At 33.2% G+C, this 255,231-nt stretch overlaps 9 protein-coding genes across 16 annotated transcripts; 3 read left to right on the plus strand and 6 right to left on the minus strand.

The window, feature by feature from the left end:
- Positions 1 to 5,593: 5,593 nt before the first annotated feature.
- Positions 5,594 to 84,375, plus strand: Bsg (immunoglobulin domain-containing protein Bsg). Its single transcript, XM_023166212.2, has 7 exons — positions 5,594 to 5,831; positions 32,410 to 32,515; positions 53,835 to 54,013; positions 66,144 to 66,248; positions 66,993 to 67,187; positions 67,433 to 67,568; positions 82,340 to 84,375. The coding sequence occupies exons 1-7, from the start codon at positions 5,765 to 5,767 to the stop codon at positions 82,389 to 82,391; spliced, it is 840 nt and encodes a 279-aa protein (XP_023021980.1). The 5' UTR covers positions 5,594 to 5,764; the 3' UTR covers positions 82,392 to 84,375.
- Positions 10,390 to 11,841, minus strand: LOC111510302 (palmitoyltransferase ZDHHC20-B). Its single transcript, XM_023166211.2, has one exon. The coding sequence runs from the start codon at positions 11,488 to 11,490 to the stop codon at positions 10,453 to 10,455; it is 1,038 nt and encodes a 345-aa protein (XP_023021979.2). The 5' UTR covers positions 11,491 to 11,841; the 3' UTR covers positions 10,390 to 10,452.
- LOC141483663 (uncharacterized) lies at positions 72,404 to 78,900 on the minus strand. Its single transcript, XM_074178436.1, has 2 exons — positions 72,796 to 78,900; positions 72,404 to 72,713 (listed from the first exon to the last, which is right to left on the minus strand). Exon 1 carries the CDS (start codon positions 75,768 to 75,770, stop codon positions 74,166 to 74,168), a length of 1,605 nt encoding a protein of 534 aa, XP_074034537.1. The 5' UTR covers positions 75,771 to 78,900; the 3' UTR covers positions 72,404 to 72,713; positions 72,796 to 74,165.
- A 22,407-nt stretch (positions 84,376 to 106,782) lies between the features above and the next one.
- Gbeta5 (guanine nucleotide-binding protein subunit beta-5) lies at positions 106,783 to 125,050 on the minus strand. Its single transcript, XM_074178437.1, has 9 exons — positions 124,855 to 125,050; positions 124,664 to 124,800; positions 121,796 to 121,914; positions 118,689 to 118,815; positions 118,486 to 118,629; positions 118,141 to 118,281; positions 117,963 to 118,059; positions 107,086 to 107,252; positions 106,783 to 107,026 (listed from the first exon to the last, which is right to left on the minus strand). Exons 1-9 carry the CDS (start codon positions 124,967 to 124,969, stop codon positions 107,015 to 107,017), a joined length of 1,059 nt encoding a protein of 352 aa, XP_074034538.1. The 5' UTR covers positions 124,970 to 125,050; the 3' UTR covers positions 106,783 to 107,014.
- A 6,698-nt stretch (positions 125,051 to 131,748) lies between these two features.
- On the plus strand, positions 131,749 to 135,580 carry LOC141483666 (ornithine transcarbamylase, mitochondrial-like). Its single transcript, XM_074178445.1, has 3 exons — positions 131,749 to 132,216; positions 134,511 to 134,788; positions 135,278 to 135,580. The coding sequence occupies exons 1-3, from the start codon at positions 131,774 to 131,776 to the stop codon at positions 135,511 to 135,513; spliced, it is 957 nt and encodes a 318-aa protein (XP_074034546.1). The 5' UTR covers positions 131,749 to 131,773; the 3' UTR covers positions 135,514 to 135,580.
- A 1-nt stretch (position 135,581) lies between these two features.
- On the minus strand, positions 135,582 to 234,774 carry LOC111512393 (uncharacterized). Of its 7 annotated transcripts, XM_074178438.1 has the most exons (29): positions 233,478 to 234,774; positions 223,217 to 223,333; positions 221,643 to 221,687; positions 213,909 to 213,953; positions 213,537 to 213,599; positions 209,554 to 212,106; positions 196,958 to 197,005; positions 196,806 to 196,901; positions 192,704 to 192,766; positions 188,264 to 188,353; positions 184,908 to 185,217; positions 184,660 to 184,857; positions 184,171 to 184,552; positions 183,717 to 183,850; positions 183,482 to 183,658; positions 180,528 to 180,756; positions 180,112 to 180,324; positions 178,441 to 178,601; positions 178,222 to 178,385; positions 178,033 to 178,170; positions 170,770 to 170,945; positions 170,230 to 170,630; positions 165,225 to 165,410; positions 164,993 to 165,164; positions 161,762 to 162,086; positions 157,900 to 158,389; positions 157,514 to 157,824; positions 154,019 to 154,672; positions 135,582 to 135,815 (listed from the first exon to the last, which is right to left on the minus strand). In XM_074178438.1, the coding sequence occupies exons 1-29, from the start codon at positions 234,301 to 234,303 to the stop codon at positions 135,796 to 135,798; spliced, it is 8,787 nt and encodes a 2,928-aa protein (XP_074034539.1). In that variant the 5' UTR covers positions 234,304 to 234,774; the 3' UTR covers positions 135,582 to 135,795. The 7 variants fall into 7 exon arrangements, with proteins under 7 accessions (XP_074034539.1, XP_074034540.1, XP_074034541.1 ...); XM_074178439.1 differs by lacking the exon at positions 221,643 to 221,687; XM_074178440.1 differs by lacking the exon at positions 213,537 to 213,599 and having other exon boundaries at positions 233,478 to 234,773.
- LOC141483667 (uncharacterized) lies at positions 136,105 to 151,422 on the minus strand. 2 transcript variants are annotated; one of them, XM_074178446.1, is made up of 2 exons: positions 148,837 to 151,422; positions 136,105 to 146,827 (listed from the first exon to the last, which is right to left on the minus strand). In XM_074178446.1, the coding sequence occupies exons 1-2, from the start codon at positions 149,015 to 149,017 to the stop codon at positions 146,184 to 146,186; spliced, it is 825 nt and encodes a 274-aa protein (XP_074034547.1). In that variant the 5' UTR covers positions 149,018 to 151,422; the 3' UTR covers positions 136,105 to 146,183. The 2 variants fall into 2 exon arrangements, 1 of the variants encoding a protein (XP_074034547.1); XR_012466216.1 differs by having other exon boundaries at positions 146,693 to 146,827; positions 148,084 to 148,973.
- On the plus strand, positions 146,909 to 148,092 carry LOC141483636 (uncharacterized; the record flags this gene model as incomplete). Its single annotated transcript, XM_074178401.1, is given in 2 exon segments — positions 146,909 to 147,287; positions 147,290 to 148,092. Coding segments are annotated over 2 exon segments (879 nt in total), but the record flags the coding sequence as incomplete, so codon positions are not given.
- An 11,111-nt stretch (positions 234,775 to 245,885) lies between the features above and the next one.
- On the minus strand, positions 245,886 to 248,753 carry LOC111504619 (peptidyl-prolyl cis-trans isomerase 5). Its single transcript, XM_023159271.2, has 3 exons — positions 248,566 to 248,753; positions 248,302 to 248,509; positions 245,886 to 246,291 (listed from the first exon to the last, which is right to left on the minus strand). The coding sequence occupies exons 1-3, from the start codon at positions 248,719 to 248,721 to the stop codon at positions 245,972 to 245,974; spliced, it is 684 nt and encodes a 227-aa protein (XP_023015039.2). The 5' UTR covers positions 248,722 to 248,753; the 3' UTR covers positions 245,886 to 245,971.
- Between the last annotated feature and the right edge of the window lie 6,478 nt (positions 248,754 to 255,231).

The following is a 255,231-nucleotide window of genomic DNA, read 5'->3' on the forward strand; positions in this document are numbered from 1 at the left end:
CTATGGCTTATAATAATTTCCAAACCGTTACAAGTAACTGCGAATTGTCTCGGAATGAACCCAAGAACGGAGTCAATCAACAAATAATCCATACTGACTATCGAAACCGATTATCTCGAAAAGAACCCACGACACAACAAAAAATAATTTCAATTCATAAAAAATGTAATATTCAGTGACACTTTCAAATTTCAGTATTGATATAATTTTAATATTTCTGATAATTCTAATCAACACCTGCTAGAATACGTCAACCGTTTTATAAATATCTCCAAAGCGAAATTACGTAGGTTTGCAATATAGAACATCATGATTATATTGTATGAATTGATAATAGTCATAATATCAATAAATATTTGTTGATCCCACACAGAGCCTCAGGTAATCCTTAATTTATTTATCATTTACAACTAAATCGTCTTGACTTCACTAAAACTCGTATTAGTGGCTAAAAATACGTTGTCGTGAACATAAATGTGTGTTGTCAGAACAAGGAAAGAAATTGGAAAAATCCAAAGGAGACAAAATGTCTAGTCTTCGAATCTTGGCATTTATTAAAAAAATACCTACAGAAATATCATTAAAACCAACAAAAAATCAAATTCGATAAAAACTCAAAAGAGAAATTCCGTAAGATTCCAGACGCTGAACTCTACGTAGAAGCAGCAACCTCATCCCCTTAAGGAAGAATTATTTAGATCGGATCATATCGTTTTTTCATATAGAACAGCAAATAAGAAACTCGCGTTCCTTATTTGCGTTCAATATGTATTCTTCCTACACGGTCTTGACCGATGAATCGTACCTTACCCAGCAGTTGTAGCCGACGTGAAGGTCATTGGTCACAGTATCCAAAGTTGCAATTTTTGCCTTCGTGGTAAACGACGGCGAATAGCTTGTATGGCTTCTCTGTTAAAGACTGTGTTTCCGACGATATCAAAGTCGAATTAATCTTCAAGTAAAATTCAAAATCCTAAACTTTAATAATCTTCGTGCAACGGTCGTGGTTGTATTCGAAAAACTTAAGATGCAAAATGAGGACAACGGGAATTTTGCTGAGCATTTTGCTCCCACGCTTCGACCTTCTCGTTTGTTTTAGATGAAGTCAGCTTCTCTAAACTGTTCTTGGAGACGAGTACCTTAAGCGCTTCTCTGACAGTCTCAACTTTCTCAATGTTTAGTGGCAGGGTGAGGACACGTTGGATATTCTCACTAATGTGATCCCCGTTGCGTTCAATGCTGGAATTTAGTTGCCCCCCGAAGATGTCACTTATCGGTGTACTGGTGAAGTCGATCCTTCTGGTTGGATGTCCTTTATTTTTCGATTCAATTATGTTCCATGCATTACTTAAATCATTGCTCAAAGCAAAGTCAACGAGAGGTTTTTCATCTTCAATATAATATTCAACTAACTCCTTTAGCTAAACATTTCATCACTGAGTCCATTCAAAAGAAAACCTAGAAACTCTTCCGCATCTTGTTATCTACCCTCGATCCAGTCAGTCCGCATGTAATGCAACATTTTATAAATCCACGTCGTACCGAAAGAAATGCCAGTGTTGATTATAACTTCTTGGTCATTCTTGGAATTTTCATCCACTCTCCCGTCAAAATGTGGGAAGGTAGGTGAACAAAACTATTCCACAAAACGACACATGCCAAATATAACCGAGGTAGATGTCATTCTCGTTTGAAAAGATATTTTTACTCAGACTATTCAGTAAGTTGTAGAGTAGTGGATATGCGATCAGGGCTTGCGAAATCGAGTTGATATAACAGTAATTGTTTTGGCTTGGCTGCAAGTTCACTGCCCTACCGTCGATCGTGTATGTAGATAGAAACATGCCTTAGTTATATCAGACCATTTTTGTGGGCGAAAGAAAATTTCATCAAGACTTTGAGAAGGAGAATAAGTGCCGAGAATTGAGGCAGCATTTCCTCTCTTAATTGCAATGCTGATTCGTTGTATTAGAAATGATCTTGCTCTAGAATCGCCTGTTACTGTAATTAGTTTTCGACCAATATCTCTGAAAAAATCGGAAGCAAAGGAAACAAAGCTACCAAATATTTCAATGGCAATTGGATAGAAAATATATCGATCTTCCAGACAACTGTATTTCCACTGTTTAATTTTTTTAGTATATTCAGCGGCTCCACCAGCAGTTTGCAAAGTTGAATTGAAATGATAGTGAGCCAAGGTATCGACACAGGTGAAATCCCAAACCAAAGGTTTTCCATGTCTCCAAGGGATGAGAGACATTCCATCATCTAGTCTGATTCCAACAGGTTCAATCTCAGAAGGGATATTGGCTGTTGACAATGCAGGTTTCATTATGTCATTTACTGCATAATATCGGGAAAAGCGACCTGCCCTAAATTTACAACTGATGTCATTAGTACCATTTTCATCAACAACGAAACCGCACCGACATTTGTGATTAACACAGATCAAACATCCTAAACGAATGTCTGTTGAAGTTCTGAAATTTTCGTCGTCTAATAATGTTCCCAACGATGCAACGGGAAATGCGTTGAGCCACGCGCCAGATTCATTAGTAGTTACAGCTTTGAGGCGAGCCTGATCTGTAAGGGATTCCTTAGCTGTAACCACGAGTTCTGCAATAAAGGAAGATCCTAAGATTTTTGAGAGCCCTTGTTATCAGGTATTGGTGCATTTACTTTTTCGATCCATATTTTTCCGCCTTCCAAATAACAGGTATTATCAATATCAGAGAAGAAATTTGGTAAAATAAAATGAATCAGATGCACTATTGAAGGAGGAGAGAAAAGATGGTAAAGCAAGTGAAGATGATTGTCGGGTACCAATACCACCCAGATTCACCGGAAGCGAAGCTTTGATCCATGATTTGTTTTTTTAAGTTATTATTGGTTATTTGTTCCAAGATTTCTCGAAGTCATTTTTTGTGGAGGAAAAAAATCAGTTTTTTATCAACCTTTTTTTGGGTAATTGTTACCTTCCACAATCTGAAAAAATATAAAAATTATAATGGAGAACTTTATACAAGTGTAGAAGGGCAAACTTTTTAGTTTACCCCGATAAGTTACTGCGTAAAAAATCAAAGTATTTTTCACAAAGAAAAATCTTCTATTTATCAGTAACTTGTCGTATTTCACAATTTTGCCTATCAAAAAAATTATTAAGAAATTATACTTATCTTTTACGTTTCGGAGGCCAAAATCTGCCTCCGTCTTCAGAAATGGATAAAAATTCGAATATATACGCAGTTATTCCTTTTTTTTGAGAGCTTATTTCTTTACTTCTTCGACAGATGTCAAAGAAGTTTTGAAATATGAAATTATGTCAATGTTGTTGATTGACAACTGAAATATTCGATGTAATACAAGGTACTCTCCGATATCAGTTTGTTGCCATTTCGCCATTATAATTTTTATATTTTTTCAGATTGTGGAAGGTAACAATTACCCAAAAAAAGGTCGATAAAAAACTGTTGAATCTAATTGTGCTAATTCGTTTCGATATCTCCATGTAGGGCTACTATACATTAATTTAGGAATCGCTGAAGAGTGCTTTAGTAAAAAGAGTCCTATGTGAGCGTGAATATTTATTGTTCTCATTCCAGGAGTTGAATTGTTGAATTTTTCTATTATTGATGTAAATTAAAAAAAAATATTTCATATTTTTCAAAATTCAATTCCAATCCAATTTCTTCAGAGGACGATGATATGTTTTTAAACTGACTGAAAACTATATCCGGGTGACCACCTATAGACCCATCATCTAAGTACCAACAGTTGAAATCAGAGGATCTTTTTTTTAAACTCCTCTTTCCGACATGATGACATTGTCTCCGAAATTTAAAAAAGTTGGCTTTTGATAACACCGGCTGATGAAGTGGAAAAGATGAGGTGTCAAATCCATGATTCTTTCTAAAAATACTCGTCTGTGAATCATGTTGAATGCGTTTTGAAAATTTAGTTTTAGAAAAATGATTGAAGATGAATTCGGATGATGATTTATGAAACGGCGTGCTGCGTGAACGACTTCTTCACATCTTCCGGGAGTTCCAACTCCAAATTGTACGCGACGAAATAAGTCCCTGAATATATTTTTAATGGTAAAACAAGAAATGTTGGCTACCAAGCTGCAAAAAATGTGCCAACGGCAATAAGTCTTATACCACCAAATTTCTTCTTCAGGGCTTGTAATGAAGCATCATAAAGACTTGAAAGTGCCCTGCCAGCAAGTTAAAAGTTACATAATAACATCAGATAAGATAAGAGTTTTTCACCTTTATATCCGGAGCTTTTTGATAACAGATCTCGGAAGTGTGAAGGTCTTAGAGAATCCAGCCGACCAGATGATCCTGTGCGAAATGATCTAACAGCACGTAAAACATCAATTTCAGTTACTTGAAGAAGAACCAGGTTTTCATTTCCATTGCCTGGAATGTTGAGTTCTAGATGGCTATTCTCAGAGGAATGTTTTGATTTGAGCAACATAAATGTTTCATTGTCAAAAATAGTATTTGAGTCAGTCGAAGATAAAATTCGTATAGCCGAAGTAATATCACCATCAGAAACTTTATTGATTATATATTTACTTTTATTTTGTTTCATTTGTGGTTTTCTCATATCTGGGCGGAAATTTCTGGGGGTAAAAAGGACAATACGTAACTCGGTGAAGACCTCTTACTTCCCTATGAAAAATTTGGAAATCATAATACACTGATAAGATTGCCCTATTTGCCGACTTACGGAAACTGAAGATTTTTTGATTTATTCATAATGAACATCTATGTTGTTTTTTATGGATGCCCCTCAATTTCATATAACCGAATATATCTAAATCTAAAATGGATGTTATTTGCCAAGTCAGTAAATTTGAAAATATGTAGTAAACTTTTTTCTTGTTTTCAATCTTATCGAAATTCTGTGAACATGTCGATCATTCCAGATTCCACTGAAAATAAATTCGATCGGTTTTTATCTGCAGTTCAGACTGAACTTTAACTTTTGACAAAAATTATTTTATCAACTTTCAAAGAATCATGATGAAAATCAGTAACTGTATAATAGATTTGATAACAATAGAAATTATCAAACTTTTATCTGATTCGTTAAATCATTGGAATGCATCGAGATCAAACTTAGACCGAATAAGAAAATAAACAACTGAAGCCCGAACGCACGACGTAAATATCTAAAGTATATACTGATTTAACAAATGATAGTATAAGAGCTCAGTATTTCAGTCAAAATAATTGTAACTGAATAATGTAACCAGAGAAAAACTGTTCTGTCAGAAATTACAGTATAGATACAGCTAGCAAATAGTCCTAGATAAGTACCCAGTCCAGTTGAAATTTAAATATTCAAAATTATTCACCATATCACAATATTTTCGTGAGGTGTCATATCAGAATGATAAATTTCACAATATCGATCAGATGATAATATACCACAGTGTTATCCATATTGGGTTTTTGTGGAATGTTTTTACTGAATAAAAATATAACACGTTCGCCGTAAAATAGACACGGCCAACGCTCTTCTGCTGGATCAACAACGCGCATGTTCATGACATCACGAAAGCCGACTGTCGGAGATTACGTAAACTACCAGCTCGTGACTGTCTTTTGGCTGATTATCGCCATTTTATTGTCCTATAGAGAGAGAATTAATGCGAAGACAGCATAGATAGTGTGCGTGCGTGTGTATCGTGGAATGTATAAGGTGTTGTTGATGTTATAGTATAGAATTTCAACCAAAAACAGTTTAGAAAATGAAAAATTTAGTGTCGTGTGTTATCTTGAATTTCCTATTTTTTATCAACACGGTATATTCAGAAAGTAAGTTCTATTTTCCTATATTAGGGCGCGGTGAATAACTCTACCAAAGGGATTACCAGGGGTTCAAAAACATTCTCTATTCCGTGACCTAATGGTTACAATCCGAATATTTTTCCATGAATCGATATGCTACGATTTCTGTGCTAAAGTTATATTTCTGCATTCTAGGGTTTGGACGAACACAAACGTTATAATTTTAACTTTTGCCAGGCTCACGGATGTATTCTTGTTAGAATTGAATTATAAAAAACAGTATTTTGATTAACTTACAGATTTTTTCTAGTAGGTATGAGAATATTGAAAAATTATAATCATCTATTTTCAAATTTTTTTACATGCTCTGTTTACCTATACCTAAGTGTTTTTATACATGATGTTACAAGTTCTTCGTGCTGGTCAGCTACTGGGAAAACAAAGGAGTTATTAAAAAATAGTTTTTTTGTCAGTTGCAGACACGGTCATTGTGTAATTCCAAAAACATGTGTTGTCATACAGAGTGTTTAAAACCCACGTTAAACCATACATATTCTTTTAACATGGAACATATACCATTTATAGATGGCATGAAACCATGCCAATTTTTCTTGAAAAGCATTTTTTTGACTCCCATGTATTCGGAACCATATATTTATTGATCGACATATGACAAGGTAAAAATTGCCAAGAAAATGATTTTGTCTGTACCTATGACATTTCATAATACATAAATACTAACCATGTCTTTCAAGATAAAAAACATTTTGTGTAGTTACTGTATCTTAGTGATTGACCAACATGCATCTTGTCTGATGGTAAATGTTTTATAGTAATGATTATTCAAAATCAATGTTGTTTATGCTAATAAGTAATCAGGTGTTTCACTCCGTATTTCATTTATTTAAGTTCTATTTTCCGGTTTTGCGATGAATGTTTCTTTTCGGCAATTGAACATAGATAGGATGATGAGCTGAAATGAATAATTCTTTATGATTCATAGGATAAGTATCTCCGTTATTAATATATCTGTCTTGTTTGGTATCGGAATATTCAGTCTGTATATATGTTACTTATAGGTACTACAAATGAAATAGAAGGTAGATAACTTCCAAGATTCTAAAATTATCACAAAGCCATGACACACCCACTCAGATCAATTAAGTGTTTTTTTAGAATTACATCGTTTTCATTCATTTCACATTTGGGTGTTTTCAGAAGAAATGACATTTTGAAAAATGGGAGATTCCATTTGATGTAAAAGTAGTTGAGTTTGAGGTTATGTTTTAAACCTCCAATTAGATGAAATTGCATTTTGTCTTATTCATACACTAATACAGTTTGTGGCAATGAAACGTCGTAACCAAATCCTGTGCTGTGAATGTATCCTCATCCACAAAGTACACTAAGAGAAATATATCGAATTCGATAATAATTTTTCCTGAAAGTCCTATGTACACTTACCATCTTTCTATACCTATGCAGGTATATACTCATTGATACCAGGTCGACTGAAGGGGTTATGGTAGGATGAAAATATCTGAGTTTTCCACGCCGTTAGAAGAGATTGTTGTAATTTAAAATTGCTATATGAGATATTCCGATATGTCAGCCCTGCTGATAAATCCAACAAAAAGTAATTCCTTAGTTTCCTAGGCCTGCTGAGGGGCTAGAAATAGGTATTGAATATTAAATTTGTACACCTACAAAAGTTTGAGATATATGTTATATCGAAGTTTTTATAACTATCAGAGAAGGTGGTATGTTATTTCTGGTGACGGATCCAACAAAAAACATCTGTGTTTTTCGGGCCGTCGATGTATGAATTTTATAGTGCTGCAGTAGAAAATGAGTTTCAATCTTGGTTTCAACCTACTTTGTTGAAAGTGGTTCACTTGAAAATCTTGGAACAGAAAAAAATAAGTTACTCGTGAGTGGCGGGTAACTTGTCAAAAATTCTTGTATCACTTTGATAAATTCAATAATTTATACTTATAAATGCGAAAGTCACCTAACACTCGTTCATCTCTGTTTCTCCGTACTGGTAAGTCCTAGGAAACTAAAATATATAGGTGTGCACTAGGAAATGATTTTCAAATATTCCAACTGAGGCGTCTTCTGTGGGGAAGCGTTTACATATGAAAATGGGGAATTTTCCTCCTGACGAAAATCAAGTAGTTTTCATAAAAGAGCTCTAAAACAACGCATTTTAAACCTATCATTTCAACCTTTTTCTTTAAAAAATAATTCAAATACTTAAAAAAGAGGAATTAAATAATGCATTCTTCAGCATTTAAAGGGATTCGTTTCTATTTCACCATTTGGCAACATAGGTTATGGCTTATAAAGGACAATGAATCTGTTATCTGTATGAGACAAACAAAGATGACATGTTTCAGAGGCGTGCTGTTCTGTTTACTTATGTTCCGAGTTCCGAGACATTCTGTGACATATGACATTTTGTGCACCTAACCTATCTTCCTCTATATAAATAACAACAACTGTTGTTAAGGTGGCTTGTGGAGTTGGTATTGAACTATAATTTATATTTTGCCTTAATTGTTGATTTATAAATATAATTATCCTCTTTTAAAGTAGAATATCTAGGTACGTATAAATTATTTCAACTTGATATAGGCGATGTTGCCAATATCTGAATTAGAAACAAATCCCTTTAAAAATTAAAACCCAACATTTGAAACATCAATTTGAATACTTTTCGAAGTTAATTTGAAAAACTCATGAATTAAACTCAACTTTATTTTGTTCAAAATTGCATTTGCTGTAATAACCCAAATTGAGGAACATTCCCCATTACCTTTTCATCACTGTTTCTCTGTTTCTCCGTACCGCTAATTTTCGGAGTCTGAAATTTTGTAAGTAGGTTCATTTTTTGTTGTTTGTGTGCAGTAACAAAGAATTTTTGAATATTCCATCTGAGGCGCGGAGCCGGGACGGTTTGCTAGTTCATAATATGTCTGTCAGTGTACTTTGTGAATGTGACGTTGTACATCCATTTTGCTGTTTATGTTAAGTCTCTTATTTTTCCAGAACTGAGGTGAATGCACCAGTGAATTACCATTCGAGGCAATCTGTTGTTACTAAAATCTATTTTTCTGTCAACCAGCTGTCGCCCACCTAGGCACTACTTCTATTCTGTTTTAAAAAATATGTTTTTTCGTTAACCAACTGTTGCCCCCTAAACTTGTGCGAGGTAAGTTACGAGCTCTTGAATTTTAACGTGTGATTCCTAGCACGGGTTGAACGATGGCATGTGAAAATCGATCGTCCGGTCTTGCGGTTCGAACCACCGGTTCACACAGCGGTCTATTAGTGAGGAGCGAAGCATTCACGCCAACCCTACTGATCACCGACCTACCTGTAATAATATGAAGTTGCATTATTTAAAACTCAACGGAATACACCGGTTAATAACTAACGAATTATATTCATTGACCGAAATCAAACCAATGAATATCCAAAATAACTTTATCATTTAACAACTCAAAAAATTATCAGAATTAGGTAGGCTTTCGAATTATAAATATTTACTTAGGAACGCCATCCTGTTTTGACTCTTGTGGATACCAAATCTGGTCACCTTTTTTTTTGTTTTCCGTCCAATTCCAATGTTGTGGAACATTATGGATAATATTCATACTTGACTATCGCATATTCGTTTTTCTTTACCTTTTTTCAAAACTATATAAAGTGTTTCCTGTTCAATGTTATAATGCTTAATCTGAAGTACCCGGATCTGAAAACGTTTCAGAATACCATATTTCTTTTTTTGAATATTTCTTGCATCAAAATCTCCTGCTTTTTTATTGCTCTTGCAACAGTTTTTACTCGTTCCAATACTGGAATTGACTGTTTTTCCAGATACCATCAGGAACAGGTGTTAGTCTGGAAACTGAAGATTATTCAACGTTGGCAATTTTTCAACCATTATTTTCATTACAGTACTGCAAAGATCTAGTATAGATCTTGAACCGATTTCAGTATTATTTTGAAATATGAAAAATGTATGTCTTGGCATGTAGTAATTCACTGAATTAAATATGTTACCCAATGAATTTGATAATACCTAATACAACATTCAAAATGCTGTCAAGTAGGTACTAAGTTCATCACATCTAAGGAAAGAAAACAAGGAAAAGGAAAGCGCATACAAGGCTTCTCCAATTATGTGAATTTTAATTGAGAATTCCGAAACTTCGTCGACGAACCAATGAATGACCTCTCAGTGACTAGGTTCCTCCTTGTTTAAATCATTTTATATAGAAATTATAACATTCTACCCTCAAAAACCGAGTCACTAGGTGTCCTTCATAGAAATACACCAAAACAGATGATTGAATAATTACATTTCTTCAAACAAAATCCGGATTTTGTTCTCTTCAATTGTGAAAACCTCGGTGGAAGCCTTGTGTCTTTAAATTGACAATTGAATTTGGTATGGTTTCAACAAGGAGAAATGGGATCTTACAAAATCATCTATTATTCAGAATCTGTCATTCACTAGTGCATGATCATCCACTGGTGCATCCACTAGTTATTAGCCAATAACTTTGAAAAGAAAACATTTTGCAATTTAATACCACTTCGGATATAATTGAATACTGTCAGAGTATACATTTTTTTTCCTTCACAATGTGAAGTCTGATAATTGTCTAGATATAATTTCATTGTTTCTTGAGGTCCCAACGACATTTGATTCGGTAATATTTTGTTTTGTTGTATTAGATGGCTTCGGTTGGGGAGTGTGTGATATATTTGACCGTACGGATCCTCTTGAAGATCCCGCTGATCGAGTTTGTGCGTACTTCCTATGTATTTTAAATGTACATCCGTCCCCTTTAGTAGTAAACACAGGAACTAACCACAGTATCCATTTATCCCCTAAAACATCACAAATATTATCATATACACCGAGATCGAAAGTTACATGGCGGTACAAAAAATAGATCGGCTGCAGTGCATCCAGTGTGGTTTGATTTTTGCACAACTGACTTAAGTGATAAACAAAAAATATACCAATGATGGAACCAACAATAGCAGCTATAATGAAACCAACGACGAGAGGGAGAAGTCGTGTAGCCTCAACATTTCCCCAGTAACTTACAAAATGTTCTAAGGTTGTACCTATGAAGAAAATACAATACACCGTACAGTAAAATAAACTCAACAAAAACACTTTTTGATTCGAGAATCCTATACAGTTTTTTAGCCACGGGCAGTGGTGGTCCATTTTCAATACACAAACACCACAGCTGGAACAGTGATGGGCTCGATCTGGCTTTATCTGATTACATATTTTGCAGAACCTGATGAAACCGTGAGCTGTCCTGGTTACTAAAAAAAAGTCCCTTCTGTCATAAATCCATAGCAAAACTGTGGGTTTTTCCTCTTCGCTACTTTCATTATAATAATTCGTTTCTTCTTCCGTCAGACGGTAATCTTCTGGGACTGGCGGGTTTGCAATAAACATTGTTAATAAAATCGACCACATCATCATTATGAAAATAATGTTGAAAAATAGAAAATACAGTAAGTAATAAGTTGGACTGGTCAACACATTGGAACAAAATACTATTACGTAGATATGATAGGTCCCCGTTATCAAAGTAACTACAATAATAGGAAAAATATAATTTAGGTGACATTTGAAATACTTTGATATCATTTTGACAGAATGTCATTTGGATAAGTAAATGACCTGCGAATGATTTGAATGGTTATTTGGATTCACCAGCAGTGGATCTGTGGTACTTCGCGTATTTTAGGATCTCGCCAGGGACTTCTGTACAATCATTTGCACGTATTTGTTTGTGTCGAGTAATGCGTATCACTAAAACTGATGTAAAGCTATGTGAAAAATAAAATTCAAGCAGTTCGAATTCATCATTTTGAGCCGTGAAGAACGGAATGTATTGATACACACAGGGTGTTATTAAGAACGCCCTATATGTATCACCGTTATTAAGAACATCGTCTACATTTTAGAAAAGCACAGGAACTGTTCGATTTTATCATTTTTCAACTCGAAGTAGGTAAATTATTAGCTTTTTTGTAATTTTGAAATAATGGTTCATGCCAAAACTACATCATTCGTCATTAAAAAAGTTATGAGGCAATACAATTTTAAAAATATGCTTTTTAATTATCTCACACCTATTCAATAATATAATTTTCCAGACAGTGATGAACCAAAACCGGCTAAATCCAGTTTAGTTGTCAGAATTTTCATTGTTCTGTACTATAATTCCATAATAGAGGGCACTAAATTCTCAGAAATGACTGACGTTTTTGCCTTAATCTGACTCTTGCAGTTATACTGAACTGATGAGGAAAAATGATAAAATGATAAAATAAATAAAATATATAGAATCACAACCCTGACACCAATGTATTGTTTTAATGCAATATTTCTGAGAATTTAGTGCCTACTATTATGGAATTGTACATAAAATTGAATTGATCGGATAACTTAATGACCTGTTTTTCAAATTTTATTCATTTATAAATTTTTTAATAACGATCGCATTTTTACATAGTTACACCATAAACTAATTCAAAACTACGAGAATACATTAATGTAGTCAGATTTTTCAAAAACGCTAGTAACGTTTTTCGATTTTCCACATTGAAAAATGTTGAAAGTTGGCCACAAAAACGAAGACTCATTCATGTAACTTTTGTTGTTATTTTTTTAACATCAGTTAAAAAATAATTGTTTCATTGGAGGCCTCTTGCCTTTTGAATGGCTTATTCTGTAGAGACATAGCTGAACAAACGTAGGTCATTACAATTTCTTTGATTTTACATTTTCAACATATTGTTAATTGAAATGTTTTTGTGGTTTAAATTTTATATTAATACATAAAAACTGTGGGCACTTCATATTTCACAGTAAGTGAATTTTATATAGTACCTAATTATAATTTTTAACCGACCATGGCATTTGCAAGTGTATTTTTTAAATTTTCACCGAAATGAATATTTCTATCTAACGTCAATGCAAGCCAACCCTTTCTTAGTTGCCTTTCTGAGTGCTTTTTCACAATAATTTTTTTTAATGGAATTGTATTTTTATAAATCCGCGTTTACATCTCCTTTAGCGGACCGCCAATTACCTCTGACAGTAAAGGATGAAAATTCTACCTGAAAATAATATTTCAACCCGCTAAAACATTTTCCCGATTATAAATTTGATACACTTCAGTTTTCAAATCTCATTCCTATCTAAATATCAATGTTAAGTACGAGAACGAATTTCCAGATTGTCTTCGAATAATAAATAGTTAACATTTTTGGGAAACGCATTTTGTTATGACTCCTGAATTCGACTCAGGAATTGCCTCTGCTTAGCCACAGAGGTAAAGGGATCTTTGCGGTTTTAGTGTAGTCCCTGATTAGGTCCCAACTTGGTACAGGAGTTCTGGCCACCTCGCTCTGTGTTGAGACCTTTCTTTCCTATAGCTTTTCGAAAATCCACAAAAGGTTTTATGCCAGAAAAATCGATCTTTTTTTGTGACGAGCATCAACTTGCTCATTTCCTAAATTTAGTTTCTTGAAATTCCTTATGTCAGTTTTTTGGGGAGGTTTGGATGTCCAAAGCCACTTTAGAATCTCCACCAGCTAAGTGAAATACCTATTTCATGCGCACTTGGCTTCCACGGAATTGATATAAACCTTCCCTCACATTTAGAAATGGGCATTTCCTAACATTTATCTGTTTCCATATTGGACATCCGAAAAAGGAATGCTTATTGTTTCTTCTGTTCTGTAATCGTAACTTAATCATGCATTCTACACAAAATCTGAAGTTCAAACCAAACGCAGGTGGAATGAATTGTATTATATTTATCGTAAAACAGACATCAGGCAAGGGTCGTTTTGGAGATACTAATAACGATCTCTGATATTCTGAAGAAATTCAATATATTTGCATATATATTGCTTACAGACCTAGTTCCCTAGGGTATATATACCAAAGGTGAGACTCAGTTGAAAATACGGATATAATTTTATTTTCACTCAGAGTACAAGTTTCATTCGATATAAAGACAGTTTCATTTTTTAATGTGTACTTACCAAGATAATGTTTATACAAAATTATCATTATTAATATTCTACAACTCTAAGAACGTACTTTTTCAAGATACGTTAAGATTACAATAATTTGAGTGGATAGAAACTTCGAATGAATCACTATTCTGAGACTATTCTTTTTTGTAGCTCCCTGACAATACAACAAAGTTAATGAATGTTTTTTACATTTACCAATACAGAAATATAAACCAATGTTTTATGCTGTTCTGTAGGTGAGTCAAATAATATAATAAGACCACATTTCAAAATCCAATCAATTTCTAATAAAAATAGTAGCCAAAACAGACCGGAATAGACTGATTCTCTACTGAGTGCCTGGACACTCAGGAATCGCTGGCAATGAAAAAGACTGATATGTGAGCTAGACGGCTAGACAAGGACCATTAGCTCCATACATTGAGGATAACACATCAGTGTGGGTACTGAAAACGGGTACGAGATCAAATTAGGAAATAAGTCAATAAAAAGCATAAAGGAAATATATACTTGGAAACGCACTCCGAGTAACCTTTATAAAGGAGACGTCCAAAAAAATACTGAAGATAGGATTACCCCAGAATAATTACAGAGCTACTCATTGGGCATTGTCCGTTTTGAGGGCACCTGAACAAAATAGGGATGTACAACGGAGACCTTGACTGCAGACGGTGCAATAAAGGAAGAAAGACAACTCGTCATGATTTACGCTAGTGTGACGCAATTCATCGCAGGAGGCAAATAATTTATGGACAACCCAACTTGAGGTCTGAAGAATATGGCAAACATCCAGGATATTCATCTTCTTGATATCACATCAAATGAATACATTATGGATAAACCTGTATATAATATTATTTTGAAATCCCGTCAATATATCTTCTAATGAAGTGAATATTATATATACACAATCAAAAATATGTAGACGATAATTGTGCAACAAGGCCATTCAAAAAACCAGGACATTATGGATACTTTTGAAATCACACATATTTATATACTTCAAATATGTTAGAATACCGTGTGTTGGAATAAGTGTTGGCTTTACTTCTTCATCTTCAAACAAAAAATTTGGGAAACTGAGCTTTTTCTCTCACTTTGTATCTGAAAAGAATTTCTGTACATGATCTACACATTTTTGCAGAGTTTATTCTGAAGTTAATATTTTTCCCTTCCGTGTTAGGAATCACACGTTAAAAGGTAAGACCTCGTTAGTCCTTAGCTCGTACAAGTTTCTCAACTTCTGAGAGCTGTCGTTCGTATGGGGGCGACAGCTGATTAACGCAAAAACAGATTGTAAACAGATTTTTCTCCGAAACTTTGTCACATTTTCCCAATGAAAATACTTTTCTCTTACACCAGAGTTACAGTACGACAAGAGTTTCACAAACCAAATTAGAATCATAAGGAGATGTGATGTGTAAATAGAGAAGATAAACGTTTTCTACCTTTGGTGAACATGGCTTTGATAAGAGGACAAAGCATTCTCATTTTTTTATGTTGCTGATCTTTCCTTCATATTATACAGCAATAATTATTATTTTTGTTTTGATTTCGTGTTCGCCTAAGTGTTTTCTTCAAGAACTCACCAGACTGGCAGCCATTAGGGAATATATTTTTATCCCCTCGCGTTAATAACGTGCAATCGAATTTTAACAATCTAACATCATATCACTTAATAGCAGATGTTATCCTTAGAAAATGTTGATATAAGCCGAATAGATTATACGTATGTATAAAGGCAATATCTTTTTTTGATAGTAGTGGTCTGACTTTAGGATATTAAAAAAATAAGTAAGGAAAAATTTTTGTGTTGAACGATTTCATTGAAAAAAAAGAAGATAATAATGATGTAGATAATGTACTAAAAATTAAAAAATTATTCGGAAAGTCTTAGGTAACAGTCATCACACCACTCCCCTCAGCAATGTACAGTATTGATCAGATAAAAAATAATAAAATCATTGGGAGTAGCGTAACCCGAGTTAATATGTACATACTACGCTCAAGGATTTTATAATTTTTTTTGTCTAATCAATACCATAGATTGCTGAGGAGGGTGATGTGATAACTGCTACCTAGGACCTTCCGAATTATTTTTTAGTTTTTAGTACATTATCTACATCATTATTATATTTTTTTATGAAACCTTTTAACGCTAACGACGTATCAGTTTTAGCCACCCTGCACTCATATTGAATTTGCATCTTTTTCAAAGTGTAGTACTATTCTACTAGTCAAGCCCTGTCATTTGATACCCATATTGAGGTAGTTGTGAAAAAAATATGTAATCCGCCATTTTGTATCTGCGGCCATCTTGGATTTACAATGATACAGAATTTATCAAATTGTATTGTCATCAAAACTTAATGTGTGAACCAAATATCAGATCAATCTGTCTTACTTCGCTTACAAAATTTGACACAAATAAGCAGGGCAGGCTAAATAAAAAGGTTTAAAAATAGATGTTATCTATAATAGGGAACCACTTTCAAACAAGCATTTACTCAAGATATTCGTAGCTACATTGTTGAAAACGTATGAGATGTTATAGTAGAGAATATTATATGTGTTATTCAGGATATACTCATATGATTAGCAAACCTTTCAATAACCTTGTATTTAGTCGCGAGATTATCGCTGGAATCAATAAATACTTCTTTCGTGACTTTTCAAAATTTTTTTGTATCCCAAACACGTTTTATTCAATGATATTTTATTTTTCACCAGCAAATTAATTCTATATCGTGCTTCTAATTCTAGAGTATGTCACAAAACTTGTAAAGGAAATTATGCGTCATACAAAGAAATATAAATAACATTTTTTTAGACGATCGTTTAGTCTAGACGCTGTACTGACTTTCTGAATATTTGCCAAATTCATCCATTTCTTTGAAATCAGTACATTAAATTAAAAAAACATATTCAAATGACTTGTAGGAAACGTTCTTTTTTTCACCACCAAGAGGAAGATAAAACTGAGTTTTATCTTCCTCACTTGGTGATCGAAACACGTGTCGAGATGTTAAAAATAACGATTTGGTGTCGGGAAAAAACTCCAGTAATATTCATTACCACAAACAGGTTCCAAACAGTACATCATAAGAAATTTATGGTTATACGGGGCGCTCCAAAAAGCGACTTAGAAATATTATCATATTTTCTAAGTATGTGCAAGAAACAGCGATATTTCAGCGATACTTCATGGCATTAATTTGGTCGATGCAAAATTATAATTCACAACTGATACGAATAAATAGTCAAAACAGGATTATAATGATAGAATCGTAGTGCCAAAGAATGCGGAAGCAGTTCCGTCATCTACTAGCAATATGTTTTTCTGGAATGAGTGCTGAATAATTTTCATTGACTCATCGAGAAGGAAAAACTATCAGCAGTATTACTGCGCTGACCTATGAAATCAAGAAAGACGATCTTATTGAATAAAAAATTATAAGTTCGGTGATACCACCGTATAGAAGTAAACACAAGTAAGTTCACTCTCCGCCATATTTGGGTCAAGATTCCCCACCTCGAATTTTATGCGCGGCCGAACTACAGCGCAACCGACTGAATCTGAGGCGTTTACCAAGCGAGTCAAATTGAGGCATGGAATATTATTACAGAGTGAGTCGTTATAAGTGGTGGTTTTGTATTTGTAAAAAATGTGTGTCTAGTTTCAAAATGAGCAACTGTCGAGCTGTAGGTTGCTGTAATTTGCAGGGTGATGTCGGCATTCATTTTTTTTTTCGATTTCCAATTGACGAAAAAAGATATGTTTTCTTTTATTTATTATGTAAGATTGAAGTAATGAACATATAACGAAAATCATAAAATAAATAATTATTGACCATATATAGAGGAGTGATTAAAAATCAATAACTTCAGTAATCTATATAAGGATTGCAACATTTGTTTCGAAGAAATGAGCATCAAGTCACACTTATTATACAATATAGGAAAGGATAGAATAGTTGGTTTTGAGGAATGATTCAACAAGAAAACTGCTTCCATAGCAGAATATGCCTTGGTAGTCATGGCAAAAGGCATACATTCGAACTGGAAACAGCCTGTTGCATACTTTTTTTACCAATTCATCCACATCAATACTGGATATGAAAAGTAGTGTGATTGAAGCTGTTAGGCAGTTATCAAAAATTGGATTGGGAGTTTGGGGTATCATTTCATGTAGGTTCTAATTTTTAAAAACTTGCAAGAAAAGATCTCTTTGTTGATGAGAAAAAAATATTTTACTTTTTTGATACTCCTCATTTGCTGAAAAGTAGCAGAAACCATTTTTTGAAGACTTTTCGAAATTTGATGAATATACAACGAACAAAAGTCATCTTGAACAACATTACAAATTGGATAAGGAAAAGAAATATAGACTAGCACTCAAACTTACTGATTCTCATTTATTTCCAACTAACTTTCAAAAGATGAAAATGAGTTAGCCAGTCAAGTTTTCAGTCATTCGCTAGCTACAGCGATAAATACATATGTCAGTTTCAATCAGATACCATCAGCAGCAAAAGGAACGGCTACATACATTGAAAAAATGGATACAGTGTTTGATATTTTGAATTCAAAACGATTTGACGATGTCAAACATTTCAAAAAACCTTTTTTCGAAACATTAAAACAAATATTTTCTGAAAGAAATGAAAATATTTTTCAGCAAATTAACTATAATATTAAAAAAAAATAAAAAACATGGCTGGACAAATGAGATTCATTGAAGGATGGCAGATAACAATTTCGGCATTTCTGCAACTTTGAGAAAACCTACATAGTGAAGGAGACTCCTACATATTGACAAGGAATATAAATCCGAACCGTGTGGAAAATTATTTTGGTCAACAGAGAAATACTTGTGGATATTCCAGAAACTCAACTCATATTCAAATTACCAGAGCTTTCAAAAAAACATTCACTCTTCAGTATTTCACACAGGCAGAAGGAACCAACTGTCTAGAAGATACTAATGAGATTATTATTTACAGCATTACAGATGCAGACATAAATAGAATGAAGATTCCTGTGGAAGTTCCAAAAAATCCCTATAAACCTTTGAGAGTAGAGACATATGATTATAGAATTCTAGCCACTCCAGAAGGCAGAAGCTTGGGATATGTTTGTGGATATCTTTTGAGAAAATGTTTGAGAAAACATGCATGTGAAATATGTACAAATTTTGCCACGGCGGCTAGTGCCACACTGAATGAAACAAATGTATATAGTAATTTCAAGGCATATACTAATACAGTATAGCCAAACAGTTTGGAAGATTATATATGCCTCCAGATTAATTTTCACAATGTATCATTCATCTAGAGACAGAATTTCTTAATCATTTCAATCAAAAACTCATCATTCTGAGAAACCTTTAGAATAGATTAGCATAAGTTTTTGACCTAAATTGTATAATCTTACTATATAAAATATACGTTTATTTTACCACCTTGTCTTATTTTTTATCAATTCCTAAACAGTTCACAATCATATGAGACATTTAATGGTAGCTCCTCGTAAGTGCACAACAGCTATTAGCCTACACCCTCCTGCCCCGCTACATGCCAGCAAAAAAAAATCTCGACTCGAAACATCAAAGAGACCGACCGGGAGTGAATTAAATCTGTGTACTTATATGCGGTGATAATACCATGTTTTTCTAATTTTGATGGTGGTTTTTATGTTAAGCTGTACTTGAACACCTCGGGCCCTCAATACGGTTAATGTTTGGTTCTCAATGCCTCAACTCTCATTTTCTCCTTCATTCTTTGTTTTGGCGTATTCACAATTTTCTCACTTTGGTTTTTCGAAAATAAACTTTCTTGATATTAAAAGTGATATGTTAAATATCTCATCATCAGTAGACTTTATCGTATGTACACATACGGTACTGTAAAATTCGTATGAATTTTTTACTGGACATGGTTTTCATTTGATTTGTCAGTTTCATAAAAACGCACAATTGATCGTAAAAACTAGATGATATAGTTGGTGACCTCTCACCAACATGTAACACACTTATATCAATAGGTGATGTCAATTAGCAACTTGCTGGAACCTGACAGGCGCACTAACCTATTCTTTGAGTTACTCAACTCATAACATGGTCTGAACTTGACGATAGTAAAACATTCGATCAAATGTGTTGACTTATATTAACAATAATATAGGCAATAGCTCTCTTTGATACTCATGCTCCTGTCTGCGTGGTTAGAACTACCTGCACCTTGGTTAACATATAATACAGAAATCATACGAATCAGAGATAAGGCATTGAAAATATAAAAAGATAAAAGTTTTAATTAATTGCAAATTCTATAAAAATATCATAAATTATACTATAACCGCAATACGACGGCTAGAGTTAAAGAAATAATAAACGATTTGAAACTCCTCAGGAATTGAAAAATACATCAGAATTTTATTCACATTTTTTTAATATCAGTCATATGGATAAATCTTCTAGTCAACTTTTCCTTCCTAACGAATTTAACTGTCTTAGAGAAAACTCTTAGTTTCGTTTTTCAACCGTTACTTCTATCCATGTTCAACGACGCCACTCGAATGATATCACAAGTAACCTCATTGAATCGGATAATATTTCTAATTAAATGATAAAATATATTGAGAAAAAGCTTTTAGATCATATAAAATGTATTTTCCCACTAACCGGTTTTCCATGGTATGTGAAAATGTCCTAATCATATACAAACCTAAAACTAGTAATCCCACCGACTTATCTGAACCACGCCCCATTAGTTTGTTACCCACATTATCCAAAGCCTTTGAACGAATTCTGAAAAAAACAAATTGCAGATTATTTTGTAGAATAAAATATTGTAACGAAAGTTCAGTCTGGATTCCGTACATTCTACAGTACATTCTACAGTACAACCACCACGATCTAATTAGATCAACTGATAGCAACCAGTTAATATGACCGACACTACTGACCGACAAAGCTATCACATTGGATATGCTGAGGATGCTGCCAAACTCATTAAAGACTACCTTACATCACATATCCAGCCAGTAATCATTGGAACTTCTGTTTCTTATGCTAAGCCAGTGGCTTATTGACCCCTACTTCTTCTCATTGTATGTAGCAGTTTTTCACCAAAGTGGAAAACTGTACAATCCACCACTACGCTGACGACACTCAAATAGTGTATATCGCTCTTTCTGCTGAAAATATTACTCAGGCCGTCAGTAACACCGACAAAGATCTTGGATCCTTATTCAATATCTCTGCAGCGCATAACCTCGAAATTAATTCATCAAAATCTTCTACAATGCTTTTGATCCTAAGTCAAAGCGTGAGCAAATATGCCCAAACTTCAGCAAATCTAGAATCATTCTCGAAGTTGGATCGAAGCTATATCCCAATAGGAGTATCCTACCCTGGAATTATATGAAACTCTGGTGATGTCCATGATATCATACTTCTATAGTGTATAAAGACCATATACATTACTTGAGACTGAGCCTACTCATATGTATGGAATTCAGAATTATTTTATTCGATTTACATATGGAAAATTTAACATTAATGCCAAGTTTGCATAGTACTCGAAAAAATGCGAAACTTCATATGCTCACTCTTATTTATCAGTTTTGATTACTGGACATACAAGTTCACTACTTATACCTGAACACTCTACTGCTCTATTTACACAAAGTCTCTTACATCCATCCCTAATGAATCCTGGGATTACTATCAGTATAACTTCAAAAATAAATTGAACATGTGTCTCAGCCTACTCTAGATGAATCACTGAATAAATGGACCTTATATTTTTTGGAAAATTTGGAAGTGCAATAATTTCAAGATCATTTTAGAAGCCTTCATTACGAAAATAAATATTTTTTACTCTTCGTTTAAATTAAATATTTGGGTGAATATCTCAGACACACATGAAAAGTCGGGAATGTATGGGAATAGGAGACTGAAATTCTCAATATTTCTATCTCTACCACATTTGAAGAATATTTTCGAATAATTATTCTCATATCTACCGTGTGTGAGGTTATCTCCCAAATATTCAATTCAAACGAAGAGCAACAATAGCATATTGAAGGAGCCTGAAATTGCAATTTCAAAATCTCCAAAAATAAAAAGGATTTTGATTGGACCCTCTGATTTAATAATAAAACAACTCATGAAAAAGCGGCTATGGGAAAAAATTATTTTCATATATATCTGTCTTTCCCACACTCATAAAGTCATTCCAAAAAAATATTTCCGCCTCTACCACGTGTGTTGATGTAGCCACACAAATATTTAATTCAGTGGAGGAGCCACCACTTGATCAATAGCGTAATTAAAAAATTATTGCGTAATTAAAATTTACAAAAAGTGGAAGATTTCGATTCAGTTTTAACAGCTTAACGGTAAAGCTAGCAGAACCCAATGGTTTGAAACAAACAACAAATGGAAAGTCGTCGATGTGCGTTCACAAGAACCTAAATTAAGCCTCAAATTCTCCATACAATTCTTTCTCGCCCATAATTAAAGAATGTTTATCACGTGTGTCTGAGATATCACCAAAATATTTCATTCAAACGAGAGGCAACTTTTCCAAAAAAGGAAAGATTTCGATTTGGTTCTGCCAGCTTAATGGTACAGCTAGCAGAATCCACAGATTGAAAAAACACCGCATAGAATATCGGCGATAGGGGGCAGTAGGTGCCTAAAATTATAACTTAGTCTGATTCAAGAAAATGTAAGTGCTTTAGCAACAGGGGTTGAAATGAGATCAAGGCTATTGAAATCTTTCCGCACTTGATATGATCGATATTCATCAACACAACAGGATAAATACGATCATTATTTCTTTCGAACTGAACTGAAAACTTCAAATAATGTTTGCCTGGATAGTATCGGTCAGAGTGGTAAAACTTAAAATATTGCTTGGAAAATCGACATCATCATCGGGTTTAGAATCAGTATTACAAAATATAGTGTATGAGGTGAAAATGGGACGATATGAGAACACAATATATTGCCATCTGTATTTTATTTTGAAGGAATGTTTTCCATATTCCAATTCACTTGAAATTTCTGTTGTTTGTTTAAAACAGATTTTGCGTAGAAGTTAGTGACTTATACTTTTCAGTTTTTTCGAAATACCAAATACAGTAGAAAAACTGTATATTCAATATTGATAGTTTCAATTCGTTTTTCGTATCAACAACACGAGTATAGATAGGGGACCTTCTGCATTTAGACAGAAATACTGTTAAATAGGCCTGTAAATTACCATGTAATTGATTCTCCTTTGACGTCACTCAGAACTATTTTTAGTTGGAGTAATTATTACTCATGGTGTTAATTCCCAACAGTAATTATTATGGTAGTCACTTTTTTATAAATTATGGATATGGAATGAAATAAATAATTCAACATTAAGGTAATTTCACAAGTTTCCAATCAGTTATTTTCAGAAAGCAACTGATTTTACTTGATTCACTCAGTTATATTCCAATTATATTTAATTGCCAGAAATAGTAATGGTAATCATTTCTGACGATGATCATATGAAAGTAAATATTTATATGTGTATCTAGATCTACAAACCCCTGTTTTTTAATGAAAAAGCAACTTCAAAATTACGTGGTTTTTCAGGGGTATGAATGACAGTTACTTTTTTCTAGTTGACGGAACAACCAAATGAATCCCAAGATAACTCGTTAATTTTTGATGACACCCTTCGTAAAATTGAAACATTTACGTGTTTAGTATGTTGATTTTGTTAATCGAATGTCGCTTTCTAAACTGATACCGGACACTTATATTTAAATTTTATCGTTCGCCATAAAGTCAAGTAAACAAACATCGTTTATTCTTTGAAAAGCATTTCAACATGGCATGTATACATCTGCGAAAATAACCTTTCAACAAAGAACGTCTTCGAATAGAAGTAACTTGAAGGAAACTTGTTTACGTCTCGTTATTTCCATATGTATTTTTCCTAAGGTGATGCTTTTGAATATAGTATAGCATAGAGGCGCTGATTATAATCCGAGAATAAACCCGTTGAAAAATTATAACTTGTTAGTTATCAAACGAATCAATAGATTTCAAACCATAAAAAAACTTTAGAAACATTAAAAATACTTCGAGAAATTCGAATTTAGTTTCCACCATATCAAATACCTCCATACAGGAGGGATAGAAGAGAGGTAGCTGTTTGTTGAGGATGATTCGTTCAACTCTTTCAATTTACCATGCCACTATATGGAACGGTGGTTCGAGCCAATAGTCGGACGATTGATTTTCACTGTAAAAAATGCATTTGCATTGCACTTCTCATTGCATTTCTCATAAACAAAATCCCTAGTTGAACATAATCAAGAAATCGATTTAATAATACATATTACATTTAATATACATATACATATAATATACATATACATTTAATAATACATTTCACGCATGGAAGGATTGGCGGTGAAGTAATCAGGAAGTAATCAACATAACGCGAAAAAAATCAATTGAGCAAATTTTCAAAAGTTGAATTCCTATTTTACTTGAAAAAAAAAGAAACAAAACTATTTGAGAAACTGATCAGTAGTAAGTCCTTCGAATTCCGTACATTTAAAGCACATCAAAAGAAAATGTGTGGCTGCTCGTATGGGATCAGGCCTCAACAAACTACGAAAGAGGTTTGGAAAAAAATGTTTTTGGCCTTCTATTTCTTCATCTTGTTACATAAATTTGGAAATCTTCCTAAGAAAGAAAGGAAGCAATCAATTTAGAATGCCAAAAACTTTCCTTGTCAAAAATTAATCTCTCCTAAAAATATACACTTCCAATGTTTTAGTTGGTTTCCGGGTTTGTCCGTGGTCTTCTTTGGTTATAATCTCCAAACGTTTCGACTGCAACTGCGGCAGTCATCTTCAGTGACGTGGTCGAAGTACTCTTCTTGACGTGTCAACTGAAAGATTCGGTTGACACGTCAGGAAGAGTACTTCGACCACGCCACTGAAGATGACTGCCACGTTTGGAGCCGTGAAACCCTACATTCCTATATACCATTTCAATTTATACGGAAGAGGTATTATCAACTTGATCTTCTATAGTTCACAAATAAAAAAGTCGAGTACAGACAGATCTGGCAAACTAGGTGGTCATAAAAATGGTGGTTGGGATATTGTTATATCACATGTTCTTGTCAAAACTTTGTCGCATTATCAAAAAAGAATGAACATATTGAAATAAATCAACATGCTAAAGAATCAAGATGCTAAAAGAAATAATTCATAAATCTAAAGCAAATGGAACTTCAAACGTTCAAGCCAGTCTCTATATACCTACACAGTAGGTTTAATGGACTGTCGCCTATCAGAAAACAACTACGCCCCTGACTAATACCACGAAGGGCGTTGGATCATATCCGACAGGCGTCAGTGCAGGAATCTTCACAGAAAATTTCCTGCATATGCAACTGACAATACAACTGAAAGAGTCGACCTTCAATTATGGAACGGGCACACTTGCAGACCGGTTTCGGGCTTATTAGCCACTCATCAGTGCAAGATAGTTACCATCATCTACCTAAGGTCAATGATATTCCACAATTGAAAATCGGAATTCTTTCAGAGTATTTCATTCCTCTTCCGAAGTTGGAGCGAACGAACATCACAAAATGTCACTCCATTTAGTGGACGAGGTACTAACCAACTGCATATCCGTAATTTGATCGATTCCTCTGAATAAGGAAGAAAAACTACCTCATAAATCAGATATATCTATAAATTATAATTTATAGATATATCTAGTCTAAGCATCCACATCTTTATTAGAAAATTTTTGAGAAAAGTGAAACTACATTAAGAGTGTGGAAACATTCCTATCATGAAAAATTATCTCTTCTGAAAATATTTCCTTTTCAATTCCTATCACTTATTGACTTGTTTCGTTTACGTTCCATTTACATTTCTATTAACTGATATCTCTGATATTTACTTATGTCATCAGCATTCAATGTGGCTATTCGAAACCTTATCGTATAGAACTTTATAAATTCAACAAATATTGTTTCAAGTAATATCGATTTGTAACTGAAGTGGATACGCGAGAATGGGTTTCATAAACATTATCTAAAAGTGGAACATTGAAGAGAAAAAAGACTTTAATATGAAATTATTTTCAGTATTACGACGGTATTACGGTATTACGGTTGAAACTTCATTACTGGAATGCTAGATGACATTAAAGTAGCTAGATTTTGAATTTTTTTTGACAAACGATTTTTTTATCTTACATAAAAAATAATTATTTTTTTTTAATAAAAAGTATCCTATGTTACTTCTAATACCTCCAAGAACATGTGTACAAAAATTCATGATTATCGGTTGAGTAGTTTTCACGTGAAACCGTAACAAACTTACATTTGCATTTATAATATTAGTAGCACTGAATATATGAAAATTAATAAAAACGTAAGTGACAAGATTTTTTTATAAATCGGCAAAATTAAACTCATTTGAATCTAAATTATGTTGGTTCTCAGTTATTCATTGAAGATTGTTTATTTTTGAGACTTTATATTTGTGATTGCCCTTCTGTGTCCGTTTTAACCCTTTGAATAATTGTAAACTGAATTGCTGTAGAGTCAAAGAGGATACAGGATTAACAGTTATTTGTTAATTAAGATTGCAAAAAGACATCACCCAAGAAAGTTGCCGCTTTGAAGACCAGTAAAATGAAACTAGCAAATGCACAAGTTCTTGTTCGCAAGAATGAGAAAATGAAGCATAAAGTCGAAAAGGAATATTCCCTGGAGGATTAAAACGGGGATTAATCATGTCGCTATGTTTATTACTGCGTTTATTGTTCAGTTTATTATTTTGTGGGATTATGTTTCAAGGACATTATACAAATAGATAAAGTTTATGAGAGGATCACAAAAACACTCAGTAAAGAGAACCGTGGCAAAATCGCTCAGATATAGAAGAAAACTACCTTGTCAATATATTTTCCGGAAGAAAGAAGAACCAAGAAAAAAATGACGTATCTTGAATGAGTATTTGAAAAACCGTGAATGCTATTGGAGCTGTTGTACCGTGTACTCTGCGAGACAAGCGTTCAAATGTTGCGGGTGTATTGCTTAATCCGAACGGCATAAACTTGAACTGGTATAATCCATTGCCGATGGAAAAGGCAGTCTTATCTTCAGGGCAAACGGCCACCTGCTTTTCAGATCTAATGTTGAGAACCATCAGCATTCAGCCAAGATGTTCAGGGTATCATCTATTTTGGGAAGAGGGTAACTGTCCTTTCTGGTGACATCATTAAGTCATCTATAGTCAAGGCAAAATATTTTCGATTCATCTTTCTTAGTCAGCAACACAACAGGTGATGACCCGGAGCTGTTTGGTTCCTCGATCATTCCTTCCTCCAATATGTCCTTAACGATGGATGAAGCTTCGTCTTGCTTTGCGAAGGAAAGTTGTCTCGGTGGTTGGCGTATGATCTTGGCATCACCAGTATTGATCTGATGTTGAACTGAATCAGTAAAATAATTAAGCTTGAGAAAGCTATTGCCTGTCGAAACACGTGTCGCGGTTTTTGTAAAACCATTTATAGTGAAAATCATAAACTAAACTGTATTAATGAAATTTAATACGGATTTTCATCAAGTATCGGCCAGTTCTATTCAATTACCAAATGATACTTTTATTCCCGTGGGTTTGACAATAATTGACTACACTGTACAATAATCAAACTTTACTTCATTTCACTGTTAATACAACCGAACCCTTGAACTTCAAACTAATATTCAAATGTCTATCGCCTTATTTGAATTCAATCCGCACCGCATTGTCTCTTGACTTGACTTCATTTCTCGATCGGGGTGTGGGTAGCGTTTATATATGGTAATCGAATTCTCTCGAAGTGAATAAGGAATTTGCTAGAAGTATATCGAAGCGACGCGGCATCTAACTAGAACAGTCGCGAAGCGCTCGTCGAACTGAGCGCGATCATGGGGTCACGTCACAATTGATTTACGGTGAGCGGCGTTATTTTTTTAGATTATCTTCGATTTTGTATGTACACTCAAAAATCTGTGACATCCTATAGCGGGTATTAAGTCAGCTAAGAAAATTCTTTTTTACTATTCCGAGCTTTCGACAAACTCTGTCTTCTTCAAGGCTACAAATAAAGGATAGAGTGTACGACTTGGAACGCCGAATATGTTCTATTTCAACCTCACCTATCCATTACTACCGGAATAATCCAGTGACGTCCGTTAATCAAATTTATGACTTTCAATTGATAGGTCATACTGAAATGGATACATATTCGTTATTTAAGTATTTACCTCATTTACCTGATTAAATATCCGAGTTTCATACATTTGTATATAGTCGTGAACTTCATCAGCTTGAAAATCTCATACTTTTTGTTCGATAACCGCTTTAGAACTGAGGAAAGTTGTATGAAACAACTGATAGTGATATATGACACTAACATGCTTTTAAGATCGTGATAATGTAGATTGCATAAGAGTATAGAAAAAGAGCAGCCTGGAGTAAGTTTAAGCGATGATACCTGTTCTTATGAAGATGCCATCTGTAGAATCCACAGAAAGCTCAATCCACGAATATCAAAGTCAAGCTTTGGCAATAACCGCCGAAATGAGTCGTTCCGTGTCTTCCACTGCAGCTTTCACTGCAAGGCAACTAGATAACGGGAAAAATGCCTTCGCTTTTACTTACGTGGTTCAGCCTAGCACCACTGATGTCATCTATGGCAGGTGGAAATAGCGCTGCCTGTTGTTGAATCACGAATACCTTGTCTTTGCTCTCTTGTTTCATCTATAGTTACCTTGTGGTGAGAGCTGGAGTGAAAAATAGACAACGAATATCGGCGATCGATATCAAGCTATGGCTTTGCAGCGGTCCGCCTTGGAGAGCTTCGTTTATCTTTGATATTTGTGGATAAACTCTTCTGTTGATCCCAAAAAGGGGGTAATTGGAGGTGTGTCCTTCAGGAAAAGTCGTGTCCAACAATGCATCCGTATTTCAGCCCAACATCACTATTAAGACCTATGGCGGGTTTAAACAGCGCTGCCTGGTCAAGGATCACGAATCTTTGGGCTCTGATACCATCTGTATTAGTAGTATTTTCTTATGAGCATGGCTGTGTTTATGTTCCAACTGTATCGTTGTGTTCTGGTGGAATATACAGTATCATCAACGATAAAGATATTAAGAAATAGGAGGACAAAGTGTCCTATTTCCGTTAAATCCCATATAAAGTTCAACACTCGGCTTAACAATATAATCATAATGAAAATTGTTTTTAATAAATCCCAGATACTGGAAAATTATTCATCCATAAAAATCGCAATTGTTTTTTTTTATAAAACAAGTAAAGAAATAATGTTGGAAAATGTTCAACTCAGAAAATCCTACTGAAAAAACCAAAACTGTAAGTTTGATCAAATCATATTCCAATGTCGAATTTGAAAAACTATGTGTTTAACAATTTTGTACTACACGTAAGAATATACTTAGTATATAATTATTTTCTTTAAGGTAATCAACCTTGGTAGATATCAGTTTACGCCTAAAATGATTATCGTCGTGTAAATTAGAGGTTTTATCTAATTAGAGTCTGTATTTTACGAGGCATATCTCCTCCTAAATCTGTAAAGTAGTAAGCAAATATAGTTAATATATTATTATACACATGATTCGTTTCATTAACTGTAATGAGACAGACGTTGGTTTTATGGCGTCACTCTGTAGTTATCATTAACTGGAAAAATTGAACTGTTGATACTTTCACTGTTTTTTTTTTTCATCTCGCGATAAAACGAAGATTCTTTCTTGAAATTTTCACTATTCTTTTTAGTTCCATGAAAATGGAAATTGAATTCGATACTTTTCCGAAAACATTTCCGATCGAATAACTGCAAAATGACTGCAGATATAAAAAAAATTCCATGTCACCAGTTTTACACGCATATCAACAAATTGTAATTAATTGTAATTAATAATTATAATAGTACAGGTGATAGCGAAGAATTGAAAGACATGAAAATATCAAAAATTGTAGAACCAATTTTTTGAAAATAATTTTTCATAATTGTATATTGAATAGATTATATCAACAGAAAAACAATCTGTAGATAAAAACTGAAAATATCGAATAAATTCGTTGGTGTTCTTTTGTTTATTAAGAACTAAATCGGTTATACATATCGAAAATCACCAAGAAACAATCATATTAATAATAATAATAATAATAATCGTCTTTATTGTTACCCAGCTGTAGTTACATACAAATATTTAAATAAATTAAAGAGCTAGTTGCTGACATAACAAAAGGCGAAGTTCAACTCAATTAGCACAAACTTAGTTGTTTTCAACCTTTAATAGGTTCTTATAAAGTCGAAAGTTCAGGTAATATTCCGGGAAAAATCTAAGTTTGACATATTCCTTCGAGATCTCAATAAATGTTGAAAATATGAAAGAAATATGTATCTCATCGAGTTGCGGGGCTGATTTTTTTAATGAATTTTTTTTTGTTTGTCATGAAAAAATGAAAAACATTTCATTGCCAGTTTGCCGCAACTTCAGGAAATAATTTAGAACCTTCGAATTGTTTGCCAATTTTCTTATTCCTTTTCACGGTCGTCAGTTAAATGGAGAAGTTTTCATTTTTTCCAATATAGAACAATTATAAAAATGCAGGCAAAATAGAAGAAAACTGTGAAAGAATTATCAAAATAAAATATCTCTACAAATGATGAAGTTATGGGCAGTTGAAGTTGCGCCTGCAAGAGTAATTTTGTCCGGACTGTGACATTATCTGACCCAGAGGACAATGTTCATATTCGCTTTGTGGTTTTAGTACTTGAAAGTTTTACTAGCTCTGTTCGTGTCGTATTTCATTAATTACGGTGTCTGAAAATAAAAAATGCTCTTACAGATAGTTTATCGCGGCTAGGTCAGGTGACGTCAGCTGCTTGTCATTTTCCGCTGAAATGCGCTGAATTCAATGACATTTGTCAATACATTTATTGATGATTTCTACAAAATTATTTCCATTCCACTCTTTTGTTTCAAGTCCAATTAGGCTAACCTAGCATCATTCATATCGTGAAACTTCTTCTTTGTGGGGCATTCATCTGGAATAGAAGAAATGGCCTATCTAATCAGTTGCTTGTCGACTAGATTATTGAATCTTCGAGTTCATAAAGGTGTCAGGGTGTAGATACCTTTATTGTTTGATAAAGAAATAATTTTAATTTGTTAGGGGTACTAACTATCTGTAAAAATATGTTTTACATAATAAACTATACCAAACCTACAGTACACACATCTTGTTGAGAATCTTGTATTGCCTGGTTATCAACCTACCTAACCTATTTAATGAATTATTTAAACTTGAAGGAAATAAAAAAAAATTCTTCTCTTGGACAAAAGCCAAGCTGTAAATTCAATCACGTTTATAAATGTTGCGAAGTTTATGTAGATACGTTCATTTCTAAAACAGTTTATTCTTGTTCATGTCTCCGGTATAACTAATTTATATTATATCTATACTTATCTCAATTTCATATTATACTTTTCTACATTTTTTGTATTAAATTTGTTTGTACTGAATGTCTCATTTTATATTATATAATAGTTTAGATAAAAAATGTACTAGATTTACAATTATCAAGATGAAAAATTTTATTAAAACTATGAAATACAAATCAATTCACTGAATGTATTTAATTAAAAAAAGAAGGAGAAAAAAATCACCTTGAAGGTGCGACTTAGTTTCGTCCTGTTCATCAAAAAGGACATATGCCTCCTCACTCACAAGCGATTTTGGTGAAATTGGGGACACCTGTGAATTAGTGTATTCGTGCCACGTGCCACTGTATGGGTGCCTGCAATATGAAGTGTATTGCCCGTTGTAAATAGTACCACTGTGATCCGATGAAATAAATCCTGCCTCTTTGTTCCCTCCCAACATAACATAATATATTAGTTCGATATCATAATATTATTGATTGTTTATTTACAACTGCTTGAGGGTGATTTTTCGTACTTTAAAATTATGTCTGATGATAAATATTTTCAACTATCTTTCAGGTTGTCCCATGAATCTCTTATTTCAGATGCCCTATATATTTGTTTTCCTTAATTATTTTTTTTTATTCTCATACAAAGCGGTCAATAAATTACTACTCATTGGAATCATTTGAAAATATCCCATTTTTTTTATTTGAATTAATTCTTCATGAAATTCTGGAGGCATTTTGCATATAATTTCATGTACTGGGATACGAGTACATGAATGATTCGATGAACTGAAAATTTGACTTAATTTTCATAATTTTTCAGTTTCAGTTCATTGATAATCAAATCAAATAAGGAAGAGCACATTTTTATTCATGCATGATGATGTCATAACGATCATTATGTTAAAAAAATAAAAATTATTGCAAATTGCGCTTATATAATCCATCTTTAACAATTTATTTTGTTTCAGTTCAAATTACACCGGTCGATACATCAGTAGTCTTTCTGCAAAAAAAAACTTTCAACCTAGCCTGTAATGTTTCATATTCGGATAATCAGACTCCTACAATTAAATGGTAAGTTGACATATTCCTTAACAGAATCCATCGTTATTGAATGTTCAAAGCGTTTATACGTAGAATCAGAACCTCTGAAGAGAATTTTTGTTCTGATATGGGAAATGTGTTTTCAAGAGATTCAAAAAATTGGAGTTATCTTTCAACTGTCCTATTCACAACAATAGCAACAACTTGCAAAATAATAATGATAGAGATTTCATAATCGAATGAGGAATAAAGTGTGTGGTTTATATGCTAAATCAGTAGCTACATAATGCGTACCTTCTACTTGGAATTATCGTTCCCAGTGTTTTAGAATCTTGTCATTTTGAAAATATGATGTACTCTTGCTATTTTTTTATTTTGTCAAGAAAATAATATTGCCCAGTTGGAAATTACTAGATCATGACTTAGCGTAGGCAAGGACGCGGTTAATAGGAATTCAATTAAAAGTTACTGGTCTCATTTGGATGCCATCTACAGTAAATTACAAATTGTACTGCCTTTACAATACTCGTTATTGTACTCATTTGTACTTACACAGGAGGCAACCCATTGAAACAATGGATCATGTTCGCCTGTTTGTTTGAAAGGGATAATAAAGCGTCAAGAGATTCCAAATATTAAATGTTCTATACTTCTCATCCGTTTCCTCGATAGAAATGTTTATCAATCTGATCAGTAACAAAATATGGGGCTTACCCCAGAGTTTAATGCATTATACCTTACACTCCTGATCGTAATGCTATCTCTAAAAACCATCAAGGAAACGACGATTTTCTTCTTTTTACACCTCTGATATCTATGTCGTCAAGGATTCCGGCAATCTCTATCAGCAATTATGTAGGATCTAGGTGATTGATATTCTTGTCATTTGTTCAAGAACTGTCTTCACTTTTGAGGTCCGACTTTGGTTTCTATTTCTTACTAATAACTTTTTAAAGGAATTTTTTGCAATAGGAATAATAACATATAATTCATTATAACATCAAAATTAACAGTTCAAAAATAACTTTTCAACACGCTCAAAGGTGCGAACTCGTTTCCTCCTTTTCATAAAAGAGGATATATGCATCTCCACTCAAAAGCGATTTTGATGAAATTGGTGACACGTGTGAATCATTATATTCGTGCCACGTGCCAGTATCAAGATGTCTGCAGAATGCTGTATAATGTCCGTTGTAGGTAGACCCACTGTGATTCGAAAGTACATATAGATTATGTACACATTGTCTGCTGTATAATGTTCATATCTAATCCATCCAGAGGAAATTTGATGGCAACATTAAACTTACCTCTAAATCTTTCTGTTAGAGAATTTTTTTTAAATGAATGAAACTTATGGAACGATAGAGACTTTGTTCATTTTCTTCTTTCCTTGCAAATTGAACACGTCGGTTTTTCATGTTCATCCCAAGTTTCTTATCTAGTGAAGAAATCCAAGCATTGTGAGAAAACTCAATTGGCCAGTTCTTTGTAGTATGGGGAGTGACAAATCCCAGAACGGATCGAAGGTTACAGATGAGTGTCCACAATGTGTGCACATCATCGTGGATTTCAATTGACCAACGAAATTATCTTCAATCTTAGAGTTATATGTACTCAAATGAATCAGCCATGACTCTTGTGCTTTTTCGCTGTCGCTCAGCTTTTCGTTAATCTCCGTTAAGGTCGGTTTAGGTTTTTCAATAATTCTATTAATGTCATAACCTTCTAAAAGATAACGAAAGAACTCCTGGGCGTCTTGATGCGCATGACCCATGAATCGAGGGAAAAAACTCTGAATCTGACTGTTTAAGGAGACTGTGTTCACTGCTCTATCAGATGAATCTTCTGACCACAATTCCGTGATAACTTCTGCGAAAGCTTCGATTAAAGCACCCTCCGTACTAGAAATATCAGTATTGATATCTTTCGTGTACTCATCCTTTTTCAAATATTCCAGTAACCATCTCGTATTTGATAAACATTGGATTACACTGTTCATGAAGCAGGTGATGCTAATATTTTTCCACCCATTAAGCCCAAGGGTTTTGACTGAGGAATGTATCACTGATCTAATTGTGTTGTAGCTGTTGGTAATACGTTCGCCACCGCTGTTTTCTTTCCAGTAATCACGGATGCGATGATTAATTAGACCAACGGAATGAGGAATTTGAAGTTAAGTTGCTCGAAACTGAATCAGATATATTCTTGGTGGTTTTTATTTTTTTTTCTTCGTCGAAAAAATGTTTTTCTCTGTAATTTATATGTAGGTATGAATTTGGGAAAAATAACAAAAAAATCCACGTCTAAATATTACGCTTTTGTTTAAACAAATATATATGTAACATATCTGCTACATTTTGCACAAGTGGTACATTGATTGTAAGTGACTTATTTTGTATGAAATTGTAAGAAACAATTATTATTTTTATTATACTTTTCCCCTCGACCCGTGTTGACTCTCTTATATAAAAATCAAGAATTTATCATTTGTCATGTCGAGCAAATGATAAAATAATCGCTAGTACCAGTTTTTAGTATGCATTGCAATTTTGTAGCGACCAATCAAACCATTTAATGTGTAGACACCCCCCATATGTCTATAGTACATTGGGGCATGGAATATCTATAGTTTTCTTCTCTATTTTGTCGAAATGTTTTACTTGCGATAAAGGTAATTGACCAGTGAAAGAAGATAGAAGGGTTACTATTTTATTATCTTTCCACAGAACAGATGAAATTTCCACGCCTTCGGTACTCGTATTAATTCTTGAGAAGTTCCATGCTTTTGTTTCGCCATTTCTTTATTATTAGCCAGTTTGCAATAAAAAAAATTTCAGCCAATTTGTACCTAATTTGTGTTATATAAACAGGCCAATTTCTTTGAAAGAGGTTGACAATGATTCATGGTGAATTTTACTAGTTCGGACTTCTATTGTCTAATATGGAATATGATTTGAATTCTCTAAAAGTAACAAATAAAATTGAAAAATTAAAATGAAAATTTCAGATTTATTCCCCACCAGTGGTTCCAGTTCAACCTTTCAAATCTCATCCTCATTTCGACTCTCACGGTGTTAGTGATCATTGTAGACTATAATCCCTCACTGAACTTGAGAAGTAAAAAGGCAAGGTCTTGTGGGAGACACGAAAAGCACCTGCAAAAATTTTCTCTCTGAAGAAACTTGAACTTATTTTGATATCTCTTAAACAAAATTACTGTTTTGAAATGAACACAATCCGGACCGTTTTACTTTCTGCATTTCGTTATCCTTTATGACATCGATGAAGTACATGAATTTATCGTTGAAATTTTAAACAACGTGTAAGTGGGTTCAATTCTTACATCTATATTTAAAAAATCTCTTTAAGTGGTTTTGATTCTTACTACTTTCATCTTGATTGTAGTATTTCGAAATATGTGTCATTGTTCAGCAACAAGAGGTGACGGAATAAACATTGACAACGAATTAAATTTAATATCTTCAATATAACAAAATCAGTATTTCTTGTTTTCCTTGAAACAAAAAATACATCGTTACCAGCAGTGTAATCTTGTGGTAACTATGTCAATTCTTACAAAACCCACCATGGGTGTATCAATACACTGCTTTAAAAGTGGATTAATTTCCATATCATTGCTAAATCGTCTAAAATTGTGTGTTATCCACTTTTGTTTTATCTTCTGATTGTATAACTAACTCAAATTTTAAATGGCAATTTCTTTTTTGTATCAATAAGGTAGCTCTTGTGTAGCTCAATACGATTGTTACTGAATATTTAAACTTTGCATACCTGCAAATTCACAGATTTAATTTTATGATTATAACAGTGATTAGCTCCCTATATTACTGTAATTGTAAGAAACCATTGACAAACCATATAATTTCAAAAAATAAATATTCGCTCACAAAATCTTTTGCGTAAACGAGTGAGCCATGGTCAGCAAATTTTTCAACGTGTAGGATCTTAATTCACTGAGCAGGAGGTTGTAGAATTTAGCTGCGTTGTATGAGAAGTTGCTAGTAAATACAGAAGACCTGTATTCAGGAATGACCAGTACATACCTGTTTCTAGTGGAAAAGCTGTTAATATTTGAGAATTAATGTAGCATTCCGGTGTTCAAGACTTTGTGGGTGTTTGTGAGTGCAGTGTCCTGAGTGTCTCTAGTTACAGCCAACCTGATTCCTTCATGACCGGTGATATGTGGTCGAATTTTCGAATGCCAAAAGAAAAACGAAGGCAACTGTTTTTGGATTCGTTGAAGACGTAGGGAATCAGATTGAAGTAACGCATGCTATCGCAATATGAAAGTTTCGAAATTACTAGCGTCTCACTTAATTTTAGTTTGAGTTGTTTGTTGAGTAAGACGCAATTTGGAAACAGTTGCCTTAAGTTTCATAAACCACACCTCACGATTTGATCTCCACAAACTTTTTTGAAAAATATATCACGACATGTTTCTCTAACACAGTAGCTTTGTCAACAGTGGTTTGAATACCACAAGTCCACCAAACCCTATCTTCTGCTATATCGAGTTGGATTTCAAATCCCTGACTCTTTCGTGCTCTCTGCCTGTGATATAGGCTTAGTTATGACTCTGAAATGTGCGTTGCACGGTCGAGACTAGGTTCTCGCCGCCGTGTTCTTTGTTGAAACTTTGTTCAACTCGTAGCTTCCTGAGGTTACTAGCCAGTGACCTCACCTCGCGGAGATGCGAGGCCTTTTGAAGCGGGAAGGGTCGTCGATATCATAATCTAACGCGGCCCTGACTAGGGGGTTTCCGTGAGTTTCGGCCAGTTCGAAGACTCCTCTATTTCGGGTCTGTATACTCTCCCGAATGGTTGGGAGATTCAGGTCCCGTCTGATGTTTGCGTGCAGTGCGTGTTTTGTAAAGTGCAGTTCAGAATTAAACCACAGGCCTAAGTTCCTTGCTTCACTTACAAAAGATGCAGACGCAGAACGTCAATTAATATGAAGAATTTTTAGAAATATCTCGCAATATTTTCGCTCCAAAGATCATTACTGCCGACTGTTTCGAGTTTAACTTTAATTTATGAGCTGATGAAATATCAAAGATGGTCTGTAGATCACGATTAATGAGGTTTTGAGCGGAATCAATGTCGGAGAACTGAAAAGAGAAGTACAGTTGTTACATTTTTTAGGACCAAGGATGGATTCTTGAGGAACACCTTCTGTTACGGACAGAGTCTCTGAGCTGATACCGTCCACCATAACTCTTTGAGTTCGGTTCGATAAGTGATTTATTTCTAACCAGTGACAGCACATTCACAGAAAAACCGAAGAAACTGCGCACAGGATATCAAAGTCGAGAGTGTCGAATGCTTTACTTTAATCCAGAAGTACTAAACAAGTTAATTTACTTTCATCGACAGCCGAAGAGGTCGTCGGTGATGGAAAATAAAGCTATGATTGTGCTGTCTTGAGGTCTGAAACCGGATTGTACAGGTGTGATGATTTGGTGATCATTTATGAAGCTGCAAAATTGGTCCTTCATGATCATCTCAACAACTTTTGAAAGACAATGTAGGATGGTGATATGCCTCAGGCCAGAAAAATCCGAAGGGGAGTTGCACTTAGCTAAAGGAATAATCACACCATTCTTCCAACAACTTGGGAAAACACTCTTAATTAGAATGGCATTAGCAAAAAAGGTTAACAGATGCAAAAGATAACTATCTAAGAGATTCGGGCAATTCTGTTTAACTGCAGACGAGACCGCACTGAAATAAAAAGGTTTATCAATTACAGTAGGACAACAGTATCGTTCTAATATGAAATTTGATAGTTTGAACGCTCAGATTGGGGAATTGAACTGAAGTTTATGTCTTCATCCAAGATAAACTGACAGAAAAAAGTGTAAGGTGATTACTCAAATCCTTGATATCTTGAGCAACACCGAAAGGTTCTTTGAAATCTTCTGATAGAGTGATTTTATCCATTTTGCACCATTGTATCTTCCCCATTGACTTCAACTGTGATAGGGGTAGCAAATCTTCTGGGTCCCATGTATCCATGGGTAACGGTGTCTCATCTTCTTTATCCGACAGCATTATGTTATCACCATCAAAATTGAATTCAGCTTCTGCATTGGTAATTTCGCAGTCATTATCCCCATCACTATCATTTTCAGACACAATATCAGAAGGTATATATCTGCATATTCCTCCATAGCATCGACTTCCAGGTTCATTTCATTGTACAGTCCCTCTTCTGTCATCCCAATCAGCGTAAATGGCAAGTGTTCCTTGAAAAATCTCTTGGCCATTTCTGTAAGAAAATATGTGTTGTTGTATGGAGGAACAAATTTTGCACAGGGTTTATTTTCACAGATTATGAATGAAAAATAAACTTATAAATTGAAATAATGAAACAGGTAGCTTACCTATCTTGCCTGAATTATATTTCATACAACAGAAAAGGTTATTACAATAAATGAATACGCTTTTCAACCGAAATTCAAATGGAGAAACACAACGTACTTTACGAGTTTCGATTGTTTGCTACTCACAACTAACGCTTCGTTTACTGTGATTCAGCCTTGAACAGATGATGACAAAGACCAATAGGAGTGCGTTATTTGATGCGGAAAAGAAAATGAATCGACGTACCACGAAGTATAAGCTCATTACAAAGCGGGATATATTTTGTTCCAGCATACCTCTTACACCAAAAAATTAAGGTTCAAATTTTGCACCAGGATACTTGAAAGAGTTAACATATAAACAATGTTGCAGTCGTGGTTGAAGAAACATAGTCGTATACCTATTGATTTATTGATTATGAAATTTCATATTGTCACAAATATTTCAAGTGGATCGCATTTTCTAGGTCCTTATTATAAACGTTCAGAAATGAAGATATTTTATGTAAAAGAATTACATTTTTTCAATTTTGTGTGTGAACGATCAAAGCAAGAGAGAATAAAATTCAATCACATTCATTATTTCGGTGTTCAGAAAACACTATATATCGAACGCGTCTACAAGAACTCCCCCGCTTCAAACTTTTGTGTCCAATTGTATCGGAATAACTTACTGCCTAATGAGTGTAGGCGCACTTTGAAAACCAAGCTTTGTTGTTCAATTTTTCATAACAAATGCCATAAAACCTACCACATATTTTCACAAAATTAAATTTGATGTTGAAAGTGAGATGAATATTCAGGACAAAAAAATGGTATTCAAAAAATCAAATAACAAAATAAATGTATAATATGAATTTACCAAACCATTGTTACAAAGAGTTTTTGAAGAGTATGTACGTACACATTTAGTCAGAATTCCAGAGACATTCCGCGCAATCTGCTCAGAATTTGTTTATTTGTTTTGCATATCAGAACTCTTGATAATCGTATTCATGTTATTTGTCGAGAAGTGACTCATTTGTTTTTACAAGCAATATCATAATGAGATACCGCTGATGGATGCATGAGCAGTAACTACGACAAAGAACCACCAAAATATAGTTGCAGTAGAATTCAAGCTATAACAGAATTTTCTAGAAGTGATTTCAATGATCACTTTTGTACTGTTGCTATAGATACGATAAAATATCTTACACAATTTGGTGCTGAAGACATTCCCTTCCCCCGCAAATTGATTCTTTTTGGAACCAGTATGCCCACAGAAAGTAGTGGGTATTATCAATAACTTAGAAAATTCTAGTTCTTGTGACATACATGATCTGAATGGCTATTGCTGAACAAATAGTCATACTATCAACCAATCTTATTAACCAAATATTCAAGGAAGGCATTTTTCCAGACATACTCAAAATCTCCAGTTATTCCTTTGTTTCCATCTTTAGATACCTTATGTCTAATTAGTATTGTCTCCATAATTGGAAAGATCATCGTATAAATATTGAAGTAGCGAGTATATTTTCTATTCTATTTCAGTGAAACACAATATGGATTTCGAAAACAAATCCACAACTCAGGCTGCTTACAAGATCGTGAATGGCATAGAGGAGGGTCTTGATCAGTGCAAATAAACTTTATTGACTTTATGTGATTTGAACAAAGCTTTTGATCGTATAACACAGGCGATACTCATTGAAAAATTGGGTCATAATGAAAAGAGAAATGAACATTTCTTTATTTTTTACCACTTTTAATTGTAACTAACGTTACTGCAGTTTCGTCCTATATTGACGAAACTGAAGTTACGATAAACTTTTTTTTTTATTGTATTAGTTTGAGAATGTCCATATAGGACGAAACTACAGTAACGTTAGTTACAATTAAAAGTGGTAAAAAACATAGAAATTTTCATTTCTCTTTTCATTATGATATCCTACCACGTAGTAACGGCTACATCCATCAATTTAGATATTGGGTCATTATAGTTTGAAAGGTACCATTTTGATTCTCCTCAGCTCTTATCTTGAAAACAGGTATCACTGTGTTTATCTTAATAATATCAAATTAGATATTACACCAACACAACCGAATTTGAGTTTCCAGGGATTCAAACGGAAAAACCATATATTGGTAAAAGAACTCCCTAATTTTAGGTGAACAAGAGTGGGTCACATTTTGAGAGATTTACTATCGCTTTGATTTGTTCACATTGAATTATATACTTTATTTTAATGACCTGAATAGAAAAAAAAACTATCATAAATATTCATGTTATTGTGATTGACAATGTTGCCAATCAAATGAAAGAATTGAAGTAATTTGTCAAAATTTTAGAAACTGTATTTTTTTATGTACAAGCCTGTGAAGTATTGCTCGAAAGGGTTGAATATGAGTAGAATTGCACCATCAATGAATTATCTGTTTGTCCTTGATGAGTAGAATTGCAACTTCTCGCGTAAAATGTATATTTAAAACACTTTTTCCACACCAGAACAAAAAAACTGTCTCTCGTGCTTCGATATTAACAGATGTATTGTTGTCTCCGACATTGAGGAACATTTTCAGCATAGTGAACTATATATAACACATAATTGGGCAAACGTGTTCTTTGAATTTCATGCGTTTTAAGGTAGGTTTTATTGTAATAAAAAATTCCATCCGATCCCTAGTATTTCCGAAGTAAAAATTAGCCAAGCTACACCTCATATACCTCAACCATCTATAAATATCCTGTTTTAAATATAACTATAATTACAAATATGTAGTAGAGAAATTTGAAAAGAAGCCAATATTTAGTTTTCGGGAGCAGTCATACCAAAAACTTTTTTTGTTTTACAAATTCAATTTTCTCCATCGAATAATTATTGTGAGGTGATGAACAGAAAATCATATATCTTGTGTAATTAAATTCCCCAATTGAATCAATTTCTATTGGCTTAGAACAGTCAATTTTTATAATCGAAATTTTATGGTTTGTGTGTTGATTGGCACTACTTAAAACTCTTACACGATTCCGACTCTATGAGAAACATTGTGGGAACATTATTTAAACGTAAGTAGTTGAAACATAAGTCAATTTCGATATAGCATCCCCAAACAAACAGTCCAGAATCTGTATCCAGACATGTTTTTTACTAATAATAAAAATAATAATTTTCAATAGTTAAGTCAAAATATGTGTGATTGATGACTTGTTTATTTTGTGGTAATTCATGATCACTTAAGGACAGGAATTTGATAGACAAGTAGTTGGGCAAACCAGGATACCAACTTTAAAATTCACCACTGAAAATTCTAGGGACTGTTAAACTCAAGACAGGAGACCTATATAAATCGAGTTGCTCATTTAGGGGTGTATATTTCTGGTTTTTAATTGATTTGTTAATTTCCATGACTTCCAACAAAATCATTTTCTTTCTTTTATTACATATGTGTAGGATTTTGAGGTAATCTTTATTCATCTTCAAGAATCAAAACAGAAGATAAAGATAACCTCAAAATCCTATATATATGTAATAAAGGGAAGAAAATGAATTTGTTGGAAGCCATGGAAATTAACAAATCAATTAGAAACCACAAATATATACCCCTAAATGAGCAACTCGATTTTTGTAGGTCTCCTCTCTTGAGTTTAACAGCCCCTAGAATTTTCAGTGGTGATTTTTCAAGTTGGCATCCTGGTTGGCCCAACTACCTGTCTATCAAATTCCTGTCCGTACTCCTGATGAAACCAAGTTTTCAAACTTCACATCTCAGTTTTATACTTGATAATGGGGTCAAACCCGGAACCAGTCGTATAAATAAAATCAACTAGTGGTAATTAGACAAAGGTGTTTTTATTCATTTCATTAAAGTGAAGTCAAAACACAAAATTCAATGGACATTACAGAATTAAATAAGGGTAAGATGAACTTCACTGAAACCAATTTGGTAGTACGTTGAAAGGTTTCTGGTTCTTGTATTCGTAACAGGTTTGCTAGTATAGCACGGGTATAAATATTAAAAACTAATTTATACTTTTGTCATGAATTATTAAGTAAAACTCAACATTTTATCAAAGATATATATTATATTATTTTCTACATCAGTTCGGGGCACTTCCGATTGTAACGTAAATAGGTTCTTACTCAAAATAATTCTGAAGACTATATCGGGAAGAGATACATACCATTTCCTATATAGGAAAATAGATATTTCAAAATAAAGTTTCAAACATTCATCTCTCCCAACGTATTTACACAGTTGATTCTGGTATAGTCTATATGAAGTCAATGCTAACAGCTTAATAAAATACTAATATACCGGGAATAATAAATTTACTAGTTAATACTATATAAATCCTCGCACATAATAATAATGATTAGACCTCGTATGAACGAACTTCTTAACTCTCACTCAGAGTATGCTAGCCGTATCTAGTCGAACAAATACTGCTGTGGCTTGAGTTAGAATTTACATTAGTTTATCCTACGTTCGCTTGCATTAGTATCGTGTTTTTCTAAATTGTTTTCTTGTTGTTATTATTTAATCAAGATGGCGTTGTGAAGACCTTTTCGTGATGTTTCTGATAATGAAATGGACAATAAGTGCTCTTAATGTACCTTGTTCTCGCGGTAAAAGAGTGATCATTCTACACGCAGTCAGTAATAAATATGTTGATCCTAATGCTCTTTTATTTTCAGCTAAAAATATAAAACAATCATCTATGTAGATATGACCGCCAGTCTTTTTGGAAAGTGGTTTAATGAACAACTGCTGCCAAATCTTTTCTCAAATTCTGTTATTTTTATGGACAATGCGGCTTACCATTCCCGTCTAGATAACAAAATTGCCACTAGTAGCACAAAGAAAGAAGGCATTTTTAAATTAATGAAAAATTAAAATATGGAAATTCCAAAAAAGACTGCGAAAAAGTGTTATTGGATACTATAAAAAAAGAAAACTTGAATAAAGAATATGTAATTGACGAGATATGCGAAGCCCATGGTCATACTCTTCTACGTCTTCCCCCCTATTACTGTGAATTCAATATGATTTGGGTTGCTGTAAAAAAGAACAGAAAATATAATCAATCTCCAACATATAATGATTCCATACTAAGAAATAAACAAAGGCATGTTAATGAAGTAAAAGACAGTGGTGAATGAATGAAATGTGTCCAGCATGTCATAGTAAAGGAAAATGAATATTTATTTTGACCTTCCATTGACCCCATTATATATAACATGAAATTCAGATTCAAGTTCTGAAAATTCACATGATAAATCTTAAGTTTTTATTCAATTCTAATGTAAACGCGGTCCTCTAGATGAAAGAGTTCTTAAAGAGTGAAGTTCGAGGTATACTGAGTTGAACCTCAAAACGATGAGCAGCCACATATGTGCCAATTCACAAACCTCCCGTGAAAGTTATCTATAGAAGAGAAACAAATCTCCAACCTTTCTTCGATGTTCCCAACTATCAAGGTTGCTAGTGATGTTCGCGTCTCCCAATGTAAATAGCATATTCTATTTTTACATGCATTCACTGGCTGTGACAGAACTTTAGCTTTTTTCCAGTGTGGCAAAAACATGTTTGCAAAAAATTTCGAGAAACACCCGGACTTGCAAACTGCTGCGGTTTAAAAATGAATGCAAAGATATTAATGATATTTTAACGCTGGTGTTACATGCACGCTTTGTCATCTACTGCCGATGACGCTTTTGGACACTTCAAAAGAGTATATCTGCAAATTCAAACATAACTTGATAGGGAAATATCATCAGATATGCAGAGGTGCAGGAAAAGTGGATTTAATTGCACTGTAGCTTGCTTGGAATGCAGTGGTGACAGCTGTACTAATCCTTCCCCTACAATCCAATGAATTCGATGAAGACGACAGTAATGAACAATAATTAATGTTACTATGCAAATAGGCTTTATTAGATATTAAATTGAATTCTTTGCTCCTCATTTTTCAGTAAATGTTTGTTGAAAACTGTTGTGTTTAAGATCGGGCATTTTTTAAATTTTTTTTATTCAACTTTTAACAATTCAATCCAACAGTTTTAATGAAGATTCATCGACTGGACCTGGATTCCGAGATTTCACAATTTTTTGCCCTGCAGCACTCCACAATACTCAATCTCTTATATTATTTTCAATATCTCGTGTTATTCTTAAAGGGGTAAGATATGTTTAGGAAACACTAAACCAGGCATAAAACTATCAAATAATGGGCTTTTGTTGCTGTTAACGTGAATGCAATAAAATATTTCATTTTCTTCAAACACAAAGTTAACTAAAAGAACAATTTGTTCAGGCCAGTCTCGACACCTATCAGAAACTTCTCCCTTGGCTAACATCACGAAGGGCGTTGGATTATATCCAACAGGTATCAGTGCAGGAATCTTCACAGAAGTATTTCCTGCATATGCTGTTGGCGAATTAACTGCTGGAATCGATTTTCAGTTATAGGAACGGGTACACTTGCAGACCGATTTCGGGCTATTTGTCCAAAGTGGTCGTTAGGCTTTGCTTAAAAATAATATTCTTATTGAAAAAAGATTATATTGGTGGTTGTATTTGTGAAAAATGATTCACAAGGTACGTAGACTTGTATTGTTGTTTCAGTAACTTACCATATTTTGATTACCATATACATCGACGATAGTTTCAACTTTCTCTTTAATTAGTTTAAAGGTCTTCAACTTTTTCTCCCAATTTACTTGGCAATACTGTGTAGCTTTTTTTACAGTTAGATGATATTGTAATTGAAGCTAGAACTTACGAAACGTAGTTTACATTAACCTGGAATCTGAACTATTTATAGAAATGCACCAACAATGCAGAAATATGTTTGAAGCATTCTGATAGATACAATTTAAGTTGGTCTCAGCTCACACTAAACACTATTATCGCACTATTATGCACATATGTGTTCACAGATCAAAACGTTTCCTCGAAATATTCATCTTTCCCAACAACGTACACAGTAGGTTCTTATAACTGCCTGCCGGAAAACAACTACTTTCCCGGTTAATGCCACGCTGGATATTGAAAGATACCTTACAGAGGTAACTCTAGCCAATGTTTCTTGTTCATTCAGCAACAGGACCATGCTGAAATTAGATCGAGTAGATCACCTACAGACCCATTTCGAGGTTTTATCCCTCAGCAGTGCAGTGCAGTTAACAATCCTTCTTTTAGATGAAGGTTTCACACATGCAGTTTAGCCGCGTTGAAATTAGTCGAGCCCCAGGCACTTTGCTGTTTGGGTCGGATCTTTCCTACACCGATGAAAGGTAATACTTCAAAACCGGTCGGTAGGTGATCTATTTGAATAATTTCAGCATGGTCCTGCTGCTGAGAAACATCTGCGCGACTAACCTCTGTAAGGTATTTTGTATAAATGTCTGTCGGATATACATAATTCAATATCACGATATACTCAAGTAGAACCTTGAAAATGATAGCACAGCCTGCTATCGAATATAATAAGTAAAAGTTATTGAAGCTCCAAATCCTTTTTGTAATTTGTTAATATTAAAATACTGAAAATAAAGGAATATTAGTTGCATCAATCAATTCCGAGTGAGATTGAGGAGATCGAAGACTCTTGCGGAAAAAGTATGATGAGCTGTAGTAGTTTTACTCTACTTTGGTGCTCTTTTGAAATCCTTATCAGTTTTGTAAATTATTATGATACATTTTAAACAATATTAACTTTACCAAAGTTTGCACACCTATAAATTTTAATTATTTTTGTATATATTCATCAAATTTTATAGTGAACAAATTAGTATTATAAAAAGTAATGCCTGTTATTTACGTAAAAGATAGACAAGCACTTGCGATAAAGCAAATGCCGTCAAATTTAAAATTAGTTATGGATGAAGCGGTGAAAATAATTAATTTCATCCAACCACAACCACTACAATCCCGATTGTTCTCATTATTGTGTGAAGATTATGGCACCAAATATAAAACACTGCTGCTCCATACAAAAGTGCGATGGCTGTCTGGGGGTGAAACTTCAACAAGGCTATTTGAACTGAGAGCCGAGTTAAAAATGTTTCTTTCAGATGACTCTTTTAATTTAAAAGACTGTTAGTTGTCCGACTGTCTTTTATGGCGGATATCTTGAAAAAACTGAACGAATTAAATTTATCATTGCAAGGTAAACAGACAACAGTGTTTCAATAAAAGGATTTGGAAAAGCTGAATACACTTATAGGAATTAATGAATCGAAGAGGTTTTGTATTAAAGTGTATAATATTTTAAAATTTTTGCAAAGCGCTTTCGCCGAAAGTCGAAAGCGCTTTGCAAGAATTTTAAAATATTATACACTTTAATACAAAACCTCTTCGATTCATTAACAGTGTTTCAGGCCTGTGGATTATTTGCATTGGTAAGAGAGAAATAGAAAGCTTTACGTCACTCAATGAGTTTGTTAGCGATAACGGTTCAGAAATGTTTCAAGATGATGTATTTGAAGAATTGGTCCAATATCTCACTTCGATGCGCGCATCTTTTGAGGAGTATTTTCCAGAAGAACAGAATTCAAAAAACAGTTTCATACCTCCCATTGGTTAGTTTTTTTTAATATCTTCTATTATTATACTTATTATGTAAGAGTCTTTCGCTTTCCAAAAGGGTTCCGTCACAAAAAAGTTTGAGAATTGCTGCCCTAATCAAATAATTTATATGTAAGGACAAAATTTGACAGGTTTACTAGTTTTTATGTAATCTGTTGCATAACAAAATTGATTGTCTATATCTCTTATCGAAAATCCCTTTCTACGATCCTTGCCATAACACTAGAAATAGTCTAGTTAGTTCACATGTACTTTTTTTTGTAACAACAGAAATTTTTTAAGAAACCATTTTTTTTTTCTAAAAATCATAATTTTTTTCAATTTACATAATGCAAAAAAAAATCGAATTGCTTATAAACAATGTATTTGTTTATAATAAATTTATTAACAATAGCTGTAAAAAATTTGAAAAAAATATTATTAATTAGTTTTTAGCCATGAGACATTGAAACAATAAAAAAATGTAAAAAAAAATTGTAAAGTATTTTTTTTAATTATAATTTTAAATTGTCAATAAAAAATAGAAAATAACAATTTTTTTATTTTGGCAACGGTAATCTATTTTTTTGCCTATTAAGGATAACTTCACCAAAGGAAAAAAATGCCAGGGTTTTAGTTTAATAATTATAGGGATTTTTATATTAACTTTCAATTCAGAAAAAGTTAATTAACAAATTTATAATCAACGTTAAAATTGGGATAAAAATTTTTTGACTGCGGATTATTGTTTATTGATGTATCCCAACATTACATGAATTTTTTCATTCCTTAATATTTACATTTGATATGTTTAAATAATATTTTTTGTTTTTATGTCAGAGTGACGAAAGGCGCACGAAAGCCAGACTACCCGCTTTTGGCTCTATTTTCAGGGCTCTGTAAAAATTATAAATAATCGAGATACAGTTTCGGGAGACGGGACTTTTTTTACGCAAATTCATTGATCTTTTCAAATCTTTTTTTCAAATTTCCAAAATTTTGAAAATTTTCCGAGATATTAAGAAAAAACTAAAGCTCCATTTTTTTCACTTAATTGTTTATAACTTTTGTAATTTTTATCGGCGCGTTTTCGGACCTTTCCTTAAACTTTCTAGGCAAAAATACGAATCGAATGACACCTTGGTCGTAATTTTTGGACAGGGCTGAAAAATGTCACCAAAAAGAGCTAAATTGAGTACATGTGAACCACACTAAAATATAATAAAGTTCTACTTAAATTCCGCAAGAACAAACATTAATTACATTCGAGTCGTCTGTCACGATCTGTTGTAAAAATTTCGGTACAAATTGCAATTCCTGTGATATCAATTATTCATCTCCCAATACTTTATACTTTCTAGATTTTTTTTAAGAATATCCTATAATAAGGTTCCTTACCCGTTAGAAATAAATATCTTGGCCACAGTCCCTTCCCAGTCGATTTCGATACAAATTGCAATTCCTGTGATATCAATTATTTATCTCTCAATACTTTAATACTTTCTGGATATTCTTTTTTTAAGAATATCCTGTAATTAAGTACCTTACCCGTTGGAAATAAATATTTTGGCTACAGTCTCTTTCCAGTCAATAGGTAAGAAATAATAAAACTATCCTAATCCATCATTTGGTACCGATTTTGGCTCTATCTCGATATCACTGGTGAATTTGCCCTCACAGCAAACCCTTCAGTTTCGTGCTGAATTGATGAGCATATAAAATGAAAAAATGTAATTACTCCGAAGTTAAATTACAGCTTTCCATAGATCTAAAAATAACTCTTGTAATTAGCACGCAGGGTTGCATACCGAACCCGTTTTGTACAACACCAGATATGATGAACGACTATGCTTTCTATAGGAAATCCATTATAATTTTGTTTTACGAGGTATTTCAAGTTATTTCCATTATTGAATGATTATGATTGAACTTCTCCAGCAAAAACATCAAAAATGAAATTTCATAATGAAATAAATTCAAGACAAATCAATAGATCTTCAGGTGATCAACCCTTCCGGGAGAAAGGAGGAAATCTGAGTTTGTTCAGGAGACTCAATCTTGATAACATAAGGACTATTATTAAAAATTATGGAAAACCCTCATAGGAAAATAATCTACAAAAGAGTTTGATCATTAACTAAGTTTAAACTGATTCGATAGCACTGAAAAATTTCGGGCCCAGGTTTCCTATAAAATTACAAGGTAGAATCCGTAAAATAACATACGTTTTTTTTAATGACTTTTAAAAAATGAAATAACAGAATCTCTCAGAAAGTAGAATAACTTTGTCAATAAAATGTATGGTATGTCTAACTCGAACCGCCCGGAATAATCGCACAGCAAAACAAACTTTTTGAGTGAGTTTTGAGTGAAAATAGGGAGGAATGTTTACACCCATTTTTTGGCCTTAATTTCTTTTACTGGGTACCCTGTATATTGGAGAATATTTCATCAGAGCTCAATCTTTGACTTGTTGAAGCAGTTCTTGAGGTCTTTTCTTAGAACATTCCTTTATATAGATTTTTCCCGTTTATATTTCCAGGTGTACTTTTCCGATATTTTTTATGTTTCTGTTTCACCTATTTACTGATTTCGTTCCGTACCAATGATTATGGTTTCCAACATCACATTGACTGACACAAGAGCCTATTTGTTTCAATCCAAACATGAATCTGATCAAAAGTTTGGCTACTCTTCGAACAAGATAGGTACTATTCTCGATTAGTTTGTAGGAAGTTTTTTGAAAATCGTCTGCAAAACAAGCTACTCGACCAAGAGGCTACAGAATAACTGATGTAGAAAAAAGAGCACAGTAGCACGAACGAAATGAACATTCAGACATAGATTGTTGAAATAAGCCATTACATATTAGTAAAGCTCAAACAGAAACTGAAAAAATCAAGCAGAAAGTTTATACAAAGTTGCGAAACTTCATGTGACTGGATAACTTTCAGTTACACGATCGTGTGTTTCAGTCGCGGATGCATAAGATTGAAAAACAACATTTTTGCTACTGAAATCAGTAGGATAGGTTTGTTTTCATATTATATGGTATCATTTAATTCATAGTTCGATGATATGTTGCCTTTCTCAATATAAACTTGTCAGTTATGAGACATATTCCATTAACAAAATATTTCACAAGTAATTCATATTCATATACAAATTACCAATAATACATTTTGACTTGTATGGTAGAATCATCAATTTCTTCATATCAACAATCATTTGTCTGACAAGTTAAAACTGAGTGAATACCAAAATGAAGTAGGAATAGCGCTAAGTGGACTTTATTGTATAATGATCATAAAAAATGTTGGTGTTTTTTAGAATGAGTGAATACAAAATCTCAATAACTTGAAATTTCAGTTCTATATCTCAGTGAAAGTAAAAATATATCCGTTCTGGAAGATCCAACATCATTTTGAAGAGTTAGTTATTTATGTATTTACTCTGGAGTAAAAAAACTGTTGAAAATCATGGCTCAATAAGTCAACATTGAAATTGAATTTATATTTGTTTCTTCAAGTACCTTCTCGTTACTTTACGATCAATTCTGCTATTATTAAAACGTAAAATAATCCAACCAGAATGTTTTTTGTTTTTTTTTGCTAATGCTTGTGAAAGAGTACTGTTATCTATTATTGTAACCAGGAAACAAGTAATAATTTAATTTCCTTGAATAGATCTATAATTATCTTGCCCTAGTTTGTAAACTCTCCAACTGTCTCTCCCACTGTTAGTATTATCTTTTTCTATTATAGTCTACTAGTTGTTGTCCACATAGAATTTGGTTTGGCACATTAAGTTTCGTGAAAGACCATTTTAAACAAATAGTTACAGTATTTTTTATCAACCCAATACTTCAGGTTTCCAACTTCAAAACTGACGAAATTCAATACAATCTTCAAACCCCTATTTTTCCCCTTGGGGTGGAAATTCCTGATTCCCTTTCTTAATGCTTATTTACGCTATACAAAGAATCTACATATTTCAAGATTCTAGGTTCAGTAATTTCGGCTGTACGTCAATATGTATAAAGGTGTCAGTCAATCAATAGGTACCCACTTGTAGAATACAAGCTGTCCCCGCTGTTTTACCCGAGTTACCGTGGGAACCAACCCTATGTGTTACTCCAGGTCATGATCTATCTATATACCAACTTACATTTGAATCCGTTGAACTGTTTAGGCGTGAAAAAGTAAAAACGTAAATACATACATTACATTCATCCATCCTCACAAACTTTACGCATTTATAATATTAGTAGGAGTAGGATTAGTAGGATTACCAATGTATTTCATTCTAATCAGGAATCAGGATTTCTCTTTCTTGATGCGTTTTTACGCTATACAAAAAACCTACCTGCATATTTCAAGATTCTAAGTTCAGTATGCTAATATAAGAGTTTCAGTCAATCAATAGGTACCCACTTATTAAACATCATCAGCAAAAAGACCGAAAGAATTAGAATGAAATACATGGGTAATCCTACTACTCCAACTAATATTATGAATAGGTACAAGTTTGTGAGGATGAATGAGTATAAGAATTATTTACTGAAAAAATTGAAATGATTTTTTTTTATTCCAAGATCCAAAATGAAGGAAATTCAGAAATTACATCTTTATTAAAATAATCTAATAAGACCTCACAAAAGGTTATTTTCAGTTTCTATACTGCATTTATAATAATTTATGGGACATAAATGTTAAGAAAAAGTTTGCCCTGCAATTCCTACTCAATTTTGGAGTCTGATCTAGTTACCATGAAGCATTGAGAATGTTAACTGAATCAATGATTGACAATTGTTTCAATGATTGACTTGAAAATGTTGTACAAACTTGGAATTCGCAAGTATGTCTGCAGTGTGAAATCGTTCAGATATCAAAATGTTCGTCAGGCAACCATTTATAAGCCAATTTAGAAATAAATGTCATTAGACACCTTCAACATTGAAAATTGATCCAAATGAAGTAAAATTTGAAGCAATTTCTGAGGCTGGGGTTTCTGCACCCTATATTGGTCTAGGATAAGCTATGAACTCCAAGCTTTATACCCAAAGATTCTTACCAAAACTACTTGATTCTTGATTCAATTATTCCCATCATCGGAACAATGACATATTTTTTTTTAACCGGCCTTCTTTGGATATTTTTACCTTCTACAATCTGTCGAAAAATTTGAGAAATAAAAATAACCAGCAAAGGAAGAGCTGCATATAGAGTCAAATTTTGTCCACTTCTGAAGACGGAGGCAGATTATAGTCTCCGAATCGTCAAGATAAGTATTGTATAATTTCTTAGCTCATTTTTTGATAGGCATTATTCTTTGTAAAAAATACTTTCAATTTACGCAGTAACTTTTTTATTGGGTTAAACTAAAATGTTTGCCCTTTCTACACGTGTATAACGTTCTCCATTACAATCTTCATATTTTTTAGATTGTGAAAAGTAAAAATACACAAGGCACGTCGATTAAAAATTTTCATTCCCAAAAAATAACTTCCGTTCAATCAACACTCTTGACTCAAAAATTCAACTCCACCATCTCAGATTTTCATGAAACTTTGCTAGAATAACAATTTATTCAAACTGAGAAATATGTTTTAATATCTGTTTTAATTTTTTATGTCAACCACCTTTTGAGCTATATTTATTTCAATTTTCTAAAAAACCACAAAAAATCACCTTGATGGTGTTTACTCAATAAGTGGCTGGTGTCTTAATTGAGCTACGTCATATAATATGCAAAACGGGGAGTTTCAAAAATATTTACAACATACATTACAATACAAAAATTAAAAAAAACTCTTGTGATTTGTGCCACCAACTTGAAGATTTGAATATTTTGCTACAATACACACGCAAAAGACCTTGCGATGATGGCTTGGTGGGACTATAAAAGCAAGTTTATAACGTCCCTATGATGAAATTATCAGCTACTGATGACGAATGGAAACTTATAAACAAATATTGTGGACGCGCCTTTTTAGAAAAATTCGGGAAATGGACCTGAAAATTGTCCAAGGGAAGATAACACAAATCTTAACCAAAATGCGTACTATTGAGGATCATGATCCGCTATCCGTTTTTTAGTTTATTTTCATTCACGGTATATACTTTTTCAACCACAGGCATCAAAAGTTTATTAAAATTTTGTTATTTCGTTGAATTTGATGTACCAAAAGTGAAAAATGTGGTTTAACTTCTATTATCCCTGGAATAACAGCAATGTTAGTTTCCTGTTTATCCACCATTTTCTGATGTGTATGATTAACGTTTATTTCAATGCCTCGTCAATTAAGTTAATAAGAGTTAATTGTTCATCACGAATATACGGGGCGTAATATATGGCCGTATATTTGAAATTTTCTTCGATAATTGAAATATTTGAATTTTTTTTTTTCAGGAAGAAAGATGGCAAAGAGGTAACGACGAACGACAGGATAACATCGAAATGGGATGCGTCTAAGCATGTGCATACGCTAACTGTGAATGAGGCCACTGACAATGACATTGCCAACTATACTTGTATCGTCTTAGATAAAAACGGTGTCGAAACAGCCAGTGGTAAAATTCGAGCTGCAAGTGAGTTTTCCATATTCCAATTTTTTACAAATCCGTAATAACGTTAAGTTATATAGTAGTCAGAATAGTGATTTATAAAAGGGAATGGCTCATGTTACCTAGGCTCTCAAAAAAGACACATTGAAGCACATTTTCAATATTATATACATACAGTGTGTGTAAATTCGTGCTTTCATCAGGAGTTTGAGACGAAGAGGTGAAGTTATCAAAAAATGTTTCGTATAAAAGTTTCAAATATCATCGCATTGGGCTTTTTTGAAATACTATTCGAATACCCAGAGGAAGCGTTGCATATCAAAATTATATTTTTTAAATGGAATGATGTATCCAGATTTTCATATTCAACTTCCGTCAGGAAAGTATTTAAAAAAATATAACCGAACGGTTCAGAAATTATGTCAAAAATAACGTCAAAAATGTGATGCATACAACCGTCTCCAATTTCAAAGAAGATATTTTTAAAATGTTTTTTCTTTGTCAGTAGTTATATTTGATTTCCCGGTAAAAAACTTTTTTTGAAAATATGTAGTTGCGTGAGTAAATATCTAGCGATTCGATTGATTTTACCAACACAAAACAAATTTCGAACACCATTTTATAGACAAAGTTATTCTTCTCAGAATAGATTGAGAATGAAATAGTGGGGGATTTTGAAAACAGTCTTTTTCACATTTTTTAAGGAAAATAGATTCCACATTCTTATTTTCGTATTATGTATTATAAACCTCATAAATGAATCCCCTATGAGGGTTTTTATAATCATGACATAATCATTAACAATTTTTACGTTATTTTTGAACAAATTTTTATTACATAATTTTATTTTATTTTCATATTCCCAAAAGGGTTCATCATCTGAAGATCTATCTTTTTAATTCATTTCACTTTGGAATTTCTCTAAGTTTTTACTGGAAAAGTTTTGTTTATGGACAAAATACAAACAATACAGGAAAAGCCTTAAGGCGCTCTAAATTCTGGAGAAGTTCAATGTTGATGATACTATGTTTTTCAAATCTGTTTTTTATAACTTTCGAACCACTGGGTATTCATACATATGTACCTACATTTTCAAAACGACATTTTCACATCTACAATAAAATATGGACAAAATAGTTTTTGATTCACTCGCTAATAAAATAAGATTGTTGTCATCAAATTATTATTCGATAACGAAAAACAATATTTGAAAAAATTTTTCATGGCAAAACAGACTCTTCAAATGAGTTTTTTTTAATGGGGACGGTTGAATAAATCAAATTCAGACGTTATTTTTGTCATAACTTCTGAACCGCGCGGTATATACCCCTGCACTCCTATATTTTATAAAAGTACTGTTCTGATGGAATCCGAATATGGAAAGCAATATATCTCATTCCATTCAATTAACTTTAATCTGAATTATCACCACCCTTTTCATTGAATTGATTTTGATATATAAAACTTTTATATAAAATATTTGTTGATAACTTCGCTCCTTAATCTCAAACTTCTATTGGAATGAATATCTGTTGATACACACTGTTGATATAAAGTTTATGTTTGGACTTCCCGCCTAAACAAAATTTTACATATACCACTATTTAAAAGTGCTCCAGAAATGTATATACCTTACGTGTCTAGTGGGACCAGTAACGTTGATTGGTATTTTATTATATTAGATATTAGAATGATTTTGAAAATGTGATATGCCTAATTACAATCAAGTGAAATTTCATATTGACATCTAATACTCCTGATAATAACTTATGCAACTTTCACAATAAATTTGATTTAAGACAGTTTTCGCTAAACGGTAGCTTCATCAGTTAGACTGGTGATTGCTGTCATGTAGCGAATCACGTCCTAACTGAAATGTATTGTGAAAATTGTATAATTATTATCATGGATAGTGTTTTTAATTTTCATCAAGTAACTGCTCAGTGTATTCATAATTTCACTTAAATGAAATGAATAAAACACTTTTGTTTAAATACCACTGGTGAATTTTATCATGATAATGGGTTCAAACCCGAAACCGGTCGTACCAGTGGTATTTAGACAAAAGTGTTTTTATTCATTTCATTTAAATGGTCATAAATTACCATAAAGTAAACAAGTCATCAATCACACATATTATTCATAATTAAATACTCGGAGAATAATCTTCACATTCAGGTTTTTCTTAATCTTAATCTCTTGATGCATATTGTACTGCTTCTGCTCCGAATTCGGATGGCCTGCTCACTTATAAGTAAGCAGGCCATCCAACACAACAAAAAAATATTTTTTGAATGTTTCCTACACTAAATTAGTCAATTTCTACTAATTTTGGGGTGATAAAAACGAAAATAACAATGAAAAATTTTTATTAGCTCTGGTTTTTGAGATACACAGTACTTAATCTTAAAGAGTAGTTATACTATACGTGAAAAGTGAAAGTACATAAAACAATATTGTTATGTTTCTTTTAGAATATTTTAAGTACAAAATTAATAAAAAAAAAACATTATTCTTAGTGTTTTGACAAATAAAAGAAGTTTGTACCACCAAATTTCAATTAAGTCCATCCGATTCATTGTAAGATCGCTGTCGTTTAGCTTGTCTTTTATAAAACACTTCTGGAGCATCCCTACACACAGACCAGCAGTAGTCTGCAAGCATTGCTTCATTCCAACGGCCCTGATATCTCTGTTCCATTAAGGCAATGTCTTGATGGAATCTTTCTCCATGTTCGTCACTCACAGCTCCACAGTTTTGTGGGAAGAAATTAAGATGAGAGTGAAGAAAATGAATTTTTAAGGACATGTTGCATCCAAGTTGGTGGTAAGCTTGAAGAAGCTCTTTAACCAATGCTGTGAAGTTATCATCTCTTTTGTTACCTAAAAACCCATGTACAACCCCCTTAAAGGCTTCCCAGGCTCTTTTTTCATTTCCTGTTAAAATCATGTCAAAAGCAGGATCATTTACGATTTCACGGATTTGAGGCCCAATAAAGATGCCTTCCTTGACTTTAGCATCACTCAACCTGGGAAACTTTGCTCTCAAGTACTTAAAAGCTTGTCCTTCCTGGTCCATGGCCTTCACAAAGTTTTTCATTAGTCCCAACTTAATATGTAATGGGGGAAGGAGAACATCCTTAGGATCTACAAGAGGCTCGTAAACTACATTTTTCTCATTAGGGTTTAGGTCTCGTGTAGGCCAGTTCATTTTTTTATAGTGAGATTTTCTATCCCGACTGTCCCACAGACACAAAAAACAACAGTACTTGGTGAACCCTAATTGCATTCCTAGGAGTATAGCAATGACTTTCAGATCACCACAGATGTGCCACTTGTGTTGTTCATATTTGATTGATTGGAGAAGTGTTTTCATATTTATATACGTTTCCTTCATGTGAACTGCATGACCTATAGGAATAGAGGGTAGCTGATTTCCATTATGCAGAAGTACAGCTTTTAAGCTTAGTTTTGAAGAGTCTATAAACAGCCTCCATTCAGATGGAGTGTGCTCCAAATTCAAGCAGTCCATCAAACCATCAACATCAGAACAAACTACGAGGTTTTCTTTTTTCTCAAAAAAAGGAAGCAAATCTTTTTGACGCTGTCTGTACTGAGATATTTTCACATCATGTTTTAGAAGATTCCACTGTTGTAGTCTTGACCCTAACAGCTCAGCCTTTTCCTTAGACAAGCGAAGATCTCTTATAAGGTCACTCAACTCTGCTTGACTAATTCTGTGCGGATCACTAGACCTATCGCTTACCTCAAAATCAGGGTCATAGGATGTAGAAGGATGGGTTGCTCCTTCTAAACAGTCTTCATCACCTTCCTCTAAAATTTCATAATTTTGGGGTGGAGAAGGGACTGGCAAATTGTCTGAGTGTGGTACAGGCCGAAGAGCAGATGGGAGATTAGGGTATTTAACCGTTCCTCTTTTCTTCATAGATGAACCTTACTTAATGGGAGGAGTTAAGCAGAAATAACAGTCGTCTGTATGATTGGTAGGCTCACGCCAAACCATAGGTACTGCAAAAGCCATTGCCCGGTTTTTATTTTTCAGCCACTCTCGCAATATGACAGAACAAGAATTACAACATATATGAGGAGCCCATGATTTATCTTGGTCCCCAACTTTCACACCAAAATAATGTTCATAAACTGTCTTAACGATAGGTGTCATTTTACGTTTCTGAGCCTTAAATGTTATTTCACCACATATATAGCAAAAGCTATCGACAGAATTCACACACTTTCGAGGCATTTCAGATCAGCACTTGAATTAATTCAAAAATCAACTTCACACGATAATTTCAATAGCAACCACGTGGGTACAATTGACAAACTCACATAGGTTATGTTTACTACTTAAGAACAGCTGATGAGAGGGGTGTTATGGAAACAAACATGTGTACCAACTGTTGGTGATGAAATATTTTGTTGAAAACTCAATATACATATATATAATATAATGATACTATATCTTAAAAACAAGAGCTAATATATAATTTTTATGGTCACTTTCGGTTTTAACACGTGGAAATACATTAAAATCATCTAATTTCAACCCCGAAACAAAAACTTTGTTGTGTTGTGATTAATAGGAAAAATTAGCCAATACCCGTCACCATCTGACTTTCATTGCTGGGCTCTCACTTATTCAAACTGGACAAAGTGAATCCAACTTCTTAACGAAACCGATTACTTCCTTTGGTGAACACCTAACCCAGTCACGGCGGGGTAGGTACAGAGTATGTGCTCTGCTACAGGGCCTGAATTTTCCTATGAAGAACACTCCAAGGTTGTCAGACCATGGTACAGTTTTCTAAATCTATTTGGGATCACATTTACCTTCATCGCGTAGACAACACACATGTGTGACTTGGAAAATAGGTCTCCAGTGATGCATTTCAGAAAAACGCTCTTCCATTTCTGCAAGTTACTTACTCAACCATGAGATCCTCCCCTGATCCTCTCAAGTTACCTGTGGTCATCCAGGTCTGAAAGTGCATCTTCTGGAAAATTATCTTAGGCAGTCCTAATGACATACTGAATAGTTTCCAGTTAATTAGTGAATATTGAACTTGTCGGATGTTCATGGCACAAGATTTTAAAACCAATGACCGTAGCAACCTGACGATACAATATGTGTTGTCCAATATTCGGAAGGCAGGAAAACAATAATACGCTGTTTCAATATCCTCTTTTTATTCCCCAAAATCCACTGATAAACCATTCGATACCGGTATACATTTCTATATTCCATCATTTGAGTTCAGTACACAATATATTCAGCAGTGCAGGGTTATTCTCGCATCTGGTTTTGGTGAATCATCGATTGAGCTTGAACATTTACTAGTGTTTCCTCTTCTGATGGAGATTTTCCTTCTGTTGCTCAAGAGTTTTGTGCAAGGTAGATTCAGAAGATATCGTGCTCTCGAGGATGCGATAACTCACTTCCTGGCTGCACAATCTAGCCTCCTAGCTTTGTTTACATGACCAATTGATGAAAAACTAAGAAGCTTCCAATCCAATGTTACTTTGAAGAACTTGTAATCCTTTGATGAAATTTTATCGACGTACATCTCTTCTATAACACAGGGTCGGAATCTTTGATTACTTCGTGGTCCTGAGACACGCGTTACGTGATAACGTTTTCTATGATGAAAAAGCGCCCGGTATCGCGAAGGTTTCGTTAATGTCACTGAGTGGATGCAGACTTGCAGAGTCATATATCATTTCGACATTCAGGAGTACTCTTGCCTGACACGACAAACAGATATTAGTTCAGTCTAAAAAATCATACTCATAGCCTGACAAATCATGTTTATAACACTCTTGCTTTACTTAAATGACAAGCAGCAAAAAAAACTCAAAGCATTCATTCACTTAGCTTATTCAGGGCATAGAACCCACTAGAACCCAGTAATCTCTCACTTCATTGTTGTTTGGGTATTCGGTATTTAGAATTATCCATACCACAGATCGAATACTTGAATATGTTGTTCACTTTGAAGCTTTCTGTAGAAGAATGCGATTCTAATATAATGATGAATGCGAATTTGGACGGAATCTCTTTGAAATAAGGAGCATTAGCAAAATGTTTGTAATGAATTTTCATTTGGCGCTAAAGTCAAATTTCAATCATTTGTTGATCCAGAGTTATAAACTGCTAAAAACGATTATATATTGGTATTAAGTAGACATTATATCTTATAATACCCATAAACTATGAAAACCCTATATGGCAATAATGAGAACAATGAACTCATTCAATGACTGACGAAAATGCAGCACGTTCAATTAGAAAATATAATCCACAGCATTCAGTACAGTCAATTGGTCATACTAAAATATATTTTATATGTTCTGCACAATAGTTTGTCGTCCAACTATTGAATGTTTCTGTTGTTTCAAATGTAGAATGCAACTATTCCAAATGTTTCATTATTGTAAATATTTAAGTTTGAGTTGCTCACTTAATGAACAAAAGATACCCTGTACGCCATAGGGCTAATGATTGTAGCTACTGCTATCCTCAGAAAAACATGTCTGATAAGATAAGAAAATAGAAATAGGAAGTTGGATCTTCAAATATTTATATGTATAGATATTCCGTGTTAGGAATCACACGTTAAAAGGTAAGACCTCGTTAATCCTTAGCTCGCACAAGTTTCGACTTCTGAGGGTTGTCATTCGTAGGGGTGCGACAGCTGGTTAACGGAAAAACAGATTCTAAACAGATTGTGCGAGCATATTTTGAAAAATAAATAATGATTGTCCTTTTGTGTTTTCTATGAGGTAGAATTCATTTTCCTACATAAAAATCTAATAAAATATACTGTAATAGAAAGAGGGTTGGAGGGAAAATATATTTGTTATTATTATACCATCTATTCTATTTGAGTTTAATTGAATTATAGTATTGGTCATTTTGGTCCATTAATTGTCTTATTATTGCCTCATCATAAATATTATTTCGCAACACAATTATAATTGTTGCTTATGTATTTACAATATTATATTTTATTTTTATGTAGAGACTTTGTCAACAAGAATTGATTCTTATGGCAATAAAGCATATTCTGATTCTGAGGAGTTATTCTTTTTGAGAAGTTATTATTATTATTTAAAATATTGTTTTTGGATTTCAAATCATTATTTACTTTTCATTGTTTTCTCTGAAATAAATACACCCTGATAATGTATATATCCAACAATCCAAATCCTGGCTACTAACTTTCATTCTGATTATTATTATTCAATTTATGTGTTGTGTTGCCAATACAAAAAAAGCATATTTTTTTTATTTTATTAAGTAATATTTCAATCTTTGAATTTCTCAATTATAATATCCAATATTACAATATTTTTTTCACAAACGCCAAAATCCTATGTTTTGAAATGTTTGTCGGTTGAAACTATTAAAAACGATAACATACGGTATTCCTTGTAATGACGCATAAACAATAACATCAGGTTTTTGGTTGCTAAGCTGTCGATGAACATATGAGTGCTATTGACGTACTATTTATACAATTACCTATGTCTACTCGTATTACAGATAGATACTCGAAAAATATATTGCGTCAATAATAAAAGATGCCATAAAAATGTTGACATAATTGTGATTGAAGATAGATTACAAAAAATACGTAGGCGAGTGTTTTTTACGACCTTATATTAAAAATAAGAACATTATCAGTAAAATTTATCTTACCAGAGAAAAATTTGAGTAGTAGCTTTCACGTTTTTGTAGAAACTAAAACTCTTATCTCAATTCAACATAAAGGAATCTGAACCCAAAAAAAATATTTTTTCTAAAAAATTATGATATCAATTTGAACAAGTATCCTTATTGAGGAGCACGAAATCAAAGAATACCACAGAAGGTCTGACTAATCAATGAACATTTTTACTTTAGTTTTTAGTCTTTGTCACAATTTAATGTCCATTATCTAGGTAGGCTGCTGTATACTTTTACTGGGAGATAGTCTGTGTAGGATATTAGTGGAACCATCCTGTAATTTCAATAATGAATGGTACTCTGTAATGTAGTTTCTGTTTTCACATTCATTTTCTCAACCTGTGGTTTACAATCTTGAAGCAGAATATTGTATTCTGTATTTTGAAAAAAATACTAATTTCAATGACTAACTCACGAACACCTTGTATGTATAACGAAATTATGTTAATATTTGCAAAATTTAGCCATAAATGACGTTGTGTAGCATTCCTGTGAATAATAGTTGTTTCAATTCCATAACGAATATCTGCAGTACAAACTGATTAGGAAAAAGTGATTTCCATGTAATTTAGTGTTCATATGTTTGAAAGTATAGGGTTTTCCAACAGGGACTTCAGAACTTTGATAATTGATAACGGCCACTTTGTTGAAGCGATATCTGTCAAATTAGCTGTCAATTATATAATATTTTTTGCCAAATCAGCATGTACGGATAAAGCATCCAACAACACGTGCAGATAATAAAGTTGTTTTATCAAAATGGGTGTTCTGTTCGGGCAACGTCCGTGCGCTTCGCCCATTTTACGGTCGCAATAATCGTCCTACCGAGGGGACTATTCGCAATGTGGTGGTTGGTTAAGTAAACGATCGATCAACATCCGTAAGTCGACAAAACGCCAGATCTGCCAAAAACATCGCCGTTGTCTGTGAAAGTGTGCCGGAGAATCGGAGGCAGTCGATTACGCATTGCTCACTAGAACTCGGCCTTTCACAGACCACAACTTGGCGAATATTGCGTCGTGACTTGGGCTGCACCTGAACAAAATTCAACTGACCCAGAAACTGAAGGTAAGCGACCATAGAAAACGACGTGTGTTCGCTGAATGAGTCCTGTAGCAGTTGGCAACTGACCCTAATTTTCATCGAAAAATCATCTTCAGCTATGAGAGCCATTTCTGGATGAATGGGTACGTGAACAAACCAAATTGTCGAATTTAGGACAATACCAATCCACATAAGATCCAATAGCGTCCAATGCATCCCGAAAAAATCACTGTTTGGTGTGGATTTTGGGCAGTTGGCGTTGGCAAGGCCAGTGTCAACGGCGAGCAGTATAGGGCGATGATTACCAACTTGTTTTGCCCTAATGAGCCTTTTTCCTGAGAATAGTACAGCGAACGTCCACGATAGGCAGCATTAGTAGTAGGGACAAACATAAACTATTCACATGTAAAACAGTGTTATTTACGTATTAATTTATTATTTGAAAATATAAATCTGATATAAAAAATTATTTTGTGCTAGTATAATGCCAACAAAGCATTGCTGTTTTGCGAATTGTACGTCGGATAATCGATATCCGTAAGAAAACATGTTTTTTATACCATTTGGTTAGATGATGGTTGAGGTTAGATGTAAGAAATGGATACATGCTTTGAGGAGAGTGGATTTAACAGTGCAAAAAATAAATAAATATTCATATGTATGCTCTAAACATGAAATGAATAGTAAATTTTTCATAGTTAATTACCATTGATTAGAATGAGATATAACCTCAATCGTTTATTGGCCACCGAGATCGTTAGACTTTTTTCTGTGGGATTTTCTCAAGTCGCAGATGTATGCAAATAAGCCACAAACCACAGCAGTCCCAAAGCCAACATAACCCATGTCATCGGTCAAATTCGGATGCGCTCCACCCCGAGGAGCCGTAGCGGGTTATATTCCACACATAGTACATAGGTCTTCCAAACGAATAAAAAATTTCAATATCTCACATACATTTTGTTTTATTTAAATTTAAACGATAGGAAGCGCTCAATGAAAGTCCCCATATTTCCGGTTCTGGTACTTTTATTTTGTTCAATTTTGCTGTAATATGATATTTTGTAATACTCATTAACGGTGGTCTACTACTTTCTGGTTTTCGGTATATGTAAAAAATACATTGTCACTTTCATTTCTGTAATTTATCATAAAATTTCAGTTTTCTACAATGATATGGAACAAACAACATCTGATATGTTAGCTTCAAAACCATTTTATGGAATACACTTTTGAATAAAATTGTCCTCAGATGACAAGAAACCAATCAGTTCCGGGTCTTTCAAACGAATAAAAAGTTTCGATGATATCTAACACACACTTTGTTTTATTTTTGAATTTAAAGATAGGAAGCGTTTAATAAAAGTCCCTACAGTTGTTTTGAATACGCTTTTGCAACTGATAGAAAAAAAGGAAATAAATGCATTTCTTCACGTTTATCAATTTCTTCCAAAATATGTCCGGAAAAAAAACCAAAGATTCCTAGTGTCCTTATCATTAAAATATAACTGTTCTCTTTCAATTTAGGCAATCATTTATTTTTTATTGAATATTTCGCGATGGCAACAAATTATTGAAAAGTTTTGAATCGAAACAGTGTTTTTCTTTTTTTTTATACAAATACTTATAAAGTAGATTTGGAGTAAATTTCACTATTATAGTTCAAACTTCCATTGTCTACTGTATGAAATGATTTGAAATCCGTGAAACAACTAAAGAAGAAGAATTCAAAATGAATAGCTGAAAATTACAATTATATTAAGCAAAATAAACCTGAAATGAAATAATAGTGAAATAAGTGAAAAAAGTAAATATAGAACAATTGAAAAAATAAAAATAAAGAAATGAAAAAAGAAAATAAAAATTAAAAGTGGAGAGATTCCAAATCACGTTAGTTCACGACGTTTCGATTGTTAGTATCTACAATCATCTCCGGGTGATGACTGGACTGATTCCTCCCAGAGATGACTATTTATAGGTCGTTCGAGTACTTTCACTTATCCCCGCTTTCCATTTTCCGCTTCACTGGTTCCGTGGGAGATGACCGTTTGGCGGGAGTTGGTCATTTTTCGCTTGATGATGGGTTTCCATATGTTGCGTATTTCTACGCTGGCTTGGCTGAATACGTTGTTGGACAACATGTATGCGGCTTCCTTGAATTTTCTCCTTAACCAATGTTCCTCTCTGTGCAAGATCTCGGCTTGGGACCACTCGATGTTGTGTTGATGGGTCCAAACATGGTCTGCTATTCCTGATTTGCTGGTTTCCCCTCGCTGTGTGTGTTCCTTGTGCTCGGCAATGCGAACATTCAATGGCCTCTTAGTTTCACCAATATAGGATTTTCCGCACTCACAGGGTATCCGGTAAATGCAGTCCGCGTTTGGTGGCCTGGTTTTCGTGAGGCTGCTACGGATAGTGTCACCGGATCTGAAGCAGGTTCTGATGTTGTAATTTGGATTAGATTTGGAGTAAAGTAAAAATCGTTCATTTTAAGTTTGCGTGTTGTATTTCCTGAACCTTACTAAGTTTTGTAAAATTTTATACTCGTATGTTTAAAAAAATATTGGATTTGTTGTGAAAAATATTCTCAATTCCAAGTGGAGTCGAATTTAATATCTCGGTGTCATCTGACTAAACAAATTGTCCATGTGTTCGGTCTGCCTTGAGATCTTGGAAATAAAAACTGTAAATTTGAATGTCCGATTTAGGCTTATGTTTTTTGCATTGATTTGCCATAACTCTTTTTCTATAGTTTTCGTTGTTGCCGAATGGTTTCAAATACATAGAAAAAAGCATATATCGTGTATAAAGTATACGTCTGGCAGGCCAAATGTGTTCAAAGGTAGTGAAGGTATTTTTTTATATACTGGACAAGATATCAAGATCCGTTAAAATTTACGTGAAAGGCGTCATTTTCAGTTCTTTTTGACAAGAAAGACAATAGTGTCATCATCTTTTTTAAATCGAAAGGGAAGTTTTGTTTGATAGGAATAATGAAGTTTTTTTAACAAATTCATTTCTTGCACCTGTCAAAAAACTAGGGTTTATTAAGGTTGCCAGCCATGCGCCATTTTAGTGATATTTAAGTCATGTTGTTCTTATCGTCCTAGTTGATTATATCAGTAGCTGACATTGACGGTATTTTTTTACGTCAGTGAAAGAGTTGACAGTTTTTTCACATCTTTGAAATGATTAAAACATTTTTACTCCTTTTTTCCATGATAATTCCTAAGATATCTACTGCAGTGGGTAGGATTTATTACTATACCCTTACAGCATTTTTTTGAAGTAAAATTACTTTTATTTATGATCAATGAATTTATTTCATTTATTCTATATTGACAACTGTATATTTTGTTTTTAGGAAGCATTGCAGTGAAAGTTCCTTCAGATATCAACGTAGTTGAAGAAGAACGGTTAAGAATAGAATGTAAAATTGCTGGAAATCCATCTCTCTCCTGGGTATTTGGTAAGTTCAAAATAATCATAATAATGAAGTGAATTGTTCTTCAAGGGAGGGATTGATACATTAAGGTACTTAATGTTTCAAGAAAGTTTTGGTATTATCGAAAATGTAATAAAAATGTTTTATCTGTACACCCTATCTAAAATAGCTGCTTTTGAAATGAAATACCAGCTTTGTTCACTTTTCATTTTTTTTTCCTGGTGGTTTACAAGTAACTTGTAACGAAAAAATTTTTGAACAGCGGAAAACAGGCCGAGGTTTCAAATGCTCATTTTCAATAAAATTGAATGCACAAATATCGAATTTACTAATATTTCAATTTTTTCAACTAAACTTTGATATTGTCATAGCAGAATTGTCAAATTTTGCATCTTTATTTTTCTATTTGCATTTCTTTTATATTCTTTTTTTAGAAATTGTGCAGTTATTGATGAAGTATGTGAAATAATTTCCTCTTTATTGAACATTTTTTTATACAGATGTAAATCTGTAAATAACTTCTTTTACATAAGGTGAAAAATATGTTGGAATTTTCTTTTTTACAACTACAATTTCACAATTACATTGCGAAATGATCACATATTATACAGTTTACAAAACTATTACATGTCTCTTGCCATTCAATAGCTGAAGAAATGTATTGGGGTTTTATACATCATTTATATAAAAATCTTACGAAATATTTTCAGTATATTTATATTTTTTTATGTATGAAAGATAATTCATTCGTGTTTTTTTTTTCACTAGACAATGAAACATATGCAGAATCTAGGGATCGTGTCATAATTGAAGATTACAAGGAAGATGATGGCAAGCTGGTCAAAAATGGAGTTTTCATTCTTTTAAATGTAACAAAAGAAGATAGAGGGCTTGTTTCGTGCATAGGAGAGGATCGTGCATTAAATGAAACTTCCAAGTCTGATTGTTTGGTTAGAGTAAAAGGTTAGTATTAGTAAAATGACGTAAGGCATATGACATAAGCACTTTGAATATTATAAATGTAAAAGGGTTCATTAATTTGTTGAATATTTGGATTTATATTTTGATACTCTATTAACTGTTCTGCTATTTATAATCGCCAAATTATGTTTGAATGTTTTTTATACATGTTGAATGTGTTATCTTTTTTTATCAAATCATCTTTCTTTATTTGACTAGACTTCATTTTTACACATTTTTTTTTTTAGATAAATATGCTGCTTTGTGGCCTTTCCTTGGTATATGTGCTGAAGTCATCATTCTTTGTGCCATTATCGTAATTTATGAGAAGAAACGTAACAAGACAGAACTTGAAGAGAGTGACACAGACCAAAGTCCAGATCAGTAAGTTCTTCCAATCATTTTTCAATAAACTATTATATATGTGGTTTATGAGAACACAACTATGAAATGTTCTTGTAGTTTGGTTATAAGTAAAAACAAAATTGTATTATTTTGGAATAAAAATCATTCCAAAAATGATCATTCAACATGAACAAATTAACTTCATTTTGAAATAAACTCTTGCATCTGAATCGAATTATCTATTTCTCAGTATGTCTTGTCTGATAATACTCACAGATTAGAAGATTGCAAGACATGAATAATTCAATTTGAACCTTTTTTGCAACGTAATCTTTGATTGAATGCTCCAGAAAATATTTGATCAACTTGGTTTCATTATTTCAGTATCAGACAGTATAATGATTTTTACATCTCATAAGTATGTTTCACAGTCAGGGTACAATTTTAGGACCGTTATTGTTTCTTCTTTTCATTGCCGATTTGAGTGATATAATGGACCTTTGCACAATGAACCTATAAAATTAATAGGTAATATTAATTTTATCATTTTTTTCTGGAAGTGTAAAGGTCAATTACTTCCTTCAACTGTTTTTCGCCAATGATTTAATTTTTTTTAATCGACTGTGGCATGTTGCAAAAGGAAATGACTTCCTTCAACTGTTTTTCGCCAATGATTTGATTTTTTTTAAATCGACTGTGGCATGTTGCAAAGGGAAATGACAGTCTGCAGAACTGGTACATTAGCCACAAATTACTACTCAATGCGAATAAACTTATTCGAGAAAATCCCAATCAATACTGTATGAATAAAAAATTGATGATTAAATCCTGACTCTTGTGAGAGTTCCATCAGAGTTTAGGAATTGTATTTGATAGTCGTGTCAGCTTTGTTGAGCACATAAATTTATAGTCCAGTTCACATGTACCATTTTCTTCTAAAATTGTTATATAGTCTCCGAAAATTACGATCAAGGTGTCATTCGATTCGTATTGTCATGTAGAAAGTTTAAGGAAAAGTTCTAAAAGGCGATGAAAAAAATTACAAAAGTTATAAACAAGTTAGTAAAAAAAAAATTGAGGTTTAATTTTTTTAATATCTCGAAAAATATTCTAAATTTTCGAATTTTAAAAATAGATCAAAAATGATCATCAAAATTGCTAAAAAAGTTCCGACTCACGGGGCTGTACCTCTATTATTCATAATTTTTACAGATCCCTGCAAGGCCGTAGCTAGAAAATAATTTCGGGGGGTTTGATTTGGTGGAACAGTAGAAAAACATGAAATATAAAAATAAACGAAAGAAAGAAAATGGTGTTACATGATCATATATATTTATTGGAAAACCATTACAGAAATATTAACATTTTTTACAAAATCAAATTTAGTTTTCTAGCTTTCTTTGCAGCGAACAAATCAATTACCTCCTCGGTTTCGATGTCAATTCTACGGTGGATTAACATTAACGCCAAACCATTTAGTCGTTCCTGGCTTGTGGAGTTTCCTAAATAAGTTTTGAGTCGTTTCAGGGAAGAGAAAGTCCTCTCAGGGGTACATGTGAAAGCAGGCAGTATCACTAAAATCTTCAAAAGTTTGTGAATGTTTGGAAATAAGGACTGGTTGCATTCTCCTTTGTTGGTCGATCTAGTTCAGATTCTTCCACCCATTTTATCCGCCACATGTCTAATTCAGCAAAGTTTCATTCTAAATATTCATTATAGAACTCCAAGGAATATTCTTGATATTCATTATTGATTTGTTCTTTGCAACACACAAGGAATTAAAAAGTTGAGAGATAATAATGTGGTTTTATGATTTTGGAATCTCGACTGAAGCTGATCAATGGAATCATCCAAAAATGAAATCATTATAGTAATTCTAAAATAAGTTTCAGGATCTTTTGTGTTGTAGTTTGCCCTATGCTCTTGGCGTGACGTTATTCGCGGAATTTTAATTTCTTCGTTTACAGTACAGAGCAAATTCTGTGCATTCTGGAAAAGTTTAGCAGATTTTGAATCAATATTTTGGCTAATATCTTCAATAGTCTTCATGATTAAATCGACATGTTGTAAAGCTGCTGCCAAATCGCAAATGGGAGATAGAAGTATTTTGCATAGTGTCAGTGTGTATGGGAGCAACATTCCTTAGCAACATAAGCTTATAACAAAATCACTTGAAATGACTGATCTCAGAAAAGAATTAGCCTTTAACGATGTTTCACAATCCATGTCAGTGCTTAAGCCGTCTGGTGTATCCAACAATAACTTTATAGATTTCCTTGAATCGTAACAACTCATTATGATTTTCAATCCAACGGGTCTCGCACATTGCCATAAGGTTTTTCCATTGTGTTTCGGGAAAGGACCTTAGTCGCACGTACCTCTCAAAGCCAATTCCTGATGTCCACATGATTTAATTGTTTCAATAATCGGAATGAGCCGTTTCCGGCTAATTGCGCTAAATATCCGCTATCAATCTGACTCATTATATTTGGTTGAGGTTTATTATACACCTTCATAAAATTATCAGCCAATAATACAGAAGATTTGTGATACTGGCTTTCACTGTGTTGCTTGAAATCATGTATAGCATCTTTCCATTTAGTGAGTGGTTTAGTAACTAAGGATTTCAATTGCTGATGAGAGCCTTTTCCTACGCAATGTCTGGCAAATAATACACAGTATTTGCATAAAGCACCTTGTTGCCCTGTACTCGTGTACCAACCACGCGAAGTGTTCAATCCATTGAATTTGAAATTTTAGCTTTCTTTTATCGTCACTAACTGGAAACTTGAATGTCTTTTCTGGCATCCAAGGATATGATATTTCAACAATCTGTACTTCAAATCATCATCAATTTTTATGTTTGATCCCATATAGTATCCCACATCTAAAGAATGCCGAGAAACATTATCCACAGTCCCATCATCATGAGACATTCTCAATCACCTTCAAACAAAAACCCTGATAATTAACAAACTAAAACCTTAGAATTAGTCCAATAAAATGAGGATTTAAATTACCATGCAAAAGGCAAGCCTGCATTTTTCAATATAAGTTGATTATAGCATACATTCAAAGGATCTATAGTTAAAAAATGTTGAATATAATTTAGATGAGAGAAAATGAATAAAAACTACCCCAAAAATCCCTTTTTTGAATATATCTCGAAAGCATAAAAATATATGAAAAAAAGGTCGAAACAAAAAATGTAGGCAATACAATTTTCTATAAAATCCTTTCTGATCACTTTTGACGTATTTGCAATAGAAACCGAGATATTTGCAATAATTCATTTATACTTATAGTTCAGACGGGCTGCAGTAGAGCGGGTAATTCTGTCTGGCAACGGGTATTATAAGATATTCACCGAGCAAGCGTAACGAAATAGATCGATGTTATAGGTTGTGGAATAAATCATTGTAGTTGGGTGTTTGGTAGAGTGACCACGCTTTCCGATTTTCGCGGGGCAGTCCAGCTTTTTGGTGGGTTTGGGTGACAAGATCTTTTTTTGGAACTTCTGTCCAAGGGCACCGAAAATTATGATCCAATGCTCATTCGATTCGGAATGACCCCTAGCAACTTTTTGAAAAATTTCGAGAGACGTTAAAAAAATTGCACAAGTAAAAATTCAGTGTTTTGCAAATATCTCTGAAAATATTAAAGATCTCCGAAATTAAAAAAAGACCCTTGAAGTGGAAAAAATTTACTAAAGAAAACAACCTTCCCAAATCACCAACATTTATAACTTTAAATTCAGAAGTGAAAATAGCTCTAAAAGCGGGCAATGCGCGTCCCGTACGCGCTAACCGATATGGACCTTTGAACAATAAAAATTATTTCAACCCATTGAATATCATCATTGAAAAAACAACTTCACATACCTTTTAGACACTTGTATGAAAAAATTTTTCTCGTGATTATTTTATTAGATATACTTTGGTTAATTAACTAATTTTTAAAAGTTTTGAATTTACATGAGAACCTGATAATTTTTAAACTAGAAACCTGAATTTTTTTTAGTTCTTGATACTTCTCTTGAAAGCCTTCAAAAAATATTCCCGTTGAAAAAAGATGAAAATTTTGATTTTTCACTTTATTATTAATAATCAAAGACAGTAAAAAGTGCAATATTCAATTGAAGCATTGAAAAAATTTTCTTTATATTCTTATTATTGAGAGTTACATAAAAATGGTTTTTACGCAACTTTTAGCTCTATTTGTTTGAGAAATTGTTATAAACAAATATATTGTTTATGAGATATTTGAAAATTTTTTTGGGAGATTTTTATCAGTAATGAATATCATGATTTTTGAAAACAAAATCATTTCTCAAAAAAAATTATTGCTTAAAAACGCATTTGTTGATAACCAATTTTTTTGCTACTAAATATGAATATTGATGAACGATTTTTTTTATCATAATTTCTATTTTTTTTGATATTCTGAAAAAACTGTTGTGTTTTTTATTCATATTCATTCATTAAACAATTTTTTTTGAACAAATTAATTTTTACAATTTATATTTTTTATATGCTATCAAAAAAATAAAAACAACAATTTGTACAATTTGTGACACATGGTTTTTGTATAAAAAAATACGGATTTTTTTTTACACAAAAAAAACGAAAAATGTCAATAATTAAATTACAGGGAATTATATTTTTTGGATCTACACGTCTTTGTATAGAATTAAATTTTTGAAATTGATTGCTTACTTCGTTCTTTGTTTTGGAAGATTACCTACATATTTTTGTATCAAGATGTAGTGGTAGAAAACCAAAAATTTCAATAATTCTCAACCAAATGCCTCAATTTTACTTTTTAATATTTTTTAGCTGAAGGAGAATGTTTAGTACTAAAAATCGTTATAATCAAAATATCATTAATAGTCAGCCACTTCTGCTTCTGTTGATTTTCTACATATTGTATGAAGTCATCATCAAGGTCTGACGTATCTTGGTCCTTTACATTGTCATTTGAATTTTGAACTTGTGATGTAGAATTTTCATCTGCCAAGGTATCACCTAATAAATCATCCTCTTCGCCAACACTACTAATTGAAACTTGTTTCGTGTTATTACAAGTAATTCCACTGCAATTCTTGCAGACTTGTGAACAACGCAACCCAGCTTTTCTGCATCCACATCGTTGAATCGCACAGTTGGTATGACAGCTGCAGAACATCTGAAAATATAGTTTCAACAATTAAATTTCAATAAAAAATGGGAGTTTGAATAATAAAATTACAATACTTTGTGCAAATTACCTGTCTTAACAAATCTTCAGGCGCAGGTTTATCGGTTGTCATGATTGGGATCATCAACATATTAAGTCGTTTCCATCCCCATTGCTCAGGCTGAATGTTATTTCCACTCCATTGTTGAATTTGATAAAAAACTCGTTTAGCATGTTGAAGCAATGCTGAAGATGTAGGAGGTAAACTTGCCAGTCGAATTTCAGTCTTAGTTTGTGTAGTCAAGGTAACAAAAAGTTTATAATGCAGTTCTTCAATTATTGTTGAATTTTCATCGAGATGTCCATATAAATAGAATATAAATGAAGTTGCTGCATTTTGTAAATCTTCTTCACTACTATTGGGATTGATGAAAACTTCTGATAATGATCGTGCTTGTTCATTTTTTCTAAAATCTTGATAATTTTTTTCTTACCTTTCCCAAATAGGGCGCTGGTTGTGTCACATCCTGCGAAAGCGTGAGCAAATAATATGAATTGTTTGAAATTACTATTTTCAGAAGTAGAGTATAATTTGTTGGTAGATTTTTTCGAATTTGTTAGTTTATAAAAAAAAATGTTATCGTCTGTTGGTGTGAGACCAATCAATAAAACCAATAAATCGACGTCGTTGCCAACAACTGCAACTGAATTTCCATTGTTATTTTTCAAGTGTATCGCAGTATTGACAATAAGTAAATCATCATCTTCATCAGCTTGCTTTACTTTAATTCCAGATGAGCTTAGATATTCACTCAAATTCAGAACAAAATTGTGTTTGTTACAAATATTTGATAAAAACTTCGTTTGTGTAAATGTAACAAGCATATTTTTGTCAAAATCTACATCTGCAGCAACATTTTTCTCTCGTCTTCGATATCTTTCGTAAGACTTGACACCAAATTGATCACTGCTGTATCCGTCAAATACAACCACTGCATTACTAGTAAAATTAGTAACAATGTATTGACGATAAGATTGAAATAATTCCAAGTATGTTTTACCATGAGGCCACGTGACTTGGTGGAGTAAAAACCCCCCATCAACGACGAATGAAAAAGATGATAACAACTTATCACTTTCAAGACTGGTTTTGAAAACAGTAAACAAATCTGATTTTTGGGTCTTCCGCATGAAGCCTGCAGAATCGAATAATGATAGTGAAAATGGCGCTAATTCGTATTGAAAAGCTTTTTTGGTAAGCTCTTCATCGTCTCTAGTTAATACACAAATTCGTTGAAATAGAAGAGTAGAATTCACATTAACACATTTAGTGCCAATATGAACTCCTTGCTTAGCAGATGACAAAGATTTCACTTTGAACTTGCAGGTCATATTCACATTTTAAGCATTTTTACCAATCATAGAACGCATACTTTGCTTCCCCAGTTCTAAAGCTTTATATCAATTTATATCGTCTCTGCCAATTATCCCTGTGGATAACGAAGTTAAATAATCTCGCAACTCAAAAGGCTTATGTTTTTCCAACCAAGATGTCATGGCTTGCAAGTCCTTGTTATCTTTTGTAAGCCGACTAATAGATAAATCCACATGTTGTTCACTGGTATTCGAGTGAAGTTCACTATAGGTTTCCAAGCTGTCCATGACCGCAAATGATGTAGGCATGCAAGATAGGTATCGAGCCACAACACTAGGAGTTACACTACCATGTATTAAATCAGTGCCAAAAAATCGATTAAGTGTTTGTTCTATTGTCATGTCACTCCAGATTCCAGACCATGCTTTATAAGATCGTCGAATTGTGAAATAACCTTCTTGAGTAAAAAGTCGATATTCTTCATCATCCATTTCCATTTCCAGTTTGATCATGGACTGTAAATAGATTTGAGCTGATTTCGCGTACAAAAAATATCCTGATGCATGGAAGTATGGTAACATTTTCTTCACACTCTGCAAATGAAGTTGCCAGTTACCTAATAGTTCAGCTTCAATAAATTGAAGAGCTATTGTTACCATTTCGAAGTATTGAATGAATAATTTTGCTGTTGGACCGTTTGATTTCAAGGAATTTAGTTTATAAAGGAAAACTTCTGTCATTTCTTTTAAAGTAATATCATTTTGACAAAAGTTGTAGCTTGGAGGATTTTCATTCCAATGAGTTAGCTGCAGTCGAACGAATGTCTCATATTTGTTCCGATCAAATAATGATAGTTCATCGGCCATATATTTATAAAAATATTTTCCGATTGATGTGTACGTCAACATGTGGGCACGTATTGCTCGTGAGAATGATTTACCAGTCATCATATTTTTCACAGATTCTGAGGCATACACAGTACCCCAAATATCTTCTAAGCCACTTCCGTCCATAATGTTGCCGATTGAACCTAAAAATGACATTAACATGTGAAAGCCACTCAGTCGTACAACAACATTCTTCATTTCATCATTGCCAGCAACTATTTCAGTAGCTTTGATGAATAATGGCTGGTCAAACGTTACAATGCATGTCTTTTGTTTCAGTTGCTTGCATTCTGCCATTGCATGAACTATAGCTGTGTTTATTGAAGTATACTTGGAAGGAGGTTCATTGATAAAAGGCAAGCATACGATACGTGAAACATTATCTTGAGGCAAATATAAACTTAAAACTTCCATAAAGCCTCTCCAGCTGGGTAGTTCTTTTTCAAAAATTGATTTTCCTGATAAGTAGAGAAGATAATGTGTCGGTAACTGTGTAGAATCATTTCGAAGAAGAGTTGAAACATCATCAAAAGTAATTGTTTTCAGACCTGTGTTTTGTTTACCTCGGTAAGGAACTGTTTCAACATTGCAACATGATGCTAATTGAGCGGCTGAAGGCATTTTTTTACATTTTTTTGATGATCCTTCTATTGTCACACCACTTTCTGGTGTAAATGCAGCAAGCCTTCCCAGGCAATGAAATGTTCTGTTACCATCCAATGTTTTAGCGTTGTGATCAGTATTATCGAATACATATTGTACAAAAACCTCATCACCAACGCACATTTTTGGTGGGTCCATCATCGTAGAAGCTTCAAATAATTGTAAATGATAATATGAAGCTGACACTCCTAATTTCGTTAATAAATCAATGATTAATCTTGAGCCACTTTTTTTGTAAATATACGTGCCGACGGCTAGCTGAAAGAATTGAGTCTGAAATTATTGCATGGGCAATATTATCTCGTTTCACAAAATTTGTAAATCATTCTGTTTACGTGTTAGAAGCAAGTTACTTAGAAAGTAGTTCAGTAAAACTGGTATATCTTCAACCACACTATCAAGGAAGTCACTCGATGCACGGTATGATTGAGTTTCATACTTTTTCGCCAATATTTCAGATTTTAAAATATCTGCAGCTGTCCGTAAAATGTTTTTCTTTTGTGTATCATCATAATTTTCACTGTCTTCAAATAAATTGTCGCATAATGCCCCAGCTGATTCGTATTTATAATATATTATTGTATCCTTTACTAAATGTTGAGAAATGATGATATCATTACCATATCGCTCTTTTAATTTACGATACAACCGTCGATTTGATAATCTGTTACTGCCCATAACTTTTTGCAGTTCAGACAAGTAAAATTTGGACTCGTTACTTTCCTCAATATACTTACACACTTCATGAACTATTTTTTGTGCCATTTGTTCATTCTCATGAATTGTTGACTCTGCCATTGGTATGACAAAGACGTTATCGTTAACATGCTTTATGATAACGAGCTTTCACATATACCAGTGACTTAATACCACGTAGCCTCTGCTTCATTTCGTCTCCAACTTCATCATTGCGTGTATTTGCTGTTGTTAATATTTTTTCCATGACATAATTTTAACTAATTTCATGTGTTCTAGGTTGATTTCGGTACCACCTATTACCACAAAATAAACAATTTTCGAGGAAATTGAATTCGTGTTCTTGTAAATAATGTTTCAGTTGTACTTCTTTCGATGTAGATGCTGGAAGTTCCTCAGCCAATTTTTCAACTCGTACAAACTTCGTCGTGTCCGCAGATACTTGGTATCGTTTTCTGCAAACTGAAAACCGAATTTATAATAATGAAATTATTGTTTTCAAAAAATGTATCTGTACATACTGACCTACTAAGTAAATTCTCAATTTCTTCCGATATTTGAAATTTTATTGATTTGAAAATTTTCATTCAAAATATAGAAGAGTAATAATTTCGGCAACAAAAATATTATCGTCTTCATTACATATGTCACCAAACATTTTCAGCCTTATTACACTATTCATTGAAATAATTTTCAATACTCAAGTATTCATTTTCTATATATGAATCTATATAGTGTGTGAAAGCCAAATGGAATAAATTCATTATTTCGGTTACTGTACATAATTATGAAAAATCGCGAAACACGTCAAATTTAGATTATAATTTGACATACTTAAACGGAAAAATACTTCCCCTATCGTCAAACCCCGTCGAATGATAGGTACAACCCCTAATTTTACAAATGGGAAGTATAGGCTTGTGAAATATCGTTTGAAAGGCGTTTTCATTCTACATTTAAAAATGTTATCGCTTTCCCGTTCATTGCATCAATCAATATAAAATAAATTGAAAACATGTGGTTACCGAACTTTGACAAAATACACCCAAAACTTATTGCAATGTACTCAAAAATTATTTCATGTTGAGGTATTGATAATGAGAGAGTGAACAAAAACTATAGAATTGTAATTTTTTTATTGTATTCTTTAAAAACCTATGAATAATTTCCGTGGCAACGTTAGTTTTAAACGCCTTGTCAAATCGTTTTTTTATGTTACAACATTAGTTGTCAGTATTTGAATTTAAGATTAAAGTTCGTTTACTTCAAGCCTGACAAATGGTTAGATCAAAGGAAATGCATAAAGTAACAGTTTTACTAATGATTGGTTATTGACATAAAACCCGAACACAACAGGAATTAGCTGGCCTATTTGATAAGAAATTTCCTAATTTACCGCCCATATTTCAAGAAACAATAAGCAAAATAGAGAAGCAGTTTCGCGAGTTTGGTCATGTGAGGCAGATAAAAAAAGTAGCTGTCAATGCAATGAGTGATGAACTCAAATTATATGTGATGCTTGAGTTTGTGGAAAACCCACATATATCGAGTAGATAGGCATCCACTTTATTCAATGTTAGCCATATATCGATAGTAAACATATTAAAAGAAAATAAAATGCATCCCTATGGAATGATATCTACTTAGCAGCTCATGGAAGACGAATTTGATAGAAGAACTTAATTTTGTGAGCAAATGATGGACATGTTGGATAACAATATCATCCAATCAGAAGACGTTATGTTGTCTGATGAGTGTACTTTTTCTCTTAACGGTTATGCTAATCGGCAAAATTGCCACTACTGGTCAACGGAAATTCATCACTGGATGAGAAAAAAACACACGAAATATCCTCAAAAGGTCAATGTTTGGGCAGGGATTGTAGGAAACCATATCATTGGTCCCTTTTTCATTGAGGGCAACTTGAAGGGCAATAATCATTTGAAACTCAAAATGATGTCATTCCAAGTTTAGCCAATTCATATCCTGATCCAGAAAACTCTCTAGTTCCAGTAAATACTATATGGTTTTAGCAGGATGGAGCAGGGAGGCGAGGATCGATTGAATGGCCAGCGCGATCACCTGATCTTTCATCATTAGATTTCTTTTTAAGGGAATATGTAACGGGCAATGTGTACAAAACTATACGTTCATATTTTAATCACTCAATAGAGTGAATAACGCTTGCGATTAGGTCGGTCATGCCTGATATGTTCAATAATGTCAGAAGACAGTTTTATTTAAGATTAGGATGTTGCCAACACGTTTGCGGTTAACTTCGTTAACATACATAATTCTTTTCCGTATTCTACATTCAATTATGATTTGAATTACATTTAGTTTTTGAGTGTATTTTATCGAATTTCGATAACCACATCATTTCAATGTATTTTATCTTAATTGTTGCAATGAACTTAAAAGCGATAACATCTAAAAATTGGGGGTTGTACCTATCATTCGAAGGGGGTTGAAGGTAGGGATCACATTTTCAAATAGAAGAATGTCAAATTATAATTTACATTTGACGTTTTCCGGGATTTTTTTTAATATGTACTGTAACCGTAATAATGAATTTATTCCATTTTGCTTTTACACACCGTATATATTTCACAGATTGAAGAATACAAATTTATTTTCTATAATATTTTTGTGACACATGTGTTTAATAAATTATTCAATTTTTTTACATAAGAATGAATAAGATGAATAATTCATTATATTGTTATAAATAATTTCTTACAATATAAACATTTTACTGCTAGGTTCTGTCATCGTAGAGTAAAACATAAAATAATATACAGTATATACAAACCATCATGAAATCGACATGATTCCTTGCCTTCCCACACTTTATATTTCAGGTCATTTTTCACTTTACTTTTGTCTATTAATGTCTTCAAACCATTTTTTTTCACAGTTGCAATTGTGTCACAATCACTTTCAAGAGGCCATTCACAAATTGAGCACAATTCATGCTCCATTTTCACTTTTCACAGGTTCTTCAATAAAATGCAAAAAAAAACACTCTAATGAAATGGATGCAAACAATTTCGGAAATGAAAATAAATAGAACTCGCATTAATTCATATGTGCACCTGGGAAACACCGACAACACTTAATCTATTTCGTAGTGCTGGAGAGATATAGCCGCTCTACTGCAGCCCGTCTGAACTATAAGTATAAATGGATTATAGCAAATATCTCGGTTTCTATTGCAAATACGTCAAAAGTGATCAGAAACGATTTTATAGAAAATTTTATTGCCTACATTTTTTGTTCCGACCTTTTTTTCATATATTTTTATGCTTTCGAGATATATTCAAAAAAGGGATTTTTGGGGTGGTTTTCATTCATTTTCTATCCCCTAAATGAAATTCAACATTTTTTAACTATAAATCCTTTGAATGTATGCTGAAATCAACTTATATTGAAAAATGCAGGTTTGCCTTTTGCATGGTAATTTAAATCCTCATTTTATTGGACTAAATTGTTTTCACTTCGTGAAGTTATTCTCAATTGGCTAATGAATAGATCGCCATTACAAAAATTACAAAATATTCATTTTCCACTTTTTTATGATCAAATGAAAATTAAAAATTAAAAAAATTTATTTACTTTTTTTCTGAATCTTGATTGTTTCGATGCCTAATGGTTAAAAGCTACTCGAAATTTTTTTTCGCTGTTATTGTTCATAAACGATTGTTATGTACCATTTAATTATGAGAATTCCATGATTTGTACTTTTGGTAGTTTAGGTTTTAGGTATCATTAAAAATCAGGTAAAATTATATTTGCATGAATTACATTCATTTTAATGGGGAATGTTCCTCCTGACGAAAATCAAGTAGTTTTCATAAAAAAGCTCTAAAACAACGCATTTTAAACTTATCATTTCAACCTTTTTCTTTAAAAAATTATTTAAATACTTAAAAAAGAGGAATGAAATAATGCATTCAACATTTAAAGGGATTCATTTCTATTTCACCTTTGGCAACATCGGTTATAGCTAATAAAGGACAGTGAATATGTTATCTGTATGAGACAAACAAAGATGACATATTTCAGAGGCGTGCCGTTCTGTTTACTTTTGTTCCGAGTTCCCAGACATTCTGTGACATATGACATTTTTTGCACCTAACCTATCTTCCTCCATATAAATAAATAACAAAACATCTGTTGTTCATGTGGTTTGTGTAGGTCGTATTGAGCTATAATTTATATTTTGCCTTAATTGTTAATTTATAAAGATAATTTTCCTTTTTTAAAGTAGAATATTTAGGTACATATAAATTATTTCAACTTGATATAGGCGCTGTTGTCAATATGTGAATTAGAAACAAATCCCTTTAAAAATCAAAACCCAACATTTGAAACATCAATTTGAATATTTTTCGAAGTGAATTTGAAAAACTCATGAATTAAACTCAACTTTATTTTGTTCAAACTTGCATTTATTGTAATAAAATTGCAAATTGAGGAACATTCCCCATTCAATGAGTCCTCTCAATTACCTTTCTCAGATTTCCTATGCTGGCAAAGTTTGAATTTACTTTCAGATTCCGGTTTTTACCTGTATGCCATATTCCTTTGTTTGGTGTAAAAAACATATGCTTATGGTTTCAAAGGGTCTACCTTTTTACCTGATCAAGTCATATAGCTCTAGTGATATAATTTCAGCCAATAATGGAAGATGAAACTGAAATAAAAATAGTTGTGCATTGAAAACAGAAAATCTTTTTTTCGTCTCTGAAGGTCGTTGTAAGATTGAACATTTGAAATGGTAAATTAATTAACCAACAGTTTAGGTAGAAGAACCATTATACACAATTGTTTCTGACCGCCTGATGGTGTCCCTCTTTTTATTATGTTCCCAGCTCAAAATACTTTCTAATCATGTTCTACATCTTCCTATCCCATTTCAAGGGTAAACATCCCAAACGATAAAGAACTAAATCTAACAAAGGCAAAGTTATTTGTAGACACAACCAATGAATGCCAGGTGGTGTGAAGACTTAGCCAGTGAAAGCAAGCCTTATGTGGACCCATCTAGACTGGTAACTCAAGAAGTTCAAGGATAGAGCGATTGAACTAGAAGGTGATTGGAGCCATACCGGATTTCCCGCTGTTTCTGAATTGAAAAATATGGATTTTTTTTTATTTGAGAATAATTTGCGAGGTCACAGAATAATAAAAGACCACTTAGGGTAGTCAAGAAACGCATTGTAAATACCTCATACTATTTCTTTTGTTTTATGAGTATCATCATTACTTAAACGACCTTCAGAGTTCAAATTCAATTCACTCTAAGTCATACCCCATTCATAATGTTTTCCACTCTCTCTACTTCCGAGAAAAAAATATGGATTTTCATTAAAAATATTGCCCTTCAAATAATGTGCAAGGTGATCAAAGTGAAATTTGAGTAGTCAAGATAAAAACGTGGACAAGTTTTGCATTCTCCTCATTTCAAAATTTAGTATGTCTGATACTCGAAACACCTTTATAGGTCAAATTTGAAGTCTCGCAAACCCATTTTTTCAAGTAATTTTTCTTACTCTACTCGTTTTCATAATAAAAATAAATCTATTGAAAACACTTTCCCAATACCAGAACAAAAATGACTGGTCATAATGATCTCCTGAAAATGCTTACTTGGTTAGTGAAACGCGCGTCAAGAGACTGTAATTTTTGTTCTGGTGTTGGGAAAGTGTTTTCAATAGATTAATTTTATGTGAAAGGTTCCAGAGTTCCTATTAAAAAAAACTGATCTAGACCTTGAAATAATTCACATGGTCGTCAAGATCAAATTCAAGGTCACTATGAGGTAGCTAAACAATCCTAAACCTCTGGAACTTTGGTTTCCTTTTAGCGATCCATGTTTTTTAATAATACAGTCATACCAGAACTTTGAGTTCATCCTGTCTAACTTGAAAATGAAAATCCATTTTGGAGTCAAGTATTTGGTTTTCTGTGAAATTAATTTATGTTATTTATTGGCATTTTATTTATTTCAGGAAGAATACACCAGACCATGGTAAAGATTCCAATCTAAGGCACAGGCAGTGAAGAACAAAATTTGTTGAGAATTCAGACAGTACATTAACAGATTATTGAAACTATCCAGAGGTTATACAGTTACATTCGACTTGTGTAGTTTGAACTCGGCTACGATTGTCCGAGAATGTTGGAAGTACTGTACAAAAAAAAATTAAATTTAGGTTTAAATTGTTATGAAGCCTTCCCACTAGTTTGCCTTAAATAACAGCCTTTTTTATTGTAAATTGAATACATATTGTTTTATATTTTTGAAAGAGTTTTCCGTTACTTATGGGTTATTAGTACTTAAACATGTAGATATTGTAAAATCATTGTTATGCAATCAAACTGGCTGATATTCAATGTAAACTGATGTCATATACCATTTGTAAATAAATAACATTTAAGGAAAAGAAAAGAATATTGTATACACTCCTGTTCATATTATTCTATTGTTATAATATTGGGTTTTTACTCATGGACTGTTTTTATTTTTCATCTTTGGTTTTCTTATTAATATAAAGTGCTTTGATATTCTAGATACTTTTTCTTATGTGAACCAATTCAATTACGTTTCATTTTTGAAGTTAAAGATTGCACTCCTTTATATCCTTTTTAATCAGTACATAGATTTTATCTAGTAGAGCAGCTTGAATTTCACGCTCAGTGCTATGTTAGAGAAAAATTGAATAAGAGTACTGTCTAAAACTCTTTTATTTTCATTCATGAAATTGTATTCTATTCAATCAGCGTCATCCACAAAACTACCAATATTTTCTAAAGCCACGTTTTCTGGCAAAATAAAAGTTGGAAAGTTAATGTTTTCGTCAGGTACTGCATATATTTTGAGTGCCAAATTACGAATTGTCAGTACTCAAAGAAATATTTTGAAAAATTGTTACCTCCTTACCATTACCATGAGACAATGTGGAGATATTTGACACAGTGATTCCACTCGTGTGTATGAATTATGTTATAAAATCATTTATTGATTACAAAAATAATCATATTTTTACACTGCCAGCTAAATACGATAACATTTTTCAAAATGAAGTTATGCATCCGCAAAATTTTTGTAGGATGTTTTATCGATTAGGTTTAGCACCTCCATGTAAGGCGGTTGTTCCAAAATGGTTTTATATGTTACTTCATAGACAACATGAGAACATACGAAAGGATAGCCAAAGGACATCTGAAATGAACCAAACCGTACAGTTACTAGACATTGTACATTTTTTGACATCTTATGGATATCTGTAAGATGTTCACCAAACTATGATTGATCCAAGTCTACCGAATAACTTTTGGACATCCATTTCATGTCTAAAAATATATACCTCAATTGGGAATCCAATGTTGTTTTGCCAATGAATTGTGAAAGTGAATTATTGGAAGAGTTTCTGTGAAACATTCAGTATTGTGGTTGAGCCATTTCTTGATGTGAACATACATTTCCTCTCCACTCCTTATATAGTAAAAAATGTTACACATATAGGTATATTAGAAATGTAACTTATAAAGATAATTTTCAGATGACTCAAAAATAATATATACTTTATTTTTTACTTGAAAAGATTCGAATAAAGTTATTTTTAAGTCATCATTATGAAATTAAATAAATATTAAAGATATAATTAAACAATTTCCATTTAACTTTGAGATGGAAGTCGAAATGACCAATAAAAACAGTTTTTTATTTATTATTGATGTTTTTAATTTCATGCCTTACCGTCAATTACTTTCGATTTCCACCTTTAATATAAATTTCTTCTAACTAGTATTGCAATTTAGAGATAAAAATATTGGTGCTTGCACAAAAATTATCGTTGGGCAGTTAAATGAAGTGGATTATCTTAACTTTTTCGAAAATCTGTTTTATTCAAACTATAATCATCCTCCTCAACCAGCATACAATAAGCTTTTTTTTAGAAGAGATTTTGAACGAAACATTTTGTCAAGTTACGAGATCTCAAACAAATTTACAAACATGTTTTCAATAAACCTTCAACAAGTTTATGAAATTTCATTTAATATTCCTTTCAACTACTGAGGCAGTTTGAACATCCAATGAGCCTGGAATGGTGATGATTTTTTTGCTAGTGGTTATATCCTGCAGCAATCGTCTGAAAAAAAAAATGTCCTACTGTCGAGATGATGAGTATGGTAATAACCATCAATAAAAGCTTTCGGCTATGGGATCAACAGAAGACTCGATCATCGAATATCAAAGATAAATAAACTATATTCCTCAAGACACCTAGTTGCAGAGGCAAGTTTTAACATCAACTGTCGCTCGATATATATACTCTACGATGTATCTTTCACTGCAGCTTTCATATTCTTAGACTCAGACCAGACCACGTTAAATGATGAAGTTTGAAAGTGCATTGTTTAACAAGGAACATAGCTCCTATGACATATCAAGTAATAAAGTTCTCTCTGCTGTTTTCTAATCCCAAGTTTCTCCAGTAGAATGCAACATATGCTGCATATGTTTTTTCTTCGAGAAAAAAATTATAATCACATTATCAGGTCAAAAATCTTATTATATTTGTCCCTGAAAATGAGAACATTCTTACTATAATAATTAACAAGAAGCCAAATATAAGGAACCAAGGGCGTAGAATAAATCCAAAACAAGCACTTTTACCAAACCCCAGAATTACAATACACTTCTTGACACACATTTCACCATTTCTTATAATTTAATACACAAACAAAAAATGAATTTTCATTTTAAAACCTATTCCAATCTCTGCTGTCTTTCGGTTGGTGACACCTATGTAAGGCAGATAGACAGTGCCTTGGGCTTGATCTTCATTGGTATTTCTCTCCTCCCATGGACGCGTATCGTGGATTATGTCGCAGCCGTTCGTTTGTAATTATAATTGTTAAGCTTTCTACTGTGACCAAACTATCTTACAAACTACTTTGTTTATGCGATCTCACACATGCATAAAAATTGGTATGATTGTTCGTCGTTTCGAGGTACCGCACTCCGTTCAGTTCCGACATGACATCACTAAAAACAAGACGCATGTTTGTTTCGCACTACTTTTTGGCCTCAGAACATACGAGATTTCATAATATTCCGATTTTATTCATTTATATAATGATTTCTGCCAATCAGAGTTATCTGATTATCTATTTCATCGAAGATTTCAAACAATTTACGAAAAGTTTTTTCTAAAAGTGTGCAGGTGGCTAATAATGGTCACCTCTGACCTGTATTACCCGCAATTCACATATACATTGATATTTTTAGGTGTGAAAAATAATTTCTGTTCTATGTTAATTGCGTTTGTGCTTGTTATATTTTCAGTTCAAGGGTGCCTCGGAACAGAAACGATTGACGGTGAATTGGAAATAAAACAATATAACCAGAGCATTCAAACTTGTCGCTGAAGGGACACCAATAAGAGAAGCAAGAACGACTAAAAAAATCTGAATCACCATCTCTAGTGAGAAATCCAGTCTTTATGAAGGAATAAGAAGCTGAAATGACAGATCAAGTAAAAGTAAAATCTTTATACAAAAATATTTTATGGCTGCACTTCAATTCAAATAAGAAAAACGGCTCGCGAATACACTGTTAAAAATAATTTGATGTACAAGTTTTATGAAAATCTCGACATGGCTGCAAAAGATTGGCTAATGGGTTCTATGAAAAGAAACAATTTGTCTAACCATAAAACTGAAGGCACGAGCTTGAATCGAGCAACTACTTTTAACAAGGCTGAAGCTGGTTTATTTTTTGAATTGTTTAGTTAATGGAAAATTATAAAATTTACCAAGAAATATATATAATGTGGACGAAACAGGAATCTCCTCAGTACAAGACCCAGGTAAAGTAATAACTGAGAAAGGTCAAAAACGTGTGGACTCTATAACGTCTGGAAAAAAGTAACGGTTGTGTGTACAGTAAATGCTTCTTTCTCCACCAGAGACATTCACCGGCACTAGAAAACGATGATCCACGTGGTGCTATATACCGGTGTTCATAGAACGGGTGGATGAATGGAGAATTGTTTGAAGACTGGTTAAAACATTTCGCTTATTCAACAAAACCGCCAGAGAACGAACCCATACTGCTTATCTTAGATGATAACAACAGAGCAACAGATTCACCATCTCTTCTCACCACAACTTTTGGAGTAACCGAAAAAGATCTTTTATCAGTTCCGAAGAAACTCCTAAAAAATAATGTGAAAATTCTGGAAGCTTCTCGAAAACAGCATGCAAAAATCCTCACTAGCACTTCTAATAAAGAGGATTTAAAAGAAAAAGAAGAACAACAAGAGAAAAACACAATCAGAATGAAGAAGGCGTCAAAAGAACTTCAGGAAAAAAGACGGCAATGAAAAGACCAACTAAAGGTGAAAAACGGAGTCTTCGAGAAAATAATAATGAAAGTTCGTCGGACTCCAAAATTGACATGATAGACGTTCGTGATGATTATGATACCGACATCGAAGATCTTCAAAACCATTATGGCCAGTAAAATGAATTTTGATACAGATGTGTTCAAGTAGGCTTTGGGCTCATGCTGAATGCTCGGACTGTGAATCACCTGGAGGTTACGCATGCGATTTATGTCGCTAAAAGCCTGACCAGCACATAATTTCAGTGGCGTAAAAAGAATGCTGGAGACTGTTTTGGAAACAGATAGATTGCTACAAATGGTCCTGTTAAGTGGCCTCCTCTTTCACCAGACATGACACCGCTAGATTTGTATTTTTGGGGATTTCTGAAAAATGGGGTGTACAAAATAAAACAATAATGTAGATTAAAAGTTATATTGAAACTATAATTACGGCAAACATTTGAGATATTATTCCAAGGGTATTTTGTCCTTTGATGATTTTTGATAGGGCGCTTTATTAGCGAAAAAAATTCAGCAGTAACAATTCATTACCAAAAATTACATGTAATACGTTTCTTGATCTACAAGAAATGTTGGAAAATAATGACTACCCCCCGCTCGGGTGCAAGAATCCAATCTTCTCCTCTTCGACTCCGAAACTGTTTTAAAAAACCAAGATCGTTTCTGATTGCCTTACACCCAGCAAATTGAATGCCTGCAGCCATTTGTAGTAATCGGAATGTTGTTGATAGGTACCAACGGAATTGTTAGATTTTTTATTACTTGGTAGGTCCAGTGCAGTACGCTATACTTTTATTTCAGCTATGTTAATAATTTTAAAATTACCAAAATTATTATTGCCGAAATTCTTTTTCGTCCCGTATCTTCAAAACAAAGCGCCCTATCAAAAATCATCAAAAGTTAAAATATATTCAGAATAGTCCCTTAATTTTTTGCCGCATGTTTAATAAACATAATATATAATCTCAAGAAAATGTTTCGAGAAGAAGATTTCAAGAATTAATATTAATATGCAGGGTGTCCAATAAATGTGTAACAGACCAAACTTATGTTTTTTTTAACAGATACTCTTACTCGATTGAATTTCTTGGGCAGAGTTTACCGAATGGCACTTCTTCTATACAGGGGTAAACAAAACTCGGGATCACTTTTTCTCAGTTTTACAAATGGAACACCCATCATAGGATAGTCCACACTATGAGCTTTCAGAAAATGTAGAGATTGACTACACTATTCCTATCGGAAATGTATCCAATTCTTGAGAAAAGTATGAAAAAGTCATTGAATAGAAGCAATAACGTTTTTTCTACTCAGTACTAAACTAAACAAGTAACAAAATGAAAACTAACAATTTTAAAACGCACAAATTTACAATAGCTATTCGAACAATCTTCCATTTTGAGTTATGCATAAATGTAGTCCATCAACAATTTTCCTTTGAACTTCAATTAAAATTGACCTTGTGACAGACCGGAAAACGTCTCTAATCCTATTCTTCATGTGTTCCGATGTCGTTGGCTTCTCTCATATTCCCATAGATATAAGTTAAGAGGAATGAGGTCTGGAGATTGTGCTGGCCAGTGAATGTGTCCATTTGTTCCAGTCCATTCCTACGCCACCTGTTCAAAAACCTTCTTACTTGATTTTGGTTGTGTGAAGATGCGCTATGGTAAACAAGTGTCGATCGGAACATCCTCCAACAAATTTGATAGATCATTTCAGAGGCCCTCTGAAAAAATGTGGTCCTACCACTTAATCATTAATTATGCCCCCAAATATTTATTGTCCATAAACATATTTCAAAATATTCGGTTCTTTGCTAATTTAAATCAATAATTTTTCGCAAAATCGAACTCTAGTATCATAACCCGTTTGTTTCATACAGTTCTTGATGTAATTCAATTCGGTAGGATGAACTTGATTTTCGATCAACATTCTGTTGACGGGAGTATGACATATCCAACTCTTTTGCGATGTTCTTCGTACTTGCATGAGGATATGCAACTATTAAAAGCATCACCGTTAATTTATTTTCTTCATTTGTTTCTCTTTCTTATGCTTGACACTGCCTGTTTCCTCAAATCTTACTTTAACCATCCAAAATCTCTCTGGTCTCATAGACCTTGAGTAAGAATATCGAACACACAATTTCTATCACATTCAACCAAAATGTACATCATATTGTAACCCATCTGAAGCCACCCCTGACTGATATGCCAGCCGGCTCATAAAAACACATGACCTCTAGTCGAGTACCGAACCGTCTATAATATTCTCAAAAGGACCTTTACCGATATAAGCCTGTCTTCCCGACCCAAGAGGGCAGTTCAGAAAGTGAATCGAGCGGCTAAGATTCAAATAGTGGAAATAAATTAAGCGCTAGTTGCTAAGTGTAATAATAAATAAATTAGTTTGTGATTAGTGAAATATTGTTGGAAATAAATTTGTTTAGAGCAGTTAATTCATTAATTTGCTACAAGTGGTGATCAAAAGTGGATTTGTAAAATAAATCTGTGAGTGCTTAGTGGACAATCTTTGTATTGCGGGGAAATTGACTATAAAACTATTTGTTCGCGCAGAGACACTGGTAATTCATTATGTTTCGCGAAGTGGACCGTACCGGACTACCGAAATATAAACTGATAGATCTTTCTCGAGAAAAATAGACTTGTGAAAGTAAATAAGTGTTTTCGGGCTCGATTAAAATGAGTGGACATATATAGTTTTGTGGAAAATAGACAATAAGAGACAGAATGTGTTCGAGGAAAGTGCGCCTAGTGGACTTGAAAGTCGTCGAATTGAAGCAAGAATTGGAGGAGAGGGAACTAGATTGTTCTGGAAAGAAATCAGTACTCCAGAAGAGACTGTGAGATAACTTGACTGAATCAGGAGAAGATCCCGAAACATATTTATTCGAAGTTTCTGGGGGTGATTTGAGTTCAATAGTGAGCAAACTCGATGAGAATACCAAATCGCTGGAAGATGAGCTTCAACAAAATTCGATACGTCTGGAGGAGAAGCTTCTGGAAAATTGGAAGTGCCTGGAGGAGAAGCTTCTGGAAAATTCTAAGAGTTCAGAAGACAAGCTTCCCGAAAATTCGGTGAGTTTAAAAGATGAATTTCAACAAAATACGAAGTGCCTTGAAGAGGACCTTCTGGAAAATTCGAAAAGTTTGGAAGGTAAATTTATAGAGAATTCGAATTGCTTGAAGGAAGAACTTCTAGAAAATGCAGAAGGTTTAAAGAAATAACTGTGTTGTGTGGCGAGTCTACTCAAAGAAGGGATGGGAACCATCGAGACAGAGATAGACAAAACCAGGAAGGAAGAGGAAATCAAAGGGGAGATCAAAGATGAAATCGGGGCAGAAATGAAGAGAATGAAAAAAAATAGGCGATGGAATCAAAGGCTGACTTGAGGCAAAAATCAGCAAGATGAAGGAAATAATTAGCAAGTTGCAAAACCAAATGATTAATTCTGCCCATACCACAGAAACTGTTACCGACTACTCAATTCTGGAACTGATTTTTGACATTGAAGAACTTCAAAAGGCAATGAAGGACGTCAAAGTCAGTTCTGAACCAGGAAAGCTTTCCATGAAGCGCCCAAGTTCGACGGAAAAACTCCTTGGGCAAATTACCGTCGACAATTCGAAGCTGTGGCCAGAGCGAATTGATGTAATGCAAAAGAGCATGCGGTAGCATTAACACTGTCGTTGCGTGGAGAAACAACAAATATTTTGCAAACCCTCACGGCCCAAAAACAGAAAGACTATGACCAACTTATAAAGCATCTTGAGCTACGACATGGGCAGGTCCACCTAGAGCACGTGGATACACTGACAAGCGCCCTGGAGTTTGAGGCTGAAAAACAATCCTGCAAGGGCCAGAGCAAAGTTCGAAGTATCGAGGAAGATGGGCAGGTGCCTGCTGATATTGAGGCCATCATTAGAAAGGTAATAAAAGAAGTGTTGCCTGAGAGAAAACAAATAAGATACTGGGACTGTGGTAAAATTGGACATGAGCGTAACAAATGTCCAGCGTTCAAAGAACCAACACCAAATCAGGAAAACTAGAGGGGGTCGATGAGAAGGGGCAATCGTCGGCCTGTACCCAGCAAGCCCCCGTAAAAAACGCATATGTTGCCATTCTCCTCATCAACAACGAGCCTTGCACTATGCTGCTAGATACAGGTGCGACGAGAACCATTTTTGGGCTGACCTTTGCCAAAACACCGGCAAGAATTTAACCGTCAAGTTGGAAGCTGCGCACCGCAACAAGGGAGGCAGCCACTGTACTTGGAGAACTACCAAATGAATTGATGTTGGGCAGCTCTAAATTGAACCATCGAGCATTGGTGGCGGACATCGAGGACGATGCGATCATTGGAATGGACATAATGAATTCCAGAGGGTTCGAGCTGGTGCTTCATGGAAGAAGCGAAGAGATAATCAGGGTCCTGTTGTCTAAAGACGTGTGCGTACCTAAGAGTGTTAAAACCATCCAGAAGGCTCGCCTGAACAGAAGTGCGAGCAGCGAAAAGGTGGTGATATTCGAGCCCAAGATACACAATGAGAAAATTGGACGAGGAATCGAACTGAAGAAGACCCTGTTGCGTGTTGATAAAGTTGTGCCTGACCGGCACAACTTCAAGAATTTTACTTCGAAATAGAGCATCTAGCTGGGACTAGCCATAAAAACGCAGATATCCTGCTACGGAGACCATGTCCCGATGACTGCTCACATTACCGACGAGCAGAAGAGAAGGAAGCAGCTATATCTGGAACTACAGCTTTAGACGACAACGATGGGAGGACAATAAGATCAAGGAAGACCAAGAGAAATTCCCAGATCTTGGTTTAGTCATCGGATGGAAGAAAATTGATCAAATGCGTGACAGAGGATTTCCAAATATTCAGCGGTATCGCTGTGGTATTTAACAAGAAATATAACCATGTGAAATTCTATAGAGGAAAAACATTTTTTAAAGGCAGGATTATTTCTCTAACAATCTAATTATCATCACTCAGGACAGAAGTATGTCTTACCTAAATTCTAATAGATTTGCTACCAAAATAAAATGAAATGAAACTATGAGGAATTATTATAGGCCAACTCAACCGTTTTTTTCTGTATAACGTGCATAAGACGCTATAACCTAGTAATGAAAAAGGGAACCCGATTCGTACCTATCTATATGTTTTCAACAATACCACAGGTGCCAGTTTGAGAATATAGAACACATACATTTGCATATAACATATATGAATTTTATAGATACGCTCATCAACTGATCGAAGCTGAACTCTCCTGTAGTCCAAGAAAGACAAAAGCCACTTTCACCCAAACTCTTGGCGTGATACCCGAAATGTTCTCTCGAATCAAATAAACTGAAATAAAACACGAATGATTAACAATACCGAAACCACTTCACGAAATACCTAATGACTTGAAATTAGAGATGGGCCCAAAAGAACCGAACTGGTTTTTCGGAACAGTTATCAGTTAACTGTTCAGTGAACCTGTTCTTTTCAATGAACTGAACTTGTTCAGACGGTGATTGGTTATTCCAAAGACGCTTGCGCAGGTTGGTGCTGGAACTGGATGACGGGACCGCACTGACCACTGACAAGTCATAATTGTTTTCCATGAAATTTTTAACATAAAAAATGCAAAACGAATTGATTAAATACCTACCTGTTGCAAAATTGTAGGTCTCTGTCCCTGTAAATTCTCCTTTACGTGGGTTTTCACTGTTCCTTTAGTGGGTAGAATTTTTACTGTGGGGTGTTTTTTAAGCAAATGACGCTTTAAATTTGTCACGGAAGATTTGAAGGAAATAACCTGCTTGCAAATTTCATATGTTGCTAGTTGCAAGCCAAATAGGGCTTGATCTTTCATTTATTTCACACTAAAATTCAGCCTATTACTGAAACAAAACTCTAGAACAACAAGACGAATGGAGGGAACGTACGGAAATTCGGAACCACTCGGAACCGAACGCTAAAAAGTGACTATGACGCAAGATGAGACGTCATTTAAGAATAGGTGAACATAACAGTTAAAAAGAACAGGTTTTCGATAAGAACTGGAACAGTTCGAACAAGTTCTTCAAATTTAACTGTTCGGTGCCATCTCTACTTGAAATACCTCGTAATTTAATCCAGTCAAGATCCTCCAAAACACTGTAAGAAATTCAAACGACCTACGTGTGAGTTTGTACGCGACTTCCTTTTTACCTCAAATTTTTATTGTATACTTTTCTTGGTTATTCACATTTTGTCTTCAATCGAGGACCGCCTGCCCGGTACTGGCGATGCCCAATAGACTGAAACAGCTGTCTACCGGTGGCTTTTCAATTGAAATCAATATGAAAATGATCAAAATAGTACTTATCAATTTATCTTTTGATTTTCATGGAATTTGACTTTTTTGAGTAATTCAGTTCCGAATATAAGGAACTATTTATTTTCGCACCGAAGTGACGTATAGTACGCAAATCTGTTTGAGCACGTCGATAAATATACTTTCGAAGAATATATTCTGAAATTTTTATCAACAAACTATTTTTGATAAGGGAGAAATTTGACTTTTATGAGTAATTCAGTTCCGAATATACGGAAATATTTTTTTCGCACCGAAGGAACGGATGGTATGCAAATCTGTTCGAACACGTCAATAGATATACTTTCGAAAAATATATTCTGGAATTTTCATCAAGAAACTATTTTTGATAAATGAAAAATTTGACTTTTTTAAGTAATTCAATTCCGAATATAAGGAACTATTTTTTTTCGCACCGAAGGAAAGTATGGTACACAAATCTGTTTGAGCACGTCGATAGATATACTTTCGAGGAATATATTCAGAAATTTTCATCAACAAACCATTTTTGATAAATGAGACATCTGACTTTTTTTAATAATTCGGTTTCGAAAACACGAAACCATTTTTTTTCGCACCGAAGGAACCTATGATACGCAAATTTGTTCAAGTACGTCGATAGATATACTTTCGAAGAATATATTCTGGAATTTTCATCAACAAACTATTTTTGATAAATGAGAAATTTGAATTTTTTAAGTAATCCAGTTCCGAATAAAAGGAACCATTTTTTTTTCGCACCGAAGGAACCTATGATACGCAAATCTGTTCAAGTACGTCGATAGATATACTTTCGAAGAATATATTCTGGAATTTTCATCAACAAACTATTTTTGATAAATGAGAAATTTGACTTTTTTTAATAATTCGGTTTCGAATATATGGAACCATTTTTTTTCGCACCGAAGGAACGTATGGTACGCATATCTGTTTAAGCATGTCGATAAATATACTCTCAAAGAATATATTCTGAAATTTTCAACGATAAACTATTTTTCATTAGTGAGAAATTTGACTTTTTTTACTAATTCAGTTCCGAATATAAGGAACTATTTTTTTTCGCACCAAAGGAACGTATGGTACGCAAATCTGTTTGTGCACGTCGATAGATATACTTTCGAAGATTATATTCTGAAATTTTCATCAACAAACAATTTTTGATAAATGAGAAATTTGACTTTTTTTTTAATAATTCGGTTTCGAATATATGGAACCATTTTTTTCGCACCAAGGAACGTATGGTACGCAAATCTGTTTGAGCACGTCGATAGATATACTTTCGTAGAATATATTTTAGAATTCCCATCAATAAACTATTTTTGATAAGTGAGAAATTTGGCTTTTTTGAGTAATTCAGTTCCGAATATAAGGAACTATTTTTTTTCGCACCGAAGGAACGTATGGTACGCATATCTGTTTAAGCATGTCGATAAATATACTCTCAAAGAATATATTCTGAAATTTTCATCGGTAAACTATTTTTCATTAGTGAGAAATTTGACTTTTTTTACTAATTCAGTTCCGAATATAAGGAACTATTTTTTTTTCGCACCAAAGGAACGTATGGTACGCAAATCTGTTTGTGCACGTCGATAGATATACTTTCGAAGATTATATTCTGAAATTTTCATCAACAAACAATTTTTGATAAATGAGAAATTTGACTTTTTTTTTAATAATTCGGTTTCGAATATATGGAACCATTTTTTTCGCACCAAGGAACGTATGGTACGCAAATCTGTTTGAGCACGTCGATAGATATACTTTCGTAGAATATATTTTAGAATTCTCATCAATAAACTATTTTTGATAAGTGAGAAATTTGGCTTTTTTGAGTAATTCAGTTCCGAATATAAGGAACTATTTTTTTTCGCACCGAAGGAACGAATGGTACGCAAATCTATTCTACGAAACTATTTTTTTTCGCACCGAAGGAACCTATGATACGCAAATTTGTTTAAGTGCGTCGATAGATATACTTTCGAAGAATGTATTCTGGAATTTTCATCAACAAACTATTTTTGATAAATGAGAAATTTGACTTTTTTTAATAATTCGGTTTCGAATATACGGAACCATTTTTTTTTCGCGGCGAAGGACCGTATGGTACGCAAATCTGTTTGTGCACGTCGATAGACATACATTCGAAGATTATATTCTGAAATTTTCATCAACAAACTATTTTTGATAGGTGAGAAATTTGACTTTTTTGACTAATTCAGTTTCGAATATAGGGAACTTTTTTTTCGCACCGAAGGAACGGCTGCTACGCAAATCTGTTCGAGCACGTCGATAGATATACTTTCGAAGAATATATTCTGAAATTTTCATCAACAATTTTTTTTGATAAGTGAGAAATTTGACTTTAATAAGTAATTGAGTTCCGAATATACGGAACTATTTTTTTCGCACCGAAGGAACGTATGGTACGCAAATCTGTTTGAGCACGTCGATAGATATACTCTCGAAGAATATATTCTGAAATTTTCATCAACAAACTATTTTTGATAAATGAGAAATTTGACTTTTTTGAGTAATTCAGTTCCGAATATACGGAACTTTTTTTTTCGTACCGAAGGAACATATGCTACGCAAAACTGTTCAAATACGTCGATTGATATACTTTCGAAAAATATATTCTGAAGTTTTCATTAACAATGATGATGAGTCTTTCCTGGGCATTCGGTATTGTTCAACGCAGGATATTTCAAATGACATACTTTTTGCAAGTCATAAAATGTTTATCGAGAAACCAATTTTCCAGTTCCCTTGACGCTACCTGTTTCGGTACAAATGAATTCTTCCTAAATAATATTATATTCTCATTCCACATTTTTTTCGGTATTAATGCTTGTATATGGACAGTTGGCTGATATAATTTGTTTTTGTAGAATGCTGACTCATTTATTCGACATGTTTCAATAATACCTATATCGTGTTTTTAAAATGATAACATCGAAATACAGGTAAAATTCAAACTAAAACCCAACTCCCGAGCTCGTCAACTGGTAGAAAGTTATCCCTGTTCAGTTGAGAATTATCCGAAAGTTATAGAAAGTCTCAAATCTTGTTTTGGCCGTGAAGACCTACTTATTGAAGTTTATATTCGAAAATTATTAAAGTTGATATTTGAATAGAACTGGCCGATACTAATCAGTACATACTATACAATACTAACTAATCAATACAGTTTATTGTATGATTTTCACTAAACCGGTTTTTGTAAAACCCTTTATAGTGAAAATCATATAATAAATTGTATTGATTAGTTTTTTTTTAAGTTGATATTGACACTAATTTGGGTTCTAAAGCAAAATTTAGTTATTTTTACGACCAAATTGAATCACAATTGAGATCTTTAGATACACTTGGCATAACATCAGATAAATGTGCGGCTATGATTTTTCCCCTGGTTGAGTCTTGCTTACCGGAGAAAATTTTAAGAGTTTGGCAGCGCAGTTACAATTTTGATTCAACAACTACTTCGAAATCAAAATTAGATAAACTGATAGATTTTTTGAAAGGAGAATTGGAAAATGAACAAAATCTAGTTTTGATATTCACCAGAAAAAAAGAAATGTTGATTATAATTTACCGAATACATCTACTTCGATACCAACTGCATGTGTTCTGTCAAACTCTCGAAAAGCAACCAAATGTGTATATATACTGTAATGACACGACTCATTTCTCTACTGATTGCGATGATAATAAAAGTAAAAAATTATCTTTTGACGAAAAACGTAATATTTTGTTCAAAGGTTTGAGATTCGGGCATGTTGCTCGTTGATGTTCAATGATCATGCTCGTAGATGTTCTGAATGTAAAGGTAAGCATGCTACTTCAAATAGCGAAACCTAATGAGAAGATTCAACATTCCCAGACGGATTCAGAAAACATTGAGACAGTAGAAAGTTTATCCAATTATTCTTTCAATAGGGTAAAACGTTAATTGTCAGAATTTATGGAATGGGCAAATCAGGTTTAGTCAGAGTCATCATAGATACCTGTTCTCATCGTTCGTATATTTCAAAAAAACTTGCTTTGGAAATAGAATATGGATTGCTAAGACAGAAACAAATTATACATGCTCTTTTTTGGAGGAGTTCATTCTGAAGTTATCAATCATCATTGTTATAAGTTCACGCTACAAGATGTTACTGCGAAATATGAATGTAATTTTGAAGCTCTTAGTCAAACTGTTATCTGTAGTCAAACTATTTCGATTCGAGAGAGTCCTTGGATGTGAGAACTCGCTGAGTTAGGAGTTTCTGTATCTGATACTGAAGATGGTCCAATTGAAATTTTGATAGGAACAGATATTGCAGGAGAAATATTCACTGGAAACCAACATATCTTGAGAAGTGGTTTAGTTGCAACTTTGGACTCTGATGTGTAAAATATCTAGTGAATTGTCTGATGTTCCTGACTCTTTATCGTTGATAATTACTTCTTCGTTATGTCCGAACGATATATCTAGTTTGTGGAATCAAGATGTTTTAGGGATTGCAGATGTTAATGAAAGACAAGCAAATTAACAATATGAGACCGATATATTGAGAACATTTTTGAAACTATTTCTATACATGGTGAGGGTCGTTATGATGTTGGGTTAATGCGCATGAATGGGCATCCTCCAGTACCAAATAATTTCACTCTGCAAAACGACGACTAGATAATCTCATGAAAAAAATTGAAAAACGATAGATGTTATAACGATTATGATGCGGTGTTCAAAGAATGGCTTCCAGAAAAGGCTGTTTCAGCCTGTTTTGCCACATCATCATGTAATGAAATTGAACAGGTCGTCAACAAAATTACATCCTGTTTTTGATGGCTCTGCCAAAGAAAAAAATCATGCTTCTTCAAATCACTGTCTCGAAAATGGAGTGAATTTGATTGAATTGATTTCTTCTATATTGATTGGTTGATTTCAGACTTGAAAAGATAGGTGTGATTGCTGATATCCGAAAGGCTTTTTTTTACAAAGTAGTAAAAAGAACGAGGACCGAAATTTTCTGAGATTTTTATGGTACGATGAAGAGGGTAATTTGCAGATATATCGACATGCCAGGGTAGTCTTTGGATTGTCTTGTAGTCTCTTCATGCTTGTTGTAGTTATTCATATTCATCTCGATTCTTCCCTCAAACATCCGGTAGAAAATTTCCAAATATTCAATATCTCAAAACTGAAGAACAGTTGATAACTGCAAAACAAGTGTGAGCAGTGCGAAAAAATTACATCATTTCATTTCAGATTTCACTCAAGTTATGTAAAATTTGGCAAATTTGATTCACGTGACTGGGAATTCTCTCTTGCGAACCATTTCGATTCTGAATTTGATATATAATGATTTATCACCTGTATTAGGATTGATATGGAATATGTTTTTGATCGCATTGGATTTATTTATTGAGTGCAAATAATTTCTCGTATTTTGCTACAAAAAATCTGGAATTTAAAAATTGGTTGGGATGCAATGGTTGCTGAAGATATTAAAGAACAATTCCTGCATTGGGTAGAAAAGTTACCTTCTTTCAGGAAAATGAAAATACCTTGATAGATATCTATATCTGCTGCTACTAGGAAAAGCTTGCATATATTTTGCGATGCAAATAAAGAGACATATGCCTCTGTAATTTTTTCAGAACTGAATCATCACACGAAGTTAATTTACAGTTGGTTCAAGCTAAAAACAGAGTAGCACCAATAAAAGATATAACGATTCCCATACTTTAGTTGTTGGGGGCCACCATTGGTGTTAGATGTTGAAGTTAGTATGTTGGCAATCCTGTAATTGACGTGTCATCTGTTAGTTTTTTTTTTAGCTCTGTACTCGTGTGAGTTGCATGTTGTATGTTATGTCGACGAAGTGATTACTTATTAAAACGTTTATCAAGGTGTGCCTTATTTAATTGCCCAGTATCTATTTGATGGTATTTCAAGGCGCAGTTCAACAGGTTATGGGCCCAGACAACCTTTTCTTGGACTTTTGAAATACTAATATAGAATTGGGATAGAGGTTGAAAGCGTCAGAGGAGTGAGTGATTATTCTGGAAACCAAAATGGCGATGGCAGTGTCACTTGGACAATTGAAACAATTTGATGGGACCGGTTACTCAAATTGGGAGTTTCGTATGAAACTAGTACTGGAAAATAATGAGGTACTAGATGTTCTGGAAATTACGGACGAAACTACGAGACAAACTGCAAAATTCAAGAAACAGGATGTCAAAGCTAGGAATATCATAGTGCAGGCGTTGGCGGATAATATCCTTGATAGTGTAAGAGATGAGAAATCTGCAAGAGATATCTTTTTGACTCTTCAAAAGACATACACAAAAAGTGGACTATCAGTTCAAGTGAATTTACAGCGAAAGCTCAGAAACATGATGTATGAAAGTGGTTCCCTTGAAAGTTTCATAACGAAATATGAAAAGACTGTTCAAGATTTGAAGAGTAGTGGTGGAAAAATCCAGGATGAAGAAATTATTTCCCAGTTGCTGGCTGCGATGCCTGAACATTACCAAGCTATTACTACTACAATAGACGTTCTATACAGCCAGAACCCTACTGAAATGAATTTTCATTTTGTGAAAAACAAACTTTTACAAGAAGAAGCTCGTCAGAATAATAGTAGTGCCTCTGTTAACAGCGAGGAAGCAATCGCTCTAGTCAGTGGAGGTGGAAAAAAATTCCGTCATGAAAATAGACAAAGACAAATACACAATGTGAGAAACATAAATAATAGACACAGTGTAGGCAATAGACAATATTTTCAAGGTAACAGTTCTAGCAACATAAATTTCCGGTATAAGTGTTACAAATGTGGCAGACCTGGACATAAAAGAGTTGACTGCCCGGAGCTACGAGGAGTGGAAAAGTCACGCACTTATATCGCTTCAGAAACAGAAGAAGAGGACATAACCTTTTTGGCTAATGTTGGTCATACTGAAACAGGGATGTGTGTCACTGTCAACAATGTCACTTCCCATAATTTTGACAACTCCACAATTATTTCTTTTATTGTTGATTCTGGGGCAACAAATCATTTAATTTGTTCAAATACAGGAAAATATTTGAAGGAGGAAAAATTCGTGGATTATTCCATTGGTGTGGCCAAAAGGGATGTAAAAATCAAAGCCAACAGAAGTGGAAACTTGTACTTGAAAAATAAAGACAATGTGAACATCAAAATAAAAGATGTTCTGGAATGCTGTGATTTACCATACAATCTACTTTCTGTAAAAAGACTACAACAAGAAGGCTTCAAAGTGATTTTTGATGGCAATAATGTGCAAATTGTTGGGAAAAAGAACCAAGTTGTAATTGAGGGAAGCATCAGAGGAAACTTGTATATTATTGACTTTGTACTTGAAGAAGATTCAGCAAATATGACTTCCAATGAGAAGAGTTCTTTGTTACATAGGAGAATGGGTCATTCTTCCTATTATCCCATAACGAACATTTGTCAGGTGTGCATGGAAGGAAAACAAACACGTTCCTCATTTCTGAAAGTTTTGCCCACTGAAAAAAAATCTAAAAGAATATTAGAAGTGGTGTCTTCTGATGTAGCTGGACCATTTGTTCCTGCAACTTATGATGGAATGAAGTATTATGTTTCATTTACTGACCATTTCTCCCACTTCACATGTGTTTACCTCATGAAAACCAAAAGTGAGGTTTTAGAAAAATTTAAGGAATATGAAGCAATGGTTTGTAATAAGTTCCAAACCAAAATAAGTAAATTTAGATGTGACAATGGTGGAGAATATACCTCCAGAGATTTCAAAGACTTCTGTAAGAAAAATGGTATGGAAGTACAATATACAGTCCCTAGGACACCTGAACAGAATGGTGTTAGTGAACGTCTCAATAGGACACTAATGAATATGGCTCGTTGTCTGCTACTTGATTCGCAGATGTCAAAGTCATTTGTTGAATTCTGTTTTGGATTCTAGGGTTGACAAAATGAACTTGATATATTCTGCTGGACAGACTCAACTACTGTTTTGGTTTGGATTCGTCGAGGAAATATCTGGAAGCCATTCGTCTGGAATAGAATTCAAGAAATCCGGAAATCTACTTTAAAATCATTCTGGTTTCATGTACCTGGTCACATGAATCCGGCTGATCTTCCATCGAGAGATTGTTTGTCAAATCAACTATTATTGCTGAAATGGTGGGAGGATCCAGACTGGTTGAGAAACAGAAATGATTGGTCAAAGCAAAATTTTGAATTGAACGAAGATGATATTGTCTGAATATGACGGGTTGGATTTTCAGGTTTGTTTATAATAGTAGAAATCCAACTCGTGAAAAGATCAGGACATCTTTCTGCCGAGGAATTAAATAACGTGAAGTGCATTTGATGAAAATAATTCAGAGTGAATCTTTTAATGGGGTTAAAAAATAAAAAATTCAAAGTCTGTCCCCTTTTTTGAATAAAAAGGTGTTATCAGAATAAAAACTAAAATCACTGAACGCGATGATCCATATGATTTTCTTTATCCTATTTTATTAACTTCAAGACATTTGGTGACTAAGAAAATTATTCTTCATTTCCACCAACAGAGCTGCCATGCAACAATATTTTTGGATTTCTAGCGGAAGAAGAGTTGTGAAAACATGAAGTGTAGGAGATTCAATTTATATCCTTTGAATGTTTCGAGTACAGCACTACCTATTGATCGAGTCAAAGATGCTGGTATTTTTGAAGTTGTTGAAATAGATTTAGCTGGTCCTCTTTTCTTGCGATCTAAAGAGAAAGTTTGGATTTGTCTTTTCACATGCGCAGTCTACAGAGCAGTACATTTAGAGATCGTTACATCATTGTCAATTAAAATTTTCATACTCGCTCTGAGACGACTTATAGCACGATAATGGCAGAAATTTTGTAGGCACTGAAAATTATTTGGAAAAATTGGATTGGAATAAGATATCAGAAATTAGTGCTGTACAGAGAATTAAATCGAAATTCAATCCACCAGCGGCAGCATGGTGGGGCGGTTGGGGGGAGCGCCTCATTAGAATTGTGAAGGAAATATTAAAAAAACAATTGAAGAACTTTTTTCAGTTCTATGCGAGTGTGAAGCAGTGATAAACACAACACCTTTGACTTACCTTCTAGAAAATAATGATGATCTGGTACCATTAACACCGTCGATATTCATACAAGATATCAAAGAAAATGGAACTCCTGATTTGGACAACATAAATGCTGATTCTACAAGAAGACATTGGAAATATTTGCAGAAGTTGAGAGAAATCTTGAGGAGAAGATTTAGAAACGAATATCTAAGCCATCTAATATTATTCAATGATAGAAAACAAATTCGATAAGTGAAAGTAGGGGATTTAGTTCTTATCAAAAACGAAGATTTAAAGAGACTCGGTTGGCCTATGGATATTATTGAAGAGGTATTAGTAGGGAAGGATGGCAAGATTAGGCTAGTAAGATTGAGAACTTCGAATGGACACTTGATGCGACCAAATCAACGATTGTATCCTTTGGAGTTGGATATTCAAGAAGATGAGCTTTTTAAACTTAAATTCAGAAGTGACAGAAAAGAAGAGAAAAGAAAGTTCAGAGAAAAGTTCAACCTACAGAAACCCAAACAAAATTTTGTAGAATAGTATATCCACCCAACAGACTAACCTATTAATTTAAAAAAGGGGGTTGGTTGGGTAACAGGATCATTTATTTCTTTTAAAAACAATTGTATTCTTGCCGACGTTTCGAATTTAATAAAATTATTCTTCAGGGCTCTGTAACAATGAATTTTCATGAATATACCTTCCACAAAACTCATTTCAATTTTACAATAAATAATGAGTTCTCAAAAGTAGTTTTTTCGTGTTAATGATAATACTATTTTAAAAATCATCAGACATATTAGATACGTATTTGAGAAATGAAAATAAAAAACACATTGCAAACAACAAAGTTTCGAGACAACACCAACACAAAACGACATGAAACAAACGAATGGCTTTATCTCTGATTCTGATAAGGTGGTGTCTGTTTTTTAATCAATGGCAGAAAGAAAAATAATGAAAAAAGTGTGAATTATTCAGGTATTTTATGTATCAAATTAAAATATGTGGTATTAAGGCCATCGACATCTCTTCTCATGTTAACACTATCGCATCTGAGGATATGTATCATTTCGCTCAAAGGTCTTTTTGACCACCCATACTCAATAAATATTGAACATTATTTGGTATTTCATAATTCAAACAATTAATCAGCCATTTTTTATTAACATGTTAATATATAATAAATTCAATTTACCCTATGACAATAAGATTTTTCCTTTAAAAGATATCATCATTGATGTTGAATTGGTACATCACAAATTATCGAGGAAGAAAAGATAGAAAAAATTAACAAGGCTGTGAACATTCTGACCAACTTCACAAGATCTAATAGATTCATAGAAAATAAAAAAACTTTTTGATGACATTAGAGTCACTCATGTGTTTCTGAAAGATAATACTGACATAATTGTCCCCAAAGCTGACAAAGGTAACTCGACGGTTATGATGAATAAAAATGAATTTCTTGAAAAAGCTACACAAATTTTGAATGATAACGACACGTATAAGATTTTACCACAACAAAAAAAAATCAAAACAAACCCAACAAACTGATTAAAAAACTGCTTGAAAATAAATATATAGACAAGAAATGTGCCGAATACCTCACACACATACACACACACCGATTTTGGACGGCCGGTGATCGGCGTCGATCACCGGTAAGCATGTGTGCAAGGTCCCGTTGCCACATGTGGCTCATGTTTTTTATTTTGATCATCCAACTATTTTAGATGTTCAACCATACTTATCAAAAAGACTTTTGAGCGAAATGATACATATCCCTAAATGCGATAGTGTTGACACTAGAAGAGATGTCGATGGCCTTAATACCGCATATTTTAATTTGATACGTAAAATACCTGAATAATTTAAACTTTTTTCCTTATTTTTCTTTCTGACATTGATTAAAAAACAAACACCACCTTATCAGAATCAGAGATAAAGCCATTCGTTTGTTTCATGTCGTTTTGTGTTGGTGTTGTCTCGAAAATTTGTTGTTTGCAATGTGTTTTTAATTTTTATTTTTCAAATACGTATCTGTCTGATGATTTTTAAAGTAGTATCATCATCAACACGAAAAAACTACTTTTCGGTGATTAATTTAAATGAGAACTCATTATTTCTTGTGAAATTGAAATAAGTTTTGTGGAAGGTATATTCATGAAAATTCATTGTTACAGAGCCCTGAAGAAGAATTTAATTAAATTCGAAACGTTGGCTAGAATACAATTGTTTTTTTAAGAAAAAATTGATCCTGTTACCCAACCAACCCCCTTTTTCAAAAAAATGTTTGGATCACTAAACTAGTTAACTGACCTATTAATATTTTCAAATTCGAGTTTTGAATCTTGTTTCATTTTGACTCGAAAGGTGGGAATGTATTGAAACTTGTCGAGACTTCATGAACTTTCGGAGTTTGGAGCACCCAGTACTGGCTGTTTTGATTAGAAAAAAATTAAATATGATTTGTCAGATTTAGAAATAAGAATTGTCAGATTGAAAGTTTTTGAGATTTTCTGCATTTCTGAAAAGTTATTAGTCTTTATAAACAGTTTATTCCATTTGTATCCTTTTCGATACGTATTCTTCACCGGGTAGGTGCTGTTTTACGAACTTTCATAACAGCGCTCATTTTGATACAAGATATATTTTTTGAATAGATGAATGTAAATCACTAATTTTGACTTACCTGTTTATACTTGTCAACTTATTACTTTAAATAAATCAAATCAAAATATACTTTGTCTGAAGATACAAACAATCTTATCAATAAAGTGTAAAACAAACATGTGCCTTTCTATACTATGATTCACAGGATATTGGATCAATTAAATATAAGGATAATAATAAATATAATTTATTCAGTAGATTATGAAACGCCTGGAAAAAAGCCAACCCAACTTTTGTATATTCTACAGGCTTCATACTTTTGATTGGTATATTATGTATTATGAATGTATCTAATATTTTAAAAATATAATTTTTGAATATTCACTCAATCATAGTTCAGACAAGATTTTTTCAGCCAATTCATTGGCAATTCATTTTTTAAAAGACTAAATTTCATATAAAATACGTTTCAGCGATTTCAGAATTCTTCTTCACTCTCGTATAAGTAACTGCGTTTAAAATACCACATTCGACAGATGTGATGCCATCACATAAAAATTCAAAACATTTTGAGGAGACATAGTTTTTAGGAATTTTTTTTAGCTCTTTGCAAAGATGTGTAAATCATGCACAGAAATTACTTTCAGATACAAACTGAATAAGTACTACCCAAAATAAGTACTTCCACATGAACATTCAATTACACAAAAAAAGTACTTTCAAATTAACTACTTTTTTTATTTTAATATACCTCAAAAACATGACATATTTCCTATAAAATATTATTCTTACAGTTTATCGGTAATTGAAAAAATTACTGCAACTTAAGTAGGGATGCGATGAAAATTGAAAGAAAAGTGAAAAAAATGTTGGGATATGAATTTGAATTCATTGTTTTATCTTTCATTGAAAATAAAATCCATATTTTGAAGTTCAGTGATGATTATATTGGAAAGTTTTTTTTTGACATCATTTTTGGTTAGTACTATAAGAAAATGGTCCCTTATTCTTCAGAAAAAAATTGAAGTCTAAAAAATGACTGTGACTATATAATCGAGACTTAATCTCTTTTCAAACCACATTCCAAAATGTATATGATTTTTGTGAAGCAAGATGAATATACGATAGTACTACTCAATTCAATTCAAACTTCTACTCAATCAAATATCTCTTTTACAAAATTCCAAATATAAAGTCTGTTTCGTAATATGAAATGATTATTAATTTTGAAACTAACCCACAGTCAGAACAAGAATACAGGAAGAATAAAATCAAATTATGCCATATAAATAAGTTTTGCGGTGTTGCCAACTTTATATCAAATGTTAGTGACGTCATGACAATCCTTTTCTTGATTTTGAACTAATGACATGAAATTATGAAAAATATAAAACGAAGTACTATCAATCGTAGTTTTCACGGTTTTCCCAATATCAGTGAAAAGGTCCATTAGGCTTGGGAACGACAAAATAGGTATTAACATTATTTTAATGTTCCACCTTCAGAAAACTTATTTCAGCAAATAGCCTATGAAGCAAGTTTTCAAAATTACTCAGAAAGATATTTTTTAAATTTCAAAGCTGGAAATTCAACTTTCCTCTAACTTTCTTCTCTAATAAATAAAACTTACAATTTCGCCCAATTCTGCATGATCGTCTTAGAGAAAATAAACTTTATCAAATAATATGGCAAAAATGTATTAAATTAAAAAACAACAATCAATATTGTAATTATGTTTATAATGACAAACCATTTATTTCTGTTTCAGAAATTGAATAAACGTTTCTTTCCACTTAAATTCACTCATAAGTTGACTTCTATTAGTGGGTAGGCAAAAAAAGTCAACTGGAAAAACTTCAGTCATCAATCATTGTACATTTTGTGGCTATATTAAATAACTGAGAGAAGTGATGTAGGTTTTTTAGCAATTAAAACACCCCAAATTGATAATGAATTTCGTTACACATACAAGCTCTACATTTAAGTGTTTAATATGACATTATCGTTAGACATGTATCTTGGTAAACTGCAAGTAAGTGACACATTTTGAAACTGTTTTTGTGACACCTAACATCGATATTTATTTATTCATTACAATTCTAACCTAGTTTAACTGAGTTGAGTGACTGCTGTTGTCCCTCATGAAAATCTATTTAGTTCGCATATCGTTACATTTCAAGCCCAAACCTACAAAAGATCAAAAGATAACTTTAAAACACACAAATGTAAAAATGATAATAACTCACCCTTAACGTATAATCCCAAGAGCCAGTAGAGAGAGCTGTTCCATCAGGAGATACTTGTAGACACGAAACTCGATTTTCGTGACCATATAGGAGACAAACTCTCACACATTTGAGAGTGTCCCAAACGTTCACTGTATAATCATTGTAACCAGCAAACAGGAGACGACCTGGAAATTGCATTGAGAGGTAGAGCTAGTTTCTCTGGCATAGCATGAATCTACACAAACCCTGCTAAAACTGAAATAGCCTTCTATAGGTATGTTATACCAAAAATGTTGATATCATCAGAAAATAAACTGTATTTACTATATCAAGTGTAGTTCATAATGACTGTAGTTCATCTTCTGATTATGTTAACTTCGTTGGCTGTTGGTGTGGAAAGTGTGTTTCAATGTAGTGAAATTGAAATAATAATAATGGTAATAATAATATCGTTTATTATGCATAAAAATACATTTATACATAAAAGGAAAAGGGTTAGCCAAAGGCTATTTTCCACCCCTCCCAAAAATTATACAGTGAGTATAAGAAAATAATTATAAACATACTTATTTATAGTAAAACCAATAATGATTGAGAGTAAAGCGCGTTGTCATATCTAAATTTTATGTTACCAATTTATAGCAGAATCAAAATATAGTAAGCAGTAGAGTTGTAGGTTGTGGCAAATTATAGATAATACACAATACTAGTACGATTAAAAGGTATTATTTATGACAAAAACCAGTAATGAGCTTGTAATGAGTAATACTTATACATTTCCTGATTACTGATCAGTTGAAATTCATTATTTTCTGTATAGTGTTAGATATTTATTACAACTAGTGGCAACGCTGTACGCAACGATATTCTGTCTTTGTCACTTTACCGTAACTTCCATCTCATCGTTGCAGTCCTCACTAATGTACTTGCAGCCATGAGCGTATCATTGGTTTGTGAATTATACAGCGTGAATTGTACGTTTTACAGTTAAGTTTGTCAGCAACGACGTGTTGTGATAACAAATAATAGTGCTAATAAGTGTTTAAGCGTTACATAATTATATTTCTACACCGTTCTCAAACTACTCAAAAAATGGGAGACATGGTCGGGCCTTCCACGTCGAAAAAGGTAAAACGGTCGAAGTCTCGGTCAGTAAGAGAAAAACAAATTGTACTGCGAGTATTTCACTGTCTTGAAAGAGATCATCAGCCACCAAAAGATGACTTTGTGCATATGTGCTGTAATTATACGTGTGTACCTCCGAATAACCAACCGAGCATTTCTACATCATTAAGTTCCACAATTACAAAAGATAAATTAGTTGATATGTGCTCTGATTATACCGGTGTACCAAAATCATCGATTTACAAAATACTAAGAGAAGCAGAAATTCATGAGGACGTACACACGCCAAAAACTAGTAGCGGACGAAAAAAAATCACAGTTGATGAAGAAGCCAAAACCATTATACGCATAACTATTCACAGTTTCTTTTTCAGAATGAGCTGCCCACACTACAAACAGTTCTGGCGGCACTTAGCGATCATAAATTGGTCCCAAAAATGGGTAAAGAAACTTTTAGGAAACTTGTACACGAAATGAAATTTACGTACGGAAAAGTTGACAGGAAAAGCATTCTCATTGAACGTCAAGAAGTAATAGCATGGAGAAGAAACTATCTAAGAAAAATTGACGAATTTCGGAAGCTCAAAAAAAAATTGTACTTCATGGACGAGACATGGGTTAACCAAGGACATACGGTCAAAAAAGTATGGCAGAATGGTAATATAATAAGTGCACGACAAGCCTTTATTGAAGGTTTGTCAGTTGGGTTAAAACAGCCATCTGGAAAAGGTAGTCGTCTGATGGTGAATTAATATTTAAATCTAAGAAAACAGGCGACTATCATGAAGAGATGAATGCCGAGGTGTTTGAAAAATGATTTGAAGGCATCATTCAACTTGTGGAACCTGGGTCTGTCATCGTCATGGAGAATGCCCCATACCATAGTCGACATTTAGAACCATTATCGAAACAATCATGGAAAAAAGCAGCAATTCAAGAATGGTTAATTAATAAGAACATCCAATATAACAAAGATAGTTTAAAGGCAGAACTACTTCAGCTAACAAAATTACACACAGACAAATATAAAAAATTCGCAGTGGATGAAATGGCGTAAGTCGTGGAATTACAGTTTGAAGGTTACCACCATACCACTGCGAATTAAACCCAATAGAATTAATCTAGGCGCAAGTAAAAGGATATGTGGCACGAGAAAACAGTACATTTAAATTAGTGGAAGTGCAACATCACCTACAAGAAGCTATTCGAACTGTTTCTGCAGAAGACTGGAAGAAATGCATGCAGCATGTTTTAAAAGAAGAGCAAAAGATGTGGGACGTAGACAACCGTATTGAACACAATATTGAACCAATCATAATTCACTTTGATGATAGCGGTAGCAACAGTGCCGAATCTGAGGTTAAAGATTAGATGAAAATTTGTACATTTACATTTATATTATATTCTATTATCAAAAATTTGTAATTTGTATTTTCTAGTACCCCTGACGATGAGTTTAAGTTACTCGAAAGCTTGAGAATAGTTATAAAGAGTTCACTTATCAATTGCTGCAACCCAATAGTGAAAAAAAGTTATATATATATATATATATATATATATATATATATATATATATATATATATATATATATATATATATATATAGAAACAAAAGTTAATATCGGACATAGCACTCATGAAAGTGGCAAACTTTCTATATCAAGACACTCAATAACTTTCATATTTGTATATATATATATATATATATATATATATATATATATATATATATATATATTGTGTTTTTTATAAATATTGTTAATTTATTTGGTACCTACTATAATTACCACGATTATTACTCCGTTTTCATAAGACCCACCTAATGACTACAACTAATTGTACTAAGAATTTTTCTTTCATTCTTAACCCTCTCAAAAATTAATGAGCACGCTCCCGATTTGCTGTCAACTGGGCGTACTTCTACTCTCAATCATTATTAGTAAAAGAGAAAAGAAAAAATAATACATCAAATAATTGCTAATAAATCTTAATATTTTTACCATTACCAATTTAACAATTTCATTGCACTACCATACATTGAATTAATTTTTTTTTAATTAGCACTGAGCAGTAAGCATCTGTGATTTTATTTCTTTCTTGAATTGATGAATATTATGATTCAAAAGGAGTAAAATTTCATTCGGATATAAAGGGGCTATATAAGAAAAACATCCTTGAAATTTGGAAGTACGGTGCCTAGGTATGTTGAATGAGTTAATTCTCAAATTGACCATATGTATGTCAGAAAGCCTGCTTAATAAACTATATAAATAACTAGGTGTTTTAGTTTGAAGCAACTTAAACAAAAACATTTTTATCAAATATTGGACTCTATACCTCACATTCAGCTCCTTCATTTTTGACAAAAATGGGGTGACATGTGCACCATATGGTATACAGCATACAAATCGCATGCAAGCATTTTGTATACGTTGTAACTTCTGTTTGTTATATTGCGGCAAAAAATTGTAATACACCGAACAACAATACTTGATATGGGTGTAAATAAGAGTTTTAACTAACCTGAGTTTCATTTCTTCTGATAACTGATAGTTGCATTTATATAGCGATTTGAGTTTGAAGAATGATACTTTGAAAATGTTTGTCACATGTTCATAGAAAGACAAACAGCTATCTATGGTTACTCCAAGATTTTTAGCACTGTCTACAGTCAGTGTCTGCGTTAACGAAAGTAGGTAAGCCTAAAGTTACACTGAGTTTCTACTATTTGTATTTGAGACCCTATGCATAAGGCCAAAGTTTTATTTCGATTGATTTTCAGTCCATGATTCTCCGAGAATAGGAATGTTTTGTGCAAATCTGTGTTTATATTGGCCACGCAAGTTTCTGTATCAATGTTATGAGAAGACAAATATGATATCATCTGAGTATAGATGAACTTGACAATATGATAAGAAAGTGGGGTAATTAAAAGTAAACACTGAAAACATCAAGAGTCCTAAAATACTTCCCTGCGGTACACCTGAGATTGTTTCTTTTAGGGATGACCATGAATAATCATCCAGGTTGACCCTCTGTGATCGGCCTGTGAGATAGCTGGTCATCCATTCAAGAGAAATGTCATCGAACCCTATGAACTTGATCTTGTTGATGAGTGAATCGAAATTAACCAAATCAAAAGCTTTACTTTGATCAAACAGTAGTAAAATGGTGACTTTTGATTGATCTCTGAATCTCTCAAGATTGTCGAGTACTTTCAAGAGGGCAGTCTGTCTTCCGTGTTTTTTGCGGAACCCAGACTGCTCGTACGGGGGTATTCGATTTTCTTCGAGAACAGCTCTTAGTTGACGCGAAACATTTTTCTCGAATATTTTAGAGAATGAGGGTAGAATGCTGATAGGGCGAAGGTCACTGAACGTGGTAGGTTCTTTTTCGGAATTGGAATTATATTATCAACCTTCCAAACATCTGGAAAAATACCCTGTCTGAAGGACTCGTTAAAAATATATTTAACTTCATCAATACAGTGTGGTATCACTAAAGAAATCATTTTGATATTTATATTATCAATACCTAAAGCATTATATTTTATTTCTTTGATAGCAGTCAAAATATCATCATCACATATATCGGTGAGGGAAAAGTTCAACCATGAGGAGAAGATTTCAGACCTGACTCAGAGAACCAATAACAAAGAGACAAGACATTTTTTCATATTTTTTTATTTTTCAACGTAGTCTCCTTTCAACTCTACACACTTCTCCCACGGATGTTCCCATCTCTGTAACCCGTTGAAATAGTACTCAGCAAAATAATTGTTCACGAAGATGATTCCCTCTTCATTTGACGAAAATATCTGTCCATCGAGCACAATTTTTAGATGACGGAATAAAAAAAAGTCACTTGGAGCTAGATATAGTGGATGAGGTCAAGTATTTCCAGCCGAAATTCGTGGATTTTTGCCATGGCAACCGCTGAGGTGTGAGACGGTGCGTTATCTTGGTGAAACAGGATTTTCTTTCTCTGTCTTCAGCTTGTCAAGTAATGAGGCGTAGTATGCTCTTATAATGATTTTCTTATTTTTTAAGATAATAGATCAAAATAACTCTATGACTATCCCAAAAACAGTCGTTTTCACTTTCCCAGCTGTAAAAACAGTTTTTGCTTTTTTTTTAATTCCACTGTTTGGACTGTATTTTCGTGTCGGGCGTATAATGGTGGATCCAAGTTTCATGAAAAATGAGAAATTAAATTTACTGTTTTTTTTCATGATGATCTCCTACCACGTAGTTTCATCTACAGTAATTAATCGGCATCAAAACTGCGTCAACAGAGCGTTGAAAATGTTCATTCGAACACGTTTTTGGTTTAACGTGAGAAACGTGCCACCCAACGCGAGGACAGTTTTCTCATGCCTACATGTTCATTTAATAAGTGACAAACACGTTCTTTTGACATGTTCATAACCTCTGTTATCTCTCTCACTTTAATTCAGCGGTCGTCTAGCACCATTTGATGAAAGTTGGCGATGTTTTCGACAGTAGTTGCAGTTTTTGGACGTCTTAAACGTTCACCGTCTCCCATGCTTTTACGGTCACATTTAAATAATTCAGCTGCCCAAAATTTCACTGTGGTAAATAACGGCGCAGAGTCCCCATACCAGAATCCAACTCATCTTTGATTTTCGTAGGCGTATTGCCTTTCAAAAACAAATATTTAATGAAAGCTCGATACTCGATTTTGTCCATTTTCAATACATCAACTCACTCAAACGACGGTTACATAACAACTGCGTGTTCAAAATGGTGAGTTACTGTCAACAGATGAACAACAAAATTCACTAGCTTTTATTTACAAGTGATGCTATATTCATATTGAGGTCGGAAGCTTTTCAGACCACCCTCGTATATATACTCGGCTCCGATTTGGAACCATTTTCAAGAAATTGATATGAGACACCGGGGTCTCAATCTGCCTATTCCTTAGATTGAGACCTCAGAGAGAACTCGTGACGAAACCTGGGGACTAGACAGCAAGTCATAATGCACCTCTCCGGAATATTAATCATTATTCCGACTCCCACCCCAGAGTATGCTTGTGGAGTTATTTCCTGGCTCTGTTTGCAGGTGGCGCAGTGGACATCCCACTGAATCAACTGCAGAGCGATTCCATAACTAGCTGGAATTATATTTGCTTACACATTGCTGCTTACACATTTTCAAAAGGATTTAACATTATTAATAATAGAATGTTCAGTGCCTTGGATGCAATTTGCTCAACACTGTCTTGCTAAAAATTTACCTCTAGATTTGAAATTACTAAATGCTGCATAGCTTTCCGGACACCTTGCGCTCTTGTGAGCTGATTTCTTCTTCAGCTCACGGAAGTGCAGAACAAAGTAAATAATAATTGAGTCAACGAGAAGAAGTCATAGTAATACCCTTTTGAACGGCAAATTACATTCAAGTGAAGAATAACAGGACAGTCAACAGCCTTATTATTTTGTTGGACTGGAAAAGATTGAGGAAAACACAGATGTTGGATATAGTTTCAATAGAATCAATCTCAGATTAAATAGCTGGGTACAGAAGAGAAGCAACGAAGCAATAATCATTTAAACCCCATACTGCCGAAGGAAGATTAAAATCACCAAATAGGAAAAGGGTTGCACTAGCATATTGCTCACTTATGATGATTAGCTGATCAAAGGAAGATTGATATGAAGTAGGTATAGATTTGGGTGGAAAATATACAGTAGGTACCAATTATAGATTTGTTATTGAAGAGAAAAAACAATTATTCAATCGAGGGATCAGACTGAATTAGATGCGTGAGAAATGATTTTTTAATGTTTATTAATACACCCCCATCCCTGCTGAAGAAACTGGTTTCAATAAAGCAGTCACTTTTATAGTCATTGTAGTTGAGAGACCCAAGTTTTCAGCAATCCGTAAATTCAGGTGTGAGCCAGGTTCAGATAATGCTCTAACATTTTAGTAGTAACGCGAAGGACTGCCCAGTTTTTTAAAATGATTTTCGGTGTATTGTTGAGGAATTAATAGACAAATTCTTCTCGTCTGTTGACGCACTATATCATAGTGCGTGAAAAATTAACTTATAGTGACTATAAGTTCATTTTTCACAGAGTCGAGTCACTTTTTCTGAAAGAGAGATTGACCAGGTAGCAAAAATACTTTGTTTGCATTCTTCAGAATGTTAATATTCAGTTCTCCAAAAACAAAACATTCCAGTTTTGTATTATTTATGTTTGAAGATTTTCATCAAGTCTCTTCAGAAGAGCTTTGGAGTTCTCCATCAGTACATATCACACAACAAAATGTTAAATTGCGATATTTTTACTTCAATGTATGCAGGATCTTTTAAGACAATTTCGTAATCCATATTTTCTTCCAAAAATATTACTATGCCACCCCTACGTTTCAACCTTAAGGAATAAATAGAATTGAGATTCTTGAAACTATAAAAGAGTTCTTCGCCTTCACGCATCCATGTTTCGGAGATTATCACATTTGCTTCAACTACTGTAACATTCCATTTTCCCACTTTTCATTGTATATTGTTTGGGAGACAATCTGAACACAAATAAACCCCTTTTTGCCAATTTCGAATTGTAGACTGTTACATAGTCATAGTCATAATCAAGATGCTGACACTTATTCAAATTGTTATGGTTAGGTATACAAATAGACGTCAACTAGTATAATCTTCTTCTTTTGTTCAGTCATATGGTTTATTTTCATAGTGTAGTGTCAACTGGAGTGAGAAGCGGGGTACAGAGAGTGAGATACCTACTTTCAGTACCTAATGTGGCCTCAGGGTATAAGTCTGTAGGACATAATATAGCAGATGGCAGAGCTTTGAACCGACACCCAGTGTATGTGTGATGGATGAAATGTTGAAAAGGCATTTTCTGTGCCTGGCTTTGTATAGAGAAGACGTAGTATAAATAAAAATAAAATTTATCCATCAGAATAACTTCCACTTTTTAAGTTTAATTTTCATCTTGAAGATGATCTCTTGGTGATTGAAATACGTGTCGAGGTGTTAAAAATAACGGTTTGGTGTTTAGTCTACAGTGACAACTGTTGAAAACCTAAATAGGTTTGTTAATGCTCCCAACAGCTGCAAAATTAGGATAAATGAAAGCAAAGAACTTCACAATCAGAGAATTAGGGATAAACTGCTTGCCAATCCCAACGGGTCTAAATCCTTCTGGTCGGTAGCTGAAGCTGTTGATCAGAACTTTACAGAATCCACAATTACACCACTAACAAAAGCGGATGGTTCAATTGCAACAACAGCCATAGAAAAAACAAATTCACTACCTGAACAATTTGCGTCCCACTCCACAGTCGATATTTTGGGAAAGGCACCACCCACTATTCCCACACTAGAACCCACAATGCCAGAAATTACTTATCGATAAGTGCGCAAATGAACTCGCATCAGTGTTTTGCCGACTTTTCAACCTGTCTTACAAGAAACGGGTTTTTCCTTCTTGTTGGAAGATTGTTCGCGTTCAGTCTATTCCCAAAAAGGGCAAGAAAAATCTTACAAATAATTATAGACCAGTCGCTTTGCTATCTGTGATATAAAAAATCATGGAGAAAGCCGTAAACCACCATATCATTAAATATTTGGACGGCTTCAACATCTTGAGCGATCAGCAATATGGCTTTCGGAAATAAAGATCAACAGGCGACCTTCTATCGTATGTCACCCATATTTGGCATAACGCAATCGAGAAACATGGAGAATCAAGAGCTGCTGCGCTTGATATTTCTAAGGCCTTTGACCGTGTGTGGCATGAGGGTTTCGTGGCCAAACTTCGATGCTTTGGCTTGTCGGATCATTTTTGTGTATGGCTCTTCAGCTTCCTGAAAGAACGTTCCCTGCAAGTGGTCGTCGATGGATATATCTCGAAAACTTTTACCATCAACGCTGATGTTCCCCAGGGATCCACATTATCTCCAACCCCCTTTTTATTGTATATCAACGACTTCAGAAACTGAAGATGAACAATATTGACAGAAGGAAATACCATTCAAAAGATCACCAACGTCTCTGAGAACAAGCAGACAATAAGATAATTGATAGTGAAAATTCATGAATATTACCGGAGTTTTATCCCACTTGGTGATTGAAACACATGTCGAGGTGTTAAAAATAACGGTTTGGTGTTAAGGTAAAATTCAAGTAATATTCATTACTACACCAAAGGTTCAAATAGTGCATCACAAGTGAAAAGTTATGTCTGGACATCCAAATCAAATAATTGACAAATTGATCACCAAAAAATTAATTTCATCTTATGTTAAAAAAAAAATATTGTCTCGTTAATGCATCTCTCCAATAATATAAACTGATTGGGAGAGGCTTTCACATTTCCGAGGAACTCCTTTCTCTGAAATTGACAAACAACCGATGATATTACTTGGACAAGATAATATCCACTTGACCATTCGAAGAAAAGTTCTCCAGAATGGAATCAATACCCCAATAGCGGCCAAATATGGAAAATATCGAGCTCACATTGACCAGGTATACAATGCCAATGCACTTTCAAGCCTTATAAAATATGTCGACCCATAGGCTTCTAGCAACACTCCTTTGAATAGTATATTTTATGTAGACTGCTGCCAATATGTGTGCATTCAATATTCTCAATTTGAAGATGACAGATTAGCTATCGTGCTTGTGCTATTTCTGAGATATACTTTGCTAACTGATTTTTAAAATACTAGATAGTGCTTGGCACGATGATTAGATCCGATTGACTATCTGTCTTTGCAAAGAGAAGCTTCATTATGGCTTGTTGTATCTAAAGGATACGACGCGACTAATAACTCAAAATGGTGTTATTATGTTGAATATCAAAATTGTTTTAAAGTTCTAGTAGAATCAATTATATGGTGGCACTCCTAAAAGAAATACTTCTGGAAAACCTTGCACCTAGAATATCATATTGCTGAATATAACTATAAAATTATATTGGACATTTTTAACTTGATTACTCTGGTTCATAAAGGATTCAGATCTTATACTAACTTACAAAACGATCAATGGTAACATCAATTCCCCGAAACTCGTTGAACTTATAATTTTAAATTTGGATCCAAAGAGAACCAGTAATACAGTACCCTTTTATCATACCACCTATGGCCAGAATGAGTCTATAGGCAGAATTTTGAGACTTGCAAACACATACAATGTAGATTAAGAAATTTTCAATTCTTTGGAATCGTTTAAAAATACTGTGAAAAGATTGTAATTAACTGGCTTATTTTTGTCTTTTTTATATTTTCTTACATCTAGCTGATAGTTATAGATTATCGTTACAGTACATATGTATAAATTTGTTAAATATTTTGTAAAAAATAGGCAATGCTGTAGATAGTGTAGATAAATAAATTAATATTCACTGAATGTATCAGTATTATTGGTATTCATTAATTATCCACTAAAACTATAATGGTTTATGAATTTTATATTAGATTACAAAAATTGCACCATATATCTGAGACCTATAACAGGAGCACTATTTTGTCACAAAAATGGGCTAGTAGTGGAATGTTGAAGAAATTATCAATTGTTTCTGCTGCGATATTATTATATAATTCATATTTATTACCAGTTCATTGGTAGTTCCATTAAATGAATTCATTAGTTTCATTGTCAGAATTGCAAGCAACACAATTCTACAATAGAAAATTCAAATTTAATTATTGAAACATTCAATATCGAAAAAAAATTCTTTCTGTCGAGCTCGAGAAGTAACTGAAACTCACCTGATACAGAAAAGTCAACAGAATTCACACCAAACATTATGCTCTCCTTAGTATAAATTGCTATTTCTCTGTCAGCTCTCAAGTCAAACAACCGGCACTGAAAATAAAAAATATCAATAATAGTCTATTCAACAATTACGTACTACTTAAAAATATAGAAAAAATAATTGAAACAAACCGTTGCATCATCACTGCCAGTTGCGATAGCGTCACCACTAGGGTGGAATTTCACACTATTCACATCTGATTCGTGGCCTTCAAAAGATTGGACACATTGTCCAGACCTCATGTCCCAAATTAAAATCATTTTATCGCAACTCTGAAAAAATACAGTGTTCATGTTAAATCATTCCAAATCTGTAACCAACTTTAGTACTAATCTTATCAAACGAATCTTGTACCAAATGTACAAAATACTTATTGTATTTTGCAGAACTGAAAGGCCTAAATACCTAACAACACATTACAAGCTGATGCTCTAAAATAAAAATTGATCATAATTGTGTTTTTGCTTGATACTAACTCCAGAAACAAATGTATTTCCAGTTTCAGAAGGGGCCAAATCTATTGCCATGACATCCGCTGAATGTCCATGGAAACTTTGAAGCAACTGACCCGACTCTACATCCCATAGAGCACACGTCGAATCTCCGCTACCAGTCAAAATCTGCAAAAACACTGGATTGATCTACTAAACATCATCAATTAAAAAGTGGGCATTCGTACCTGTTGATCTGAATTGGGAAAAATACAGCAGCTCATGTAGCTAGTATGAGTTCCAACAGTTTTTTTTCGTAGTGATACATCTTCGTCTAGACTTAAGGGATAAACAGTTACCTTATTATCCAAACCCCTAATAAAAAAAATAAATGAAGCTCAGAACTACAAATGCTGATATGGGCAAATGAGAAAAACAATCTCACGGTCTCAAGAATTTATAACTATATTTACACAGTTCAGTCAAGGGGGCAGTGACGAACATTACAGAATATTGGTCTATAATTTTTAAATTTCTATACCCATAATTGTGTTTGCAGTATGAAAAAAGTAGACTTTACTTCAATGTAAGTTTTAATATTGTGTTGGTAAATCTTCACACTTCCTTAATTTTCGTAAAAAATTCAAAATTACAGTGCTTTTACGCTCATTTTAGGCTCCAATATATTTGAATATTTGAGTGGATACTTCAAGCAGAGACTGAAGAGGTAAAATCAAAAATAACTATTTGTTTATATTATTTAAGTACATGAGAAATCAAAACACTGGAAATTTTAGAACATCCAACCAACAAATTGAGTCCCTTGTTTCATTGATGACCTATTTATTTTGTAGAAATATAGGATGAATATAGGATGAAGAAAATAATGTTTTTTTATTTCTGAAAATTTACTTGAAAATTGTTCAACAATTCCTATATTCAAATTGAGCCTATTTTGAATTTCCAACAGTTATGCAAGTATTATATTTTCAATTTCACAATCCTACCAAATTCAATTTACCATCTTGTATAATTTAGGTGATCATCCAGCAATACCAGAAATAAAGCATTTAGATATTAATCCTATATTTTTTAATAGGTTACATCAAACATTGCAGACGGTCCTATAACAAGAAATGTATTTGGCACATTGAGGCTTAGAGGCGAACCCACAATTTTAACCTTTCGAGGCGTTGTATTCATTTTGAGTCAAGACTTTTGAGAACTATGAAAAAATAAATAGCATGAAATAAAAAAACCGAAATCATGTGTCAAAACTATTTTCCCGATTTGCTGGTCGGTTTTTATACCTGACATATCGTCTACTACTGTGATAGGCCTTATCAAAAGCGATAAGGTAGCGTGCATACGCCAGTACATACTAAAGTATATGCTGTGAGGACAACTAGAACACTTCATCTCATCTCTACTAGTTAAAACATCAGACATAAAACCTATAGACCTGGAAACTTGGACACTCCGTCCAAGGAGCCTAAAATGAACCATAATTTGTTTTTTGTTTGATAGCTCAACGTTAACCTAGGATAATCCATATTATCTCAGTAAATTGAAGAGCAAAAAAAAACCAGTAATAGACTAAAAAATTGCTTCAAAATTGGAATTGCTTTCTAGGGTTATTGCAACAGGCATTTAATGAGTTTTGATTGTAAAAAAAAAGAACTATACTATTTAAGTAATGCCAAATTAAATGATCACTATTATTTTTTTCATTTTACAAATCCTGACTATATCTTGTGTATTTACAATGAAAACTGTTGGTATCATCAAAAAGAGACATACTTCTGAGATAGCAATGTTACAGAATATATTAAATTTGCCAAGCAAACAATAACATAACTTTGTCAACGCCAAAATCCTTAACTGCAAAGTATTCTATTATTTATGAATACGAAGAAATATAAAATGATTTAGCTTATTTCATAGATATGATCAAGGATTTAAAAATTTTAAAATTGTCTTAGAATTATCAAAATGCTTGTCATGACATGATGAATACTAAAGTGATAATACACAATGACCTTCATATACGTGTATGCATTTACATTTGTCATACCTATTTATAATTGTTATATTTATTTTGAATGTCTAAGTGGTTATTCAGTGTGGATAGTCCCCTCCTCTTAACATTTGAACAGGACAAGAAATCAAGGTCGAACAGAATTTACGTAAAAATACATCATTTTATACAATTTTTAATTGAAAAGACAATATTGTAACAGTACTGGCTTCTGCTGATGGCTCCGTGCATTTGTAGTTCTTTTGACAAAAAAGTGTTGCATATCATTGCACTTGGCTGCACCATACTAATGATGGGCGAAAAGCCTGAAACACGTGTCTATGGTTTTCCAGTTTTTTGAGTGATATATCCGATAAATCATCTCATGTTTATAAATATTTGGATTTTTTCCAGAAAATTTCCCACTAATTAGTTCTCAGAATATTTTTGATGAGTGACTGAAAGCGAAAGTGTTAGTCAACCCCTTAAATACAAAAAGGGGAAGTTAGTTTAAGAAATAGAATAGCTATCTCCATATGGCGTCAACTGGTAGATGAAATTGGGTGGTGAAAAGCTCTAAAGAATAGTGTAGTTTTGATAGCGGAAATATGTTTTGTATTAGATTAATAAAAACATAAACATAACATAACACATGAAACACTTCTCATAATTGGATATGAAATGCTGGAAATTAGCAAATACATTGACAATTTTATTTAATGTGGGAAACTTCTGAAGACAAAAATAATTCAATTAATTTCAAAATAAACTCTTCACAAAATGTATAAATTATGCAAAGAAGTAACTTTCAGACACAAAATAGAAGAAAAAGCCCTCTTGAATCAACTACTTTCATATAAATATTGAATTATATGAAAGAAAAAAAAAACTTTTTTGTATAGACATGGAGAAGTAGAAAACCAAAAATATTTCTTTCCGAAAAATTCTCTCCTAAAAATACACCCTTTTCAATTTAAAATTGAGTTAGTTCTACAATCTACTAACCGAAGCAACTTCATACAATGTGTTGAAACATACAAAAAAACTAGAAATTTGAAAAATGTATCTGTTTATAATAGGTTAGACCATCTTTAATGTAATCTGCTGCTTATTATAACTCGACCTATATATTCTTAACTAGTCATTATAAAAAAACTGTTACCTTTTATATTTCATCAGAACCTTCATAAATTTCTTAGGAATTAGGAACTTTGATTTTCAAATCGGTATTTCAAAAGGTATTGCATTCTGTAGCTTCATTCTTTAAATAATGTAATAATTGGACCTGTGAGATTATTCTGTTCATTTTCCCTTTTCTATAATCTACAAGCTATGTACCCGCAAGCTACCAAATTCCCTGAAGGTGCATAAGCACATGCCATCACCCAAGTTGTTGGCATCGTAACTGCGTGCTCCTTGTTAGTTGTAAAAGCATCCCAAATTATCATTTTCCCATCCTAGTACAAATTCATAAATAAACATATAGGGAATAAAAAATAATGCATAATGTAGAGTGGACCACATGAGAAACCAATTCGTTGTCTTGTTTCTGTTCCTCAGGAACAACAGCTTTTGGATATAAAAACTAAATTAAAACTAAACAATAATTTAGACAATGGGTCTGATTTGTTATTACTTTTAATCCAATTTCCTTAATACAAATGCTGCCTAATCTTCAATATTGAACCCATGATATAAAAAAGACGAAATGAATAATTTGTATCGAATCTATTTCTCACTCCCATACATTAGTACGGGGCCACTCATTTGTAGTCCAAACAACATCATCAGTCTATATATAAAAATACTGGGATAATTAGTTTCATGCTTGAATTACCAAATTCGGATTTCATTTTTAAAGTTAATTATAAAATTTTATTGAACATTTCAATATTTATTGGAACTGTTACAATCTGAGTTGCTAATAACTATGTAACAAACAATTTATTATTGAAAGTACATTTTGTATGTCAAGAAGGTGATCATTATTCATCATATGAATTAGAAACTTTTTCATAACTGTGATCTAAATCAAAAGATCTTTAGATTTATGGTCATTATTATTATTTCTGTAAATAATTTATAACTGCAAAATACGGGACAACCAGTCCCATATTTTGTAGGTTATAAATTCAATTCAATATTCACCATTTTAATTATAAAACTATTCAGGAACAGAATAAAAAATACAAGAAATACAAATATTATTTTTGGTCTTTATTATTATTTCAACAACTAGTTTATTACTAATAAAATATGGGTCAGCAAATAATAATAATTAATATTAATTAATGATAATGATAATAATAATCTCTAGAATAAAAAAAAAAGTTCTGAGAAGATAATAATTATCATACTTATGAGAAACTTTTTCAAAAACCCAATAATGGTACCAGAAACACGAAAATAATGAATGTGAAGTTTATGGTCAATATAATCACTATTTCAGCAGGAAATTCATGATCTACAAAATATAAATTATTCCGAAATCAATAGAAGAAGTTAAATATCACAATAAGTGCCATAAAAAAGTTTTCAAAAATGCAAAAAAGTTAAAGGCACAAAAAAATTTAATTTTTTTTTTAATTTATAACTATCGATTATTTCAATACTTTATTTATGACCTACAAAATATGGACAGTTTTTTTTGTCGAAAATATTACTTTTTTTTATAGGAGAGTTCTAAAATGCAAAAGAAAATGCCAGAAATGAAAGAATATCATCATCAATATAAATATATCTCAAAATTAATTACAGCTGTATTTGTTTGGTTCATAAGAATGAACAAAAAGTATAAGAGTCCAAATGAAAATTTTAATGGCCTCAGTGACAAACACAGAACTAAAACACTTTACCCAAGAATCATATAATTTGAATTTTAATCATGTAAGAACTCATTGTTCCACACAAAATAATTGCAAAGTAAAAATGAAATTTAAAATTTATATAAGTGAGGAAATGTACTTTCCTTATGTATCAACTTTTGCAATTTACTGAGTTGATACATCTTCGCTCAATGGTGTATTTTTTATATTTTTTTTTAAATCTGTCAGTATTAAAAAAAATGTGGGTTTGGAACAAAATGAATGAGGCAGGCAACATATTCCTTCTCCCAAATTATGGATTTTATCTTTATTATAACTGTATTCAAATTTTTTAATTTCCTACAGGTCAAATAGGTTTGGAATGAAACCACATAGAAATCAAAGGAAAGTCATTTTTGTGGAGAAAAATCAATTTTTTATCGACCTATTTTGGGTATTTTCATCTTCCACAATCTGAAAAAATATGAAAATTATAATGGGGAACTTTATACAAGTGTAGAAAGGGCAAACTTTTTAGTTTACTGGAGAGAATTGTATTTCGAACAGCTCCTTAGAAATAGATCGTACTTGGCTACCTGCCTTGAAGAACAATTTAGATAGTGGCAAAATGGAGAGCACCTTGTATTACATCGAATGTTTCAGTAGTCAATCAACAACATTGACATAATTCACATTTCAAAACTCCTTTGACATCTAACGAATAAGTTGAGAAAATAATCAGCAAAGGAATATCAGCATATATCTTTTAATTTTTGGTCCATTTCTGAAGACGTAGGCAGAGTTTGGCCTCCAAAACATTAAGATAATTCTTATATTATTTCTTAGCAATTTTTTAGATAGGCAAAAGTGTTAAATACAACAAGTTACTGATAAATAGAACATTTATCTTTGTGAGAAATCCTTTGATTTTACACAGTAACTTATCGGGGTAAACAAAAAGTTTGCCATTTCTACACTTAAAAGTTCTCCATCATAATTTTCATATTTTTTTCAGATTGTGGAAAGTGAAAAAACCCAAAAAAGTGGATAACAAACAGAAATCATTTCAAGAAGTAGGCATTAGACGCCATCTATGGTGTTAAACAATATTCTACCAAAAATATAATACCCCCTCATAATTTCTCAGCTACAAATATCTCAGTAAAAAAAGGCTCAGGACAAAACATTCTTTCGACAAAAACATCTTGCCAAATAAAATATACAAAAACTTCTATGATAGCTGAACTCCTGCTACCTACTCCTTTATATTTTTTTTTTGTGGGGTACTTTAGTTTTGAGATGTATTTGTCTGGAGATATTTTTGGTGGAGATATTATTCCTGGAATTAAAAATGGGGAGCCCATTTTTTAAGATAAAACTTCTAGTTCTTGCAAAAACACACCTGAGATGAAGACACTATATGCCTTTTATCAGGAGACCAATCTGAACATAAAACCTTGGCTTGGTGACCCTTTAAGGTTCTTCTTGGTTTAATGTTCATATAATTAATTATATCCAAGCGTTCCGCAACAGTTGCCACTGAAATGTAACAGAATGTATTTTCCGAAAATTCTGTCAGAATAAAAAACCTACAAGTAACATCATTCAACTTTTGTCTCTCATCTTCCAATTTTTTTTTCAGGGCCTCTACCTCTTTTGTCAAAGACTCTATAGTCTCAACAGGACCATCTTTACTTTCATTTTCCATTATGGTTGTCAAAGTTATTTTTAAAAATATGGCTATTATAAAAAAATCAATATAAACAACAAAGATCCCATTGGTTTAGTGTACTCTGCCCAGTAAGATTACTTCCCATTTTTGGTATTGAATCCAGTGTTGCCAATGAGAAATCGTCAAAATACCCAAAATTGTTACTGAGATTACCCGATTTTTGCCAGGACACAACACTTTTCAAAAAGTCGGTGTTTTCAAATAAAATTGCATTGTTTAAAGCAAGAAATATATTGATTTGAAAGTCAAGCTCATCGTAGATTGACGACGAAATGTGCACACAAAAAAATTATATTACACTGAATATGCTCTTATACTCTACTGCCAAAATAATTTGGTATGAAATGTAGGATAGCGACAGTCAATAGTATTATGAAAAATATTTTTTGAACCATTTCTTTAATGGATGATATTCTAATAGGATGTGGTGGCCCGTTTTCATAATTTTTTGTTGGCAACCTTTTGTATCAACTGTCAATGTCAGTAAATATTGTTTCAATATTTTAAACCACAATAGTATTTATTGCACAAGGAACAGCAATTCAAAAGCTTTTTATTTAAGTTGGAGCCAAACACAGGTTAAAGTAGTGTGACAGTGAAAATGGCACCGACATTTATAAATATAGTTCATGGTTGCCAACAAGGAAATATCAAAACTAAAGATAACTGCAAAATAAAATCACTTATCATTTTATAAGAATTTAGACACATTTTGTGCTGCCAAAAATGAAATATAACACCCAACCACCCCTCATCTTTATAGAATTTGAACAATGAAATTTATTTATTTTTATATTTTCCCTTATTAATTACTCTCACGAGTGTGTCCAGAATACAAAACAATATTAAAGGTTTTATGAAGGGTTTTTTTTGGGAAAGAGAATTTTTGTAGAAGAAGAAAGCCAAAAGTTTTCTTTTCCAAATACTGCTGGTCAGTATTTGGGAAAGAAATATATAGTCAATAAGTCAATATTGACTTATTGACTATATGTACTAAAACGAAAACTGGATATTTGTATTCATTTTAATAGAAAATACACGTAATATGATGAACATTTATTACGAAAAAACAAACCATGTACAACTAGAAATGTAAAAACTGTCTACTTTGACATAACTTAAATAGGAACTCTAAATATTTAACACAACTGCATTTTAGGTACTAGGTACAAGCGCATATACCTACTCCACAAAAATGATCACTTTTCAGTAGGTATTTCAGAATTTTAGAATAGTGAGAAATTAATAATTTGAAATTGAATAAAGCGCCATAATCCCTTAATGTATATCGGTAGTCCTCAAAAAATTTAAAAATCAGGAAGTATTGGTGATGAGATAATTTTTGCAGTGTATGTATTTATATATAATACTATTTTTACAATATTGCAATTTATTTTTCTGGATGCCATATATTAGCATTGAGCATATTTTGTTCGGGCACAAAATGTAAACAACCCCCATTTTCTCGAATACCTTCCCTTGTAGCCAACAGTGACCTTACTGTTGACGTCGATAATAAATTTCTAGCCTCTGTTTTAATATTGAACAGGCTACTGAAAACTCTTTCAGTAGAAGCATTCGAAGAGGGCAGTATCAAAAGAAACATTATAACTTTTTTCAAGTTTGGAAATAGTTCAGCTCCTACAGCATTTTTCAACTCAAAAATTTTAGACCAATATTCATCTGCTTCTACAGGAAGGTTTAAAATATCATGCTCCAATAGGGCATGATTTCGCCATTGAGAATCTACAAACTGATTGAAAATTGGAAATCTACTAAGGACTTTCTTTAATGACTTTTCTTCAAAAGATTGGGCTTTTAATGGTTCTACAATGAATATATAATCAAAAATAGAATCTTCAAAATCGAATCTATCTTTTATGTTTGTAACTAACTAAAACTCTACGTAAAATTCCAAGCAAGTTTTGGAAAAAAAATCTAAATCTTTTTGTGACACATTGGGGTCAATTTTCAAAGACTGGAATGTTTCTGAAGCTGATACTCCAAGGTATATTTTATCTAACTTCACGAATTTTCTAGGTTAATATGGTCTAGGGAAAAAATATTTTTTTGTTTTACCTCTTCTATTTCCATATAATTACAACAAAGTGTTTTTAAAAGTATCTCTGTTTCAGATTTAATTTTATGAATAAGTAGTTTTTCTGACTGGAATAACAAATTAAATTTAGTCAATAACCCCAGAGTATAACTCATAAACTCCAAATATAGATATGTAAAAATATTATTCATTGTATTGAGCATTTGTTCTGTTGTTGCTGAAGGATCTTCAAAGACTGACTCCCTCAAATATGCTTTCAAAACATCAAATTGTTCAAGTACCCTATCCACGCACTGTTTCAACGTGTTATGGCAGGTGAAAGAATTTTATGTATTTCGATTTGAAAAACTGTTGAAATTCTCGAAACTTGTCTCGATGAGCTACGACTGAAATGAGATCTGAGGTTTCGAAACAGAGCGGGGCAATTTGAGGCAAGCCTTTGAGGCAAGCCTTTGAGGCAGCTATATCTCCGTTAATAGTGAATGATCGTTGATGAATTTTACACTGTAATGTAGCACATTATTCATAGATGACAATTACAAGATCAAATCAATTTGCACTGCCGTCGGAGGTGTAAAAAATATTTTTTTTTTATTTTCATACATATTTTTGCTTATATCTCAGTTAATAGTGGATGATCGTTGATGAATTTCTCACTGTAACGTAGCACATTATTCATAGATATCACGTACAAGATCAAATCAATTTGCAGTGCTGTCGGAGAGAGTGTAAAAAATAAGAACTTGAATTTTTTGACATATTTTTGCTTATATCTCCGTTAAAAGTGGATGATCGTAGATTAATTTTCCACTGTAATGTAGCACATTATTCATAGATATCACGTACAAGATCAAATCAATTTTCAGTGCCGTCGAAGAGGGTGTATAAAAATAAAAACTTACATTTTTTGACATATTTTTGCTTATATCTCCGTTAATAGTGGATACTCATTGATGAATTTTTCACTGTAATGTAGCACATTATTCATAGATATCACGTACAAGATCGAATCAATTTGCAGAGCCGTCGGGGAGGGTGGCCTCAATATCAGCAGGCACCTATCCATCTTCCTCGATAGCTCGAACTTTGCTCTGGCTCTTGCAGGATTGTTTTGCAGCCTCAAACTCCAGAACGCTTGCCAGTGCATCCACGTTTCTTGGTCGCGAAGTCCGTCAAAGAATGCCTGAACTGCTAACCAGTCCATTACATTTTCCTGTAAACCCTCACGGCCCTCTGTTTCTGGGTCGTGGGGGTTTGCAAAATATTCGTTGCTTCTCCAACGCCAATGTTAATGCTACCGCCTTTTCTCCTGCATTCCATTCATTCGCTCTGGCCGCGGCTTCGAATTGTCGGCGGTATTTTGCCCAAGGAGTTTTTCCGTCGAACTGGGACGGCTCCATGGAGAGCTTTCATGGTTTAGAACTGACTTTGACATCTTTCAGTTCCGGAATTGAGTTTTCGGTAATAGTTTCTGCGGTGTCGGCAGAATTAACGATTTGGTTTTGCAAATTGCTAATTGTTTCCTTCATCTTGCTGATTTCTGCCTGAACTGGGCCTTTGATTTTCACTACTTCCGTATTCATTTCCTTCCTGATTTTGTCTATCTCTATCTCGATGGTTCCTATCCTTTCTTCGAGTAGACTCGCCATACCACAAAGTTCTTTCTTCACGGCTTCTGCATTTTCTAGAAGTATTCTTCCTTCAAGCTATTCGAATTCTCTAGAAATTTATCTTCCAAACTTTTCGAATTTTCCAGAAGCTTCTCCTCCAGGCACTTCGAATTTTTTTGAAGTTCATCTTCTAAACTCAGCGAATTTTGTTGAAGTTCATCTGTCAGCGATTTGGTATACTCATCGAGTTTGCTCATTATTGAACTCAGATCACCCCTCAGAAACTTCAAATGAATATGTTTCGGGATCTTCTCCTGATTCATTCAAGTTATCCCACAGTCTCTTCTGGAGTACTGATTTCTTTCCGGAACAATCTAGCTCCCTCTCCTCCAATTCTTGCTTCAATTCGGCAACTTTCAAGTCCACTAAGCGCACTTTCCTCGAACACATTTTGTCTCTTATTTTCTATTTTCCACAAAACTGTATATGTCCACTTATTTTAATCGAGTCCGAAAACACTTATTTACTTTCACAAGTCTATTTTTCGCAGGAAAGGTCAATCAGTTTATGTTTCTGTAGTCCGGTACTATCCACTTCGCCAAACACAATGAATCACCAGTCTCGCTTAACAAATAAGTTATATAGTCAATTTCACCGCAATACAAAGATTGTCCAACACTCGCTCACAGATTTATTTTACAAATCCACTTCTGATCACCAATTGTAACAAATTAAAGAATTTACTGTCTTAAACAAATTTATTTCTAACAATATTTTACTATCATAAACTAATTTTTATTCAACTAACGCTTAATTTATTTCCACTATTTGACTTCCTTGTTTAATCACTCGATTCACGTTCTAAATTCAACTCCCCTCTCTGGACAAGAAGCCGGCCTTTTATATCGGTAAAGGTCCATCGTAGAATTCTGTAGTCGGTTCGGTACTTGCCTAGACTTTTCGCGGCGGTTTCAGACTGCATTCTTTCGCGATGACGTCATGTGTGCTGGCCAACATATCGGCCAGGGGCGGCTTCAGATTCGTTACAATATTTTCAATTCAGTGTAGCACTACTTGGCCAAGGGATTCTTCATTGTAAAAGTTACGCACGGTCAGTTGAATTTAAGAACTTGGAAGTTCCATTTTACTCTGGCCGCCGAAAAATATGATCGAGATGTCATTCGATTCGGAATAGCGTGTAGATGATTTTTGAAAAAATTCAAGTGCCGCTTGCAAAAATTTTTATTAAAAATCATTATGAAAAATTTTACTGAAAAAATGGGGTTTAGATTTTTGCAAATGTCTCAAAAAACTATTTGACATTTTTCAAATTTAAAAAAAGATTCGAAAAGAGGAGAAAATTTACAAAAATTAATCCTACTTGCGGAAACTAAAGGACCTATAATTTTCTAAGAGAGTTGAAAATACGTCCTGAAACGGTTACTATGGCTTGCACAAAACACATCCACGTTGCACCTTTGATGAAAAAATATTATTTCAACTTATCAAATATCAAAATTTAGAATTGAAAAGATTCAGGCACCTACTGGATGAATAAATGAACAAGATCCGCAGTCAAAAAAAATTATCCTGATTTTAGAGTCAATTATGCATTAGTTAATCAATAATTATTTTCTTTTTGAATAGGGTTTTCTTGGAGCTATTTTTGAAAGGTCTTAGAACAGGTCTTTAACTAAGGTTAAAAATTAAAAAGCTTCGTTAATTATTGAAAATATTTTTTTTTTTATTTTACTATCGATCCGTTTTTAATGAAAATGATTTATAGAAATTTTCATCTGCTATTGTTTAAAAAAATGTTATAAACAAATGTGTTGTTTACAAGATTAGTTAAAAATTTTTGGGAAACATGATTTTTGACGCAAATTATGATTTTAAAAAATTGTTTCTTTAAAATATTTTTTATTGATTAAAAGCAAATTTGTTAATTAACAATTTTTCCACCACATGTAATTAATATTAAAGAACCACTTTCTCTATGATAATTTGTCTTACTCTTTGATAACTAAAAAAAATTGTTTCCATTCAAATTTTCATTGTTCATTTAATAACGATTTGTTATAAACAATTAGTCTATAGAGTGTTTCTCTTTCTACACAATATAACACAAACAACCATGTATTATTTCTTGAAAAAAAAAATATCCATATTATATATAGAATCTCGAAAATTATGTTCTCCTTTGCTCCAACATTCTCACCTGGTTTTTTACGTTTAAACTTTTATTACTTATAAATTAATTGAGATACTATGAAAAAACTAAGGATTTAATTATTCTCTATTGATGAAAAAAAAAAATTAGCCAAAATTAAAATCTTACCCAAATATTTATTCCATTTATACCATTTGTTTATAAAAATGTTCCTGCAATTTTTATGTTATAAACCATGATAAATATGACTGTATCACTCATATAACTTTTTATCCAACATATATAGATATTAATCAGTAATTTCAGCTAATCAATTTTACTTTGAAAATATTATTGTATGGATTATGAACACAAATAAGTTAACAAGAAAATGTTTTCTTAAATTTATTAGCCTAAGCATCTTAAAAACTAAATATGAACTGTGTTCATTTTGATAAAGTTTTTTATTAATATAATTCTTGAGGGTAAGGAATTGGTCTACTTCATCTCCTGAAGACCCCAACTTTATTGGTGAACAGTGCTTGATTTTGGATTTATTCTACGTCACGTCAGAGGTTCCAGTTCTAACTAATCAATTTCAGTTCTTTCCAAATCATCTTGCCATTTCTTTTCATGTTTAATTTCTTATAAGAACCCAAACAAATATATATCCCAGAGGAATATTTAAGATATATTCATTAGGAATCACACGTTAAAAGGTAAGACCTCGTTAGTCCTTAGCTCGCACAAGTTTCTCAACTTTGGAGAGTTGTCGTTCGTATGGGGGCGACAGCTGATTAACGGAAACACATTTTTTTAACAGATGTTTAATGCCAGTCCGCCTAAGATGTCAATTTCAATATAATATTATTAGTACCTACAGTAGAAGAATTCCAAAGTCAAGAAGTATCTACACCAATCGGGGTGAAGTTGCTGTTCTATAAAGATTATCCAAGAGACACATGTCATTAACTTGTCAAAACATGAACTACATTTTAAGAAACTTATCCAAACAAAATCCACACAAATGGAAGATATCACTGAAAGGAAGAAAATATCTCTCTCCAACTGACCTATCTCCAGAAGAAATGAATTACTTACTATCAACAGCAACTAATTTGGAGAAAGGTATTTGTGTTAACAAACGAGCTCTTGCTGGTAGAAGTATTACAATTCTACTAAACCAACCATGTTTGAAGATGCAAACTTGCATATATAACACTGCAAAAATGCTTAAAATGTCTATAAACCTCCTGATTCATACAAACTGGACTGCGTGTCAGAATCCACTAGATGCTGGTAAACTGCTCTCTACAGGATCAGATATAATATTTTGTCAGTCTCCAAGACACAGCAAGTTACAAATGTTTGCTGAAGGAGCTACTGTACCTGTTTTAAACCTCAGGTGAAGTAAGTCTCACAGGTCAGAAAATTATGTATGTTATCTCATGATCAACGCATTGCGTTTCTTAATAGAAATTGTTAATGATCAGAGTAATTTGTTGAATAATATGAACTACAATCAACGATATATTTCTTGGCATTGAAAGGTTCAATACTAAAGCTTAAAGGTGGGAATCATTTCACCAAAACCTAAATCAGAAGTAATTTCAAAAAATAACTTGGGAAAGTGAAGAAAAAAATGGTTTCCTTTAGGATATTTCTATGGTTCAACAACTGTGCCTAAATTCAGTTATAAAAAAATGTTCTAGACCACGAGTCTAACTATATGTCCGATATTCCATCCACCAGTGCCAAAAATACATACAAATATGAATAAATAGCATGGCAAAGAAAAAAAACGAATGAATAGAAAATTAATGAAGAAAAAGATGAGGAGTTGATTATAGTGATAATTTCAGATTTTGATTTTATCCCGTGCCAGATTATATTTCACTGAATTATTTTTCCAAGAATGAACTATTCACATTTATTGTTTTTCTTCATATTCAAATTGTGAACGTAAGCTCTGTAGAAAAAGTCTTCATTGAGGTAAGGTGGACTTTTATGTTGAGAAGGAAGTTTGGTTCAATATGATATATTTATATCACTTGCATGTCATGCATGTCGTGTGTGATCAAACATAGTATAAACATAATAATAACATAGTATAAAGATAATAATCTTTATACTATGGCTCAAATTGGGAGATTTTCTAATGAAAGTGGAAAGCATTCCAAAATCTTAAGGTGTTCAAAGGCTTGTTGATTGCCATTTTCACCACATTGCACATCTTAAATCTCCCATTTGTGAATTTGTTGGGTTCGAGGTTCTTTTATAGTCGGCAGGAAATGCTAAAGACTGAAATGCAATTTTCGATAATAATAGATAAAATGCAGAAATATTAATTTTTCCTAGACTAGGTACTTACTATTTTTTTCTTCGCGGGAACCGGTTATACTTTGTTAAACCAGGATAAGATATTATGATTTTCTTCATGTCATTTAAAATTATCTCACCATATTGAGTGTAGTCAATAGAGCCAAACAATGAGTTTCTCAAGTGAAAATTTAAGAAAAACAAGTGAAGACCATTAAAATCAGCACATATATATGTAATGCTAGACTAATACACTGTGTACCTATGTGACAGAGTATTACACCTATACATTCAAAAATGGTAATAGTCTACATGTTCTTTCTGAGACCCAGGATGTTTTAAAAGCATATCTTAATTCTTTATTTTTTGATGAACTACTTATGAGAATGTCATCTGTGTGATGATAAGGAAGTACAAACCTAGTCATCAAGGAAACTTTAAGAGAGAGGGAAAGGTCAATTTAAAACACGCTGAAAAGTGACCCTTCACCCTTTCATTTGTTGCAAAGAATAAATTCGTTTAATATTATTATCTTCCCCCTCTTACTGAAAACAGATACATGAGAATACTACCAGGTGATTTGAACGCAATAGATTTTTTGCCCATTTTTATCGTTTTGAAACTTTATGGAAAATATCATTGACGAAATTTATCATTTACGAAATTTATTGAACGTTCATTGTCGAATTTTTCCAAAAAATTTCCATTCGGATGCATAAATTGTAAGCTAATATTCATTAATCACGCATACTTTTACTTTTACTAAGGTGAATTTTGCGGTGAGCCTAATACACATATAAGAATTTTTTTATAAGATGACCCCTTGCTCGATAAACCAAGACGTTCTGGTATAATTATACAGTGCAAACTTCAATAGTACTTCTCCATTCAAATTTCGAACGAGGTAATATGTCAGAGTCGGACAAAAATTTTGTAAAAAGGAACCATTTTTAGTACTTTCAATATAAAAGCCAACAGTGTGACATCTTTTTTCTTTAAAGAAAAGAGGTCTTGGGACATTTCGTGTGAAATGTATACCAATCCACATGGTTCATGTTGGAAAAAACTGGATTTTCGAATTCATCTTTTCCAAATAGAAAAGGGGGTTGGAAAAAAGTTGATAGCGCCCAATAAGGTTTAAACATGATTCATTATCATACAAATTTGGTCCGTCTTTGATATTTTGTTCTATTCAAAAGTTAAGAGGGGGGTGGGACTATTTACGTCCGCGCTGTATATATTTTCTGAAGTTCTTAAACATAACCAACTAAGATGGAGCCTGCAGGTCCCGTTTGTTTCAATGAATTGATTCAATCTATGAATTATCAAAGACGGATTTATGACTAACAAAAAATCAAATAAAAATAATTTTCATCACAGCTCTTGCCAGTTTGTATCACTCAATATTCTATCGGATCTACTGACCCTTCAGAAGCATTTTGGTAAAGTTGATGGATTAACACTTGCTTGGATTGGCAAACCATGCCCGCTAATGAATACATACCTATCAATTGCCCCTTTGTTGGGAGTTCGGATAAAATACTACTCCGTATGTGGGGGTCCTATGTCTCCATTAGCCATACACAACCTTCAAGAAAGAGATAAAGTGTACAAAGAAAGAGTAACTGAGTGCAAAGATATAAAGCAGGCCGTCTCAGGTGAGTAGTTATGTTAAGTTTCTGGTAATCAGAAAAAATAATAATATCGCAGTTGATCTCGTGAGAACTGAATCAGAGGTCCATGAAAACAATAACCTCTATTTATGGATTTCATAATAATTTAAAATAATAGCTGCTGAATTGGGATTACCAAACACAGCTGTCAGATCAGCAAAAACACAATCTACACAAAATTTGAAATTTTCACCTCTGGATAAATAAGATAATGAAATGGGACTGTGAAAGTTTCTTTTCAAATTTATGAACTCGCTTCCTTTTTTATCTACCATCTATTCAAATAATATTGTTGACACAGATGTCCATGATTATCTTAGATTATAATAAAATTTCAAGAAGACTGCACTTCGTGTGCCTCTCTTAGAAAAAAATGCAAGTCCATTTATTTCGGATCTTTCAATACATTTTCAAACTCTCCAAAGGGTGTGTTGAAAACAATTATAAACCACTGATGATTTAATTTTCTGTCAGGAGCTCAAGTTATCATGACCAACAACCATACTGAAAAATCAATGACACTGAAAAAGGCAGATTTGGATAAATATGCCGACCAGAGATGGGTGTTCCTTCATAATCTTCCACGATCCTCGATAGAAGTTGAAGAAGAGATATTTCAAAGTGAAAAAAATCTACTATGGAAATCCTTTTGTAATGCAAAATGGGTATGTGCGGCTATCATTACAAGATTTATAGATGTACCATATTGACTAAAAATATTTCAAAGTGAAAGGTGTTCCTATTAACTCCAAAAACTGGAGCGATATAATAATAAACATCAGATATGTAAATATTATTTACTGTACAATTAAACTCTGATTTATAAACAAAAATATTCGGCATCCATAGTACACAGAAATTCTTTGCATTTTTCATTTTATATAAAATACTAAATCTTAATAAAGAACAAAAGATATATTATAGCAGACAATTAAACAATAATTTACTTATTCTACATTAGACATTTTCGTTCAAGCCTTTAGTTTCTCTGCTCAGTCCAGTGTTATAACATCTGAAAAATATATTTTATTAGACGAGTAATAGAAAACCACTTTCAAAATTTGTTATTAGAATTTGGAAGTTTATAAATGTTCAATTTCAAACTACAAATAATATTTTTGTCAATTATTGAAAATGCTTTTAGGAAAATTACTAAATGACATTACGTTTTCAGAAAAGTAAAAAATAGTAAGTAATGTAAAATAAACACCTGTTGTTTCAATATGTTGGGGTGCTTGTGATGCACTGTTTGGAATCTTTGGTGTAGTAATGAAAATTACTGGAGTTTTTTTCCTAAGTGATCATCTTCAAGAGGGAGATCAAACTGTTGAGGTGAACAACATATTTATTCCTAATACTAAATGAAAAATGATGGTTCTCAATACACATTTTGCAAATATAGTTAGTACCACAGTGTGAACTATTTAAAAGTAGTAATCTTTATAAAATCCATAATTTTTGTTAATTATTGCGAATATAGTTTACTTGAAAATGATTTAATAAACTGAAACCGTACGTAACAAATAAAAATCTTAGTAGAAATTAAACAAAAGTTATTTTCTTCATCCTATATTCAATATGAATTTCAATAGATCATTAATCGAACAAATTATTGTTAACAATAATAACTCTGCTTGAAATAAGTATTTTTACTAGAAAAATATTGACTTACTGAAAGTTATCTGAAGGTTCCACAGTAGTCCGAGTGATTATTCTTAAATCTGATTATGCCACTAGATCAGGTATAATTTGAAAAAGTATTGGGAAAAATGTTACAAAAAATAATTTTTCAAACTCAATGGAGTAAATCTTTTGAACCTCAAAACGATGAGGAAAACACCGATGTTTGGGTTTTCATGGCTGTTTGAGAATTTGAAGAAATCAACATTTATTTTGTTCCCTTTTTTAATGTTTTTTGTAACGCCAATACTTTTTGAAATAATTGAAAAACGTCACGTAATTGTAAAAATAATTAAATTTGGAATTGTACAATATTTACGAAATAAAAACAGTTTTAGAAGCTATAAGCAGCTCAGTTTCTTAGTAGAACGTAAGCGGTTCAGACTTTAGCTTTTCAATAACATAATTTGGTAGCAGAGCGTCGCTATCGCAATAAAAAAAAACATAACAATGGCATTGAATTGAACCTGGTAACTTTCACCCCAATTCGAAATCACCTCTAGATCCTCAATAAGATATGCAACCTCCTGCTGCCGGTGAAGATGTGCATTTGAAGCCGATGAAGATGTGCATCTGCAACCGATGTCCTGGAATCCAAATAAAAGGACAAGAGAAGTGTGCTGTTGTCAGCAAAGCTAATATATTGGATTCTTGGATTTTTTCAATAAATCGTGTATATACAACAAGAAAGGGTTGGAGACAATATGGATCCCTGAGGAACACCAGCGTTGATGGTAAAAGTATTCGAGAGATATCCATCAACAGCTACTAGCAGGGAACATTCTTTCATGAAGCTACAGAGTCATACACAAAAATAATACAAGCCCTAGCATTGAAAATTGCTCAGCAAACCCTCATGCCACACACGGTCAAAGGCCTTAGAAAGATCAAGCGCAACAGCTCTTAACTATCGATGTTTCTCGATTGCGTTATTCCAAATATGGGTGACATAGGATAGAAGGTCGCCTGTTGATCTTTGTTTCCGAAAGCCATATTGATGATCGCTCAAGATGTTGAGGCCTTCCAAATATTTAAGGATATGGTGGTTTACGGTTTTCTCCATGATTTTTGGTATCACTGATAGCATAGCAACTGGTCTATAGTTCTTTGGAAGGCTGAAGCAATCTTCCAATAAGAAGGAAAAACCCCTTCCTTGTAAAGTGAAAAAACACCCTGTTCAATGACCTAATACTATTATATTTTCATTCATTGTATTTATATTTAAGAATTATCTTGTGTTCTTCATAAACAGTAAGTGTATATGTTACAAGTTAGGATTCCATTGTCTAAAATGGTGTAACAGGTTTGAAATATGTGGAAAAAGTAATTATATTGAATTAAACGTTGAAATTATTGAAAATACTTAAAATAATTGGACTGAAATATTCTGTTCAGTCAGTTACAAAACAAGAGTAATGTTAAAGAAAATGGGCAAAAATAAATAGCCATACTAGTAACGAAAACAAATTATTGTGACCTGAAATGAAAATAAGTTGATAGTGGGTTAAAAATAAGTGAAATCTAAATTATATACAAATAATAAAAAAGTTAAATGAAAATACAGTAAAATGAAATAATAAAGATGAATGATGAAAAAATAAATAAAATAAAATAAGAAAAAGTTTCCAAACCAAATTATTCTATCACGTTTCGAATGTTAGTATCCACAATCGTCTTCAGTTGATTATATTTCAAGATGAACTATAAACTAGCCTTCAGCCAATCACAATTTGCTTTTTGCCGTTACATCACATGACACTTTTCACGTGATATGCGAGTCTTTCTTATAGTATTTGTGTAATATAATAAATCTGTCTAGTACCAACTCTGTCATATAAATGACAAAACTGTTAATTGGTGTATTCAATACCAGAGTTAGAGCTCAGAGCATACAAACGACATTCCTAAAAGGTATAACCATGTGCAAATTAAGGATTAACGATGTCATACCATAGTATGTTAAGGTCACTAACTAAACACTTTAGATGACACCTGAATAGATCATAGGAGCCAAGCAATTTTTGGATAAAATAAATTATGAGAGAGAACAAGATTCATGCATAGAAAAGTAGGAGGAGAACCGCAATACGCCTATGAAATTGGAATGTAATATTTGAAACAAAAAAAGTTACATGTTCGGGAGTAATAAAAATTATTATTCGAAACAAATACGTTTGTTAAAATGGCTGTATCCTTACAAAATTCCCGATTAATGCTCATCCTTCAGCATCATGTAAACATCTATGCTGTAAAAAGGACCGGAACTTCTACTTGAAAAATTATCCTCAGAGCATGTTTGGCTCTGGGATATATACCAAAAACATGAAGACTGATTAGGAAGATAGTAGTGGTTACCAGACCACTGTATCGAGACCAATATGCCTACAGATCAGGTATGTCGACAGAAACGGCTTTATGCCTAGTCACGGAAAAAGCAGAATGCTCATAAGAACAAAAAAGGGCTTTAACTGCTTTTTGGACTTAGAGGGTGCATCTGCTAATACGTTCCCAGATTCACTTATCCAAGCGTCGAGAAGAAAAAGGATCGACAACACACTGCCGGTGGATAGAAGTCATGCTTAGAGCAAAATTGGTATACACAACCATCATGGGAGAGACAGTAGTGGCGCGGGTAGCAAATGAAAAAACTACCTCAAGGGTGGTTTTGTTCCTTACCTAACTACCTCAAGAGTGGTTTTATCCCCACTCTTAGGGAATCTTGTAATAAACGAGTTACTATGTCTTCTGAACCATAATGGATACAAAGTACTGACTAGTCATCGTAGTCTAGGTCAAATATAATATCATAGTGAAAGGACACATCAATCAGGCCCTGAATATTATAAATAAATAGACCCGGTTGACCTGGAACAAACATCTGGAAAGAGTTAAAAGAAAGGCGGAGGTATCATTGTTGCTGGCCAGGCACCTACGGAAAAGAGATGGTGGCTTGAACCAAACATCATATATTGTCTTCACATCATGTTGGTTAAATCCATGATAGCATATGCATCTATGGTCTGATGGCCACAGATGAAACAAACGACCGTTTTATTAACAAACTAAGCAGAGTGCATTTAAGCTACATTGGAGGCACTCTTGAAACTTCCTCCTTTACATCTAGTAATAATAGGGGCTAACTCCGACTGGAAAATTCACCGAGTTACATGATATCGGGAAAACAGAAATTTCGCTATATGTGGAGGAACGAACATCAAACATGTACTTGGACCACATTACATCGAAATACATATTCGACACAAACTTCTTGGTTAAAGTCTTCAAACGCAAAAGAGTGTAAAATGAACAGACATCCTGAGTACATGCTCGGCAGAAACACCTGGAACAAAGACGGGTCGAAAACCGACCATGGAAAGGGAGCTGGAATTTACTGTGCAGGAAGAAATCTTCATTGTGGTTACTAGCTCAATCAGTACACATCAGTCTTCCAGGCTGAAATGTAAGCAATCTTACAATGCGCAATAAACATTAATACGGGGCAGATCAATATTTTTATAGACAGCCAAGCTGTACTTAGGGCAATGACGAACCCAAAAGTGACATCGAAATTGGTCTGAAAATGCAGTGAAGAAACTGGCCGAGGAGTGTGCCAGACACTCCGTATATAGACCGTGAACCAGCTGTAGGGGTACCAAAGTTTTTGGTAGGGAACCAGATAGGAATCAGGGTTAAATATCAGGGAATGATACTACATTACATACCATGCGAAAATATACCAGGGAACACGCACGGGAAAACCTTTATCGAAGGACCGTCCGAAAAGAGAACTGAAGAACTGCTTTAACAAAGTAAGAATCGGTTCAGAACAAATACAGGGCTATTCACTGGGCACTGCCAATTGAAAGGACACCAGAACAAAATAGGGCCGTACAACGAAGACATTGACTGCAGGCAATGTAACAAGAGAACAGTCAGCTTGTCATATTCTATGCGAATGTGACGCATTGGATCACAAAAGGCAAACAATTCATGGATACCCTAAATTATGTCCAGAAGAATATGACATCCATTCAGCAAAGACCTGTAAGAACTAGTACTTTTGGAATGGGCGTCAGGATGGAAGAAAAATGGACTTCAGTGTTTTCTGGAGATTTGAAAGAAACGGGCAAGTCAGAGGGATCCTAAGTAATAGAAAAAACCTCTATTCAGAAAATCAAGAATAATGGCATCATTTTTTTTAAATTCCATTTAATAATACTCATAAGAAATAATGAAGATAGATTTTACAAAAATATTAAAATTTATTCTTATAGAATAAGGTCCTCTCTACATGTAGGTCAAACCTCGCCCAGTTACACCACCATCAAGTTTATTGTGATTCAAAAACAGAGTAAAAATCGTTTTATGTGAGTCATCATTTTACAATGCAGAAAAGTTTCTCAGCTCCTGACTAGGCTATTTTAATAAATTTATAAAAATCTGTTTAAAAAAAAGGATCAATTTCATCGACTCTTTTGTGATAAATCACTTTACCTTTCTCATAAACTCTACCATAACCAGTTTCCTATTTCCAAAATTTTGTAGGAATGGATTGGTTATCCCTCTGGCTAAGAGTAACTCACCTACAGCCCTTTCTGACCTGAGACCAATTACAATGGGCATGTTTCATGATTTTTTGATAGAAATGTTGAATTGAAAAGCAGTGCATTTTGTTTCATCTCTCTAAATACCGTAGTTTTCCCGTAATTAATTATTAAAAATCGAATGTGGTAGGGTGGTGACGTCACGGCCCTATTCCCGCTTCTTGTTCGATTGACCCATAGGAACAATAGAAATAATCAACATTGCCAAATCGTAAAATTTACGGAGCCTATAATTATCAATTTAATTATGGAAGTGTATATGAACCCGTTAACGTTTCAATTAATGAAAAATTCTCCACATGGAATAAAATGTACACGAAAAATCATGTTTGGAAATAAGTTTTATATCTGAAATCAGTACACAAAGTCGATAGATCACAAAATATTCACCTAAACTATGATTTTATGCATTATTTAATAATATACAGTTATGAAAATCAAAAAATATAGCAAACTGGATTAAAGAATCATTTCAAATATTCAGTTTATTCTACAATCCTCAATCTGTACATCTGCCATCTATTACAAAAAAAAAACGATTCCTACATACATACCTCTTTCTAATATAGCTACTAAAATCAAGCGTTATAGGCGCGCTTGGGTAATCTGTTGAATCTTCCAAAACTTGAAAGGAAGGTTGAATGAGGTCAAGTATAGACAGAATTGATTGTACTCGAACTGATCCAATAAAAGCTTGAGGTAATACCATTAATGATATGAAAAAATTTAATGAAGTATAATGTATCATACTTTCAGCAAAATCATCAACTCCAGATAATACTTTCTGTGGAGAATACTTGAAGTTGAAATGAAAAACTGTGTCATCATGTTCAATATTTTCGTCTCCCTTTCATTTATAGTCACTTTTTAAATGATTTATATAAAGTCTTGGAAGAACAGAAGGATTATAGTTCTTTCTTTTCAATACTTTCACCCATTTTTTTTCTCATCATTTTATCCTTTGGGAACCTAAACTCATTATATCAAAATAACTCATCTATAAACCAATGCGCTTTCTGTTTTCTTGTGCCTTTCCGCACAATTAAAATCAGCATAAGAATGCACCATATTAATATTCAAAGATATCTCTAAAACACACACAAACTAAACTCAATAAAAAAACGAATTGTTCCTACGCCAGCTGTCAGCTAAGAAAAAGTTTAAACTCAATGTTGCGAAAATATGCAGAATGGATCCGATATGACATACGTTTTTAATGCCGAATAAACCAATAAATTGTGATATGGTTACTCCATTTTTCTGAGAAAATGAACGATCAATTGAAACTTTCTGTAATTATTCATTCATTTTTTTAAGAATTAAGCCAGCAAACAAATAAATATACAATAATAAGATCGCTCAAATCCACGAATTAAGCATAAAAATGGACAATATTTGCCTTGATAACTGATATAGTACAAGTTATATCTAAATATGATTCCAAATATAATTTAACGAGCTGTATTTTCAAATGGTTTTCGAATGCTCATGAACCTTAATAAAATAAATCAATTATGCATTCATGCCACCCACAAAAAAAGAAATTCAATGTTACTGGTATATTAGCCATATTGTCATCCAGTCAGTCAGCGCCTCAGAGTAACAAAAGACGATAGAGAGGCCTTTTGCATCCTTACATTGAAGGCAGCACAACTTTGTTTGTTTACGGGAAGTAAGTTGAACTATAAAACAGTGGCGGTTGATTTAGTTGATAATCGGAAGGATAGTATATATTAATAAAATAAATCATTTCAGGTGAAAATGTATTCTGTTCAAATAGTTTCTACAGGAAATCTGATTTATTATTAATGATTATGGAAATTAGACCAGTTTTTCTACCACTTACTAGATTTTTATTCATGTATGGCTTTATAATGAAGCGCTTAGTTTAGTGGGTTGAAATTAAATTATTTCAAATGAACTAATTCATAACAATGATAAATGTTAATTTCAAAACTAATGAAATTTGCTTCATAAAATCAGATGAAGAAATTTGTGATTTATTCTCAGATTTAATAAACAAGCGGTACGGTTTGTTGATGTTTTTAATGATCATTTTTCTTATAAATGAAGTTATTGAAACTAGGTTCATATTATTTCATTATTTGACATATGCCAACCAAAAAAAGGTTAAAAAAATGACAACCGTCATTTCTTATTGAATATTGTCTGTATGCAACGCGAGAGCCTCGTGCAAAGAAAGAAACACCAAAACAGAAATCATATTCTTTGTGTGACGTGAGTTAGTTGTTAAGTGAGCAATAACAGATTTAACACCGGTTGCACAAGAATAACTATTTAGTATACAAACTGAACATTGAGCAGAAAGCTTTTTAATATGTTCATCACAGAAAAGATCGTCTTCATCACTTCCAATCAACAAGAAATAAAATGAAATATTTTTATTTTCCTGTATAAATATAAAGGAATTTCATAGTGATTATGCAATTAAATGGTATAGCACTATAGTGTAGCAATCGTTCAACCAGCCAGCATCAAGTAGTTTATGAAAAATTATCTGACGACTTCTTATTCAATAAATAAGTCTCAAACAAACACCATAATTTTGATATCCGAGCAAATTTCACGATGATTCTTAGGTCCATATACTATTGCTTTGCTAGCATCAATTATCAAACTATGTTTAAAAGCTAATTTGACAAATGAGTTCAGTTCTTTATTGATTCGTGTACTGAGTGTATCTCTTTCAGAAGCTGTAGTAATTTAAGGTGTCGTCCGCGAATATACAGGGTAATTCAAATTCGATCCCACCATTGGGATCTCCTAAACTACAGGAGATACATTGAAGGTAAAATTGGAGCAAAGTTGCGTTTTTTGTGATTAACAAAATACTGTTTTGAAACTTGAAGATTCCGAGTATTTCCGGAAATATCTGGAAAAAACTGAAAATCGGAATTTTCGTTATTTTTTCTAGCGTTATTTGACAACATTCAAAACCACAAATATAGTTTTTTTGATATTATTTTTCAGCTACACGTTTTCATGTTCAGATCTACTATCCAACGTTTCGTCGTCTGACAATAATCATCAACTTTTTTTTTATGTGTGCCATAATATGTGGAAGCAACGACATTCTGGTTAGATATTTCCTAAGCTACGTATCAATTGACCTTTCCAAAACATTTGATAGGGGTGGGAGAATACTAATTGCTTTAAAGTCCTTATAATCAATAGGGGATGCTTTTTTGGGTGAAACTGTCACCACTGCTCTATGCCATGTTACAGTGAAATCACCTTCAGTAAATCATTGATTTATTTTGTTCAGATCATCAGAAACAACTGCATTTGTTTTACTTTCACATATGGTTTTGTACATATATGTATTTGAAGAAATATTATCTCACTGTCAAATAGTAATTGACAACATTGCTCTACTGAGGACACGAAGTTCAGGTAATAACATTCCATGGTTTGATCATGAGGTGAATATTATAATAAAATTAAACAGCGTGATAAAACAAAATTTCCAAAGACTCAGGAATGGACAACTTCCAAAATAGCAAGAACTATGCTACTAGTTACTAATTCAATGAAAAAAAAGAGAAAAACAAAAATAGCCCGCGGCTTATGTATACAACATTAAAAAAATTAATCGATGACAAACAAAACTTTCGTAACGTTATCGAGTTTAATATTAATGAGCTACAGGTCATAAATTACAACAAAGAAATTATTGAAATTTCAATTACCTACTTCTTCGAAAATGGTATACATAATTTCATCCTGAACATCGATGATGGCCTTGAACGGTTTGTCAGTAATTATAATTCCAAATTCTTCGGAATTGAAACAATTGTCAGTGGGTGAACTACAGAAAATAATCATTATAATAAGACGAATATCAAAGATATTTTCGAAGCTAGTTCGATAGTTTTCCAAACTATCGGGCATCTGATATTACTTTACTAAATGCTGCAATATCAAATGCATCAAAAATTATCTCTATAACACTTGTGCCTAAAATAAATAATGCTAATAAATCTGCAGAATCCATACCTATGAATACATTAGCTCCATTAGAGAAGGTTTTGGAATTGGTAGTTTATAATCAAATATTGGAATTGGTTGAAAACAATGATAGATAGATATGTTTATTTACTTCACAGCGTATTTGTGGTCCTACATGAAAACAGTGGAATAACATTGTCTGTAACGCTCCTTTCACACAATACGATTTTGGTCGTCCGGTAAAAAGTCGGACGACCGTTTATCGTAACTCACTGGCTTTCACACATAACGACATATTATCGTTAGTATTTATCGTGATGTCGGAGAGAGCACAGGGCGTCGCATCAAATCGGGCAAAAATTTTGGCATTATGGTTGATTTATCGTCGCAAAAAAAGGCAGAAACGTAATCGACTACATTGGGTGCATCCAATCAATAGAAGGAGAGAAGAAGCAGGTTTATTTCGTATACTCTCTGAAGATTTAAGAAATGACCAAACCAAATTTTTTAATTACTTCCGCATGTCAATGAGTTCCTTCGATGAATTACATGACAAACTGAAGACTGTTCTTCAACGGCGAAATACAAAAAAGAAAAATTGTATTCAACCTATAGAAATGTTGGCTGTCACTTTGAGGTAAGTTCTGATACTATTTTACAAACTACGAAATTTTTATTCTATACTCTTAATGATAATCTAAATTTTGGCGTTTTTGTTTTTCATTAAATAAACCCGTCTTATTTTTATGCAAAAACGAGATGTAGAACAAGAAACAAACAATTTATAAATTTTCTTTAAGTCTTCAATTGTTATAATAAATTTATAAGAAAGAATTTTGTTTAGATCGTTATAATTTCGTATATTTTTTGTTGATATTACTTAAACCGATAGACATAGGCCAGAGTTGGTTAAATATTTCTAGCATATTAAAACCATTATTAAAACAAGTCATTTATTTTTGCTCTGTTTGAAATCTGAAATCTGTTTGAAATCTACACTATTAACTGTGCTGAAGTTCTGAGAGAGCGGAGTGGAACTGTCCCTGGGATCTGTCATTGGAGATGTCATTCCAGATGATGCCCCGCAATCTTGATAATACTGACGTGTTGATTGTATTTGGTAATTATTAGTTGAAGAAGATTGAGTGGGAAAAAGTTGAGTAAATGATGGTGTAGATGGTTGAGACTGAGTAATGCGAATGTTGAGGAAAAGAAGGAGCAAGCTGGAACGCAAACTGCTGCGAGTGAGAGTGTGTAGGAATAGATTGAGGAAAAGGAGGAGGGACCTGAGGAACCATTTTCTTTTTTTCATTGATGTTTGCAATCACTTGCAAAACGCCCATTTGGAACTGAAGTAATTCATTTTCATCAAATCTATCAAGGTGAGGCAACAAACTCTGGAAGAAAGACATTTTACTATTTTGTTTTTCAGGCTCTAATGCCTTCAAAATTTTTAATTCCACCTCATCAGGTTTGCGATGTTTCCTATTTCTCGTACGTTTATTTATTGTTTCGTCAATCGTGAAACTAGCATTTGCCTCAACCTCTATGTGTTCCGAATTGTTTTCAGTTCCGTGCCTGGTTTCGTCATTCAAACTATCAACTGTCTCTCTAACTTCGTACAGTTTGTTTAAAAATTGAAGCTGATCATTATATACATATTTCTTGGGTTTTTTTGCATCTGTTCCACTTCTTTTGCTGTCTTTCATTTTTCTTTTAGACCTAGCGAACGCATCTCGAAGATTAGTCCACCGTCTTATAACGTCCTTACCTAAAATATAAATGAAATAACAAATACTAATATTTATTCATTCATTTTTAAGAAATATGAAGATACGTGATTCTTTTCAGATATCTGGCAAGTGGCTGTACCTTTACTGAGCTACAATATACTTATCGAATTGGAAATTCTACTACGAGTAAGATAGTAAAGGAGGTATGCAAAGCAATCTGGATGGTTCTGCGAGTGGAGTGTACACCAACATCTACAAGGGAAATGTGGAAATCTATCGCTTCAGACTTTGAAACCATTGCAAACTTTCCCCATTGTATAGGAGCAGTAGACGGCAAGCACATACGTCTTACTTGTCCATTTCGCAGTGGGTCAATGTATTTCAACTATAAAGATTATTATTCTGTAGTTTTAATGGCAGTTGCCGACTGCAGATACAAATTTGTGTTTGTAGACGTTGGAAGTTATGGTAAAGATTGTGACTCTTCAATATTTAAAGGTCCAGTTTATGGCAGTCGATAGAATCAAACACACAACCACTACCAGAAGAAAAGTGTCTACCGGGAACTGAAAGCCCCAAATTTCCATACTTCTTCGTAGGAGATGAAGCATTTGGATTAGATCGACATTTACTGCGACCTTTTGGGGGAACACATTTAACTGTTGAAAAAAGGATTTTTAACTATCGCTTGTGTCGAGCTCGACGGTATGTCGAATGTGCTTTGGGCATCCTCAGCAATAAAAGGCGAATATTTCATAGACCTCTAAATGTAGAGCCAAATTTTGCTGTGGATATTATTAAAGCTTGCACCGTATTACATAATTTTGTACGTGACAGAGATGGTTTTTTGATAGATGATACTGCTACAATAACAGGTTTGGACGATTTACCACAACATGTAATACGAGGAGGTATATCCGCAAATGCTATTAGGACGATATTTTGTACATATTTCGCCTCCGATGTTGGAAGCGTGCCTTGGCAAATGTCAAGAATATAAGTAATTATATTTCATTTCATATCGATTTTTACAATTATTATTCCTATTTAAAATAAATAAATACACTAAGTTGTATTAATAGTCGAATTATATTCTAGTAAAAAATTATTTTTTTCTGGGATGCGGTCAAAGTTTGCCTTTAAATAACAAATTTACTTGTTACGTTTCGGTTCATTATTTCGTTAAATAATCTTCACATATTTTCTGACTAAACATATACGATAATAAAAAAATGTTCAATTTATAAAAATATGAGATTTACCTCAAAAATATTTTTTATTTGACTTTACTTACTGTACGAATTTTAAATTGTTGTAATGTGACTTCAAATTCAAAACAGAATTATGTGTAATTGTTTTATAACTGTTTATAATATAACCGAGGGATTTTTGTGTCAATACGGCAACGACGCTTTTGGTCAGAACGACAAGCCCTCTGAAGAAGTTCCTTCCTTCTTTGTTGTATCAATTCAAAAAGCACATTTAGTGACATATGTTTTTTGTACCGTTGCGATTGTTGAGTTTGATGTGTCTTTTAATTAAAATAAAAGGAGTACTCAAATAATCGTTTTTTGTTTTACTTAATTGATTCAAAGATAAAAGTGATGTTTATGAACAAACATCAACTATTTTAAAACTGAAACACCCCGAAAATATTTTAAATTTACTTGAACGTACACAAAAATTATCTTTAATGTCTTTTAATAAATGTAACCTTGGTGGATGACAGTGTTCTACCTTGTGTTTCACAGCGAGAATCACATATTTTTGACGAAAATTTTAATTTGTTGCTAAAAATTAAAAAAAAATTTATGAATGTATATAATTATTTTTAATTAGAAAATATGTCTGAAGATGGTTTAATGAAATAATAAACCAAATCTTGACAAGTAAATTTGTTATTTTAATGCAAACTTTGGCCGCATCCCAGAAAAAATTAAATATTTTTCTATTTAAATAATTATATTCAGGTTTTTAACCCCATTTGAGATCTCTGATCAGAGTGTATAATACTTTGAATGCAAAATAAAGTAAAAATGCAACTTACCAAATGTGTTTTTTTCTTTATCCTCCAGCTCTTCAAAATCTGGTGTTCCCTCCAGGAGAATTTCACGCCACGCATTTTTAGTTACATTTCTATCTTTGTAACTTTCGAGGGTTTTATCCCAGAGTACTGGTCTACTTTCAACTAGTGAAATTAGAAATTCCACATCAATATTTTCAGCCATTTTACTACGTGCCACTGGATTCAATTGATACGGCAGATATCACACGACTAAAAATCGTATTGTGTACCAACATCCATTTGATGCCGTTTGTCACTGTTATCAGAGAACGGCACGACCGTCGTCCATTGCAGTGGCAGTGGACGACAGCTGTACGACAACGACACGACAATAAGTCGTTGTCGTCCTGTGTGAAAGATTTCGTATATTTCCGTATTTAACTAATGGAATGTGGTCGTCCGACTTTTTACCGGACGACCAAAATCGTATTGTGTGAAAGGAGCGTAAAAGTACGTCACAAGTACTAAATTTTAAAACTACATACATTTTAAGCATATGGAATTTTAATGTAAGTATATATAAAAGTAGATGCTAAAAAATTAGAATACATCACACTAAAATTTTCAAATAAAAAAAAATTGATTTAATTGGAAATTTTGCATCTTTACACACCTTGAAAAAATTCCTCAATAGTTTAGGGCTCCTGATCGAGTAAGAATACTTTCAAAGACTTCAGAAATCTGCTTACAACCTTAATGTTGCGTATATTTGGGAGGATTCTGTTAAAAATTAAATAGCTTGGTAGATGGTGCTATGCTCACACAGAGCCTTTGTGTAAATGGGATGTCTTGTTTCATAAAAGTGGGTTTTATGGTGTTTCTCGAAAAGATTTGAGTAAGAAATTAGAAATTTTATTGTTTCAAGGATATAAACTGCTGGTGCAGTGAACAACTTATTTGATCTAAAAATTCCCCTACAGGAATCCCTAGAATTTTTATTGAAAAGTACTTGTACCACGCTTTTCTGACACAGAAAAACTCTGCATAATTATTATTTGAACCCCATAATATGCTGTTAATAATACTTCGAGATCAACATTTTTTTTAAATACTCTTATCCCATATATTACTGAAGACAATCTAGTGCATATATTGTCTATCTGAATTGTCCAATTTAAAGTATCATCAATGTTGATGCCCAGAAACTTCACTGAGGTATTGCAAATAATTTTTTCGTTATCAAGTGTTATGTGTGTTCTAAACTATTGTTAGTTTTGAATATAAGGCAGAATCAACTTTTTCTCAAAAAATATTCTTTGCATTTTTTGATTGCTTCACTTCCATTCTTGATTATATCTGGTAAAGTGTCACCAGTCAACAGGAGATTGGTGTCACCAGCATAGTTGATCAGATGAGCAGAATTAAATTTTTTGTAGCCTCGCTGACGTCATTGATAAAAATAATAAATAATATTGGGCCGAGAATACTATCCTACGGGACTCCTATCAATGTAGCCAAGGCATTTGAACTAACTGTTTTATTTTTCTGGTTGAGTTGTACTGTTTTTAAGATATAAGTTAAACCAATTATAAGTGTTACCTCGTATACCCTATTTAAAAAGTTTGTGCAGCAAAATTTATACAATCAAACGCCTTGAATAAATATAGAAAAATTTCGCAGGACAGATCTCCCCTTTCCATTGATTCTATAATTTCATTGTTAAAATGAATAGATATAGATATCCATGTTGGTGATTAGCAAACATGTTGAACTTTGTAAAAAAGGAAACAAATCGTTTGCCCAGAGCTAATTCAAAAATTTTTCATATACAAGTCAGTAAATTAATAGATCTGAAGTTGGAAAGTTCCGACTTATTTTCCTCTTTATGAAGTGGCTTCACTAGAGCTACCATGAATTCATCTGGAAAAAACCCTCTTCAAAAGAACGATTGATTAAATGGATTAAAACTGTTACAATTTCATGCGTACATTTTTTTAGTATATGGATTGTTACTTCATCAATATCCGTGCTTTTCTTGTTCTTCATATTATTTACTATTACATCAGCTCACATTCTGTTATAGGGTTCAAGAAAAAGGTGTAACCTGTAAGTCTATTGATCTTTCAAATCCACTTACCTCCATACCTATATTTTTCTGTATCATCAAGAGTTCATGTGCCGCATTTATAAAGTATTCATTAGAGCGATTCGCAACCTCATGCGGATTATCAGCTTCAAACTGTCCATTTTGAGGTGACCCTGTCACTTTTTTGATAACTTGCCACAATTGCTCTGGATTTATTGTCTGACTTAGCTGATCTGTTTGTAAAGTTATCTTTTCATGTCTTTTCTAAACGGTTATTGTAATTCTTTTTTTGCTCTTTGTATATGCCTTATATTGTCTTATAGTTTGGGTCATTTTTTTTTGTGTAATTTCTGGGGAGTTGAAAATTCCTTTATGAGATTTTAATTGTTTTTCTGTTTTTGGAAAGTGCAAATTAAAATAAAAACCGAAAGTTGAACTGAAGTGTGAAAAACCATCGTTTAAATTTTCCGCGGTGTAAACAACTAACCAGTTTTCACACCAAAGTTGTATACAGAAATAATTTACAGATTTAGAATTATACTGATGTCTTACTATTTTGTTAGTTGATTGTTTTTTTCCATTCACAAGTAACACCTGCCCTGAGTGGTCCGATATACCTGTTTCAATGACTTTTCCTTTCATATCTCCTTCAAAGTTTGTAATGATATTAATCAAGTCAACTGCTGGACTGGGGAGTGACCCTGGTCGGTTCAGTTATTGTTAAAGTATAATTGTAGGTAGCTAACAGATTTCTGAAGTCACTGCAAGCCCTACTTTCCAAACAAACCGTGTCAATGTTAAAATCTCCTGCAATAAAATTTAATTATTTTTTTTGTATAAAATATCCAACATACATTGAAATTCGTTTAAAAACAGGTCCACATTACTCGAGGGGGCCCTATATATATATATATATATATATATATATATATATATATATATATATATATATATATATATATATATACATCTTTGTCCTATCTATCTTGCAGAAAGCGCTGGAACATTCAAAGACGTAGTCTTCAGCTATGGTATCCATTTCATGAATTGGACTGCTGACAATCTTCTTTGAAATATATATCACTGAACCTACATGTTGGTTTTCTGGTCTGCAATGGCTCGATACTAGGTTGTGTTCTTTGAATGAATGAAGTTTTAGACCCAGTTGTGTTTGCCATTTTTCAGTTATGCTTACTATTGGGCACTTCAGGTCTTCAATAATTTTTTGCATCATGTCGATGCTATTTCTTAGGGATTGGACATTTTGGTGTAATAATAGGGCCTTCATTCTCGAAAATTTTACGTCTGAGTCACCTCTAAAAAAGTAGCTGGTTGGTTTACATTTTCTTTGCAAGTGTTTTGGTTGTTGAGAAGGAGGATTTGCAGTTTTATAATTTCAATTTCTTGATTTTCTGGTGACAGGCTTGTCTTGGTGTGCCTTTCTATATATGTTTTAATATTTTCTTCATTTATATAATCTGGAACTTGTGTTACTAATAACCATATTTTTTTGTGCTGATTATTCAACCCATACAAATTATCATCTCCTGCACCTCTACCGATATTTACGTTTCCTTCTTGTTACTTCCATGAAACGTTCACTATTTTTCTATTCATTATTTATATTGATGATGATGTCTACAATCCTCCTCTGATTCTCTTCTAAAAGTGCCGTTTGGTTTTCAGATTTATGGTTGTATTTTGATATGTTTTCATTGCTTGTGCTTCCCTGTATGCTATGAATTTCTGAATCACCTTAATGTTGTTCGGACATTTGTTTGGATTTACTTTTTTCAGGAGACTTCTCTTTACTTACGTTGTTTTTTGTTGGAGTTTTGATATTTTTCAGTCTGTCTTCTCTTCTTATTAATTAACGTGACTTTTTCTTCCATAGATGCTATTTTCTTTTGCGACAATTTAATGACTTGCTCTTCGTCGGCAATTATGGTATCTTTGTCGGCCAATATTTGCCTTAGTAATTTGTTTTCTTCCTTCAGATACTCTTCTTCTGATAGATATATGATGTCATCCGTTTGTTTATCTGGTTCATGTCTGCATTCTGCATTTTTGGTCTCTTGCCTGTTTGAGGAACTTTTAATGGAAGTTTTCACTACATTTCACACATTTTACCTTATTCACAACTTTTTTAGACCAATGTTTAATATCATATTTTCACTTTCTTTAGGAGCAAGTGACAGACTACCTGCGCTGCCCGCCATCTTGAATAATTGATGAAATGAAATGAAATATTACTAAATAACCAATCTGGTTCAGACAAAAAGTGTGAGACAGCACTGCAGTCGCCTTGGGTAAATACAAAACAGAAGTTGATGACAAATACGTTGTTGTAGAATTTTTAGTGCTGAAAAGAGCATTTGAAACCATTAACCATGATATTCTTTCAAATTTAGAGGATATGATAAGGATGGTATTGTTTAGAAATGGATCTCATATTATTTAAATGCAAGAAAACAAAAAGTAAAAGTTAATGATTTGTTTTCTACTGAGATTGACATAACAATCAGTGTATCGCAGGGTAGTGTCTTGGGGCCACTTTTGTTTATTCCATATTCTAATGAAATTAATCTCTATGTCAAATATGATTTCATGAACATCTTTGCAGATGATACACTTCTCGTTTGTTTTGCATCAACAATTTTCAAACTATTGTAGCTATTTACGCTATTTGCAAGAAGCAAATTGCGTAAATATAAAGTTTCCTTAAAGGTGAAATAACGCTGGGAGTTGCTAAATTGAAACAAGTTTCTGTTTCTGCAGTCAAATAAGGATCAAAGACTATTACTAGACCAAAGGTTCAAAACAGTGAGCAAATGAGGAATATAAAAATTACTTCTGAATCTTACTACGAAATTATTATTAATATTATTTAATAATTCTTCTTCCGAATTTATTGACATTATCAGGTCGTCAAAAAATAATTATATTAAATTTCTGGTGTTGGGAATTTTTGCTTTCATCAGAATAAAAAAAAGCTCAGATATATATATATATATATATATATATATATATATATATATATATATATATATATATATATATATATATATATATATATATATATATATATATATATATATATATAATTTTCAAAATTACTTATCAATCACTTATACTTACTGTTTACTGGGCGAACTGAAACTCCGCTCAGTTTCAAATTGTTGATAATTTCATTTGATAAAGAACCAGATTCAGAAGAAGTGTCAAAAATTACATCAGCTTCATCATCTATATTAATTGAGACTAGCCTACTTTCATTACTAGATCCTGTGCCGTTTTCTTTTTGATGAGGTTTCTTGGGTATGTCATCTAAAATAATTGTTGAAACATCCTCTTTGTTGCCTAATGGTACATGAGCTCCTTTGATTCTCTTAGACTTTTTTGAAGAATCATCTAAATGTCGTCTTTTGCTCACCAAATTTCTCCTATCTTGAGGTGGAAGAGAATTTTCATTCGAATGCCTTTTTTTGTTAAATTCATTGCCACTTGAAGATGAAGCTGAGTTCATTTGTTTACTTCTCACGTTACCCATCTCATTTGTAGAGTTGCCGATGTTAACTTGACTCTTGGTTTGGTTTCTGTTAAATGGACTTTCTTTGACGTTAGAATGATTACCTAGAGGTAATGGACATGGAACCAGTCTTCTTTCTGTTCCTAAAATTTTTGGCGATTTTGATTTAACAACATTGATATCTTTCGGCATGTTTGGAAGCATCAAGTTTGTTTTATTGTTTCCTTGTAGTCTTTCCATATTCTTATTAACACTGGTAAGTCCTATAAAAAATATTGTTATAATTTTTTCTAAAAAAAAACTAATTATTCAAAATAAATTATTTTTTGTGGAACATATAATGGATTATTCATTTGAAGGTACTTTTTCCAGTCAAGATTTCATGACAGATCAATTCCGCAACAGAATTTATATAAATTTATTGTTAATTGAAACCAAATAGTAAGTAGCATCCTTTCAGATATTTATAGTTTGTTAAGGTTAAAGGAAAGTCGAATATATACCGTACAGGATATATACCGTACAGATAGAAATGACACTAACAATGAGAAAACAGAAAAGAAAGTTATTAAGAGGCAGGTATCATCCAACAACGGTGCAGGTTTAGAACAATTAGAGAGAGCAAAAACGATTATAAAAAACTAGTTATCCCAGATAATTTGGCACAGGGTGCCAAATTAAGTCGGCACAATCCAACACTACAGCAATTCGTTCCCCGGTCGTGAATAATCTAATCGGCGTTCTTTTTACTGTGCTTCATCGTCGATTCAGGGAACAATGAAAACATTTTTGAGAAGAGAATTAAAAAACGTTTTGTAAAATCAATCTAAAAATTGACGTTTTAGCCTACTTTGAGGTAAATCCAAATAGTTCCATCAGAGATTTATCTAGAGAAATAGCTGTTCCACCGTCTGTTATTCAACGAATTCTGAAGAAACACAAGATTTCTCCTTATAAGTTGAGACCAAACACTAGAACCTGGTGACCCTAAGAGCCGGTTAGGGTTTTGTTGGTGGTTTATGAATAAATGCAGACAAGATCCAAACTTCTATAGAAATATTATATATAGTGATGCGGCTAATTTTTCAATCCGCAAAGACGATTTAGTATTAATGTTTGGTGTGGTCTATTTAGAGGCAGAATTATCGGTCCATTTTTCTACCATGGTTCTTTGAACGGACACCGTTACATTGATTTATCAACAAGAGTGTTGGAAGAGTTTTTCGATGATCTTGATCTGAAGGCTCGTCAGATAATCTATTTTCAGCAGGATGAAGCAAAAAAAACAATTTTGATAGTAGAAGTTTTTAATAGTCGAGTTGGAATTAAAGATGCAACATATAGCGAAATGATAGGCAATCATAGAGAAAACATCAGAAATAACAATGGAACCAAAATGCTTGACTTCTGTATGATTCATAACCTAACAATTACCAACACATTCTTTCAACATGAGGATATACACAAGTATACAAGAGAGGTTAACAGCACAAACGTCAATTATTGATTAAATACTAATTAAAAAAAAAGAAACATCTATGGTTGAAGATGTAAAAGTAGGAAGAGGACCAGAAATAGGTAGCAATCACTACTTACTAACAGCCACAATCAAAGCAAAGAAAGAAACTTAAGAAAACAATAAACAGCGAATGGAAAAAGCAACACATGATACGAAAAGGTCATACAAACTCTCAAACACATATTCAGCAGAAAAATAGGACAGAGTAACCAAATTCGAAAACAAGCAAACTTTATAGAAAATATTACAATAGAACAAATTTGGAATTACTTCAAAAACACAATTTTATTGGTAGTAATGATTACAGAGAAGAAAAAAGTAAAACAAAAGGCGTGGACAGCAACTATAAAAGAACAAGTCAAGCATAAGAACAAATGGAAAAAAATCTCGATAACAGAACAGCTGAAAAATTATGAGGTATATAAAAAACAAAGAGAGATAGCCAAACAACCAGTCATAGCCGAAAAGCAAAATAAATTTAAAGAATTTGGTGAAAAGATGGAAAAGAATTTTAAAAAAATCAGAAATTATTTTGTGCTGAAATCAGCTAGGTGCTGATAGTAACAGCAATAATGACAGTAAACAAGAACGATCAGTAAAAGTCCACAATGAAGAACAAATAACTGCAAGAATTACAAGAATTTATAACAAACTTGAAGATCGGGAAAGCATCAGATTATGATGAAATAACAACTGAAATGGATAAGAAAATGGGAAAACAGGAACAATATACAACATAATCTGGAAGATAGAAAAAATACTGAAAGACAGGCAAATGTCACTAATAGTACTAATCTATAAAAAATTAGACAAATAATAACTATTTGAAAAAGCCAATAGTAAACCCCAAAAAGAAATAAAAGATAATTGAATTTCATATTGTTCAGCCAAAAAAACAGGGTGTTCTATTTAAAATAACAAAGTTATCTTTGTCCGAAATTATAAAAAAGTTACAATGAATTTTAAACATTCTGTTCAAAATCGGATTTTATCGAAATCAATAGCCCAAAACCTCTTTTATGCTTGGTCAGAATTTGAAGGGATGATTTCTATATATTTTGATGTTACCTACTCACCAATTGTACTTAATATTTTTATAAAAAAATAACTCGAGAACGTTTATAGTTAGGTACATGATACCTGTTATGAAATCTTCGATATGACACCCTTTTTTGAGTCACCCTGTAGACTCCAAAATAATTTTCTTCTGTAGCTGTAATCAATATATATAAAAAGAAATGGAGACATTCACGAAAAAAGTAATGGTTTGGTTTACAGGAACCGTGTCTCATGGGGTGCCCCACCCTGTATATATGGCCCCAAAATATAACTTCTGTATTCACATCCAGAACTCCTGGTCATCTTATATTGTTTGCAATTCTCATGTTAGAATTTGAATTATCTCTTATTCTGTGACTTACACAGACAGTTTTTCTGACAGTCATTTAATAAGGTGAGTGTTTTGAATCACACTCAAAATATTTATTTTCTTGGTGTATGTATTTCTCCTTAACATAATCATCAAACTGTTTTTTCCCTCATTAACAATTATTATCTTACACCAAATAGTAATAACTAATCTTACCTGGAGCGAGACTGCTGTTTTGGAACCACGTATCGGCACTAATAGTTGATGACTTAATCAAATTGTATTTTCTCACAGATTTAGATGAAAAGTTGATTTTTTTTGCAACAGGTACTGTAGGTAACACATTGTCTTGACGTCTGAACCTACTGGGTGGAATAACTTTAGTGACACGTTTTGAAATGTTTCTTGTTGATTCTGATTGATTTGTATTTTCTGAAGTAGACAACAGTTTTTGACTAGGTAGAACACCATTACTAGTGCGATTTTCAATAATATGTGAATTCACTGTGGGAGAAGAGACAATAACGCTAAAATAAAAAAATTAGGTAAATGTAAATTTCAAAACAAAACAATCTCATGTTTCCTCTCACTCATCAACTTACTTTTTTTTTGGAATGTAGTACTGCCTTAAATTATCATCTAATGAAGAATTAATTGGTGGTGCTCTAGATAGGTTGGTATTGGCAAGCTGATTCAGGTTAGATCGGCCAACACCATAGTTTAGGGCTTCAATCAAAGGGGGCAATGGAGGGTTTGCTACATGACTCATTGGATGAAAAACTGCATGGTTATTTTGAGGAGGGACTGCCTGATTATTTTGTTGTGGTACTGCCTGAACCCTTTGTGCTGGTAAAGCCTGAGACTTTTGTGTTGGGACTCCCTGAGCCTTTTGTGTTGGGACTCCCTGAGCCTTTTGTAGAGGGACTCCCTGAGCCTTTTGTGGAGGGACACCCGGAGCCTTTTGTGGAGGGACTCCCTGAGCCTTTTGCGGAGGGACTCCCTGAGCCTTTTGCGGAGGGACTCCCTGAGTCTTTTGCGGAGGGACTGCCTGAGTTCTTTGTGGTAGAACTGCATGTGGTTTTGCTGGAGTATCTAAAATACGATCAGAAAACTTCATACAGTACATTTGCCATAAAACTAAAGTAAAGCTACATATACTCATATGCTAACTGGTTTCATGAAAATGTAGAAATAAGACTTTCTATGTTGGTATAACACTTGTATTGGTAGTTTGACGTAACGTTAGTTACAAGTGGTATAAAAACAGGAAGTTTAATGTCTCAATTTTCATGATGATCCTGATGATCTCCTACCACGTAGTAACGGCAACATTCATCAATTTATCAACTGGTTTCATTCAGGTCAGATGTTTCAAAGTGAGTGGATGTCCATATGAAGTATGGGTTTTGTGAGTTTAGTATAGAGTACATATTTTTTGTGTTTGGTCAATATGCCCCAGCATAGTTTAGATATTAATGAAATTGTCTTGAATACTTTAGACTATTTTACTGAAAAAAAGAACAATGGTGAACCTCCCAATCAGGAACTGCAAATTCACCAGTACGTATGTGAATATGAATTAAAAAGTGTGATTAATAATTCCAGAAGTGGGACGGATTTGAAAAAGATATAAAATCGGCTTCATCCAAAGTCTTTAGATTCACCGCAAGCAATCAAATTCTTAAAAGAAATCTAAACTTGTTACTATGGACAGCATCGCTTCAATGAAATGAATGAAAACACTTTTGTCTAACTTCCACTAGTTTTATTCAATCATTTCTTTAAAGTGATCATGAATTTCCACAAAATAAACAAGTCATCAATTACACAGATTATGGACAGCATCCTTTTTGAAGTAAAACGAAAATAACTAGCAGACGTTGATAGGACAAAACTATACAAAATATTGATAAATATAGAGTATGAACAAAAGGAAGGTAACACGAAAAAAGCGCTGTTGTTCATAAGAAAATATTAAATATTAGTCTTGATTTATGATGTACTGTTTGGAACCTTTGGTGTAGTAATGAATATTACTGGAGTTTTTTTCCAACACCAAATCGTTATTTTTACACCTCGACACGTGTTTCGATCACCAAGTGATCATCTTCAAGAGGAAGTTAAAACGTTTTATCTTCCTACATAAAACGTTTTATCTTGAAGATGATTACTTGGTGATCGAAACACGTGTCGAGGTGTAAAAATAACGATTTGGTGTTGGTAAAAAACTCCAGTAATATTCATTAGCCTTGATGACGAAGAATCATTCACGAAGAGTTTGTGTTCTAGTAGACTTCTCAAATATCTACATAATGGAAAAAACCGCCAATCAGTTGAAAAAGTTTTGTGAGAGTGCTTTCATTTTAAAAGGATCTCACTGTTTATAGATGAACCCTGGGTATTTCTGAAAAGTAGTCTGAAAAGAATTCGCCCCTTTGGAAAATACTCCAGATCTTTCCACGAAGGACCCTGCAAAATCCTTATGACGTTGAAGTCCATGTAATTCTCAATCAATGTTACCAAGGCACCAACCCCAAAAAATGAATAGTTTTGCTGCTCAGAATAGACTATTCATTTTCGAAACCAGGAATGACATTTTCACATGTTTCATTGTAGGTAATGTTGCATATGATTATGCTCTTTAAAAAAAATCTTCACTCCCCCCCTCTACCCTCACCACCTATTATGAAATGCAAAAATTTTATCTGGATTACTTTGAAATGCATCGTCGATGTTTGAATATGCTTGAATTAGGGAAATAGCACTTTTTCATAAGATTATCCCCCCTCCCCCCGATGGATTTTTCTTAATTTTTAATATGATGCAGTGCATGTTATTGTGAATGGAAACTAATTAGGTGATAAACCCCAAAAATTGATAGTTTTGTTGATAAGGGGTATTTCTTGAGTTGAAATGTTCATCTACTTGAATAAGTTCACCCTCATATCACTGAAACTTGTCCTGAATGTATTAAAAAATATAATATGACTCAACATAATCTAAAATTAAACACGCACAAATATCGTTTCCGCCTATTATAAATAATAGCCTGTTCTGAGCAAGATATGACTTTAACGCCCCCTAGCATCCAAAATATCCATTTGGAGTTTATCACCTAATTAATTTCTATTCACAAAAACATGAACTGTATCATATTGAAAATTCAGAACAATCCACCGATTTTTTTTTGTTTTGTACCCCTCGGATGAGGGGGATAATGATATGAAAAAGTGCTATTTTACTAATTCAAGCATATTCAAACATCTGACGATGCATTTGAAAGTAAACTAGATATCATTTTTTTGCGTTTCATAATAGGTGGTAGGGGAAAAGGGGAGGGGTGAATAATTTTTTTATAAAAGAGCATAATGATATGCAACATTATCTATAATGAAACAGGTGAAAGTGTTGTTCCCGATTTCTATTCTGAGAAAGGGGTGATTCTAACGACCCCTAGTGGCAAAACTGTTCATTTTTTTTGGGGTTGGCGCAATGGTAACATTGGTTGAGAATTACATAGACCACATCATGTCAAAATTCAAAAAAATACACCGAGACCAATATTCCATAAGGATTTTAAGGGGTCCTTCACTGTCAATAAGTAAAAAGAAGAGCACAGGAAAAATGTTCAATACCTCTAGTGAGTGGACGATGAAGACGTTTGTAGATACCAATAATGAAAACATCGTGAAGTTTCTGGATTTGAAACCTTTTTTTCTTCTCATTATGAATTTTTCACCATTATTTCTCTTTTACTTTTTATATATTTTTGACAAATCACATGTTGAATAGAACTGGCCGATACTTGATGAAAATCCATATTAAAAAACTAATCAATATAAATTATTGTATGATTTTCACTATAAAAGGGTTTTACAAAAACCAGACACGTGTTTTGCTATACAATAGCTTCTTCAAGCATAAACTGTTTATGTTTGAGGAAGCTAACCCTTTTATAGTAAAAATCATACAATAAACTGTATTGATTAGTTTTTTTACTTCACATGTTGTTGTCTAACATAAATTTTCATAGTATTTCATATTACCTTTTTTGTATCTTCTTACATTTTTTTATGTTATTTTAATTTTTTTATAACTCATTACCATATTTCGATTCTAGTAAATTTATTACTTCATAAAATCCATTATATTTTTTGATGGATTTTAAATGTTGCCATTTTTTAGACAATGGAAGTTTGAATCTCTAACATTCAACAAGAAACTTTGTCAGCTATATCAAAACAAATTGTTATAACACTAGGTTCTTAACTTCGACATCCTATTATCACTTCTCCTATACATAAGAACTGCAACTCTAGATGCATCGAGAAGAGTGTTGCAGTTCTGGTGAGTGGGAACAGGGCTTATGTTGGATTACATGTCAGAGATTTCAGTTCTACCTTTCACTTATTACTTTAGTAATGTAATGTTTCTTATGAAATTCATATATATGACAAAACTCACTGGCAGAATTTTCATTATTTTTCCAAGCTTCCCAAGCAGCTGTCAATTCCTGTTCACTGAGGCTGTCTTCTGGTCTGTTAGCCAACAAAGCTTTGTGCTCATGATATTTGAAAATGCAAGGTAATTGAAGTATCAATTTAGCAAGCATCTGATCTTCGGGTACATTTGGCGTTGGCCGTTCTTCGTCAGCAGAAGGTTTACACGAATACAATTCCTGCAAGTGCATTCTTTGATAGTGTCTTGTGATTTGATGTTTATCTATCACCCGGTGAGATATCGCTAGTTTCGTTACAGAACGATGATAAACTTTCTCTTCCATTGTATCCTGAAATTTTTGTCAAAAAGTTTAGTAAACACAATAATGATTGGTCCCCAAATAACATTCTCACTTTTATTTTCATCTTATTAAAAATAACTGTAGGTAAATATTAACCAAATAAAAATTTGCGTAATTCATTATATTTGTTAAGTTGAAATTTTGTCGTTATAAACCAAAAAATTTAGAAATGTAATGAAGGCGAAAAGAAAATTAGGAAAACTCTGGTATGACACAAAAAATTCAACTTGAAAATGCTACTACAAGATCACTTTACATAATTTATTATACTGATTTACTTTGCTTGCTATCGCTGTGGTGCCGTAAGCTAACTGATGGCTGCATCTTCCCTTGCTTGAATAGGCAAAATAAAGTTTCTGGAACGTTCATATGATGTAATGTAACAACTTCTCATCAGTGTTACTTTCTTACTATTCAACATAATTGAAACAGGAAATTGGTTGCCTAGTTATTTTTCATCACAGATACAAGACAAAATATTCAACAATTCAAAGTCACATTGATTTTCACTACAATTTTCCACCTAGATACCTAATTGGTTTCAAGGAGAACTATTGTGAAATATTTCGGTAGTGAATTATCATAGTTAATCATTCCTCTAAAACAAACATTCATTTCAAGTCAGCTGAAATTACTTCAGTTTACAGAAACGTGATCAAACGTGTGGAAAAATACAGGCTAGTATCACAACTACATCTCTTTGCGAAGCTTACAGAGTATTGAATGCTTGATCAACTTATTCCTTTTATTAAAATTATCAATAGTTACCTAACCAACAATATAGCTTTTAAAAGGGCGAATCCACCACAACTGCCACCTTACATTTTCATAACAATGTACTGTCAGAAATAGATAAAAGAGGATCTCCTGTGGCTAAGTTTTTAATTGTGTACTTAATTGTGTGTGTACCTTAGGTCGGCTAAAGACAAAAAGGATCCTTTATCAGCAGCAGGGGTTTATCGCATACCGTGCACTTGTGGGAAGGTGTACATCGGAATCACCAAAATATCTATGGGAACAAGACTGAAGGAGCATGAAAGAAACTGCAGACTGGTCAAACGGATAAGTCAGTTGTGGCAGAACACGCACTCTACAAAGGAAACCACAGGATTTTGTTTGAAAACATAGAACTCGTTCCCCTCAACCAGGGATACCATAGACGACCGGTACGGGAGGCAATAGAGATCCACAAACACACGGATAATTTCAACAGAAATGAAGAAGCGGTAAACCTCAATAGAATATAGAATCTTGAAGAAGTTCAAGGATAGCAAAAAGTATGACAGTAGGTAGAAAATAGTCAATGAATGTTACCGACAAATTACCTAATCCAGGTACAGGTATTAGCACTCTTAACTACCTGATATAGCATAAATACGCGTTAAGAAACAGAAAAGAAGAATCTGTAAACCTCAATCGAATATGGAATCCTATTCTAAGAGGTTCAAAAATAGCGAACAGCATGACGGCAGGTAGAAAAGGGTCAACGAACGTTATTGAAAATTTACCAAATCCAGGTAAAGATATTATCACACCAATATAAACACGCTTTACGTAATTTACCTATGCCAGATACAGGTAATAGCACACCAAACTATTTGAAGAGTCAACATAAATACCCGTTACGTAGCCGTAATATCCAGTAATCGGAGAAATTAACTCAGGATGTATAAACCTCTCAAGAAATTCAAAAAATCCACGGCCTTCAAACCCGGAAAAAAGTGACACTGACTCTAAGACGCCTCCTTGTAGGTTAGGTTAGCTCCAAAGTGAGGGTGTCTGTTCGAACCTCCACCGCAACCCGCAAGGGTTTATTTTGGCTCACACCTATTCACACTCGACTAAATAAACCTAGCTTCGTTACGAAGCCGATTAGTTTGTATGATGAGTGGTCTTTCAGGTCAGATGGTAAGAGTACGGCTCTGCCGAACTTTAAAAACCTGATCTGGTGCCCAGCGGGGCAGGCACAAAGTATGTGCTCTGCTGTTTCATCATTTTCCAAACTGTCTTTCGACAGTCTGAGTCTGCATATGATGATTCAAATGACAGTGACCTGTAAGAAGGCATCGTAGTTCATCCCTACTTTAGTCCAACAACTGTTTGGTATTAAGCTTCGAAGGGTGAATAAACGCCTTAGAGTGAGCCAATCCTGGAAGATTCTGCCAGAAGTCCATGAATATTCTTGCCATCCACGTGTTCAATGGTTGTTTGGCAAAGCCTAAAGCGATGCCAATGACAGGTTCAGGTCCGATGCCTCCTAGTAAGTCTTGAACTAGGGGCTGACACTCTAGTTCTTATGTTGTATTAACAATTCCAAACTGTTTGTCCGACATACATGAAAATTTTGAGCATCTAGGATCTTATTTCTAAGGTTTCGCGTTATACAATAGTTGACGCAGTTAACTTTAAAATGTACTTTTCTCCTCCGTTCTTTTCTTGCAACATAGCTAGCACTATCAAAATGATGCTATGATAACGAGATTTTCCACATGGTACTGACTTCTACCTTTCTCAAGAACTGTAATTACTTTTACCATTTCCACTTCGCTCAAATGATGTGTTAAGTATTGGGGGCATTCATCATTAACAAAGGTAATCAAAAATAAAATATATCAATGACACGCTAACCACAACAACTCTATGTTTAGAATAATCTGAATGAAATAATTTGAGGAATTCTATTTATACTTTTTTTCATGTTTTCACTGTCAGATATTTTCGAAATCACAAAGAACTTTCGTACAGATTCACAAATAATATTGTCAGCCACATGGTATAACAAATTATGCAGGGTACCGCTGGATCGTGATAAAATGATGCATTAATTTTTGTGGGGGAGGTAAACTATACCTAATATACTTGTGTTTTTAAATAGTTAATAAGATCTAACTCACCAATGAAATCAACCTATAAACATAAACTTCCTTTTCTTGACCAAATCTGTATGCCCTGAATACACTTTGAGTATCATACGAAGGATTCCAACTCACTGTCATTATTATAACTCTATTAGCACCAGTCAAATTTAATCCTAAACCACCTACTTTAGTAGACATCAGTAACAACCTAAAATGAATAATTATTACTGAAAATACCCATATACATTATCTTACGAAAATTACTCACCTTATCTTCTTATTAGTTGTATCATTGAATTTATCACAAATTTTAGTTCTGTCTCCAGTATTTACAGTACCATCCATTCGATAATAATCTTCTGCTTTTTTCCATGATAAACATTTTTCTGTACCATAAGTATTCAAAAAATGTTCTATGAGATTAAGTTCACCCAAGCTTTGGGAGAATACAAGCCTGTAATTAGAAAAACAAATCCATAAAAAGTTGTTACTGAAGATGGATTCATGAACAAGTCATAGGTCACAATTCAAAATATTTCCTCCAGTGCATGATGGCAATGGGCTTTTTTATGATTTTTTGTTTATAGTTCACTTGATAGAAATTTTAAATTGAAAAACAGTGCACTTTGTGTCATCTCTCTAAGTACCGTAGTTTACCTGTAATTAATTATTAAAAATCTAATGTGGTAGGGTGATGACGTCACGCCCCTATTTCCGCTTCTTGTTCGATTGACCAATAGGAACAATAGAAATAATCAACATTGCCAAGTCGTAAGATTTACGGGGCCTATAATTATCAATTTAATTATGGAAGTGTATATGAACCCGTTAACATTTCAATTAATGAAAAATTCTCCACATGGAATAAAATGTACACAAAAAATCATGTTCGGAACTAAGTTCTATATCTAAAATCAGTACACAAATTCGATAGATCACAAAATATTTATCTAAACTATGATTTTATGCATTATTTAATAATAGGTATACAGTTATGAAAATCAAAAAATATAGTAAACTGAATTAAAGAATCATTTCAAATATTTAATTTTTTCTACAATCCTCAATCTGTACAACTGCAATTAAAAAAAAACGATTCCTACATACGTACCTCTTTGTAATATAACTACTAAATTCAAGCGTTATAAGTTCGCTTGGGTAATCTGTTGAATCTTCCAAAACTTGAGAGGAAGGTTGAATGAGGTCAAGTATAGGCACAATTGATTTTACTCGAACTGATCCAACAAAAGCTTCTGAGGTAATAATACCATTAATTATATGATGAAATTTTATTAATTTTGTTTCATACTTTCAGTAACAGGATTAACTCCAGATAATACTTTCTGTGGAGAATACTTGAAGTTGAAATAAAAAAACACTTTATTGTAAGATTTTCACTAAACAGTTTTACAAAAACGCAACATGTGTTTCGCCATACAATGGCTTATTCGAGGAACTTTGTCTTTTCCCCTTTTGGTTATATCTTCATAGGTTTTTCCAGAAGGGACAGTTGCATGAGCTCTGCTCACGATTAAAGGCCTTTCCCTTGCTCTTCCAGATCCTTGAATGGTACTGGGCCTTATCAGGTATCACTAACAAAACCTTTGTGATACCAGGCGACCCGATCTCTTAAAGAAGCGTATGAGAATGTCTTTACTTATTATTATCGTGACATGAGTGGATTTCTCTCATCCCTGACATATATAGTCGTAATGTTATAAATAAAACAAGTGCATCAACTTGTAATATTATCTAGAATGGTTGTGATGATGTAATACAAATGTCTTATTCCGAAACTTCGAAATCTGCTATTGAGGATGAGTGTTCTATATAAGTGAAATTTTATACACAATTCTTTCTTATATTATATTGTGTAACATTCCTTTGGATTTTATCTAGTTCAATTCCATACCGAATGTTCGGATACAAATTGAATAGAAAAAAGTGATTTCACGTGATAGTAGTTGTTTCGAGAGGGTTTTTTCTTCCAGTTTGTATCTGAAAGTAATTTTTATGCATGATCCATCTACACATCTTTGTTAAGAGTTTATTTTGAACTTGACTGATTTCTTACGTTCTTTGGAAGTTTTCCACAATCTTTTGTATAAAGATGGAGACAGTTTTACAAAATCGCAACACGTGTTTCGATGCACAATAGCTTCTTCAGGCGTGTCCATACTAGACTTAGTATAGATACGCCCGAAGAAGCTATTGTATAGTGGAACACATATTGCGTTTTATAAAACTGTTTAGTGAGAATCTAACAAAAAAATGTTTCTTGATTACGTTATGAATTCTCATCAAGTATAAGGCGATTCCATCACATATCCTCCTGTGATGTCGCCCTGCAGCGGAGACGTTAGAATATCCCTGCTGATGTACACCACCTCCTTCATGATAGCCTCATCCCAATGTGTGTACACACACATGCCTGAAAGATGTACGGCTCTAAGCCCACTCAGTATCACTAATGGAATTTTCGTCATTGAATTTTTTGTCACGGTATTGACGGGCTCTGCCTTGATGGACCTTTTCGTTAGGTGAGAACCTTTATGGGCCAAGAAGTAACTAAAGAATTCGCCTCTGACTCTACAAAGGAGATAGATGCCAACTAAACGACCCCAGCTGACCTTCCTTTAACATTGGATCAAGGGCAATGTTCTCAGTTCTCTAACTCCTAATCCTGTTAACAAACCCAGGAGACTAGGTAATGTAGCCAGAAAAGACCTCAAGATCAGAATGCTCTTTGAATTTACCTCAAACTCTGCAGGTAATATCAAATATTCTACTAAAAGGCATCGCCTCTTGCATTACTGAAACTCTTACGTACATCATTGATTGCATGAGGGTATATTTCTGTATAAAATGAAAATTAAAAAGGCATTGGAAAATTACCAAGGAATAAGTTTTTTATCTGGCTTTTCTAAATTGTTGGAAGCTACTATAAATAAACAATAAGTGGCTTTTCTTAAATGCAATGAACTGCTATCAAAATGTCAGCATGGTTTTACCAAACAGAGATATTTGTAAGTGGCGTTGTAGGTACACTTGATAAATAACGAGTTGCTTTGGGATTATTTATCGACTTCAGCAAAGCTTTTTATTGTGTTAAACATAAAATTATCCTAACAAAACTGGAGATATACGGAGTGAGAGGAATTCCACTGGACTGGTTCACCTTTCATCTTTTGGACCGTTCGCAACCAGTCAGAATTAAAAACTTTACCTGACATGAAAATTGTTATCGCGCGAGTGCCACAGGAATAGATAAAAGGCTCAACTCTCTTTGTGGTGTATGTGAATAATGTGATATGTTGAAATTTCTCCAGCACCCTTTATCTTTAGTTGCCTCCTACGCTGATGATACACACACTATAATGGAAAATCAATAAAAAAAATCTTTGTGGGTTGAAAAAATGAGCATTGCAGATGTGAGTGAAGAACAGCAATGAAATAGTTCTATCTGAAAGTTACTGTTAACTATATATGAGTAAAGACACGCCCGAAGAAGCCAGTGTATGGCGAAACACGTGTTGCGTTTTTGTAAAAGTGTTTAGTAAAAATCTCACAATAAAATATTTTTTGAATACGTAAAAATGATTGGTTCGAAAATAGATCATGGCCTCAGGGCTTCAAGACGTATATATTGAAAACTAAAGAGTGTTTGCCTTAGCAGTCATGTCCAAAAACTGTAGCTCCAATATAGTTAGACAAATTTACTTTACCTGCTTCCACTCAAGCATGAGATATGCAATAATGCACTAAGGTTATGCCCCAAATGCTGAAAAAGTTTTAAAATTGCAAAACCGAGCAGTCAGAATTATAGGCGGTCTGGGTTTTCGTGATTCATGTAGAGATGTTTTTGAATCTCTTAAAATAATGACCCTGACATCTGTGTGTGGCATGAGGTGGCATGTTATGTTTTAAAAAAAAAGAGATATGTTCAGAGTAACAAACAACATTCTTATAAAAAAAGAAAAAAAAAAAAGATAACCTTTTGCCTAGTAAATATGACACTTCTTGGTATCAAAAAGATCTTTATTATACAGAATGTGCATTTATAATAGAATACCCTATGCTATCAGAACAAATAGGCGTCTAGACACGTTAAAAAAAATTTGAAGTAATTTATTTTAGACGAAAAGTGAGCGAGTTCTATGCTTGTACTTAGATGTTTTTATTTTCATTTATATTGATTTTTTATATCAAAACAAGCGTTCATCATAACCTATGTAATTTAATTTATATGGACGATATTTCTGAACAGTACGTTTCTGTTTCAGAAATTGTATAAATCAATAAGTAGAGACCATGCACCTTCAACATCCAACTACTTCAATATCGGTGAGCAAACTGGAATCTCTTCAGTATGTCATTATACCTGCCATAGGGGATATTTCAGAAATGGTCCACATTTATGATTCCAAAGCTACACACATTTGTCTTGCCTACCTACCTAACAAAGGTAGGTCCTCACTAGATTGAGGAAGAAAATAACTTTTGTCTAATTTCTACTTAGTTTATTATTTGTTACGACCAGTTTGGGTTTGTTAGCTTTGGTTTGTTTGTTCTCAAGTAACAAAAGTTATTTTCTTTATCCTGTATTCAATATGAATTTCTACAAACACACTTTAAAAGGTAAGACCTCGTTAGTCCTTAGCTCGCACAAGTTTCGACTTCTGAGGGTTGTCGTTCGTAGGGGTGCGATAGCTGGTTAACGGAAAAAACATATTTTAAACATATTTAAACAACAAAATAAATGGGTCATTAATCGAACATGTACCCTAGTAACCTTACAGAGGATTATTCCTCACAGCAGAGAGCCAATTCTATGGCTGCCCTGCAGCACTCTCACAAACTGGTCTGAAAAATCACTCACTAGATAAAGTAATCAGCTCCATTAAGCAGCTGAATTTATTCGGTTGAGTTTGATTTGGTGTAAGCCACAAAAAAATCCTCAAGAGTTGCAGTGGAGAACCGAATAGAACCACTCTCACTTTGAATTTAATCTATCTACCACCGGTGGCGGGCGTGGTTTTGTTTCTATTGGATGCAGACCATGGCAAACAAAACCAGAAAAAAGTTATTTGAGATATTATTCTTAGGATCCATAGATATACAAATTCTCTATGAATCATGAAATAATGCAAAAAGAATGACTGATAGAGTATGCAGATATCTTAACTTTGCAAGACATACTTGGTAAATATGAAATCAAGTCACTGTAAATAATCTAAGAATAAACACATACATAAGAATAATTGATTTCTTACACTTTATCGCCAATTGTTTCACATTCTTCTATTATAGCCTTAAGAACAACCAATTTACTTCCATAGTCAATGTTTTTTTTGGCATCTTTCGGCATTTTATCCTTCCACCAACCACTCAAATTGCAGATAGGCTGATCGTCCTCATTTGTAATGACATCCGTTTCTGTTATTCTCTTAGTCCTCATTTTTTCCATTATTGATAAAAGGTGGGGGTGAGTACATATTAACTGGAAAACTGAAAAATCGCTGAAGAATCCTTTATGTTGCTTTTTGCCAATGTTTAACTTTATAATTTCAGAATATTGATTGTAAAGATCCACCTGAACCTGATTCAATTGAATAAATAATGCATGGTCTTGCATTTTGGGAAGGTAAATCTGTAATTCGGTATCTTCTATTCGCTGCAATGTAAAATACTTTCAAATAAAGCCGGAATGGTATTAAAATAGTGAAGGTTCATATACATAGCTCAAAACTATCTATCCTCGTCGTCAAGAGAATTATGTGAAAAAACTAATACTCATATAAATATTGATTCACCTGAACAGTCTTAACTAATAGCTTATGAAGTACATGGGTTCTTTTCATCATCAGTTTGATATCATCTTCTGTTGAATCTTCATATTGACCATTCGTTATAGGATTCACAAAATTGGTTTTGAATTCTTTATTATTTCCTAAAAGATTTGGTTTAACAAACTGCACCATATGATGATCTAGAAATTAATTAAAATTAAGTCTTGTCATAGAAACATATATAAACTAATTGCAATATTTATGTTACAATAACAAAAAAAATTATTGTTCAAACTGGCCTTAAACCGAATTATAGGTCACAGTATACAATTTTGGAATGAAAGTGTTAAATATAGGAAACATATATACATATTATAATAGTAATACATTCGTAGAATATTTAAAAGAAAGAAAAATAATAAAAAACTAATTTCAAGTGAGTGTTTGATGATTTGTAAACAGAATATACAGTTTTGGGATAAAAGTGTTGAAAATAGGAAATATACATATATCGACACAATAATACCTTCATGGAAAGTATTATGACAATCCAATTCACTATGAAACTGTCTTCAGTAAACAAAAATCTTTTAGATTCAAGGTATAAGTGTTGAAAGTAGACCACTAATTCTAAACCTTTGATAAACTAGTGAACTTTATACTTCGAATATAAGAAAAAGTTTGTTACTTGGGCTAAAACGAAATTTAAATTTTTTTGTCTTAAAATTTATGTATTTTTGTCCATTGGTCAAAAATTTGAATCAAAATTAATAGGTTGAACCTACTTCAGCGATGCAAATCCAACGTGAGTCGCTAAATTCGCACAGGCACCGATCCTAGAGCGCCGTAAGGATTTTCATGTAGTGCTTCATGTAGTCTAACACAAAATAATAATTTCGTTGAAATTCAGCCTTCTTACATATAACGGAGCAAAGCTTTGAAATATGTGCCACATCCTTCAAAATAAACAAATTTAAAACTATTATTTTGAATATTTATTTGAATATTATATATATAATAGAAGTGATGTTTGTCACTCGGAACATCTGTAACGATTCAAAATAATAGTTTTAGATTTGTTGATATCTATATATATATATATGTATGTATGTATGTATGTATATATATATATATATATATATATATATATATATATATATATATATATATATATATATACCGGGTGTCCCACATTTTATGTGACAGGCAATATATGGTTTGTTGAAGGAGATACACAAAAATGTTTCATACAAAAGTTTTAGGAGTTCATGAGAGCTATATTTTGATATAATTTTTAAATATACAGGGTGTTTGGTGTAGGTGCTACAGACCAAAATTCCATTTTTTAAAATAGAACGCCCTGTATATCATTACATATTCAGATGCTACGTTAAATTCTGATATCAGTTCATGTTTGGTTTTTGAAATTCGGTTACGGCGTTGTTGAATTATTGCTTAAAATGTAAAGTCTTGAGAACGACTATTATTTTTTAAAATATCTCATACAATTATTCTCTCTGCATCAGATCACATGAAAATTAGTCAAAATTTTGGGTGTTCGAAGTAATGGTTTCAATTTTTAGTTGTGAAATTCAGTCAGGAATCATTTTGAATATGAAACAATTGCGAAATTGAAAGAGGTGTATTCGAAAACAAATCTTTAATTAATAACAATGTAAATAATATAACTTGATAAATCATTTCATAAGAATGGTAGGTACCTAGAAATAAGTCATAAAAATTGTTCAAAGTGATACCCATTAGAAATTATACAGGCTTCGAAACGTCGAATCACTTCTCTCGTACAAGTCGCTCTTATAATATCAGGCGTAATATCACTGCACGCTAGTCGAATTTTCATTTTTAGATCATCCACATTCAAAGGGGGAGTAGTGAAAACAATATCTTTTAAATAACCCCATAGGAAAAAATCAAGCGGTGATAAATCTGGGGAACGAGCCGGCCACCGAATTGGACCCTTATTACCAATCCATCTATTTGGGTACGTTCTATCCAGATATTCAGTAACAACCTGTGAATTTTGAGGAGGAGAACCATCTTGTTGCCACCAAATTCCTTGTCGTTCTGCTATGGAAATATCTTCCATCAACTGGATCAAATAATTTTCTAGAAAATGTAAATATCGCAATCCATTGAGATTTTCATTGAAAAAGTAAGGTCCTATGATGCGGCCATTGAACAATCCACACCATACATTAATACCCCAAGTAGTTTGAAAATTACTTTCGCGGACCCAGTGGGGATTTTCTTGAGACCAATATTGACTGTTATGTCGATTCACAACTCCATTATTGTGGAATCGCGATTCATCGCTCCACAAAATTTGACTGAATATGTTAGGACTTTCATGTAATATTACCTGAATACAAGCAATGAATTCAAGTCGTCGTTCAAAGTCCGTGGGTTTCAAACCTTGTACCAACTGAATTTTGAATGGGTGGTATTTATTTTCTTTCAGAATTCTATGTACATTAGATTTACTCACACCGCCTTCTTCTGCAAGAGTACGGATAGAAACATGTGGATGAATAATAATATAAGCCAACACATTGATCTCTAAATCTTCAGTTCTAACAGATCTCGTATGATGACGATGCTTTATAGTAGAAGGAAATGACCCAGTTCGCAATTTTTCTACAACTCTCGAAAAAGTCAATCGTGACGGAATGGGTCTGTCTGGAAAACGTTCTTGGTATAGACGTTGTGCTTGACGGCAGTTTTTCTGACATTCCCCAAAAATTAATAACATATCAATGCAATCACTTGGACTAAACGCAAAAGGCATACTGGAGTTTTCGCACAAAGAACACAGTTACTGTTTTGCAAAGAATCACTGAATCGAACTGACAAGTAGATACAATTCAACAACATTTGTTACTATGGCATCAACAAGCATAAGCTACTTGATGAAATTGTGCAATATAAAGCAATTCACCCTCAAGTTAGTCACATTCTCAAGAATTTCAATATTATATTCAACTGATATCGATATCGTATCGTAGAGGTGAGAATAATGGTTTGTATTCAGTAGTAGTCTAGTTCAATTTAATAAAAGATATAGACTGGATTCGTGTACGAGTAAATAAGTTTTTTTGAAACTTTATATTTAAGGAAAAGTGCAATAACTCAACAACGCCGTAACCGAATTTCAAAAACCAAACATGAAATGATATCAGAATTTAACGTAGCATCTGAATGTAATGATATACAGGGCGTTCTATTTTAAAAAATGGAATTTTGGTCTGTAGCACCTACACCAAACACCCTGTATATTTAAAAATTATATCAAAATATATCTCTCATGAACTCCTAAAACTTTTGTATGAAACATTTTTGTGTATCTCCTTCAACAAACCAGATATTGCCTGTCACATAAAATGTGGGACACCCGGTATATATATATATATATATATATATATATATATATATATATATATATATATATATATATATACTATATATATACTATATACATACTCCCTAGACCCCTCGCCAACTGAATACCATCTTTTGAAGCACTTTAATAAATTTCTCACTGATAAAAAAGTGGCAAAAATGCACCGATTCAAATGCCGCTTATTTCGATTAAATTGAATAAGTATTCACTAAGATATAACAGTTTAAAGTAGACTCATATCATAGATTCTATACAACTGTTAATCTTTTAATCTTTTGTGTTTCCTTCTTATATTGAATGTCCTTATATAATTTGTATTGGCCACGTGGAATTGAACTATTATTATTATTGTTATCAAACTAAAAGGTCATGTCCCTAATCCTTTCGATAAACTGTCCCGGATCTTTGATAAATTACCTTGTTTTTCCTATGAGCAGCAGCAGTAGGGTTGTTGAGTATTTGGCCAGCTCATAAGTTGGTGAACCTACCGCATTCACGATAGGTGTAAGGTTATTGAAAGTATTAGGTTATTAAAGACTCGGGACAGTTCATTGAAAAGATTAGAGATATGAAGTTAAGTTTTGGAGACATACTAGTGGGCTTCGACGTGGTCTACTTATACACGATCGTTCCAATCAAGGACACGATACGGCTAGTTGGCAAAGTATTCCCATCATATTCAACTGCCCTCTTCAATCACTGTTCATCATCAACTTATTTCCAGTGGGATGGTGTTTTTTACGAACAAACGAATGGTACCGCAATGAGCAATCTAATAGGTTCGGCGGTGGCGAACTTTTTCATGAAAAATTTCCAAGAACGAGCCTTAGAGCATATTGTTGGCTATGTGATGACACGTTTGTGGTATGGCAAGATGGCGAAGTGACGCTTAACGATTATCTATTATATCTATCACAGGAGATCTATGAAATCAAAAAAAAACAACGAAAAAAAACCTCTGCAGGTGTTGATGATATATGCGGAAAAGCTGTAGGAAAAGTTAATGATTTAATATGTTATCCACTATCACACATAATAAACATGTCGTTTGTTGACGGACATTATCCAAAGGTTTTAAAGATATCAAAATTGGTTCCAATTTATAAAGGGAAAGGATCCAGAGAAGATATGGGCAATTACACGAATGTATGCCTACAGTCCCAATTTGCCAAAGTAATTGACAGCACCTTCAATATACGACTCACTTCTTTTTTGGAAGAAAATAATCTCATTTCAAATTGTCAACACGGGTTTAGACATGGAAAATCCATTGAAACTGTCACTAAAGTATTATGCACACAAATCTATGAATATCTGAATGATAAAAATATTTCTATTGCTCTACAATCTGGGCGTCCGGGGTGTGGCTAATAAGTGGATTGCATCTTACTTAGAAAACAGGACACAGATAGTAATTATTGGATCTGTTTAGTCAAATCATGCAGATGTAACTGTTGGTGTACCACAGGGATCGGTTCTGGGTCCTTTACTTTTTATTGTTTTTATTAGTGATATAACATATTCATGCAGATCCGCATATGCAGATCATTTATGCTGATGATACTACTAATCAGTTAATTGCGGAGAGTAATATAGCAAAATCGGTGGAAATATCAAATATTGCAGCAAATATGTTTTATGAATGGTGTGTCGATAACGGACTATCAGTTAATACAAAAAAGACATTTTTCATGTTATTCCAGCCAAAGAATATTCGTTATGATTATAGTCCATTAATAAGGATGAATCATAAGTCTATAAAACAAGTTGATCACATTAAATTTTTTGGAATTTATATGGATCATAAGTTTACACGGGAAATTCATATAAACAATTTAGTATCCAAATTGAGCAGTATTTGCTTTGTTATTCGACAACTGCAAGGCACTGTCTCTTTGGATATTCTTAAACTAACATACCATGGACTTGCTAATTCCTTATTAAGCTATGGCCTGATATTCTGGGGTAACTCTGCTCACGTACATAAAGTAGATGTATGGTCAAAGCTCATTATCAGGCGAGCTGTAGATCAATATTTAAAAGACTGTCCATTTTGACCTTGTCTTGTATGTATATATAGCAACATCAAAAAAAAACATAGTCATGTGAGAGGAAATACTCTACATGAGTATACCACTAGCAATGCAAGTGAAATACGTCCACCGTTTTCCCGTCTAGGCCTAGCACAAAAATCTTTCACGTATCTGGGTATCAAGTGTTATAACCAATGTGTGAAATTAATTGGTGAAATAAAAAATTTGGAGTTTTCAAAGCAACATTCCATGACTTTTTAATTAATCATGGGTTTTATTCTGTAGATGAGTTTTTAAATTTTCCTATTGATAATTCTGATATGTAAATCTATTAACCATTCATTTATGTTATGTGTTTGTTCATGTTGTATGTAATTGACCAGTCTGTTAAGTTTTAATACTGTACTGCACTGTGTAAAGCTTCATGGATGAATAAAAATTATCTATCTATCTATCTAAACTCTTACAACTCAAAAAGCCATTTTACAATGGAACGAAAAATCCTTTTTGGGTGTTCTTGTGCACAGACGTGAAGATGATACATTGGGCCACAGAATTTACAGAAAACCAATACACACAGACAGGTTCCTGAATAAAAACTCTAACCACCTGCCACAACAAAAAAAGGGAACGTTGGTTGAGAGGGCACGACGCATCTGTGAACCTGAGAATCCTCTCTGGGAGTAACAAAACCGTGAGCTTTCCAGTAATACAGTTATGTGAGATCACACACTGTCATAATGTAATAAAATTTCAATCATGTTTTGTAAAGTTGTTATTTTTTCAATAAAGTGACGCGTCTTGATCAAAACCGATTTGTAATAATGTGCAGAGACCATCTAACTTTGAGGAATACCACGTCGATATTGAAAAAATGTTAAACTTGCGTCCATTTCCATTGAATAATTTATCATTTCAGTTTCTGATTGCTGTTATATATCCAAAACGAATTCATTTCTTCACGTTCTTCCTTAATAAACAGGGATAACGGATATAATCAAATATATGACAAGCTCCACAATGAGAAATATTTTGCATTGTAGGTCTCTCGTCTAGTAGACAAATACCTGTACACGTGATTAAAAAAATTGACTCGTTGAAGATTTAATTCATGAATTAGGCTCTCAATTAGCTTTTCAATATAGTTCTCATGATCGGTATTGTATTACTACGTGTACTGTTTTATCACCTCAATAATCTTTTCTGATGACATAGTTTCACATAAATTTTGAAATGAAATAGTGAAGTTAATAAAACTTTAAAAATAGTGAATAACATTCTATGCTCAGCAACTACAGTACACATTCAAGAGCAATGAAAAAATCATCATAAGCTGGTCTTTCAACACATACACATTTCATCATGTTGTTCTCACACTACTCAACATTCGCCCTATCTTACAGCTGTTCTTCCAGATTTATCATCAATTTTTCAACAACTTTCGAATTTGAATTGGGGTTAAGAACAAAAAGTTGCCATTTTACTTGTTTGAGTTAATTTGGTAACAATCTTCTTTTCTAAGATAGGGTAGAGAAATATCATAAAGCCATTTTATAACAACCAATTTTTTTTAAGGCTCATACACCATATCAAATTAGTTTTCAGTGTTCTTGATTTATCAAACTTCAAGTTGTAAACTTTGAATTATTTTCCACTTGAATATAGTATTATGTAAAAAAAAAATGTATCGATCTTTTTGAGTGTTTTCACCTTCCACAATCTAAAAAAAAATAAAATTATAAGGTGAAAATACCCATGAAGGTTGAAAAAATAACTCTGATCTCCTTTACATAAAATTTCGATGAATATGTAAAAAAATATTCTGAGGACACATACATTCCAATAAGTTATTTTGCAAGGGTGTGCCGGTCAGTACTATTCGTCTTTTGCTTCTTATTTTATTTAAAGCCAACGATTTCAAGGCATTTTTGTTTTTCAATAAATGGCCTTCATCACATATAACCAAATCTGGACCTACAAAATAAAAAAAATAGAGATTGAAAATTGAAAGAAAACTGACCTTACCTGGATCATTCAGTGCACTCAACATTAAATCTTTAGTCGGCTCGTCAACTTTATTTAGTTCACTTTCATTGGTTAATCTTTGAAAACACTCATAACCAACAATCAATAATGCCTTTTTACGTAACCACCACTTTTTGACTAAATTATATTTATCACTATTGTTTCTATAAATAGTAAAATGAAATAGTGTAAGACTTTTATTTTGTTTTTAATACTTACGACACGGGAAAAACTTTGAAATTTTGTTCTTCTTCAATTCCTTTGAATGCAAACTTCACTTCATTATCCCAGTTATTCACAGTGGAAAGTGGGCAAACAACTAAGACGTGTTTGGTATTTGTTGTCTCGTAGTTGAACAATGTGTTGATAAGAGTAATAACCTGGAAAAAACCTATTTCAACTCACAATAAAATGTCAACAAATCAGGGTGATTTCGAAATAAACAAAAATACAGATAATCTTGTTCTTTTGGAGATAAAGTATACAGGCTTCAAATGTGGTCAAGTTGTATTTCATGATTTTTTTTTAGAGCATTTGAACTTTTGATTCTTTGTGCAGTTGGATGATTCACGCATATGGGTGTTGAAAGCCTTAACTTCATAATTATTTATTTAAACGGAGATGAACTCCTTGCCAGTAGCAAGGAGTAATTGTGTAGATATATTAACATTGATGAGAATATTACTTTAACTTGGCATTTCAAGCTGTTTGCAGTAATAGTTAGTCCATTTTAGTTCAAGTCCTGATTATGATTATTTTATACTTCGGAGTAGGATAGTGCTGACTGGTTTGATTTGCTGACTCCATTCTCAACATAAGCTACTGGAGACTGATTCAACTGAATCTCCAAATTTTCAGTTTCAAGATGCTATGAGTGCGACGATATTTGGCCGTTTGTATGTGTAGAAAAAGCAAATGATAATGAACCTTTGTCACTGTTAATAGTTTTTATGCCACACTTTGCTATTTCCAGACTTTCAAAAGCATTTATAAAATTTTCTTGGTAATCTCTAAAAATCATTTGGAAACAAAACCTTAAATTTTTCTCCACTATAGAAAGAATCATATACACAAGAACGAACTAGGTTCCAAGCATATCAGGATATGAATTTAGTAATTGCCTGAGGCATTAATTGGTGAGAATGGAAGCTTTGGTGTAAAAGTGAGGCATTATTGGTATGAATGAATATTTTTGTCCTAAACATACATAATCTATTGATTGTTTATAGCAAACTTATTATGACATCACCTACCTGCTTACCACAGGTAATCCTCTCTACAGTCGTAACCCTTCCTATAAACTAACCGATATTCGATATATTTATTGTTAGGAAATTATTGATATGATTATTGTGATTTCTGTATTTGAGAATTTGGAATTTAGTGTTTTTTGACTCCTGGGTGAAGTAACTGAGTACTTACCACAAAACTACTTCTTTATTGTGCTGACAGTTCTCAAGAGAACCTGTTATTTTCGTGTGCAAATAATAGAGTAATTGCTTATGGTAAATAACTAATTGAATTACAGCTCGACAAATAACCCAATTCTAGTTTGTACTATGATATATAGTTATGAAAAACGAAGAAAGAAAGGGGAGAAAATCTCATTTATGAGATTGTTTGCCCACAAGAAAAAAAAAAATTAAATCAAAATATTGAAGCTGAGAAACATTAATCTGCATATGTTTGAAGTAGATTGATTGGGGTCTGCTTAATTTCAATTATTACTATGTTCATACCTAAAGGGTTTTTCCTGAACCCATAATCAATTAAAATACAATGAGTTCGCTTATTTAGCATTTCATGTTAACCAAAAAATTTTGAAGCTGAGAAACATGCATCTGCATATGTTTGAACTAGATTGATTGGGGTCCGCTTAATTTCAATTACCTGAAGAGTTTTTCCCAAACCCATACAATGAGCCAAAACGCAACCAGACCCATCATGCTTTTTCATTCGCTCAAGACTTTCATAGCATGAATCCCACATAAACTGTATCCCCATTCTCTGATGAGGTTTTAGTTTGTCAGCTAACTTCGAATTCACTTCAATCAATGGTTCTCCTGTTTTCTCATCCACATCAAGAGTAAAAGGGACTGTTTCCTACAAAAATTATGATGAAATTTGTCAATTCCTGGTTATGATCCAAACCACAGAAAATTATGAGATTATAAGTTATTCAAAAATATCTTTTGAAGTGTGAGGGAAACTACTCTTAGATATGATCAAATGAACTTCTTTAAAAAAGGGAAATAACACATAAACAGTTAATCAAAAGATATGCCAAAATTTAAACAATTATAAACCTCATCGTGGGACACGCTATTACTGAGTGACTGTGAAAATGATTCTATAATTTTGTGACGATCCTTCAATCGTTCTATTCTCTCCATTTCTTCTAAGGTTGCTTTCTGGGTAGCTTCAGCCAGTGATTCCTGTGACATAAGTGCCCTAATATTTCTTCTACCCTTTTGACTGGGGCTGGGACCAGCAGTCTCGCCATCCTTTAGTGGTGTTTGAACTTTTTGAGACACACTGAAAAAATACATATCAATGCTTCACTTCCATGCACATTTACAAAATTCTAATATGAGAAATGTTGACAATATCTGTTAATTTCACCATTTTCAAAAACAGTAATCGCTTATTTTGACCATAATCAGAATACGTGGGGAAATTAACTCATTGATAGATACACGACTTTGAAGTAGAATTCGAACACAAACTTTGCACTTAAAATTACAAACTTTGAATAGTGGATACCAGCAAATATTTAGTATAAAATATAGACAGATCAAAAAGGGAAAATAAGACACGATCTGGAATGCACAGAGCCAATAGAAATTCATGTTACAGCTACCTGTTTGGTCAATATACATCCGTCTCAAAGCAGAGATGTTTCCAATCCTGCAATGTATAAGAAACATTAATTCGACGCCTCAACGAAACGAGCAGAAAAATATATGTACATACAAAAAGAAAATTTTCAGGGCTTTCATGAACCTAAGAGTGACATAATCTGGAAATGCCACTAAAAATTAAAGAACTGGTTGACTCAAACAGATTGATTCTGTACTAAAATCACAGGAATTGAAAAAGCGAATAAGTATGCAGTCATTTTCTTCTACACAATACATTCCACTCAAAATAAACTATCCTAATGAGTCGTTTGATGATACTGTAGATAAATCGTGAAACACTTCAACTTTAGTTTTTGGGGGATATATTTCTACGTAAAAATCAAACCCTTGCCAGTCTCCCCACAATCCTCATGTCAAAAATTTCTAATGGTAATGATAGTTGAGTTGGTTTTTGCCGTGGTCTTCTTTGGTTATAATCTCCAAACGTTTCGACTGCAGTCATCTTCAGTGGCATGGTCAAAGTACTCTTCTTGACATGTCAACTGGAACTGTTGGGTGACACCTTGTTTGGAAGGTCTTTGAATTCTGACATTTTTGACATTACAACAATAAGCAATACCAGAGAAAACCGAATTGCACTGATTGAACTCGAGTTAGTATCTCGTTCATTATGTATTGTTTTATACAAAATGGCTCGTGCATTTCAAATGTGTATTGAAATAGTAGTAAAAACATGGAAAACGATAATCATCCGAGTATGAATGTAAGACATAGAAAATATGTATTGGAATTATTTTAATAAATATATGGAATCAGGTAATGTCACTAACAGACAACATGACTGTTTAGCAACAGTAAATGACGAACCCAGTAAAGTTGCAATTTTGGGCCACGTTACCTATATGGAAAATATTTAGTCTCAGACTAAATTGTCCCAAGTATCTGGAGTTTTACAAACGTTATCATAATTCTTCATCCACACAAATTCAACCCTGATAAAATGAAATTGATTTGTGAATTGAACGAATATGATTTTTGATAGAAGAGTTGCATTTTGGGAGATCCTCTCAGAATATGTCAATTGTAATCTAGCTTTATCTGAATGAGCGAGTGATTCTCAAAATTTCCGATACTGGAGTAATTCAAACAGCAATATGGCTCGCCATATTCACACCATATATTCCCAAAAACTAAATGTTCGAGCAGGAATTTTGGTTAACCATACTACAGAATCATTGTTTTTGGAAGAAAACCTGAATTGTGAAGGATATTTCAATTTGCTGAATAATCAAGTTATGTCATTAACAACGCCATCCAGTAAGATCCTCTATTGCGAAATGGGGTAATTTTTCAAAAGATGAGACTCCTTCTCACTGTATAGTATCATGCGCTAGTTCCTTGATAATACCTTTCCGGGTCGATGGATTGGATGGAGAGGATCTACAGAATGGCCACTCAGTTCCCCTGATTTGACTTACAAAGTGGTTGAAATAAAACAATGAGACGCAGTCAACTACAATAGATAATTTATGGAAAGAAATTACCAGGTGCTGTAAGCTCCTAACACCTAATATTTTTTATTATCAGAATAAAAGGGAGTGAAGAGAAGTTCATTTATATGTAAATGTATGTACGTAAATGTTGCTCAATTCAAACATTTGAAATAGTAATTTTTTCTGTATAATTTCACTTTTTAGTTCAAAATTAAATACAAACTTCAAAAAGTGTTTTATTTTTAAATAAATTTTCGTTGTAATATCAAAAATTTTACAGGATTGGATCCCGAATTGAATGACCTTTCAAATGAAGTTCCACTCGACTATTATTCCTATTTGAAGTTTTTAAAATGTGGTATGTTATGGGGAGAGGGTGGCTGACGAGAGGTTGATTTTAAGGTGTAAATGTGTCTCTTAAGAAAAATACAGTTGACGTATTTCACAATTTTTTGCTACCTCGATATCAAATGACTTCATGAAGGTGGCTTGTTTCAATTAGAATGCACTGTATATTGACCTTAAATCATCAACCATGGGGTTAACAAAATCACTTGTACGGAGCTAATCCGTACAAGTGATTTTGACACTGACATGTGTCAGTAATAAACATCAAATTTGCTAGGAAAATATACCTAAGAAAGACAGTCTGAGACAAGAACAAAAGACATGTTTCCACAGGACAGGAATCAGCTCAGTCAACACAGTAGACAGTGTAGGGTTTGAAATATAGGACAGGGAATAAATCCATTGAAATGGATGCCATGAACAAATAAGGAAACATAATAAGCTATTGAAGTTGCAGTGGTTTTTGGATACTTGGGAGAAATGGACACGTTAAAGGTTTTCAAGAAGTAAAAAAAACTTTTAACCACTATGAAATTGATAAACATGCATGCTACTAACAATTCGATGTCACTGTCAGAATCACTACTACTACTATCAGAAGATGGAATATTTCTTTTGATTGGACTGATTAGTGTCTCTTCCAACTTTGATTTGTTTTGTTCACAAACACCTTCCAAGTCACTGTCAGAATCTAAATTATCTGAAGCTACACTGACTTCATTATCACGTTCCAATCTGAAAAAAAAAATTTATAAATGCATATGAAAATAATCGTCTGTATTTCTTATCTTACCTCCGACTTTTTCTTTTCATTTTTAAAGATTTCTTACTATTACAACCAGTATCTGAACCTGATGACAATTTTCCCCTCAGTAGAGGATCATTTTTCCATGATTTTTTTTCCAAATCTTCTTTGCTAAGTTTTTCCTAAAAATTCAAATATTTTAGTACAGCAGTTTTATATTATGTTTGGAAATGATGAAAGTAATTATCTGTATACCATGCATAATAAAATTTAAAAAAGTAAAAAAGGTATAATTCCTTTCAAAGTAACTGAACACAGGTATTTAAACAAATAATATTATAACACGAAAATATATGCTTGAGCAAAGAAATTTCAATTATTTCAGAATACTGACAGTTATTCAATAGTCTGTAATACACCTTCAATATACACTTGTTCGTAAAGCATACTTATTATTGTATTGTAAATTTTAAATCTATCAGAATGTCTTAATTCCACTTACCCTCTCATCAACTGCATCTGCATTACTTTCATTATTGTTATCAGATTCATTGTCACCTTTTTTATTGGTGTCCTTTTTATTTTTCTGTTTTTTCTTTGTAGAATCATCAGTCTCAACTTCATTTTCATAACTGCTCAAGTCACTACTACCTTTCAAGTCTCTGCATATTGCATTAGCCAGAAAGGTATCCAGTTTTTGTTCAACTTTTTTGGGAAGAACAGGTGTGCCAGGCCTAGGTCCAAAAATTTCAAGGTCGGAATCAGTATCCGATGAACTAGAAATGGAACTTGAATCCCTTCTTATTTTCTTAACGCCCTTCATCTTTCCATATGGTAGTTTACCATCATTTTTCCTTTTATTCAATGTGTTTAAGTCGCACAACCTGTAATATAAAGAACCTTTCATGAAAATGGAGTATTTATTATTTGCATGACCCTACTAGATCAAAAGCCTTTTGATATTATAACTAACCAGATACTCTTCACCTACCAATCAATGTTATCTTCTAATTTTTTGGTATATTCAACTAAATCCTCTTTGGGTAGTTGTAACTTTTCTATGTCAACGTAGCAGTCGATCATATTATGTTCAGCTAGAACCTGTAACATTTTATTTTTCTGAAAGCTTGTGGTTTTTTCTTCGTTATCGGCTTCTTCCAAACTGATATCACTCAAAAGTAGTAGATCACTAAAAAACTTCATATAAAAATCGAATTATCAAATTTTGTTTGTACTTACTCATCAGTCTCATCTGATTCGCTCAATTCAATTGAACTTCCTTGAACCATCATTTTCAAAATGTCTTCTGCTTCCTTGAGCTCACCAGGGATATTGTTTGTTGTATCAATCTGGCTTAAATTGGCATTTTCTAAGGTTGGTATAGCTACCTCTTTCAACAGTTCAAGAATTTCATCACCGATATCATTTTGATTCTGAACCAAATGCTTTGAATCCTCCAACATATTTTCTTCAATAACTATTTCTAATTTTGGTTTGATGTCATCATCATCTAAGATTATGGTTGCTTGAGAGTCAACTTTTTCTTTATCTGAAATTTTCATATTCTCATTTTAGACAAGAAAAATACTAAACATTAACCGGAAGGATGGCTCAGTACATTAAAAAAGCTCACTTGAAAGTAGAACACACAAAATAAGGTACTAACATCACCTCTATAATCGCTTCTATAAATTGTGAGCATCTATACTTAACTATTAATCAAGCAAGCAAGCGAAAAAGTTCAAGTTTTATATTCATCTACAAATTAATTTTTTAGTCACATTTTTTTCAAGGATGGTGGTTTGGGATGCATTTCATATATCAAAATTATCGATTTTCGCTTTCTGCTTGTCGATCTATATACAAAAAATTGTGGAAAGCAATTAAAAAAATAAACTATTCACAAAAATGTGTAGATTATACACAGAAATTACTTTTAGATACAAACAGAAAGAAAAAATACTTTTGAAACAATACTTTCACTTGAAATATGAATTACACGGAAAAAAAAGGACTTTTGAAGCAAGTTCTTTCATATCAACATTGAAAGATTCGTTATGGAATTGAATCAAATATCTTCCATAGGAACGCTATAGAATATAATATATATTCCTATGTATTATCTGATTCAATTCCATAACGAATGTTTGGACTACAAACTGGATAGGAAAAAGGAATTTTTGTATAACTCAATATTCATACGAAAGTAGTTGTTACAAATGTACCATTTCTTGTATAATTCAATGTTCATGTGAAAGTAGTTGTTTCGAAAGGGTTTGTTCCTCCAGTTTATAGCTAAAAATAACTTTTATGTATTATTTTTATGTATACATTACCTACCTTAAAATAACTTTGAAAACTTAATAACAACTTTCAAAAAAATATATAAAAAGTAAATGGTCAAAAGAAGAGTATCTACCACATACATTCAAATATAGCATAACTAGAAAATGAATATATTTTCATATGAGCAAATCCGTTTTCAACATATTCTTGAATTTTAATATCGATATACTTTTTCCATTTCTAGAGGAACAAAATAGTAAATGGCAACTCCGTCGCGATAAATAGACTTATTGCCAAAATAAGATTCAACATATCTCATACATATATGAAACTCCGCGGCAATATCTGGAAAGGGTCCTCTTATTTACATAGAGATCCAGCACAAGGCGTCACCCGTTAGGGCGTCGCGACACCAACGCCAATTCTTTTGAATGGTAACCCAGATTTTTCAATTTGTTTTTGGATTCTGTATCAAATTCTGAATTTAACCGTATAGCACACTTGTAGTTTTCTTTGAATACTGATGATCTTTCAGAAAACCTGTCAGGTCGTATTACTCATTTTATAAAGAATACCAATGAATGGCGATAATTTTTTCTTATATCCTCTATATGTTTGCTCCATGACAAATTTTGAATAATAGTCAAACCTAAAAATTTCAATTTCTGAGTATAATTTATTGAATCGTTACCCAGTAGCAAAAGATAGTTTTGATTCATTCATGTAAAATGATTTATTAAAATTTAGTATTAATTTATATTGTTGAAGCAGAATAGAAATTTTATTAAAACCTTTTTCAATATAATTTTGGGTTTTATCATAAGTTTCTGAAAAATAAATTATTGCAGTATCAACGAATAGTTCAATTGTTCTTTTAATTGCCAAACTTGAAGAAGAGTTTATATGATCAACACATTTTTGTTAATGGAACTTACATAATTGTTTTCTTCCCACAATTTTTTGTATGAAGGTAGAGACGTAGAAAGCCAAAAAGCTTTTCCTAGCCATGGACTGCTTTTTACTTTTGGGTTTGTCAAAACACAGAAGTTGTTGAATTTCAGCAAAGAGAATAAATTGAATAACTAATCGGAACAGTAAAGTACAATGAATATTCCAATTGGAATTTTGCTTCTCTTTTTTGTGAGAGTTAAGTTAAACACCTAAACTATGGACTACACTCAAACTAGTCCGGACTTTCATTGTCTAATATGATGTATGATTTAAAATCTCTGCAAGAACAAACAAAATTAAAATGAATAGCTAAAACTAGCAATTATATTCGGCAATAAAAACAATAAAATTAAAATAAGCAACAAAAATAAAAATTGAACAATTACAAATGAACAATTTCATTTTTATTTGTTCAATTTTTAATTTTTTTGTTTTTTTTTTCATTTTATTGTATTTATTGCTCATGAATAATTTATTTTTAACTGTTTAATTTTTATTATTTTTTTGCTTATTTTCATTTTACTGTTTTCATTGATCAATATAATTGCTAGTTTAAGCTATTCATTTCAATTTTTAATTTTATTTGTTCTTTCAGATATTTTAAATCATATTAGACAATGGAAGTCCGAAATTGTAAAATTCACTATGAAACATTGTCAATAACTTTCAAACATTATTTTTGTACATCAAATTTTGAATACAATGGCCTTTTACTTGGTGAAAATCAATTACACTATTTATGATAATAATTATAAATTTTCACAATATATATTTTATTTTCAATATGCGTTTCACTACATAGTAGCATCCTCAGTTGGATAGGCTACCAGTGAAACGCGTATTGAAAATACAATTTATATGGTGAAAATTTATAATTATTATTATCATGAATAGTGAATTGTATCACTTAATATTCTTTTATAAGAGGGCTTCTGAAAGGTAAATAGTAGTTCTATGCGAACGACAACAGTAGCTGTATTCTTTATAACCTCGGTGGAAGACACCAGCTACTTGTAAAAGATCACCTGATTTATAACATCTGCTTCATACTCTAGTTAATAATTTGTATTCGTCTTAATGGTTCTTCATATTACATTTGACTCCAACTTTTTCTAGATGATAGATTTGGCAGCTAAATATTCAACACACCTTACAACAATAATACTAGTTAGAAATGGCTAAAAATAGGCCACACGATGGTGAGACAACAACAAATTTTCCCAGGGTCAAAATTATCATTACTTTTGAAACGTGCCAGTAACTTCTGCATGGATTTTCACTCAACTTATTAACAAAGTACATTTCACCAAAAACACAAAGCAACTAACAGCGACTGAGTAATGACATTCAGCTGTTACCTTTTTCCACATCTGACAGAATTTCCTCCATAGTAATTTCTAATAAAGATTCGCTTGACTGAACATTATTGTCGATCAATACTGCTTGCGCTGAAATATGATAGAGATATAAAACATAATAGTTTTTTGTCAATAAAGCCAGCATATCTTCAGAGTGCACAGCTTATTAATCTTCTAAATATCATTTGCTACATTTTGGCACAGCTACATAGCTGTGCCACAACTTGAAGTTCATTGTGAGTAACCAGCTTCGCTTTAGAATATTTATTCATTTTCTCAATATACGAACCTCAAACAAATCACTATTTAAATTACATATCAGCTAAGCTTTTTACCATCCTGTGTCAGTATTAGCTCACCCTTGTAATGTGCTCAAGGATCTGTATCATTTTCAAAACTGTATACTTTAAAAAGATCAAATCAATTTAGCTCTCTATGTTCTAATAAATAGAGGATAGTCCTTAACGAAGGCTGGTTAGATGTATTTAGAAATGAACAGCAATTTGAAATCTGAAAATTTGGCACAAAAAGTAATTCATTTAAAATATTTTCAAGATGCCATCACTTTCCCGAAGTTAGCAAAAACTTAAGTTCAAAACCATCAGCCTCCATATACAGGGCATTTGTATTTAGAAATCACACGTTAAAAGGTAAGACCTCGTTAGTCCTTAGCACGCACAAGTTTCGATTTCTGAGGGTTGTCGTTCGTAGGGGTGCGATAGCTGGTTAACGGAAAAACATATTTTAACATAACATAATATATTTCATCTAGAACTACCATAAGGGATATCTCCAGAACTAAAGAATATATTTCAAATCTGCAAACGCATTTTTCGTAAGAACAGCCCTTTTAGGGATATTAGGAGATACCAGAAGATGACGAAAATAGTTTTCAAATTCATACAGAAGATTCCTCTCATGAATTGTTCAATATTTTTCAACAAAAATTTTTCCTATAAAATACGACGTTTTCGAAATACAAATGCTTTTAAAGCAACATCAAGTTCTTCTCCCAATCGCAATACTTCTTATGTAAAACTATTAAAAAGATTTTTTTTAAATACATCGTAGTGAAATCCAAAAATTAGTACTACCTGACCCCATCTTTGGGGCCATTGATCTAAGAAAACATTCATTTCCATTTGTCAGTACTCTGGCCAGTTTCGCTCGAATAGTGCAAATCTTTTCAATATGGGTACATTGGCTAAGAAAGTAGTTATTTTTCAAACCTACTTTGTATGTACGTTAGAAGAGATTAATGTTTCAAGATTTCATTTCGAAATATTTATTTTCTTATACGTATCTCTCCTCAATACAGTCTTCAGACTTATTTTGATTTCTATTAAGAGTGTTGGTACATGAAATATTTCTTTCCCGCTTTTGGACAACTTCCAATGAAATTGTAATTCATTGCGGGTACTGTACATACTCGATTAGACTGTTAAATTATAAGTCGTAAAATTGACAAAATGTTCAAATAACATTTCATGATTGATATTTTATTTATTCATTGACACTTATTCTATTGAATAAAATGTATAATTGATAAATGTATATGTTAATATACTGCTTGTTTATATAACAACTTTATTTTTATTCTATTTTATTTATATTTTACATAATTGTGTGTATTTTGCCTAAATTTTTTTTTCTGTACGTGTATATTCTACTTTGTCAACAAAACAAGAGTTTTTTCGACAATAAAGTATATCTTGATTGATTGATTGGATTTTTGTCTCAGAGATGGAGCTGTTACTAGTTAAAAAATCTTTCTCTTAGACGAAGGTTTCATACATACAGTCGAGTCGCGTTGAAGTCAGTAGTGTTCACCAGTCTGTAGGTGATCTACTGAGTTGATTTCAGCATGGTCCTGCTGCTGGATGAACTAGAAACACCTGTGAGGTATCTTGCATAAATGTTTGTCGGATATAATTCGATGTCAATCGTGCTATTAGCCGGGAAAGGAGTTCTCCGGTAGGCATTTACCAAAATTTACTGTGTAGGTACTTTGTGAGAGATGAATGTTTCCAGACTCCGTTTTAAAATATTCATATTCTTATACGTATGTATCTCTCCTCAATAGTCTTAAAAATTATTTTGATTTCTGTTAGAGTGTTGGTACATGGGATGTTTTCCCCAGTTAACAAATCATTCTCTAGACTAAGGTTTTATACATACAATCGAGTCACGTTAAAGTCAGTTGAGTCCCAGACACACTGCTGTTTGGATCGAGTCCTTCCTGCAGAGAGGTTATCAGGCTGGTAGATTTTATTTTTACGACCGGTTTCGGGTTTGACCCCATTATCAAGTATATATACAAGTATATACGACCGAAACCGGTCATTCATTTCATTTAAGTCATTTGTTGATATGTGAATGTGTGTTATGAAAATGTCTCAATTGAATTATATGAATGAATTATTTTCACAATATAAACTTTATTTCCAATACGTGTTTCACTAGAACAGTAGTTTTCTCAATTGGACCATTATTTATGGAAAATGCAAGTGTTATAGGTCAAACATGCTGCACTTATGCCAAGTTATCTCGTTAATACTTCAACTTTGAATAATTAGCCGTTGATTTCCCAGTTTTAGAAAAATACAATGAATAAACTCTCAATATACATTGAAAGGTATACAATATAATAAATTCAGTAGTAAAAAAGATAATCAACTCACCTACATATTTAAAAATGATTAGTGAAAATTACTGCTGAAACAGGATTTTGCTGATATAAATCAGTGAGTTATAATTGATGTTACACAGCTCTGTGATACGATTAAAATCGTGAAAATTGAGTAAACTAACCTACTGTGAGAATCGGTCAAATAGACCGTTTCCTTTTATTTATCATGGCACTTTTATGAAAATATAAAAATCCCCATTTCATCTAAACTTTTTTAAATAATTGAATATCTCTAGAATTGTTCTTTCAAGTAGTGAGTAATGACATACAAAATGTCCTGAGAATTTCCTGAAGTATCATTTAAAATTGCAAAAAATAAATTAAGACTATTATTAAATGTAAATGAAAAAAAAATAGTACATATTACTCAACTACCAAGATTTCTGCATTACAAATATTCATCTTTTTATTCGAAGTTAAAAAATACATTGAAAAAAAAATCTATTTAAAATCTGTTTTTCCGTTAACCAGCTGTCGTACCCCTACGAACGACAACCCTCAGAAGTCGAAACTTATGCGAGCTAAGGATTAACGAGGTCTTACCTTTTAACGTGTGATTCCTAACACGGGTTGGACGATAGCAAGTGAAGACCGATCGTTCAGAGTAGGGCTTGAACCACCGACCAACACGGCAGTCAATTCGAGTGAGTAAACAAAGCACCCACGTCGAACCGCTTGGCTACCGACCGACCGGACTATAATAGAAATAGGACAACCTGAATAAACTTACATCAGAATTGAAAATACAATTCAAAAATTATTACAAAAATGCAAATACATTGTAGAAATAAAAATGTTTTTGTCAACTGCAATAGAACCATGGTGAAGGTGTTTTGAAAATATTTCGAATGAATAGAACATTTTCAATTACTTGATATAAATTTTCATATTTCAAATTGTAAATACACTTTGTGTTGTTTTAACAAACTACTAAGAATTGAATTTGAACCATATAAGGAAAGTAACTACTCCCAGCTATTCTACATTTGTCAAATATTTCAATTTGAAACATCTTTTTCGGAAAAAACTAATTCCCTTTTGCTATATGGTGATAGTTATTGAATTATATTCCAGACCAAAATTATACAAGTTTCCTCTAAGATGTCATTCTTATAGATGATGAAAGAAACCACACGGTCTCAGTGTAATCATCCCTACTCTTATGAGGGGCAATAATCTGAAAGTAGTTGAATAGAACTGGCCGATACTTGATGAAAATCCATATTAAAAAACTAATGAAGCGTAAACTGCTTGAGGAAGCCATTGTATAGCTAAACAGGTGTCGTGGTCTTTGTAAAACCCCTTTATAGTGAAAATCATACAATAAACTGTATTGACTAGTTTTTTTTTTATTGTAGTAGATCACCCAATCACGTGTTGCACATTGCTTTCCCTGGACAATAAGAAGCATATGCAAGAATGGTCTTGCAGAAGAGAAAAAACCAACAAATGTCCGTTGGATATAATTCGATTTTTTCCGTGCTTAGCCTAGGAAGTGGTTGTCGAATTTACAAATCGAATTGTGAAAGATGAAATAATAGTCTAGATCAATTTCATCAATCTTGAACTTTTTTACCCTTAATAAATATCTAGATCACTTTACTTCTATTTCCCTGTTATTTTCAAAAAGTTTTGACAATGAAGTTTGATAAGGCAGTAAAAGTTCTTTAAAGAGATCAAATGTGTAAATATTGAGAAAAGAAAATGGTATCCCTGATTCCTCCGTACCAATAATGATACTAAACATTTACCTTTTTCCTTATTATTTTCCAAAGATTCAACAACTACTTCTGTATTCTGCTGTTGATTATGCCCTAAAAAAATATACCGTAAATAATGAATCATAACATTGGTGAAGACCCGAACAAAAAAAGTTCACTTCAACTAGGAAAATCTCACAGTCCACACTGCATATCGGAGACAAGTTTTTGCAGCTATACCGTGCTTTTGTTTCTTGAGTAAATCATGAAAGAAGCAGATAAATATCAAAGAGTAAAAATTTTCGTTAAACAAAAACGGTTTACACAGCCCCGTAATGTGATACTTTTCTTGATAAGCTTTGGTAATGCGCATACTTGATTGGTGAAAGGTGCATACCGAGAAAAGTTCTGGTGACGAACAAAATTTATATTTAAAATGTTCCACATTGACATTACTTACCAGAGTTGACTCTGGTGATTCGAGATTACCTAATAATGAAAAATGTATATGTATATGCATATACAACGTCTGCATATAAGTATAAAATTTAAAAGCTTTATATATATATATATATATATATATATATATATATATATATATATATAATGTAGTATAATGTAGTATAATGTAGGGGTTGTACCGTCGAATGACAGGTACAACCCCTAATTTTTTTAAATGGGAAGTATAGGCTTGTGAGATATCGTTTGAAAGGTATCTTCATTCTCTATTCAAAAATGTTATCGTTTTCAAGTTTATTGCAACAATTAATATAAAATAAATTAAAATCATGTGGTTACCGAAATTCGATAAAATACACTTATTCATGTAGAGGTATTGATAATAAGAAAGTAAGTAAAAACCATAGCAATGTTCTTTTTAGATAGTATCCTTTAAAAAACTGTAAATAATTTCCGTGGCAACATTACTTTAAAACGCCTTGTCAACTTGTTTTGTATGTTACAACATTAGTTGTATTTTAATTTGAGTTTAAAGTTCGTAAACGTCAAGTCTGACAAATGGTTAGACTAACGGAAATGTATAAAATAACAGTTTTACAAATGATTAGTTACGGAAATAAATCTCGAACACAATAGAAAGTATCTCGCTTATTTCATGAAAAATTTACTAATTTACCGCCCATATCTCAAGGAACAATAAGCAAAATAGAGAAGCAGTTTCGCGAGCTTGGTCATGTGGGGCAAATAAAAAAAGCAGCTGCCAATGTAATGAGTGATGAACTCAAATTATATGTGATGCGTTAGTTTGAGGACAACCTACATATATCGAGTAGACACAATAGAAGGTAGCTCGCCTATTTCATGAGAAATTTCCTAATTTACCACCCATATCTCAAGGAACAATAAGCTATTCAATATTCAATACCTATTCAGGAGCTCATGTAAGAAGAACTTATTTTTGTGAGCAAATGATGGGCATGTTGGATAATAATATCATCCAACTAGAAGACGTTATGTTTTCTGATGAATGTACTTTATCTCTTAACTGTCATGCTAATCGGCAAAATTGTCGCTACTGGTCAACGGAAAATCCTCACTGGATGAGAGAAGAACACACGCAATACCCTCGAAAGAATAATGTTTGGCCAGGGATTGTAGGAAACCATATCATTGGTCCCTTTTTCATTGAGAGCAACATTGAGGGTAACACATCAACAAGAGAGGCGAACTACCTGAATCAACATAAATACAACCTAGGAACTAGAAATCACCAGCCATCGGTGAATATCAAGATGAAGCCAGCCACTCGTGCTGGCGAAACGTTAGGATGCAGTTCCAAACTACGACAGCCTTCAAACCCAAATGAAGATAGTAACACTTTCTTAAGATCCATCGCCAAAGATTATAACTGAATTCCAAAGATAACTCAGTAGACGCTTTACAAAGTTAGAATCAATTGAAGAGAATCTTTTTTTTCCTTCTTTTTGAAAATGTTCAACTTGTTCAAAATTTCGACCGCAGAATACAAATTGTACATCTTTACTAAAATGTTCCAATTTTAAAGTAAAAAAAAAATGTTACATGTACAAGTAACTTAAATTTTAAATCGGTAAGCCCCAATGAGAATGTATATATATATATATATATATATATATATATATATATATATATATATATATATATATATATATATATATATATATATATATATATCTATTACGTGTAGGCTGAAGAAGTTTCAATCTCAATATTGAAACCATTGACTGGTGCTACAATACATTACTACTCCAGCAACTTTTGCATTGTTATTCAAATATTGATAACCAAACAGTTTGGTGTTGGGAAAAAAATTCCAGTAATATTTTTTTCAGGAGAGTTCAGTAATTCAGCCTAGCACCACTGATGACACTGTGGGTCAAAACAGCGCTGTATGGTGTTGAATCACAAGTCCATTTAGCTGCCTTGTAGTGAAAGACAGCGGATGAATTTCTCTCGACGATCGATGTCCAAACTTGGCTTTGCAACTGATTGCCTAGGGGAGCCTCGTTTATCTTTCATATTTGAGGATTGGGTCTTCTGTCAATCCCATAAATGGCATCTTCGTAGGGGGAGATGTCATCGCCTTTACTTTCAGGCTTGTCCTTTTTTAGGACAGTTCAGTGAGTCAGTCCAGTACCACTGATGAGACCTAGTGATCTCTTATGGTTTCCAATTTTTCCATGCCTACCATCATTATCTTGTACCAACTATACCTACTCATCAAATATGTTATATTCACAATCATTACCAATTTCTGTTTTCATTCAAAAAATTCGAAACTGGTCGCTTTCACTAATTTACATTTTCCACTGATAAATTTGAGATTTTATTTTCTTTAACTGTATTTATTCAATCCACTTATAAAACCTTTTGAAAGTTTTTACCGTCAACCATGTTAAATCGGTCGAAGTGATTGCTGCGACGAGTAAACTGAAAATGATCATGGTGCGTTTGTACTTATAATGGAACTAGATGTCGTTCGACCATCTGCTCTTGTACCTGATTGGTCCGACCCCTTTCTAATTATCGGGAGAATCTTTGTGTTACGAAGGGCCGGTATCCATTTCCATTTTGTTTGCGCATCACAGCAAGGTAGACCACCCTCCTACAGTGCTTATGTATTAGTTAAACGGCTCCTAATAAGTATCTACTAGAAGTTACCTTTTTCATTTCTAATAATTCTGAATGGAGTGAGAGTGTAACGGAAACTAGAGTTTCCGTCACATGGTCATTTAGTTCTCTCAGAAAAATTACACAAACTTTTGACTCGGTTCTTATATTATTTTATTCAATTCTTCAAAAAAAAAAATGAAATTTAAAAAATCACATGAAAAGCGAAATTTCCGATGGTACTAATAGTTATTTTTCTTGACAAAAGTTCAGCAAATGTAAAAATATGACATAACCCCAATATGCTTCTACGACAGTTGAAAGATATACAAATTGACAGTTGACAAATATATGAATTGACCAGTAGAAAAATAGAAATATATGAGAACACACTAGACTCATCGAATTGAATCTCTGATTCAAAATTACAGACTAATCATATTTCAATTTTGCACAGTTTATCGAATCAGCTGTGGATAATTGAAGATTGAATCAATATTAGTATAATTGACACTGAAATTTGAACAATATTTCCGTTTTGCATATACTGGCTTTTCAATTATTTTGCAGAACACAAAAAGTTAAAGTACACTTGTTCAGATGTATAGCAAAAGAAATAGATAAGAACTTTTTCGTAACCTATAATGCTTTAATCCCAGTTGGTGGCACTTACTAAAAAAAAACTAAAAACTAAATACAAAGTTACTTCGTACTAGCCGATGTATCGACGATTACTGAATTATCAGCAGAAAAATCAGAATCAGATTCACTTTTTCTGTACCATTATCTACAACTAATTTGTTTCATAAAATATATCATTTCAGAAATAATAAACCATATATAGTCTTGTATGAACAAGAGAGTTATTTCATAGAATTTTCCACTCTTGTTTTTTTTCAATCATGCCTTCTTTAATAAAAAAATATGGCAATTAGTTCTCATTAGATAATAGATAATTTATGAAAATTCATATGACAAACAATTCAGACTGAAAAAACTAACATAAAACATATTTTTTAGGAAACTATCAAATTTAAGTCATTACCTTCTGATTTACTTGGGCTGCTGACATCCTCTGACAACAAAGCTTCTAGTTCTTTGGCAATAATTCCTGCTCCTTTCTCATTTTTATGGATCATATCTAAAACCCCATCGGAAAAATAAGATAAACAATACAAAATTTGTTGACCTACCTACCTGTAGTTTCTTTGTCAGTGTTATCTATTTCTTCATCACTTGAACTACCTGAAATAATAATTCATACAAGTATCAAAATTCAAAACCACTTAAGTAACTCTATTAAAGAATACAATATTTACTTCACCTAGGGTGCAATAAGCAGCAAGAGTCCCAATCTCTATTTCCATATCGTCAAAAAAGAATATACCCTGAAATTCTCATTGTAAAAACTCTACTCTTATTATTGTCAGATAACCTTTTACACAAAATGTTGTTTGGAATATGAAAACATTTATTCATTTTAAATGAATAAATTGTTAGTAGTATTGAGTGAACATAATGACTCAAATCCGGAATAGGATGTTTGTGATCTCAGATTTCAATGAACCTTTTTCCTGAAGTACGAAAAATCAGTCACTAGCAGCGCTAGTAGTTCGGTAGGGACAAACACTGCCTAATCCTCATATAAACATATGTACAATTAAAAAATAATGTTTTTAACAGAAGAAGATGTTCCTGGAGCAAAACTAAAATTTGCAACTGTAAAGGATAACAATGTTGTAACATTAAAACGTTGGCTTGCATTCCGTAATTTAAAATAACTGAAAAAAAAGTGAATTAATAGACAGGTTAGGTGGTATACAGACTCTAGTAAAAGAGTAGCGGTAAATTGAAACTGTAATAAAAGAAATTAAAAATAATTATGAATTTCAGATTAATTTCCGAGTGAAATATGAATCAAATATAGATGGTAATGAAATTAATTTAATGAAATATAATAAATGAATATAATTTAGTAAACGATTGAGGTTATATATCATTCTAATCAATGGTAAATAACTATGAAAAATTTACTATTCATTTCATGTTTAGAGCATACATATGAATATTCATTTATTTTTGGCACTGTTAAATCCACTCTCCTCGAAGCATGTATCCATTTCTTACATCTAACCTCATTATTATGAGGTTTTTATAAATGGTATAAAAAACACGTTTTCTTCCGGATATCGATTATCCGACGTACAATTCGCAAAACGGTACAATAACAAATTAATATTATGTAAATAACACTGTTTTACATGTGAATAGTTTATTGTTTGTCCCTACTACTAGTGCTGCCTCTCGTGACATGTTTGCTGTACTATTCTCAGGAAAAAGGCTCATTAGTTGGGCATTTGTGGTTAACGCTGCAAATAGACAGAAAGTGGTTCCCCATTTGGCGGTAGATGTATAAGCTTTGTTACCGACCCACATTATCGTGTTTATTTTGAAACATAAACTACATCGTTACCATAAAAGCATACAGGGTGTTTCCTAATTACTATACGAAATTTCAAAGTATGATTCACTAGGTCCTTTTAAGAAAAAACATTCTGTGAACATATTGTCTTGAGTTGCTTCGTTTCTGAGATACAGGGCGTTGAAGTTAAAACAACACGGTATCTATAAAATATCATAAATACCCTTACACCGATTTGGTTGGAATTTGCTATAGTTATTTGAAGTAATGAGGCGCTTATTTTGCCCGATTGAGATTGAAATTATTAGGTCCAGTAAGAAAGAAAGAAAGAAATTTTATTGACCTCAAATTAAAATTTCTATTACATTCGAAAATTTCCGCAATAACAAAATTTGTTTAGGTACATCCTACAGAAAATATGAATAATTAACATTCAGTGCATAAGAAAAAAACTCACAATACAACAGTTATGACTCATTTGCATGTGAGGAATCACCACATATCAGTATTCCATAGTTTATGTGGTAGTGAGCCATTCCAAAATATTGTTGTAAATAACGCCGACCGCCACTGGTAACCTTAAAACAAACGTGACGTAGCTGAGAGCATGGGACTATTCAATGTTACCTGCCGCTCGAGAAAGAGCAAGAAACATGCTACCGATGTCCATAGAACTTCGGCGAAATTCTACGCTGTTCCATTGCGTTATTTGAACGCTGGCTACAAGCGTATTCGGACAGTCAAGTACACGGTGAAGTGGACGTAACACTGTGGTATGCCAAGTGATCTAGTAAGGCGATACATTAAAATAATAGTTGAATTTTTAATTGAAGTGTTTGTTGTATTTAAAGTGAAATAAAATGAAGTTTGATAATTCAGTGTAGTCAATTATTCATATCAGGACTGCGAGCTGGTCAATTTTGAGGTCCTGCCTGCACGTCCAATCCAGCGATTAGGGTAGGTTATGTCGAAATTGACGAGCAAGAACACTAAAATGAGCTGAAGCCCCGTCGTGCATAAACCACATGTTGCCTCTAACAAGTACCGCCACTTTTTCTAACAAAATGGGTAAATGATCTCGCAAAAAGTCCGTGTAGGATTCATCTGTTAATCTTGCTGGTAAAAAAATGGGAATATGAGGTAGTCACCAATTAATCCTTCCCAAACGTTCGGCGAAAATTGTTCCTGAAAATGACTTTCTCTAATAACGTGAGGATTTTCGTCGGCCCAAAAGTGGTTATCGTGAAAGTTCATAATATAGCATACCGTGAAAAATTTGATTCGTCCGTAAATGAAATATTTGTTAAAATATTATTATATGCCATCGTATGAATCAACCACCTGCAGAACATTAATCTTGGGTGAAAATTCCGAGGCAGTAGAGCTTGGACCCGCTGTGATAGTTCATCTAGTTCAGGCGTTGTTACAGTTTCCGGTCTTCCATCACCTGCATTTTCATTAAAACTCCCAGTTTCATATAATCTTGCATCTAGCGTTCTAAATGTTTTAGCACATTGAATTGTTGAGATATCTGTCCTGGTGAATTATCCGTGCTTCTTCCTCATTTCCATTTGCTAATTCATAAATAAAGTGCAGGTCAGCCTTTTCAGCGTTAGTAAAATTATTCATGATGACATCACTGCTAATTGACAAATCTGACTTTCACTAATATGACAACACTGTCAGCTGGTCTCCAAAGCAGATGTTCATGATATGCAAAGTGGCTTCAATTTTTTTTCTCGAAAACGAAGCTAGATATGAAGAAAACCCAAGCGACGAAAAAGTTGCATTTTTAGTTGATTTATCTTTAAAAAGAACAACAAGTCAGTGGCGTACTTTTCTTTCCCAATATTGTTGGCTGTGGTGTCCACTGAGATTCCACTGGACCTAGTAATTTCAATCTAGTTAGGGCCTAGGAGGGGCCTCATTACTTAGGTAGCCGGGCGGTTCGACGTGGGTGCTTTACTCTTTCAATCGACCGAAGTGTGAGTCGGTGGTTCAAGCCGCAAGCTGAACGATCGATGTTTACTTGCTATCATGATATTCATGATATTTTATAAATATCGTTTTTTTCAAACTTCAACGCCATATATCTCACAAACGAAGCAACTTTGGACAAAGGTTCATAAGAACCTTTTTTTTTAAACAACCTAACGAATCACCCTCTGAAGTTTCGTATTGTAGTCAGGAAACACCTTGTATACCAAACAAACGTAAATGAATAAACTAGAGGCTAAAAATGTTTCGCGAGAATACACTGACGTATATATAAATATGGGCAGATAGAGCGATAAAGCAGAGCAGACTAGTTCGAAGAATATTTCCAAGAGCAAAACAACAAAGATAGAAGCAATAGTAACAAATGAAATAATTATGAAATGTAATTGAAGTAAGTGTTGTGTTGTATTTTGAGTCAAAATTGGCTAAGAATACCACTTATTATTATATTCAGTATTAAGAGAAAGATACTTAACAATAAGAAGAAATAGAAAAAAAATTCAATGTTTACAATAAGAAGAAATAGAAAAAAAATTCAATGTTTTTGATCTCATTTATTTGAAATTATTATTTTTTCATTGAATTTAAGGTTAATCCTATTGCATAAATTGGATGGCTATACCAGTAAACTTGAAATTTTCAAAAATTATTATAAAATTATAATTTTAGGGATATCAAATTTTCTTTACTCCATATGGGGTATGTCATGCGATAATTTATGATCTGCTAATGCTACACTGTTACTTGATATCATGCATCTGACAAACAAAATGAATAACTACATGCCTCGAATACTAGGGTGAATAATCATTTATTGATTGTTGAAGACTGTAAACTTGTTAAAATTTTATATATTTTGTATCATTTTATAACTGTTCAAAAGTAATGATCATGCCCATACAAAACTGTGGGGAAAAGTAATTTTTACAAATATTCTATTCTGAATTTAAACAACAGTGAATTTTTTTAAATTGTGGAATTGCATCAGATTTAATGAAAAAGAAAAACACTAAGGCATAAACTATTTCACACAATCCAAAAAAAAAAACGATTTTTCCACACACCAGACTGTAATACTCTTCTCAACACGTGTTTAACCAGTAAAGTTGGTGTCAACAGCATGCCAACTTGTTTGGTTGAATGGTGGGACTATGAATGTCTCACTATTATCCATATTAAAAAATGGTGGCATACATAATTCAAAAATAAATTTAGATGATGTCTTCATAAATGTTCGACTTGTTAAAAAGAAGATGAATAAAAGTTTATTGATATTCAATTCAAAACATGATATACTAATGTTTAGATCAAATTAAAAAAAAAAGACACAAGTGACTTTGTTTATACAAACTCAAAGGACAAGATGATGCAAAGTAAGAACTCTGATAAACATAGCGAGGGCTATGATGCAACAAAATGTCATCTTCTGTTTCGTAGACGAAAGGATCATTCTTCATATCCCACTAATTTGAGAAAAGTATTAACTATATTTTTTGTATTTGAAAAAATAATTGGTGAATGGCTTAAAGTGAAATTGGGTATTCACCTTGTAGGATATCAATTAGATAAGTTAGTGTGTAGGAAATAACATACTGAATACTGGAATTTTATCAAGTATCGGCCAGTTCCATAACTTTGTTCAAGAAATAGTCTAGTGTCTAGACCAGGGGTCGGCAACCTGCGGCTCGCGAGCCACATGCGGCTCTTTTGATGCCAAGTTGTGTCTCTTCAATTTCATGCGCAAATATTAATAATTATATTATTTTATTTTTAAAACTCATAAAAATATTATACTGAAAAAAAAAAGTTTTAAATTTAAATTAAATTTATTCTATTTAAAGTTTTAAATAGGATAAAAACAGTCACCAGAGAACAGTGAGAATAAGTGGGGTAGAGAGTTTACGGACGGTTGATTGCCCGCTTTGGCAACACTGTTCTGTTTGTTTAGTAGGTTAAAAACACTCAACAGAGAACAAGACAGTGTGAATAAGTGGGGGTGAGAAGAACTATGTGAGACAAGAAACCATTTCAAGAATTATCTTCTTCTCTTTATGTGAGACAAGAAAGAGACATATTTAAATGAAAGATTTTTTAACTTTGATTGGTGCGCTGTTTAAATACAACTTGAATATTAGATAAGAGAGTGAAACGGTAAGGCGCTGCGGTTTGTTAAAAGAGAAAAGAAACTGTGTACTTCAACGCTCGCTGTCAGAGTCAGAACTCTCTCAGAATCAATAGGTAAATATTTTCATAGTTATAGTACTATTGTGTTCTGTTTGTTTCATGTTGGTATGATACGTATTATACAGTAAAACTTCTATATAACCCCCCCCCCCTCCCCGTTTATAACGCTTTCCCGGATATAGTGCTGTTTTTCTTTATCCCAAAATCATTTCTATTGAATTTCATTGACAATTTTTTCGTTATTACACTTTGCTTGCTAAAATGGAACTTGGTTTAGCAACAATATATTGTAATTCATCGCTAAACATTCTCTTATTAATTTTATTTCCAATTTTATACTGTAATAATTATGCAGTTCTTCAAGTTTGTTTTTCTTTACAAATTCCTTTCAATGTTCGACAACTTAACTAATTCAATGGATGTAACGTGATTTTCAGAGGTCCTTTTTTTCTCAGAACCCATTAAACGGGGAAAGCTTTCCGGTTTTTTTTTGCTCTAGTTTCCATCACTTAATTTTCTTATGTATTGGTTTCGTTTCCTGTTATTGTTTCTTAAGAGTTAACACACGTAAAATATTTTTCAACGTGAAAACCGTTCGAAAGTTTTAAATTTTGAACCTGTTTTCGCGGTGGCTTCAACAACGCGAAAATCATACAGTTAAAGAAAAAATGAAAATCATCTACGATTACAATAGCATGATTTTAAATTAAAATGATTTTGCGCCAATCATTGAAAAGGATTTATTTTTTAAATCTTTTATAAATTGTCCATTTTGTAAAATGATGTTAATTACTTTTGTTCAAACAAAATAATTTTATCTGTTTCAAACCATTCATTTTTAACACACAAATCACCGTGATTTTTGTTCTCTGGCTTGAGAATGATTTCTGTGAATATCAGATTCACAATTTGTGCACTATGCAACGTGTTTATCGATGATGTATATTGTCAAATATAAAATTTCCCGTTTATAACACTTTCACGGTTAAAACGCGTGTTCTCTACTCGCCAAGAGAAGCGTTATAAAGACGCTTTACTGTATATGAATATGATCTATATGTGTTGAGCTTTCGGTAGCGAGGAAGCAAATATACTTCTATGGTTAATTTAAAAAAATGAATTTGTCTGGAGGTACACTACTTGTGCATACGTTTGACGTTTAACAAAGTTCACTTCTTTACACATTAGCAATTAACGAAATTAACTATTTAATTAAAGGTTTATTAACCCCGTTTTAAATAGCTGAAAAAATTTTAAAATCTTTATTTCAGCTCCGCCATCAGAATGGCATCTGATAAAAAGAAGAGACGAACTGAAGAAGAAAATAGAGCATTTAATCAGGATTGGACAGAGCAGTTTGCGTTCATATGCAACACAGATGGCCTTCCGACTTGTCTGATTTGCCAAGAAAAACTTGCACACAATAAGAAGTCAAATTTGGAGAGACACTTCACTACAAAACATACCCAATTCGCTGCCAAATATCCATCCGGTGACACACGAAAAAAAGCTGTTAAAGAGCTTCAAAAACAAAAACAGCAGTCGAGTTCTATGCTAAGTAACTGGGCGCAATCTTCAAATAATGTAAACCTGGCAAGCTTCGCAATATCACTACAAATTGCAAAAAGAGGGAAACCATTCACAGATGGTGAGTACGTCAAAGATTGTTTCATACGTGGAGCTGAAGAACTGTTTCGTGATTTCAAAAACAAAACCGAAATCATGAAGAAAGTTAAAGATATGCCATTATCTGCTAAAACAGTACAAGATAGAACTTCAAAAATGTCTTCAAATATAACACACATGCAAGTGGAAGACATTCAACTGGCTTCTGCTTTATCAATTGCTATTGATGAGTCTTGCGACATAAAAGACACGGCACAAGTTACCCTTTTCGTCAGGTATATGTCGTCCCAAGGTCCAAAAGAAGAACTGCTAGGATTGCTGCCGCTCTCAGGGCAAACTCGTGGAGAAGATATAGCAAATGCTGTGCAAAAATGCCTGGAAGACTATGAAATCGATATAAATAAAATCGTTTCCATAGCAACTGACGGAGCCAGAAGTATGACAGGAATACATAGAGGGGTAACAACAATTCTTCGGCAAAAAATAAACCACGAAATTTTAACGTTTCACTGCATAATTCATCAAGAGGCGCTTTGTGCCCAAACATTCCCGACTGAAATGGTTGAGGTCATGAACTTGGTTATTAAGATCGTTAACAGCATTTTGGCAAAAGCACTCTACCATCGCCAGTTTCAGGAATTTCTTGAAGAAATAGAAAGCCAGTATTCTGATCTACTTCTGCACAATAAAGTGCGATGGCTTTCCAAGGGTAACGTATTGAAACGTTTTGCTTCTTGCTTGACTGAAATAAAAATTTTCTTCGATGAAAAAGGCATTGTCCATCCCGAATTGAAAGAAGACAAATGGCTGCAAAAATTCTACTTCATGGTGGATATCACAATGAAACTAAACGAGCTAAATGTCAAACTGCAAGGAAAGGGAAACCCAGCCTATGCCTTGCTTGAAGAAGTGGTTTGCTTTGAAAATAAATTACTTCTTTTCATCGAAGACATGGAGAGTGGAAAATTACTTCATTTCGAAAATCTGAAGCAATATCGCGATGAAAACAATGCAACTATTGACACAAATTACTTCAGCATTACTATAAATAAAATGAAGGATGGATTCGCTGAGAGATTTGAGCAATTTAAAACCAACGCAATTACTCTGGCGTTCATAGTAAATCCTCTCACCACAAATTTAAAGGAGATCAATATTGAGCCATTTGGGATTGATGCTGGTTCGTTTCAAATGCAATTGTTGGATTTGAAAACCAAACATTTGTGGAGTGGAAAGTTCACAGAACTCAAGAGCAAATTAGAAGAGTTGGAGGTCCAGAAAAGCATGCACATTACGCAGCACAAGTGGACAGCTCTAAAAGAAATGCCGCGAGTTGAGGCACTCGTATTTGATGCATGGAATAGTCTCCCAGAATGCTTCAGTGAGGTGAAGAAGTTGGCATTTGGCGTGCTGACAATCTTCGGGTCAACATATTCGTGCGAGCAAGCGTTCTCTTGCATGAATATAATAAAAAGTAAAACAAGAAGCCAGCTAACAAATAAAAATTTAGAGGCGTGCTTGAAACTAAAAACAACAAGCTATGAGCCAGATTTACCAAAACTTTCAAAAGGCATGCAAGGCCAATGCTCCCATTGATGAAAAACTTGTAAATGTTATACAATGGTTATAGTTATGTACAATAGTTATATAAATGTTTTGTGCGATTCATTTGTATGTTTTTATGTGAATAAATATTATTTCATATTTAAAGCTATTTATTTTAAATAAAAAATCAAATTTATCTACCTAATCCTAATCAAATACCATAATATTGAAACAAAAATGTTAGTGGCTCTTTGAAAACTGGGAAATTTTGTAATTTGTAACTTTTGGCTTTTCCGTCTCAAAAGGTTGCCGACCCCTGGTCTAGACCATCTAATGATACCACCAATTTGGATGATAAAATGTGAGTCAAGAAGCGTGTTACTGTTCTGGTATGTGAAATAAGTTTTTTTGTTGAACTACTTTTTCGCCATAGGAACCAGTTCTACCTTTCAATTTCATATAGGTTGAATTGATTGAATATACAGGCATTTCTTTAATGCCCCCCCTTTCATTTTTTGAACGGGTCAACTCAAAAACTTGAAATTTGGGATAATGAAATGATTGCATAAATACTTTATTTTGAAGTGAAATTGACAGATGAAACTTTCAAGATAGCGACTGAGTGCCATCTGGGGGAAAAAAAATTTTAAAAATTGAATGGAAAGGGGGATCTAGTGACACATCATTTTGAAGCTCCTGACGAATACTTCACAACCCTAGAATATGAAGTCAATATCTTCACCTACTACAAAATGGCAGAACATTTATTAATTTCCTGAAGACAAAACACATTAATATCGATATTTCTAGAAATATTCCTTTTTATCTGCCATATGGCAATTTCAACAACCCGATAAGGTTTGTTTAGTTATTTTTTGTTTGCCGTTATTGGAGTGACACCAACCCTCACGTTTTCCGGGAAACACATACCCAATATCTAGAAAAAATTAAGGTTTGGGCAGGAATATTGGGAAACCATATTGTAGGACATCTATTTATTGATTAAAATTCAACAGTGAAAATGTATTTGAATATGCTGGAAACTATAGATAGATAGATAGAGAGATGACCCTCTCATCACTGAAGTCGTCGAAGCGAATCCTAATGAATTCGATATGGATATTGTATTCCAACAATATAGAGCACCACCACATTACTTCAGACAAGTAAGAAACTATTTGGATACTACTTTTCCCGGTCGTTGGATTGGCTGTCGAGGTCCTACAGAATGGCCAGCCCGCTCGCCAGATTTGACACCTTTGGACTTTTCTTATGGGGATATTTGAAGCAAAAGGTGTACGAAACTGAACCTGCTTCAATATTGGATATACGGCAGAGAATAATAAATAGTTGTAGAGATATTGACGTTACTGTGTTCGAAAACGTTCGGCGTGAAATATCGGATAAGCTGTTCATATGTCAAGAAGTTCAAGACAACTATTTTGAGCATCTTCTGAACTGACCTCAAATTTAGTACCTCATATTATGTAGTTAAATGTTAATGTATTCAGGCAATTATTAAAAGTTCCGCCATTTTGTAGTAGTTGAAGATATTGACATTATATTCTAGGGTTCTGAAGCATTTGTCAGGAGCTTCAAAAAGATGTGTCAGTCGCCACCTTGAAAGTTTCATCTGTCAATTTCACTTCAAAATAAAATATTCATGCATTAATTTCATTATCCCAAATTTCAATTTTTTTAGTTGACCCGTTCAAAAAATAAAAGGGGGGGGGCATTAAAGAAATGCCCTGTATTAAAAATTAGGATATGGAAATTTTCATTTTGATGTTTCAGCATTAATATTCAACCATTACAAGAACTATGGTAACAATTATACAGGGTGTAACTGAATAAGTGTTAAACATTTAAGGAGGTGATTCCTCATCGAAAAAAAGATGGGATCTTTCATATAAAGAAACTTCATTGGAGCATCCCTTGTTAAGATACAGCCCCTTAAAGGGGGTACATAAAATTTGTATAACAATTTTTTTCACAAGCACTAAAAAAGTTACAATATTGAAATTAACCTGACGTTTGGACTACCAAAAAGACACTTAGCCAGAAATTTATTTGGTTTACCCCATGATTGTAAGGGGTGGAAAACGCAACTCCTAAAATGTATTTCCAATGTAACTTTTTGTCTTATTATTTGTTTACCATTTAAAAATTTATTTCCGATAGCCTGTTTCATTCTAAACAAAAAATGTCTCCTAGGTTTTTTGCCCAAAATAAACCAGTTCACAGCAAAACATTATTTTACGAACAACTACAGAGATACATCGTCATAAATGCGAAAATACAAAATTAATCTATCTAGTAGGTCGCTATTAGCGATAGTGACAATTAAATTGGTATGACGCTGTCAGTTTGTGAATTGTCGAAATTGAATTAATACTAATTGTGTGTTGTTGTTCTGTTCTTAATTTGTTAGTTGTTATTAAAATGGCATACACAAATGAGGAAATGGCTGATATGCATTACGTTTACGGTCTGTCGCAGGGAAATGGGTTAGAAGCTTCTAGAAGATATGCTGAAATGTATCCTCAACGGCAGCATCCTTCACATAGAATATTTGCTCGACTTCATCAACGATTACCAGAATATGGTTCATTCGACAAAAGAACGCAGGATTGTTGTCGCCATCGAGAAGTACGAACACCACAGCTTGAGGAAGCAGTACTTAATTTGATTGAAGAACAACCTACTAACAGTACTAGAAAGATTGCTTTCCAGGTAAATGTTGATCATACGACGGTATTTCGAATTTTAAAGGAACAACTCTTATACCCTTACCATCTGCAACAAGTACAGGCACTGTTACCGCGAGACTTTCCGAACCGTCTTGAATTTTGCAATTGGATGCTGGAAATGATTAGAAGAAATTGTGACTTTCTGAAGACGATAGAATTCACAGACGAATGTAGTTTTTCTCGGGACAAGATTATTAATTTTCATAATTACCACATATGGCCCGCTAGATCCCCGGATCTCAATCCTCTCACCCACAGCATTTGGTTTATCGTACTCCTGTTCGCGATGTAGAGGACTTAAGAAACCGCATCATCAATGCGTGCAGGGAAATCAGAGAGACTCCAGGAATATTGTGCCGATGTCTAGACGCATGCGTAATGTCTGAAGGTAGACATATTGAACATTTACTATGATTTCTAGATGTTGTGTGTTTTGTTATTAATAAATTAGTTTTGTTTATTACCCTTTAATCGTTCAATGCAGGTACTAACTAGAAAATAACAATAAATCCAGTTCGCATTTATGACAATGTATCTCTGTAGTTGTTCGTAAAATAATTTTTTGCTGCAAACTGGTTTATTTTGGGTAAAAAAACCAAGAGACATTTTTGGTTTGGAATGAAACAGGCTATCGGAAATAAATTTTTGAATGGTAAACAAATAATAAGACAAAAAGTTACATTGGAAATAAATTTTAGGGGTTGCGTTTTCCACCCTTTACAACCATGGGATAAACCAAATAAAGTACTGGCTAAGTGTCTTTTTGGTAGTAAAAAACGTCAGGTTAATTTCAATATTGTAACTTTTTCAGTGCTTGTGAAAAAATTGTTATACCCCCTTTAAGGGACTGTATCTTAACAAGGGATGCTCCAATGAAGCTTCTTTATTTGAAAGATCCTATCTTTTTTTCGATGAGAAATCACCTCCTTAAATGTTTTACACTAATTCAGTTACATCCTGTATAGGACACAAAACAAAAACTGTCTTTAATTTTGAACAAAAAATATTTTTACGTTATTCAACAATGATGCTGTTCATGCTAAAAATAATGATCTCTTATAGACATATATTTTTCAATTCGTTGTGATCTCTTAATACAAATTATATATCTTATAAGATTTTTACAAATTTGCTACTATTTCACTGCTAATGAAAATATTTCTATTCAATTATTTTCATGTTATGACGTGCACAGGCATATGAAAAGCGTAGTTATACCACCAACCAACAGAGTTATTAATCTAGTCATTCAGTAACGGAAAAATTACCTAAATTATTGACATTTTCGCTGATGTCAAATTCATATGATTTGGTACTCTGCTGCGAGAGGGAAAACTCTTCCTGACTGTCCGGTATTTCCTCCAGATTAGCCAAGTCTTTTTTCTCTACTGAATTCTTGTCCTCACATACACTGACAAAATCTTTATTGAAATTCATTTCTCTATCTATGTCAGTTTCGTCACTATCGTTATCATTACCTTTAGCTTGATTATACCCTCCTGCAAATCTGTTAACTATATCTTCATCTTCGGTGACACCTGGAGATCCACCGGAACTATAATTATGTTCACTGTGTATGTAGCTTGTGTCAATAATGTCCAATGAATCAGAAAGTGACTTTTGACAATCTTCTTCATCACTTCCATTTTCTTGTGAGGAGAAACTTGGAGAAACTATGTTATTTTCATCTGTCTCATTTTTACAATTCCGATTTATAGTGTCAGAATCGCTGTCCTCTATTTCAAGTTCCGAGTTTACTTTATCTGATACTTTGTTATCAGTTTCTCTAGAATCACTATCTTCTATTTCAGGATTCTGAACGATTTTTTCATTTTTTGCAGGGTCGTCAATGTCTGAAATAGAAGCACAACTGTAATTGTGTTCATTCAAAAGATCTGATACCGTGAAGGATTGACTGTCAGAGATATTAGTATCTTCATCTGAATCCCATTTTACTGTTTCCACAGAAAAAGGATTGCTAATATCATCTTCTCTTTCATTCACATCAGGTTCTATTGAATCTTGACCCGACTTGGAATGATCTCTGTTACCTTCATTTTCTACATTACTAGTGTCTGTATCAGATAATTTTTGAGTAGCCAAATAATATACATTACTGGTGTCATTTGCAACATCTTTATTTTCTCCAGCAGACACTCTCTGACTGTTTTGCTTATCAATACTTCCTGCTTCTGTTTGTTCAATCGTAGTTATGACCTGGGTTGCTTCATCTTCATCAAAACCTAAATGAATATATGATGTTTCAGATATCTTTTGGGTGGGTTGAAAATAAATTTCATTATCTGAAGACTCAGAATCTTCACAACTTTTTTTATTGTCATCATTTTGAAGAGACTCATCGGGTGTTTTGAAAAATATATCATCAACGATTCCATCCTCGATATTATCTGTTGAATCAGAATTTTCATTTTCAGAGATTTTTTTATTAAGATAATTGCTTTTGTCGTATGTAGAATTTGTATCTTCATTTCCACAACCCAGATATTCCACTTTTTTTCTACTTGTGAGTCTTTCAGACTGGTCATCAGGATAATTCAAAGTATCAATGGAACTATCCTTACCCTCTTTACTGACATCACTTCTATCAGGACATTTTTTCTCAGAGCTTGTCATTTTTGTATGCTCATCTGAATTTTTCATGGCCGTCTCTTTTGCATGTTCATTTTTACCATTGTGACTGTTTAGATTTTCTGTTTGTTCATAAGAATTTATTTCATTATCAATAGCAGACAATTCACCATCCCTATCATTTTTATTCTCCTGATGTTCCATATTTGTATTTTCTGAATAATGAGGAATATTAGCAGTTGCAGACTCTATGTAACCCTCTGAATTTGGTTCACTCGGTAGCTTTTTAGAATCAGACTCTTTCTGTTTCTTCTCTTCAGTTCTACTGCCATACTGATATGCTGAAAAATTTTCAAGGATATCAGACTGTGGATTTCCAGAATCACAGCTGGTAGAAACCGGAGAGGTGATAATTTCAATGAAAGGATCTTTTGTTTGTGAGCATTGATTATCTGTACGCTTAATCAACGTATCAGGTAACCCAGATTTATTGTCAAATATGCTGGTGACTGTAGTTTCATCCAATTTATCAACTAATGTGCTATCTGTAATACACTCTGTTGTCACTTCTTCAACGGATGAGTTAGCTAAGGTACTTTCACTCGATGAAGAATTTGATATATCAGTACTATCAGCAGATGTTGAAGATTGACTATTCGTAATATTACCAGAATCAGATTCTATTGAATGCTTTTCTACATGTTCTTGTGAGTTGAAAGAGCTATCGAGATCCTGTGATGAAGATATATTTTTAGATGATTTATTTTTTTTGGTTATTTGCATAAAACTGTCAATAGTATAACTTGACCCAGATGAGTACTTATCAGAGTCATTAGTCGATTCATCTATATCAACAGGAATTTTCAATATTCTGGATCCTTTTTCGGAAGTTTTGCAAGGAGACTGTGAATCATTGTTGGAAAGTTTAACAGTTTCAAAACTACACTCACTGTCACCATCGCTAGACATACAAGGTGAACCATTATGAATTAAACTCTCGGCAGGTTGCTGTCCTGTGTCATTTGATATGTTCAGAATGTTTTTGCTTCCTGCAGAAACTGGTTGAGTTAAAGGTTTTTTATCAAAATTCGTTTTGGAAACATTAGTCCCATCTTCATCATTCTCTACCAAGATATGATTTTCATTTTCCAGATTTGTCATAGATTCTGAGGATATTATTCCATTAACAAGATTCTCAAAGGTTCCTGGATTAGTGGCTTTCGGTGGTGTGTCTAAAATTATTTGAAATACATATACATTTTGGTAATTATACTTGATATTTGAAGATATGTTAACTAAATGTGTATTCTCTTATAGACAACTTGCATGACATATTTATACGATAAAGTTTCAATTTAATTTTACTGAGAACACTTTGAAAATTGTCAATAGTAAATTTTTTATGGTATTCATTATTATACATGTCAACTTTTAAAATATTCAACTTCATTGCCCAGACAAATAAAAGCAAAATTCTCATTTGCCAGCATCAACTACGTTTTCAGGTACACAAATCACAAACGAGATTGTATGTACCTATTGGATGAGAAAGGTTACCCGAAGGTAGTTTGACAATAATCTAGCCTAAGATAGCTAACGATTTTTTTTGGTTATGACCTCAATGCTCGTTGGGAAGAGTAAAAACCCACTGTGGGTGGGTTCGTTATTTTGATGAAAGAAAACTTTCTTGCTAGTCAAACCGCGCCGTTCTTTCAACAACTTGGCATCGAAACGGTACGATTCAGCTGCTTATTATTGTTTTACCTATTTCCAATTAATCAAATACAGTGAATAACGCCTTTCACATCCCAAAAAACGGCTTTCTTCAATATACCTTTGGCTTTTTTGTTCACTGCTTTGATTTTTCTTTCGTTTCAGGTGTGAGAGTGGACTCTGTTTTCATCAAACACACTTTCTACCATGAACAGAGGTTAGCTTGTCAAAATAATGGTGCAGACTCACATTTCAGGTGAAAGTACTCAAACCACTGAATGTTATTCAAATTTTTCCATTCTTCAAAAACCACAAAAGTGTCTTGCTTTCATCGACTATTGAACTCAAACTAATTATTTTTGGTTGACATTTTGACAGATGTAATATTTTAGATGGCACATGTTAAACGAAGAGCAATTCGTTCTCTATCGAAGACTAGATTCTTGTCACACCAATCTCATACTATAATTGTTAAAAGTATTTCTTGAATGAAGTAGGAAAAAATGGTTAGTATGCTCCCAAAATCAAAACTTACAAACATTCAACTTATTTTCTATTAGTATCTCTAGAACTTCACTTAATAGTTTATTCAATATTGTTTAATTACACTATTACAATTAAAATGGTTTCAATAACGTTTGGCATCTCCTTTTAAATCACACTCAGGAGGCTCAACATCAATACTATTTTCACAATAACACCCTCATATATTTTCATCAAACGAATATGTTTTATTGAATACAAAATGATTACTTAGCCTTTGTTTGTGTTTAAAAAAAACATAGAAAAATTCATTTAAGTACCAATCATTAGAACTATACCTGTGGCTGGCCCTCTCATTCAGTTACTTAGTTCCCAAGATATTTTATCATTTTCTCATTATATCAAACTGTTACGAATGTTCTAGGTTCTGATTAAAACATTTAAAGATATAGATAAATTACTTTACCTTCAGTGAAAATCATATCCACTTCTTCGGATTTCAGAGAGATACTTCGTTCTTCCTTAAAATCTGAAAGATTAGTCCATAATAATGCTGTTATTAAACTGTCACTTCGAATTGAAGATACCAGATGAAATAATAACTTTTAAGTTGCCAATTCCAACAAGTATACTAGTGAAAATTCATGAGTCGTTCAAGAGGTTGAAATAAATGTCATTATTACTGGACTGATTAATATATTTTGCTACTATATCATAAAATCTGTTTATCTGCATTATTTCTAGCCTTAATTTTTTTATAGAAAAGTTGACAAAATACTTGAAGGTACATAAAATTCAATATCTTGCAAGTTGTCCATTTTAACTAAGAATTACTTACCATCAGATGAGAGCTTATCATTTTCTGTGGATTCTTCTTTTGATTCTGAAAAAATATTTGTCATAAGTGTTAAAATTATAAAAGTCAATATTATATATGATCTTCATAAACGGATCAAAATCATTTATATAGGACTTTGAAGCAGTTTTCTTATTCAGCACACAATTGTGACAATAGGAGCACAATTTGGAATTGGGGCACTTGGCATTCACTTTGTGAAAATAAGAAAAAATAGGCACTATTTTATTTTTACCTTTAACACACGACATATTTGCAGATTTTTCATTTTTTGAAAAAAAAAAATATTTATTTCTCTACATTATTGTTGTTGCCTTCAAAATAGTCCCCATTGAATATTATGCACTTGTGCCAGCTTCTTCCAATCCTCGAAAAACACTTCTTGACCTCAATATTTGGGATATATCCTTCAGCAATGTGTCCTCTTCATTTTTGAAAATATAAGAAATTGACAAACGGTACCATGGACCGCTCTTGGGCACTATTTTTCCCTTAACTTGAGCACAATAGGAAATTCCTAAATAAAAACATTGTTTTAACCTAGAGTCTAGTTTTTAAACTAATATCTGAAATTAATTTGAGGAAAATCTATAAAAAATATGAAACGAAATATTTCATCTAGCCAACTGCTCATTACAAGTAATCCTCAGAGGTGTTGTTATATTATTGGGAATAAGAGCCTATAGGTATACATGGAATATAAAAAATGGAATTGAGTGCTCAGAGAAGACGTGAATGAGGACGCTCGCCCTGGACGCCCCAGAACATCAACAACCCATGAAAATTTTGAGAAAATGTTATGGAGATTTGTCGTATCACTATTAGAGAAACTGCTGAGGATGTCCTCACATCGGTTGGCTCATGTCATGCAATTTTTTCGGAAATTTTGGGCATGAAGCGTGTGGCAGCGAAGTTTGTCGCATGAGCATCGCTCAGGAATTGTTGAATGACGTCATGACTGGTGACAAATCATTGCTATATGGATATGACATCGAAACCAAAGTCCAATCATCCCAGGAGGGCTAAGACCAAAAAAGCACATCAAGTTCGATCAAATGTCAAGGTTTTTCTCACTGTTTTCTTTGATTACCTTGGCATAATGCATCAGGAGTTCTTACCACATGACCGTACGGTCAATACGGAGTATTATCTTGAAGTTATACTCCGCTTGCGAGAAGCAATACGAAGATAACGTCTAATTCTGTGAGAAAAAAAACAATTAATGGCTTTTGCATCCCCTGCACCTGCTCACTTGTCATTGCTTGTTCGTAGTTTTTTTTTGTCCAAAAACAAAACTGTAATCATTCCTCAGACAGCGTATTCACCAGATTTCGCCCCCGGCGACTTTTTCCTGTTCCCAAGATTGAAGAGATTCATGAAAAGACGGCGTTTTGCGACGATTGAGATAAAATCGGAAACACACAGAAAATATATAACAGTTCGGCGAATAAAAATGCAATCACAACAATCGTGTACATATATGTATAAATATACATCACAGAATTTACTGTCCTATCACAAATACGTTCGCAAAAGTTGCATATTCTACCCCGAATTCAGCTGCTTCTGAAACTCGGTTGCAAAAGTGAAAAAATCAAAGTCTGTTTCATTTGCTGCTCTTATAAACCATAGTACACAGAAATGAAGATACTGAATATCGTGATAGTGAATATAGAGCAAACAGTGATCCAACGTATAAAGCTTCAATTAATAAGTTTAATAAGAACATTCAAAATTTGATTCAAGAATACAGAACCCACAAATGGATTCAAAAATGTGAAGCCATTCATGAAAAGAGGGGCAAATCCTATTGGAATGAAATACGGAAATTATCCAAATACAAAAGGGGTGGAGTATATACTAAAAATATTATAGATAACAATATTGAATATGAGTAACCTTCCAAAAAAGCTTACATATTTGCTAAAAACTTAAAAAAGGCTGGAAGAAAGCGTCAACTTCAACTTCAACCGCAATCATTATGAAAATGTGTACGAAATCATCTTTTCGCAGATACCCGTACAAAAAAATAATACAATCACATAATAATATCACAAGAAACATGTTGAGAAAGCTGGATAATGAGATTCACAAGTATATCATAAAAAGCTATGAATTTTGCCTTAAAACGCATTATATACCTGACAATTGGAAAATGGGCACAATAAAAACAATTCCCAAACCAAACAAGGATAACTCCCTTAGAGAGAGTTATCGTCCGATTACTCTCCTGCCTGTAAGTAAAAACTTTTACGAAACCGTACACTCCAAATGCTTAATGATACAATTCCAAGCTACCAGTTTGGATTTAGACAAGGAAGATTTACTATGCATCCTCTCACGATTCTCATGAACAACATTGAAACAACCAAGCTGAACAACAACAAAACGGCAGCGATCTTTATGGATATGAACAAAGCATTCAATAGCATCTGGCACAAGGGTCTTTTATTCAAACTGCATCAACTGGGTTGTCCTAACTATCTAGTACATACAATTAAGAATCTGCTAATTGACAGGAAACTGAGAATTAAAATACTGAGTAGTTTTTCAGACGAATTTATCCACAGGGTTGACCGCTCTCACCATTGTTATACTTATACAACTATGATATTTATCATCACCAACAAGGGAATATCAACCACTTCAGGCATAATGCATATATTCTACAGTATGCAGATGACACAGCCCTAATTGCGCAAGATCAAACGCTAGACAAAGTTATTAACAATTTGGAACATCTTGCAACAGTAACAAATAACTGGTTCAATAAATGAAAACTCCAGCCAAACCCATTTAAGTCTCAGTTCATCATATTTAATCATCGGAATTCCGCAACTTCTCCAACATATCTTACATGCAAAATCGACAGTTAATTACCTAGGTGTTACGCTTGATTCCAGACTAAATTTCAACAGCCACATCAATAACAAAAAAAAGAAAGTGATTGCAAGAATCGCACATTTCACAAATTTGACAAACCTGGGAGCAGGTGCAAACATATCAACAGGAAGCCAAATATATAAACTAATCTGTCTTCCACTTATTGAATACTAGCACCCACTGTTTCTCAATATCAAACAAAGGGCCTTGAAAACATAGTATCTGAAACAACAGCTATAAGGAAAATAACAAGATTAAGGCATCCCAAAAACCCCAAACACAACCCTCCAAGTTCTCTGCTGTAACAACAAAAAAATTACATTTATAAAATGACGGGGAATCCAGAATCAAAACTCTTATAATTCTGCAAAAAAAAGACTACAGGAAAAAAAAACAAATCCAAAAGGGAGGTGTATGATAGTGCCCTCACAAATAGTAAAAATGTTTCAAAAACTGCCTGGAAAATAGTAAATGAGATCAGAGGGAAATCCACTTTTAGTAGTGAAAGCATGTGCCTTACTGCGAATGAATTCAGTGAATATAGTTCCACAATGGTTGACAATATTATTAAAACAATACCTCCCACCGATCTGAGAGGAGAGGAACTTTTGAAAATGAACGTAAAAACCTCGGTATTTCTGAGACCCTCACGAGAACGAAATTTTAACACTTTTGAGAACCTTAAAAAATAGTAGTAGTATGGATGCATACAATATCAGTTCGAAAATAATAAAACTCGTCCCTGAAATTTTAGCAGAACCTCTTGCACATCTGATAAATATCTGCCTGGTAAGGGAGAGTTTCAATCACACTTAAAACTGGGAAGAGCAACCCCTATTCTAAAGAAAGGTGATGCTAATAATTGTGACAACTACAGATTTATAACAATAACTCCTATAATCTCAAAAATAATAGAAGCAATTATCAAGGACAGATCAACCAATTTTTCAGAAAAGGGAAAACTCCTAGATGATCATCAGTATAGTTTTCATTCTCTCAGATCAATCTCTCAAGCTGTCACCGATATATGTAGTGCACACGATAGTAAAAAATCAAGATGTAGGGATGCATACACGTGCAATCTTATGTGACCTGCCAAAGGCATTTGATAGTGTTTCTCATGATATTTTGTAGAAAAAACTCCACAAATATGGAATACGCGGAATAGCATTAGATGTCATCGAGTCATACCTAAAAGACACACAGAAGTATGTATCACTAAATAATAAGACATCAAAAACTATAGAAGTCAAACATGGGGTGCCTCAGGGCTCAGTGCTAGGTATCCTATTGTTCATTATTTACATAAAAAAACTCACCAACATTTATTGATGCTGCTTATGTTTTTATGTATGAGGATGACTCCACCCTTTTGTTACAGGACGAAAACTCAAGCGTGATAGAATGTAAGTCAGAGGAAACATTATTGAATATGGAAATCTTTTCAAATTCAAACGTTATGTCCATAAACAAAGAACATCTCTTTCACAAAAAATCGGCAAGCGCTCGACTATCTAGCGAAGTATTGAAGACTGTTTACTATGGCATGGTATATCAGAGGACCAATCCAGTCATGGATCCAATCTTATATGACGGGCAGGAAACTCAAGGTTCAGATTGAGGATGAGTTTTCTAGTGAATTCGATACCTTCATTGGTACCCCTCAAGGAGGGGTGTTAGGCCCACTTTTATTCCTACTATATGTGAACGACTTACCCTCATATATAAATCATGGACGCGCATTCATTTACGCAGACGACACAACAATTATAGTTGCAGCTGATGGCCTATCTGAGCTGGAAATTTCAACACAAGTAGTCATGAGTAACTTCGCACAATGGTGCAAAAGAAACCATCTTATTATAAACGAGAAAAAAACTGTGATGATCGAATTTACTGCACCGCTGAAGAATGAAAACAATTTAAAACTATTAACTAGCACTAACACTATAATTTACTCATCCAAATGCACCAAATTTCTTGGAATAGAACTTGACCATAAATTGAACTTCAACAAACAAATTGACTGCCTATGTAAAAAATTGAATAAACTTTACTTCGCGATGAATAGTCTGAAATCGAATTTTTACCGATGTCAGCTGATTAACTTATACTATGCCTTAGTCTACTCAGCGATCAGCTGCAACATAATCGTGTGGGGCAGGGCGACCGAGATAACGAGAGTATTCATTCTGCAAAAGCGATTTATTCGCCTGATATTCAACTTGGACTATAGGGAATCATGTAGAGAGACTTTTAGGACAAATAGCTTGATGACTTGTACAAGCATTTACCTCTACAAGCTATTAAATTATACCCACCAGCACAAAAATAAGTTTCAAAAAAATAGTGATCTCCACCAATACAACACTCGAAACAAAAACAATGTCCACTTAAGCAAATTCAACCGTCTGCACCTGAAAAAATCTCCACTCTATGCAGGAGGATATTTCTATAACCTGCTACCAGATGAAATAAAAGCAAATGAAAATATAGTCAAATTCAAATCCACCTTGAAATCATTTTTGATTGACAACTGTTTTTATTCCCTAACAGAGTTTACTGAACAATTACTAAAATGAAATAACATATTCTCATCCCCTACATAGCACCAGGCATATATATATATATATATATATATATATATATATATATATATATATATATATAAAGATAAATATATTTCGGGAACAGATCTTTATGGCCATGATACACGAAATAAAAATCAATATAGAACGCCAAAAGTAAATAATAAAAAAACAAAAATACAAACTGAATATTTGCCAATGAAACTGTACAACCAAATACCATTGGAATGGAAGTATTACATAACTAAAAAATTAAAATACCAACTAAAACAATAATTGCTACTGAATCCACTATATTGTAACGAATCTGAAGCCGTCCCTGACCAATATATTGGCCAGCGAACAAACACATGACATCACCGCAATAGGAGTGCAGTCGGCAACCGCCGGTTAAACTCTAGTTGAGTACCGAAACGACTACAAAATTCTAGAACGATCGTTACCGATATATAAGGCCGGCTTCTCGTCCCAAGAAGGCAGTGGAGTTCAGAAAGTGAATCGAGCGGTTAAACAAGGAATTCAAATAGTGGAAATAAATTAAGCGTTAGTTGATAAGTGTTGTAAATAAATTAGTTTGTGATTAGTGAAATATTAGAAGTACATTTGTATAAGACAGTTAATTAATTTGTCATAATATGATATAAATGAAATTTTTCTTCATTAATGGGTCTAAATACTTATATTTTTGCTCGTCAAGAGTGTGGACTACAGATTTTGTGATTGATGTTTCTGTGTTTTCCATCGATGTGCCTCTAAAGTTAAAACTGTTCATATATGTGACTGGTTTTATATATGTAAATATCTAATTCTTGATACACTAACGTATTTTTTCATTATTAAAATTTTTTTTAGTTTGAGAATACTTTCTACAATATTGTGACGTACCTAAACAAAAAACTGTTGTCTGACTATTGTAACATTCTGTTTTCTGTAAAAATTTTTGAAGATGAATAAATATCTTATATTATTTTATCTTAACGGTGATGACATCACCCGAAGACGATTGTAGATACTAACAATCGAAACGTCGTGAACTAACGTGACTTGGAATCTCTCCACTTTTTATTTTCATTTCTTTATTTTTATTTATTCAATCGTTCTATTTTTACTTGTATTTTATTTCACTATTATTTCATTTCAGGTTTATTTTGGTTAATATAATTGTTATTTTCAGCTATTCATTTTCAATTCTTCTTTTTTAGTTGTTTCAGGGATTTCAAATCATTTTATATAGTAGACAATGGAAGTCCGAACTAGTGAAATTTCTTTCAATATGTTAACCAGTTAATGTACATTGAGTTTCAGTTCCATTTATTCATCTAATGTGTATTGATGTTTTAGAATTAATATTAAACCCTTTTGATAGTTTTCTTTTAAGGACAAAACACAAGCACTACAGGAAAATCCTTAAGGCGCTCTAAGAGCGGTGCCTGTGCGAAAGTAGCGAAACACAATGTATTCGAATCGGTGGAGATTAAATCCATTTGAAAAAAACTTTCTCAGGAAGTTTCTCCCACTTGAACACAGTTCTCCAAATGAAAGAGTTCTTAAACAGTAAAGTTCGCGGTGTACTAAGTTGAATCTCAGAATGATGAGTAGTCACAGTCCGTTGCGTGTTTCTGATATGTACCGCTCTTGGTGGAATTAAATGTGGCAAGACACTTCAACACTGCCCGTGAAAGTATGTCTAGAAGAGAGACAAGTCTCTAACCTTCCTTCGATGTTCCAGACTATCAAGGTTGAGAGTGATGTTCTTGCCTCCAATCAGGCGGATTTTTCCTTTCTGGATGAAACTCGGCAGCTTCAGGGTATGCTTAGGGGCGGAGCTCCATACACGAGAAAAATACTCCAAAGAAGGTCTGATCAGAGCTTTATAAAGCATCAAAGATTGCTGAGGTTTGAACAGTACCATCTGCTCTATTTAGCCACTGATGGTTAAATCTTCATTAATCCAGAAATGTATTTTTTGTTTGCCAAGCTATAACCTCCACATCATTTTTTCACAAATGCAATATGAATATTCATTCCATCGAAAATATTTTGAGAGAACCTAATCTATAAACCCCATAGGTTATTCTCATTGTTTAGTTGTATTTATGCTGCCATTGGGATACTATTTTTATTACCGTATTATTATTAGAAGAAGATACAATGCCGCTCATGATGTTTGAAGTAAATTCCCTTTGCCCCAAAATTAAAATAAACATCCAATTTAATCCAATCAATATTGATTTACAATACATACCTGGTTCTTCCTTGATGTTTCCTTTTTTTGGTGTGCAATGTCCATCTGAAAAACAGTTTCCATTATTTGAAAATTTGTATAACTGATAGGTATTTCATTTTTCAATTTTTATATTCAAGAAATAAAATTTGCATGACAATAATGTTTTTGAGAAAGATTATAGTATGGTAAAAGAAGAGGTAACGCCCAATGTATATATTGTTTATGTATATGTATAATTATAAGAATATTACATCCAATTTGAAAATAAACAAATCACCAGTTATCAATAGTATTACTTGAGAAATATTGAGAACAGTATATTAGTAACACATTTATATATAGCACGACCACTTATGCGCTCATTCCATTTAATAATAAAAACTGGTGAAAATCCCAGTATACTCAAAATAGGATTGATGAATTCAATATATAAAGCAGGAGAATCAATTACAAAATCAGAGATTTTCAACATTAGAAAAAGTATTTTAAAAAATATTGAAAATTAATATTGACGAATTTCTTGAAAAAAATTATATTTTTTTCTGAAATACAATTTGATTTCCGTTCTAATGTATGTTATGACCACGTATTATGACTATTTTACATCTTACAACTGTAATTTATAAAGCGTTAGAAGAAAAGTTCCTAATTATTTGTTTATTTCAAAGTTTAGTTAAAACTATTCATAATAACTATACATTAAGTTATTATGAGATGAATTGAAAAAAAATTTATTTTCTTGTTTGATTTATAAATCGATGTAGAGTAATCAACAAATCGAAAACAATGTGTTTAAATAAGAGGCCAAATTAGTTCAGAAAAAATATTGAATTATGCGGGTCCAAAGAAACAGTTTTTGGTATTTTTTATTTAAAAATGTGATTTGCAGGTGAAACCATCACAGTTTATAAATAAAAAACGAGATTTACTTACTTCATAAAAAATATAATAATTTTTTCTAAGGGATGGATTAATTAGATAAAGTTACATATGTATTCTTGGTAATATCACGCCAATATTTTATATAATACGAAAGGTGTGTAGAATAATCTAAAATCTTTGAGAGTCCGCAACATTGAGTAAAAAGTGACGTCATTTCATTTTTAAATTCTTTTCAAAAACCCTTTCATTGGATACCCACATTATGAAAATGCATAAAAAATAACTGGCCCTGCCACCTTAGATTCAAAGTGGTATCATTTCATTTTTCGTATTCTTTTCAACAAACCATTTCATTTGACACCCATATCATGGATAAACATAAAAAATAATTACTCCGCTATCTTGGGCGGTCCGCCATATTGAATATAGAATAACGTCACATAGCTAACATAAACATTGCAAGTTAAATAAGAGCTTATAAAAAATGAATCCATTCATCTGGAAGAGATTATTCCTCACCTAATTCGAAATAGTGAAAATCTAAATCTACCATAACTACAATTTACAGAATCTGATCATTCTTTTAATATTAATCATATGTATCAATAACCTGTGAATTTCCTGACTTATTTCAAAATTTGTTTGATAATCCAAACAACTAAATTAAACAATCTCAGATTAAATGAAAATTCAAAACACTAAGTACCCACCTTCAAAGATGTCATCAGGTGTATTTTCCGTCTCATAGTTCCAGTCAACAGTTTCCACATCATATGTATCTTCTTCACTTTCTGTGCTTTCTTGTTTTGGTGATGATTTAGTTTTAACTGGAATTTAAAAAATGACACTATAAGTACATATTTTCTCGCATCAGGAAATAATCAGAATTACAACTGCAAATACATTAGGTTGTTTCAAATGTTTTGTCCGTTTTAATGTCATCTTTTTTTGTAGCTCCATATCAAAATAAATATTTATTTTACTGTGACGTGTGATATACAGAATTTTGTTCTATATACATTGATGTTGTTCATTTTTTCCAAATTATAAATGTTTGCCTCTTTTCAGCTATTACTATATAATGCCGTTAAGCGATTTTCGGTCAATATTTCTCTACGAATTCAAATTGAACCAAAGCGCTACCGAAACAGCCTGAAAAATTAACCAGGCATTTCGCAATGATAGTGTTAATGAATGCACTGTTCGATGATGGTTTGTGAACTTTCGTTCTGGAGATTTTAGCCTCGAAGATGAGCCCCGAAGTGGTCAACCTACTGTAATTCAGAACGAGGATTTGAGGACCCTGGTGAAAACTGACCCATCCCAAACGGAGCGTGGGATGGCGCAAGAACTAGGCATCAGCTCCCATGAGGTTTTTGATGGTTTAAAACGTATTGTTAAAATTAAAAAGGTCGAAAAATTAATGCCATACGATTAGAACGACCGACAGAAATTATCACGTTTCTGTTCTTTGCTTTTGCGCAACCAAAACGACCCTTTTTTTGGATCGGATCGACACGTGTGATGAAAAGTGGATCTGTTAGATTTAGAATGTATGTTTCTATCATTCCCTCTATATATAGACTTTATATTTAGTTTATGTGATGTTTCATAATATTCTCAGTTAAATCAAGTTTGTTAGTGAGAAGATTTTAGATTAGAGTTGTCAAATAAATAGAATTTTAAAACGTCAGAAGACTTTATTTGATAATAAAATTATATCCATCTCATATTTTAAATAGTGGCGACCGTGACAGGACTAAGAGCGCCCGTACACGAGCCACATTTTGCCGTCGGATCGACCACACAATTGCAGTCGCGTTCCAGCGAACTCAAGCCGCCCATAAGAAATACTGTACTACACGTACACGGGCGTTCACAAAAGTCAAAATGGACGTCTGCAGTCACTTGCTGCTGATCTCCGCCGAGATTTCATCGCGGCATCCGCCGTACACTAACCACAAACTTGCAGTCGTACCCAACCGCGTACACCGTGGTGTACTTTTTCTCATATTGGTCTCACAGCATTCAATTTTTGATGTCAGTTGCCTCAACTGCAAGTGCGGTTTATATGACCGCAAGCCGACTACAAAAATGTGGTTGGGTCAACCGCGAAGTGCAGTCAACGTGACCAAAATGTTGTGGTTGCCTCAACTGCAAATATGTGGTCCGTGTACGGCCGAACTAAGTTATTGATGATGGATATTATGCAGAAAGAAAGAGAGCAACTGCGAAGACATTTTTGCAATACTAGCAGCGATTTAGATGTAGCCTTGAGTACGAAGCAAACGAGTAAGGCACAAATACTATCACTCTTGAGACAATTGGAAGACAAGAGAGATCGAATATTCACCATTGATGAGACCTTCAAGGTGTAGTTATTTTTCGGAAAGTTCAAAGATGCCGAAGTTCAACACGAGTTCGACGATATGGAGTTTTATAGAGCAGAAGTAATCAAATATAAATCTGAATGCGAAATCCGATTGGCAGATAATCAGATGCGAGCAGATTGTGAAATCTGTTCACAAATTTCTTATGGTGAAAAAATCAATCGAAAATTCCGATTGCCAAAGTTAGAGCTGACCAAATTAGACGGAAACGTGAAAAGCTGGATCGGGTTCTGGGAACGGTTTAAAAAGATAGACCAGGATAAAGACATCGATTCAGAAGACAAGTTTCAGTATTTGGTGCAGGCAACGGAACAGGGATCACCAGCACGGGAACTTGTGGAAAGTTTTCCTCCATCCGGCGCAAACTACAAAAAAACACTTGACCAGTTGAAAGTACGGTTCGCTAGAGATACATTTCTGATTGAGGTTTATGTGAGAGAGTTACTGAACCTAGTTCTTTACCATGTAAACAAAAATAAGTCAGGTATGTCATTATCATCTTTATACGATAGATTGAAGACTCAATTACGAACGTTATAGTCATTAGGTGTGACAGGGTATTATAGATTAACATACCCTCAGGTCAAACAACCAGAAATCAAGAAATGGGAAACGCTAACATATTTTGGAAAAAGAACAGAAAGAATCGCAGGTTTCTTCAGAAAAAACAATGTGGAAGTAGCATTCAGACCACATGCCAGGTTATCTCATTTCCTTTTCAATGCCAAATATAAAGTCGACAAGTTGGAAAAATCTGGAGTTTATAAGTTTAAGTGTCCGGAGTGTAATAGTGTTTATGTGGGACAATGAAGCCGAAATTTCCAAAAACGGTATGCTGAACATGAAAGGTCCTTCAGACTAGGAAAAAATGATTCGACGTTTTCAAACCATTCCTTGGCATGCAACCACAAGTTTCCGAATCTAAACGATACGGAAATTCTGCACTATGCAAGGAAGGGTTGCAAACTCAATTATTTAGAATCCTTGGAAATTCACAAGCATAAACATTGCGGGTGTAACCTGTTAAATAATCAAATCGATTTAATATACTCTCCGGTTTTTAAATTAGGCACATCCGCATTGTGAACTGTAAATTCAGGTACTCAATCAAGTCAAGTACCTCTATTTCTATTAGTACCTACAGGGGCGAATTTAATGAATCATTGTTAGTTTATTGTATAAGTTTAAAAATGTCCGTATAGGACGAAACTGCAGTAACGTTAGTTACAAATAAAATTGGTAAAAAAACATAAAAATTTTCATTTCTCTTTTCTTTTGTAAAATGTGCACGGAAACATTTTCCAATAATGTGCTGTGATTTAGATTCAAAAAAGGTTCAACCAGATCCAAACAAAAATTGGAAAATGTTTTGACAAGTAATTTTTCAACCGACACACTCTTACAAACTGTCGTCAAAAGTGACATATATAATCATTAAAAGAAACTTGTCAGGGCTTTGCTGTTTTCCGGTTCTCAAAGAAAATATATTTCATCGAAGTATGCAAAAGATTTGAATTTTAAGCCCTCAGGAGAGGAAAACATACAAGGTGTTTTTGGTGGTTTTCAATCATCTCCTAATCTCCATTATATATACGATATCGCAATAATTGACATTAAAAATGACTTCTCATGCCAATTATCAGTATTGGAATAGAAAAAGATATGTAATACCTAGATTGCTAGATTTAGCTGTTATAGATTTTTTGAAAAATAAAAGCATTACTTTATGTGATATTAGGCATATTGAAACTTTGAAATATGGACTTGTTGCCTTAGAAACGTATCTTGGATGGTCTATAATAGGATAACAAGTCTATAACACAAGTAACAACCGTATTTTTTCCGGTTTTACTGATTTTTCTATTGCTGATTTGTGGAATTGGATGTTTTTGGTATAAAGGAGCCCGCAAATACCACACCAAAAGAAATTATTGATTTTAGAACGGAAAAGTATTTCAAAGAAACAGTTTTGCAGACAGATGATGGTAGATATCAAGTAAATCTTCCTTGGAAAGAAGGTCATTTAAAACTTTCTAACAACAAAGAAATAGCTGAAGCTTAGAATATTGTCTTCAACAAAAAAGTTAATTAGTTTAGGAAAATTTGAAGATTATAGTAAGGTTTTTGCAGAATGGGAATCATTAGGTATTATAGAAGTTAGGGGAAATTCAATTGATAGGCCAAGTCACTATTTACCTCATCGTGCCGTTATTAAAGAAAACAGTATCACTACTTAAATTAGGCCGACATTCAATGCATCAACAAAGGATAATAACGGAAATTCACTAAATACATCTGTTTAAAATCTGTTTTTCCGTTAACCAGCTGTCGCACCCCTACGAACGACAACCCTCAGAAGTCGAAACTTGTGCGAGCTAAGGATTAACGAGGTCTTACCTTTTAACGTGTGATTCCTAACATGGGTTGGACGATAGCAAGTCAAGATCGATCGTTCAGACTAGGGCTTGAACCACCGACCAACACGGCAGTCAATTCGAGTGAGTGAACAAATCACCCACGCCGAACCGCTTGGCTACCGACCGACCGACCGACATGTTTAGAAAAAGGTCTTAATCTGTTAGAGTTGATTTATTCATTGTTGATAAAATTCAGAATAGGAATAATAGGAGTTACATCTGATATAGAAAAACTATTTTTGTAAATTGATGTTAATCCCAATGAAAGGGACAATTTGAGGTTTATTTGGTGAAAAGATGAATCAAAAACCGAAATGAAAATCTTCAGGCACTGTCGAGTAGTTTTTGGTTTGTGACCTATCCCTTTTTTGTTAGGTGCGACTATCAATCATCATTTGCATAGGGCACCAATTCATTTGAAAAATACTGCTGATAAATTGAAAACATCGTTTCACGTCGACAACTGTGTCACCAGTGTCAATAATATTGAAGAATTGGCCACTTTTATTAGTCGATCAGAAAAGTTAATGTCGATTGTAAAATTCAATCGCAGACAATGGTTATATAATTCATCGGATAATTCTGCTGGCGACTTTTCCAATGAAAGAAACGTGTCTGTTTTAGATATTTCATGGGATTCTGAAAGAGATGTTCTATATTGTGATTTGTCCAGTCTCATTGATTTGAATATTACACCTAAAACGAAACGGGGTTTATTGTCAAGTGATCAAAAGATCTTTGAACCCATTGATTTCACATGTCCAGTACATTGATTCCGAAACTGTTATTACAGTTAACATGGACACTAAAAATTGGTTGGGATGAAGAATTACCAAGTGACACAATCGATAAATTTGAAAGAGTGGATGAAATAATTACATTTCTCTAATTAACATTAACATCTAACATTAATTTTATTCATCGTGAAATCCACATAATTAAAATTACATACATTTATCGGACTAGTCAAACAGTTTAAAATACAAAGGGTGCACTTTAAGATAATTCGAGACTTACAATAATACATTCAATCTACATTACATCTAAAATTTAAAAAATCATTTATGTCATAAAAAGCATGACTTGCTAAAAATGTTTCAAGTTTGTTCTTAAAGTTTAAAATGTTTTTTGACTCTAGAGTTTTGTCTGTATCCAATATGTCACCGAACTTGTTATAGCATTTAACTCCTATGTGTTTTGGAGCATGTTGTGCAATTTGTAAGCGTGAAAAAGGTTGGTGAATGTTTAATTTGTTTCATGTATTATAAGAGTGTAAATCAGCGTTTATTTTGAATGTTTGATTATTTTCTTTGACATACATTATAAGTTGCAGAATATATAAACTTGGTAGTGTTAGAATATTTTCTTTTTTAAAAACCTCTTTACACGATGATGTTGGGGTCATTTTGTGCATGGCTCGTAATATTCGTTTCTGGACTGTAAAAACTCTATTGAGATGTGTTGATGAACCCCAAAATATTAAGCAATACTGAATACTTGACTGCACCAATCCATAATATACAAGCTTTAATACATGGGGTGATAATGTGTCTCTTATATTTCGGATTACATAACACAGAGAACTTAGTTTTGTGGTTACTGTGTTCACGTGCGTTTCCCAAGTGAGCTTTGGATCTAATGTTACCCCAAGGAATTTCATTTTATCAGCGACTTCAATAGATTTGTTGTCAATATGTAAATGAGGATTGGAATCAAATGTCATATTTTTTGGTAGAAATCGCATATATCTCGTCTTTTCTGCATTCAATGTTAGGCCATTTTCTTGACAGTATTTACTAAATTCAGTGGATGCTTTGTTGCAGTTCTCAATGATATATGTATATGTATATGTATATAAAATCCCTAGATCACTTAATAATTTAACACATTTCATTATTGAAAATTTTTCTATTCATGTATTTTGTGATGCCAGCAAAACAGCATATGCATCTTTTGTATTTTTAAGAATACATTCAGGCTGATAAAAAAAAGGTCTTGGAATACATTTGTGGGGAATCGCGTGAAAGAAATAAATTTGTGCAATAATATTGATGATTGGTATCATGTACAATCCGGCAGATATTGCAATCACGAGGATTCACTGCGAATATACTGATTGAATTGAAGTGGTGGGAAGGTCCTCAGTTGTTAAAACAGAGTCCAGAAAATTGGCCTCATACAGAAATAATTTGTTCAACGAAGAATATGAATACTGAACAGAGAAAAACGATTTCTGTTAACTTCGCACAAAGTGAAAATTTTTCCGGACATTTCCGATACTTCTCCAAATATACGAAAATTGTGAGAATGATGGGTTATACTTTGAGATTAGAACTGGCGAATTAACTTTCGATGAAAAAGAAAGGGCAGAAAGAACTTCGTATTTTAGAACTTATATAGAGAGAAAGTTTTAGTTTGGATAAAAAATCGATTGGAAATCTTCATTTGATGATAGATAAAAACAATATTATACGTGTACAAACTAAACTTATACTGGGTTATGACAGTAATGATTTCAAGTATCCTGTTGTTTTACCATACATACAAAACATGATATTGTTAGGAAACTGATCGAGGAATAACATAAAATACATCTTCACACAGGGGCTCAAACGCTTCTTGGAATATTTCGTGAAAGATTTTGGATACTGAAGGGAAAGAAGTTTGTTGAAGAAGTGCTAGAAAAATGTGTCCAATGCAAACGATTCAGAAGTGAATGCAGAAGTGAATGCTCCACTACCGAAAGGTAGGATAAACAATGTGTCCGCTTTTGAGATAAGGGGAAGATTTAGCTGGACCATTATACTTGAAAGGGGGAAAGAAGTCCTGGATCATACTGTTTACCTGTGCAGTATATCGAGCAGTGCATCTGGAACTGGTGAAATCTCTATCAACAGACGCATTTTTATCATCACTGAGGCGATTTATAATTATATATTCTGACAACGGAACGAATTTCAGTGGAGCAAAATATTATTTGAAGATAGACTGGAATGAAGTTATGGACTACTCTACAGTTAGAAAAATCAAGTGGCATCAAAATCCTCCAACAGCCGCTTGGGGCGGTTAGTGGGAACGCATGGCCAGAGTAATTAAGAAATTACTTCGTAGAAACTTAGGGAAAGCAACTTTAACATGTGAAGAATTGATGACGACTTTATGCGATTGTGAAGCCATAATTAATGCAAGGCCTTCAACTTATATTTCGGATGAAGATAATTTAAAACCTCTCAGTCCTTCTATGTTTATTTCGGATATATCTACCAGTGACACTCCAGATTTCGATATCATAGACAGACATCATTTAGTTAAACGACATAGATACCTGCAAAAGATAAGAGATGGCTTCCGAAGCCAATTCAGAAAAGAGTATCCAGCGGAACTCTTTTACTAGTCAAAGGAGAAAATAGGTAGTTTAAAAATTGGAGATGTTGTTCTTGTCAGCAGCGACAATGTGAAGCGAATAAACTGACATCGTCTCTTCAAACTGACTGCTTTATTTCTGCAACTCTTCTCATGACAAAAATATCGCATATCAACCAAATTATGGAACACCCTCTATAAAAAACGATAAGTGACAGTATTTACAGTGACATGGATACTGCAACAAAGTAGATATATTTGCTGAGGGTGCCTTCGAAAAAACAAGGTAAGAGTGGTTTCTTCAAATCTGCAATGTTTACGATTTCAAAGATGACCTCAGAAGGGTATTCCGACTACGAAAGTGGTTGACCATAAGAGCTCCATGGTCCATCTTTAAGCTCTTCAGTTGTAGATTCCATAGTTTCAATGGATATATTTATAACTGTCAACAATGTATTCAGTTTAATGATTTGTGTTGTTGTTTTATTCATGTTCATACTAGTTAGGTTTTTTGTTTCAGAATTCCCTATTTCCGACAGGGAATGGATATCAACAAGAATCGTAGTCAGTTTGATTGTTTGGGTTGATGCATTAATCATGTCTAATTCAGATTTTCTTTGAATTTTGTGATTTTCTTGCTCCGTCTGGGAATGGACATCAGCAAAAACTGGTGTGGCCTTATCTGTTGTTTTCTTATCTCTGAGGTTTTTTATTTGGACTTCAAGTTCACGATTATTGTTCCGCAGTAGCTCCACCTTATTTAGTGGATCGTTTTTCATATCAATTGCTTCTTCGTAAAACATCTTATGTTTTTGGGTAATTTTTTCAATTATGTCGTTTTTCATTATGAGTTCACTTTTCAGTTCATCTATTTTTGATAAAATACTTCTCAATTTCATACTTATTAGGGTCCGAAATTGGGTCATTATTTTCACTGATGTTACAGCTCTTGCAGATTATTTTAAAACCGTCTAAGTAGGTAACGAACCTAGTTCTCTGCGAACAACTGGTATGAAATACCCCAGAACATGTTATACATACATGATAGCAGTGAGCAGATTTTTTCTTATAGCAGTAAAATGCTGTACATGGTACATGTAATGTTTGTAATCGAGTTCCAGACACTTTGCTGTTTGGGTCGGATCTTTCCTGCACTGATTGAAACCGGTCTGCAGGTGATCTACTCGAATAAATTCAGCATGATGAATTTCACTAGTTCAGACTTCCATTGTCTATTATATAAAATGATTTGAAATCCCTGAAACAAATAACAGGGATTTCAAATCATTTTATATAATAGACAATGGAAGTCCTAACTAGTGAAATTCATCATAAAACATTGTCAATCACCTTCAAACAAATTCAGCAGGGTCCTACTGCTGGATGAACGAGAAACCTCTGTGAGGTATCTTGCATAAATGTATGTTGGATATAATTCAATATCCAGAGCCGCAATATTTCAAAATATTCATTTTCTTATTTCTTAATTGTAAATTTAATGAAAAGTTTCTTTATAATAGTAGTAACTTACAACAGTATCATTTTTGATATATTATATGAATATTTAGAACAGAATCATGACAAAATATTGATATCAATTGTAGGTAATGCACTCATCCCTCTAATAATTTTGTATGTGACAATTGTAATCATTATTTGAAATCCAATTAATCTGCCAGAGAATGTAAAAGTATTTGTAGAAAATGGTTTCATTTGAAATGTACGGATCTGCAAGCGAAAGATTTAAACAACCAAACGGCAAAAGATGGATGTGCTCCAGTTGTATTAAAATTTATAATATAATGGAAAATGTACTGAAAAAAATAACAGAATTGCAGAAATCCATCGATTTCGTGGCCAATCAATACGAAGATAATAAAAGTGACAATAAAGAAATGTTAAAACATTTTTGAAAGAAATCAAGAATGAAAAAAATTATTCAATTTATGAAAATAAACTACTGAAAGAAGAAATTGCTATCATAAAAAAATCAATCCTCTCAAATACTGGAAAACAAATGAAAATAAAAAATAATATAGAAGTGAGAGGAATACCAGTACAACAAACAGTTAGAGATGAACAATTAATTGAAACTGCTTTGAAAGCAATTAGAATCCATATAAATTCCAGTGAAGTATCAATTGGCATAGTTAGAGAAATAAAAAAAAAAACAAAAAATCATTTTGAAAAATACTTGAAAAAAAAAAGACACAATTACAGCTACAAAGACATATTACAAAACCAAAGGTTCACTCACAACAGCAAATATTAGAAATGGTGGAGAAACAATAGTAATTTATTTTAATGAAGAATTGACCAACCGAAACAAATACTTGCTGGGAAAAACCAAGTTGAAAAGAAAGGATATACATTTTTGTGGTATAGATGATGAAGATATTCAAAAAATCCTTACTATATAAATAAAAATTTTGAATAATACATAACAGACTTGAACTGAAAAACATATATTAAATATTTAGATGTATTTACTATTTCTTTATCATCTAGAAAACTTTGATTTGTTAATTATTACCGAAACTTGGATAAAACTTCCTTTCACATTAATTGTTATGACCAACTTTAAACCAAAATGATGGAATAATTGTATTCATAAAAAGTAATATCGCCTACAATTATAAAGTAGAACACATTGGAGCTCTTAATATTCTTTCAATAAATATATTAATCAATAATAACAATACATTAAATGATACAGTTATATATAGACCTCCTGCAACATGTCCATTTTTAATACTCAGGTGGAGATTACTACAACTAGGAATTCAACATTTTTTCATTACCTGCTGTAGGGCTGTATTTGAGGGTATCTCTCCAGGAATCATCAGTGTCTTGTCCATCACTTCCTTCAATAGGTATAAGGCTTAAATTGAACTTCTTTGCTGAATTTGTAGAACTGTTTCCTTTTGACGAGCAACCTGCATTACTATAAAGAGAACCACTGGCTGAAATTACACCTTGTTTATTAGAGTCACTGCCCAGTTCGACACTCCGATTAGAAGTATTTCCTGATATTATGGAATTGCAATCTTTGGCACAACATCCTATTTCAGTATCAACTTCACTGCAAATTAAAATTGCATCTGATTTTTTCGAAGCACAGCTCTGTGAAGACAAGGCCTTTCCTGAATGATTTGCATCAGTCAATAATGAATTATTCAAGGGTTGTGTTTGATCTATGTCACTGGTAGAAAATGAAAGCAAGCTATCAAGCATTCCAACACTTTCTTCTGTCACGGTTTTTTTCTCACATGCTCTTGAAAAAATGTATCCTGAATCATTTTCCAAAGTTACAACAGAAGTTTTGAAATATAAGAGTTCATCGAGTATATCTTTCACCATTGGGTTATACTTGTGATCCAGTTCTTTCACATCCTTTTCTAAGGAATTTAAATGAAAGGACATATTTTCTTTCATCATTTTCATCATATGTATTAACCCAATTCCCGCCTCTTGCATTATGTTTACATCAGGCTTGATATCATTCTTCAACTCAGACAGGTATTTATTGGATTTTTTCTGTAATGTCTGACACATATTTGATAAAGATATGAATGATTTTGATAGCTTTTTTTGTAGCTTCAAAAGTTCCTGATCTTCCGTTTCCATTTCACCAAGTTTACAAAGCTTATAAGGTTGTTAGTTTTGTTTTTGAATGGATTGTATTCAAATCCAGTTGATGTCTTCAAATCAAATTCAGTAATGATAAAATATCAAATAAAAATCCTTTGCATATTTCCGAGATCAGTCATATTTACCTACCAAATTCAGATAAAAATCTCAACAAAAATTCAAAAAGGTATAATCATACAATCATAATGAAAGCTGTGGTTCAAACTTGTCTCTCTTGGTTAGAAATAACGTTGCCTTCACTGTTGTCTCTTGTCATTTGTTACTGAACATGGTAAAAAATGAACTCCCTTAATAAAATGTCTGGGAACCTATGTAGTTACTTTGTAGTTAGGAGGCATTCAAAATCACGAAAAAACAAATATTCTTGGTAGCTGTTGATGACGGGCGTTCACTAATCACAATATCAAAAATGTGTCACGAACACCACTTTCATGATTTGAAACTAATTATCATGAACCGTTCTTTTGTTTTGTGCGATTACAATAATTTATCTTGTTATTTTTCAGCCCGTACTTCAGCTAGGTCCTGATAAGAAGAAGAATACTTCTTTTTTTTGTCATTTACCTTGGGTAAAAGTGAAATGGCAATATTATCGATGTTCTGAGTAATAGCCGAACCTATCTTGTTTGTAATGAATATTTACACTAAATGAATATTTTTTTCAATAAAGATATGCTTACAAGAACTCTGGATGAATCAAACTCAATTTTTATTTTGATTCACCCAATAATTGTGGATATCACTATTTTTGTTGTTATCGTTTGTGTGAACGATTTAACCAGTTTTCGCAGACATAAAAGTCAACCCCAATCCAATTTCTTAGGAATATTTCGCTGTGACATCACCTGCACATACGTTGCGCCCTGGCGTGTGAACAACTCTGAGGCGAGCAATCGTAACATAAACTCGATAATAATAGATTCGAGAAATGGCATACATACGTATATACGCAAAAATACGACTGATTGAGAAAGGGAACCCGAGCACCGGGTTTTTTAGAATGCTAAAAAACCCAATCGTGTCACTATCCCAACTTTTTGGTAATAAATCACAGCGCGCATGATCGAATCGTAGCGGATAGTTTGTGGATGCGCCGTGAATTGCCCCTATAATCGGCAACGTTTTCGTCTCTAAAATTTTTCATATACCTTACCGCTTTTGGCCTATCCTCAGAGCAACAAAAGACAATAGGGAGGCCTTTTCCATCCTTACATTGAAGGCAGCATAACTTTGTTTGTTTACGGAAAGTTGGACCATAAAACAGTGGCGGTTGGTTTAATCGATAATTGGAAGGATATTATATATTTATGAAATAAATTATTTCAGGTGAAAATGTATTCTGTTCAAATAGTTCCTACAGGAAATTTGATTTATCATTAATGATTATGGAAATGAGGCCAGTTTTTCTACCACCAACTAGATTTTTATTTATGTATAGCTTTATTGCAAGAAAATAGAAAAAAAAAACAGTCGATCTGAAGATAGCCAACTCAACTAATAAAACAAAAACCACATGGGGGTTTCGTTTCTGACATGGTGGTGGGCGGACGTGCCGATAGCGACCGCTCACAAAGAAGGTACGCGGACGCCATTGTTGGAGGTGGAACTCAGTTCGTGTTGTGTATGTCCGCCGTTATATAACGTGCAAGCAAAAGTTACAAAAGTTATAGTAAACATTGTTTTAGTGGTTTTAATTAAATAGTGCTCCCATTCACGCCGGTTGGAGGCCGGGGTGGACCGGATGTCCACGTGGGAGTGCTAAAGTGGAAGTGAAATTTAAGGACCCCTTTATTCACGCCGGTATCCAGGCCGGGGTGGTTCGGATAACCACGTAAAGGGGTCATATATGTGAATTCAAAAATCAGAAGGTCTCCCAAGAAGGAGGCGACCCAATAAATATATACGTAGTAAATCAAAATGTCTCCTGATTAGAAGGCGACATTTAAAAAACACATTTTTTTTTTATTGTAAAAAGTGTGACAAAAAAGGGGTGGCAGCATTGCTTCGAGCAAGACAGCTGCGCCCCTCCCGACGAAGCTTCTGTCAAATTGATGTCAATTTGATAGGAGGAGCCTGGACAAATGCGCCCGAGTGGGAAGCAACGTCCATACAATTAGAGAGAGAGAGAGAGAGAGAAAAACCACATGACCGTTAACCAAATAAAAAAGAAACCCAACCAAGTAACAGAAATTTCCGGAACAGAATTATCCACTAGAGAAATGGTCGAGAAATTCAATAATCATTTTACACCCGCTGCTGGAAAAGTCGGACGTGATCTTAAATTTACACAAAATATTATACCTATTTGTTCAACTTCATTATTTTTTTCCTCAATTTCTGAATTTGAGGTATTGGTATTAGATTTGATTCATAAGCTGAAAAACACGTATTCATGTGGGCTTGATGGGATATCTATCTTCAAGTCAGCATGGTTTCACAAATGGCAGAAGTACTGAAAGTGCTTTATATAATTTTCAAGAAAATGTAATAACAGCCTTGGATAGAAAAGTCCACATTTTTGGGCTATTTATTGACTTTTCTCGGACCTTTGATTGTGTTAATCATGACCTCTTTTAATTAAGCTCGAGCGATATGGTATAAGGGGTGTAGTATTGAATTTAATGAAATCATACTCAACTGATCGATCCCAGAGTGTAATAATCAACACAACTCAGAGCCAATCTCTCATTGTTAAACAGGGAGTTCCCCAAAGCTCAATTCTTGGACCTTTGTTATTTTTAATATATGCTAATCTATTAATTTCCTTCTTGACGTCGCTAAAGTCCAAGTAATATCATATGCTGATGATACAAATCTACTCATAACTGGCGAAGACACTACTGAACTTGTGATAACATCAGAAATGGTATACAATAAAGTAATGGAGTAGTCCGAAATGAATCATCTAACCGTAAATGTATCTAAAACCTCTTTGATGAAATTTACTTTGAGGGGAACTATGAAACCGTTTCAAATTTTTAAAGACAATGACATGAATGTATATGCTAGTGAATAACAATCGACTATAAATTGTGCTGGGAACCACACGTCGATATACTTTGTGAAATGTTAATAAAAAATTTGTATGCGTTAAAGTTCTTATCAAATCATTGCCACGAAAACATACTACTAATCGTTTATTATGCAAACATCAACTGTCATCTGCGATATGGTATTCTTGACCGGAGAACATGTACCTCTTGGTCATATGTTTTCGCTCTGCAAAAATTTGCTGTGAGAATTGTTGCAGGACTAAATTGGAGGCAGTCATGTAGAGATGCTTTTAAGCGACTAAAGATATTAACTTTGACAGGCTTGTATCTGTATGAACTGTGTATATATGTATACAAACATAAAGATAAATTCTTCAATAGAACAGATCATCAATATGACACTAGATCTAGAAATCTTCTTGTGCCTGCTGTGCACAGAACTAACCTATACCAAAAAAGTCACTTATATTTGGGATGCAAAATTTTTAATCACCTCGATGTCTCTATCCAAACATCTCCAAATATTAATATTTTCAAATTCAGACTTAAAGCATTTCTTATTGAGAAGAACTGTTACAGAATTAGTGAATTTATAACATAATAGTATATTTTATAAAGATGTTTTCTTGTTGACAAATCAAATATTATATTTGTGCTGTTGTTTTTCAACTGACAATTGTCATTTGTACTATGACACTTTTAACATTTTTCTAATGTTCTTGTTGTGTCTTTTTTAATTAAGGTTCTATGAATTTTTTATATTTCTATATAATTATATATTTTACTTCTTTTATATTAATAACTTATGACTGTGTTCATATCACTTAAATTCATTTCTATATAAATTATGACGTTTTTGTCAGTTACTGCTGGAATGTATTCATACATTTATGCTTTCTTTTTAACTGAAAAATGAAGATTTATTATTATTATTATTATAATGAAGCGCATGGTTTACTGGGTTGAAATTAAATTATTTCAAATGAACTAATTCATAACAATGATAAAAATGTTAATTTCAAAAGTAATGAACTTTGTTTCATAAAATCAGATGAAAGAAAACAATTCAAATTTTTTATTGTCGCCTTCTGTTTGGAAGCCCTTTTGATTTTTTCCACATATATTTTTTGAGTCGCCTCCTCTTCGGGAGACCTTCTGGTTTTTTAATTCTCATATATGGCCCCCTTTAAATGGTTATCCGAACCTAACGATTATGGACATACAGGATTGCTTACTTACATATATCGCCGCGTTAAACAAGCGCTGAGCAGATGTGACGTAACACTGGTGACACTTTTAGTATCTGCCATAAGACTGTGTGTTATTTCAACATTTTTTGAGGATTATTTTCGGACAGTAATACATTGTTTTTGTTTATTTTGATTGAATTTTCATTTAACTATACCAATTAGGTTTCTGAAACATTGAGTTTGTTATTGTGAAAGCCGTATTTTTTTGTGCTTTTGGACATTTTTTGAACTGGTGTAACGAGTAGACACCATATAAGATTCTGTTATTTTCTTCCGTTTTGAGGTTTGTTTTTTGTCATTGTGGAACTTTTTTTTGATTTTTGAACATTTTCAAATTAAATTAAGGTAAAAATTGGAAATATTCACATTTTTGTAAATAATAGCAATAATTGTCTAACCATTAAATAACCGTGTAATTTTTAGTTCAAATGCCTAGTTGTATTTGTGCAGTGCCAACTTGCAAAAGCAATCAGTTGACTTTAAAGAAAAGTGGTGTTACTGATGTAATATTTCACCCTTTTCCTATTGCTAAGGATATGGTTTCCACAACGTTACAAAAAGAATGGATTCGTCGCTGCAAAAGAGGGGATACATTCACTCTCAAAAATGGATTTGTTTGTTCCAAACATTTTACAGAAAATGATTATGAACGAGACCTTGAAAATGAATTGTTAGGTAAAAACTTATTCTATTAATTTACTGGTTAAAATAAATATGTTTTTTATAGGTTTGCCTTTGCGTCGTAAATTAAAAAAAAACTGCAGTACCTAGTGTTAACCTAAATTATCCAACAATTGATGAAAAGAGGGAAGTTTTACAGAATACAAGCCGTACAGAAAAAATACAATGAAACTATTAGTATGTTACTTGAATCAAATTTGGATAATTTTAAGCCATCCACATCTCAAAGTTGCTCTTCTCCTCATAATATTGTATCTCCTCAACCTCAAGCTAATCGACAAAATATACAAGGAGAATAATAAAAAATAAAAACCGTATCATGTATTTTCTGTCAGATAAATAAAAAAAGTTGTTACACCTATAAACAATTTATTACCAATATATATTTTTGATTATTAAGCGTTTATTATAAAAGATGGAACAAAAAGTTATGAAAAAATTGTTTAGATAATACTATTATCTAAAACAAAGTTCATTACAAAATTTTTGTGGGAGTTACAGTTTTCACGAAAATGATAAAAAACTGATGAAACCTTTTACTTTTAAAAAGGTAAAATAGCTCACCCTATCATCCACAAAAGAAAAATTTTCACTTAGTATTATTCCATTTATATTAAATATTTAATCATATATAAAAATAATATTTTAATAAGGAATTTACATGAAATTTGTTTATTTTAATTCAGAAGTGCAGTACCGAATCAATCCAGAGTCACCACTGTTACGTCACGAAATCACGTGACGTGTCTAACAAAATCGCAAAAGTAAGCAATCCTGTACCGTCCATAGTCGTTGATCCGAACCCCCTGGCCCGGATACCGGCGTGAATAAAGGGGGCCCTCACTTCACATTTTTGTTTAAACTTTCACATAAACTTTAACATATTGATGACTTTGCACAATAGACAATCACAACATTAACAGAAGCTCCGCGATAGCACGTGGCATCCGCGTACCTTCTTTGTGGGGGGACATTATCGCATGCCCGTCCAATACCAAGGCCACCACGAAACGCTCCAGACTGACGTCGTTTCGCTTGTGGAATCATGATAAAGAGAAGTTTTGTTGTGGCTAATATTATCATTTCGCCAGAAATATTCCAAGTTCTGATTTATTCCATATTGTGAATTTCATTAGTTCGGACTTCCATTGTCCCATCCCTACTAATATTATAAACGCGAATATAAGTTTGTTTGTTACGGTTTCACGCGAAAACTACTCAACCGATCATCATGAAATTGTGTACACATGTTATTGGAGGTATTAGAAGTAACATATGTAACATGTGATACTTAAAAAAATTATGAGAGATAAAAAAATTGTCAAAAAAATCTCAGAATCTAGCTCTACTTCAACAACATCTAGTATTCAAGTATTGAAGTTCCAACCCTTAGTCATCGTCTGAAATCCTTAGACAATGCTTTAGTACCGTAATACCGTCGCACTGTATTATTCACAGCATTGCACCCGTGCGGAGCCGGGGGAATTGCTAGTTTGATATAAAATGATTCGAAATCCATGAAAGAACAAATACAATTGAAAAGAATAGCTGCAAATAATAATTATATTGTACAAAAAAACCCTGAAATGAAATTACAGTAAAATAAAATACACGCAAAAAATTGAACAAATCAACAAAAAAAAAATTAAGAGATTTCAAGCCAAGTTACTTCACGAAATTTCGATTGTTAGTATCTACAATCGTCTTCGGATGACTGTCAGTATATTTTTGACGACCAATTATGTTTTCCGGCGACATTTCATCTAATTTTGAGCGGTTACCAAAACGCTAGATTACTACTATAGTTTGTTTTATTACGTATTACTACTAACATCAACTATTGATATGTTTTGCGCAAAATCACTCTTAAACTTGCATTCATTTTTTTGTTCGTTATTTAAAATTCTGTTAGATATAGGGGCATAACGAGGACATGGCTATGGGGCACCCCATTGTGAACCATCTCCGTTATGCTCCTGAATCTGTCTTAAAATCTGTTTTTCCGTTAATCAGCTGTCGCCCCCATACGAACGACAACTCTCAGAAGTTGAGAAACATATGCGAGCAAAGAACCAACGACGTCTTACATTTTAACGTGTGATTCCTAACACGGTTGCAGAATCATCCCAGTTTCAACCAGATAAATTCTCTCAAGAAAAATATCTGGTCGAGGCAGGAATCGAACCCACGACTTTCCGATCGTGAGTCGGGCGCACTACCACCGCAGTCAATTCCACAATTGGCCACAATTGAATGGTCTGTTTATTTAATAATATTACAATAATATTATTTATTTTGTTTTAGGTTTTTTAAAAATGGTACGAACTTACAAAAAAAAAGTTCCAGAGGCTGTAGTTCTGTAGAAAACATGAAACACGCAATTGATGCAGTTTTAAGCAAATCAGCAGGTTACAGAAAAGCAGCTCCTCGGGGCCCCACAGACCACATTGGAGCGTCACGTCACAAAAATAAGGAAGTGCGAGGTATCTCTTAATTCAGCTCCCAGGTAACATTGAACCAGTATTTTCCAAACAAGGAGAAGATGAGCTTGTTAAATATGTAAAAGATATGGAGAAACGATTATTTGGATTGACAACTGTCGTCCTACGAAAACTAGTCTATCAGCTCACAGAAAAAAATGCTAAGACTCACAATTTTAACTATTTTGAAAAAATGACTGGCATAGATTAGTCAAAAGGCTTCATGAAACATCACCCGGATTTATCCATTCGAAAACCAGAAGCCACATCGGCAGCGCGAGCTATGGGTATTAACAATAAAGTGGCCTCTACCCCGCGGCACGATGAAGTTTTCATGAAGATTTTGTGAAATTAAAAATATAATTTGATTTCTTACTTCACCAAATTTGGTGCCAAATGATAAATTAATAAGTAACCAGAGTTATCATCAGTTTTCATCACTTCCAAATGTGATGATGTCTATAAAGTTGTCCGTATTTATACCTATTTGATGACAAGCATTTTAATATCCAGCCTAGAAAATATTTGAGAGTTCTGAAACCTTGTAAGTAGTTCATTCATTGTTGGAGGAGGGTAGTTGATTATAGCTTCATTAGCTGCTGTCATGTTCTTTTAATTTAGAATTTACAAGGAATTGGTACCCTTCTACAAGGATGAGAAACTGGTTTGGCATTCTCATCGATATGATATCAATGAGAATATATTTAAATTTTCGAAAAGTGATATATTGTTCATTAGCTTCAACCCAATTTTCAATACCACTAAGGATTTTGAAGTATTCTTTCTCGAAAGATTATTTGTACCATGCTTCATAACATGAAATTTTGCAACTTCAGTTTTATCATTTACCCGAACTTCACAAACAAAACAATCCAAAACAACTAAGGGTTCCATACGTTTTCAAACTTGCATTTTTCTGCCTGGTTTCTTAGTCCGATAAGAAATTTCCCAAACTCTTCTTCTTCTTCCTGTTTCATAAGACAAAAAACGTGTCACTCGTATAGTTTGCTATGCTTCGGAGAAGCATCCAGTTTTGAAATGGCTAATACTTGTGTGAAGTTAGCGCCTAGCGTTGCCAGCGAAAGAATTAGGCCGTCAGGTCTCATACGGTTTTTGATGGCTTAAAACATATTGGAACGTAATGGAAAAGTCGAAAAGTAGGGTGCCCCCTCAGATTAATGATATTACTCTGAGGGTGCCCCCTCTACTTTTGTGCAACTTAAACGATCCTTTTTGTATCGGATCGTCACGTGTGATGAAAAGTGGATCCTTTACAACAGGAGACGTTCAGGACACCGATGAACCACCCAAGCACTTCCCAAAAGCGAAAACCCACCAAAAAAAGACCATGGTTACTGTATCGTGGTCAGCGACTGGTGTAATTCACTATAACTTAATGCAACCGGGCCAAACAATCACAGCAATGTTCTATCGTGAGGAAATTGAATGTACCGAAAATTGCGTCATCAGCAGCCGGCACTGGCTAACAGAAAAGGACATCAAATCACCGCCCGAAAATTAAATGAATTGAGCGTCGGAGTTTTGCCTCTCCCACGATACTGTCCAGACCTCTCGCCAACCGACTATCATCTTATGTGACCACTTAGTCACGTAGACATTCACCCATTCAGTTGGTGTTCAAAGTATTAATTCATTACTATTACGCTCATGTTCACTAACCGACTGCCTAGACAAAACTAAATAATCCTTTCCATTCCGTTATCTCATCGAAGGTTACTATCTTTTGAAGCACTTCGATAACTTTGTCATCGGTTGAACCTTCATCAATCAGGACCAGGCAAAAACGGAATTCGTTGATTTCATCAAATCCCGATTACCCAGTTTTCATACTGACGAAATCAGTTGACTTGTGTTACGTTGGCAAAAGTGCATAGATTCAATGACGCTTATTTTGATTAAACTGAATAAATATTTACCAAGGTATTACAGTACAGTTCAAAGTAGACTTATAAAAACGGACAAACATTTTGAAACGACCTAATATTAGATTAGCATCTATTATCAATCCTCAAGCTGACTGAAATTTTCTGCTGTATTGTGAAAGCAACCGTCAACCAGAAACTCTTTATTTTTGGTTTTAAAAATATTCTTTTTTTTTCACTTCTAATAATTGAAAAATTTTGCATCTGCAAACAATGGTCAGTTTCCAAAAAATGAGGTTAAGGTTATCAAATCACCATGTCTCATTGGGTGATTGTGTAGAAATGCAGTTAATTTTCTCAGCATTTGTGTCAGCTAATTGATAGCTGACACAGCCAGATATCCACACATAAATTTAAATTGACTAAATCATTTGTGATGATGGTTGAAAAATACAGACCAAAACTATTAGCAATTATATTTCTATTTTATTATTTGATATCAAATCATTATTAAATCGCAAATAAGTCCTGCCCAATTAAAAACTATGACAGTTTTTTTTGTTTTTCTTGATCACTTCTATTATCAAATTTCTACTCAATCATGAGGCTAGGAATAACAGTTTGGGGTTCAAGTAACAAATTATGTAGAATTTTTCTGTATCAAAAAAGAGTGGTACGAGTACTTTTCAATAAAAATTCCAGAGATTCCTGTAGAGGATTTTTTAGGTCAAATAAGTTGTTCACTGCACCAGCAGTATATATCTTTGAAACAATGAAATTTCTAACTGCTCACCCAAATCTTTTCGAAAAATACCGTAAAACCCACTTTTATGAAACAAGACATAAAAATGATTTTGCGTATCCCATTCACACATGGCATTTTATGAGCGTAGCACCATCTATCAAGCAATGAAATTCTATAACAGAACCCCCCAAAATATACGCAACATTGAGGTTGTAGGCAGGTTTCTGAGGTCTTTGAAAGAACTCTTTCTCGATCAGGGGCCCTACAGTAATCAGGAATTTTTTGAAAATGTGTAAAAATGCAAAAGTTCCATTTGAATCAAATTTCCTTAGTCAAAAAATTTTAGTCTGTGTATGATGTATCTAAAAAATTGTGATATATTTTAGTTTTTTTTAGCATTCATATATTAATTGTGTGATTTTTGACAGTCCATATTTGCTGAAGAGTATGTAGATTTAAGATTTTGTATTTTGTTGTTTACAGACAACGTATTCTGCCACTACAAATACTCTGTAAAGTAAATAAAGATATCTATCTATCAAATGATTACTGATAAAGTTAGTATTTTGCTAATTAATTTTATGCATATCCCACACAGTTTATATACCAACAACTATTAAACGAAAGAGTATTGATATCAAATATCTCTTAATAACTTTTATTCCTAAACTTGACAGGGAGAATTGAAACTCGACGTAAAATGAATCTATTGAAAAAATGTTTCCCACACCAGAACAAAATCACTCTCTTGATATGCATTTCGTTAAGTTATCATCATAGGAAGGTGACTAAAACTAAATCTTACACTATCTTAAAACTTTTTATATACATTCCATCAGTTCGGATTTCCATTGACTAATATAATATAAAGTGATTTGAAATCCCTGAAAGAATCTGTAAAAAATTAAAAAGATTAACCGAAAAAAATAACAATTTTTACTAAACAAAAAAATGAAATTACAAAGAAATTACAAGCAACAACCAACTGTTGCCAAAATTATATTATATTAGACAATGGAAGTCCGAACTGATGAAATACACCATATAATGAGCTCTAACATAGTGTAACATTTACTTTTAGTCATTTCTTGATGATGGCAACTGGGTTAAAAAAAAGTGTGTCAAGATACAGTACTTTGGTTCTGTTGGAAATTTTTTTCAACTGAACTTCAAACAGGGTTTTAAATTGAAACCTGGTTTTCAATTCCCTTTCAATTAAATTCTCTTACTTTTTGAATACTATTGAACACTGTCAAGTCTTAGTACATCCTAAAGACATATTTCCCTTAGATACAATTACATTTGAAATATATGCCATTCTTATAAATACTTCTGAGTGCAATACTATTTTACAGTACAGCCCTTGGATCTTTCACTAAAATTAGATTGACACAATGATGGTATGGTGATGAAACCTGCAAAATTTCTCAAAAATATTTTGAGAAATTTTGGTAATATTGCAAGGTGCCAGTTCACTGAAATCATATCAGTTCTTCAAAATATCCTGTATAACTGAAACAACACAATAAAAAGTAATTTTTAATTGCATGAGAGGTAAAAAACAATTTACAAAATAATTACCTACTGATAAAAGGTTCTACATTTAAGTAATCTACTCTGTAGCATCTTGCTTTGCAACACCGAATGGTTCGTCAACAGTTTCAGAGCCAGAATCGGCAATAACTACATCTTGCTCTGGTTTGTCACGACTATCAGTTTTAGTATTTTCAATTTTCCTTATAACATCCATTCCGGAAAGGATTTTACCAAAAACTACATGACGGCCATCTAGCCAGGATGTCTGTTTGGTAGTTATGAAAAATTGAGAACCATTAGTGTCTTTGCCAGCATTAGCCATTGACAGCCACCCAGCCCCATAATGTTTCAGTTTGAAATTCTCATCTGCGAAACGATCTCCGTAAATACTACGACCTGAAATACAAGTTTTTAAATTATACTCTTGTCATTAATAATAAGAATATTGCACTCATATAAATAATTAGAAATATTTTACTTCACTTTTATGCAAATTTTATTCAGGATGTTTCTATTGCCTTGACTATTTTGCATAATTTGGATTTAAAATTGTGTGTTAATACAGATTATTGTGCAAAAAATAAAATTTACGAACAACTGCTTAGCTTCTCAAACTGGCTTATTTTTAAATTATTTGATGAAAAGCCACATCAAAACTAATTTATACAAATTACTGTGGGTTGGTGGCCTGGTGGGTTGACGTGGATGGCTTGCTCCACCCACTCAATAAATTCCTATCGTCCAACCTGTATTAGGAATCACACGTTAAAAGGTAAGACCTCATTAGTCCTATGCTCGTCCATGTTTCGACTTTTGAGAGTTGTTGTCCGTAGGAGGGCGACAGCTAGTTAACGGAAAAACAGATTTTCTTTAAAAGAGCCATTTTCACTATGAACGGTTTACAAAACTGTGACATGTGTTTCTCTACTCAATAGTTTCCTCAGATTGTGGTTTGGTGCGAGTTTTTTTATTTCTCATTGGTTTTGTAATATTTTTTCCACTATTAAAACCTAACAGTGTACTTTTAAGGATTTGAAATCTTTTAATTAAATTTATTTAGAGATGCATTTCTATAGTAGAATGCCACTGAATGATCTGCTTCGTATTTATTCTAACAAAAATACTTTGCATGATCCAAAAAAAAACCTCTCTGTATCACAGCTCAGCTTAAATTTCTTGCAAGTGTCCATTTCACGTGTTTGGAGTACTTTATTACTGCAATAGGATTTGTCGTTTAATGCCGAGTAATGTTGCGTCTATCTCAACAGTGCAAATATTGTGCAATAATTTTGCCTGAAGCAAAAGTTAAAACTGGACCAAAATGCAGATGAAATTCAGATGGTTAGACTATTGCAGCGTCATAGTATAGATCTATAAGAAGGGGTGGTGTTGGTGTTTTTGTGAAAAATTACCTAGTAGGAAGTGAAAGGCCATGCTTTTTATTCACTTGGGGAATTTATGGCAACTAAACAGGACTTCTAAATCCAAAACAGATTTTAATCTGCTTTGTGTTTTGTAACTTGATGTATGCATCTGTATTTTATTCTATTTTTTCAAACTTTGAAGGTATACACTTTTGTAGTGAGTGCCCAGCTTCTTCACGGACGATTGGAGTTCATTTTTCTCTGAAGTATATTGAGTTGTCGAAACACATACATTTTTATGACCAACACTTGACTAACTTACTCTTTTGAATTGTATTTTAACAAATGTTGAATATATCAGAATTAAAATACTGCTGAAATAATGAATCACTATGGTATGAGAAGAATAGGAATTGTGATTCAAATTATACTTGAGAACCGAATCGAATGGAGAAAATTTGTAAAAGAACTTCTAATCTTCCTAATATAAATTGTGGAGTTCTACGTTCATTTTATCTAAATGATTTCAGGATAATTATTATTGATATTTTTAATAGAATAGTAATGTTTCTTCATTATAACTAATGATCTAAAAAATGTAGATTATACATCATCGAGAAATTGTGCAACTCAAAATTTGTTGTTTCAACGAAGATGAAACCTGAACTTTTGTTCATTTCTGTAGAAGAACTACTTTAAAGGTGACTTTTTTCGTTCAACTTGAAATATTAAGGTTGTCACCCCAACCACTAATCCTAAAATGTGAAATTGAACCCTTATTTTTCCAAATCAAATATTTTAACAATTAAAATAAGTACCAATTTTTTTTATGTTTTATACGAGCCTACTGGTAACCTAAAACACTGAATGAAAAGCAAAAAAAAATAAGGTTGCAAAACTAGCAATGGGAACTATTACACAGTGATTCTGGTAGCTTAAAAGGGATATATCAATTTAAATTATCATCGTCCACAATTTCACATCTCAATGTCATCAAAAAAATATGCCCCAATTGAAATTCAAAAATAAATGCCCTAACTACCTCCAGTGCCATCTCCTTTTGTGAAGTCTCCACCTTGGATCATGAAATCTTTTATCACTCGGTGAAATTTGCTGCCTTTATATCCTTCTCCTACAGGTTTTTCGGCCAATTCTTTGAAATTTTTGACAGTTTTTGGAACAGTTTTTCCAAATAATCCAATAACAACTCGGCCGATTGCTTCGTCACCAATCTTGATGTCAAACCAAACCTAAGCAAAAATAGTCCTTTCAATTCCATTGTATCAATATTTTTGTATTAACATACCTTATCGGTTACTTTTGGTCCTTTCTTTGCAGCATCGTCACTTTTAACAAACACCAATATGCCTACAAAGGCTAAAGTAACTAATAGGGTTTTCATTATTCCTCCGTAACCCAACTTCTTAAAGAAACGAAATACGAATGAATTTGAGATGACCATGAAGAAATAAGAAATAAAAATATCGTTCTTTCTGCAGTGTTGTCGCTTTTCTTGTAGAGGATATTTTCAGGGTAACCAAATATTTCCTTGGTCATTCCTTGCAAAATATTAATTTCATTGAATGATGTGGCAACAGAGCGAATGATAATGATATACTTTGAGTAGGATATGTGATATCAAAACTTCGACCAATCAATTTTGGCCACGGGATAATCACATCTTTTGATTGTACCGGTTATTACTTCATTTCATTATGTTAATTCAATTGAGTTGCAGCCCCATCAAACTAAAATGTACATTCGTTTAATACCTATTTTAAATTTGAAATTTGGTCCAAAAATAATTTCTAAAGAATAGTAATGTTTCTTCATTATAACTAATGATCTAAAAAAAGTTTACAATAAACCTGGGACGCATGGTGTTAGAGTTCATTTCATAATGTTTTGGTTGGTTTCCGGGTTATGCCGCGGTTTTCTTTGGTTATAATCTCCAAACGTTTCAACTGCGTCGATTGAAACTGGAGCTTATTTTTCTGCCGTGTCATTTATAGTGCTGATTTTCCGCGCACTTTATGTAACGGCGGATTCGCGCGTACTTTCCGCGCGATTTGGGTGACTTGATTCTGTGTACCACAAAGCATGCTGTGTGGCACTGTGTGTCTGCACATTAAAAGCGAAAAAATGTAGTTTACTTCGTATGATTGCAGTTATACTCATAGTATATGCATATATGATGCAAGAAGTAGTTTGAACATTTTAACTTCATGCGACAAAGGATCAACGGTCACGCGCTAGATCCGTTGTGTACAAATTGGGATTACCAGGAGCCCAGGAATCACTCTGTATGCGATGGACAGGCAGAATCATATCAAATTTGGATGATTCCAAGAAAGTTGAATTTGGTATGCCATGCTTAACTGAGGACTCCAAGAAATTCTGAATTGTAGGTACAAGAACAACTGAAAATCTAGGCCTATCTTCAGACAGTGAATATGAATATCTCAGAAATATACCGATTTATAATTTCAATAATGAAAACCCACTTACTTCTTTAAGGTCAGGATAACGCTGAACTAATCGTCCCTAGACAGGTACGAAGCCTTTATAGTCACCTCCCACTAGCCACAAAGTGTAAGTTGGGATGGACGATTCATGGACCCTGTTTTAATCCTGAGGAGAAAAGCGTTGCAGGGGTACACATACTTCACATCTATGATCCAAGTGAGGATGAACAAACAACTACATGAGATGGTTAAAGATTCATTCACAATAGAGACTTTCGGAGTTCTTCCATTAAAAAAAAAGGTTAATGCTGAGGAGGCTAGAGCTATGAGTATAAGATTGGATTATTATGGAAAAGTGATAATATGGTTCTATATGAGAGTGAAAGTAATGCTTTCTAAAGGCTTTTATACATGGAAAGGAGATGTTATAGAAATCCTATATTTGATTTCTATATGTGAGAAAGCTGTCACCTGAAGAAGCAATGATTCAGAAAAATAAAAACAGACTGGTAAGTATTTGATGCGGCAGCAAAAGCTAATGAAACAAGCCTAAACTACAATCTCATTCCAGGACCGGATTTGTTGGAATCATTAGTTGCTAAATTATTGAAATTCTGATAAAGAAAGATTGGATTCTGTGGATATATCTGTTGAAAAACTGTGTTAGGAATCACACGTTAAAAGCCAAGACCTCGTTCATCCTTAGCTCGCACTAATTTCGACTTCTGAGGGTTGCCGTTCGCAGGGGTGCGACAGCTGGTTAACGGAAAAAACAGATTTGTTTTTAAATCTGTTTTTCATTTACCCACCTGTCGCCCCCTATTGTGGGGGCGACACGACAACTCTCAAAAGTCGAAACTTGTGCGAGGACTAACGAGGTCTTACCTTTCAACGTGTGATTCCCTGAAATATTTCACCAGGTTAGGATACGAAAGGAAGGCATATACTCAACGTCTGCTCTGGAGAAACCTGGACCGTGGAAGAGATCCTGACGTCTACGAAATGAATGTGATGTTATTTGGAGCCACCTGCTCGCGATCATGTGCCCAGTACATACATCAAGAATAAAAATGCAAAGGAAAATTAATGTTTACAGATGATAAAGAAAGCAATCTTGAGCAAGTTCTATAAATACCGGGACTCAACAGATTCAGAAAAAGAGGCCCTGGAAATATTTTTGAAGCTGTACTGGTCATGCAACTCTTCGAGGATCATTAAACATTTAGGGGGAAAATTTGGCAGATGGAAAATTTAACACTCAACTCTATATGAAAATATTCGACCCACTTGGACTGCTTTCATGTTTTACCATAGTTGCAAGGATATTGGATGGGATGACGTGATCTCAAACAAGATGCCTGAAACCTGAATTGAGGTACACATTTTCTGTGGTGCCAACGAAAAGGCATTTGCAGCGATAGCTTATTTGAATTAATTAAAAAAAAACTAAGTTTCATTGGTTATTGGAAGATCTAGAGTTGCACCCATAAAAACAAGTTACAAGTTACAAGCTGCAGTGTTGGCAAGTCGCTTGATTAACTCTTTGAAAGAAGCGTTGGAGATAAAAATTATAGGAGATGGCCGTGGCACACAGATAAGGCGAAATACAAGAACGAACCAGCACTAAAGACTGGTACTGGATTCCGTCATCACTAAATATTATAAAACTATAAGAAACCATTTTGATGAAACTATAATACAGTCTTTACAAAATAATAGATTTTTGGACCTGAAATTTTAAGTAAAACTGATGAAAATTGAACTGAAAAATCAGAAAAGAAAAAAAAAAGAAAAATGCTCGTCTTCTGATACTTGTATCCACGAATCCTACTGATAAAGAAGCTATTACCTCTAATCATTTCCTAATCGGGTATGCACACAATGAAGGCCCCCATGGAGACTTCCAAAATATATTTTTACGACGCGAGTGGTGAAAATTTCAATATTAAGTATACACTTTTTGAACTAGGTGGATTGAAGAGTATTTACCGTCGTCTCTTATTCGCTGAACAAAGTGGGTTGATAATCAAAATTCTTTAAAAATTGGCGATATTGTTGTAATTGTTGGTGAGAACTCCGTTCTCTCATTTTCACCCTATATTTACATTGTCTTGCTGAATTTTACCTAGTTACAAAACAAGGAAATGTTGCTGTTTTTAATATTAACTTGAATACAAAAAAAATTAAATGAAAAATAGTTTCTTTGAAAGAGAACAAAACATATGGAGAATACCAAAATAGCTGCATATGAATAACCAAAAAACCGATGAGAGGTACGCATATATAATTATCGTAAGGTTTTTGACTCTACTAAATGCCAGAATTCCTTTCCACCGAGGTTATCTTATTATCAACTCCGTTCATTATCAATATTGAAAACGCTTCTTCAAACTTCTATGACCTAAAAAAAATCTTTGGAAAACAGTGAAAAAACGGCTACCTATTCTTGAATCACTAGTTGTACGCAATGCATGCGCATGGACGTCACAACAAATATTCTTGAGAAATTGGTATTCTTGAAAAATTCATAGAATAATCGTAGCACAAACTCAAGAATAGACAAGAAAGACATTTTTGTGGAAAAATCAATGTTTTTCGGTGTTTATCCTTTCACAAACTGAAAACAATCAAAAGTAAATCAAGATTAATTGATTACTTCCTTCCTTTCTTTGGAAGATTCTCTCATCCCTTTTTTTTGTATCAGATGGAGTAGTAGAAAGCCAAAAACTTTCTTTCCCAAAAAATTAATCACTCCTAAAAATATAACCCCTTCAATTTAAATCAATAATCTGCTGAAGTGTAATATGAGAGACAATTTGACCGTGTGTTCCACTAACCGCTCACAACGATCAAAATGCTTCTTTCGTCTTTTCATATAACGACCGCGGTTGTCGTGATTGCGGCGAAAACGTCACTTATGACGTCATTACTTTCGCTCACGCGTAGCTCACAACGACCCATCCGTAGAGGTGGGTCGAAGTGATCCTTTAGTATATTTCAGCATAAATGTTATTTGTCATTCGTGATTATGACATTTTCAAAATCTACAATGTATATGTGATATAAAATTATGTACCTGAAATTATTGAAATCTTTATCTAAATAACGATGAATTACATTATCATAATCAATGATATACGTGCCCTAGGTTTTCAGTTTTCACGATTTTAATTTTGTGAAGTTGCAGTCCACACTTATCTGAACTAGATGAATATCTAGTTTCTGAGGCACTATTGCGACGCAAAAGACATTTTGATTACATTCAAATTTAATTTGTTTGGTAACTTCACTGAAATTACATATAAAAAATTAAATTATACTTCTTTTTTGATATAGAGTTAGCTTGCAATTATTGAAACTTGTAAAGGTCTACGTCACCTACTTTAAACTCCTGCTTTATTTTTTCAACCTCGCCATTTGTAATGTACCTATACTCTCCATAATCCATTCCACTTACGTTTAGACAGTTAACGTTCGCAAGCAAGTGGGACGCGATCTTCGTGAGAGTGATCGTTGTGAACGCTTAAGGTGCGTATTCACCAAAAAAGTGAGCACAAGCGAGCATGATCGAGCATTCGTGTATGTTTGCTCATGTTCGCTCGTGTTTGCTCGACATATTGATGTCTCGTCCACACCAGAGCGAATATCTTCAAGTTCGTAGTCGTAGTTGATCCATCTACTTTGTGCGAGCAGTACGTGCGCGGTAAATATGTCTGAAGGTGCGTATTCACCAAAAAAGCCAGCACGAGCGAGCATGAGCGAGCATTCGTGTATGTTTGCTCGTGTTCGCTCATTATTGATTATTGATGCAGAATGCTCGTTCACTCTTGTTCGCTCGTGCTCGCTTTTTTGGTGAATACGCACTTTTAGGGGCTAGTTCATGTTGGAACAAACGTCGCATAAAAAGTGCGATTTAAAATGGCGTCGTGTTTATCGTAAAAAAATTGAAAAAATTGAGCTCTTTTGCGATTTCCGCAAAATTGTATACGTCAACATATAATGAGGTTATATTGCTGTTTTTTTTGACTCTCGTTACATCTCTCATACATCGAAATTTAATCCGAAATGGACGAATGTGTCAGGTTGTTCAAATTATATCAACTTTACCGTACCTATATATAAAGCTTCGTTGAGAAAATCCCGTCGTTATGGCATGAGAAATATTTTCAAAAACAGAAGAAAATATTGAGAATATTAACTCGCCTTAGTGGAACGCACCGTGAAAAGTTCACCTAGAAAATACTGTCGTATTCATGAATTTTGATTAAAAAATTGAATATTCAATAGAAAAAATGAAAGTTCGGTACTTAACTTAGCTCTTCTTGAAAGGTTAACATATCACAAAAGTATCCTGAGACATATAAGTTAACATTTGAATTAAATGGAATTTTTCTATTTTTTAGTGAATGTGTGCTAGTCTTGATTACCATACCTATGTACTACAACCATTGTACGGAGGGATTACAAGTAGTCGAATGAGAAGTTCAGGAAGCGTCATATGAGATGCGTAGAATGTATACTACGTCGTCTACGGAGTAGATAGCGGAGATCCATCAATATGGCTCTTCGCTATCGGCTCTTTTTGAATCTGTCATTTGGATTGATATCAGCATGTGATTGATTATTAGAGTTTTGTATTATATTATATTTTATTCGAATATGGTATTCGTTATAAATGACTGTAACTATGAAATTAGAAAATGAAGAAAATATAACAGGCCGGTGTCCAATAAACAGAAAAGTAGCAAACATTTCATCTCCTATGCTGCAGATATAATCAGTGGTACATGCGTTATATCTTTTAGTCTCAGTCGTTGCTGAGACTCGCAGTTAACGCACATACAACTAATGATGTCCGCCGCAGTATCATATGAAACGTTTAGTAACGACTGACTAGTGAGCTCCGTCTTCTCTCGTATTTATTATTTGAGGGGATCGTGGGGGTAATTGTGGAAATAGTGGTGAAAATAATCGTAGGGATGGCGCAACGAATGGTGGTCTGGTGTAAATTATCACTTCCGATTGGTCCGCATTTTTGCTAGATTGGTTTGATTTGTCGACATTGTTGACAGATATATATATGTATATATATATATATATATATATATATATATATATATATATATATATATATATATATATATATATATATATATATATATATATATATATATATATCCAGAGAAATATTTCAACTATTTCAGGCTCACTCTCTCATTATTCAGTAAATTACTGAATATGGTTGGCCCCTCATTAAAGAAAACTCATTTTGCAAAAGAACCCCTCGCCCCTACAGGCAGTAACGTTAAGATAAGTGGTTTGAGGACACGCTCCTATTAAACAAAACTTGAGAAAATTGTTAGTCCTATATTCTGATATGATGGCCAGAAATTAACTAAATATAACTCCGATTGACATCCCACCAGTAGCGTACCTGTCAACAACGTGGACAAATCAGACCACAACCTAGCAAAAGTGCGGACCTATCGAAAGTGAGAATTCGCATG

The sequence above is a fragment of the Leptinotarsa decemlineata genome, unplaced genomic scaffold (assembly GCF_025532065.1).
Source record: "Leptinotarsa decemlineata unplaced genomic scaffold, Ldec_3_MD MMD2_tig00003798_RagTag_RagTag, whole genome shotgun sequence".
Lineage (NCBI taxonomy): Eukaryota > Metazoa > Arthropoda > Insecta > Coleoptera > Chrysomelidae > Leptinotarsa > Leptinotarsa decemlineata.

Excerpts from the sequence above, each read along its gene's own strand:
- Bsg (XM_023166212.2), top strand. The coding sequence starts at position 5,765 with ATGAAAAATTTAGTGTCGTGTGTTATCTTGAATTTCCTATTTTTTATC. Across the intron at positions 32,516-53,834 it reads CAGACTCCTACAATTAAATG|GAAGAAAGATGGCAAAGAGG; the intron begins GTAAGTTGACAT and ends TTTTTTTTTCAG. Across the intron at positions 66,249-66,992 it reads ATCTCTCTCCTGGGTATTTG|ACAATGAAACATATGCAGAA; the intron begins GTAAGTTCAAAA and ends TTTTTTCACTAG.
- LOC111510302 (XM_023166211.2), bottom strand. The coding sequence starts at position 11,490 with ATGATATCAAAGTATTTCAAATGTCACCTAAATTATATTTTTCCTATT.
- LOC141483663 (XM_074178436.1), bottom strand. The coding sequence starts at position 75,770 with ATGATGGACCCACCAAAAATGTGCGTTGGTGATGAGGTTTTTGTACAA.
- Gbeta5 (XM_074178437.1), bottom strand. The coding sequence starts at position 124,969 with ATGGAAAATGAAAGTAAAGATGGTCCTGTTGAGACTATAGAGTCTTTG. Across the intron at positions 118,630-118,688 it reads TTCCCAATTCAGATCAACAG|ATTTTGACTGGTAGCGGAGA; the intron begins GTACGAATGCCC and ends GTGTTTTTGCAG. Across the intron at positions 118,060-118,140 it reads CTGGCAGTGATGATGCAACG|TGCCGGTTGTTTGACTTGAG; the intron begins GTTTGTTTCAAT and ends TTTTATTTTCAG.
- LOC141483666 (XM_074178445.1), top strand. The coding sequence starts at position 131,774 with ATGTCATTAACTTGTCAAAACATGAACTACATTTTAAGAAACTTATCC. Across the intron at positions 132,217-134,510 it reads GTACCTGTTTTAAACCTCAG|CTCTTGCCAGTTTGTATCAC; the intron begins GTGAAGTAAGTC and ends TTTTCATCACAG. Across the intron at positions 134,789-135,277 it reads TATAAAGCAGGCCGTCTCAG|GAGCTCAAGTTATCATGACC; the intron begins GTGAGTAGTTAT and ends ATTTTCTGTCAG.
- LOC141483667 (XM_074178446.1), bottom strand. The coding sequence starts at position 149,017 with ATGGCTGAAAATATTGATGTGGAATTTCTAATTTCACTAGTTGAAAGT. Across the intron at positions 146,828-148,836 it reads TAAAGAAAAAAACACATTTG|GTAAGGACGTTATAAGACGG; the intron begins GTAAGTTGCATT and ends TTTATATTTTAG.
- LOC111512393 (XM_074178438.1), bottom strand. The coding sequence starts at position 234,303 with ATGGAAACGGAAGATCAGGAACTTTTGAAGCTACAAAAAAAGCTATCA. Across the intron at positions 212,107-213,536 it reads GGATATGATTTTCACTGAAG|ACACACCACCGAAAGCCACT; the intron begins GTAAAGTAATTT and ends AAATAATTTTAG. Across the intron at positions 180,325-180,527 it reads ATAGCGTGTCCCACGATGAG|GAAACAGTCCCTTTTACTCT; the intron begins GTTTATAATTGT and ends TAATTTTTGTAG.
- LOC111504619 (XM_023159271.2), bottom strand. The coding sequence starts at position 248,721 with ATGGTCATCTCAAATTCATTCGTATTTCGTTTCTTTAAGAAGTTGGGT. Across the intron at positions 248,510-248,565 it reads GACCAAAAGTAACCGATAAG|GTTTGGTTTGACATCAAGAT; the intron begins GTATGTTAATAC and ends ATTTTTGCTTAG. Across the intron at positions 246,292-248,301 it reads AAAAGGAGATGGCACTGGAG|GTCGTAGTATTTACGGAGAT; the intron begins GTAGTTAGGGCA and ends CTTGTATTTCAG.